Source organism: Zootoca vivipara, chromosome 7 (genome assembly GCF_963506605.1).
Source record: "Zootoca vivipara chromosome 7, rZooViv1.1, whole genome shotgun sequence".
NCBI classification, from domain to species: domain Eukaryota; kingdom Metazoa; phylum Chordata; class Lepidosauria; order Squamata; family Lacertidae; genus Zootoca; species Zootoca vivipara.
Genome location: NC_083282.1, coordinates 92,842,247 through 93,121,356, shown reverse-complemented (window position 1 = coordinate 93,121,356; position 279,110 = coordinate 92,842,247). Strand labels below are relative to the sequence as shown.

The 279,110-nt window shown below is 48.5% G+C and overlaps 7 protein-coding genes across 18 annotated transcripts in view; 1 reads left to right on the top strand and 6 right to left on the bottom strand.

The window, feature by feature from the left end:
- Positions 1 to 6: 6 nt before the first annotated feature.
- On the bottom strand, positions 7 to 27,814 carry MYLK2 (myosin light chain kinase 2). Of its 4 annotated transcripts, none has more exons than XM_035122881.2 (12): positions 27,700 to 27,814; positions 21,568 to 21,922; positions 18,751 to 19,115; positions 11,113 to 11,218; positions 9,109 to 9,202; positions 8,071 to 8,180; positions 7,524 to 7,665; positions 6,319 to 6,389; positions 5,963 to 6,091; positions 4,711 to 4,863; positions 2,213 to 2,345; positions 7 to 1,057 (listed from the first exon to the last, which is right to left on the bottom strand). In XM_035122881.2, the coding sequence occupies exons 2-12, from the start codon at positions 21,837 to 21,839 to the stop codon at positions 977 to 979; spliced, it is 1,656 nt and encodes a 551-aa protein (XP_034978772.1). In that variant the 5' UTR covers positions 21,840 to 21,922; positions 27,700 to 27,814; the 3' UTR covers positions 7 to 976. The 4 variants fall into 4 exon arrangements, with proteins under 4 accessions (XP_034978772.1, XP_034978769.1, XP_034978770.1 ...); XM_035122878.2 differs by having other exon boundaries at positions 27,584 to 27,712; XM_035122879.2 differs by lacking the exon at positions 27,700 to 27,814 and adding an exon at positions 27,408 to 27,575.
- Positions 27,815 to 40,264: 12,450 nt separating this feature from the next.
- On the bottom strand, positions 40,265 to 72,563 carry TPX2 (TPX2 microtubule nucleation factor). Of its 2 annotated transcripts, none has more exons than XM_035124036.2 (16): positions 72,484 to 72,563; positions 61,941 to 62,081; positions 59,459 to 59,596; positions 58,231 to 58,357; positions 56,931 to 57,053; positions 55,729 to 55,859; positions 52,981 to 53,138; positions 52,066 to 52,237; positions 50,948 to 51,086; positions 48,615 to 48,834; positions 47,017 to 47,118; positions 46,478 to 46,654; positions 44,524 to 44,670; positions 43,475 to 43,586; positions 41,916 to 42,082; positions 40,265 to 41,284 (listed from the first exon to the last, which is right to left on the bottom strand). In XM_035124036.2, exons 2-16 carry the CDS (start codon positions 62,035 to 62,037, stop codon positions 41,174 to 41,176), a joined length of 2,121 nt encoding a protein of 706 aa, XP_034979927.2. In that variant the 5' UTR covers positions 62,038 to 62,081; positions 72,484 to 72,563; the 3' UTR covers positions 40,265 to 41,173. The 2 variants fall into 2 exon arrangements, with proteins under 2 accessions (XP_034979927.2, XP_034979925.2); XM_035124034.2 differs by having other exon boundaries at positions 72,354 to 72,484.
- A 5,204-nt stretch (positions 72,564 to 77,767) lies between these two features.
- Positions 77,768 to 132,191, top strand: BCL2L1 (BCL2 like 1). 5 transcript variants are annotated; one of them, XM_035121350.2, is made up of 4 exons: positions 77,768 to 77,918; positions 79,042 to 79,166; positions 84,354 to 85,024; positions 131,649 to 132,191. In XM_035121350.2, the coding sequence occupies exons 3-4, from the start codon at positions 84,479 to 84,481 to the stop codon at positions 131,784 to 131,786; spliced, it is 684 nt and encodes a 227-aa protein (XP_034977241.1). In that variant the 5' UTR covers positions 77,768 to 77,918; positions 79,042 to 79,166; positions 84,354 to 84,478; the 3' UTR covers positions 131,787 to 132,191. The 5 variants fall into 5 exon arrangements, with proteins under 5 accessions (XP_034977241.1, XP_034977237.1, XP_034977242.1 ...); XM_035121346.2 differs by lacking the exon at positions 79,042 to 79,166; XM_035121351.2 differs by lacking the exon at positions 79,042 to 79,166 and having other exon boundaries at positions 77,768 to 77,985.
- Positions 132,192 to 136,015: 3,824 nt separating this feature from the next.
- LOC118088131 (cytochrome c oxidase subunit 4 isoform 1, mitochondrial) lies at positions 136,016 to 152,138 on the bottom strand. Its single transcript, XM_035121353.2, has 5 exons — positions 151,843 to 152,138; positions 146,695 to 146,791; positions 142,764 to 142,925; positions 141,367 to 141,498; positions 136,016 to 136,591 (listed from the first exon to the last, which is right to left on the bottom strand). The coding sequence occupies exons 2-5, from the start codon at positions 146,789 to 146,791 to the stop codon at positions 136,455 to 136,457; spliced, it is 528 nt and encodes a 175-aa protein (XP_034977244.1). The 5' UTR covers positions 151,843 to 152,138; the 3' UTR covers positions 136,016 to 136,454.
- A 5,870-nt stretch (positions 152,139 to 158,008) lies between these two features.
- LOC118088861 (bactericidal permeability-increasing protein) lies at positions 158,009 to 205,357 on the bottom strand. Its single transcript, XM_035123005.2, has 16 exons — positions 205,282 to 205,357; positions 181,684 to 181,831; positions 180,651 to 180,765; positions 179,109 to 179,237; positions 177,361 to 177,516; positions 176,638 to 176,701; positions 172,114 to 172,174; positions 171,906 to 171,997; positions 171,499 to 171,678; positions 169,822 to 169,881; positions 167,765 to 167,932; positions 167,028 to 167,116; positions 166,471 to 166,513; positions 165,244 to 165,304; positions 164,152 to 164,228; positions 158,009 to 160,913 (listed from the first exon to the last, which is right to left on the bottom strand). Exons 2-16 carry the CDS (start codon positions 181,820 to 181,822, stop codon positions 160,860 to 160,862), a joined length of 1,488 nt encoding a protein of 495 aa, XP_034978896.2. The 5' UTR covers positions 181,823 to 181,831; positions 205,282 to 205,357; the 3' UTR covers positions 158,009 to 160,859.
- A 32,151-nt stretch (positions 205,358 to 237,508) lies between these two features.
- ID1 (inhibitor of DNA binding 1) lies at positions 237,509 to 239,889 on the bottom strand. Its single transcript, XM_035122841.2, has 2 exons — positions 239,413 to 239,889; positions 237,509 to 238,080 (listed from the first exon to the last, which is right to left on the bottom strand). Exons 1-2 carry the CDS (start codon positions 239,818 to 239,820, stop codon positions 238,039 to 238,041), a joined length of 450 nt encoding a protein of 149 aa, XP_034978732.1. The 5' UTR covers positions 239,821 to 239,889; the 3' UTR covers positions 237,509 to 238,038.
- Positions 239,890 to 275,234: 35,345 nt separating this feature from the next.
- The window catches only part of HM13 (histocompatibility minor 13), a 22,275-nt gene continuing 18,399 nt past the window's right edge, over positions 275,235 to 279,110 (bottom strand). For 2 of the 4 annotated variants that reach the window (XM_060277385.1, XM_060277386.1), the window contains exons 12-13: positions 278,216 to 278,393; positions 275,235 to 275,803 (exon numbers count right to left, since the gene is read on the bottom strand). In XM_060277385.1, the coding sequence (XP_060133368.1) occupies positions 278,243 to 278,393 (151 nt within the window). In that variant the 3' untranslated portion in view covers positions 275,235 to 275,803; positions 278,216 to 278,242. The remainder of the gene's footprint in view (positions 275,804 to 278,215; positions 278,394 to 279,110) is intronic. The other 2 variants (XM_035123198.2, XM_035123199.2) reach the window with 1 other exon arrangement.

Below are 279,110 nucleotides of genomic sequence, written 5' to 3'. Positions count from 1 at the left end.
CGAGGCCTTCCCTAAGCAGGGTCATGGGGCACAACTTCTGTGCAAAAAGGCAGAGCGGAGACGTCCAGGGGGTGTCAAGGTAGCGGGCGGTTTGTGGGTGGTGGTGCAAGCAGATTGGAAGCAGAGAAGCAGAGGGAGAAGGGCGCAGGGTTGGCAGCCTGGCAAAATCCGGATAGCAAAGGTTTGGGAGCCGTCTTTCTCAGTCAGGGGGTGGGGGGATCCGACACCCCCTGTATGCACAAGCTTGGGGCTTTGGAAGGTGCTCTCCACAGCACTGTGGGGGTCAAGATTTTGGCTCGCTGGGGATGAAGCCCTGTGGGTTTCAGAACCAGTCCCGGCGGCTGGGGAGCGGACGGTCACAGCGGGGAAACTGCAGTTCAGCCAAGCCACAGCCATCCCAGAAACCAGTTCCCTTAAAGTTTGCACGGTGGAATCAGAGGCAAAAAAACAAGGCGTAGCAAAGTAAGGAGATGCAGTTGGCTGCGGTGGTTTCAGAAGGTCCCTTGGAAGCAGCAAGCGGTCAGACGTATGTCGGGTGAGGTCCTTAGCAGCAGTCCAAGAGCAGTGTGGCATCCACAAAGGTGGGTTTGTGTGGAGGTGGAGTCCAAGAAGGAGAGGCAGCACAATATCCACTAAACAGGAGGACGGTGCTCAAGTCAGACAATATGGAGAGGTGGGAAGACTCGCTTAGTGGGAACTGAGTGGGAATATGGGGATGCTATCGGAGAGAGCAAATATCCTACACATGGAAGGAACTTCCCTGCTAAAAAGTTCCAGGCCGGCGTCCACCGGCTTCTCGCCCCCAGCTCTCCAGGACGGAGCCGCCTCTGGGGCAGGCCCCAATCCTCTTGCCCAAGCAAGTCCCTGAGACGTGGGGCACCAGGAGCACAACGCAGTTCAAGCTTCCCGTCGGAGTTCCCCCTGCCCCCTTTTCGGCCACGTGTCGCTCGATTCTGCCCGCTTCCAGCCCCGCCACTCAGACGCCCATTGCGGTCAGGGATCCCGCGCTGGTGATCTTCTTGAACCGGTTCGCAGCACAGACGCCGATGAAGTTTTTCTGCGGGGTTGAAAAAGAAAACGCACACAAGAGTGGGGGGGGGAGGAGAACAGCATCAAGGCTAGAAAGCTCACACCACAGGGTCAAATTATAATAAATTAAAACTCCGCATCAAGGAAAGCTGCATTCTGCAATGCAAATAAATTATGCAAATCAAGGTTTGTGCTTCTAACTTCTGTTGCAGAATATCTTCTGTTACCTCCGAGGAAGGGAAAATGGTCTGTGGGAGCCCTGCCTAAGATTCTGGGTTTACTGTGGTGGACATGTAAAATAGTAAAAAGAATTCTGGGAAATGATATATAATGAATTGAATAAAAATGTTTAAGTTAACCTTGATTTTAAAAAAAAACAACCAGAAGCTTTTCTATTGGGAATAATAGGGGATGAAATACCAAAGTACTTAAAAAGAATGTGGAGATCAAAAACCAAGCTGATAAAAAAATTAGCAACGAGTGGGAGAAATTTATAGAGTACCGTAAAGAACACTGTAGATGTTTAAAAAGTTAGCAGGATTGTTATAACACTTCTAATATAATAAGACTAAAGTTAAAAAAGGATATAAAATGATTTTGAAAAAAATGTAATTTGATGCAACAGATAAAAGAACAGATAAAAATTGGAAACCCGGGGAGGGTGGGCAGAAGTCTGGGGATTCAAGTAATCTCAGATTTGCAAAAACGGAAAACGATTTAAATGTATAAGAATATTGTTTTTTAAAAAAGGAAAATAAAATATATTTTTTTTAAAAAAGATTTTGGGTTTACTGAGCACTGATCATGGTTTGTTTACAGGGAGGTTAGATGATGTTCATCAAATCAACTGCATTTTCCTTTCGTTTTCCTCGCTGCAAAAAGTCTTCTCTTTTTTTGGGGGGGGGAAGCAGGTTTGTTGTGCAAGGCCTCCCACTCAACTAGACTTGTGGGACCTGAATTCTGCTGGTATGTGATTGAACCCCACCCCGAAAAAAAGTGGGTGGCCCACCAGCAGCCTCCCAGTCTGAGCCCAAAGCTTGTAGGATGTCTCACACGATAGTGGGGAAATGGACAAAAGCCGCCGCCCCCCCCCTTCCGGATACGGCAAGCTCCCTTCCACGACTGGCTGCCCCTTTCCCTTGGGAGGAAGCTCAGGACAGAAATGTAATAAATAAGCAAATACCTTCCATCGCCTCTTCATCACGTATTTTCGGAGCAGGACCTGGGATTTCAGCCGCCGGTTCACCCGCTTGGCTTTTTCTCCCAAGTTGTTGAGCCAGGGGTGTTGCAGACACTGTGCAGCGCTCAGGCGGCCGCTGGGGAGGGGGGCAAGAGACAAAGGTTATCAGGGGGTCACTACCTGCGGCTGCTGTACCCCAGAGCCCCTAGCCCCCTCTATCCTGCAACATACAAAACCTTGCAATAAATAGAAAGCACATCAAACAGAGTTTGCATTCAACTTCTGCTGCCAGTTGGGGAGGAAGTTGTCAAATGCACAGTCGGCAGTCAATTGCTGCCACACACAGCCAGTTACTGCAGCATTTCCCCCGCCATGGGGTGTTTTTTTATCCTGCTGTGTTGTTATTGTTTCATGGGAATGGCCCCCTTCAAACACACGGTTTGGATATCCCATGTATCACCACTTTCTGGAGTGTGGTGGTAACAACTAGTCTGCAGGGTTGGGGTAAGGTTCATAAAGGACGGGACTCGAAGGGCAGATCCTTTAACTGGGTCTCTGTCCCAGAGAACCCTAAGCATCTCAACTGCCACTCAAACCCAGCCTCAAGATCTCAGGAGCAGCAAGAAGTGCAATATGCAGGGAGTTTTGAGGGAAAACTTACACACACACACACACACACACACACACACACACACACACACACTTGGCAAGACGTTGAGAAATCTACATTCTTCAAATTTATTTCGTTGTAAATGGCGGCTAACAGATTGAGGTTGAATCCTGACAAGACAGAAGTACTGTTTGTGGGGGACAGGAGGCGGGCAGGTGTGGAGGACTCCCTGGTCCTGAATGGGGTAACTGTGCCCCTGAAGGACCAGGTGCGCAGCCTGGGAGTCATTCTGGACTCACAGCTGTCCATGGAGGCACAGGTCAATTCTGTGTCCAGGGCAGCTGTCTATCAGCTCCATCTGGTACGCAGGCTGAGACCCTACCTGCCTGCGGATTGTCTCGCCAGAGTGGTGCATGCTCTGGTTATCTCCCACTTGGACTACTGCAATGCGCTTTACGTGGGGCTACCTTTGAAGGTGACCCGGAAACTACAACTAATCCAGAATGCGGCAGCTAGACTGGTGACTAGGAGCGGCCGCCGAGACCACATAACACTGGTCTTGAAAGATCTACATTGGCTTCCAGTACGTTTCCGAGCACAGTTCAAAGTGTTGGTGCTGACCTTTAAAGCCCTAAACGGCCTTGGTCCCGTATACCTGAAGGAGCGTCTCCACCCCCATCATTCTGCCCGGACACTGAGGTCCAGCTCCGAGGGCCTTCTGGCGGTTCCCTCATTGCGAGAAGCCAAGTTGCAGGGAACCAGGCAGAGGGCCTTCTCGGTGGTGGCGCCTGCCCTGTGGAACGCCCTCCCATCAGATGTCAAAAAGGAAAACAGCTACCAGATTTTTAGAAGACATCTGAAGGCAGCCCTGTTTAGGGAGGCTTTTAATGTTTAAGAAATTAGTGTATTTTAATGTTTCTGTTGGAAGCTGCCCAGAGTGGCTGGGGAAACCCGGCCAGATGGGCGGGGTATAAATAATAAATTATTATTATTATTATTTCCTTTTCTAATCAAGAATAGCTATCTTCACTACTAAGGGTGTGTTTCTTCCCCCTCTCAGAACACAAGAACTTGTGGACATCCAAGGAATCCAAATGTCAGGACAGATAAAAAGAAGTCCTTCTTCATGCAGTGAAGAGTTAAAACTGTGGAACTCCCTCCAACAGGAGACAGGGATGCCTTTAAAAGAGGATAAGGCAAATTCATGGAGGGGGAGAGGGTTGCTGATGGCTACAAGTCATTACTGTATGGCTTTTTTCTGCCTCCCCAGCTAGGGGCAGCAATGCTTCTGAATACCAGTTGATGGAAACCCCAATAGAGCAGAGGGCTTGTGTTCAAATCCTGGTTTCTGATTTCCCATAGGCATCTGGTTGGCCACTGTAAGAACAGGATGCTGGACTAGATGAGCCATTGGCCTGATCCAGCTCTTTTTAGGTCCTTATGGATGTCCACAACTTCTATTGTCACGTGAGGCAGGGGAAAAAGTCTCTCTACCCCCTTTCTCAGCACCCTGCTTCTGTTTAGAAACCTCTTATCGCCTCCCCTCTTTTCCAGAAACTTCCTCTGTCATCACAGCAGAAGCCAGATTCACTTCTTCACCTGGGATAGCTCAGTCTGTGGAGCACGAGACTCTCAGGGCCGTGGGTTCAAGTCCCACACTGGGCAAAAAGGGGGTTGGACTAGATGACCCCTGTGGTCCCTTCCAGCTCGATGATTCCATGATTCTAAATAGCCCGTGCCATTTTCTACTGGTCTCCCTCCAGCTAGAAAATGTTAAAAGTGAGAAGGGTGTGGTGCCTCTCCATTTGCTCTCTGGCTGACCTGGAGGTTAATCGGTTCCCACACAGAAAAGAGCAGAGCTTCCCCCCTTTTGCCCCAACTGGTCCCAGACCTTTTGTTCTTGATAATCAAGTTGGAGACAAAGTCCTTGGCTTCCTCGGAGATGCCCTCAAAAGCTTCCTCGTCAAAATACCAGTTGGCTGCCAAGACGTTGTTGAGGGTTTCTGTGTCGTTGTCGCCCAAGAAAGGGGAGAGTCCGCTCAGCCTGAGAGGGGAACAGCGTGGGGGGAGGAGGAGAGAGCATCAATAAAGGCTCATTAGTGAAGGAAAACCCTCCTGGGGCTCAGCAACTTGGCAAAAGCAAGCGACTCCGGGGCCGGGAGCCTGGCTGTTCAAGAACACGGCGTGGCTACGTCAGAGCACGAAAAATCGGCTTGCCCTTCCAACCTCTCTCCACCGCAATCGACGCTGTGGGTGTTCTGCTGCAGTTCTGTTTCTGCCAAATACATTCCTGCTGCCCCAGAGGTCAGGACCGCAACCAATGGATTCAAATTACAATAAAGGAGATTCCAACTAAACATCGGGAAGAACTTTCTGACAGCAAGAACTGTTCAGAAGTGGAACAGTCTCCCTTGGGAGGTGGTGGACTCTCCTTCCTTGGAGGTTTCTGAGCAGAGGCTGGAGGGCCGACTGTCAGGGATGCTTTGATTCCTGCATTGCAGGGGGTTGGACTAGATGATCCTCAGGGTCCCTCCCTTCTGCCTCTTTGTTTTATTATGTATTTTTGTTTTCTCATTTTGTGTTTTTATATTTGTGAGCTGCGCTCTGATCTCCAGGTGAATGACAGAATGCAAATTTAATAAATAAAATAAAATAAATGACAAATGTGGCAGCTAGACTGGTGACTGGGAGTGGCCGCCAAGACCATATAACACCGGTCCTGAAAGACCTACAGTGGCTCCTAGTCCAGAAGGAGTGTCTCCACCCCCCATCGTTCAGCCCGGACACTGAGGTCCAGCTCCAAGGGCCTTCTGCTGGTTCCCTCACTGCGAGAAGGGAGGTCACAGGGATCCAGGCAGAGGGCCTTCTCGGTGGTGGCACCCGCCCTGTGGAATGCCCTCCCATCAGATGTCAAGGAAATAAACAACTATTTGACTTTTAGAAGACCTCTGAAGGCAGCCCTCTTTAGGGAAGTTTTTAATGTTTGATGTTTTAAAAGTGTTTTTAATATTCTGTTGGGAGCTGCCCAGAGTGGCTGGGGAAACCCAGCGAGAAGGGTGGGGCATAAATAATATATTATTATTAATATTATTTATTATTATTAAAGTGCCTGATTCCAAAGGCACCCCTGCCCCTCAACTCACAGCATGTAGGTGATGACCCCCATGCTCCACATATCCGTGGTGTAGGAGACTTGTTCGTAGCTCACCACCTCCGGAGACAGGAACTCGGGGGTGCCAAAGTTCACTTTCAGCTTCTCTCTGGGGTTGTACCTGGGAAGGTGAGAGAGAGAGAGAGAAGAATCTAGCACCATCAATGCACACGAACACCTGACCCCTCCACCCCCCAGGAAGGTGGGCATCAGGCTCCTGCTCCCTTCGGAAGGGACTTTATCCTGTGCCCTCCCCTCGTCCGGTGCCCAGAAGAGGCACGCAGCAGCATCAGGAGTGTGGAAAGGGGAAAGGGGGCTGGCGCAGGCTGGCGATGGTCTGGGCATTACCTTCGGGCGAGCCCAAAATCAATTATCTTCACCATGTGGCCGGTCGAGGACACGCACAGGATGTTCTCAGGCTGCAGAGGGAGAGAAGAGATAACCCCCCACCCCAAAACACCACCTCCGGTGAGTGACTTTGTGGGGGAACCGGCAAATAATCCCTGTCAAGGTTGTTGCGACTACTCTTGAGTAACGACCCTCCACATGCTTGTCTTTCAGAAGTTTTTATTGGTGCACATTATTTACAGTGAAGTGAGCTGCTGGTTTCATGTCTCATCAGTCCGAATCAGAATCCGGCACTGCCCCCTTTCGTGATCTGGACCAACATAAGAGTCGCGGGACTGCAAATCTCCTCCCCCTTCTCCTCCTCCTTAATTCCGGCGTTGGGGGGAAAGGTCTGTGGCCCTTTGAGTCCCATCCTCTCTTTCCTCCTCCCTCCCTTCCTGCATGAGGAGCAGTGGCTCTTGGATGTTGCCAGAGCTCTGGCACTCCCTCTCCGTCTCCTGACCTTCCCCTTCCGACCCTTTGCTTTCATTACTGCTGGGAGATGGGCTGCTCCTGATGGGGGGGGGCTGTTCCCTATAAGCCCTCCCCCTTACAATCCCCTTGAAATCTGAAAAGGTTTGGAGAGGATGGCAGGAAGGTCTCTCCGCCCTCCGGAGAGCAGCTAGAGACCTTGTGTCTGGCTCAGCAGAGGAACTGGGCAGACCCACAGCTGTTTCATGCCCATCTCTCTTTTGGCAGTGCTTACCAAAGTTGGTGGTAGGAGCCCCTGGGCAGCAGTGGGACTACCTGTGGGGGGGGGCTGCTAAGGGGCAAGGAGGCAGCAGGGAATGAATAATAATAATAATAATAATAATAATAATAATAATAATAATAATTTTATTATTTATACCCCATCTGACTCTGAAAAGTTGGTATCACTGGATCAGATATATCCATTTTGCTGAATTCAACTAAATAGTCTTCATTGGAATTTGAATAAACGTGCCATTAATTGCCCCACTTTTGAATTTTATCTTCCTTAGTGGGTTGTGCAAACTTCTACTCTGAGTGATGCTTTTTATAAGGTTGCAACGGAGCTACTGCAGATGCCTTTATGGAACCAGTGTCCGGGAACCCCTGGTTTAGCCCCGAAGTTCTTGTGCCCCACCATAGCTTTGCCCCTCCTCCTCCTCATTCCCGAGGGAGGGGCAGAGATGCTCCCCTACCTTGAGGTCCAGGTGGAGAACACTCATGTGGTGCATGAAGAGGATCCCGTCACAGATCTGCCGCACGAAGACCATGCAATCCACCTCCGTCAGCTGGTAATCCTCGTCGATGATCCGCTCAAAGAGCTCGCCGCCCTCCACGCTGCAACGCAGGAAAGCAGCTGCCTTAGACCACCAGGTGAGCCCCAAACCCCTGTTTTGCATTTTTCACCCCAATCCCTCAGGGCACTGGCATGCAGCAGTTTATTGTGGGTGCTACGCATCCATGTGGGCTTTTCCCAGCGTTCATGTGACATCATCAAAAGGCCATCCCATATCCCCCCCCCCAACATTTAGGTCACATTTCAGCTGGTCGCCACACCAATGAAGCAAATGTCCTCATTTGAATGAATCAATGCCAGGTCTGCTAAACTGTGCCCAGAGCTTGCTTTTCTCCTCCTCCCTCCACATTCGTTTTTCCTCGTGTGTCATGTCTTCTCAAACTGTGGGCGCGAGTGCAGCGATTGCCTGCGGATCGAGAGCCTGCCCCCGCAACTCCATGACTCACAACTCCATGAAGAGCATGATGTCCTTTGGAGTCTCGATGGCATCGTATAGCTGGATCAGGTTCCTGTGGTTCAGCTGATTCATCACGTCGATTTCCAACTCGGCTGCCTCCTAGAGGGGCAAAAGCTGGTCAGCGCCGAATGGAGGCTGGCTATGGGAGCCTTTGCCAGGCTGGTACCCTCCAGACATTTTGAACCACAACTCCCATCAGCCCCCGCCAATGTCACAGTTTTGGAACACAGCTTCAACCAGCTGAGACTGAGTTGCAGTACAAAAATTAGGAAGGGCACCAGGCTGGCAAAGGATGGGCTTCAGGATAGACGCCTCTGCCACGCTGCCGCCTATGCAGAGCCCATGGGTGCTATCCAACCTACATGGCCTGTCAGTGCAAGGATTTCTTCTTGTACAACAGAGTTTCCCCTCTCTTCCCCCCAAACCTGTTCTAGGGGTTCCCCCAACCCTCCGGAGCAGGTTTGGGAAATGCCCAGGCCATGAGGAGGAATAGGGGAGGCTCTGTTGCACAAGCTCTGACAAAACACTTTAGCTGGGCATCATCACTTTAGTAAATTTGCACTGTTCTTACATTACAGTGGTACCTCTACTTACGAATTTAATGCGTTCCGAACGCACATTTGTAAGTCGAAAAAAATTGTCAGTCGAATCGCATAGGAATGCATTGGGAGAAAAAATCCGTAAGTAGAAGCAACCCTATCTAAAAATTCGTAAGTAGAAAAAATCCTATCTAAACCGCATCCAAGATGGCGGACAGAGCTCCATTCGTAAGTAGAAACATTCGTAAGTAGAGTTATTCGTAAGTAGAGGTACCACTGTATTTTGCAACTTTACCTCTCTCGTCCGTCGCTTTGAGCCTCATTTCGGTTGGACAAAATGATGAATGGGTTTAACAAACCTGAACTAAACTTTGCACAGCAGCCGTGCAGGAAAACCTGCCAGAAAGACTGGTGCAGAAAAGGTGTTGCCGCGCATTGCTACATGTTGCAGCACACTGAACACCAGTGGGGAAAGGGGGGGAACCTACCCTGTCTTTCGGCCCCTGCTTCTTAATAATTTTTACGGCCAGCTTGAGGCCCGTCTCCTTCAATGCACACGTACGGACTTCTCCAAACTTCCCCCTGTGGAGGGGAAGAGAAAGGCAGGCCGTGAGAATTATGAAATCTTTCCAACGTTCCTCCAAAGCACTAAAAAGCTCACTTTTTCCAGGAAGCCTCATCCCCCAAGTGCAACAAATGTTTAAGAACGGATGACGGCATTTGCCTACATTCATCCCTTCCTCCCCTCACCCCCACTTGCCTCGGTCTGTTTCACCACCACCACCACCACCAATTATCTTTCTGGATTGTAAACTCCTTGGGGCAAAGACCCTTTTGCCTTTTAAAACAGCATTCAGGCACTGTATGCAATGATGGCTTGGTAACAACAAACCTTTCATTACAGTTCTTTCACAGAATTAATAATAATAATAATAATAATAATAATAATAATAATAATAATTGTATTTTAATTTAAATCCCTCCCATCTTGCTGGGTCTCCCCAGCCACTCTGGGTGGCTTACAACATGTATAAAAACACAAAAAGCATCAAACAATGTAAAAATAAAATATCCTATACGAGCAACAAACCAACAAACCAGCCAATAAATCAATAGAAACCAACAACAACAACCATGATAACAATAATAAACAGCTTACAGTTATATCAAAATAACCACCAACCCCAACTAAACATTCAATCAACATCGGCCCGACAAAAACAAAACAGAGAAACCAAATTTAGAACCGTTTAAAACATTTCAGCCAGTTGCCCCAACCCAAGAGTGCAAGCATGAGAAAGTAATGGGGATTTCTAGATCTGAATGACAAATGACCTGACTTCTCGCTTTGATGATGTTGCGAATCATAGAATTGGTACCCTGAGGGTCATCCAGTCCAACCCCCTGCAATGCAGGAATATGCAGCTGCCCATTACGGGGATCAAACCTGCGACCTTGGCGTTATCAACACCATCCTCTAACCAACTGAGCTACATATCCATGAACTAAGCGTTCCTTTAAGGCAGGCACATCCAACTCCCAAGAGACTGCGATCTACTCACAGTATTAAAAGACTGGCTGTGATCTACCCATTGTCATTGCCAGGAGTTGTTGAGCAGGCTTCCTCAACCTTGGCCCTCCAGACGTTTTTAGGCCTACAACTCCCATGATCCCTAGCTAGCAGGACCAGTGGTCAGGGATGATGGGAATTGTAGTCTCAAAAACATCTGGAGGGCCAAGGTTGAGGAAGCCTGTTGCTGAGCTTTATTTGGGGGGAGGGTTGCCCAAAGTTGTTGAGCTCCCCCCCCCCCAGATCTAAATTGAACACTAAGGCATTCGCTAAGCTTGATACCGCGATCAACCTGTTGGACATGCCTGCTTTAAGGCAATACTTTATTGGTCTAAAGGTAACGGGACCCCTGACCACTAGGTCCAGTCGTGACCGACTCTGGGGTTGCACGCTCATCTCGCATTATTGGCCGAGGGAGCCGGCGTATAGCTTCCAGGTCGCGAACCAGAGCAGCACACGGAAACGCCGTTTACCTTCCCGCTGTAGTGGTACCTATTTATCTACTTGCACTTTGACGTGCTTTCGAACTACTAGGTTGGCAGGAGCTGGGACCAAGCAACGGGGGCTCACCCCGTCACAGGGATTCGAACCGCCGACCTTCTGATTAGCAAGCCCTAGGCTCAGTGGTTTAACCACAGCGCCTGGTCTGTTGCTTACTTATTGCTTAAGAGGGTTGGGTTTGCAGGTGGGTGACTGTGTTTTCTTCAATATTCTGCACTTCCTAAACTGTTGCAGTATTCTTTTTTTATTTACAAACACCAATCTTAACTGTGGCTGCTGTGTTTTCTGTTATGTGCATTATTTCGAAAATAATATTCATATCGCTGCAAACCGTCAGGAAATCGGAAATCAGTCACAATTCTGTCGCTGGAAGAGCTATGGTTTGGCACCCTTTCCCTTCCTACCCCCGGCCAGGCCTTACCCTCCCAGCATCTCCTTGGTGTTGATGCTGTAGGTGTCTTTGAACTCTGCCGTCCTCAGCTGGACGATGCGGTGGGTGAAGGGAGCAGGTGGAGGAGGAGTGTCATCTGGAAGAGACAGGCAGGGGTTAAAACAAAACAAAACAAAAACCACTGGGCTAATTCATTCGTCCACCTGGGGCTGCCACCCTGCGCCCAGCTCTCGTCCGTGGCTCCTAGAAGCTGTCGACATGCAAAGGTGGTCACACCCCAGGAAACAGCTTCAACTGGCCAGTGAAATAAGGCGAGGGTAGCCGATGGGTCTCTAACCCTCGGTAAGTGAAGACAGACTCGGCAGAGGGAGCGGACGAGATCAAGAGTGGGGACAATGGTCAAGAAGGCAGTTTCCGCATGTGCCATAGAGCAGGGACGTCCAACTGGTAAAGGTAAAGGGACCCCTGACCATTAGGTCCAGTCGTGACCAACTCTGGGGTTGCGGCGCTCATCTCATTTTACTGGCCGAGGGAGCCAGCGTACACTTTCCGGGTCATGTGGCCAGCATGACTAAGCCGCTTCTGGCGAACCAGAGCAGCACATGGAAACACCGTTTACCTTACCATCGGAGCGGTACTTATTTATCTACTTGCACTTTGATGTGCTTTCGAAATGCAGGAGCTGGGACCGAACAATGGGAGCTCACCCCGTCATGGGGATTCGAACCGCTGACCTTCTGATCAGCAAGCCCTAGGCTCTGTGGTTTAACCCACAGCGACACCCGCGACCCAATAGGTAGGTCATGATTTACTGGTAGATCGCGGGGGGTATGTGGTAGATCGCGGTAGATCGCGGGACACCCCCCCCCAAAAAAAATAAGAGCTCAACAACTTTGGTAGATCACTGCCAGTCATTTTATAGTGGGAGTAGATCTCAGTCTCTTGAAAGCTGGACATGTCTGCCGTAGAAGGAAGAGAGGGGCAGGTGGGGCTCATTCACCTGGGAAGGGAGCCCATCTAGGACAAGGAAAACTCTGGTTTTCTTTCTGTTCCTTCCGCTGCCTTGTGGCTATACCCATTCATGAGAAAGGCTTTGAAAGTACAAAAAAACCAGAAGCCTTTTAGTTAGGAATTGTAGTTGCAGAGCTATGAAGGAGCAGAAAAGGCTGTGTATGTACGCGGGTTGCCCAGAGTTGGAAAGACAACGAGGGTCCCTACCAGAGGCGAATGGCAGAATAAGCTGATGGACTATGCAGAGGTGGCAAGAATGACCAGGAAAATGAGAAGCCAGTAGGATCAAAACTTCAATAAAGAATGGGGGAAATTTATATTATACTTGAGAGACCACTGTAAACATTTGAACTCTTTAGCAGGTTTGAAATAACTCTTGTAATGTTACATAGACTTTGGACACAATGGAGAACTGAAAAGTTAGAGTGATTTACAATATGCGGTTTGAAAAAGTTAACTACAGAACCCATGGAGGGAAGTCTAAAGATTCAGAAGAATCTTGTTGTATTTTTTTCATTTGTGATTTTGAATGTGAATAAATTTGTAAAACCAAATGAAAATTATGATTATGATTATTATTTTTTTAAAAAAATGAAAGTAAGCCCCATGGAAAATCCATACCCGCTGCCTTGTGGGACATTTTCTGGAGAAGGAAAGTTTAAGGAAACCCTTCACAAATCCAGAGGCTGCCTGGCTGCTCCTTCCTGCAACTCCCGGAGCCAAACTGGTGCCAAACATCTTGCTCTGCTTTGCTTAGAGCCACATCGATGAGGCTGAGAGGGGGAGCAGGTCTTGTCCTCTGGGCAGCCCAGGACCTCCACACACCCTGGCCAGGCTTGCGACCCCGGGGGTTGGGGGGGGGGACTTCAGTGCTGCAAACACAGCCCAACCGCTGATGGAAATTGCCATGGCCAAGAGCCACGGCTGATGGCGACAATTCTGTATGCAGCAGCGCCTCCCCCAAGGCATGTGCAGAGGGCGACCCCTACTGGCGAAATGGCGATGGTGCCTCTGGGCAGCCGCATGAGGGACGGAGCCTTGCCTTGCCAAGTAGCATAAAGGGGTTTCATCTTTGCTCCAAGACGTATCCAGGCCGGGGCCAAAACAATCTTGGCCACGGGCAACCCAAGGTCTTCCTGCTGTTGTATCAGTCGAAACCGCTCCCCTCCTCAAGATGCTGCTTGGCTTGAGCTAGGCTGCAGGTTGTGGACACTCCTTCCTTGGAGGTCTTTAAACAAAGGTTGGATGATCATCTGCCCTAGGGGCTTTGTAGGGGGCTGGACTAGGATCCTGGACGGTTAGGTCCAGTCAAAGGTGACTCTGAGGTTGCGGCACTCATCTCGCTTTCAGGCAGGGCCGTCTTAAGCGCCCCTGGCGCCGTGGAGCAACGGATCCCTCCGGCGCCCCCCGCCCCGTTTCCCAGCGTGGCGGGCAGGAGCAGCGCACAGCGCGGCGGGCGGGCAGGCACAGTGTGGTTGTCGAACCGGCGGACCGGGCGGGCCGGCACCGTGGTGCCCTGCGCCACCGGGGGTCTACCTAGAGCCGGCCCTGGGTTTCAGGCTGAGGGAGCTGGTGTTCGTCCACAGACAGACTTCTGGGTCATGTGGCCAGCAGGACTAAACAGCTACAGTACTGGCGCTTGGAGGACCGTGAAGAGTGCCAGAGCGCACGGAAACACCCTTTATCTTCCCGTCACCTATTTATCTACTTGCACTGGCATGCTTTTGAACTGCTAGGCTGGCAGGAGCTGGGACAGAGCAACAGGAGCTCACTCCGTCGTGGGGATTCAAACCGCCGACCTTCCGATCAGCAAGCCCAAGAGACTCAGTGGTTTAGACCACAGCGCCACCTGCGTCCATTGCAGGGGGCTGAACCAGATGACCCCTGGGGATCCTCTAGTTCCAACTCTACAATTCTATGAATCTATGAATCCAGGTGCTCCTCAGGGAGAAAGCCTGAAGCTCAGTGGCAGGGGGAGGAGATTCCGGGTTCAATCCTCGCTGGCATTTCCCGGCAGGCCTGGGAGGGTCCCCTGTATGAAACCCTGCGGAGCCACAGGGAGTTAGTGTAGACAACATTGAGCTGCATGGACTACAAAGTCTGGCTCAGTAGAAGGCAGATTCGTATGTTCCTAAAAGTACTGGAAGCTGCCCTACAGACACGGCACCTAGTTTAGTATTTGCACACATTCAGATGCCAATGCATGGATGGTAACTATGCAGGAAAAAAGGAACACAAGATTCGGCTCATTAGGCAATGAGGGAAAAGAGATCTCTCTGGGGAAGGTCAGCTGGAATTGCGCAGAAACTGGGCAAATCATTCTCTCCATTTCCAGTGTTTAGGCTGGGAGTGAGAATAGAAGAGCCTGCTGGGTCCGCTAGTCCAGCATCTTGGTCTCACAGGGGCCAGACAGATGGACCAATGTATTAAGCAGAGGTCAGGTGGCCATCTGCCATGGATGCTTCAGCTGAGATTCCTGCATTAAAGGGGGTTGGACTAGATGACTCTTGGGGTCCCCTCCTTCCGTCTCTTTGTTTTATTATGCATTTTGTGCTCTCATTTTGTGTATCCCTTCCTACTCTCCAATTCTACGGTTTACTTAGAATCTGAAGTGGAGAGACAGTGTCGCATAGTGGTTAGAGTGTCAGACTAGGACCTGGCAAACCAGGGTTTGAATCCCTCGCTCGGCCGTGAAGCTCACTCCGTGACCTTGAGCCGGTCCCTGCCTCGCTCAACCTACCCTTCCTCGCAGGGGTGTTGTGAAGAATAAAAGATTCTAGAATTCTTTTCTGTATGCCACAACAGCAGCGAGAATATTATTTGCTAAGAACTGGAAGAGGCGAAGATATACCAACAGTGGATGAATGGCAGATGAAGATGATCGAATTTATGGAACTGGCTGAACTGACCGGGAGACTACATGACCAGAGGGAAGAGTCGGTGGAAGAAGATTGGAATAAATTTAAAGTTTATATAAGAAATAATTGCAATATTGGGAACGTCTAATATAAGATTTGGAAGTACATGGAGGTTGCAGAGGTGGTTTGGTAGAGTTATTATAGTATATTTAGATTTAGATGTAAGTGTTAAATAAGAATTGAAATGTTTCTTAAGGTAACATTAAAAGGACTGAATTACGTTTATTGAGGAAAAATAAGAGGATTGAAGTATGATATAGAAATTACTAAGGATGATATATAATGAAACGCAGTTAGGAGGGATATGAGGAAGTCAACAATGTTAGGATTTATGTACGATAAATATGGTTTCTTTTTGTATTTTTTTCGGTATTTTCAATTCTTTTATGTTTTATGTGCTTTTTGTATTTTATGTATTTTTCAATTTTATAAAATCAATAAATATATTTCAAAAAGAAAAAAAAGATTCTAGAATTCTATGATTCTAATGGGAAGCCAGCATGCGGCTCACCCGAGAACAAGAGCTGTCAACCTCCTGGGTTTTCCAGCACCTGGAATGCCAAACCATTGCCACCTCCAGCTGCGGAGTAAGACCACTGGCTAGTGGACATCGACGGCCCTCTCCTTCATGAATTTGTCTAACCTTCTTTTCAGGCCCTCTAGGTCACTAGCCATGGCTGCCTCCTGTGGCAGGGAGTTCCACAGTTTAACCCTGTGCTGCATGGTCCTTACGCAGCAAATATGGCACCCTTTCCCTCTGCATTAGTGAGATTTCACCAGAGACATGACCCACATTCTTCTAAGCCTATCTTTACAGTCACAAGGGCTAGAAACTTTAATTTCCTTAAAAGCTTAAGGTGCTGGGCATAGGAAGTTCTGTACCAGATACTGCACACATCCACAGCTGCATAGCACGGCGATGGTTACAACCACAAGAGGTGGTACATTATACTGAGTGAGTGCCGGATTTACATATAAGCTAAACAAGCTCTAGCTTAGGGCCCCACTTTTTGGCAGCCCCCAAAGAAATTAAAGGGGGGGGGAATTGGATGTGCATTTCCAAAATATAAGATGAAAAACAAATAAAATAAAACCTACATACAGCAACAGTGTTTTGTGTTGTGTAGGCTCCTATGATGTAAGTCAGGCATCCCCAAACTGCGGCCCTCCAGATGTTTTGACCTACAACTCCCATGATCCCTAGCTAACAGGACCAGTGGTCGGGGAAGATGGGAATTGTAGTCCAAAACATCTGGAGGGCCGAAGTGTGGGGATGCCTGATGTAAGTCATGGGCCCCCAATCATTTTATGTATGTTAGAGCTTAATAATTATTTCACTATTAATATACTTCTTCTTAATTGTATTTCAGTTCAGCAATTACTTTGATAAAATGCATATTTTGTTATGTGCAAATGGCTTTAGATACCTATTAGGTCCACAAATTACCATATAGCATATATTCAACACAAAAGACAGTGTGACAGTTTGTTGTGGACAAAGGACAGATGGACATATAAAGGGCCCCATTACCTTCAGTAGCTTAGGGCCTCATCCACCCTAATTCTGGCCCGGCCACTGGCCCACTCAGTTCAGTATTATCTCTACCAGGCATGGGAAGAAGGTAGATGGGGATTTACTGGTCAATATCTGCATCATACTAGATCTGTGTTCTCCAACCTTGGGTCCTCAGACACTGTGGGACTACAACTCCTATCATCCCCAGCCAAGTCGGCAAATGAGCGGGACTATGGGACTTGTAGTCCAACAACATCTCGGGACCCCAAAGTGCAGAATGCTGTACTAAACAACCGTCAATTTTCATTTCCCAGGTTGTTAAACAACAGCAACAGCACCCCTCACAGCTCCCTGCCCTTCCCTGCCGAAGCAAAGAAACTTTGGAGACAAATTAGGAATTAATTTTGTGCGAGGGTTCAGTTTTAGTGCTGCAAACTAATTCCTGGGCTGAAATTGCGCTCGGATGCACTCTGCTCCTTTATCCTTACCCATTCAAAGGCAATATTTTGCACTTACTGGTGCAGCTCAGAAGTTCTAGGCAAGAGCAAAACAGATCCTGCAAGCTTGAAGTCAGTCCATCTCAGATTTATCCTGCCTTGCAATGGCTCTCCAGGCTGTCCCAGGCCTTCCTGGAGACGCCAGGGAATGGGGCTTTCTGTGCATGCTCCATCACTAAATTATGACCCACCCCATAGACACTGGCCTCAGTCACAGCACATCCTGGTTCAGATCCTGAGGTCTCCGCGAGAAAAAAAAGGAGGAGAGGACAACACAGCACTGTCTGCCTGAACTCCCCTGTACTTTCACGGGGCCTTCAAACATATTTTTTTTCATAAGGACCAGAAACTTGAGATCCAGTTGTTTCATTTGACTTGAAGATTGAAGGCATTGCATTCTGCAGATTCCTTGGCACAAGGAAACTGCAGGTGCCTAGCAAATGCTCAGCCCAGGACAAAACCCACCTGGTGATCGCCTCCCCAAAAGACAGCACACACCCTGACACACAATAGCCCTCCCCCCCCCTCCATTGATGCCCTATCCCACCTCCCTCTGCCCCTTGCAGCTTAACCTCACCCACTTGCCACATTTTGCCTTGCATACACCCCACACTCCCTCCCTCCCGACCCCATGGCAAGGTCACCTGGCCACAGGACACACTGTCCCGTCTGTCACAGCGGGGAGAGCGATCACAACAACACCTGATGCTGCGATGCGCCCGGTCCCTCGCTCTGCCAGCCTGCTTATCTCATGGAAAGGAGCTTCTCTCTGCATGCCAGAGAGGGAGTCGAGGGCAAACTTTCCTCCTGCCCTGCAAACTCCAAGCTCTGGGGCTCAGCAAAACCACAGCCAAAGGCACCAGCTGCTCAGGAGATCCTATGAGGCCGTGGTGGTCGGCAACAGGGCACCCCTGAGCCAAATGAGGGCCACCTGTCGGGCAAACACTCAAGGAGCTGAGGCATCCCACCAGGTGATGTGAGTTTTAATTCCCTGTTTAGGGAAGCTTTTAATGTGTGATGGATTTCTGTATTTTAATGTTTGATGGATTTCTGTATTTTAGAATTTCTGTTTTGTTGGAAGCCGCCCAGAGTGGCTGGGGGAACCCGGCCAGATGGGCGGGGTATAAATAATAAATAATAATAATAATAATAATTATCCGTTTTAGTATTTTAACCTGTGCAAAGTGCTTTGTTTTCAAGCAACAGTTTGCTGTAGGGAACTACTGGGACGGTGGCGAAAATGCATCCCTTTGCACAACCAGGGCCGGCCCACCCATTTGGCAGGCTGAAGAAGCAGCCTTGGGGGGTGGAATCCCACAGGGTGGCACCCCTGCGGCACCCCGCCCGCCCCCAGAGCCATGGGGAGACTGTTTCTATGAGATCTCACTGGTTGTCACTGAACGACCCCAGGAAGTGAGACTTCGGCGGGGAGAGGCGGCACACCTTCCTGTTCCGCCTCAGGCGGCAAAACAGGATGGGCTGCTCCCGTACGCCACCTTAGGGAAAGGCGTTGCACGTTCTCCTCTGAAGAAACGAACAGCCTCTGCAGGACGATGCGCACAATGTGCTTTGATCTCTGCAGGAACGTAGTCGAAACGCTTTCACCGACAACCTGTTTCCTGCAGCTGACGTCTGTTATAGTGCCTAAAGGATGAACAACTTACATTTCCTTTTTTTAAAAAAAAAGCTGTTCTGGCCCCCATCTGTCTGGCCTTGATGGCCTTACCCAAAATCAGGAACGGGTCCTCTTTGCCAAAGTCCGGAGTGAGGTATGGGCTGGTTGGGGTATCTGGAACCTCTGCCGGGTTTGCTGCGGTCTCGCTTTTTCCCGATGGCGGCTGCTCTGCTGACACGCTGGGCTCACCAGCATCCTGAGTTGTGCCCCCTGGGGCTAAGGGAGTGGGTTTGGCCAAGGTCCTTTCTCCTTGATCAGCTGGGCCCGGTTGCTCTGCCGCCGGGGCCTGCGCCAAACCAGGGGCCTCCTTGGCTTCCCCAGAGGGTGGTGGGTCCGCTTTGTGGGTGGGAGCAGCCGGTTCTTGAGGAGTCGGCTCCTTGAGATCAGGCACAGCCTCTTCTGGAATATCTGCTAGGCTGAAATGTCAGAAGATAAGAACATAAAAGAACCAGCCTCCTGTTCTCACTTTGGCCAACCAAATGCCCACTATGGGAAGCCCACAAGCAGGATTCGAACACAAGACCCCTCTTCCCCTCCTGTGGTTTCCAGCAACTGGGATTCAGAAACATTGCTTGCCTCTGACTGTGGATGCAGAGCACAGCTTCGATAGCCTCTCCTCCTCCTCTTTATTATTATTGTTATTATTAATTTTTTAGTGTTACATATAATGTTAGGTTAGGAAGAAAAGGAGGAAAGATGGGGGGAATGGTGAGTGGGGTGGGGCAATACTTCTATTATTCTACTTTGTGTAGGTGTGGGGGTTTGTGTCAGCATCACTTGTGTGGGTTCTCTTCACTATTCACTTGTTGTATTCCTTCTTGTCTTTGGTTGGCTGTAGTGAAGTTTGTTTTTGTGTGTGCGTGGGGTGTGTGTTTTTGGATCAGGTTAGCCACATCGATTCGCACGCTGTTGACGAGTTCTTGTTGTTATCTTGTTGGGCTGTGTATGTGATAAAGGGGTAGCCATACTGGGATGAAGGCATCTTCTTCTATTTGTCCCTGTGTCAATTTCAGTTTGTTGCTTATTTTTCCCCATACTATATTAGATACCATATCAACAACCTCAGGTATGCAGATGACACAACCTTGATGGCAGAAAGTGAGGAGGAATTAAAGAACCTTTTAATGAGGGTGAAAGAGGAGAGCGCAAAATATGGTCTGAAGCTCAACATCAAAAAAACCAAGATCATGGCCACTGGTCCCATCACCTCCTGGCAAATAGAAGGGGAAGAAATGGAGGCAGTGAGAGATTTTACTTTCTTGGGCTCCTTGATCACTGCAGGTGGTGACAGCAGTCACGAAATTAAAAGATGCCTGCTTCTTGGGAGAAAAGCAATGACAAACCTAGACAGCATCTTAAAAAGCAGAGACATCACCTTGCCGACAAAGGTCCATATAGTTAAAGCTATGGTTTTCCCAGTAGTGATGTATGGAAGTGAGAGCTGGACCATAAAGAAGGCTGATCGCCGAAGAATTGATGCTTTTGAATTATGGTGCTGGAGGAGACTCTTGAGAGTCCCATGGACTGCAAGAAGATCAAACCTATCAATTCTGAAGGAAATCAGCCCTGAGTGCTCCCTGGAAGGACAGATCATGAAGCTGAGGCTCCAATACTTTGGCCACCTCATGAGAAGAGAAGACTCCCTGGAAAAGACCCTGATGTTGGGAAAGATTGAGGGCACTAGGAGAAGGGGACGACAGAGGACGAGATGGTTGGACAGTGTTCTGGAAGCTACTAACATGAGTTTGACCAAACTGCGGGAGGCAGTGGAAGACAGGAGTTCCTGGCGTGCTCTGGTCCATGGGGTCACGAAGAGTCGGACACGACTAAACGACTAAAAAACAACAAATTAGATACCATTGGTCCATACTTACTCCTGACAGGTCTTGCCAGTGGGACTGGCTATGATGCTTCTGGCTGCTGAGAGTAGTTGGGTTCCCTCTTCTCCTCCTTGAATTTGTCTAATCCTCTTTTAAACTCATCCATTCCTGCCTCCTGTGGCAGTGAGTTCCACCGTTTAACCCTGTGCTGTGTGAAGAAAGACTTCCTTTTTTCTGTCTTGATCGTTCCAACTTTCGGCGTCATTTGATGTCTACCCAGCTGAGATTTGCAGCACACACTCAGACCCTCCAAGTGTCCCTATTTTCCAGGGACAGTCCCGGATTTACAGAAGCCGTCCCAGTTTCTGATCTCAAGTGCTGAGATCATTTTCAGGAGTGTCGCTCCCCAAGTTGGTGAGACTCACTTGGCAACAGCAAGAAACCACATCTTTAGTCCCATCATCACAGCCCTGTGGAACTCTCTGCCACTAGAGAATTAGCATGTGTCTTCTGTGCCAACTTCTAAAGGCCTGCTGAAAACTTTTCTATTCTGCCAGGCAATTATGAATAACATCACTGCATTCCAAAAAAAAGAACCAGAGTGGTCATCTAGTCAAACCCCCTGTAATACAGGAATTCTTTGACCAACGTGAGGCTCAAACCCACAACCTTGAGATTAGCAGGCTCTACTGACTGAGCTACCCCAGGTATGGTTTTATTACATATTCAACATGGATAGAACATGGTTATCAGCCTCTGAGGACATGTGGCAACTTGTGGAATGATACCTTTGTCTTAAAAACTGAAATCATTTAAAAGTTAAATGAAATTAAAGAGACCTTTGGTGCTTTTATAGCTGCTGCTGGTGGGCATCGTTGAATATTGATTGTTGCTTCTTGCAAATAAGTGAAAACGATAAAATAAAACAATGTCTGCTTTAAACTTTTTTATGGTTTCATTGCTGCAAACCGCTTTGATAATTTTTTTACAAACCAATATTTTTATACATCAATGCATTAACTGAGGCTGTACGAGAGAGAAGCATTACCTGGGCAGGTGTGCTGGGCAGCTGAGGCTCTGCTGAAGTTCAAGGTGCTTCTGCTGGGCGCTTGGCCGGCTTTCGTGGCTTCCTTCCCCTCCTGCCACAGTGGCGTGGCTTGGCACTCCAGGCTGCGTATGGCTCTCTTCCACTGCCTTGGCGTGGCTTGGCTCTTCAGGCCCGGCTTCCGCTCCTTCTCTCGGCGCCTCCAGGCCCACGGCAGGCGCTTCTCCTCCCCCTTCTGTGCCGGGGGTGCTGCAAGACCCTCCGTCCTTCTCCATCCTCTGCTCTCCTCCCAGGGGAGCCTCCTCGGACACGGGGTGTTTGGCAACTGGGGTTCCCTCCTCAGCCTTCAGCTCAGCTTCTGGAGGAGACACAAAATAAGGGAGAGTAGTGCTTTCCCCCTCCGTTACAGCAAATAACAAAAATTAAAGTGACAAACAGTATTTTGGGGCATTGCAATAAATTGCCCTACATTGCAAGAGGAGGCAGCATTTATTCATTTATTTCCGAGAAAATAAAGAAAGAAAGAGGAAGGAAGGAAGGAAGGAAGGAAGGAAGGAAGGAAGGAAGGAAGGAAGGAAGGAAGGAAGGAAGGAAAAGAAAAAAGTGCTTTACAAAAGAAAGATAAAACAACAAACATTTCATTATGAAAAATTAACAACAAAAACTTCAGACATTAAAAAAGTTAAAATAATAAACTAAAGCAGGTGAAAGGTCACATTAACTTTCTATACACCTGGCTAGGATTGCTTAAGATTCATAGAATCAAAGAATCATAGAGTTGGAAGTGACCACAAGGGCCATCCAGTCCAACCCCCTGCCAAGCAGGAAACACCACCAAAGCATTCTTGACATATGCCTGTCAAGCCTCTGCTTGAAGACCTTCAAAGAAGGAGACTCCACCACACTCCTTGGTAGCAAATTCCACTGCCGAACAGCTCTTACTGTCAGGAGGTTCTTCCTAATATTTAGGTGGAATCTTCTTTCTTGTAGTTTGAATCCATTGTTCCGTGTCCACTTCTCTGGAGCAACAGAAAACAACCTTTCTCCCTCCTCTATATGACATCCTTTTATATATTTGAACAAGGCTATCATATCACCCCTTAACCTTCTCTTCTCCAGGCTAAACATACCCAGCTCCCTAAGCCGTTCCTCATAAGGCATTGTTTCCAGGCCTTTGACCATTTTGGTTGCCCTCCTCTGGACACGTTCCAGCTTGTCAGTATCCTTCTTGAACTGTGGTGCCCAGAACTGGACACAGTACTCCAGGTGAGGTCTGACCTGATACAATGGTACTATTACTTCCCTTGATCTAGATGCTATACTCCTATTGATGCAGCCCAGAATTGCATTGGCTTTTTTAGCTGCTGCATTACACTGCTGACTCATGTCAAGTTTGTGGTCTACCAAGACTCCTAGATCCTTTTCACATGTACTGCTCTCAAGCCAGCTGTCTCCCATCCTGTATTTGTGCCTTTCAATTTTTTTGCCCAAGTGTAGTACCTTACATTTCTCCCTGTTAAAATTCATCTTGTTTGCTTTGGCCCAGTTGTCTAATCTGTTAAGGTCATTTTGAAGTGTGACCCTGTCCTCTGGGGTATTAGCCACCCCTCCCAATTTGGTGTCATCTGCAAACTTGCTCAGGATGCCCTCAAGCCCATCATCAAAGTAATTGATAAGCAAAGAATGTTTTTAAGAACCACCAGAAAGAGTTCAGCGAAGGCAGCTCCCTGACGTCAATAGGCAGGGAGTTCCAATGTTTTTTCTCAGTACAAGGACCCTGTGTGCGGGTGTCAGTGGCGGGCAGTGCCAGAGGTCAAAGTGGGTGGGGCAATGGATGTAAATTTCACCTTTGTGCAGCTGACTGGTTTCTACATACAGTACATTCGCAAACACTCTCTCCTCCCTCTATTCTCAATCCAGACGAACAATAATCATCATCAGAGTTTGAGGGTACTTTCCAGCCAGGCAAAAAAACTCACAGCCAGTTCCAAGGGCCAGATAGAGAGGCATTTGGCCCCCAGGTTTGTGGCTCCCAGAAGAATTAACAGCAAACTCATTCCCTGAGTCCTGACCCTGATTTATAGTGCCTCCACACTGTCATTCCGCAGGAGAGAGTAAAAAGCACCTAGCAGAATTTCAGGTTTGCACATGAAACCCACCTCTTCAAACTATGGACTTTTTGCACTAGTGAAAGTGATAGGGACTACATTTCCCAGGATTCTTTGGACAAAGTCCTGGCTCTTCAAGCGGTACAAGAGAGTTTCAAGTGCATGGTGCAGATGTGAGCTAAGTCTCTGCAGTGATGAGCACCTTGTCTTTGGGAGAGGCAAATGCTCAAGGGGAGCATGGGGAGGCGTGTCCCTGCACCACTCAGAGCGCACATCAAGGATGAGCACTAGGGAGTTTGCGCAGGCAAAGGGGAAGCTCCTCTGGCTCAGCATCCCATCCCCCTCAGTGGCCGCCTGCCCAGGCTCAATCTCTCATAGCATTTCCTGCTAAAAGTTACAGGTAGGTAGCCGTGTTGGTCTGAGTCGAAGCAAAATAAAAAAAATCCTTCAGTAGCACTTAAAGACCAACTAAGTTTATATTTTGGTATGAGCTTTCGTGTGCATGCACACTTCTTCAGATATCTGAAGAAGTGTGCATGCACACGAAAGCTCATACCAAAATATAAACTTAGTTGGTCTTTAAGGTGCTACTGAAGGAATTTTTTTATCCTGCTAAAAGTGATAGCTAAGACTGAGATGCCTGGAGAGTTGCTGCCAGTCAGATCAGATAATGTTGGGTTGGATGAACTGTTGGACCGGTTGGGTGACCTGTCTTGGGCTAGCCATTGGTCCACCTTCCTCAGTACTGTCTACAGTGACTGGCAGCAGCAATCTAGGTTTTCTGGCAGGACTCTCTCCCAGCCCTTGCTGGAGATGCAAAGTGGGGGGACGTTTTTCCATCCATTCTTGGTGAGCTGCAGCCCCTGGGCTCCAGCATGACAGAGACAAGTTCGCCCCCAGCTATTCTGAATTTAAGATAGCATCTTTTCCCATTTCCCCCCTGCTGCAAGCAACAGCGTTCCCATCTGCTGCAGTCCACCCTCTGCCAAAAACTAAATTATTTGTTTTGCTGTCCGCGGTGGTAGAATTGCATTATATTGATGTCGTTTCATTATTACACCCCATTCATTCCAATGCAAAGGAAAACACAGTGGAAATGGGGGGAGGAAACACAATCACAGAATCTCAGAGTTGGAAGGGACACCAAGGGTCATCTAGCCCAACCCCCCTGCAATGCGAGAATCAGTGTCAAATCAATTCCATATTGAAGGCTGGAAGTGACAACAGTGAATACCAATTATGTTAAATGGATTGATTTCGATTCCGCACATGCATTGGCAATTCCCCCTCCCATTTCCATTGGAAATCTGACCTCCTGCTGAGGATATTAGACAGCGAAAACCCAAAGAAAGTCTCAACAGTATTTCTATATGTGACTACAGCGGCAAGGATTCTCTGTGCACAGAAATGGAAGGAGGAGAACACCCTCAAAAGGAGAATGGCTGTGAAAATCTTGGAATATGCAGAGATTGCAAAATTGGCAGCACTGATAAAAGTTACAGATTTAGAATCTTTTAAAGAAGACTATCTAGTTTATATAAAAAGTTGTTTTCCCATATGCGAAGGCCACAGTGGAGTCTGAAGTGTTAGAACATATTAAGAAACATGTTGGAGAGGATGAAATTAGATAAGACCGAACCTTAAAACGCAATTGTACGTAATTTGGGCTATAAACATTGCTGTTGGGTGGGTGAGAAGTCACTAGTTTTGCTGAATTAGAATATAATCGTTGAGCAACAAATGCAACTTTCTATATAGAAAAAAGAACAAAATATTATTATGGGGGGTGGGAAGTAATTTCTGACATCCCTGCTCTTAACCAACCCATCAATCAAAATAAGATCTACTGTGTTGCCTAGAGTAGATTCAATTCCCTAATTTGCACATTGGAATACAGTAGAGAGCATTTCCCTTTTCAGCCATTCCTTATCCTGACCGTGAGAAGGCAATGAAGGCAACCTGGAGGGACAAGGGCCTCCGGACCAAAGCAGACTCTTGCATGGCTGCAGCCTGGAAAGAGCCCAACCAGGACGCCCTCTGTGCCAAGGGTGGGAAGACTTGGCAGTGCTGCTAACCAGGACTGCCGTCTGCCCTGCGGAGGCAGCTGCAAATGGCCTGGGTCCCATCAAGAAAGTGGCTTAAGTCATAGCGATTCTTCCACCCATCAAGGACACACAGCAGAGAGACATGCATCCCACTCGAGTTCACTGGGAATAAAACAACGGCCTCGCTGCTCCTCCGTCTAGCAGCAGACCAAGCAGAATCGCTTCTCAAGTGTCCCTAATGGTCAGGGACAAGTGTTTGAATCAATTAATGATCAGATGATTGATCGGCGGCCTTTAATCAATCCTGCCTTTAATACTCATCCCCTGCTGGAACAAACATTAGTGGCATTTGCCCGCATTCATCATCCCTTGTGGCTGCATGCTGAGTCTCTCTCCCCCCCCCCCCCCGCTATCTGCCCGCACTGTGGAAATTATGACTGTAAGCTCCTGGGGGCAGGGGCTTTTTCCTTTTTGTTTAAGAAGGCTTGGTGTGGTGTTGCATACATTGATAATTAAATCTCAGCCATCAGCACGAGTGTTTGTGATGGCTTATGGTCATACAATAAAGCCTAACAATAATTACAACCAGTCAGTAATCAATTAAAAATAGTAAATTCACATTTCACCAGAACCACATTGAAATTATTGCGCATGACAAACATTTCGGTGTAATTGATTTGTGTAGTACAAAAAAACAGCAACTCAGCCTCAGGCCTGAAAAAAGCATGAGGTGACTTAAAGATTCACGGCTAAAGGCTATCACTTCATTATTGGAACAAAACAACCTCTTTAATATAAGTCTTCCCCAATTTCTTCTTACAGCAACATACCAGAAGCAAAATCACATCCAAAGATAAACAAGAATGCTCCCTTTCCATCCCTATCAGTTAAAAAATTCCCTCATCAATTAACATGTTGGCTGATTGATCCATAAATCAGATCAATTAGCACTTGCAGGCCGGTTTGGAATGTTCCTGATTTTAACATTTTTCCCTCTTTGGGCTGGCCCATAGCCATGCCCATTCCACAGAGCACCTGACTGTTATTTCAAACAGGCACACACACAATAAAAAGCCCAAAGGAATAGATGCTCCAATGCCGAAAGACAACAAACTCAGTTCAACTTTGCAGACAATTCCCAGCTTTGCACAAAATTTTACAGTTCTCCGCAAACTCTGGATTCATTTTGCACACAGTCCGACATGCTCTGTTTCAAGGTGTTTGGTTTCGGGGGGGCCATCCCAAGGCACCTCATTGAGAAGTGGGCAGCAACTCACATTAAAGCTCAAGGCTGCCCTGGAATCAAAAGCCTGAATTGTGCAGGGAAGAAGCTTGCAGCGTAAACTGCGCTCCAGAGAGCCGAAGGAAGTCAGCAAAAGTCTGGCCAAGAATTGCCTGCTCTTACCCTAGGGAGCAGATGGAAATAGCCGCCCGCAGAGAGCCATCGCCCCGGCACCTGCCAGAGACATTGGCCTCAAGAGCAGCCACCCCAGAGCTCAATTCTCAGAGCAGAAGCCACCAAGATGGCCGAGAGGACCTCTTTGGCCCAAGGCATCTCTCGACTGAGCATCCAAACTACGCCAAGGCTACCCTGCAGGATATGCCCAGGCAACCGCGGTGGGAAGAGCACCCCCAAACCGCCTCTCTCCATCTCCCAATAGGAGAGCCTGCATGAACAAAAGGTACCTACCCTGGCTGGAGTTTACCTGGACAGGTAGCCCTCCGCTTAAACCCACGGAAAGGCCAAGAGCAAAGCCGCAGGCTGGAAGACTCAAACTCTGCCTGGCCCAAGAAAGTCCCAGCGCAGAGTGGGGCCTCTCCTGATCTCTACCCCTGGGGAAAGGAGGCAAGCGGCCCGTTACCTACCGTCGCCGTCGCCGTGGGCCGCTAGCGCTGGATTAAAAGTGGGACAGAGCTGCCCGCCTTCTATACTCAGCGTAACCGAGCTGGATTAAGCGCGGGGAGAGAGGAGTATCTTTTACCCCAGAACTCTGGCAGTTATGAGCCTGTTGCACTCTGCTCTGCGGGGCCACCTGTTCCCTCTGGCTTCCGTTCAAAGGACACTCCATTCTGCTGCCTGTCTCTCTCTCTCTCTCTCTCTCTCTCTCCCCTGCTCAGAGGAGATGGGAATTCAAACAAACAGAAATCAGATGACCCGCCACCCTTGCTGAACTCCCTGCTCCTTGGGTAGCCTGCCAGAGGGGGTCTGACAGAGGAGAAAGCCCTCCCTTGCCCGCCCGCCCGCCCCCCAGCAACACCCAAGCTGGGAGAGAGGGCTTCCTTAGGCAAGGTCTCCTGGGTTTGCGTGTGTAGGGAGGGTGTCCCATAGTTGCCCAGGGCTGTTTAAGTGGCGATGGGGATTAGGCCAGACTCAACGGGCAGAATCTCCTATTGTTTAACCTTTGCTGGGTGCCAAGAGGCTGTTCAGACTAGCATAGAGTGCCAGCGCCCTTCCCTGCTCAGGGAGGTTGCCATCTATATTAAGACCAGGAAGGAAATGGGCAGTTTGACTGGGGAAACGGAGGATCAGCTCAGCAAGGGCAATTCCCACCCTATGCGTCACAGGGCATACATTGAAGGCGCCAGGAAGCCCCGAGGAGGCTGCCCTGTTGGAACTCTGAACGATTCACTGCTCCGGACTGCTGAGAATTCTCTGCTAGGTGGGGTTGCCCGAGCTCTGACCTGAGGCCTCCAGGTTTGCCTGGTCCCCTCCAGGTGGCAGGTGGAAGGGTTGAATCTCCAGGCATCGACCAGGCCAGAGGTGGCTGAGAGGTTGGAGGGAAAGAAACTTTTCTGAGCCCTTGGTCAGCAGCAGTTCTGCTGCAGACAGAAGAGAGTTTCTCAAAAAAAATTATCTAGAAGATTGTGCATCCATCTTGCAAGAGTTCAGCCCATTAGAAGCTGGCTGAAAGTTATAGCACAGACACTCTGGAGGGGGGGATCCTCTGCTCCCCTCCCAATTAACCTCTGTCTCCAGGGCCAGTGACATAGGTCACCTCTAGTCTCAGGTCTGGGCCTTGAAATGTCACGGATTGGGAGGCTTCTGACCAGCCCATTGTTCCAGTAGTCAAGGCATAGCAGTTGCCCTGATAATGGCAGGTACACATCACTTCTCTGTTAAGAGTCCCTCCATGGATTGGCCAATGTGGAAGCATGGTCAGAAAAGTGATTTTTTAATACCATTTCCTCAGACAATGGTAGGAAACCCACAAGCAGGATTCGAACACTCTTCCTTCCTGCCGTTTCCGGGAACTGGCATTCACAAGCACAAATGCCTCCAGCTGGGGAGCCCAGAGCATAGCCAGCATGGCTAGTGACCATTGTTAGCCCTGTCTTCCATGAATTTGTCCAATCCTCTTTTAAAGCCGTGCAAGTTGGTGGCCTCCTGTGGGAGGGAGTTCCATAGCTTAACTATGCCCCATCCTTTCATGTTTGTTTGTCCTGAACCTAGCACCCCACCCTAGGCAGCCTCTCTCTCTCCCTCCCTCCCTCTCCCTGCAGGAGAGTGGCAGTTCACGCCTGCATGGGAAGGAACTCCTCCTTGTTTGCAAAATGTCAGGCATGGCATCTTTTCGCTGCTCTTGGCACAAATGCGGAGGACCAAAATAATTCTGGAAATGACCCAGGGCCTGGGGCAGGGGAGGCTAAGAGGGTCTCTCTCAAGCAGGGTCTGGTTCATGAAGGAATGAATCGCCCTTCGTCACTGCGATGGAAAGCAGGAGGAAAGTGCCTTGCCCTTTCGGACAAGCAAACAGCCTCTTGAGCCCAGCAGCCCAGGCAAGGGGGCTGCTGATAAGTAGCGATTGCATGCAAAGCCTGCTGTCTTTTCCATCCTAAGTGGAGGAGACAGTGGTGTGGGCATTTGGAGAACAATGGATGCATCTAAGTAAAAAAACCAAGTGAGCTTGTGGGGTCCTGGATACGCCTGCAAATACTTGCCCATTCTCCTGAGCGCACGCATGCAGCTGGGCGAGGCAAGGGCGCAGAGATCCCGTCCTGTCAGGCTGCCAGCTCCGGCCTAATTAAAACAAGTCATCCATCCGCTTCCTTTGCTCTCGTGCCGGGAGTCAGATTCTCGCAGTCAACAAGCGTGCCAGGGATCAGAGGCTGGGAAGGGCTTTGAATGAGCAGCTTAGCCAGACCCAAATGTGCAAGCAATACAAGCACCTGCCAGGGGCAGGGGGGAAGCAAGGGGGGGTTTTTTGGCAGGGGGTGGGCGGGCATGGACAAAATCAGCACAGGATCCAAGAAACTGCAGCCCGGGATCTTTTGAATGGGGCAAAAGCTGGATGGGGCACCACTCCCAAAGAGAAGGGCTCAGGCAACATCCGGATGAGAAGTGGGGCTTTTAAACCGGGGGACAAGCGTACTGTTTCGTGCACACAGCTCCCCATTTACTCAAGTGGCAGGTAGTTCCAGAGTCAGCTGGTGCAGAGTTTGTTTTTCTATCCAGAGGAGAGCACTTGAGGCCCTGTGGCATTTTTTTGGTTGAGCTGCAGGATTTGCAGATGTAAATGGTGCAAATGGAAAAAAATATAGGAACCTGTGAAGATCCTATTGGATCAGGCCAATGACCCATCTATTATTATTTTTTAAATTAAAAATTAAAATGACTTTATTAATTTCTTCATTAAAAACATACATAAAGAATAAAAGAGAAAAGAAGAAAACATACATAAACACATACATAAATAATGTAAATAATATAAATAACATAATATAACTGAAGTTAAGAATGATGAAAATGTTAAATCATAATATTAAATAATAATATAGTAAAGAACAACTTAAAATAAGACAACAATTAAGACAAGATTAATGACATACCCCCTTATTTCCCACACACCCCTTCACCATTTGTGACTTCCAGCCTCTCCTGAATGCTGATCTATATTACCTTATTCAATTGCATACTTATACTATCAACCTTTCCATTTTATCTTTTTTGTGCCCTTCATACTTCTGCTAAAAGATTCGCTTTTTCTATCTTTTTCCTTAAATATAGTTTGAATGGTTCCCAATCTTTTCCAACTTTATCCTCAGTTAACCCTTTCATTCTTCCTACATGCCAATGACCCATCTAGTTCAGCATCCTATTCTCACAGTGGCCAAGCGTTGGGATGCTGGCAAGTAGGTTCTGAGCACAAGAGCCCTCTCTCCACCTGGGGATTCCAGCAACTGGTAGCCATTGGCAGCCGTCTCCTCTATAACTATGGTGGGCTTTTGGATAGACTACATTAATTCCCCAACCTGGTGTCATCCAGATGTTTTGACATACAATTCCTGTCAAGCTCAGCCATCAATAATAAAGCTTAGGGGATGTTGGGGGTCATAGCTCAAAACTTCTAAAGTACCAAGTTGAGGAAGTTACATTACAATATTCCAGGCTAAAAATCTTTTTTGAAATATAATGAATTGAAAATGCGTGTCTATACAGAGTCTACTTCTTTGCAGGACAGGATATGATTTCGGCATGAAGGCTGGAGAGTATGAGAATCCTATCCATAGGGTCTAGAGAGAGAAAATGTCTCCTGATCTCTGGGGCAAATGAGTTGCAAGTTCTGTTCCATATGCAGAAAACTACCATTTGAATTTCACCAGCCCTGTCGTGTCATCTTAGGGACCACGTGATGTAGGAAGAGTCTGGTTGCTGGATCAGGCCAAAGGCCCACATTGCCCAACATCTTGTTCTCAGAGTGGCTGACCAGAGCAGAGGCCCCCATGGGAAACCCACAAGGAGGACTTGAGTGCATCAGCAGACACAAGCTGGAAGCTGTGCAGAGAATGATCAAAGGGAGCCTTATGAGGAACGGTTGAAGGAGATGGGTATCTTCAGCCTGGAAAAGAGGAGACTGAGAGGAGATCTGAGAGCCATCTTCAAAAATCTCAATGACTGTCATGTGGAAGAGGGAACAAGCTTGTTTTCTGCTGCTTCGGGTTGGCTTTGAAAGAAGATCAGGCAAATTCATTCATGACAAGGCTATTCTTGGCTACTAGCCGCACCGGTGTCAGAAGTAGATTGCATTTAAACACCCGTTTGCTAGGAATCCCAAGTAAGGAATCCTAGAATTGTAGAGGTGGAAGGGACTCCCAAAAGTCATCTAGTCCAACCTCCTGCAGTGCAGGAATCTCAACTTAAAGCACTCAAGACAGATGACCATCCAAACACTTTTTAGAAATCTCCAAGGAAGCAGAGTCCACAACCTCCTTGGCGAGCAAAATATAACCACATAAAATAAAAACCTTACCTACACAGTGTGCTTCATTGAGAACCAGTGTGGTCAGACTAGGACTTGGGAGACCAGGGTTCGAATCCCTAACAAGCTATGAAACTCACTGGAGGACGGGGCGGGGCAGTCTCTCACTTTCACTTTATAGCCCACCTCACAGAGTTGTTTTGAAGATTAAATGAAGAGGGAGGGGGAGAACCATGTATGCCACTCCTTGGAGACGGGGGAGTTGGGATATAAATGCAATAAATAAATTAAATCCACAGCTGGGCAACATGCAATTGGGTGTTGGGTTCCACGCCCCCCCTCCCAGATTATCCACCAATCAGGATAATTCAGAATTAAATGGAGGGGCTGTGTGGACTGCCACTTGGAAGGGGCAGAGCCGTCTTTCCCATTGGGCATAGTGGCGTGTTGCACCAGGGCGCCGGCCTCTTAGGGGCGCCCCAGTGAGTGGAAGAGCTGTGCGGCTTTGCCGGCGGCCTCCCCTTTCCCCGCACGCACGCCAGCTGCGCCCCGCCAACCATATGGCGCACAGCTTCCCTCCCAAGCCTCTGCAGGAGGAGAGCGATCCCCGCAGAGGCTTGGGAAGAGGTTGACAACTCTGGGAAACTGGGGGGAAGGAGGGATCGTTGCACAACGGTGCCGGATATGCTTAAGACGGCCCTGGGAAGAGGACCGCATAGGATGCATTGCCTCCCCTTTAAACAGCTGTGAATCCACTGCCCCAGCTCCAGCTGCAGATGCAGGGAGCTCTTCCCTCCTTAGCCTGCTCTGCCTGCCTCTCTCTCCCCCCCTCCTCCAGCAAACTAAGAAAGGAGCAGTGATTCATACATTGTTGTCCGCAGCATAGCAGCGAGTTAGCACCCCGCGACTATGCCATTCACCTCATTAGCCTTCATCAGCCTCGGCCGTGGGCTGGCCAAACAATCAACGGCACAGGAGCGATTGTCTCATTAGCAATGACTTTTGCAAGGCCTCCGAGGCTGGGCCAATGGCTGGTTGCTGCCGAAGGGAGAAAATGAAAAACCCACAAAGGTTTTTTGCTCTGCACTAAAGAAGCACATCTATTTATTAATTGCTCTCATTCATTTGATCACCGCCTTCCACCCTAAGGCTGCGTTACGCAGCATTGAAACACAATGTTAAGAGCAATTCAAAGCAACTTACAAGCATGAGTACAAAGCGGGTTGCAAAAACGTACGCCTCAAGTCTCAAAATTCAGGGTAAAGAGGTGTGCCTTGAGCAGGCTCCGGAAACTTTACAAGGAAGGTGCCAAGCATTTCTGCCAGAGGGAGTTCCAGTGGTGTAGTGGGGGGGGAGGGGCAGTGACCCCGGGTGCATTTGGGTGTGTGTACAAAATTTTCCCATTAAATTGATGGCCCTGCCTTTAAGCCTGGAGCATCCAGGTGGACTTGGCTAGGACTGAACTGGGCTCACTGGTGGCCAGAGGCGAGGAAGACCTGATGGGATGTCCCCACCCCAAGCCGCACCAGGCAAGGCCAGACAGGAGGATGGGCTGGGGGCTCCTGTGTGGCAGAGCTCCCCGCCCAGGCCCAAATCCAGAGGACGGGAGGGACAAGGGTGGGGAGGGGAGAGGAGCTTCCACATGCAAAGCTGGAGGGGGGGGGCTCAGAGCAACTGTGCGCAGAGATAATAACACCGTGCCCCCTCCTGCCACGCCACTCTGTGCCCTTGAGGAGCTGACCAGCAAGACCTTCAGGGGGCTGGAGATGAACGTGCCCCAGGTGGCTGAAAGTAAGGGTCTGGGGGGGGGGGGCAGTAGTAGCAGGGGAGAGCTGCACTTCCCTGTCCCGTTCCAGGGGGTGACCTTCTTGGGAGCTCTCAGCCAAGTGGCCTTGGCAGGCACCCCAGCTCGGGAACAAGGTGAGACCTGGTAGCCACCTTTCCACCAACGTTGCTGGAGGGAGTTTCAAACTTCAAGGCGGGTTTCCTGGGCAAAGCTTGGGCCCTCCTCCATGCTTTCTGGAGCCCGGCCTAGGATGGTCCCTGGACGGAGGCATGTGGCAAACCCAGGAGCTGCCTACGGGGCTGGCAGGTGTCCGAAGCCCTGGGCACTGTCAACCCATGCTACGCCACTGGGGAGTTGCAAAGCTTAGGGGCTGCCAGAGGGAAGGCTCTCCCCATGACCAGACCAGACACGCACACTGAGCCTTTAAAGGTAGAGGAAAAACCAAGAGTGCCCCCTCTGCCGGCAACCTTCCCCAACCTGGTGCCCTCAAGATGTTTCAGACCACCACTCCCAGAAGCAGGCCCGGCTCTAGGGGTAGTCTCGGTGGTGTGGGGCGCCAGGGCGCTGGACCGGCAAGCGGGCATTGCGCGTCAAAGCTGCGCGGAAGCCGTGCTGCGCGCTGCGCCCTGCGCCCGCCCACCAGGTCAGGGGCGCCGGAGTGATCTCCGCGCCACGGCGCCCGACTTGCTTGAGACGGCCATGCCCAGAAGCCCTAGCCAGCACACCTGGAAAAGGCTGTTCTATGACAAAGGACGCCTCTTGCTCCTCTAGATGGGGAGTAGAGAGATCTCCAGCTGACAAAACCAAGGTAAAATTCACATTAGCTGTCCTGCCTATTTTGACTTCTCCCCCTATGGACCATTATCTGGCTTTCAGGAGTTGCCCGAAATGACCCTGGTGTGAAAAAGGACCCCTCACTCCAAAAGGCAGATCTCTAGCTGGGGGGATGGACGGACATTGCACATGTTTATGCAAGACAGACAGAACTACAATTCCCAACGCTTAAATGTGCTTGTGGGCAGGGGGGTGGCATTTTTTTGTTTTAACTACAATCCTACCTCGAAAGTTGAACGACTTGCGAGTCGAACGTTTTGGCTCCTGAACGCTGCAAACCCGGAAGTGGGTGTCCTGGTTTGGGAAAGTTCTTTAGAACCTGAACATCTGATACGGGTTCCGATTGGCTGCAGGAGCTTCCTGCAGCCAATCAGAATCCAGACCTTGGTTTCCGAATGTTTTAGAAGTCGAACAGACTTCCAGAATGGATTCCGTTCGACTTCCAAGGTACCACTATTTATTTGTGCTTTTATTCTCTATTTTTGACTTGTAAACCACCCCAAGATCTCCGGGTGAAGGAGGGTATATAAACCTAATAAATTAAATAGATAAAAGGGATTGGGAATTGTAGCACTGTGCAAGGAATAGGCATCTCCTAACAACTCTCAGCCTGCTTAACGAACTGCAGTTCCCAGAATTCTTTAAACCTGCTTAAAGTGGCACGACCCTGCTTTAAATGCATAGTGCAGATGAGGCCTCAATCTCTTAGGAACCACAAGGGCTTGCAAAGCCCACTTTCACTGTCTTGCCATTAATCCCTGTACGACAGAAATAGAATATAAAAATCTACTCTTTGGGGAAAGTGGGTCCGTTGGGCAAGACCTCGCCATCAGCTCGAACGACGCGACTTGAATTTGCTGGGGTGTGATTGAATATCAGCCGAAAACAGCAGCGGCCTGGAAGCACCCTGTGAGGCTTGCAGCACTCAAAAGATGTTTTGATATAGAAGACGGACCCAAAAGTCACACACACACACACACACACACACACACCCAGGCTGACTTTTGGAGCCTGGCTGGGGTCAGTGTGTGTGTGTGTGTGTTCTGTTCCAGGCTGGAGAAAACAAGCACACCCACCGGGTAGTTTTTGGCTCTGTGGACAGAGCCCAGAGGCTCCAGCCAGTGCACAGTGTCCTGGGAAGAGTTGGCCAGCGGTCAAGCATGCCTGTTCCCCTGGCTACAGTGCCGTCACAGCCTCAAGCAGGACACACTTTAACCTTTCTGCTCTTTCCATGGGTCTGAGAAAGTTGGTTGGGCAGTCAGGCCCGTCCCCTTCTCAGGGAAACTCTATCCCCAGGCTAATTCGAGCCACTCAGCAGGGCAGCTGGCTTTCAAGAGTTGGAACAAGATGCAGAACCCTTACCTGAATAGCCCAGCCCCAGCTCTGTAACTGGAGAGCCTGGACAATCCAGGGGAGAACAAATCTGTGATGTAGTCAACAGCTTCTCAAAGCCTTCCATCAGCACCGGGAACTTCCTGCTGGGGGGGTGGGGTGATTGGGAAACAGGAACACACTTTGGCAACTCTTAAAGAGAGTGGGGGGACAAGTCGATAACCCTTGGTTGGCCTGAGCAATAATGCTCATATTGCCCCTTTGAAGGGGTACCAAAGCAAACGCCAATTGCAGCCAACGCAAACACGGGTTATAGAATCATAGTTGGGAGGAACAACTGGGGTCGTCCCTGCAATGCAGGAGTTGCGCCTAAAGCATCCATGATCGGGCGTCATCCAACATCTGTGCAAAAATCTCCAGTGAAGGAGAGTCCATCACCCTCCAAAGGAGCCCACTCCACGGTCAAACAGCTCTTGGTGCAAGTTCTTCCTAGTTTTGTTGGAATCTCCTTTCTTGTTGTTTTAATCCATTGGTTTGGGTCTTACCCTCTGGAGCGGGAGAAAACAGGCTTGCTCCACCTTCCATGTAGGGTTGGCCAGACTCAATAGAGGACAGGACTTCTGTGCCTTTAATTGCCCTGCTCTCTTTTGACTCTGGAAACCTTAAAGAGAAACCAGCAGACCCTTTGTTTAATTTCCAAGCAAAGGGTCTGCAGGTTTCTCTTTAAGGTTTCCAGACTCAAAAGAGAGCAGGGGCAATTAAAGGCACAGAAGTCCTGTCCACTATTGAGTCTGGCAACCCTACTTCCATGTGATAGCCCTTCAGAAGACAGCTATCATATCACCTCTTGTCCTCCTCTTTTCCAGGCTGAACATACCCAGCTCCAACTGTTCCTCATAAGGCTTGGTTTCCAGAGCCTTTTTCATCTTGGTCACCCTCCTCTGCACACCTCCCAGCACGTCAATATTCCTCTTAAATCATGGTGCCCAGAAGTGGATACAGGACTTCTGGGGGGTCTCACAAGGGTAGAATAGAGCAGTACTATTGCTTTCCTTGATCTGGATACTGGATGCAGCCCAGAACAGCAGTAGGGTTTTTTGCTGTTCTGCATTGTCCTGCTGTCCCACTTCACAAATTACGCTTGCAGCTTTCACCACCACCTGGAATGCATTTGATGTATGGGCAGAATGTAGACTGTTACCTTAGACAAGAGTCAAACCATGCATCTATGTAGCTCTGCAACGTCTACACTGACTACCAACAGCTCTCCAGTATTTCAGGCAGGGAATCTTCCCCAGCCCTTCCTGGAAAGGCTGGAGCCATTTCCATGCAAACAGGGAGGTTATTGGGTTGTTTTTATTTTGATTATGCATTTTGTGGTTTTATATTTTTATTTGGTGAACTGCACCAAGACCTGCGGGTGTGTTGTGGTTTAGTCGTTTAGTCGTGTCCGACTCTTCGTGACCCCATGGACCATAGCACGCCAGGCACTCCTGTCTTCCACTGCCTCCCGCAGTTTGGTCAAACTCATGTTTGTAGCTTCAAGAACACTGTCCAACCATCTCGTCCTTTGTCGTCCCCTTCTCCTTGTGCCCTCCATCTTTCCCAACATCAGGGTCTTTTCCAAGGATTCTTCTCTTCTCATGAGGTGGCCAAAGTATTGGAGCCTCAGCTTCAGGATCTGTCCTTCCAGTGAGCACTCAGGGCTGATTTCCTTCAGAATGGATAGGTTTGATCTTCTTGCAGTCCATGGGACTCTCAAGAGTCTCCTCCAGCACCCTAATTCAAAAGCATCAATTCTTCGGCGATCAGCCTTCTTTATGGTCCAGCTCTCACTTCCATACATCACTACTGGGAAAACCATAGCTTTAACTATACGGACCTTTGTCGGCAAGGTGATGTCTCTGCTTTTTAAGATGCTGTCTAGGTTTGTCATTGCTTTTCTCCTAAGAAGCAGGCGTCTTTTAATTTCGTGACTGCTGTCACCATCCGCAGTGATCAAGGAGCCCAAGAAAGTAAAATCTCTCACTGCCTCCATTTCTTCCCCTTCTATTTGCCAGGAGGTGATGGGACCAGTGGCCATGATCTTGGTTTTTTTGATATTGAGCTTCAGACCATATTTTGCGCTCTCCTCTTTCACCCTTTACCTGCGGGTAAAGGGCGGTATATAAATTCAATTAATAATGCAAAACACCATGGTCCTTCCCCAAATATTAAGGGCAGGGGGCAACCACTTATAAGCAGACACAGGCTGGAGAAGGAACCCGCCTGCCTGCTTTTGCTAATGTGGAAGCAGAATGTATGCTTCTGCGGTCTGCAGGGATCTGGGCCTGTCACAGGAGGCATGAGCTTGCTTCTATCTTAAGGAAACATCTCTCTTATGAGTGTAACAGGATAAACATGAAGGTGGGAGGAAAAGTGAAGTATGGAATGGTTTTGGACCAGAAATGTTTGCATATCCCCCCCCCCGCAAACTACAATAGTTTCTTCTGGATTCTTATTAACCACATTGTGATAACTTTGTCACCTCTATAAAAGCTGTTAGGGTGTTTTGCTTACATACAGAGGGTATCAATCAGAAGTCTGGCTCATGAGTCTTCCGCAATGCAATTGCCTTGTCTTAACATTGGCTCCCAGTACATTTCCGAGCACAATTCAAAGTGTTGGTGCTGACCTTTAAAGCCCTAAACGGCCTCGGTCCAGTATACCTGAAGGAGCGTCTCCTCCCATCGTTTTGCCCGGACACTGAGGTCCAGCGCCGAGGGCCTTCTGGCGGTTCCCTCGCTACGAGAAGCCAAGTTACAGGGAACCAGGCAGAGGGCCTTCTCGGTAGTGGCACCCACCCTGTGGAATGCCCTCCCACCAGAGGTCAAAGAGAACAACAACTACCAGACCTTTAGAAGGCATCTCAAGCATAGCTGCCAAGTTTTCCCTTTTCTCACGAGGAAGCCTATTCAGCATAAGGGAATTTCCCTTAAAAAAAGGGATAACTTGGCAGCTATGATCTCAAGGCAGCCCTGTTTAGGGAAGCTTTTAATGTTTGATGGATTTCTGTATTTTAATATTTTGTTGGAAGCCACCCAGAGTGGCTGGGGGAACCCGGCCAGTTGGGCGGGGTATAAATAATAAATTATTATTATTAAGATTCTTGAACAGACTTTATTCCCACCACGTTATGAAAGCTGTTTTTCTTCCACTCTAATATCAGTGATGAAAATTACATAATTCTATTTCTTTTACTGATAGCTCCTGCCCACACGGAACAGTATTTACCCATGCAACGGTATTTAGACTATGGACAAAAAACATGCAACTGCTTGCTTGGGTGTAGTGTGGAAGGGCCCAAATTTGAGCAATAGGCTAAATGCTTTGCATGTAGGGCACTCCAGTTGCAAATTCCTTTTTTTTTAAAAAAAAGGGGGGGCTGCTGGTAGTAGTTGGAAAGATTCCTGCCTCTGCCTTTGAGAGCCGCCACAAGAAGTGGATTACAAGGGCTAACTTAGCTTCGCATGTTTGCGCATTCCAACTCTGGGAAAAGGATGCTAGATGTCCTCCACACCCTGGCAGCTCCCCACCAAACAGCCTTAGCTCAAAGTCAAAATGAAAACCTATTTGCCCTGATTCTGCCTGTAGTCTCTACTGTGCATGGTGGTCTTTATTGAAAGTCAGCTGGTATGCAATCATGGGGGCTTCTGCTAGGCAAGTCAACGGTGCCAGAAGCATTCGTAAGCGGCAGCACAGATCGAGCTTTAAATTTGAGGAACTGAAGTTCAGAGAGTTACTCCCAACTGCAACAAACCACAAGCGAAAGGCTACTTTTCACTACTAGCCCAGTGCTGGGATCCTCATGGGTGTTGCAAAGCCAGACCTATTGGCCCCACCTAGCCCATTGCTCCTGGCACGCACTGGCAGCAGATCTCCAGGTTTTCAGGCAGATTTTCCCAGCCTTACCTGGCACTGCTAGAGATTGAACTTGGGCCCTTCTGAATGTAAAGTTTCTTCCACTCTAATATCAGTGATGAAAATTACATAATTCTATTTCTTTTAATGATAGCCCCTGACCACATGGAACAGTATTTACCCATGCAACAGTATTTAGACTATGGACAAAAAACATGCAACTGCTTGCTTGGGTGACTGAAAGCCAAGTTGTTGGGATTTATCCATGAAACCATGGGTGAAAGCAGGGAGGGATAGCACTGATTCTTGTTACACCGTTAGCCCAAAGGAAGCAAGTAAGGACAGGCTGGGGAAGCCCTGACAGACCCTCACGTGGGGGCATCTCCACTACCAGACTCAAGTGATCCAAACCTGAGCTGTGGCCGAGTAGACAAAGAGGAGAACAGAGGCAACATTAACCGGCCTTGTCGGCAGCTGCAAGGAGGGTGCAAGCCCGGCGTCTGGGAAGGTGGTCAACAGCGTACATCCAATTTGGATCCTAAAATAGCACTTCTATCATGCTACTCAGAAGCCACTCAACAGCTTTCCTACAAGGATCTCGTTACTCACCTGATGGCTGCAGCACGGCTTACCATTGCAATGCATTGGAAGTCTCTCGGCACAGACCTGCTTGAGATCTGGACTGCACAACTCTGGGAATTAAAATTAATGGACATGTGCAAAGGAGCCAAATGACAAGAAAACCACCAATTTTCAACCAACCTGGCACAGTTTTATTACATATACAACATCAAAGCAACTTTGTTCTATGGACATGGGACACATGTCAACCTTGGTTTAAAAGCTAAAATCACTGGAAAGTTAAATGTAATTAAAAGAGAAATGTGGTGCTTCTGGCTGAATAACGATTGTTGCTTCCTGTATAGGTATGTGAAAATAATAGCACAAAATGGGGATTGGGGGGGCGGGGGAGAAAGAGCATGCATCCATCTCCACTTCAGCTCAAAGAAAAAGAAAGCCTGCCCCCCTCTCCCCTTGACTGCACTCAGGTCCACATGCTGTGGTACAGGTTTATCGAAAGCACGGTTCCCAACCAGAGCCAGCAATTAAGGCAGGAGGGTCCAGTCCAGGAAACAAGGCCACACAAGAACAAGGCAGTTCTGCACTTAGCAACTCAAGACCTAGAAGGTATGTGCAAAATGTTTTGAGGGTTGGGTTTCAGTTACGGAGAGAAATTGAAAAATGACACTGTTTTTTCTAGGCTTAACAGGAAAAGCACTCCCAGTAGTAACGTTTTATACTGCTTAAGTATATAATAGTTTATTGGTAAACAAGTCAATAAAATACAAACATCTCTATACTAAGAATGGAAAAAAGCACCCCTTGTCTTTTCTTTCTGGCTGCAGATCAGCGTTGAAACCTTTTGGAAAAGTTTGGAGAGTGGGGCACTGTCAGGGGCTGGTCGCTGGCCTTGATCTCCACCGGCTGGTACCTGTGGATGGGGTTGGCTTTGTGTACCTGGGAAGGAAAAGAAGGAGGAGGTTCTAAGCACCGTCAAAGGAGAAAGTGCTGTTGTCAAGGAACACAAGGACTGCACCCAACCACTGAGAGACTGCAAATGGCAATAGAGGCACACAAGAGAGAATTGAGCTCTAAGTTCAAGTTAAGCCAATTTCAGTGTGCCATTGATTGCACCCCCCGCCTCCCAGTATGTGTAGAAGCAAGAGTCAAGACATCTTGACCCGCCGAGATGCAGGAACGGTTGCAGGTAACTTGAAAATCAAAGGAACAGATGAAGCTACTTTATACCAAGGCAGCTCTCCAACATCTTTCCAGCTCAGAATTAACTGCTGCAAAGTGTAGTAGACATCTGGCTGGGCCTGTTTCCCCAGAAGTGGAAAGCCAAAGACCTTCCAATCAGGTGGCACAGACAGAGTCTGGAAAATCCCACACACAAGGTAAGAGATCTACCACTGAGCTACAGAGCCAGCTTAGTTGGTTTTAAGACCTTCTGCCAGTAAAAATATTATATGTTATTTTATTTACTGAGCTGCCTGCACTGCTAAGAAAAGATGGGACCCTTTGCTGAACCAGCCGCTTAGGCATCTATGATCCAGATTCATGTCCCTCAAGCCAGAGGCTCATTTACCAGCTCTCCTCTCAGCTCAGCCAACTCGGCTTTCCTCTGCTCTTCCTCATGACGTCTCGCTGTCTCCTGCAGCCGCGCTTTCTCAGCTTCAAGTTCTGCCATCCGCCTATCGAATTCCTGCCGCTCTCGGGCGCGCCGCTCTGTGGCCAGCTCAAAGCCTTTTGGAGCTATGGAACCAAAAAGGACACCTGAGTTTCTGAATGGAAGGGGAACAACTCTTTATGCAGGAAGGTGGTGCCTGTCACACAAAGCACCCCAATTGCGTGTTTGCTTTTCAAAATGGAAGAGCAGCCCTTCCGGATCAGACCAAATTTCCATCTAATGCTAGTCCTTCATCCTATGGGATCCAACTAGAATTTCAGCTGCAAAACTGAGCTTTGCAGAACTGCTTTGAGGCTGGTTGGATCCTTTCTCTTGAAGCTTCATTTGCTAGGATGAAAGGTACAAGGCATTATGTAGACACCTGGCTCCCTGCTCAGACAGGCCCGTGGGCCATCCAGCCCAGCATCCTGTTCCCACAGGGTCCAACTAGAGGCCTGTGGGAAGCCCACATGCAGGATTCAAGCACAAGAGCCTCTCCCCTCCGGCAATACCTCTTCCAGCATTCAGAAGTATTGCAACCAAGGCTTCAGGGTGTGGGATGTAACATAAGCAGTCAAGTACAACACTTCCTGTTTGCCTAGAGTGGGCACACACAGGGGGGTGTTGATCCAGCCAGTTGAACTTCCTGTTACACCTGGTCTGCAGCATCCTCCCCCTACATGTGACCAGGTAGGTGGGCGTGACCCTTGCAGACCCCACAAAAGGTCCAGTCATGCAGCCACCTTCCTCTTCTGATGCCTTTTCTTCTATTGGACTGCACTGCTGGCTCTCTGCCAGCAGAACATGGGCCATCCTTACAAGGATGTAAGCCACACTGTATCTGTAACTACAAGCTAAAGCCTGCCTTCAGGGATCCAATTATGAACTGAATGTGAATAAACTTATTACCTTTAAGGAAGCTTTTTGTGTCTTTATTCCTTTTAGGAGGGATAAAAGGGCTCTTACCAGGAATATACTCCAATCTGAAGAAAGCCAGATTGGATTGCTTAAGTAAAGAGATTCCTGCTGTATACTGGGGAATGTCGCTCTGCTGCTGACTCACAAGTGTGAGTTAGGAAGGATAGTATTAAATCACTATATCCTCTCCTAGTATCTACAACATTCCCACAAAGGGCACTGACAATATTCTGTCACCCAAGAGCAAGCTTGCCTCTTCCTTGGAGTAGCCATAAGCCGAGCCCTTTGTCCTCAAGGAACTGAGGAATGTAGAGAAGGCTGGAAGCGGCTGCCAAGATCATGGCTCCCTGCCTTCTGCTTACGCCTGATCTAACTTAGCACTCAATCAACAGCCATGTCTCCACACAGCTGTCGAACGTTACTGCCCTCACTTGTTCTTGTGGCAACTGGGATGGGACTTCCCCCTGCCCCCCAGGCACAGATGCAAGCTAACATCATGATGCAAGGCACCACTTTGGGGTTAAGTGGCTGGGCCCAAAGACTGCCCAAGGGAGCCTCACCTGAAAGGACTTTGCTCTCCCTCTTGGGCACAAAAGGTTCCTGGTGCACCACGGTGCTTGGCTGAGCCTTGAAAGAAGCAGCTTCCATCTGTTGTTTCATCTCTTCCTTGAGCTGTTCAGGAAGTGAGGGAAGTTGGGAGAAAAAGATTTAAGAGACCCCCCAGACATTCCTCACCAAGACAAACAAAGTCCACAAGGCAGACTGACAAGTCAGCAAAAATAAGGTAATGTGGTCTAGTATTGTCTGGGTTGGCTAGGATTTTAAGAATTTGATCCAGTTTCTTCCCTTCTGCCACACATTATCTAAGAGCAAGTTTACAGACACTATGCACTTGCACACAAGTACAAATACACACTGCTTGTCATACACACGTGGCACTTGAGCCATGCGACAACACGCAGCTTGAAAATAACAAAAAGCAGCGGTTATAAGGGACCAGACTCTATACACCCAAGTATTCTTTTAAAACAATGTACTTTAAGCAGCAAATTCCAGGGCTGAAAAGCATTCATTCAACAAGGAGGGCTTATTCCATATAGCTACTTCTCTCCCTATAGGCCAGATGTGGCTAATTTGGGCCTTCCAGATGTTGGACCACAACTACCTTTATTAGCCCTGACCACTGGCCAAGCGGGCTAGAGTTTGTGGGAGTTGCAGCCCAGTAACATATGGAGGGCTCCAGGTTAACTATCCCTGTTGTAGAAGAAAGTGGGGTGGAGAGCAGAGATACAGATCTTACATTCTTCCCTGTGTGGGTGAGCAATTTTGATGCATAACAGGAAAAGCACCCCTAGTAGGATGCTTCCCCCATCTGTTTCGCATGACCCCATCCACACAAGGCCACTTTGGCCAGACAAAACACTGCAGGAAGAGGCCACTAGGATGCTCCCAGTCTAAACACCAGAATCAGCCCCCGCAAGTGCAGGGTTGGGTTGGATGCTGCTTCTGATGGCAAGCCTCAGACTCTCTTCTTCCGACGATGGAAGGGAAATTGTAAAGATGGCCAGGGAGGGCCCCTGGCTCAGTCAGCTGCTCAGCCCCCTCTCACCTGCTGCTCCCACTGCTCGTGCTTCACAGCTCCTCTCATATCAACAGCCAGTTGGAAGGGCTCCAGCTTGGTGGGGCTCTTGGTCTTCTTTTCTGGAAGCTTGACGTGGTCAAAGTGGGGCAGGGGGAGTGCTTTGAACTTTGGCACCTTCCAACGAAACACAGAACAAGGCTCAGCATTGCTGGTGAGATGAAGACTTGGAACATAGTAAACACATCAAGTGAAAAAGCTCTTGGAGAAAGCTGGGAGAGGTCTTGGAGGTCACCCTCCCTCACCTAATCTTTCAGGTGCATCTTCTCTCTCCTTTTAGATGGAGGCCCTTCCAGCTGCTATAGACTACAATTCCCATCTGCCCCAGCCAGCATGCCCACGGTGGCTGGGAATGACAAGAATTGTAGTCCAAAACAGCTGGAGGGCACCAAATTGGGGAAGGCCCTCCTTCTCTTCTAGTTCCCACCTGGCATCTCAATAGGCCCTCCTTCTCTTCTAGTTCCCACCTGGCATCTGAGGTCAGGCAGATGGTGACTGGGGAGAGGCCCTCTTAAGTCGCTGTGACTAAACATCAGGAAGAACTTTCTGACAGTAAGTGCTGTTCAACAGTGGAATGGTCTACCCCAGGAGGTTGTGGAATCTCCTTCCTTGGAGGTTTTTAAGCAGAGGTTGGAAGACCGTCTGTCACTGCAGGGGGTTGGGCTAGATGATCCTCGGGGTCCCTCCCAACTCTATGATTCTATGATCCTCTGCTTGAAATCCTGGAAAACTGCTGCTGGTCAGCGCAGACAATACTGAGACAGATGACCCAGCCATCTGACTCCATGAGGGAGCTTCCTATACTTTGTCAGTACAGTGGTACCTCTACTTACGAATTTAATGTGTTCCGAACGCACATTCGTAAGTCAAAAAAAATTGTAAGTCGAATCCCATAGGAATGCATTGGGAGAAAAATTCGTAAGTCGAAGCAACCCTATCTAAAAATTCGTAAGTAGAAAAAATCCTATCTAAACCACATCCAAGATGGCGGACAGAGCTCCGTTCGTAAGTAGAGGTACCACTGTACATTATATGCTCACATGGAGCTTAGATCCCACAAGGGAATCCTCGTAGAATAGCAGCAAATAAGGACTGAGATTCTTTGTACAATGTAATGGTGTAAACAAATAGTGAAGCTTACATTTGTAATGTTTTGAAAGTTTTTAAGATAATATTTTAGTTTCCTGTTAATTGTGTTGCTTTGAATGTATACTTTATATTTGACTTCCTTCTGTGGTGTTTTATTTTGGGTTGCTTTATTTCATGTTTTAATGTAGGTAGTAATCAGCTTTGAGATTTTTTTGGGGGTAAAAATATACAGCAGTCTAGAAATAGAAAGAATAATAATACAGATTGGCATTCACTTTTCTCCAAGAGCCATCTACTTCCCTACAGCTATTTTAGGCAAGTGAGCCTCCCCAATGAAGCCTGGACAACTGATGGGAACCTCTGGCCTTCCCTTCTCTGCCAAAGACACTTTTAGAAGCTTGGTCTTAAATGTGATCCGTTAGAGCAAGGGTGAGGAACCCATGGCTCTGCAGATGTTGATGGACTACAACTCCTTGATCATTGCCCATGCTGGCAGGGGCTGGCGGGAACTGTTGCTTATTAATTTATATATCACTTAATTGCCAAAGTGGCCTCTAAGCAGTTTACACAATAAAACAATTCTGTCAAAACATTAAAATATGGGAGTGGGAGTCCAACATCTGGAAGATGGCAGGTTGCCCACCCGTGAGTTAGAGAGATAACCAGCAGATTCCTACATAGCCCAGGGAATGGCCAACATCTGCTTCCTTCTTTTGTGGCCCATTTAGATAGAGAATTGCGCAAGGATCCACTTTTGCTTTTGGATAGTAGTGTCAGCAGGAGGATGGCCTCTGCCCCAACAGGAAGAGGGTGTCCCTAAATGAAAAGCACCCACCTCTTCTTTTTGCAATTCTTCAATTTTCTTCTCTTTCTGAAGAAGCCTCTCTTTGTCCCGAGAGTCAAAGGAGAAAGGGCACATCTCCACCTGCCTAGGTTCTGCAGCTTTTGGCTTAAAGGGCACCCCAAAGTATGGCACTGGCTTGGCTTTGATCACAGGCACAACTTCCTCTTCCTGTAGAGAAAAACAGCACGGGAAATGGAGTAGGGAAGGGAACAAAGGCAGCCTCCACTCCCCCACCTGACCTTGTGTGAAGAGTTGCATCTTAAGGAGACTTGGAGAGGGCAGAATGGCTGTGGCAAATCCAGGAACCAGTTCAAAAAGGGACTCTAAAAAAAATCACCCAGCCGCTAGGATATTTACCATCCAGCTGTGTCAGCTGATGGCCCAGAGCTGCCTGGTTGCAGGGAAAACACTCACTTAGAAGGGCTGAGCGGCTCATTTGAACCCTAAGTCCCATGTCAGGCCCTGGCTGGCTACAGCAGTGAAGCAACACCAGGGCCTCCAACTACCCCGCACTACAGAAAAAGAATCACCTTCACTTTCTCCTCTTTAGCCAGGAAGCCAACTCTGTTCTTCAGAGCAAATGCTGGGGACTGTGGGACTGTGGGAGGGAGCAGCTTTTTCTCAGGAACACCCTGCAGGAACAAAACAGCAAGTTGCACTACCGGCGAGTCAGGAAACATGGAGTAGTGTTAAAACAAATTCCCCTCCTACATTTTGCATTCGGACAAATCAACCTGGTGGAAACACAGCAGTGCCATCTGATGATAAGCTCTGCCCTTAAATACACAGGGCTCTGTGTGCCCTGCACAAACCCCTCATCTTTGCTCACTCAGGTCTTAACCAAGAGAGAGTTCTGTTAATGTTAGAATCATTCTCAGTGGCCTCCCTGTCCCCTGGACTAATTTTATTCTGCTCGCCTTGGAAAGACGCCCCTTCTCCCTCTTGCATCCTGCCACTGCTAGCAGGTCAGAGCGCTAGGGAAACAAGGAGGGCTCCTTCCTGTATCCAGAGTGCTCTGAGCTGTTCAACCTTTCCAAGAGGTGAGCAAAAGTACTTTCCTCCCCATTGCAGTGCTGGATGGAAAGCTTCCAGCAAGAGGCAAGAAACCTTCACACACACCCTCCACGCTGCATGGATCGGGGAGACTGGATAGCTGCCTGCTCCTGCTTGTGTGAGTCCATTTGTGCACCAACTTTGCCCCCCCCCTTGCAGGCAACCCTAAGTTGGGGAGCCAATTGTGGATGCAGCCATTGGGTCCCAAAAGGTGCCTCTCCTCTATGACAGGAGCTGGTAAGCATCTGGTTAGGGATGAAGGGGAGAGTGTTTCTGATGGTCCAAATATTATTTGTTATTTATACCCCACCCATCTGGCTGGGTTTGCCCCACCACTCGGGGCGGCTTCCAATAAATACCAAAATACATTAAAATATCACAGATTAAAAACTTCCCTAAACAGGGCTGCCTTTAGTTGTTTTCTAAATGTAAGGTAGTTGTTTATCTCCTTGTGCCTCCGATGGAAGGGCGTTCCACAGGGCGGGCGCCACTACCAAGGCCCTCTGCCTGGTTCCCTGTAGCTTTGCTTCTCGCAATGAGGGAACCGCCAGAGGGCCCTCAGCGCTGGATCTGTGTCCGGGCTGAACGATGGGGGTGGAGACGCTCCTTCAGGTATACTGGACCGAGCCCATTTAGGGCTTTAAAGGTCAGCACCAACACTTTGAATTGTGCTCGGAAACGTACTGGGAGCCAATGTGGGTCTCTTAGGACCGGTGTTATGTGGTCTCGACGGCTACTCCCAGTCACCAGTCTAGCTGCCGCATTCTGGATTAATTGCAGTTTCCGGGTCACCTTCAAAGTTAGCCCCACATATGGATGTGGAGTAAAAGTAGGCAGTGAGCCCAACAGCCAAGCAAAGAAGTCAAAAGTCCATAGGTGAAAATGTATGAGCAACAAGCACTAGACTAGAACAAGAAGACTCTGAAGCCAGACAAAGGACTGATGCTCTTGGCATCAAAAAGGAAAACTGGAAGCCTGGCGGAATGCAGAGAATCAATAATAGATTCAGACCATCTTAGTACCAACTTCAGCCCATTTTCCTTTGAGGGTGAAAAACACAAGCTGCAAAGATTACCACCACATCCTCCAGGATTTTAGTGGGACACGGCCTCGAATGGAACTGGAAGTGTTCCTCCTCCTGGTGCTTCTTCTTGCTCTCCCGTTCTTGAATGCGCTTCTCTATTTCCAAATCAAAGCCAACTGGCTTGGTGGGCTCCTTCACTGGAGGCTTCTTGGGCAAGATTGGTGTTCCCTCCAGGATCCGGGGGTTGAGTTCTTGAGCTTTGAACCTGTACCTGCCAGACAATGAAGCAAATGGTGAGACTCTAATGTGGAGTCAAAATTACTCCATGCCACGGGCTGAAGTTGCCTGAGGTTAGCCCATTCCTGTGACACGACACTTCAAAGCCATGGCCGTGTGTCTGCAATTTGACATTTCTGACTGCAGAAGCTTTGAACTAACCCACAAGCCTCCTCCTGCTGTCTGATAGGCAGATGAGCAGGCAGGGTAGTGCTCATGCCTTCTCCCACTCAGAAGGGAGGCTGACCAGCTTTAACATACCCATTCATGTGGGTGTACAAAGCTGCTCTATCCTAAGTCAAACCACAAGCCCATTGAGTCCAATATAAGATGGGGGACACCTGGCTTGTCAGTAGTACATATGAAAATGATTGAGGGGTCTTAGCAGACCACCAGCTTAACATGTGGCAACACTGTGATGCAGCAGAAAAAAACAAACAAAAAACCTAATGCTATTCTAGGCTGCATCAGCAGAAGTACAGGGTCCAGGTCAAGGGAAGTCATAGTACTGCTCTATTCAGTCTTGGTCAGACACACCTGGAATACTATGTCCAGCTCTGGGCACTAGAATTTAAGATATTGATAAGTTGGAATGGGTGTAGAGGACGATGATCAAGATTATCAAGGGCGCTGGGTATGTTTAGCCTGGGAAAGAGGAGATTGAGAGGAAATAGGATAGCCATCTTCAAATATCTAAACGGCTATCCCATGGGAGATGGAGCAAGCTTGTTTTCTTCTGCTCTGGAGGGTAGGACTCTAATGGATTCCAATTAAAAAAAAGGAGATTCCAACTAAACATCACAAGAACTGTCTCACAGTAAAGCTGTTAAACAGTGCAACAGTCTCCCTCGGGAGGTGGTGGACTCTCCTTTGTTGGAAATTTTAAAGTTGAATACCCATCTGTCAGGGATGCTTTAGTTGAGATTCATGCATTGCAGAGGGTTTGACTAGATGACCTTTGGGGGACCCTTCAACTCCACGATTCTATGATTCTATGAGTCATGGGCTATGCTTACTTGCAACAGCTCTCCAGAGTCTCTCAAAGCTCTACTACAAGCCATACCTCGGTTTAAGTACACCTCGGTTTGAGTATTTTCAATTTAAGTACTCCGCGGACCTGTCTGGAATGGATTAATTCACTTTCCATTACTTTCAATGCGAAAGTTCGCTTCAGGTTAAGTACGCTTCAGGTTAAGTACGGACTTCTGGAACCAATTACACTCACACCTCGGGTTAAGTACGCTTCAGGTTGAGTACTCCGCAGACCCGTCTGGAACAGATTAATCCACTTTCCATTACTTTCAATGGGAAAGTTCGCTTCAGGTTAAGTACGCTTCAGGTTAAGTACAGACTTTCAGAACCAATTGTGTTTGTAAACCGAGGTACCACTGTACTGGGCATCCTTAGCTGGAGAGGCTATAAATTAAACCTGGTACCTACAGGCCAAGCATGTTCTCAAGCACTAAGGCAGGCATCCTCAAACTGCGGACCTCCAGATGTTTTGGCCTACAACTCCCATGATCCCTAGCTAACAGGACCAGTGGTCGGGGAAGATGGGAATTGTAGTCCAAAAAATCCGGAGGGCCAAAGTTTGGGGGTGCCTACACTAAGGTATGGTGCCTCATCTTCCAGAGGCATTCCTTCCTAGTTTTGTAGATGACAAAATCTCAGTTGGAAGATTTGCCATGGAATAGATACAGGCAAGTGCACAAACCAGCCTCTAATCAAGGAAGCCCGGGGGGGCGGGGCGGGTGTCCTTGCTGCAGTCTCACCCAACATGTCTCCCCAAGTATATTCATACCCTCAAGGGGCTCTGACTACTTTCCCTTACCCCCACTGGACTGCAGGACACACAAACCTGAACATATAAAAAAGTAAAAAAAAAAATTCCAGTAGCAACTTAAGAGATCAACTAAGTTTGTTCTTGGTATAAGCTTTTGTGTGCATGCACACTTCTTCAGATACACACATGTACATGAAATCCATGCAGAGAGAAGCACTCACACAATTCTGGCTCACTGGCTGGATTCTACACCAAGGACACCACCAGGAGTCGTGAACTATATTCAGTTCAGAGAGGCGTCATTTGGGCAAAGAGTTGCACTTACTGTTGAAGCTTCTCAACCTCCTCAGCCTCTAACTCAGCAGTGCTCTTGCATTTGACAGGTCTTTGGCGGGTCTTGGTTTCAAGGCGGGGAGTTTTGGGGTTGGTTACCTTGGCCTTAAGTGGCTTTGTTTGGCTTATGCCTGCAAGAACGGAGGGGAAATGACCATAAACAAAAGCACAACTTACAAAGTTTTCTTTTAAAAAACGTAAGAGGTGCATTTAGCCAACTCTCATAATTGCAAGTATGAAATCTTATTACCTTAGGAAAAAATAGGAAAGTATGGAAAATGAGGCTAATGTTAGTCCTGATATATCCAACCCTTCGTGCCATCCACAGTTCCCATTTTACATTTTCCCAAGTTTAAGCTGTGTCCTTGCCCAACCTCTTCAAATAAAAAGAGAGAAGACAACGACACAAACCTAAATTCTGATATTAACAGAACGCACTCTAGTGGAAGTAACTGAATTTTCTTAGGAAAATTAAGCAAAAGTCTCAATTCCAACTTCAACCTCCTACCTTTGACTGTCTAGTCCCCCTAATAATAATAATAAAGCCGGGCTCAGAGCGGTCAACACCAAATATAAAACAACTGATTAAAATACAACTCAACAACAAGACTACATCCATCAAAATTAAATTAAAAATTAAAAAGGCAGCCTCATATAAAAGGGAAAAAGAAATGGAAAATTGGGGGGGGGGGGAAATCAGGTTGGCTCCAGGCCAAATGCCAGGCGGAACAACTCTGTCTTACAGGCTCTGCGAAAAGAAATCAGGTCCTGCAGGGCCCTGGTCTGAGGAGACAGAGCATTCCACCAGGTCATGGCCAGTGTTGAGAAGGCCCTGGTTCTAGTAGAGGCTAATCTGATTTCCTTCGGGCCCGGGACCTCTAAGGTATTACTGTTTATGGACCTAGAACTGCACACTTGAAAAATAGCCAATCTATCTTTACTGTGGCTCCCTACTCCTCTCGACAGGAAAGAAGAGGCACCACTGTTTAGCAGTCTCCAAGACATGAATAATTGCACCTGATTAATGTCACCAAGTTCAGAGGGACTGTGCTCACAGAGTTCTCCCCACTGTCACAAAGGGGTTCCCGGCCAAGCCACTTGCAGCCTTACCTTCCTCGGTCTTCCTGCTCCTCAGGTGGTAACGTGGCGGTGTGCGTTGCTGGAAGTTTCTAACCTGCTGGGCCATTGATACAAATTCTGTGGAAACTTCATCAAACTTCCTTTTGTTGCTTTGGGACAGGTTGAAGGGTTTCGGGACTGTCATACCCTTTGACGCTTTGGCCTGTAAGGAGACAGGGCTGGTTTGTTAGCAGAATGTTCTCAAGGCAGGATGCACCTTGGGCATCAGCTCACCAGCTGCTGGCAAAGTTTACTTGGCCTGCAAGTCTATCTCATTCTAAAGCTCTTAGTGCAGTGCAAGAAAGAACGTTTGGGAGTTTACCTGTGAACTGAATAGATGAATAATTATTCACTTCACCAGTGGGTGAAATCTGCATATACGGTATACATTTTGAAGGCCCATTCCTTTTTAAAAGAAGCAATGCAGAAGTACAAGTTTACAGATGTATTGTTCTGAAAGAGGCTAAAGTTGAAGCCTCTTTAACATACCATAAGGAAAAGGCACTATAGAATGGTTAGAGAGGGTCTCATCTAAGCAGAGATTAACCCCACAAAGTAGGCTACATACATGAGAAAATGTTGTATGCTGTATTGTTTTTAACACTCGATTGGGAGCTGCCCAGAGTGGCTGGGGAAACTCAGCCAAATGGGACGAGTATAAATAATAAGTTGTTCTTGTTGTCGTCAGCTTTTGTCAAGGTAACACGAGGCAAGGCCCCAGCAAAAGACTCCAAAATAATCTGCCTCTATTCTTTTTAATTGCCACCTACTTCTTCTTGCACTATATAGAATTTATTTCTTGCAAATCTTTTCATCTGCAAATCTTTACACCCCAAGAGACACAACAGCAGGCAGTTGAAGGCTCTCTAGCCAGAAGTCTCATTGCTTGATTCTCGTTGCTCTCACCGGAGATGCTGGGTGCCTCCTCAGTGCAGCTTTGAAATCCACCTCCTTATACTCTGTGGCGGGGTGATTTTCACCATGCTGTTTAATCCTTTCATCTGTGCGGAAGTGGAAATCTACTGGCTTGGTGATATGGGTCACTATCTTCTTGGCAGTTTGTCCTGGTGGGGAGAAAGTGGGGGATAAGATTTAATAAGAAGCACCCCAATGTCCAGGACATGACAGCTTGAACAACTCAATATGATGTACTCACATTCCATCCAATCAAGATAAATGAAATATTGGGCATACTATGAAGGTTCGTTTTCTGCAGGGGATGGAGGGAATCCTCATATGGAGTCCTTGCTCCACTAGGCAGGACTATGCCAATTAAGTTGGTGCATTCATTTTCCATCCAAATCAAGATAAATGCCCACACTCGCATACATATAATCTGTTCTAGGTACCATCCATGCAATTCACATGAACCAGTGAGAGCACAGTGGGACATGGAAAGAATTTGTGAAAGCCCAGCTTGTAGAGAGTTACAGCCAAGCAGTGCGTCTACACCGTTTTCATTTAGGGAGTCGCCAAGACCTCTGCAGATTTTATGGCACAAAGGCTAACTAAAGTGATTATGAAGCTTAATCAGTCCGTAGATTTTATTGTTCATAGCCAATGGTCATCACAATGCAGTATGAGCACTTAATCACGTTCCATAAGGAGAGCCCTGTTGGATCAGAGCATGGGCCCACCTAGCCCAGCTTCCTGCTCTCAAAGTGAGTATAGCCAGGTGCTCCAATGGAAAGCTCAAAAGCAGGCCCTGAGTGAAACAAGTCTTCTCACTTGTGATTCCCAGCAGCTGGTATTCAGAGGCATCCTGCCTCTGGCAGTGGAGGTAGAAGATAGCCCTTCCAAGGTGGCTAGTCCCAAGAAATATTGGGACTTTTGAGAATTAATTCCCTTTTTGCTTTGTGTTTATAGCTAGATTGTTAGACTGAAAGGCAGGAGTGGACCATGCATTTTACAGTGGCTAGCATGGCTTAGGTGCATCTATAAATAAGCCATGACGACGATGAGAAAAGCCACCCAAGGGTGGGGGGAGTAGAGCAACTTGAGAGGCCTGTAAAGCGACTTCACTCAGTTCACAGAGAGGTTTCCCATAAGACTAGAATTTGGAAGTGTCCAATGAATCCAGCTGGAAGCAGGTTCAGGACAGATCACAAAGAAGCACCCAAACATAACTTTTGGTGGCCCCCCAAGCTACATCTTAAGAAGTGCTGCCAGTGGCTCACAGTGCCAGTTGCCTGCCTGGCAGACAGAGATTACCTATGTCCAGCAAGGCCTTTCAAGGCCAGGAGTAACACCTGCATTAGGAAGTGCATGACTACAGTCATGAGAAAGCTCCTAGGAATAATGTATTTCAGACCTTTGTTCTGGTATCCCAGTTGTGGGGTCCTTTCCCCAGGGGAAAGCCTTCTGTGGCAGGTGAGGAACACCCTTTTCACGCTAAGGGCCAAATACCCTTTCGGAGACCACGATAAGAGGACAAGTGGGCAGAGCAACAAACGTAAATTTCACAGGCGGCTAGTTTCTACACCACACCCTTTGTATCTTCCATTCACACAAACAGGAGTCATGAGCAGAGTTAAAAACATTCCAGCCCGGCAAAACAAACAAACAAAAAACAAACAAGCACCTGTGTGTGAAATGGGACCAGTGAGGGATCTGCGAATTCTAAGGACCACCTTCGGTCCCTGGCCTGAGGTTTGCCATCCCCTTTTTATGACACCAACAACCTTTTTATTTCCTAAGGCTATGATGTTGTGCTGTTTTTAACTTTAACTCCTCTAGTGTTTTTTTGCTGCTGGAAACTTCCTATTTTACCTGGTATAACAGTTCCAGACCGGGGTTCCGACTTGCACCCCACATTGAGGGGGCTGCTGTCATGTGACACTTCACGTCATACTGCCCGGTGTCTGAGTGGAGGGCAAAAACATATTGGGGAAGCTGAAACATCCTATACCCGGTGCTGCTGGTTCCAGATTTTATTTTATATTACAGTGGTTCCTCAGTTTACAAACAGTCCTGTTTACGAACTATTCAGTTTATGAACTCCAAAGAACCGGAAGTAGTGTTCTGGTTTGTGAACTTTGCCTTGGTCTACAAATGAAAGCCGAACGGTGGAAGGGCACCGGCGGCAGGAGGCCTCATTAGGGAAAGCACGCCTCGGTTTAAGAACAGATTTGGTTTAAGAACGGACTTCCGGAACGGATTAAGTTCGTAAACCAAGGTACCAGTGTATTGGTAAGCTGTCCTGAAAATACTTACATTGAAGGGAAAGACTGCAAGTAAGTAACTATCTTGTAATTTAATTGTAAATCATTAATTTTAAAATAAATCTTTGGTGAGTTGCAATACTAATTCAAACACTAAAGAAAAGCACACACTTTATTGGTGCAATAGATTGGCTGGGGTGGGAGGGGAGGAATATTTAAGTTACAGTGGTACCTCTGGTTGCGAACGGGATCTGTTCCGGAGCCCCGTTCGCAACATGAGCAGTACGCAACTCGTGTCAGCACTTCTGCGCATGTGCGGGTCGTGATTTGGAGCTTCTGTGCATGATGTCATTTGACGCTTCTGCGCATGCGCGAACCGCCGAACCCTGAAGTAACCTGTTCCGTTACTTCCAGGTTTGGCGCATTTGTAACTCATGTTGTATGCAACCCGCAGCATTCGTATCCAGAGGTATGACTGTACTTTCAAGCTCACCCGGTCCAGCAATGGCCACTTTGAGGGAGTCCTCGTTCTTCCTGCGCAGCTCAGCCACCTCTTGCTGCAGCTGCTGCATTTTCTCTACCTCCAGGTCCTCAGTGGACTTGCCCTTGGATGAACTCCGTTTCCTGAAAAATAAAAAGACACAGATTCCATTCAGAAAAGGGCGCAGTGTACAAGGCTGCAGCTGCCTGAAGGTCCTCAGCCTCAGGCCTAGTGCTTCTGACCCCTGCACAGCTAAGAAATTCCATTAAATCAGAGGTGGGGAATCTGTGACCCTCCAGAGGTTGTTGGGATTCCATTTCCCATCAGCTGCAGCTGGTCTGACTGATGGTCGGGAGTGAAGGGAGCCACAGCCCAGCAACACCTGGAGGGCCACTGATTCCCTCACACTGGCTTTTAAAATAACAGGAAGAGGCAAGATTCCAAGGGAATCACATTCTGTGCCCATCACAACACCCAATGCTTGGGCAAAATCACAACACAGATCAGAGCATTGTGGAATGCTATCCCAAAGGAGTTTCAACTGGCACCTTTATTATACACCTTTAGACGTCAGGCAAAAATGATATTCCCCTTCAACCAGGCTTTGAAGTGATTAACATCTTATACCTTTTAAATGTGTTTGTGGGAAGGAAGATTATTGGTTTGTGTGATTTTTTTTGTTCTTGTCTGTACTTCGTATTTTTATGTTGTGAACCACCCAGGTATCTATAGATGAAGGATGGTATACACATTTAATTAAAAAAAAATAAAGTCCAAACACGAAGCCAACATTTTTGTACAGCTTTCCTTGCATCAATGAGGCCTGCGCAGGGCAAGTTCCTGGTGGATTTCGCCTCAGTTCACACATCTCTTAAACACCCCAAGTTTGGGGTTGTATCCAATGAAGTCATCTGGTTAGCGCACCAGTTTCCACCTGTGCAACAGCCCTTCCTCTCCTGGTGCCTGCCAAATCTGTTCTGGAAGGTTGGGTGAACCCACAGAACAGATGGGGGGCACAGGGAGAGGTTGTCCCATTGTACTGGAGGAAGTTATTGTGGACAACCTTCTTGCATAAAACTTTGTTAGATAAAACTTTCTTGGCACTTGAAGAGGGCTTGAAATAAGATGGCACAGTGACCACTAGCCAATTCAAACACCATAGCAAGCCACTCCTTTGTGCCTCCCCTTGCTCAACCCACAAGACCTACACTTACTGTTTCTTTACAGGTGGTGGCAGCTGTTCATTGGTGGCCAAGGTGGCACATCTCTTGGCATGCATTTTGGCAGCGCACTTGCGCTGAGCACTCTTCTGCCGTTCCAAGAGCTGTTTTGACACCCTACAGGGGAGGAAAAGGGAAAAGCCGGCTGACTGTAAAGGAACGGGGTGGAGTGAGATGAAGAGACACAGACTCAAAGCTTACAAGTTTCAGCTACTGCAATAATATGGAGCCATTCCAAAACAAGAGGAAAAAAGAGGGGATTAGTAGGGCATTCAAATTAGGACTCTTGCATGTTTTACATGGGATGATGCCTGCCTCTTCGGGGTACAAAAGCATCATGTGCTCTTGCACCCAGCACATAGTCTGCTTGGGGTACGGAGGCTGCAGTTGGAGGCACCAGAAGCAGTTATCCAGGAAATAGCTCCAGGTACTCCAATTTCCCCATGTTTACAACATGCGACATTTTATCCATTTGGCTTTGGGCAAGTATTGTTTTATGCAGCATTTCGAACATGGTCTTGCTGATAACAGACTCATCTGCTAAGAAACTGAAAGCATCTTTTCACAAGGCGGCATCTAATCTGTCTTCCCTCCTCAACCACTGATCCAGATCCTCCTTCCCATGATGACTTCTGACAGTTATTGGGAGAAAATCTGCCTGGTGTCCCTCCTCAAACTTTTAGTACTAGATCCTGGAAAGATGCACACCCACAAAAAAACACATTTGCTCATTTATGTTGAGACCATTTGTCATGTTCTCAAGGACAACCTGATTTCAGAATTAGATTACAATATAATAGCCATGTTGGAGATTCTTGGCAGCCATGAGGACTAGAAGCTTATTATTTTATGATAAAAAAATTCCTTCAGTAGCACCTTAAAGACCAACTAAGTGCTACTGAAGGAATTTTTTTATTTTACTTCGACCCAGACCAACACGGCTACCTACCTGTAACCATTATTTTATGAATTAATTATACTGGCCTCTCTGAGAAGAAGCCCACTGAAGGGGCACTGTGGCAGGAAGGGTTGTGCATCAGCTTTATTCCCACATTCAGATCACTTTGCAGCTTCCCAGAACTGCAGACCCGGAAGTTAGCTTAAGAGCAACCAGAGGAGGAGGAGAGTCCTAGGCCAGCTGCAAAAGCTCAGCAGGCCATTTCTTGAGAAAACAGAGAAGCACTTGTGGGAGGATCAAGATGTTAGGCAACCATGGTCTATGTCAAAGCTTGCAAGCTGTCTCAATACCAAGTCCCAGGGGAAAGTTGACCCACTTGGAGATTAGAATTCTTACCTTCCTGGGGCCCTTGCAGGGGCAGCTACCGTCTCATTTGATGTCCTGTGCCACTGTGCCATGGATCCAACCACATTTGGTGGCATCCTGTTAGCCTGTCCCATCTCATTTTCATCGGGCTTCTCAGCTATGGCAAATAAGAAACACGAGCTATATATATTCCTCAAAATTTATATGCCCTTCTTCCTCTCCAAGGGCTCAAAGCCAGCTAATAGCTTATACAACATTCACAAAAAGACTCCAATAGCTATCCATAAAAACCATACAGTGCTCCCTCCGACACCCCCCAGGAAAAGCCTGCTACGGATAGGATACTACCAACAGATTTACAGAGGCTTGAGCTTGTTATCAGCAAGTGAGGTTGTGAGGGAAGGAGCTTTAAAAACTTCACAGCTTTGAACTATCAGCACAGAAGAAAAATAAACGAGCAGGAAATAGATATTTTGCTAGCTTCAGCAGTAAACAGCTTGTTTGTGTATTTGAGGTTGTAGTTCATCTTTCCACTCTATATTTGGGACCCTGCATTATCCTTCCACAGCTCCACACCCTGCTTGATGCATTCAGCATGGCTCAGAGGGATACGTAAACCTTAGCTTAGCCCCACTGAGACCTGCATTAGGACTTGTGCTTTTTAATTTACTTAGAAGTTATCCTGAGTCAGTGGCAAGTTAAGGAGGTAGCCTTGTTTGTAGCCAGCATAAAATTATTCGGAATGGTGAAAAGCTGAGTGGACTGTGATGAATTCTGCTGGTTGACTGACAGAACCCAAAGAGTGCTCACTAATGGTTCCTCAACATCCTGGAAAAAAGTGACACATTGGGTAGTGCAATCACAGGATTCTGTCCCGAGCCTGGCATTGTTCAACATCTTTATAAAGGACTTAATTGAGGGGATGCTCATCAAATTTGCAGATGACACCAAGCTGGGAGGGGTAGCTAATGCCGCAGAAAACAGAGTCTGGATTCAAGGCAGCCTTAAAAGATTGGAGAACAGGGCCAAACTAACAAAAGGAATTTCAATAGGAACAAGTGTAAGGTTCCAACACTTAGGTGGGAACAATCAGGTGCACATTTGTGTGGCAGGCATTCAGGTCTTGACACTGCCAGAGATAAAGAAAGCCAAGCCTCACATGATCAAGTTCACAGGCCATCACTGGACTAGGTCCATTTACCCTTCTACTACCATTCTAACTTTACAAGAACTTGCTGTCCTGAGCTGAACAACTTACTGGATTTCACCATTGGAGAGACAATGGCACGTGGAATGTTAGCCCTTGACGCTGAGGATTTCTGCAGGATGCCGGCTGAAAGTGGAGTTCTCAGAAGAATGGCTGGCGTATCTGAACTTGGAGTGCTCGGAAAAGCATCTGGAAGAACCAACAATCACCTGGTTAAATTCCATGTACCTCCCAGTGCTGCTCAGCAGGCTAATTGCCATCTCCACTGCCAGCTGTGGCCCTTATGCCCCTTCCTCTCCCAGTCTGAGGGCCAGGCAAACACAGAGAAGACCTCAGGTGCCCTGTTCCTTTCCCACCTTTGGGGAAAATGGAGCAAAACACAGAGCTTAGAGAAGAGATAAGAAGTGCCAGCTAGACTCAAAAGCAGTTGCGTTTGCTAGTCCAGCTTTTGACAAGAGGATAGATTAAGAATGTTGAGTCAAGGTGGGAGAAGATTAATGTTCAAAGTTATCAGATGTAGTGTGGTAGAAACTTGAGGCTACTGCTTCCCACCCCCTTTCCTAAAATTGGCTGAAAACATATTGCAGCACAACAAAGAACTTGGACCCTGCAGATCCCGTGTGCAGATCCCGTGTGTGCTGTTAGAACATACTGCAGGTTCACAGCATTTGGGAAGTGAGCGTTCAAGGAAGCAACTGCACATCTCTCAAGAGGTTTTTGGTACGTCACATCCTTCCACTACGGAGAGGAAGATGTGTGGAATCACAAACGCCACATTCAAGACAGAAGATCACACCTGGATCTCTCTGTTTTTGTAAACATAAAACAAGTGACGAGAACTCATTTACTCTCCAAAGGGTCCCTGCAGGGCTAATAATAGCTTCTGAGGCAGGACAAACTTAGGCTGGGGAGAAACAGTTAAACACCCACCCACCTTGGTACCACTCTGAAAGTATTTGTAGATTCCTGTTTGGAAAAGGCTCTTGCTCACATACAGATTAATAAAGATCAGATGATGATCTCCCAGATCACATGTGGTGCTGAGAATCTCTTAAGACACAGTTCTAGTATTCTCTTTACAGTCATACCTCGGGTTACAGCTGCTGCAGTTTGCGTCTTTTCGTGTTTCGTGCCACTCCGAACCCGGAAGTACTAGAAAGGGGTACTTCCGGGTTTCGGCGTGCGCGCATGCACAGAAGCACCGAATTGCGACCCACGCATGCCCAGACGCAGATTGCGAACGTGCCTCCCGCACGGATCATGTTCACAACCCGAGCGTCCACTGTACTTTATTCACATGAAACCTCTTTCATCCTTAATACAAACTGAACTGCATCCCAGCACTTCAATCGAAAACATGACGGCATGAGAGTGTGGAAAAGTTTCCAAGATGAACTCAAGCAACTCCCTGATTATGTCTGTATCTGTCCAGAAATCAGTGTGCCAATACTGCTAACCCTGTTTGGCTGACAGCACTGGCAATAATCTCTGTTCTCCAAAGCTTTGTATTTCACCACCTTAAAAGAATTCAGGAGGGCCAGGCAATCTGTTTTATTTTGATCTGCTTCCAACCAAGCAGAAGAACAAGTGTGATGCATTTAAGGGCTCTTGGAATATTAAGCCGTCCCAACTTGGGGTAGCCTTCAGCATATTCTATGTTGGCCTTTCCTCTCTCTTATGATGCTTCTCTCAGCTCATATAGCCCCTAGCTGGCCCCTCTTCTCTTTCAGACAACCCTATGCATCTTTAACCATTGCCAAGTCCAACAAGGGTCTCCTCAGCAGTTGTGGGTTTCTTTGCCCAACACCTGAACATGGAAGAAAGTTGTTGACAATATAGGCAGCCCCCTTCCATGCTCCTTTTGATACATACGGTGGCAGAGAGAGTAGAGGGTGGTTTTTCTAGTGCTGTTACATCACTTCCTGTACACTGAGTATAAGACGTCTGTAGCCCTCGCACCATCCTTGACCTCTGGGCCATGCAGTCTGTGAATGATGGGGATTGGAGTCCTACAGCATCCTATACTGGCTGTAAAGGTAAAGGGACCCCTGACCATTAGGTCCAGTCATGACCGACTCTGGGGCTGCGGTGCTCATCTCACGTTATTGGTCGAGGGAGCCAGCGTACAGCTTCCAGGTCATGTGGCCAGCATGACAAAGCCGCTTCTGGTGAACCAGAGCAGCACACGGAAACGCCGTTTACCTTCCCACTGTAGAAGTACCTATTTATCTACTTGCACTTTGACATGCTTTCGAACTGCTAGGTTGGCAGGAGCTGGGACCGAGCAACGGGAGCTCACCCTGTCACAGGGATTCGAACAGCCAACCTTCTGATCAGCAAGCCCTAGGCTCTGTGGTTTAACCCACAGCGCCACCTGCATCCTGGCTGTTACACCACAGTTTATGCTGCAAGTGTTTACCCAATAACAGACCCCTCCTCAAGCCTGTGAAATCCCCTAGCCAAAAAAGGGACAACCCCCTGCTCACCAGGACCGGTTTTTCATCCCAGCTTGGCAGAATATGCAGATACTCACCAAACCAGGCATCAACGGCAGTTGTATCATCCTCTTTAATGTTATTAAAGTCAATGTATTCATTGGGAGCATCAAAGGAATACCGTTTCTCAGACATTTTGCTGAAGCAAAGCCTTTTTCCAGCAATCTTGGAGCAAGCCCCTGAGAATCAAGAAATATACAGTACTGTTAGCATGGCAAGTAACTTACAAATGCTATCTTATTCAGCCTCTCAAAGCTATGGACGGTCAGTCTATTTCTGCTTTTATAGATTAGAAGCTACAGTCACAGGCCACCCATGTTGAAAACTAACCAATGACCCATGGTTGAACTGGGTCTAGGTACAATGACTATCAGCTAGAGGACACTACTGTACAACCAAAAGCAATGCAAGATAGAAGACCAAGAAAGAAGGTTAAGCCTCAAAGTACTTCAACATTGCACAACAAGGAATTCGTCACTTTAAAGAAACACAGGTGCTCACCCTGACCTTCAGCCAGCGTTCAAAATTCACCAGACACATTTTGCACCTGGCTATTGGCCACTTGAGACCAAGTGAAGATGCCCAGGTGCTAGGATGGCACCTGACATCTCCACCATCTGAAGGTGCATGCTTGGGGATCCTGCAGAATTCTATCCATTATATTTTATCTGCACAATGAGAACAAACTTCAGGAACCCAAATGTTGTATTGAAAAATATGACTTTCAAGCCATCTGGCCCCCAAATGACAACTATTGAGATTCCATTTTGGCGCCTGTAACCCTGGTTTAAGGAGCCATTTGTGCCAGTGTGGTGTAGTGGTTAAGAGAGATAGACTCGTAATCTGGTGAACCGGGTTCATGTCTACATGCAGCTGCTGGGTGACCTTGGGCTATTCGCACTTCTCTGAAGTCTCTCAGCCTCACTCACCTCACAAAGTGTTTGTTGTGGGGGAGGAAGGGAAAGGAGAATGTTAGCCGCTTTGAGACTCCTTTGGGTAGTGATAAAGCGGGATATCAAATCCAAACTCCTCCTCTTCTTCAGCAAGCCACATTCTTCAAAACCTGTTTCTACAGACTTAAAGAATCAGCCTGGTCTCACAATTGACCCAGCCATAATGTAACAAGGTGTTGCCATGCAGGGGGAGGTATGGTTGCTTCTGGCCTCACACCCAACTTTGCAACATTTTGAGGGCCTTCCCAAAGCTTTATTGCAATGTACTGTAGTAAGATCACCCAGAGAATGATACTGCAGGAAGAGACCCAGCTTGAGTTAGAAGGAGCAAAGGGGATTATAGGTGTCAGCGGAGACAGAATCAAGGAGCCAAGAAAAGGACAGGATTTTCTAGCCTAGGAACTTGAGATGTTTTTCAAACCACACCTGGTGCAAAGCAAGCCAAGAAAGGGGCCCTGAAACTCAAGTTACTCAGATTGCTCCATAGTTGTGGCCTTGCTGCACAGATAGGCTGGTTAATGGGTTAATGTTGTGCTTGTGCAGAGCACCCTTTCTACAACTGCAATGGCAACTTCCATGTTAGGGGGCAGGGCTTCCTAGAATCATAAACCTGGTGCATATTTTTATGCAGCAACCAGTTAGGATCCTAGGTTTGCGCACATGCATTAACATCTTCAGGACAGTAGTACCTCGGGTTACAGAGGCTTCAGGTTAAAGACGCGTCGGGTTACAGACTCCGCTAATCCAGAAATAGTACCTCGGGTTAAGAACTTTGCATCAGGATGAGAACAGGAATCATGCGGTGGCGGTGCGGCAGCAGGAGGCCCCATTAGCTAAAGTGGTACCTCAGGTTAAGAACAGTTTCAGGTTAAGAATGGACCTCCGGAATGAATTAAGTTCTTAACCCGAGGTACCACTGTACATCCATCCATGCCATGTTGCCCCATCTTATTAGCAACCTTCCACAAAAGCAACTGGCTTTTGCTAAGCCAAACAGCTTCAAGCTTATCCAAAGGAAGACTTTGCATGCATGGCCTCTTCAGTCAGCTGAGGCCTAGGGCAGGATTACTGCTGGTTTATGTGCTTTTAGAAAAGCTGGCTACACTCACACGCGGGAAGGGTGCCCAGATATAAATTACAGCACCATTAGCAGGTGCCACCCTAATTTATAACCCTTGGCCCTCCCTTGCCAAGGCATGGAAAGCTGCCACATTGAAATGTAGACAAGAGGTCTCCAAGCATGGACTGGCTGAGAGACAGGCAGAAAGGGTCCTGCGACAAGACTAAGGTGGTCTCCAAGATTAGGGGAAAGTTGGTACAAGAGATCAAAATGCCCCAGAGGAGGAAAGGATTGAGGGAAGAAAGTGACAGCCCCAAAGCAGAGTTAAGAGAGCTCCAAAGCCTGGCTGGAACTAGATCCCTTCTTAGCCCCCTTAATCAGGATCAAGTTTCTGTCAACACTAACAACTTAAAAAAAATATTGAAGTGCGTCATTGACGTTCTTTTCGCCCACACGACCCAACAAGTTGAGCTGCCAGGCAGGAGGAGCAGGAATCACATTTCAGAAATGGTTGGCTCCAAGGCTAGCCCACTGCTCCCTCAGCCCCTCATTCTGCAAGAGAGTGACAACGGCCATTTCATTAGCAGGAGCCGGGGAAGCAGCTGGAGCCAGAGAAACACATTCACAGGGGAGCTGTGGTGTGCTTGAGGCCCTTGTAGGGAATCCCCCTCTGGAAGGGTCCGGTTTCCAGGGCATTTCCAGAGCAGGAGGGAAAGGTAGGTTGACCATGCGAGGCAGCGTTAAGCAATGGTGTGGCCACTGGAGGAAGCCATAAGCTCAACCTCCTCAGATATCAGCTGTGGGATGCAATTTGGGTTGTACTACAGCCACCAATTTGGGTGGACAGGACTGCACTCTTGAGAAGTGAGCCTTTTATCTTTCAGCTTTGCACAGTGGCTAAGGCAAAGTGAATTATTATAATCTGCAGGACAAAAAAATTCCAATACACAATTTCCCCAAACGCTCACACTGCTGTTTTCAGCTCAAGTCATCCATCCAAACTGGAAGCAATAGTACATTCTCATCTCTATTAGATCTGCAGCCAGAAGATTGTCAAAGATTGCACTGAGTAGAAAGACCTCCACCCTCATTTAAGGAAACAAAGAAAAATACAGATCTTGCAGGGAACATGTGTGCCTTGTTTTCCTTAACAGCCCATAATGGAATATGCCCTTCCAAATAGATCTGCTAGCATTAGACACCAATACACAAACTCTTGTAATAAGAGGCCTCTGAGAACCAACCCTTCCTATCAGGCCCGGCTCTAGGGGTAGTCTCGGAGGTGCTGTGCCCGCCCACCAGGGCGGGGGCGCCGTAGCAATCTCCACGCCACGGTGCTCGACCGGCTTGAGACGGCCCTGCTTCCTATTTTAGAAGAAGCCTCACTGGAACACAGGAAGCTGTCTTATTCCATGTTACACCATTGGTCCACTGACAGGCAGCAACTCTCCAGCGTTTCAGGCTGAGGAATTTCCAAGCCCCTCCTAGGAACATCTTCAGGACTAGCTAAAGAGGACCCCGTGTTATTAATTGCTGTAGTCTACCTCCCTAAGTAGTAACACTCCTTTTAATGAGTTTTCTTTTAAACAATCGTTAAAACCTATATTTATTGCCTATTTTTAGATTATTACTGTTTTTCTTTTATTGTTTTATGTATTGCATATTTATGTGTGCTGGTCAAGAACCGTAATCAATCAATCAATCCAAGCCCCACCTAGGAATATCTGAGAATAATCAGGGGCCTTCTGCATGGAAAGCATGTGCACAGGTTAGAAAGCAAGTAGCCATTTAGATGCCTGAACAGCAACAGAACAGAGGAGCAGCTCTACTGGACTAAACGTTTCTAGAAATCACACAAGTAGGGCACTAAACCAACTGCTCCCACCCGTTTATCCTCTCCTAAGTACACAGGATTCAGATGCTTTTGCACATCTGCTGTTCATTGCATTAGGGCTTGTGAGGAAGAACATTCTGGGAGATGGTGCCTCCCACAGCCGATTTACCAGATAAACCTGCCTCTCTGCCACCTCACATCATTACGGCACTTGGTTGGTACCAGGGTACTCAATAGGCTTTACTAGTGAAGTTCAGCAAGGCTATGGATTGCAGGCTTTTTTTAGCACTTATCTCAGCTCTTTCATCACAGGGCAGGGTTGTGTCACTTTCTGCACCTCTGCAGAAAAGGTCAACCAGCAGCATGGAAGGCATAGCATGCCTCTTTCCAGCTAAGCACCACAACAGCCACACTTAGTCACATCCAACCTTGGGCATAATCTATCCTTCACTGATACTGCACAGCCTCTGCCTTTTCATCAGGAGAGTAAGAACAATCCCTGCTAGACAAGCAGAGGCTGTGAAGCAGGGGTCCCCAAACTAAGGCCCGGGGGCCGGATGTGGCCCAATCGCCTTCTAAATCCAGCCCGTGGAAGGTCCGGGAATCAGCATGTTTTTACATGAGTAGAATGTGCCCTTTTATTTAAAATGCATCTCTGGGTTATTTGTGGGGCATGGGAATTTGTTCATTTTTTCCCCAAAATATAGTCCGGCCCCCCACAAGGTCTGAGGGACAGTGGACCGGCCCCTTGCTGAAAAAGTTTGCTGACCCCTGCTGTGAAGCCACAGAAAAATATGGATTACACCCAAGGTTAGAAGCCATTACGTTCTGCCCACTCCTCCACTGCCACCACCCAATCATGGCAGATCTTTTTGCTTCCAAGCCAAGGCACTTCCAAGGAGTCTCCTTCTTTGGAGGTCTTTAAGCAGAGGCTTGACAGGCATGTCAAGAATGCTTTAATGGTGTTTCCTGCTTGGCAGGGGGTTGGACTGGATGGCCCTTCTGGTCTCTTCCAACTCTATGATTCTATAATTCTATGATTCTAACTATTGTGCAAGACCAGGCTGGAGGACATGAGCAACTCATGCTACAAACAGAACAAGCTGGCACAGGTGCTGCGCTGACCACTTGCCCCACTGACCATATCCCCAGCTAACTTGCAGGCCTCTTGTGCCCAAGGGCTCACATTCCTTCACTGCAGAAACACTTACAGATGTTCAAGGCTTCCATTACAATGAGGAAATCCCAGGACAAATCAAGGAATCAGGCAGAGCAGCTGAAGTATTTTAGGGTCTCGGCATCATTCAAGGATGACTGCCTCGTAAGTCCCACCCCAAACTTACTCATGTAAGTAAGGTTGCTCATGCCATAGGTACCTACCTGTTTCCTTACAGTGCAGTTGTCATGTTAGAAAGCTAATTCCCAGGTACCCAGGAGGGGTGGGCAACTTCTTTACTAGGAAGTACAGTATGCCATTTGTAAATGCATTTTTGTTTTTATGCTTTCAATTCCACACATGCAAGACACATAGAAATTCTGTTCAACACTTAGGGGAATGACAATTTGGGGGCAGGGAGAGGAGAAACAAAAGGTTTTTGGAGTTTAACTTCTATGCACTGCCCATTTAAACTGGACCTTATATGTCAAACACACAAAATGCATTAGGAATCTCAGCAAATGGAATAGTAATGTTTGTTATATTAATAGGGCACAGGTTCTGCAGCTTCTATTCAGGTCACTTCAAATCTGCCAATAAATGGAAACTGCAATGCTGAGCCCTCATTATCTTTTTCTCCCACCCCACCCCCCAACATCTGCCTTCAGCTAGCAACAAATAAGTTGAAAATAGAAGCAAATGACCCTATGAAAGGTGGTTGTATTATTTGGGATTAGGAACAGTATGAAAAATCAACATTCTAATGTAGAAGCAGGAAACGTGTCAAGAAGCAGCTCAAACTGAACAACCCAATTTTATTATTCTATGATGCAATTACCATCTTTTCTCAGAATGAGCCCCACATTTCTAATTTATCTATGTTGTAAAGAAAAAACCTTGTTATTCTCTTCCCCCACAAGTAACCTTCCCCAGCCCTTCAATGTCTGGCTAACTATCCTTCACCATTTCTGGTGGAATTTAGTGATGCAGACCTGCTGGTACCAGTGTCAGAGCTGTTCCAACTGTTTCTGGGTGCTCTGCAAGGTCACAACCTGACGCAGCCCCTGGTGCAGAGCTCTGGGGCCTAACAAACATGTGGGAGGCCCTGTACTTTAAGGCCAAGATGCAAACCAGCCAGGAAATCTTGGTGGATCTGCAATGATATCCCCATGCTAATTCTGCTTAGCCATCATGCTTGATGTTGCAACAGACTCATTTGTGGAACAGGGAGGGTCAAGTGAGAGAGATAAAAGCTGTGCCAGTATTTCCCAGACTTCTTATGCCCCTCCACCCCAGCTAGAGATCCGTGTCTCCCTTCCCAGCAACCCAAAAATAAATGCCCCTGACATCGTATGCCCTGTAATTCAGGCCCCACAAGCTCTAGGAGACATCAAGATGGGACAAGTTAAAAATAGGTGTTAAAGGGACAGCAGGGGATTTGGGGCTGATGTGTTAGACTTGGTGCAAAGGGGAGCCAGAAAGCCTCTTAAGACTCCCAAAATCTCCTGCTTAATGCCAGGCCAGCTTTTGCCTAGGTGTCCTAAGTTTAGATTTGTCATTGTGCCTGAGAAAGGAAGGCATGGGTGGGGGGGAGAATCGCTAGACCAATGAAATTCCCCCCTAACCAACAAACTGGAGCTGGAAATTGGACTGGTTATTTTGAGACCTAGCATTCCTTCCAGTTCTGTGCTCCGCTCTTATTTTCTTCCTATTATCTGAAATTGCCATAACCAAGTTTTTAATTGGATGCATATTATTCAGTGATCAAAAAGCTCTCCATTTTTAACTTGTTCTCCGCTCTAAGAGCGAACAGTTAGGGCAGGTTATAATACCGAACCTGTATCACCACAACACAAAACTAGGAGCATGTAACACAGAGCAAGTACACAAGCCTTACTCTGCAACTGAGCATAAAGCACACTGGAAAGAGCAAGAGTTGTAAGTATTCTAAACCTCCTGGCAATCGGCCTTGAATGTTCTGTTAATATGCATCATGCACCAGGGCATTGGTGGCATTCCAAAAATTTCTATCAACTCACTGCTTTGGCGCTGTTGCACAGGGAACCTAATGATTAATCATCCATTTATCTGCCTGGTGTTTCTCTCTTAAACAGAAAGCAACTAAACCATCACCGTCTCTGTGATATGATAGCCATGTTCAAATATATAAAAGGATGTCATATAGAAGAGGGTGAAAGGAATTTGCTGCCAAGGAGTGTGGTGGAGTCTCCTTCTTTGGAGGTCTTTAAGCGGAGGCTTGACAGCCATCTGTCAGGAATGCTTTGATGGTGTTTCCTGCTTGGCAGGGGGTTGGACTGGATGGCCCTTGGGGTCTCTTCCAACTCTATGATTCTGTCAGAACCATTGGAAATAAAGAACTTGCAGAATACCTCACCTCATCTAAAGCAAACGCCTTCTGAATGCAAGAACAGCTCTGCTAGCAGATGAAGGGGTCATCTAGTGTCAAAATCACCAGTATCCGTTTCAGTCAACAGTCAGCCAGATTCCTCTAAGAAGCCCAGAATGCCACTTGTCTCAATACTAGGCTTTGCAGCCATTACTTTTTCCATCCTGCTGGGTAAGTGGGTTAAAAGAAAGGAACCTGCTCCCATATAAACCTGTCTAGATGTTATGATGATGATAATAATATTAATAATAAATTTTTATTTATACCCCACCCTCCCCAGTCAAAAACCGAGCTCAGGGCGGCTCACACCAACAAAACCACAATAAAACATAAAAACAATTAATTAAAATACAGATTAAAATACAGTATTAAAATTTAAAATGCAGTCTCATTTCAAGTAGTCCATAAATCCAAACTGTGAGGGAGGAAAACACAGGGGTCAGGCTAAGTCCAACCCAAAGGCCAGGTGGAACAGCTCTGTCTTGCAGGCCCTGCGGAAAGATGACAAATCCCGCAGGGCCCTGGTCTCCTGGGAAAGAGCGTTCCACCAAGTTGGGGCCAATACTGAAAAGGCCCTGGCTCTAGTAGAGGCCAATCTAGCCACCTTATGGCTCGGGATCTCCAGAGTATTGTTGTTTGTGGACCTTAAGGTCCTCCGCAGGACATACCAGGAGAGGCAGTCCCGTAGGTACGAGGGTCCCAAGCCGCATAGGGCTTTAAAGGTCAAAACCAGCACCTTAAACCTGATCCTGTACTCCACCGGGAGCCAGTGCAGCTGCTAAAGCACTGGATGAATGTGATCCCGTGGCTGGGACCCCGTAAGGAGCCTCGCCGCAGCATTCTGCACCCGCTGGAGTTTCTGGGTCAGCTTTAAGGGCAGCCCCACGTAGAGCAAGTTACAATAATCAAGCCTGGAGGTGACCGTCGCATGGATCACTGTGGCCAGATCAGGGCGAGAGGTAAGGGACCAACTGCTTAATACGGCGGAGATGGAAAAATGCCACCTTTGCTGTGGATGCAACCTGCACCTCCATGGAAAGGGAGGCGTCGAAGGTTACACCCAAACTCTTGACAGAAGGCGCTGGCACTAATTGAGCCCCTGCAAGAGATGGGAGTTGGCCCCCCAACCCAACCCCATGTCATCCTGACCCAGCCAGAGGACCTCTGTCTTCAAAGGATTTAGGATTTAGCTTCAGTCGGCTCCCATGTAGCCATCCAGCCACAGCTTTTAAGCACCTGGTCAGTGTGTCCGGGGCTGAGGCAGGGCGGCCGTCCATCAACAGATAGATAATAATAATAATAATAGTAGTAATTTATTATTTATACCCCGCCCATCTGGCCGGGTTCCCCCAGCCACTCTGGGCGGCTTCCAAAATCAGCATATTGATGACAACCCAGCCCAAAACTCCGGACAATCTGGGCAAGGGGGCGCATAAAGATATAAAAAGCATCGGGGAAAGGATTGCGCCCTGCAGGACTCCACACACCAAGGAGTGCTGCGGTGACAACGCCCTCCCTCGGGCCACCCTCTGTCCCCGACCTGAGATAAAGGAACGCAGCCATTCTAACTGCAGTATTCAAAGTATGTCTGTGAAATTCTGGATGTATGGCAACCACCAGAAGGTTGGTGGGGGGCAGAAATTCTGGATGTATGGCAACCACCCATAAGGTTGGGGGGCGGGAGAGAGGATGGGGTGGTAAACAAGAGGCCAGAGTTGAGTGACGTTGAGCTACATGCTGGATGCAAAAGCTTAAGGCTGGAAAATCAGGAGAGAGACGGACAGACAGGCCTGATTTCCTTTTAGGGTGTTAATGTTGTGAGCCCCTCCATTGTAGGCTCGAGTTGTATATATGTGTAAATAAACTATGTACCATAAAGGCATCACCGTCTCTGCTGTACAGCCAGCAACCATTTCGCATGAAAGTTCTGTTCCCGGCCCCCCACATGCGTCAGCAGAGTGCACATAAGCATGCCCTGTTCTGCCCCCCTTCTGCCCTCTTCCAGGTCTAAAAGGACCTGCATGTGAGCGATTGCATGTCAATTGAATGCACCTAAAATGTTCACCTGTATCTCGTTCCAAAAAGAAACACAAACCTTGAGTTAGTGCCAGGAACCCCTGCAATCTCACACTGCTTGCAGATTGGGGGTGGGATACAACACTATGTCCCACCCATCCTTCATCATGTGGTCCCTGTGTTATTTACATACAACTCAGTACAAGTAACTTAAACAGGATGGATATTCTGATCTCATCTTTGTGTCTTGATCTGGTGTCATCATGTATATAGTGATGACACATACATAGGGGCCAACACAAAGAAGGCCCCCTCACACACTCCTGCTTATAGAGCTTCCTAAGGCAGCAAAGCTTCCAGCAGGGCTTCCCCTTCCAGAAAATAGAATCTGGGCGTCTGGGCGAAAAATGGTAAAACATCCGGGGAAATCTTTATGTATGGCAACCCACGCTGGCAGTGTCACTTTTGCCTATTTCCCTCAAAAATAGCTAAAAAACCGTGGGATTTTTTCCTTGCAATTTTGTCAGGAATGCTTTGATGGTGTTTCCTGCTTGGCAGGGGGTTGGACTGGATGGCCCTTGTGGTCTCTTCCAACTCTATGATTCTAATTATTACTACTGTACATTGTCTTTGGCGGTTGAGGGAGGGAGAAAGCCCTGAGCCACTCCCCAGGCTATAGGGCTCGTTTCCACCTCCAGACTGCCCACAATAGGAAGCTGCCCAAGGCGGAGTCGAACTCGCGAGCTCCAACGTATCTCCCCCGACTGGAAGCGGCTCTTCAGGGCTTCGGACACGGCGCCCTCTTCCACCCGGAAGCCCAGCGGGGGGAGACGGCGCGGAAGCGACCCGCCAAGGCCAGTTCCTTTCTAGGGCCGCCCGGCTGCTTCGAGAGCCTCGACCCGCCCTTGGGCCCTTAGGCAGGAGGAAGGGCGAAAACAAACGGACAGAGCCAGGAAACTAACGGAGGGGTTTCCCCTCAGGACCCTGAAATTCGGTCCCCGCACCTTCAGAACCCGCGGAGGTACCTGCGGTTTTTCCCTCAGGTGAGCGGACCTCTCCTGTTGCGGACCGCAGGGAAAGCAGTCGCTCTCCCGAATCTTTTTTCCCCCCTCCCGTCTCTTTCTTCTAGCCACTCCAGGTTCGCGCCGACCGTACCTCGTAACCGTCGGGGCCTCGTCTCCCAGTCGCGTCAGCTCCCTCCGCCGTTGCCGCCGTTTAAATATTTCAAACTTCGGCCTCGGTTCCGAAGTGGCCAATCGCCGCTCGCCTTTGGGTCCGCCTGGGCGCGCTGATTGGGGCGGAGGGCGGAACTGACGGGCGGGAGGGCGGGGAGAAGGGAAAACAACAAGTCCCGGATGGCGTTGGGAATCGGGTGCCCCGCCCCTCTCGCCGCCCTCGTCGGGGGTACGCTTGCCCAACTTCCTCCGCCGCCCAGGCCGCGCGGCCTCCTGGGAAACGTAGTCCAGGAAACAGTGCATGGATTAAAGGCAAGCCTAGGAAGGGGAGGAGCGCGCCGAATCAACTACGAGTCCCAGCAAGGGTAGCGCGCGGGGGGGGGGAATAAATAAAAAGAAAACGTGCGTTTTAAGTGGTCGGTTCTGAGGGTGAATGAGATGGAGGCGAATAGTCCTCAAGAATTTCAAAAAGGGATTGTCGAACTCGTAAGAGTTAGTCCAAGGCCAGAGTAGGAAACCAGTACAACATTTTACCTTTCCCCATTACTCGATCCCAAGCCTAAATACCCCAAAACTGAACCGCTGTTCTCCCGTGACTGTGTCAAAGAAAAAACCTTGCATTTATGAATGAACCTCAATCAGGATTTTATGACTGGAAAAAACCCGGTTTTCAACATGGTACTACTTCAAAGCCGCATCCCGTTCTCAGCTTCGTACTTCAAAGAAGCTGAGCTGAGCGGGTTTTGCAAGCCTCGATCGCAGGGAAAAGTCAGATAAAGTTGTGAATTCCAAACCGCTGACGTCACAATGGACTGACCTCAATTGCCTGGAAGCGAAATCTACAGGGTAGCGAGTGCAGAGCGCAGCCAGCCAGAGAAAAAAGGGCTCGCAAATATTTTTAAAAATTAATATAAAATTGAAACTTTCACCGATCCATAAAGTTTCAACGCTAGTTTCAACAAGCCATTGTTGTTGTTTAGTCATTTAGTCGTGTCCGACTCTTCGTGACCCCATGGACCAGAGCACGCCAGGCACTCCTGTCTTCCACTGCCTCCCGCAGTTTGGTCAAACTCATGTTCGTAGCTTCGAGAACACTGTCCAACCATCTCGTCCTCTGTCATCCCCTTCTCCTTGTGCCCTCCATCTTTCCCAACATCAGGGTCTTTTCCAGGGAGTCTTCTCTTATCATGAGGTGGCCAAAGTATTGGAGCCTCAGCTTCACGATCTGTCCTTCCAGTGAGCACTCGGGGCTGATTTCCTTCAGAATGGATAGGTTTGATCTTCTTGCAGTCCATGGGACTCTCAAGAAGAGTCTCCTCCAGCACCATAATTCAAAAGCATCAATTCTTCGGCGATCAGCCTTCTTTATGGTCCAGCTCTCACTTCCATACATCACTACTGGGAAAACCATAGCTTTAACTATACGGACCTTTGTAGGCAAGGTGATGTCTCTGCTTTTTAAGATGCTGTCTAGGTTTGTCATTGCTTTTCTCCCAAGAAGCAGGCGTCTTTTAATTTCGTGACTGCTGTCACCATCTGCAGTGATCAAGGAGCCCAAGAAGGTGAAATCTCTCACTGCCTCCATTTCTTCCCCTTCTATTTGCCAGGAGGTGACGGGACCAGTGGCCATGATCTTGGTTTTTTTGATGTTGAGCTTCAGACCATATTTTGCGCTCTCCTCTTTCACCCTCATTAAAAGGTTCTTTAATTCCTCCTCGCTTTCTGCCATCAAGGTTGTGTCATCTGCATATCTGAGGTTGTTGATATTTCTTCCGGCAATCTTAATTCTGGCTTGGGATTCATCTAGTCCAGCCTTTCGCATGATGAATTCTGCATATAAGTTAAATAAGCAGGGAGACAATATACAACCTTGTCGTACTCCTTTCCCAATTTTGAACCAATCAGTTGTTCCATATCCAGTTCTAACTGTAGCTTCTTGTCCCACATAGAGATTTCTCAGGAGACAGATGAGGTGATCAGGCACTCCCATTTCTTTAAGAACTTGCCATAGTTTGCTGTGGTCGACACAGTCAAAGGCTTTTGCATAGTCAATGAAGCAGAAGTAGACGTTTTTCTGGAACTCTCTAGCTTTCTCCATAATCCAGCGCATGTTTGCTATTTGGTCTCTGGTTCCTCTGCCCTTTCGAAATCCAGCTTGCACTTCTGGGAGTTCTCGGTCCACATACTGCTTTAGCCTGCCTTGTAGAATTTTAAGCATAACCTTGCTAGCGTGTGAAATGAGGGCAATTGTGCGGTAGTTGGAGCATTCTTTGGCACTGCCCTTCTTTGGAATTGGGATGTAGACTGATCTTCTCCAATCCTCTGGCCATTGCTGAGTTTTCCAAACTTGCTGGCATATTGAGTGTAGCACCTTAACAGCATCATCTTTTAAAATTTTAAATAGTTCAGCTGAAATATCATCAAAGATAATAATAATAGCCATTAAATACTCGTAAATAAAGTCAACCTTGAAGGGACAACTCTGAGATGAAATCCTTTAGGAATTACTTCTTGTACAGTATATTTCTTATGTATCCATTTAAATCTGCATTTTTAGAGGTCTCCTTTTGAATGAATTTTGTGTATCTGCATGTATCCATTTGAAACCCTATCTCTTCTCAATGTAACCAATTATAGTGAGCTCTGCATTTTTTCCAGCCTAGAAAGTATTCTGTGTATTGAGAATGTGTCTTTTAAAATGTATTCATCATTTTCTCACACTTACAATGTTACTTTGTATCTACGTATTTAGCTAAAATCGTAACCCTTATGTTTTCCTTGTCTTATAAGAATTACAGTATACAGTACCTCAATTCTTGTATTTTCAAATAACTCTCACATCAATTGTATGACCCTTGTTCCCTGTTTTCCCCGAACTATCATGCTCTCCCCCCCCCCCCAGGAACTATCATGACAAACTTAGTTGGTCTCTAAGGTGCTACTAGAATAAAAAAAAATCAGCTATACCAGACCAACACGGCTACCGGTACCTACCTGTAACTAGAATCATGCTGTCAAGAGCGAGAAACAGCTACCCCTGCTGAATCCCCAAAGAAACACAATCAGACACATGGTACGCAAGAACTGCTAACCATGGAACTTTATTTAATAAATAAACATAGAAGAAAACAGGATTTCACACTAACACTACCGTATAGCCAGTTTCCCAAGCAAGCTAGTTATACATATTGATAAGCCAGGAAGCTTCGAAGATCATTTCCTGTGGAGGAAGAGACCATAGCTGCCAAGTTGTCCCTTTTCTCACGAGGAAGCCTATTCAGCATAAGGGAATTTCCCTTAAAAAAAGGGAGAACTTGGCAGCTATGGGAAGAGACACCCCATAGATACCCCATAAGGGAAAGGGTGCAGTCTTTTTCTTATAACATTTCCAAACAGGTTTCCTTAGCCCAAGATAGGAACAGGACATGAGAACAAAGGAATAATGGCAGGTGAAATTGATGGAATATGCAGAAATGGTGAAACTGATGGGGAAGATCAGAAACCAAGAAGATCAAGTATTTGTTAGAGATTGGAGTAAATTTGTAGTTTACTTTAAAAAACCCACTGTAAACAGTTAAAATCATTGGTCGTGTTGTAATGACATTTGTAATGTGAAATTGATTATGATAATAGTTAGATAAAGTAAAAGATGCAGAAAATTTAAAATTTTAATTTAAGAACCCATGGGAGGGAGGGAAGGCAGTCTGAAGGTTCAGAGAACCTAATATTTTAATGGTTGAATTGGTTAGAGATACAGGTAAATTTGAAATTTTAATTTAAAAATATATTTTAAAAAAAGGAACAAAATAAAAAAATTCTTTCCAATAGCACCTTAGAGACCAACTAAGTTTGTCATTGGTATGAGTTTTCGTGTGCATGCACACTTCAGATACTTCTTCAGATACCAAAAAAGGAGCAGGACATGAGCCGGGGAGGAAGCGTTGTGCTTTTGTAACATTGAAAAGAGTGACTTGGTGCCAGATTGGATCCTGGCAAAAAACCAACAAAACAAAAAAAGCAAAGAGAGCTGCCAGGATCAGTATTTTCCTCTTTTCACAAACTAGTTCACTTGTCATCTTCGAAAACACCTAAAGATACCTGGTAGCAGAGTGCTTACTCAAATGGCCTTGAAATGTGGGGCTCTCAAAAATCTTTGAAATTGTGCAGAATCTCTCCCCCCCCCCCGAAGTTATACTCTCATCAGAATGTCTTGGAGCTATTCTATCGCTCCTCAAGCCTGGCATATTTGACGGACCCAGTCCTGGAACCACTCAGGTGAATAAAGGGGCCTTGGATCCAGAGAATACAAAGCTACCAGTGACCTGTTCTGAAGCAGGTCTTTCGAGGGCCTGTTGCTTGTGAAAACACAGAAGGTAGATTATTTACAGCAGATTTTCTCTCCATCAAGTAGAGGGCCTCTCCTGCCTCCAGGTCTGTATATTGGGATTGCACTCCAAATCAGTGGGCTTATGATTTGAGATAGATGGATGCAAACCTATCCAGTTACTTGGGAGTAAGTCCCAAGTAATTCAAAGAGTGTGACTGCTAAGTAAACTGAAGAGAGATTGGGCTGCATGTTAGTATATTCTCTTACAACTGCATCTTCACCATCAGTCCTTCTGTTGCTTTTTGCTGGTGAGAAAACTTTCTGCTTGTTTACTTGTATTCTGGCAGAGATGCCTTAATTGTTTTAAAATTACTGATTACAGCTAGGTGGTAGCTTTTTGTTGTTTTTGCTTTGTTTTGCTTTTTGCAAACACCTAAATAAGATGGTGGGAGTTTTGAGATTCCCAAGCGGGGAAATCACTGAAGATTCAGGTCCTGCTTGCCAAATTCCCGTTGGGACGGACATCTGGTTGCGCACTCAGAGACAGGAAGGCTTGGCTAGACAGGCCTTTGGCTCTTACGCTACTACGGTAGATCTTACTCGTTGTAAACCCTGCAGAAAATCACGGCAACGTCACTCTGCCAAGCGCGTCTCTCTATGCAGAGCGCAGACATTGCAATATCAGCACCACCGACCTCTTTTCCCACGCGATGCCGGTATTCGGCCAAGAGAGGGCGCCAACGCCTTTCCTTTGCCTTGCGCGCCGCTCTTCGCGCAGGCGCATTAATACCTTGTGAGTGCGCATCCCCCCTCCCCAGTCGCGTCACATTCCTTCGCATGCGCACTCCAGACCATTCCCCCCCTCCGCCGCGGCTTCGAGTCGCACATGCGCAAGGCCGGTTCGAATAGTAGTAGCGGTTGCTTGCGCATGCCCAGTTCTTTTCGCCCGGCCGGTCAAGGAGCGAGGCAGAACAGCCGAAAAAGCCGCCGCCTAGTTGGGTGGCAGGGAAGCTCCGCCGGCGCCGGAGCGACCGACCCCCCTCGGCGCCTTCCTCTCGGCGGTTCCTGCCGGCCGCTACTTCCCTGAGGTAACCGGTGACGGAGGCCGGTAAAGGGAACCGGAGCAGGGGGCGGGGCTCCTTGGCATTTTGTGAGGTAGGGGCGGCGAACGGGAGACGAGTGACAGAAGGCTCATCCTATGGGAAAGCAGTGCGTGCCGGGAACGTGCGTCTTCGCCTTCCCTTCTTTGTGATTGGCTCAGCCCTGGAACGGGGGCGGGGCTGTGGTTTGTCCTATTTGAATCGGAGAAATATGAATGGAGAGCGGGGGAGGGGCGCGGGGAAGGAAGTGGATGCGGTTACCGGTACGGACGAGGGCGAATGCGATGCTCTCTGCAAAAGGGGGAAGTGAGACCTTTTATGTGTTGTGACTTTTGCATCCCGCCTTTCCTCCAAGGGGCTGAGAAGCGACATATAGGATTCACCCCAACTACCTTACAACAACCCTGTGAGGTCGTTTAGGCTGAGAAACAATGGCTCCCCACTGAGCTTCATGACTGGGATTTCAGCATAGCTGCCAAGTTCTCCCTTTTTTAAAGGGAAATTCCCTTATTCTGAATAGGCTTCCTCGCGAGAAAAGGGAAAACTTGGCAGCTATGGATTTCAGTCCTGGTCTTTCAGGATTGTCGTCTGATGGTCTCACCCAAGATCGGTCAGCTTTTTTCTTTCTTTCTTTATGACAAGGTCTCTGTTCTTGTCAAGCATTTTTTCTCAGACTTTGGTCCCCCAGCTGCTGTTGGAGTACAAATCCCACCATTCCTAACTAGCAGGACCCAGGGATGATGGGAGTTTTAGTCCAACCACAGCTGGGGATCCAAGTTTGAGAAATGCTGCAGGAGTAATCTGACTTTGGCCAATAGCTGGTGGGACTGCTGCCCTTTTCGTTCTTGCTGAACAGGTTGGGACACATCATTCTAGCCACAGGTCTGACCTAAGCAAGAGGGTGTTGGAAATTATGCCCCAGGACCACAGGCCGCTTGCCTGTGCTCTAGCCAGTGCAAAATACTGACTCATGTGAACTCTGTAAATGTGAGGCAGCTGTAGGTTTCAACAGTGTGCAATGGTCAGGGAGCTGATCTTGGAGAGCTCTCCCAGAAAGCAGCAGTGGGAAATTATCTGGTTTCCTCTCCCTCTTGTTCTCTGGTCTGTTAAGGAATTACGCTGATCAGAATGGAATCAACCTATACAGACAGCTCTGCCTGAGGAACAGTGTGTAAAGGAAGGTGTGAGGAGCTGTGATCTGTGGAGAGCAGAGTGGGCTGCCAGAGAAAGGACCAGGTGACAATGTTTGCAATCTACAGAATGCCCTGCAATAATCATTTATTACAGGTTTTCACCTCGAACCCATAAAGTACTGGTCGCTGTTATACCCATTTTGTTGACCTATTGATATAGTGCCATTAGTGTGCATGGAACTATAGTGTGGTTTGCTGAAGTCTCCTTTGCCTAGTGGTGGCCAAACTTGGCCCTCCAGCTGTTTTGGTACTACAGTTCCCATCATCCCTGGCCACTGGTCCTGTTAGGTAGGGATGATGGGAGTTGTAGTCCCAAAACAGCTGGAGGTCCAAGTTTGGCCACCACTGGGCTAAGGGCATAGGTTCCCTGATCTACACGTGTACACCTATGAAGCTGCCTTATATTGAGCCTGGCTGTGGAACTGCACAGCCCTGTGATGTCTACTCCAGGTGCCAGTGGCTCTTCAACATCTTTCCCAGCCTTAGGATCTGGGGTCATTTTACAGGAGATGCCAGGGACTGGACATGTGACTTTTTGCTCTGCCCCTTCCCCAGCTTTCAAGTCTCCAACCAAAATTCCAGGGAGAAACTGTGCTTGAATTTGGGATTAGAGACATCATTGGCAGGGTTGCCCACCCTATAGCTGGGACAACAAAGAATTCCCAGCTCCAGACATGGGATCTGAGCACTTCTTGAGTGCTGTGCCCCTTGGCTCTTAATTCCACCATATCTAACAGGTGATGAAGATGGATTAAGTCACCCGTTGCCAACCTGGTGCCTTCCAGGTATTTTGGGCTGCAACTCCCACCAGCATGTTGGTCACCACGTTGGTGAAAGCTGTCTTTGGTAGTGGAACATGACTTTTCATATTGTTGAAAGACTCTGATATGCCAAATCAATACAGTCAAACTTAATCTGATCCGGGAGTCTGTTCGACTCCCGAAATGGTTCGAAAACCAAGGTGTGGCTTCCAATTGGCTGCAGGAGCTTCCTGCACTCAGTTGGAAGCTGCAGGAGCTGCGTTGGATGGTCGGCTCCCAAAAAACGTTCGCAAACCACTCACTTCCGGGTTTGTGATGTTTTGGAGCCAAAATGTCTGAGTACCAAGGCGTTCGAGAACCAAGGTACGACTGTAAAGTGTTTTCAAATTAAATTCATTTAGGCGTGGGATGGGCAGGAAAAAAAAACAGATGAAATGTGGCATCTCTTCTAAATAAAAAATTAAAAAGAGCAGTAAAAGAAGAGCATTGTGAATGTGGAGATTTGTGGGTTGGAGAGGGGACAGAAAGGATGGAGCTGCAGGAAAGCAAGGAGAAGAAAATGCACAGAATCAGAAAGTTGGCCCTAGTTTGATCCATGAGCCTACTCTTCCTTTTTTCAAGGAAATTTTAGTGAGGCACACATGTTTTACAATAGATGCACCAGAAGAGATGCTCGATGAACCCATGACAAAGGCATTAGAAAGAAATTATACATCATTCTTGAATGAATCCACTCTGCCTTCACCCTAGCAACATTCTTTGCTCTTAAAACCATAAGGGCCTGACTGCTGGATCAGGCTGAACACCGGTACTTCGCGCAACATTTTGTTCTCACAGAGGCCGACCAGATGCCCCTGGGAAGTCCACAAGCAAGACATGAGGGCAGTGGCTCTCTCTCCTGCTGTTATTCCCTAGCAGCTGCTATTCAGGGTCATGCCGTCTCTGATCCTGGAGGTAGCTTACTACGGTAGTAGCCATTGCAGAGTGGACAGTAACCAGATTGCTTGCAAAACTCAGTTAAAAGTACAGTATGAAGCTTCTAATTAGCACTTTTCTATCAATCTCGTGTGCAGATAAGCAGTATGAGCGCAAGTGTTGCCAAGGCCATACAATAACCCTGAATCTAGTTTTGAGATAACACACAATTGAAACTAGCAAAGAGGTGGGAAAAGAGAAGAAAAAGAGAAAGTGATATACGCATGACTCTTGATTTGAGTTTTGGGAAACACGTTCTGGCTTCTCGCACCCTTGCAGAAAAGAAGTCCTTCTGGCACACGGGGAACTCTTGATTGAGAACAAGGGGAACCCAAACCCCAGCAGTTAACTTTTGAGTCTGGTTTTCTTTTCCCCTTTCTCCAAGATGGGACAGTTCTCAGACAGGGAGTTCATCCTGCAAGTGAGTGTGTCCAGAGCCAAACCCTTTGCTCTGTTCATGTTTGGGGAGGAGAGAGAAAAGAAAGATTGTTGAATTCCAGTAGCCTGCGGGCTGAAGGTCCTCAGAAAATGATAGAGGATGGTCTTAAGAGAATTCTGTGAGGGTGGGTGTTCGAGTTAGCAGCTCTAACTTTGGATGATTTCATTGTGGAGGACAGGATGATTTGCTAAGGCTTGGAAGACAGGCACACAGGTGCCCCCACAACCTTGAGACTACTCTACAGTGCACCGACAGGATTGCATCACAGGTCCTGAGTGCCCTCTAGGAGTCTTTTATTTCAGCCTGCCTGTGGTAGCTTTCCCAGCAAAGGAGAGAGGGAGACTGACATGTTAAAAAGAGTACAGTACATCTGCTGGGAGGGAAATTAAAAAAAACACCACTTTGTCCAGGGAAAAGGCCACATAGGGCCTAGCAGCAGAAGTGGCTTGTACGCTGTAAGGATCTGGGAAGCAAGGGCTCAGGAGGCTGGGGAAGTTGACCAAGGGCTGATAGGAGTAGTTGTAGTCCAAAACATCTGGAGGGCACCAGGTTAGGAAATCTTCCTCTAGCCTGGTGAGAATGAAGGTTTCCCTTCCTCAGTCTGTTGTGTGAAAATGGCATTCAGTTACCTCCTTTGAAGAAGCCACTGTCGCACTTCCCCACATGCGGTACAACCCTACAGAAAACGCTTTCAGAGTTAAAAAGGTGAAGGTAAAGGGACCCCTGACCATTAGGTCCAGTCGCGGACGACTCTGGGTTTGCGGTGCTCATCTTGCTTTATTGGCCGAGGGAGCCGGCGTACAGCTTCCAGATCATGTGGCCAGCATGACTAAGCCGCTTCTGGCAAACCAGAGCAGCACATGGAAACGCTGTTTACCTTCCTGCTGTAGCGGTACCTATTTATCTACATGCACTGGCGTGCTTTCAAATGGCTAGGTTGGCAGGAGCTGGGACCGAGCAACGGGAGCTCACCCCATCGTGGGGATTGGAACTGCCGACCTTCTGATTGGCAAACAACTCTGGGGTTACCAGGAAGCAAATTCCTGCTGTATTCAGAAGGGCTCGCTTCTGACTAACCTTTATTCTTCTGTGGGAGAAGAACATAAAAGATTGGGGAGAGGGTGTTTTCAGACCCCATAACTTCCTTGTGATGGACGGAGAAGGAGTCTAGATGTGTGCTGGAAACAGGCTTGTGCCATACTGCTAGAGTGAGTGGTAGAAAAATTGGGATTTTAACTACAAATATCCTCTCCCCTTCGCGCGTGCAAAAAAAAATCCTGAATGAAGACTCAATTAACAGAATGGAGATTTCGTAATCTGCTGAGCTTTGATGTTTTCAGGCCTCCTATGATCTAGGAATGGGGGTGGCTGGCTTGAATGTTTGGCCAGCCCTTAGGAGGCGGGGCAATGGTGATGACAAGGCGGGTTGGCCAGTGCCTGGAACTTATCCCTGCTGCTGCTGCTGCTGCCTCCTCCGCCACATTCACTGCACAGCGGCTGGCTGGGTTCCTCCCTCCCCTAAGACTTCCCAGAACTGAGCTCGTCCTCCCTCTCCAGGGGGTGAGTACTGCACAAGCTCCTTTTGACACATCTCCCAGTAGGGGATAGCCTGCCTATTGTTGCCCAGCTGGCCTTCTGGGAAGTATAAGGGGATGCTGCTGTGACTGCCCTGCATCTCCTAGCTCCTGCAAAGGAGGAAATAGGGTTGGGGTGGGCGGGAGAGAGAGAGAGAGAGAGAGAGAATACCATTGACTGGTTGTTAATACAATTTTAACATTAAGTTGGATCGTTTGCCATGCCAGGCACAATTGCAGCCTGCTATCACCCCCTCTGCCTGGTTCTTTGCAGTCATTTGCCTTGTGCGTGCCTGAGCTTTCCAATTTGGGGGATATGTCTCATGCATGACTCATTCCCATAAGTGGGTCTGTTTGTGGTGGGAGTTTGTGCTCAGAATTCTGCTTTGGAGCTGCACTAATGGCTGAGGTCTGCTGTGCCTCTGCTCGTCAGCTGCAACCCTTTGCAGTTAACATTTAAGCTGGCACAGAGTACTTAAACTAGTATTTCAGGAAGGCAAAAGGAAACTCTTGCGTTTGACTTTGCTGCCGGAGCAGGCTGCAAGGAGGGGGTGCAAAACGAGCCACTTTTCCAGTGTAAAATGGAGAGGCCGTGTAATAAAAGTCCCCCCACCTTTCAGGGTCTTGAAATCGTAAGTCAAGTTGATCAACCTGAGCACTTGGCTTGAGCACACCTGAAAGCAGCTTCTAATCCTTCCCTGAAGTTCTTTTTTAATTTAAAAAACCCCCAAACTTCTCTCCCTGGTTTACTCTCTGCTTTTGTTTTAGGCTATTTAGAGACGTTACTGAGCAGGGGCAAAAGGTGGCGTCCCGATTGTTAATTCCTGGGTCCTTGTTGGGGAGCAAGCAAATACAGTCAAGAAGCTTCATCCAGTACTTGTCCCTTTAAAAAAAGCACCAGGAAGTGCTTAGATCCCGGGGATGGTGGGAGGTGGAGATGCAGGGGGAGGGATCTCTATGCTTCGCTGCTGCAGGAGAGCCGCAGCACTCAATCAAGGTGGCAGGGGGAGCCCTCTTGGGTTTTTAGAACCTTCTTTGCCTGCATCTTCCCAGCCTGGCAGACTGCAGGATCACTCCGGTCAGAGCTGGTTTTGCTTCCAAAGATTGATCTCAGGTGTGGCAGAGAGACCACCTGGGTACCGAGTGTCCTGGCCATGCTGCACAGAATTTTTGGGGAAAGGACCTCACAGGCAGCACCTGAGCCCGGTAAAGCATCTGTTGGGGGGTGAACCCTGTGCATGAGATTTGGGACCAGCTTTAGTGGAAAAGTGAAGTGGCCGGGGGAGAGGAGGAGTTGGCTGTCTATACAGATGCTCATATGACTAAGTCTGAGGATGAGCCACAGAGATGCTCATGAATATTTGACTTTCCCTGAGTACTAAGGGACTGCTTCTACGTGCATGCCAGGAAAACAGAGTAGAAGCCTGGTCCTTTTAACAGTTTCGTATCCTTTCTCTCCTTCTGCTCTTTCTCCCTTGAAGCTCTTTTGCTTGACATTCTTCTGGTTACCAGAAAGATGGAAAGGAGCAGCATCCTCGCTCGGTAAACGTGCTGGTCGGCTAGCATTTTGGACCATGGACTTACTGAGACACCTTCAGGTGTGAAGATGTCACGCAATAACAGGGCGCTCGTGGTAGACTTTGTTTCCTACAAGCTGTCAGAGAGGGGCCACAGCTGGGATGAGCTGGAGGAGGACAGCGAGAACAGGACTGAGTTGAGAGACGAGATGGACAGCGTCCCCAATGGGAGTCCGTCTTGGCATCCAAGTACCAGCCCGGTCGTAAATGGAGCTACTGGACACCCAAGCATCCTCAGTGATCTTGAAGACAGCCCAAGGTTGGACGTGAGGCAGACGCTAAGAGAGGCAGGCGATGAGTTTGAACTGAGGTACCGGAGAGCTTTCAGTGACCTCACATCCCAGCTCCACATCACCCCTGGCACAGCATACCAGAGCTTTGAGCAGGTGGTGAATGAACTTTTCCGGGACGGGGTGAACTGGGGGAGGATTGTGGCATTTTTCTCCTTCGGAGGGGCCCTGTGCGTGGAGAGCGTCGACAAGGAGATGCGAGTGCTGGTGGGACGGATTGTCAGCTGGATGACCACTTACCTGACGGACCATCTGGACCCGTGGATCCAAGAAAATGGTGGCTGGGTAAGCAGTTGGCAAAGGCTGCTGGTGGTGGTGGTGGTGGGAAGGGCTCCTTCGTAGTTTTAAGTATGAAACAGGCCAGTTTATATTTCTAGCAGCATCAGAGGCAGACCTTGAGGATGCTCATGGGCTGGAGCTAATCGAAGCTGTAGTCCAAAACAGGTGGAGGGCACAGTTGAGGAAAGGCGCCAAGTGCCTTCTCCGGCAACGTGCCAATGGAACATTGGATAATCAGAAGCTGGAAATGGCCAATAAGGGCTGAAATGTTGTAAATGCCATTTCACACTTCCTGATGGATATTAGGCTTCTTGTTCTTTCTCCCCTGCACTGCCAAGTATATAGACACACATGGTACCAAGGTCCTTTTTCCTCACCTGTGTAGTAGGATAGGTACTAGCCACTGTCTTTCCTTTTCTCATTCAGGCTGGCTTGGTTCAGGTCACCCACAGGCCTGCCTCTGAATCCCGTTGTTCGCTAGAGCATTTCATAGCCCCCTAAGCAAAGCCTCGAAGGTACTTTCCATTTCTTTCCTAGTTTATTATTCCCTTATTATATATCTATCTATACCCCACCTGTTCCCTGACAGGGACTGAAGGCTGCTTTCAGATAAAATGTACCACCCTGGGCCTTCTTCATCTTTAGGGGTCAAAGCTAATCTTTGGAATCTGTGGTGAGTGTTGAGGTTAAGGAAGAGGTTGTTGACATCTTGCCTACCCTGCTGTCTGGCATGATTGAGGTGCATTTCCAGGGCACAGGTACCCAGTGAAGGGGTGATGAGACAACTGCTGGTCATGACTAGACTCAAACCTGTATTTTTCCTCTTCCCTTAACCCCAACTGTGGATAAATAGACTGTTTGTGTTGCCACACACAATCACCTTCCCAGGGAGTGCAGTTTGGTGCATGGCCAATGTGCTTGCCCCGAGCATGAATGTGCTATGGAAAAGGTTAGGTCATGGGATTTGCCAGCAGCTGGGTGCGGCCTTGCATAAGGTCTGGCAGCTCCCTAGTGTTTTTCCTTTGCTTGACAGGAAGACCCTGTACGTACAGTGATTGTGACACCCAGAATGTGCATTTGGTAGAGAGACATGGGTTAACTGCTGCAAATCAGGGCTGGCGTAGGGAGCTCTCATACCACCCAGGAGCTTGTGCTTTGTTGGAACACTCGAAACAGATTCCCGACATGCATCATGGGTGTAAAATTAGTTTTACCTTTCCTTGTAAACAGGCCAGCCTTATTTCCTAGTTCCCCCCAAAAGTTTTACTAGCCAGGCTGCCTGCATGTACCTATGTGGAGCAGGGCAGTCTGAACAATGGGCCCAGCCATTAGTGACCAAGTTGGAACCTGGGCATATGGGCAAGTGGCTAACAGCAAGGCTTCTTTTAACTCCAGGGCGGTTGCATTATGTTAAAGTAGGGGTGGGTCACTGGAGGCTCAGTCAGACTCCCCATCTGGACCCCTTGCATACCCTCCCCCAGCCCTCTTTATTTGTGTCTCATCTGCTAAGGACACTTTAATGCCCTCTTCCCCTCGGAGAGTGATCAGCAGCAGACGCGTTGGCAGAATCCTCCAGTGACGTCTCTCAGCTGCTCACTCCCAGTAGCTGTGATGCAGAATAACGGGAGACCCTTGACCCAGTCTCCGCGGCTGCTCACACCAAGGGGACCATTGAGCCCTTTCCTTGCATCTGGCGGTGTTGTTGGCTCAGTTGAAAATACATCCTTGTTAAAAAATCAGCTGCTGGCTGTTTCACTCAAGGTCCCACCTGCTGAATTGTCTACATCCTTGGGTTTCAAAGCTCCTGGTGGGTTAATGCTCACTTCTTGGGAATTTACTTCTAATCACCACTCAAGGCTTTGTGAGACAGCTCTCAGCTACCCAGATGTAAATGCAGCAAGCAAGGGATAAAACCTAATGGGCGCATGGAGTGAAATCATCCAGTATTGGATCCAGGCTGGATAGGGTGAATGTTGAGAGAGCTAGAGAGAGCATGCGGAGGGGGGGGCATTACTCAGGAATGCTGGGAATGCAGTCCTCCTGGGGGCACAACCTGGGGTGTGTCTGCCCAAACTGACCTGACTGGTTCCTCTTTCTCTTAAGGCCATCCTGGTGGCCGGGCCCCATCTCTTGTTCTCTTCTCTCCTCTTCCCCTGGTTCCCTCCAGCTCCTGAGATTAGTCCTTGGTCCAATGGAGATTTCCATATCCCTGTCGCTCTGGTGACGATTGGGCTGTATCCTGGAGACCAAGGCGATAATGTAATCTGATTTTGTAAACGAACTCCCCGGAGGGATTTAGATTAAATCGCTGATGGAAAGTCACTGGCCCTGGCTTGCTGGGAGGCTGAGATCCCCCTTCCCCTCCCCCCAACTCGGCTAATACCGCCTGCTGGGAGTCTTCCCTTTTTTATGTCTAAGGACAAATGCATTGTTTGGGCAAATATTTGTTCAGCATTTGTAGGAGGGGCAGAATTGCTCTGGGTTGCACACCCACTGGTTCCTGCTGCTCAGATCTCAACATTGTTGTCTCCCTAGGTTCTCCTTCACTGTTCTGGTATTGTTACATAGTTCTGCTGGTGGAAATGAATGGTGCAAGGTGGGGAAGTAGATAATGGTTATGGACCATCATGTCCATGGGAATAACTTTTTCAGTACCTCATATTAGTTTTCTTTCTTTCTTTCTTTCTTTCTTTCTTTCTTTCTTTCTTTCTTTCTTTCTTTCTTTCTTTCTTTCTTTCTTTCTTTCATGTTTGTTCCATGCTTCCTCCAAGGAGCTTAAGTTGCGGTATGTGGTCCCCTCCCATTTTATCCTCACAATCACCCTGTGAGGTGGGTCAAGTTGAGAGAGAGAGTGAGTCATCCAGTGAGTTATCCAGTTTCTCAAACATATTAACTACTAAGAAGGTTAGACTCCCATCACATATCATTACTGAGATCCAGTGGATCAGATAATTGCACCTGGATCCAGAACAGACCGCTTGAGTCACCACCCCTAACACGAACCAACTGGAGATAGCTTTGATGGAAAAGTACTAAATGAAAAGTAAAATAACATGTGTGGTCTTGGGCATGTTGCTCTTGGCCTCTGTTCCTCATCTGTAAAAATGGAATAATATTCATTACCTACCTCGCAGAATTATTGCAAGTGAGACTGCAGTGACTAGAAGGCATTGGGCAAATTAAGAACCGGTGAATGTTGTGGACAGAGGATTGACTTGGAACAGGAGCACATATCTGGAAATGTAGCTGGTGTCTCTCTCTTTTTCTCCCTGACGACTTTGTTATGAAGTCCATGCATTATTCTTTGCACTCCCGGAAGGATGCAAATGCACCCATTTCCCAGCATTTTATTCCACTTGCTATTGCTCTCCAATGTGACCAGGAACCGAAACCTAGGATGGCCTATATTAATAGTAGTGGGCTTGGTTGCCAGGAGCTCAGTTCACCAGTGGTGGGGAGCAGGTTTGGTCCCCGACTTCATGTTGTCTAAGTATACCCCTTAATTTTATAAATGGCTGCTTACCCTGGGAAAAAGTCAAGTCAATAAGACTGTTGAAGGGAGAGCAACGCAGCCGTCCCCCCTGGCCCTGAGTGGGCTGGCCTGTGTGATGACTGGGAGCTTCCAGTAAGCAGACGTGTACACAGTCCTCCAGGCATCATTACAGGCATTTTTCTGGTAGCAATCAGTAGCAATAAGCTGTCCTGCTCTAGAGTGGCCAAGAAGCAGATGGCAGTTAGAAGATTTGAGTCTTAATTATTGAGGGATGCATTTGCAGGGGGTTGGACTAGATGGCCATTGGGGTGCCTTCCAGCTCTACAATTCTGTGATTCTGTCCCTGACAGTGATCTCACAGAAGGGTCAGTAGTGTCTCTGTGCAGATTGCACAAAGGTGCACTTTACTCACCTGCTCATTTCTTTGCAGTATACAAGCCCCCTTCCTACCCACAAGCCTCCTGTCCGAACGAGGGGCGTTTTGCTAACAGTAATAGAAGCGGCTGGATTGGCCCTGTGCTAACTTCCTGATTGTGCTTGCAGCCTGGAAAATCTCTGGGCTCGAGAGGTGAGCTCTGTCCCCACCCCTCACCCCACCCCGTCTTCACACTGGCCCTGAGCAGGCTGCCCTGTTGTAAGCCTTCAGCCAGTGTGCGCTTCTCTCCCTGCCCTTGCTGTAGCCTTGTTCGCATGGGATTAGCGCTCCCTTGGGGCCCGGGGAGCAGCCTTTGCCTGGCCCTTTCAAACAATGCTGTTGTGGAAAGGGCGTAGCTGGCAAGCAAGACCCACAGAGAGGCTTGCATGTTCTGGCAGGCCTGCCCCTGGCAGGGAGCAGGCTCCGTGTCTTCGTGCGCATTCCCCAGAGTCGCTCAGCATTTTATGTCTTGGAAAGTATCTTTGGAGAGGGCTTGAGGAGCAGCACACTTCAAAGCGGGTGGGACAATGCCTTTATTTGATCAGTTACTTTATTTGAAAGTTACTCTGGAAATTTTGTAGATAAACAAAGGCACATTGGGAGGGGTGTGTGTGTGTGTGTGTGTGTGTGTGTAAGGTAGCCAGCAAGGGGTCCCCGGTGCTTTCCTGGTCTTTTTCCTCCATTGTCTTTGCAGACGTCGCATGAAGCATTTTTGGCCTTCTTAGTAAGGTGAGGGAGGTGGGATCCCTTTGGTGCCCAAGGTTGGATTTTGGTATGTCACAGGAAATGGTCTGTTGTCATGGATGGGCTGTAGGAGGAATACATGGGCATTGGAGTTATAAAGCAGGCTATCTGGCAGGCTTAAAAAGCCTGAGAGGATGGATCAAGCCTAGATCTAGCAACTGGAAAGTGAAGGTGAGGGAACAGTGGTCAGTTCTGGTGTTAACAGTGTGCCCATGGCCACTACTAGTGTGGTGTAGGGGTTAGAACAACCTTTGGACGACAGCTCCCAACAGCCTCAGTCAGCAAGACCAATCAGTGGTCAGGAATTTTTAATTTTTTAATTAAATTTCCACACTGCCCTTCATCCGAAGACCACAGGTATTTATACTTTACAGTATAAAATCACAAAGATACATACTATAATAGCAAATAAAACCAGTAATGTGGAGGGCACCAGCTTGAGGAAAGGCTGGGTTTAGAGGATTGGACTAGGAATGGAGAGACAGCAAGGCAAATTGGCACCCATAGTCTTGATGGTGCATTTTTCATGCAGTGGGTTCCATACTGGAATGTACCAAGCCACCTCTTGGTCATTATGAAGATAAAATAGGAAGAGAACCATGTCTGCTGCCGTAAGTTGCTTGGAGGAAAGGCAGGATATAAATGTAAAATGCATAATTAAATCCGTGCACTTAAAACTCAGTTTCATAGAATTGGACAGTTGGAAGGGACCTTATTGTAAGCTCAGTCATCTAAGGCAACTGGTTGTGTGGGCAAAGTGTCTTTTTTTGGTGCATAGGTGATCTTTCTGTTTCCCTTTCATTGGTATGTGGGAAGGTATGCGCAAGGTGTGTCTGTGATTTCAGGCACTGTAGCAAGATGAACTCCCAACATTCACGCCTTCTAACCATATTCTGCACAACTCAGACTCTTCTGTCAGGAACGTTCAGTTTGTTTAAAGTTGTCACCCGAACCAAGTCATTTAATCCTGGCATGCCGATTTGGGGAGGATCTGCATGCCAGCTTGCCTTTATGTCTCTCTTGTCAGCCATGGAGGTCTGCCTGGCATGGATGTTTGGAGCATGAATGCAACTTGTTTGACAGGGCACACCTGTAGCATTAAGACTCACCAATTTACATTGCAATTTTGCAAGTCAAAGAGCTGACTCATTTGCCAATAAAATGCAGCCACTTCTATTCTGGCACATGGCAACTGCACACATCATGTGCAGCAATGGTCATGCTATGGGTTGAGAAATCACTACTTGGATGTTACTGGGAACGGATCAGCTTTAACCTATGCAGAGTTACTGGCACTCCTGCAAGGTGGTGCCTTGGTGCAGATTCCTGAAGGTGGGTTTTGCATCCTGTCCAGTAGGTTCCCCCTTCCACTTCCTCCTTGCAGGTCTTAGCTAGAAAAGATCCTGGGCATTCATTACCTGAGAGGCCAGCAGTTTGGTAGTCTTTGTGGCAACAAAAGAATCTTAGTTTTACTGTTACCAGTTTCTGACAGTAAGAGCTGTTCGGCATTGGAATTTGCTACCAAGGAGTGTGGTGGAGTCTCCTTCTTTGGAGGTCTTTAAGCAGAGGCTTGACAGGCATATGTCAAGAATGCTTTGATGGTGTTTCCTGCTTGGCAGGGGGTTGGACTGGATGGCCCTTGTGGTCTCTTCCAACTCTATGATTCTATGATTCTTCTTCGTCCACCTCATCAGCTCTTTGGGAAGGTTAGCTATTTTGTTTCCTCAAAGGCTTAGAAACTGGGACCAGGGGTGGGCACAATGACCGAGGGCTGACATTGCTGTTGATGTCAGGCCGACCCCTGGACAGTAACAGCATCATCTTACAGCTGACGTGTCTGATTTTGCAAGAGCCGATAGTCTCACTAGGAGGTGACTTGGAAGCAAACCTCATATCATTTGCAACCATTCTTAGGGACTGTTTGTCCAAGCTTCTATTAGCCATCTGCACAAGGTTGTTACTGCTATCTGCACTGTTCTTGCAAGTCTTCCCCCAGCCCCATGGACCTTCGGTGCTGAGTAGCAGCTTAGAACTCAGAATTGTCCCGATTGATTATGTGCCTGAACGACAGTGCAGTTTTCATGCAGTGGGTTCCAAATTTAGAACATACCAAGTCACCCCTTGCTAAAGCTCTTCTGTAGACTGAGACTGAACCCCAGAATTCTGTGCAATTCTTTTCTTTTGCCCCCCCCCCCCGGTCCCATATCAGCCTCTTTGGGGAGTTTTGAGTTTGGTTTCCCAGGAAAACCTATTTGCCGCTGACTGAGACAGCGGGAAGCCTTAGTCGCCAGCCACAGGTAATCGCAGGCAGAAAGATGGGATTGTTCAGTCTCTGCTCTCTTCCCGGGTTTGGCAGCCACCCAAGTTGATTTCGGAAGTGGGAGGGTTTTCTGTCGAGCTCTTCAGGAAATGCCAATGGAATGACTTCCCCCAACCATTTCCTTTCCCAAATAGCATTCCTGCCTCAGAAAATGTGAAGGATGGAAAAGAACATTTACAGACCTTAACTTTTCACCCCCTCACTTTGGTTCTTAGCCTTGGTTTGGGGGGCCCTGATTTTCCGGGGCTAGGTTGTTGAATTTTTGCACAAATTAATTTATTTTCTGTGTGGACAGAGAGGAGGGTTCAGTGAACGAGAATGCATTTAGTTCTGTGAGCCTTGCGAAGGCCTCTCTCTGTCTCTCTCCCTGTGTGTGTTGTCTGTCTGTGTGTGTGGGGGGGGGGAACCACTGCTATTATATTATTTATTAATTTATGACTTGTTTTCCACATATATGTCCCAAGGCAGTTTACAGACATATCCTTAAAAACAGCTAAAACGTTTTTTAAAAAACAGCACGAAAACAGCAGAGTATAGATTTAAAAGCAACACAAAATCAACACCTAAGGCAAAGGCCTTTCATCTAGCTCAGGGGTCCCCAAACTACGGCCCCCGGGCCGGATGCGGCCCAATCGGCCTTCCAATCCGGCCCGCGACGACCCCCGCCGCCCGCTGCCGCCGCCCGCTCTCGCGGCGCGCGGCGCAGCGGCGATCTAAAAAATCGGCAAAAAAACGCCGAAAATCCTTTGTGCGCATGCGTACGGGCCTCTCCCGACCCGGAAGAGGTCATTTCTGGTGCACTTCCGGGTCGGGGGAGGCCCATACGCATGCGCACAAGCGATTTTCGGCGATTTTTTTCCCGCCCGTGTGCGTGTGCGCATGCGCACGGGCGCGCACTCCCCCGCCCTCCGGCCCGCTGCGCGCGCACTCCCCTGCCGTCCGGCCCACCGCGCGGTCGGCGCGGCGGGCACCGGCCCGCCGCTCGGTAAGTCTGGGGACCCCTGATCTAGCTGGAAAAACTTGTTGAAACAGAATGTCTTCAGTAGTTTCCGGAAAATACAGATAATGGGTGCCTATCTTACCTTGACAGGAATACTGATCCATAGAACATGAGCAGCAGCCACCCTGAAAGGCTTGCTCCAAGTCACTGTAGAGTGGGCTTCTGACATTTTGGGGACTTTTAAGGAGGAAATACGCAGAAGACAGTGAGATACAGAGTATATAATGGGATAAGGTGCTCTCGAGTGTTCAGTGCAGAGTAGAATTGCTGCTGCCAAAGATCCCTGACAAAAGATGGATTTAGGACACCGTCTTCTGACTGCCCTCGGCACCCACAGACCCTCTTCATCCTGATGGTGCTGACCCTGAACCCAGAATCGGGGCCCCTGAATGGGGAGCTGCATTTTGTCTTGGCTGCTGAGACAGGGGGGCTGATGTGTGCAGGCGCCGGGGTTTCATTCAGAGAGCAGGAAGCTCTGTGTGCCTGGCACGCCAGAAAGTGACGTAACCCACCGTTATATAACAAGGATGCGAACATGCTCTGTGAGCCCCGGGGGCACACGGTGGGGGTGGGAGGCAGCCGATTCACTCTTTTCCCTGTCCTTTTTTTCTTCGCCACTCCATTGCCCTAAATTATTGAGAAAAATCTGGAAATCTGCTAGAGCAGAACCTTTTCTCTATGACACTAGGATCACTGCTCTGGAGTTTTTACATGGGCAAATTTGGTTAATAATCTTAACAAACATGCAGGGGAACCGTGAAATGTGAGTGTGCTGCTCCTGAGATTGCGGCAGCAGCTGGAAGCAGAAGGTCACCTAGCATCCATATGGCCTTGGGAGGGGAGAGCGACTGGAGCTCAGCCTCTCCGTGTGTGGCTTTGAGCTTTCCACAGCTGAAGAGAACCTGATGGGTATGGCTAAAGGGAGGATTCCAACATTTCTATAGCAGCCATTGGCCAAAATTGGTTAAGTGACTTCGGTTCCTGACAAACAGTTTGGGGAAGGCAATAGCTCAGTGGTGGAGTATCTGTTCTGCATGGAGGAGGTTGCAGGTTCAATCCACAGCATCTTGTGGCCAGATTCCTACATTGCAGGGGGTTGGGCTATATGACGCTCAGGGTCCCTTCCAACTCTGCAGTTCTGTTCTATGATTTTTCAACCCTAGAGAGCAGCTGCCAGCCAGTGAAGACACTCCTGAGTTTGATGGACCAGTGGCCTCACTCTTTTAAAGGCAGCTCCCAGTGTTTTGCTTTTCTTCCTGCATATGAAGCCTTCATATCCTGAGTCAAACCATTGACTGCTCTTGGCCAGTAGTGTCCAGTCTCACTTCCAGCTGCTCTTCAGGGGCTTTAGAATGGGTTTCTCCCAGCCCTGCTATCCCCAAGATCCGTTTTAACTGAAGGGACTGAGCTTGGGACCTTCTAAGTCAGGGGTCAGCAACCTTTTCCAGCCGTGGGCCAGTCCACCATCCCTCAGATCATGTGGTGGGCCAGACTATTTTTTTGGGGGGGGGGAGGAATGAATGAATTCCTATGCCCCACAAATAACCCAGAGATGCATTTTAAATAAAATCACACATTCTACTCATGTAAAAACACCAGGCAGACCCCACAAATAACCCAGATGCATTTTAAATAAAAGGACACATTCTACTCATGTAAAAACACGCTGATTCCCGGACTGTCTGCGGGCCGGATTGAGAAGGTGATTGTACCGGATGCGGCCCCCGGGCCTTAGGTTGCCTACCCCTGATCTAAGTCATGCAAAGTGTATGCTCTGTCACTGAACCATTGCCCCCGCCCCCTTCCCTACTTAACCTGGCTGATCTCTTCCTGCTCTACAGGGAGTAGAGCATTCCAAGCCACCAAGCGTGCAGAGCCAGCCACCTTAAACATTGGAAAGCAGGGTAGAAATGCCTCAAATAAATGAGTAAACCATTGCAGCACGGTTCCTAGCTAAGGTCGGTGCCCTTCCTTGCAGAATGGCTACCCTTAGTCCCTTACAATGAATCACCATTGGTCCCGAATAACAGCATTTATAGAGTGCGCTCAAAGCCCTTGTGTTCTTTGTTGCATACCATCCTCTCATAGAATATGAGGTTGGTGTGCAGCAATATAAATCCCATTTTTAAAAGGCCATTAAAACAGTACAGAATTATCGCAGTAATCCTTACAAGAACAATGCAGGGCTGCGGAGAGTTGTAGCCCAAGCTTTCCAGTGGGCACCAGGTTGTAGAAGGCTGGTGTAAGGTAAGCCAAGATGAGAGCACTGTCCCCATATTATAAATCGGGTGGGGCTGAAACTGAAACTGCAAAGGAGTGGCTTTCCTATAGCCCCTGTAGGAGTTTGTGGCTGATGCGAGACTTGAGCCAAAGACTCCTCAGATCATGTTCCTGACTGCTATTCCAGCTCCTTCCACCAGCTGTCAGAAAAGTCTGAGTCGCTCAGCAGTGTTTTTGACGTACATCTGAAGATGAGCTAGACCCGTGTTCACACAAGCAATCCTCATGTCTAAAAGATCCCTATCTCATCTGACTGGCAATAGTCATATGGGTCAGCTGAGAGATAGATGGAACATAAGCTCTACAGCCCCTTCTGTATTGGTTTCCTGCTGGGGTTGGCGTTTAATGCTGTAGGTTGTTTTCTGCTGCTCCAGAGAAGCGGACACGGAGCAATGGATTCAAACTACAAGAAAGAAGATTCCACCTAAACATTAGGAAGAACTTCCTGACAGTAAGAGCTGTTCGACAGTGGAATTTGCTGCCAAGGAGTGTGGTGGAGTCTCCTTCTTTGGAGGTCTTTAAGCAGAGGCTTGACAGGCATATGTCAAGAATGCTTTGATGGTGTTTCCTGCTCAGCAGGGGGTTGGACTGGATGGCCCTTGGGGTCTCTTCCAACTCTACGATTCTACGGTATGATTCTATTCTATGATTCTAGGTTGTCTTGGAAGCAAGTCTGGTCTCCTGGTGGACCTTTAGCCTTGTACCACTCACGATGTGCCTGGTAGTAATGTTGTTTGCTGTATAGTTACCAGATTTTTTTCAATGAATCCGGGGACACTTCCCCCCCCCCTTGAAGCTGAGTAGCAACAGGGAGTCAGTAGTGGGGATGGTGAGGCAAAAGACCCTGGGCCCAAACACACATGCATATTGTATAAATGTGTGCAGAGTTTTTTTAAAAAACTGGGCAACGCCCACCTGCCCGCAACTCCCAAGCCTCCCACAATCAGTCAAAACAAAGAGGGCAGGAGATCTGTACCACTGGACGTCCCCGGTTCCCCTTCGGCAGTGGCAGTGGCAATCAGCAGCCTGGAGCCGGCCTGGTAGCGCAGGCTGGCTGGCTGGCTTCAGGAGCTGCTAGCTGCCGTGGTGCCAGCTATTTTTTCCCTCCGGAATTCCCCATATGATGTGTTGCGCCCAAGACACATCGTATGGGGACTTCCGGAGAGGAAAAATGGCAGGCGCCACGGCAGCGAGCAGCTCCTGAAGCCAGCCAGAGCCAACTGCACTACCAGGCTGGCTCTGGGCTGCTGAGGCTGCCGCTACCACGTTTCCCGGGGACAGAATTTCTCCAGGGACTGATCTGCAAATCCGGGGACTGTCCCCGGAAACCAGGGACATCTGGTAACCCTAGTTTGGTGCAAACTCCCCCCCCCCGGCCGCCCCTTTCTCAGCCTGCGCTTTCTTGCACCTCTCCAGCAATAGCCGCCTTCTCCAAAAAAAAGAGGCAGTGAGTGGGGCTGTTCTTCGCTAGGCAGAACTGCCTTGGGGTTTTGCCCTCTTGGGTGCTTCTTGTTGTTGTGCTGTTTGGGTTTGGAGCAGGGGGCCAGCCGGTGGGATGTGTGTTTGCGTTAAAGTCACACTTTGTCACACAAGCAAAACAGCTTGGGGAGGGGGCGGGGAGAAGCGCAATGGCTGCGGGGCAGGGCTGTTAGCTGACAGATGGTTCCAGCTGGGGGTTATAGGGAGCAGGTGTGTGGTTCAGGAGGGAGCACCAAAGTGACTCCTCAACCCCACGAGGCTTGCGAGGTTGCTCGCCCGCGACACCGCAAAGCTGGCTTGACCCAGTTATTGTGCAGAAAGCGAAGTGCTTTGTGTGTGTGTGTTTTGTATTTTTAGGCGTTTGACTTATTTTTATCCCCTGCTTTTTATTTTAACTAGACTGAGCAGAAGAGCAGGCTAGGGAAGGGGAGGACAGCCTCCGGGTAGGAACACCCAGCGCCGCTCTTGCGCGCTGCCTGCTCATCCGTGCAGATACACGTGCTTGCTCCCGGGAGCCGGCTCACGTGGACTCCGCCAGCACCATCTCTTGGGATTCCCGTAATGGGGAGCCAGAGCCACTCTCCGGAGAAAGGGGTGTGTGTGGAAAAGCAGATGAGATGCAGAGGGGAGTTAACCAGGCTGCAGCCCAAGGATCCCTGGAGGTGTGTGAGGGGGTGTTCAGTGCAGTGTTTTTCCCTTCTGAGGCATGCAGGGAATTGCAGTGGTGGCTCAGATTCAGTGGCACTTTTCACCCTGTGGACTCAGTGTCAGCTGGCTCTGGCTTTAACCTTTGCAAGCCTGGGTCCCTTCTGCAGCAGGCACGGCCTATCATGGGCCGTAAGCAAGAGCCGGTTCCTTGCGTGTCTTTATTTCCATTGTGAATCTGGTCCACCGACAGGCTTCCTTGTCGATAGCAATTTAAACATACAGCACAGTTCTGAGTACGTAATCTTGCCTTGTCCCGAAAGACAGTTGCCACTCCAGTTCTTTTGGACTACAGTTCCCAGCTGCCATGGCCAGAACAGCTCTGTGATGCTAGGAGCTGTAGTCCAACAAAATCGGAAGGCTCCAGGTTGGGAAAGGCTGCCCTAAGAGTGTAATGCTGTGATTGTATGCTCACTTACCTAATAATACCTAATAATAATCCTGCTTGAGCACAGCAGGGCTTACTTCTGAGTAAGCATGAATAGGATTGCACTGTGTGCACATCTCTTATAAACCCAGAGCTGTTCATTTTATGGGCCTGGATTAAGCAGGTGTGGTAAGGCAATGAGGCATTTTATCTTGCAGTTTTTAATAGGTTTCCCAGCCCAAACCTTGGGATGCAGAGAGTTCAGCTAAGTCTCAGGCCTAGGCTTTAGCAAGCCTCTGTTGGAAGGGTGGGTGAAGCAGTCATTAAGACGTCCTCTCTAGACATGTGATCTCTCTTGGCTGACCTAGTAGATTGTGATGGAGAATATTAAGGAAGAGCCAAGATATCAGTGAGCCACGCATAAGAGAGACGTTAGGAGGGGAAGCCCCTCCTCTTCCCAACCAGTGTTCTGTGGACTGAGGATGACTTCATGGGCTGAATCACCCTGGAAGTGATGGCTTCATGTGGCATTAACAGGAACTGAGAGTGAGGGCTAAACTCTGATCACTCTCAGTGGTCCAGTTAAATCACATGGTTGCCCAGAAGTGCCTGGGACAAGTTCTTCCGCAATGAAAAAGAGCTCTTTCAGAGGGAGGTGCAAGGGTGGGATGATCTCACAAAGCCCCATTTACTTTGACCTTGTTTAGGGCAGCTTCTTGGCTTCCTTATCCTCTTTAGGGAAGGCCTGTAGGTGTTCTTTTTTCTCCAGCCTGAGGGCCACATTTCCTTTGCAACTTTCCGAGGACCAAATGCCGAAGGTGAGCACAGCAATGGATGTGGCTCTTAACCTCTGTACAGTAGGATACAATTCCTGTCACACCAAGCCAGAGGTTTCTCTCTATTCTGCCCACATACACAGATCTCTCTGCTCTCCATCCAGCGCGTGGCGCTGTGGTCTAAACCACCCAGCTGCTTGGGATGGACTATCAGAAGATCGGCAGTTCAAATCTGCACGATGGTGGTGAGCTCCTGTTGCTCTGTCCCAGCTTCTGCCAACTTAGCAGTTCGAAAGGACACCAGTGCAAGTTGATAAATAGGTATCACTGCAGCGGGGAAGGTAAATGGTGTTTCCATGTGCTCTCGCTTCCTTCATGGTGTTCCATTGTGCCAGAAGCAGTTTAATCTAAGGTTACCAGATTTTTTTCAATGAATCCGGGGACACTTTTCAACTTCCTACTAAATAGATGGACTTTGTCAGGGGAGTGATTTGTAAAGCTGGGGACTGTCCCCGGGAAACGGGAATGTCTGGTAACCTTAGTTTAATCATGCTGGCCACATGACCTTGGAAAGCTGTCTGTGGACAAAAGCAAGCTCCCTCGGCCTGAAGCGAGATGAGCGCCACAGCCCATAGTCCCCTTAACCGTCCAGGGGTCCTTCACCTTGCTCTCCATCCAAGCAAGGAAGAGGCAACAGTATAATTGAAGGGGTGTGGCCTAGGGAGAGTCCTGTGGACCAAAGAGAGGCCTGGTGGGCTGCATTTGGCCCCCAGGGCTAGGGTTATCCACCCCTGCCCTAGAGATGCAACAACCAGGAGACATAAGAGCTGGAGTCGGGGGGGGGGGGAGATCCCACACACCTCTCCCTCTCAAGATTCCCAAGGCCAAAAGCTCTTTCTGAGCCCAATGTGCTCAGCACTGGCCCTCCTCTCAGTTTCTCTACTTTAAGGACTGCATCTGCCCTAGGCATTCTGGGCTTGGCTTCCAGACCCACACAAGGCAGCATTTTGCACTGAATTATAGAGAAGGTCAGGTCAGGGGGTCCCTTTACCTTTTATAGAGAAGAGAGTGTTTGTCATCTGCTTGTGAACTTACCTCCAGCCTTGAAGCAGATGGTCTGGGCAGGAAAGGGAGCTCAGCACTGCTTGCATCGTGCTCAGATAGCCCAGCTCCTGGTCTGATCCCAGAACTTTATAAGACATTTTCCAGATCTTTGAGATCTTTGTCTTCCTGGTGAACTAAGGCTCCTAAATGTGGAAAAGTTGCACCCACGTCTTGTTCAGAACAAAGGAAGCTTCTCTTGTGCTTGGAAATTAAATGTAGGAGCTGCCTACCCTCATCAGTCTCTTCCTCCTCCTCCTCTGGGGAGGCAAAGCAGCCTGCGGAAAAAGGACTCCTGTACAAAGGCACCTCTAGAAGGTTCCCAGAGCCCAGGCGGTGCAAGCTGCCAGGGGTTGCTGCCGAAATGCAAGTATCGGATTTCTAGGAATGACACTGTACTTGACATTGAGGAAAATAAAATTCACTGCCCGAGCAGTCCAGCTTCTGTGGCAAGACATGATGAATTCTCCAACCCATCTAAACTATGGAGATTGACCAAATGGGTGAAATGTCCCCTATTGTGCATAAGGTTTTGTGGTTTGGTTATTCGTGGGTAGTGGCAGGGACATTGAAGCCTTGCCCCCCAACCCCTTGAGGAACATATTCAGCCACTGCACCCTCATGCATCTGCTTCTGAGATTTCATCTGACATTGACCCACCCCTGTGTACCTTGAACCCAGTACCTTCTGTTTGTTGTTGTTTAGTCGTTTAGTCGTGTCCGACTCTTCGTGACCCCATGGACCATAGCACGCCAGGCACTCCTGTCTTCCACTGCCTCCCGCAGTTTGGTCAAACTTATGTTTGTAGCTTCGAGAACACTGTCCAACCACCTTGTCCTCTGTCGTCCCCTTCTCCTAGTGCCCTCAATCTTTCCCAACATCAGGGTCTTTTCCAAGGATTCTTCTCTTCTCATGAGGTGGCCAAAGTATTGGAGCCTCAGCTTCACGATCTGTACCTTCTGTAGGCAGAGCAAAAGCTGCATCCCTGAACTTCAGCTGCCCTGCCCAAGTGAGCAAGGGGAACTTGGCAGAGTCAGGCTGAGGTGCAGTCATTTTGCTCATGCTCCTTTTCGGCTTCCGTGTGCCCACATGCTCACTTTCCCAAGGAGCTGCACTCACATGGTATCTTGCAGCGCCAAAGGAGAGGAAAATGGCTGCGGTGGGAGGATTCTGCTTGATTTCCCTGCCTCTACACCCTTCCCACAGCCAGATGGTGCGTCGCTGGGAAGCCCAACTTAACAAGTCCCGGTTCCAATATGGCAGCTGTGAGCATCCTGCTGACAAGTTGCAGTGGGCCCACATTGTGGAAATGGGCATGCTCACCATCTGTAAAATCTTAATATTGGTTGATTCCATGGCACTCAAGGGCTGTCACGTGGAAGATGGAGCAAGCCTGTTTTCTCCTGCTCTGGAGGGTAGGACTCGAAGCAATGGCTTCAGGTTACAAGAAAGGAGATTCCAACTAAGCATCAGGAAGAACTTAGAATCATAGAGTTGGAAGAGACCACGAGGGCCATCCAGTCCAACCCCCTGCCGAGCAGGAAACACCATCAAAGCATTCTTGACATATGCCCGTCAAGCCTCTGCTTAAAGACCTCCAAAGAAGGAGACTCCACCACACTCCTTGGGAGCAAATCCCACTGCCGAACAGCTCTTACTGTCAGGAAGTTCTTCCTAATGTTTAGGTGGAATCTTCTTTCTTGAAGTTTGAATCCATTGCTCCGTGTCCGCTTCTCTGGAGCAGCAGAAAACAATCTTTCTCCCTCCTCCATATGACATCCTTTCAAAAATTTGAACATGGCTATCATATCACCACTTAACCTTCTCTTCTCCAGGCTAAACATACCCAGCTCCCTAACTTTCTGGCTGAATGAGCTGTTGTTAGGGGGTTAGACTAGATGACTTTTGGGGGTCCCTCCCAACTCTACAAGTCTGTGATTCCTTGATTTAAAGATCTCTCTCTCTCTTATGTCCTTGCAACATAGGCCATCTAGCCTTTTCAAACCCAGGGCTTATCAGTAAGCCCATCCTGCAAGATAGAACCCACTTGTAGCTTCCTCCCCCCCCCCTGGAAAGGGTGGTAGATCAGTGGCAGACCGTTTGTTTCACATGCGGAAGGTCCCTGGTTCGCTCCTCAGCATCCCAAATAGGGACTAGGAATGTCACCCCTCTGGAACCTTGGAGAGCTGCTGCTGTAGACAGTCCTGAGCTGGGTGACCAATGGATGGAATCACTGTAAAGGTAGCCTATCTCCTTGTCTGCCTCTCCTCCTGTCACTTTTAAACACAAAAGAAAATGGTGTTCGTAGGGCCCTGGTTCTACTGGATAGCCTGTAATGACAGAATCCATGGCAGGTACCCATTCATGCTTTTCTTGGAAACTTCAAAGAAGTGACTTTCTTGGCAGTCCAAAAAGTCCTAAAGTTAGGGAGGTCTTCCTTTGCTGTAAACAAAACCTGTAATTTCTTGTCCTATCCTCAGCCCACAGGATGGGCTACTATCTCCCTGCCCCCTCTCCTACTTTGCTTTGGAAACTGCCAACTCTGCTCCTCCTCACCCATTGCGATCTCTGGGGAGCCCTGAACTTGGACTTTGAGATGTGGGTTCAAGTGCAACCTCCTGCCATGGGCCGATTTGTGGGTTTTGTCAAGCTGCCGCCTCTTGGCTTCGCTCCCCAGTGAGTCAGGTGGAAGGAGCAGCAAGTAACCTTGCTGGGCTCTTGGTGTTTTGAGTTGCTAAAACAGAAAGGCCGTTAAGCACTCTGCTCCCTTTTTTTTTTTAAATGAATCCAGACATGAGAAATAATAAGAGGCTTAAGGTGTCTCTGCCTACACAAGGGGAGGTTCTGTGCTTTGCATGTCACCCTGCCACATGCAGGTAGGCATTATGGAATCATGTGCCTTTCCCTTTTGTGCTTGTCTCTCGGGTGAGGGAGAGGGCAGGGCTCAGACACCATATGTCCATAAAAGGGGCCGGGGGGGGGGCAAGAAGGGGCAAAGCAAATGTTTTCCAAAGGGCATTAACTGGAATGATAAATGGTAACACCACCCCATCCCCAGCAGGTGCTAATCTCCAGCTCGACCTACATGTGCAGCCTTTGTGTCGAAGCCTCTCTCTCCCTCGCCGTCCCACCCCCCACGTATCTACCAGTGTGTCTGCATTGTCATAGCACCCAGAATGTCCTCTGCAAGTTGGGTGCAGTTTGTTGTGCAGCTCACTGAGAATCGATCTCCCCAAATTGCATTTTTCTTACTTAGCAGTATTGGCAGTTATACCTGGGCATATTGCTCTGTGGAAAGACAGCGGCTTGATTCCATGCTTTATTATTTATTATGCGCAAACAGCTGAAATCATGAACATTTACATCGGCAAAGTACCGGTAAGGGCATACCAAGGACAGTTCCATTTTTGAAAACTGTGCCACCCTTTCAACTTGCTTTCTGAATACTGTCAACTTCCTTTGGGAGACAGTTTTTATAAAAACAGGGCCACCACAGGAAAGGTCCTACTTGCAGTTGGAAGCTGGAGCAGGGCCTCTCCAGTCAGTTCTATATCACAGTGGCCTTCCTGGCAGGTACCAGTCAATTTTTTTTATTGAAATATCCAAGAAATGAGTTTATAACCTTAGAAATGTGACATTTTGGGGCACATGGGCACCTTTGGTGTATTGTGTGTAATGTCACCTTCTGGACATAGATGAAATAGGGAGCAAACTGGAAGCCGATGAATCCTAGAAATAGAGGGTTAGAAGGTACTCCCGGGGTCATCTAGTCCAACCCCCTGCAATGCAGGAATCTCAGCTAAAGCACCCATGACAGATGGCCATCCAACCTCTGCTTAAAAACCTCCAAGGAAGGAAAGTCCACTACCTCCTGAGGGGGAGACCCTTCCACTGTCAAACAGCTCTTACTCAGAAAGTTCTTCCTGATGTTTAGTTGGAATCTGCTTTCTTGTGACTTGAATCCGTTGGTTGGGGTCCTACCCTGTCATCACATGCAAAGTGTACCCCTTGCTGTAGATGCTTGCATGATCCTCACACCTAGAGTTCCGCACTCTGGTCCCTTGCCTTTGCCTGACACAAACTGAGCAACCTGAATCCGCTGTCTCAGGAAACCAGTTTGACAGGCAGCCTGCTCTGTGCTGGCAGCCCTCTTGTGTCTGGTGTGGGGAGGCTTGAGAGGAGGAGCTGGGGCTCATCCAAATTCCTTCTAGGTGCCTTAGAACAGGCATCCCCAACCAGCAGCCCTACATACAGCAACAGTGTTTTGTGTTGTGTAGGCTCCTATGATGTAAGTCAGGCATCCCCAAACTTCGGCCCTCCAGATGCTTTGGCCTACAACTCCCATGATCCCTAGCTAACAGGTCAGGGATGATGGGAATTGTAGTCCAAAACATCTGGAGGGCCAAAGGTTGGGGGGTGCCTGCCTTAGGACACCCACAGTGGTGTGGAGCCCTAACCCCAAATGGTAAACGCTGAACATTGCCGCCTAGAGCCAAGCTGCTTGCCAGCTTGCCCAGGGGGTGGTAGGAAAAGTGGGGAGGGGGGGTAGCTTTTAGTGTTTTAACCCTTTGTAGTTTTGCATTTCTTTCCGCTTAATTGCCACCACCCAGGGTTTGTTTGCTCTGTGGGTTGCTGAGCCCAGAATTCCCTCTTTTGTCATTGAAATGCACCAGCTGCTCTCATGTAGGTCAGTCATTTGCATAACAGTTTAAACGGAGTCCCAGAAGCATTCGCACCTGCAGGGCTGGCTCACTGGGGTGTCTCCCCTTTAATCCTGCTTCTGTTGTATATATGTGAAGGGGGGAGGGGAGGAAATCATTGCAAGGAGCTGAGGAGCCTGTTGAGGTGTGGTAGTCCTTGAATTTCCCCCCATTATGATATGGGGTGGGCAGCCAGGGTGGGAGAGAAAAAGAGGATTATGGGCCGGAAGGATGTAATGGTTGGTGTACATAGCACTCTTTTCCTGACTCTCCCTGCAGTACTTTGTTGCAGTGTTCCTTGCAGCAGCCTTATGAGGTTGGCCATCCCAACATTGCAGGTGTGACGCCTGGGGCCAAGAGATGGGGGCTCCCCCCAAAAATGTGCCTGACATAATACTGTATTAGAAATGGTGATATCCCAGCTTGTTCTCATAACTGCCGCACTAAAAGGCGTTTGCAGCTGTAGATAATTGGTAAGTCTTGGCTCTTGCTTGATCCTTGGCTTTGGGCGAGGGGTAGAGTGTGACCATTTGGAAGAGGCAAGGGAAACCCTCTCTCTCAAGACACTTTCACGAGAATATAGCTGTGGGCCCTGAGAATACCTTGTCTTTTGGCGTTCCAGGAAGCGCTCTGTTGTCTTTTCTTTCTTTCACCTAGCAGGCTTGTCCCAAAGCAGAGTTGGCTGCCCCCTGGGGCTGCCCTTGTTGCCAGGATTTTGCCTTGGCAGGGTTTCCGATTCCACGCCTAGCTGGTAAGCTCTTTGTTAACAAAGGCACATTTGGTTCACATTTGAAGGATAATGAGGGGGCAGGGAATGATTTCAGCTTCTGTGTGGTTATTCTAGGGCCTGCTGGCAGTATGGTGGGAGCTCTTTGAACTTTGGGGCAATTGTGGGTCGAGTCTCTTGCATGGAGTCCCACGCTGTGGTATATCAAACCTTTTGTGACAGATTCAACAAGGTGTGGGCCGCACCGCCAGGTGCAAAATCTTTGGAAGAATTTGGCCCCTGTCCAATTGCACACCTTTTCCTTTGAGCAGGAATGTGCTGAAACAAACAGCGTTGACTGGCAGATTGTTCATTTGCCAGAGCAGGTGAGGCTTTGGAAGGTCTTCTCATGGCTGGTTGGATGGGCACCAGAATGCCTCCAGTAGCTATGCTTGGAGACCAGGGGACACTGAGAAGGAGCCACCCTGAGAAAGGTGGGACCAAAAAACGTAGTGACAACGGAGGATAGTTGTTAGTGTTTATGAGAGACAGGAAGAGAGTTATAGACATTTCCCTAAGCCGTGGATGGTTCGGGGGGGGGGTCTTTTGATCGTCACATTTGCAGTGCAAGGTGGCTGCACACCAGCGCAGTAGTCTTTTTCTCTCTCTTGAGCACACTGTTGCAGAGCAGCAAAGAGGCTTCCTGCACTTGCAAGCGCTCGGTTGCTTTGGAGTTGCCTGTCATTTGCTGGGTCTTTGAGGAGAGGGGCTGCAGAAAGTCCTCAAGCTTCCTGTGTGTGCTGCTGCCTCACTTCTGCAAGCTGAGTGAGGCGGAAGCAGGGGTGTCGTCTGTGTTGACACGCTGAGGTGTGGTGCTCGGACCAGCCTGTTTTCCCTCCTCAGCAGAGAATGTTCTGTGTGAAAGGCCCTTTGGACTCTGTCCCATCCCCTCCTGCAGCTTGATCCTCGAACCGCCCCGATTCCTCTGAACTGCTGGCACTTCCTTCACTGCGGGAGGGGCTCTTCTTCCTGTGCTACACACCCACTCCACAAAGGCATCGCACCAGAGCAGGCACCTGCTCCATGCTACCTGACGACCGCCCACCATGCTGACCGAGCCACATGCACACATCCAACACACACCTTGCAATGCAACACATCGCTCCATGCTTTGTTCTGCACACTCAACTCACATGCCCAGAGAGAGAGAGGCAGGTACCTGCTTCTCCTTGCACCTGTCCTATTGGTGCCAGTCCCTGAATGAGGATTTTTCACTGCATTGTTGGCCTCAAAGTATATATTTCTTTTTTTAAAAAAGCAATTAGTCCTATCCCACAATAAGTATATGAAGGATTTCAGAAGAGCGCTGCTAGATCAGGCCCAGGATCCTGCCTCCCACATTTTATAAATCTGTGATTGCAAGTTAATTATTGTCCTTGCTGAAAGTGGTTGGGATTTGAACTCATGTCTTCTGTACCTGTTGCCAACTCTCCATCCTCTGGACCTCACAGCAGCACAGATGTGGTTTATACAACTTCATCCCATCTTTTAAACCCGGGCTCTTGGAGGAGAAAGTTGAGGATTGTGATGGCCTCTGGAGGAAGAGAGCAGCAGGAGGTGGAGGAGGAGGAAGGTGCTGCTTTCTGTGTTGTACCAGCTTTGCCCTCTCTTTCATCTGCTTAGCCGTTTTTATTTATTATGACACTTTCACCCCACCCTTTCTCCACAAAGCTTGGGCAGGGTCCCACTCTTACTAAGTGTCTCGACACTGTGCACTCCAATTGCAAGGCCGTCTTGAGATTGGCACGCCTCCATTCTGTGGAGCTCAGGTAGGCCGGCAACTGAAACACTCCTTGGAGCACTCTGCTGCGCCAGAATCCGTGGCTCTCTGCCACGGAGTGAAAAGCTCAGTCATGTGAGCCCACTTAGAATTGCAGCCTGTTGCAGGACATCCTGTCCCTTGGCAAGTGAGTGTGCAAATCGACATGTGGGTTAGTCACCCTCTGTGTGTAGCAAGGCAAGCTGTTGCTACCACAAGTCATTGACTGAGTAACTCAGGAATTCCAAACATTTCCTTTCAGATAAAGGGAAGGGTAGATGTAACTGGACTTGTCCAGACAAGTCTTGGGTCCTGAACTCTGGGCTGGAGAATCCAAAGGTCAAACATGGGTTCTGCTAGCTTCTATGGCTTCAGGCTGGCTCAGTTTGAGGACATATTGTTGCTAGCCCCACTCTGCATTTTTGGTTTTCAGATGTTTGTGTGGACTCGGGAGGGGGCAAATGGGCTTCACCCCCATCTCAGTGGGTCTTAAATGATCTGCAGTTGTGATGAACCTCAGAACTGCTTTCTAGATCACAGCAAGGTCTGAGCGTTGTGCTGATACCAGCCAGGTATCCTTTTCTCCTAGCATGCTCAGCTACAGCAGTATGTGGGGAGGCCCCTGTCTGGTCTTTAGAACTAAACAGTGTACTGTGAACACTTGTAGCATTGTCATAGAACCCTAGAATTGTAGTGTTGGAAGGAACCATGAGCGCCATCTAGTTCAGCTCCTTGCAATGCAGGAATCTTTTGCCCAACGTGGGGCTCGAACCTATGACCCTGAGATTAAGAGTCTCATGCTCTACTGAGTGAGCTATCCCAGACTTTATTTTATTATTCTTTCTAGCACATATTAGCAGTGGATGTGCTTTGGAATCCTAGAGCAGTAAAGGTACCCTTGGCTGTGCTAGCTTCCCTCCAACTAGTCTCTGCAAATAATTATGCACAGCACAACATTCACACCCCACAGAAAATGTGGCACAAGCAAAGAGCAGGACAGTTATGGAAAGGTGTTGAGCACTAGAACTTGTCCAGGTGAATTCATGGAGAGCACCTTTATTGGCACCCCAAATCTGCCACCTGAGGCAGCCTTCCCAGGTTGTCTTGTGACAGACCACCTCTGTTGGGAAGCGACATGGGTACTACCTGTGTTGAAAGTAGCATTAGCTGAAAGTGGGGCTACCAGTAATTGCTTTGCCTCGGCTCTACTATAAAAATGTACATGGACTGAAATGCTGTCCCCCCCCCCCTGCTGTGCATCCTTATGCTGCTCCTGCCTAATTTGGCATGTGGGTGCCTTTTAGTTTTGCACAAACTCCGCTTTATTGCGATTGTCCTCAGTGCATCATCGGCGTGCGTGCTGCTTTGCAGAATGACAATAGAGTGTTGCTTTTCCTGTCGAGGAGTACGACACGTAAGCCAGCCCTGTCCCCCATGCTCAGCCTCCCTGGCCTTGCCCAACCTTATGTGGACATAAGCCTTAAGGGAGGGAAGATCAGCAAGGATCCAGGAAAGAGGTGATGATGCAAGGGAAATGCATTGTAAGAATGGGCCTTCCCTTCCGCCAAACCCACAGAAAATAGAATTGGGACATTGTCTGGTGTGCACAAGGGGCAGTCGTTGCCTGCTGCCTGCATGTTGCCCAGTTTTGAAGCCGGGGGGGGGGCATGTCATTTGCGCAGCTCTGCCCTCCCCGGTCCCTTGAGCTGGCGGCTCTTGATAGCGCTCTTGGTGAAAGGCGTTTATCTCCCACTCAGCAACAGCTCTGTTTCTCAGAAAGAGAACTTTCTTGGAACTTGATTTCCGCGAGTACCATCTAGAATCAAAAACTTGTACAAAGCCAAACCAGCTGGCTTCTCCCCAGCGTTTTCTTGCGCCTTGAAGTGTTCTGCGTCTGATCCCCCCTCTTCTTCCCCTCACAAGCTGTTAAAAGTTTTCTGACATTTATCCAGTGCCAACTGTGTGCTAGGTGCTGGACAGACCTACGGAAGCAATGTGGTACTTGCCTAGAGTGAGGAAAGAGGGGCAGTGTGAAGATGAAGGAAGAAGGCTGCCTTCGCAAACCCTCGTCCATTATGCTTGCTACCTTTCAGCTTGGCTACATTTCTCCTTTTCAGTGGGTTTTGCTCTCCCCCACTTTGTTCAGGATGCCTCTGATAAGTTCATTAGACTCCCCAAACACTAGGACCACCTCCCCACTGATAGTTCAGTAGGAGTCCTTTTCAGCATCAGGTGCCTCGGGCTGTAGTAGAGGGAGTGATGGCCACCATCAGTTCTGTTGAGAAGGCAACTCCATCAGGATATGCCACCTGGCAGCAGCCATTCCATCAGGCTGCAGCAAAGGAAAACACAGCCCCTCTGTCTGCTTGGCTGAGATCAAGAACTTTGGGCTCCTCCTCCCCTGAAATTATTTTCCATTCCAACTGCTCATTTTGAGAACTTGGTAACTAAGAACCAGTGCCTGAGTTTGTTTCCCCTCCTCCTCCTCCCTCCTCCTCCCTTTTCCTTTTGTGTTATGTCTTTTAGCTTACAAGCCTTGGGGTGGGGACAGGTCTTACTGATATGGCTATGCTGCTCTGACAGACTTCTTTGGATAAAGAATGGGGCAAAAATCCCCCAAAGAAATAAACTTCTAAGACTTTGCACTTCTGTGCCTGAATGAACTGTGGTTTCAGATAACCTGTAAACAACTCATTGGTATGGCAATAATCTCTTCACATGGGAGCTTTCTTCCTGTTGAAGATTATTGCATGGCAAGGCAAACTGCCACATTTTCACATATAACATGATCACAAGAGTCCACTGTAAATGATTCTTAGGCTGAGAGCATGCACGTGAGCTACGGTAGTTGAAATTGGAATTTCCTTTTGCTCTTCCCAACTGTTATCCCCATCTTTAAGCATCATCACCTTTGGCTTCCTCTGGGAGCATACGAACATATAGGAAGCTGCCTTAAACAGAATCAGGTCGTTGGCAGAAAATGGGATCTTCTGCATGCAGAGCATGTGCTCTTCCACTGGGCTACAACACTTCTCTGATGGAAGCAATATTTTTTGTACTCATGAGTTGTTGTTTAGTCGTTTAGTCGTGTCCGACTCTTCGTGACCCCATGGACCATAGCACGCCAGGCACTCCTGTCTTGCACTGCCTCCCGTAGTTTGGTCAAACTCATGTTTGTAGCTTCGAGAACACTGTCCAACCATCTTGTCCTCTGTCGTCCCCTTCTCCTAGTGCCCTCAATCTTTCCCAACATCAGGGTCTTTTCCAAGGATTCTTCTCTTCTCATGAGGTGGCCAAAGTATTGGAGCCTCAGCTTCACGATCTGTCCTTCCAGGGAGCACTCAGGGCTGATTTCCTTAAGAATGGATAGGTTTGATCTTCTAGCAGTCCATGGGACTCTCAAGAGTCTCCTCCAGCACCATAATTCAAAAGCATCAATTCTTCGGCGATCAGCCTTCTTTATGGTCCAGCTCTCACTTCCATACATCACTACTGGGAAAACCATAGCTTTAACTATACGGACCTTTGTTGGCAAGGTGATGTCTCTGCTTTTTAAGATGCTGTCTAGGTTTGTCATTGCTTTTCTCCCAAGAAGCAGGCGTCTTTTAATTTCGTGACTGCTGTCACCATCTGCAGTGATCAAGGAGCCCAAGAAAGTAAAATCTCTCACTGCCTCCATTTCTTCCCCTTCTATTTGCCAGGAGGTGATGGGACCAGTGGCCATGATCTTGGTTTTTTTGATGTTGAGCTTCAGACCATATTTTGCGCTCTCCTCTTTCACCCTCATTAAAAGGTTCTTTAATTCCTCCTCACTTTCTGCCATCAAGGTTGTGTCATCTGCATATCTGAGGTTGTTGATATTTCTTCCGGAAATCTTAATTCCTGCTTGGGATTCATCTAGTCCAGCCTTTCGCATGATGAATTCTGCATATAAGTTAAATAAGCAGGGAGACAATATACAACCTTGTCGTACTCCTTTCCCAATTTTGAACCAATTTTGAACCAATTTTGAACTCATGAGACAAGGCGCTGAAGTAAGCTTGTCAGCATTGGGTTACTACTGACTATGTGGATACAGAAACCCCCTCTTCGATTCCTCAGGCAGGCCGTGGTTACCCAGTAATGGCAGCAAAGTTGGCAGATGCCTGAAAAAAGTTAGCAGCAGTAGAGTGACAGCTTCCTTGCAGAAGAATTAGCTCATAGAAAGAAGCACCGTTGGCCATGCCAGAGGGCTTTGTACTGCTGCTCTGATAGTCCTTGCTTTCCAGAGTCATCAGCCTTCAAGTGATTCCTTTTTTGTGTGTGTCCTTCCTCAGGAGCAAGCGGCCAAAGGGTATTTGGAGTGTGGCAGGTAGGATGGGTTCTGGAACAATGGGCTATTGTTTGAAGGAGCTGCTTCAAAAAAGAAGGGCTTTCCTGGGTCTCCTCCCTCCTCCCTCCCTCCCTCCCTTTCCTTCCTTTGTCCCACAGACTATTGACTATTGGTCCCACGGAGAACAAAGGACTGGAGCTTTCCTCTAGGAAGCAGAGATGTCAGTGTATGGGGAGCTGGTGTGGGGAGGGGCTTGTTGGGATGCAGGGTGCAGAAGGGTCTCTTCTGCCTTGCAAGCACAGTCAGGGAACAGAGAAGAAGCTGCCTCTACAAAAGCCATTTCTCGCAGTGAGGAGCTGGATGTGTCCTTGAAGAGTCACCCTCTTGGTCAGTAGCAACAGCAACGAAAAGGCAAAGAGGGCACCTGGGAGGCAAACTGCTTTGTTCTGGCGGGATCAGCTGATGCAGGGAAACGGCCTCTTTCATCACGTGCGTGAGGATCCATTCATTTCCCCACGGCTTAACCTGAACGCACAGGAAATTTTTATTTGTATCACAAGGCAGAGCTATTTTGTGGACTACGCCTGAGGCAGAAAGCAAACAAACAAAGCAAAATTTACAGCCTGTTACAGATATTTTGCTTTTCCCCAAAAACTCCTGGGATCTTTTTTTGTGCATGTGGGCGTACCTGCCAAAGGAACAGGCTAGGGGTATGATACGAAACACTGAAGCATAGCGTGAATGGCATGTCCGTCACAGTTGGGTGGTGATGCAGATTCTAGCAGTGCAGGACACTGCCATCGCAGGGCAGAGGGTGTTGGTGGAGACGCCAGTGAAATTCACCAGGCTAAGGCCCTGAAATAAGCTTCAGGATTGGTGATGCTTCTCTGAAAAGCAATGGCAAGCGCTGGAAACCCCTGAATTCTACTCTGGCTCAAATAAAGTTCCGAGCCAGAGAACACTTCCCAGCTTGACCCCCCTGCAGGGTCACAGTTTTGCTCCATAGCAGCAGTTTCCCAGGGGGCAACTCTTTAAAGAAAGGTGTCTTACCCACACAGAGGAGGGGAGATGCTTCTCCATTGCTTATATCAGATGCAGCTTCAAATCAATACTTTTTAGCCTCGGAACAATTCCACCAACGGTGGATAAAATCTGCTCTATCTGTTCCGTGTTTCAAGCATCTTGTCCTTTCTTCCTGTCATATATATTCTAGATATCTGAGATTGACATTAGATACCACACTACCCGAAGTTTAACTGCATCTCTCCTTGTTAATGATGCAGTATATTTAATGAAAAAAATTCCAGATATCCTTTGGGATATCCCAGGAATCTTTTCCCATTCTGCAGCCCTGGCCCATATATATTTGGGGATTTTTTTTGTCCCTTTTTGCCATGTTAATTTTTCAAAATTATTTAACTGCCTTAATCCTTCTTTTGAGTTCACATCCAGCGATTTTTCAAAAGTCTTTAATCCGAAAATACTAAAATAATATAAATTCCATATTGCCTAAACCTTCCTTCGTTTGATTTGTGGACTTTATCTGATTGTCGACAATCCAATCAGCAAATTTCCCCAAACCTCCTTTATGCCAGTTGGCAAATCATTCTATAGTCTCGTTTTTCTTAAACTGTGGTTGAAATAGTACAGCTGCAGTTGGTGATGTTGATGGACACCATTTCTTTTTAAATTCATCCCATATCCTGTGTTTTGTTCAAAAGGGTCTTGTGCATGGAAACCAGAGAAAGATAAGCTTTCGGTCCAGCCCAGCTGTACTCTTAAGATAGTTTCACCTGGTTCATGAATGGTTGTGACCAGTCTCATTTTGATAAAATGCTTGGGTCTCTGAACCAAAATATCAAAGGTTAATAAGTCTTCTGAAGCTGTTTATTTATTTCCATCAAGTAACTTTGTCTCTTCATCAAGCTTATTTTTATTAAAAATAATTATAATAATGGAGGATTATTGCTTTTATTTTTATCGTATGTATTTCTGTGTTTTTATATTGTTGACCACCCTGTGATCCTCTGTTGAAGGGTGGCATAGAAATTTAATCAGTCATAATAATAAAGTTACAGGTTTTGGCCGCATTTGACTGTCCTATCCTTATTCCATCCATGATGTCCAGGAAAGCCAGCAATAATCCTTGCTGTTGTGGGAAGCCATCAGAGCCTGCACAGGTATTTGGAGAGGTGGATGTGTAATGTTAAGACTCAGTTGACATGGGGCACATGTCTGTCCAATCATAGGTATTTCCCAAAAAATGTTTCCTTGGTTGATCATACGCAATAATCTTCTGACGTAAAGCATATGGTATAACACTTGAGTCAACTTCTTCCGGATTTCAGCGAAGTGCTTTCGTCTTTTATCGGAAAATAACCACTTTACTCTGAAACATGCAATTCCCTTCCTTCCCGATTGGCTGAAGCATTGTTTGGTCATCACTTGTGATGACATCAGTCATTTTGTTTCCAGTTGATATCATTTGTGACAATTGGGAAATGTCATAAGAAGTCTACTCTGAGAACCTATGAATGTAGACTGGTCATTTTTCATATATTCCTTTCAGGTGCCTTTAATACCGGTATGTATTTTGACAGAGTTACATCAGTCTTTTGGCATCCTTCCACTATTTCTTCAGAAATTAACTTGGTGAGTTCAGAGGAAGTTGCAGGGAATTTCACAATTCCTTGTAATTTTAGCCACAAGAGCACTTACATATGACCCTGGAGTAACGGTCCTTTGTGGTGTAATAAATGCATTGTGGGGTGTGTGCGCGTGTGTGTATGTGTGTTTGAATCTCAGCATATGTCAAATTTTAAGAAACCAACCCTAACAAACAGGTATTACGTTCTTTATCAGTCACTTCTGTCACATGTGTTTGCAACCCAAATGATTTGTGGATCTTATTTTCTCTCTGAAGATATGGCAGCGTTTAGTTTTTTCCCATAAAAGGCAGTGTCAGGTGGCCAAATGGCATTAACATTTGGATCCAGCACCCCAAAATCAGTAGTAGTAGTAATAATAATAATAATAAATTTTTATTTATACCCCACCCTCCCCAGTCAAAGCCGGGCTCAGGGCGGCTGACACAGTAAAATTACAATAAGACATAAAATAAAAAACAATTAATTAAAATACAGGTTAAGATGCAACTTAAGTTTACATTTTTTTAAATGCAGCCTTATTTTAAAATAGCCCAAATCAAAACCATAGGGAGGAAAACATAGGGGTCAGACTGAGTCCAACCCAAAGGCCAGGCAGAACAGCTCCGTCTTGCAGGCCCTGTGGAAAGATGTCAAATCCCGCAGGGCCCTGGTCTGCTGTGAGAGAGCGTTCCACCAAGTCAGGGCCAGTACTGAAAAGGCCCTGGCCCTAGTTGAGACTAATCTCTTCTTCTTCTTCTTCTTCTTCTTCTTCTTCTTCTTCTTCTTCTTCTTCTTCTTCTTCTTCTTCTTCTTCTTCTTCTTCTTCTCCTCCTCCTCCTCCTCCTCCTCCTCCTCCTCCTCCTCCTCCTCCTCCTCCTTCTCCTTCTCCTTCTCCTTCTCCTTCTCCTTCTCCTTCTCCTTCTCCTGCAATCACTCATAGCCGAGTAAGATTGTCTTCCATAAACACGGTTTTAACAATGGGTCCGTAAGTGACTGTGGAGGCCAATTCTGGATCCACACGTCCTTCCACAGTGGGGACATTGGTTTCCAGGTGGGAGTTGATCATGATGTGGATTTGCCAAGCATGCCTTCCTCTTAGCACATTTCTCCCTTGCGTCCTGAGATCGAGTTTCTTCAAAGCCCATGACACCTTTGGTAAAGGCTGTTCTCCAACTTGAGCGCTCGCAGGCCAGTGTTTCCCAGTTGTCTGTGTTTATACTACATTTTTTAAAGATTTGCCTTGAGACAGTGTTCAAACCTCTTTTGTTGACCACCAGCATTACGCTTTCCATTTTTAAGTTCGGAATGGAGTAGTTGCTTTATCTAACCACCTTATGGCTCGGGATCTCCAGAATGTTGTTATTTGTGGGCCATACCAGGAGAGGCGGTCCCGTAGGTACGAGGGTCCTAAGCCGCATAGGGCTTTAAAGGTCAAAACCAGCACCTTAAACCTGATCCTGTACTCCACCAGGAGCCAGTGCAGCTGGTAAAGCACTGGATGAATGTGGTCCCATGGCAGGGACCCCGTAAGGAGCCTCACCGCGGCATTCTGCACCCGCTGGAGTTTCTGGGTCAGTTTCAAGAGCAGCCCCGCGTAAAGCGAGTTACAATAATCAAGCCTGGAGGTGACCGTCACATGGATCACTGTGGCCAGATCAGGGCGAGAAAGGTAAGGGACCAACTGAGAGAGGATGGGTCACATTAATTGACCCCAAATGATTTCAGGATAGGTGTTATTCCTGACTTTATCATTAGAATTTTCCAGTTACTCTCCACGTTGCTTAATTAGAGACAGGGTGGATTGGTTTAAATCAGCAAGAAAAAAGAGGCAATTTAAATCATTTATTTAAAACAAGTTCTCCTTTGATACTTCTTTGTTCTTGAAATAATAGTGCAAATCTGACCCCTAAACCGTGTTAAGATAGTTATACTTGTTTTATTCTTATAGCCAGGCCTTCTTTATTTTACTGTAGAGGGAATATGTTTAAATTCTATTTTATCAGCAGAGGAGGCACATTCCATTGTCTCTCAGGACAAATGGATGCTAACAACAAGCAGCACCCATGACAGTTTGCAAAGTTGACAGCAGGATCCCATACATGTTTACTCAGAAGTAAATCCCATTGAGTTCAATGGGGCTTTCTCCCATGTTAAGCAGGTATAGGACTGTACTGCTTCTCGGCCCACCTTCTCTCTCACACCACACACTCAACCAGAAAGTTGCAAAAAAATAAATATAAATGAAGTGACCATGACTGATAACTCAAAAGTAGGGCTGCCAGGTGGACAAGAGCAGTTGGTTTTCATCAGGTGATGGATTGCCTACATCTGGTAGGTGAAGTTTAAATACTCATATTTGAGAAATGATCAGATTGGTTCTTCATTTGTTAGAAAAAGCCTCCTTAGTTTCCAGTCCCAATTCAAAGTGCTGCTTTTGACCTATTAAACCTTATGCAGCTCAGGACCCCCGATACCACAAGGACCGCCTCTACTCATATGAAGCAACTTGGGCCCCACGATCATCATCTGAGCTTCTTCGTTGTAGGGATGTGTGGAGGGTGGTGACCTTTCAGTGGTGGCTCCCTAAATACCGGTTGATGGGAATCACTAGTGGGGAGAGTGCTGTCGTGCTCAGGTCCTGCATGCAGGCTTATCTTTGGAGCATCTGGTTGGCCATTGTGAGAGCAGGAGGCTGTGCCGGGTGAGTCCCCTTTGGCCTGATCCAGCAGCTAGGCTCTCCTTAGCCATCTTCCCCAGCGTTTCTGTGCCCCTGCTGCGGAGAGGGAAACCGCGAGTGTGATGCAGTGACATCACACAGGTTTTGTGTATTTCTAGAATGATGAAAGTGGGAGAGCAAGAGCAAGATGGTGGGGCGCTTGTCATGAGGGCAGCCCCACAGTCTGATGCGCAGCACAAGACAGGCTGCCTTGCTTTCCATGCTCCGTTTCCCTCTTCAACACAGCGCGATTCTATCCGGAGGGCTCTCCGGCCCCAGCATCTGTCTTCTGCAGGGAAAGCATCTCCTTGCCTGCCTGAAACCTAAGCATTGCTGACATCCCGCTTTCTCCTCCCCCCAGCCTGTACTCTGCAGACGTGCAGCCCTGCATGTCTCGCTGCTTTGCAGACATCGTGCTGCGCTATTGGTCCCGGGCTGGAAATACAAGAGCCGTACCTGCACCCCTCAGCATCTTGGGTGTTAAGGGGCTGGGGAGGCTTCTGCTCTCACTGTAAACGGGTTCAGGGTTGAGTCCCCAGGTTGCAAGCATGCCTTGTGCGAAAAGGCATCTCTTAGCCTTTGCAGGCTGCGCTGACCAGAACTGATGGGAGTTGTAGTCCAGAACATCTGGATGGCACCAGGCTTTTTTTTGGGGGGGAGGCTGCTTTATATGGGTGGGAATGGTATCTCGACTCTGTGTACAAGTGTGTGAGTGTGGGCAGAGAAAGATCGGAAGAGAGGAGTCAGGATATCTGCTTCAAAAGTGCCGTCCCAGTTTGCTCAGTGGTCAGTTTGATCGTATGTAAGCTGCTCTGGGAGCCTTTTTGGCTGAAGAGTGGGATGCAAATGCTCAGATGTTACTGCAGCTTGCTTCTCACAGGAGCGCCTGCAAAACTGGCCAAGGTGGGAATACTCATAAAAGATCACCTGCTTGTCCCCTTTTATGATCTGAAAAATCACAGGATGCACAAACAGCTGTGCAGCACCTATACCAGCTCAGCTGTGTTGTAAGCACTCACTGGAGCTACAGAAGAAGATGGAGGTACAGATTGTGTCTCTTAAATCGGAACCCAGGAGTGTTATATGATTCCTGGTGAATTGGTCCTCACAACAGCCCTAACGGGTAGTAGTTTGCTGCTCTCTCCTTAGAGGTCTGAGGCTGAGAGATAATGATTTGCCCTAGACTACCTAAGTATCCGGGACACAGGTGGCGCTGTGGGTTGAACCACAAAGCCTAGGGCTTGCCAATCAGAAGGTCGGCGATTCAAATCTCTGCGACGGGGGGAGCTCCCGTTGCTCGGTCCCTGCTCCTGCCAACCTAGCAGTTCGAAAGCACGAAGTGCAAGTAAATAAATAGCTACCGCTCTGGCGGGACTGTAAACAGCATTTCCGTGCGCTGCTCTGGTTTGCCAGAAGCAGCTTAGTCATGCTGGCCACATGACCCGGACGCTGTACCACCGGCTCCCTCGGCCAGTAAAGCGAGATGAGCGCCACAACCCCAGAGTTGTCCGCGACTAGACCTAACGGTCAGGGGTCTCCTTACCTTTTACCTAAGTATCCACCTAAGATATCCTGTTAGTGCAAAGGTGTTGGAAGATTCAGGACAGAGGAATATTTCTTCAAGTAGGGCATAGTCAAACTATGGCACTCCCTCCCCTAGGAGACAGTGACGACCACCAACCTGGATGGCTTTAAAAGAGGATCAAATACATTTATGGAGTAAGGCAGGGGCGCAGGGCTATTGATAGCTACTAGCCAGAATGGCTATGATCTGCCTGCACTATTCAAGCCCTTGTTCTCATCCTGCAAAGCAGTTCTTAGCTTCCATTCCAGGCATAGGCAAACTCGGCCCTCCAGATGTTTTTGGCTGACAACTCCCATGGTCCCTAGCTAACAGGACCAGTGGTCAAGGATGATGGGAACTGTAGTCCCAAAACAGCTGGGGGGACGAGTTTGCCTATGCCTGTTCTATTCCTCTGCTGCTCACCAGCAAAACTGCAATGCCAGTGCTTTATTTTACTAAACTGATGTCAATGGGAGCCTTATGAAAACAGCAGGTTGAAATCATCCTGCACATGATAAAAGAGAAGCGCAGAGTCCTTTCATTTCCAGGGTCACTCTGGGCTTAGGGGGCTTTCGAGTGTCATGCAACGCTCTTTTCAGACCTCCTTGTACCAAATGGAGATCTGGCAACCTGAGGCAGATGGCGGAGCAGCACATGGGCACAGGCAGGGCTTGCTTGAGCCAGATTGCTGAAAGCGCAGACCCCCATGACTTGGCCTGGCAATGCTTGAGGAACTGGTGCTGTGACCGGTGATGAGGTGGAAGAGGGCCCACATTAGATCTGGGGGATTACAGCAAGCTGGACTGGAGGTGGGAAGTCCTGCAAAAGAGCCCTGTTGCATCAGGTATCTACCTACCCCAGTATCCTGCATTTCATAGTAGCTAACCAGGTGCCCCTAGCAGGCTCACAAACATTGCAAGCAGCCTATACCGTTAGGTCTCTGCTGTGGTTTGTGCCCAGCACCTGGTAACCTGTTTCTGAGTGTGGAGGCTCCATTTCGCTGCCACGGCTACCAGCTGTTGAAAGACCTGGCTTCCACAAACCTTCCCAGCTGAGAGCTAGTCCCCTCCAGATGTTTTGAAGCACAGCTCCTGTCCATCCCAGCAAGCACAGGTGTAGGTCGTTGGGACCAGTGGTCGTCCAAAACCTCTGGAGCACACCAGGTTGGAGAATTTAGGCCTAGCCTTTCCCCTCAAACCACCTCACCTAGTTAGTGGTCATCATGACCTCTTATGCATGAGTTAATTATTTCTTTGGACTATCCTGAACCTCCTGTCAGCCAGCTTCATTGGATAACTCCCAGTTCTAGTACCATTTGAGTTTCAAACTTTTCTTTTTTCTTTTTGCTGTTTTTATTGTGCATGACCTTGGCATGACAGTGTAGAAAGACATCTTCTTTCTGACTACCACACCTATCAGCCAGTCACCCATTCCCACCACCCTTCTGACCTTGAAGCTATATGCCGGCTCCCTCGGCCAATAATGCGAGATGAGCGCGCAACCCCAGAGTCGGTCACGACTGGACCTAATGGTCAGGGGTCCCTTTACCGGGACCCAGGTGGCGCTGTGGTTAAACCACTGAGCCTAGGGCTTGCTGATCAGAAGGTCGGCGGTTCGAATCCCTGTGACGCGGTGAGCTCCCATTGCTTGGTCCCAGCTCCTGCCAACCTAGCAGTTCGAAAGCACGTCAAAATGCAAGTAGATAAATAGGTGCCGCTACAGCGGGAAGGTAAACGGCGTTTCCATGTGCTGCTCTGGTTTGCCAGAAGCGGCTTTGTCATGCTGGCCACATGACCTGGAAGCTAAATGCCGGCTACCTCGGCCAATAATGCGAAATGAGCGCGCAACCCCAGAGTCGGTCACGACTGGACCTAATGGTCAGGGGTCCCTTTACCGGACCCAGGTGGCGCTGTGGTTAAACCACTGAGCCTAGGGCTTGCTGATCAGAAGGTCGGCGGTTCGAATCCCTGTGACGCGGTGAGCTCCCATTGCTTGGTCCCAGCTCCTGCCAACCTAGCAGTTCGAAAGCACGTCAAAATGCAAGTAGATAAATAGGTGCCGCTACAGCGGGAAGGTAAACGGCGTTTCCATGTGCTGCTCTGGTTTGCCAGAAGCGGCTTTGTCATGCTGGCCACATGACCTGGAAGCTAAATGCCGGCTACCTCGGCCAATAATGCGAAATGAGCGCGCAACCCCAGAGTCGGTCACGACTGGACCTAATGGTCAGGGGTCCCTTTACCTTTACCCTCTCACTATATACCAGTATAAAGGTCTGGTGACTTCTGTTTCAGTGTATCTGAAGAAGTGTGCATGCACACAAAAGCTCATACCAAAATAAAAACTTAGTTGGTCTCTAAGGTGCTACTGGAAGGATTTTTTTAAATTTTGTCTCGACTACGGCAGACCAACACAGTTACCTACCTGTAACTAAATTATTGCTGATGCTGATGATATACAGTATTTTAGATTGGGAGAAAAATTGTGCCTGCTTACTCTACACCAGGCCTAATTTTAAAAAATCTACCATGCCCACGCTCTTTAAAGCCATATTTTTTGAAAAACCCAAATGCTTTAAGTGTTTCCTTCTAGGGAAGGGGCTCCAGGCTGTTGTTCACATTGGTTGCCAGAGTGGGCTGTGACCAAATGATGGCGGAAGACCCTGCTGGGATGCTTCAGGGATGCTATGACAACAAGCGGGAGGGAGTTCTGCGCGTTCTGAAGCCGGAGTGGGGATTCTGGACACAAGCCATTGGGCGAGCTTGCTGTCGGTCGCCCCTGTGACCTCGAGGCTGGGAACACCTCCCAGCACCCTTAGCAACGGTTGCAGCTCTTGATGTCATCGGTGGCCTTGCTGTGCGTGGCACAGTTCTTTGGCAGTTCTGCAGGAAGCCCAGGGAACCCTGCTGAGGTTTTGGTCTTGCAAAGGGGGAGCGGGTTTCTGAAAGCGGGTGGAGAGAGGAGGGGGGGATGTGGAGTGCACATCCCTGCTTCTCCAGGTCTGTTAAATAATGCCTGCCTAGATCAGAAGCTGGAGAGGGACCCAGCCAGAAGTGCTTCTGCACCTAAACTGGAAGATTCAGGACAGATAAAAGAAAGGACTTCTTCATGCAGTGCAGAGTTAAACTGTGGAACTCGCTCCTGCAGGAGGCAGGGATGGCTGCCAACTTGGATGGCTTTAAAAGAGATTTAAACAAATTCATGGAAGAGAGGACTGTCAATCACTACTAGCCAGGATGGCTATGCTCTGCCTCCACAGTCGGAGGCAACAATGCTTCTGAATACCTGTTGCTGCAATCCATGGGTGCTCAAATCCTGGTTGCAGGTTTCCCATAATGGGCATGTGGTTGGCCTCCGTGAGAACAGGATGCTGAACTAGATGGGTCATTGGCCTGATCCAGTGAGGCTCTTTTCATGTTCTTATGTTCTTAACTTTAATTACTTTGAGGGCAGGTGAGAGGTCCGTGTGAGTGATGTTCCTGGGTGCTATCCGTCCGTCCGTCCGTCTGTCTGTCTGTGTCTGTCTGTCTATCTGATGAGTCACACTTTGTCTTTCAGATACTCACTTCAGGCAGCTTAGAGGAGGCATAAAAGCCATTTAAAACCAAAATGCAAATAGCATAGGATATAGTTGGAAAAGCTTAATAGCCCCAAATCACAGTTTCATTGAGCAGTTGTTGAATCAAGAACCTCTCACCAAGTGCCTGGCAAGAAGTTCTAAGCCAGGGCTTCCCAAACTAAGGCCCGGGGGCCGGATGCGGCCCAATCGCCTTCTAATCAGCATGTTTTTACATGAGTAGAATGTGTCCTTTTATTTAAAATGCATCTCTGGGTTATTTGTGGGGCATAGGAATTCGTTCATATTTTTTCCCCCCAAAAAGGGACAGTGGACCGGCCCCCTGCTGAAAAAGTTTGCTGACCCCTGCTCTAAGCCAGGGGTCAGTAGAGGGACTGCAGAGCAGGAGTCAGGCAGGTCTCTTTCTGTAGGCACGGAAATTCCTAGAATGGCTGTGCTCCTTTATCTCTGATTGGGGACAGAGGCTAGGGAGGGAGATGTCGTCGCGCCACTCCTTGGTGTGTGGAGTGCCTGCAGGGCGCAATCCTTCCCCCGATGCTTTTTAACATCTTTATGCTCCCCTTCGCCCAAATTGTCTGGAGCTTTGGGCTGGGATGACACTCAGCTCTACCTGCTGGTGGACGGCCACCCCTACTCTGCCCTGGACTCACTGACCAGATGCTTGGAAGCTGTGGCTGGATGGCTTCGTGGGAGCCGACTGAAATTAAATCTATAGGCTGGGTCAGGATGGCATGGGGTTGGGGGACCAACTGCCTTCTCTTGCAGGGGCTCAATTAGTGCCAGTGCCTTCTGTTAAGAGTTTGTGTGTAATCCTTGACGCCTCCCTTTCCATGGAGGCACGGGTTGCAGCAACAGCCAAGGTGACATTTTTCCATCTTCACCATATCAAGCAGTTGGTCCCTTACCTTTTCCTCCCCAACCTGGCCACAGTGATCCATGTGACGATCACCTCCAGGCTGGACTACTGTAACTCGCTCTACGCAGGGCTGCCCTTGAAACTGTCCCAGAATCTCCAGCGGGTGCAGAATGCTGCAGCGAGGCTCCTGCACTGGCTCTCGGTAGAGTATAGGGTCAGGTTTAAGGTGCTGGTTCTGACCTTTAAAGCCCTATGATGCCTACGACCCTCGTACTTACGGGACCACCTCTCCTGGTATGTCCCGCAGAGGACCCTAAGGTCCTTGAATAATAATAGCTCAAAGGTCCCGGGCCCTATGGAAGCCAGACCAGGGCCAGGGCTTTTTCAGTGACTGCTCCAACCCGGTGAAATGCTCTGTCAAGTGAGACTAGGGCCCTGCAGGACTTGATCTCCTTCCGCAGGGCCTGTAAGACAGAGCTATTCCGCCTGGCCTTCAATTTGAATTAGCCTGATCCTCTACTCCCTTTTCCCTTTCCTTTTCTATGAAGAAACCCTTTCTGGGACCCCACATTTAAATTCTTCCCTGGTCGCCTTACTGGCCCTAGTAGGACCAACTTGGCCAGTTAGCCCTGGTGATCATTTGATGTCTACTGACTGGGGGTCCCCGTCCCCCCCCCCAAAATGACCCCTGAATTTTTGAATTTTATTGATATTCATACTGCATTTATGTTGTATTTTATGCTGTTTTTAAGTCTCATTTTAATCAATGTTTTATATTTGCTGTTAGCCACCCTGAGTCCGGTTTTTAAACTGGGAAGGGCAGGGTATAAATAAAAATTTATTTATTTATTTAGAAGTGGGGCCATCTCAGGTAACAGCCATTGCTGCTAGCCTTAAGCAAGCTTGCCTCCTGAATGAGGAGGTGGGGCATAAAAGAGGGGGCTCCATAGCTGGCCTCAAGTGGTCAGGGCTTCAGAAGAGAAGAAGGCCCAGGGCTGCTGACCATCTCTCACTTGCAATATGAGGCTGGGGTGGTGGTGAAGCTCTCCAGTGGCAGGTCACGAATGAGACCTGACTAGAAGCAACATCTTTTGACACACCCACACCCCAGAGCCAGACATTTGAGTGTAGGCTCTGTGTTAGTTGACTGTGAGGATGTCACTATTGCACATACTCCACAAAGCATGGCTCCCTTAAGGTATTGCTTTCCCTGTTCCAAGGTTGGTTCCCAGAAAATGCATTGTAAGTCAGCTTGTTGTTCTGCCTGTTGTGGCTTTGCAAAACCACCCGGGTTTGCACCTTCTTCTGCGTTCCGTCCCTTGGCAGGAGAGCTGGCGAAAGCCAAGGAAACCGACCCCACTGCTCTCTGTAGTGCCATCCTGGGAAACTTTCCCAAGGCTGGGCAAAGCCCCAGAGACGGCACTGTGGCTCCTTTGTTCTCCCCGCCGGGTTCATGGAAGAACTGATAACAACGCTGGGCTGCCAAAGGGATAATGCTCTGTTGTCGTTTAACTGTTTGCTGAACTTGGAAGCAATATTCAAATGTCCAGCTGGCCAACAGCGGTGGGGACCGGGGATTGAGAGTGGAGAACTTAGCTGCTGAGCAGGATCTGGGGGTTATAAAAGATCAACTAAGAATGAGCCAGACCTATGACAGATCTTGTGGCAAGCAGGGATGGGACAAGCGGCAGGCCTGGCTATTTTGGGCTGCGTTAGCAGAAGTACCATATCCTCTGTGGGATGAAGTCATGGGCCTGTGCTTCTTGGGGCTGCACCAGCCCTTCGTATATGGGCACTGGACTCAAGAAATCATTTTGCCAAATTGGAGAGGGTTGCAGAACCTCAGCAGAAAGGCTTAAAGGCGCTTGGTAGCAGAGGCCAAGGGAAGGCTTCATCAAACGCTCAAGAGATGTACGAAATCAGCAGGCTGCATAATAGTGCACTTCTTTCTCTCATTCCTCTATGCTTTTTGTGAAAAGACGAGCCTGTAGGGCAGCCAGGGCTGTGGTGAATGTCTCAGTGGGGCCAGGGGTGTGCAGTACAGTTTCTGGTGTGCTATCCTGGCAGGTCTTTCAATGATTGGACCTCAAGGGGTGACTTGTCCAAGCGCTGGATTCATGTGGCATTTGTCCTCAGGGTATCCCCCCCCCCAAGCTTGGCAAGTGGGTCAAATGCCTTGCGGGTGTTTCTCTCGGCCAGAACAAAGTGCCGCTTTCTCTTCCCTGCGACCTCATACTGAGCACAGCTTGTCTGCTTTCGGCATGGCCAGGCCTCGTGGTGTGTCTCCTGCCTCCAGCTTGCGCCTTTTCCACCCACTGCCCCACTCGTGATGGGTCTTGTGTTCCATGTGCCTGTAGCCTTTCTGCCTTTTCTCGGTAGCTGCATCGTCCTCCCTGAAATCCAGGCTGTACTGTGCGTCCCCGCCCTGTGTCTATAAGCGCCTCAAAGTTTGTACCGAAGAAAACATCAATTTTGTGCCTCGTTCGTGGAATAAATCATTTGCATGCATTAATTCACGTATTGGACCCCTCAGGAAATTCAACAAACCTACTGGAACGGCAGCTGAATGGGACACAGCTGTGGGCAGCCTGAGGAAGTATCCTCCACCTTGAGGTGCCTGTAAAAAACAAGTCTAGAGTGAGAGACTAGGGTGATGTCTGCTATTTCCAGGAAATCTTCCCTTTGTGAGAGTTTTGTGGGTAAGCTGGGAGTTTGTTAGCACCTTGGGTAAGAACGTGGCGGCTTGGAAGGAGGGTGTGCCAGAAGGAAAATGAATTGATATTGATTTATACATACCAGGCTTCCTCAGCCTCGGCCCTCCAGATATTTTTGGCCTACAACTCCCATGATCCCTAGCTAGCAGGACCAGTGGTCAGGGATGATGGGAATTGTAGTCTGAAAACATCTGGAGGGCTGAGGTTGAGGAAGCCTGATATATACAGTGGTACCTTGGTTCTCGAACTTAATTCGTTCTGGAAGTCCATTCAGTTCCTGAAACGGTTCCAAAACTAAGGCGTGGCTTTCGATTGGCTGCAGGAGCTTCTGAAGAAGTGTGCATGCACACGAAAGCTCATACCAAAATATAAACTTAGTTGGTCTTTAAGGTGCTACTGAAGGAATTTTTTTATTTTTCAATCGGAAGCCGCGTTGGATGTTCTGCTTCCGAAAAAAGTTCAACAACTGGAGCAATCACTTCTGGGTTTGCAGTGTTCGGGAGCCGATTTGTTCAGGAGCCAAGCCATTCAAGTACCAGGGTATCACTGTATTAGTAACTTTATATTAATGTAGACATTTTTATATGTACCTGTGATTTTTTTGTAATATTTTTTGTTTGTTCTCTGTTGTTGCTTCAGTTTTCTGTATACCACTTAGAGATATTGAGCAATTGAGCTGATTAGACAACTTGGAATGTTCACAAATATTCCAAATGTTCAGGGAGAAAACATTCTTTGGATATTCAACCTTCATCCTTCCTACATAAAAACAATTTAAAATGACAGCAACACGTACATAAAACGAAGACAGCTTGATAGTGCGGAACAAAATGTTCCTCTCACCAATTTGCTGCCCCATTTGCAGACAATGAACTGGGGAGTGTTTAGGTACATTTGCAGGGGACATGCTGGCTTGTGTCGATTGGAGTTGTGGTCTGAAACATCTCAAGGGCACCAGGTTGGGGAAGGCTGGTACATAGTATGCTGTATGAAGTCACTCGCTAGGGTGCTTCGCAGGTCCCTCATACAGTGTGTGTGTGTGTGTGTGCGTGTGTGTGTGTGTGTGTGTGTGTACGTACACACACACACACACACACACACACTTTTCCTTTCAACTTCCTTCTTACCAATCCCCTCACTTTTGGGAAGCTTCTTCTTTTGAAGTCAGATGTGACCATGTTGGATTTTCTTGGCAATTATCCATTTGCATCGGTGGTGAGGAATCGCTGCCCTGTGGTCCAACCTTGGCCTGCCAGTGAGTCCAGTTTGGCTCATGAGGCCATTTTCTCCAAACCACGGCCACCCACCTGTCAGCTGACACCACTGGTTTTACCAGCTGAAGGGCAGGAGGACAGGGTTTAATTCTGCTTTTTCTGCACAGGAAACAGGATAGCACAGCCAAGGCAGCAGAATTAAATCACAGCTCATCAGATGACAGTGTTAGAAACTCAGATATACAAGCCAATTGCCAAAATGGCACCTTAAACCTAGTTTGCAGTCGCCACAATGGAATGTCTAGGTGCCGTTTCCCCCCCGCTAGTGGAATTTAAAGGGGGAAAAAATCTGAAAGTGGTTTACAACACCATTAAAACATCAAATAAAACAATCCAGAATAAAACAAAGTCAAGCTTCAAGGAAAATTGAAATTTAAACTTAGTTGGTCTTTAAGGTGCTACTGAAGGAATTTTTTTATTTTGCTTCGACTCAGACCAACACGGCTACCTACCTGTTCAAGGAAAATATTTCAGATCCTTCTCTAAGTGATATTTTGATTTCCCCATATTTATTTCCCTACTTATATATCTGTCCCATAGCAGAAGTACTCTAGGAAGCCAGGGTGGCGCAGTGGTTAGAGTGTCGGACTAGGACCTGGGAGGTCAGGGTTCAAATCCTCACAGCCATGAAGCTCACTGGGTGACCTTGGGCCAGTTACACCCTCCTAACCTACCTCACAGGGTCATTGTAAGGAATAACTGAGGGAAGCGAACCATGAGGAGCACTCCTAGTAGGTGGGGTATAAACGCAATAAATAAGCTCCTGCTTGCCTGCTTACAAAAGCTGGAAGGGCCGGCTAGATGGAGATGTCAGTTGCCAACTTGGCACGCAGAGATCTCCACATGGTTGCAGTTGGACCGGCTCCACTCGCAAAATGTGCCTGGCGCCTCGGGAATTTCGAAGACGGATCACATAATGTCACCTTAAGCACATCCTGGGCCCATCTTGTCAAGCACACATGCACCCACCTAGTTTTAATCAGCCAAGAGGGGCAAAGGTCAGGAGGGCACGTTGGCGGATGCATTGCTGTTACATCATCATCGTGCCACAGAAACTGAAACTGATGCCACGGCACTCACTCACGGCATCTCAGCCGATTCTGCAGTCCCTGCGGCATGAAGGTCACCACAAAAGCGGAAGACTTTGTCCTTCAAGAGTCTTGCAAACAATTCACAGCAGGCTCCAGAGAGCCCTATTGCTCTGCCCACAGATGATAACAGCCCCTTGATCCCTCCGCAAAGTTCCTCTGGACAATTGCTTCAGGTTTCAGTGGAGGAAGCAAAATACTGTGCAGGGGTAACTGTGCCCCTGAAGGACCAGGTGCACAGTCTGGGAGTCATTTTGGACTCACAGCTGTCCATGGAGGCACAGGTCAATTCTGTGTCCAGGGCAGCTGTTTATCAGCTCCATCTGGTACGCAGGCTGAGTCCCTACCTGCCCACGGACTGTCTCGCCAGAGTGGTGCATGCTCTAGTTTTCTCCCGCTTGGACTACTGCAATGCGCTCTACGTGGGGCTACCTTTGAAGGTGACCCGGAAACTACAACTAATCCAGAATGCGGCAGCTAGACTGGTGACTGGGAGCGGCCGCCGAGACCACATAACACCGGTCCTGAAAGACCTACATTGCCTCCCAGTACGTTTCCGAGCACAGTTCAAAGTGTTGGTGTTGACCTTTAAAGCCCTAAACGGCCTCGGTCCAGTATACCTGAAGGAGCTTGTCCACCCCCATCGTTCTGCCCGGACACTGAGGTCCAGCACCGAGGGCCTCCTGGCGGTTCCCTTGCTACGAGAAGCCAAGTTACAGGGAACCAGGCAGAGGGCCTTCTCGGTAGTGGCACCCACCCTGTGGAATGCCCTCCCATCAGAGGTCAAAGAGAACAACAATTACCAGACCTTTAGAAGGCATCTCAAGGCAGCCCTGTTTAGGGAAGCTTTTAATGTTTGATGGATTTCTGTATTTTAATGTTTTGTTGGAAGCTGCCCAGAGTGGCTGGGGGAACCCGGCCAGATGGGCGGGGTATAAATAATAATAATATTATTATTATTATTATTATTATCATTATCATTATCATTATCATTATTATTATTATACGCCCTTTTTGCTAACCCCACTACGTATTGCACAGTGATCAGACAGTCTTTGGTCAAGCTCAGCCTTTTTCCTCTCTCCCCACCCAGCACCCTGCTATCTCCTCTAGCACAACACATGGCTCATCATACTGGCTAACCTTGCAAGGATCACCGGGATGCAAAGTATTCTGAACACTTGAAACTTTCTGTATAAATGCAGAGTCATCAAATTCATATCCATTAGGGGAAACAGCAGAAATTCACCCTTCACCCCAAAAGACACTTACATACATCCTTCTGTTAGGTGGGGGGGCATGGCGCCGCTTGTGTTAGTGCACCCGCCCACTCCCACTCCCACCAGGGGGACAAAAACATGCCCCATGCTTCTCCTGGTCATATGTTAAGAGCCTGGATTTCCCGGGGCTTGGGGGTCCTGTGTTTTTGTGCAGTGGGTTGGGCTTGGTAGTTTTTGGTTCCCTTCAGGCTCCAAGTCTGCCTAGCAGACCCTTGAGAAACGCAGGGCAAACTCCCAGTCATTTCCTTCCCCAATGACGGGGCAGAAGGGGCCTGAAGAGATAGACTATGTCAGCACCAAAAGCATCTATTCTGAGCCGTTGCTAAGAAACTGCCTAATGTCACTTCCCTGTCTCTTCCCCACCCAGCACCCTTCTGCAGTGCCGATCCAAAAGAATCAGTGAGCGTTTTCTGCAGCAAACTGCTTCCCCTGGGATGGCTTTTGCAAAAGGGATTAGTGTGCAGGACTTTATTTTTTTTTTTTTTTTTAATTATATTTTATTGATTTTATACAAAACAAAAAACGAAAGATACAACATTACATATTTGCCACTGGCTTCCACCCACCCTCCCTGGGCCCTCTTCTCCCACCAGAGGGACCCCCGAAAGGCAGGCAGCCGGCAGTGTTTCCTTTTATGGCTGGGTTTCTCCCCCACCCCTCCCTCCCCCCCCAGAATCCCCCCCTGCCACCGAGAGACTCCAAGAGAGGGAACGAAGAGGAGGGCATCCGTCCAGCCAATTTCCAAACAGAAAAAAGACAAACAAAAGAAAGAAGAAGAAAAAGGAAAAATGAAAGAAAAATGACTTCCCCAACCTCCCCCCTATCCCGATTTCCATTTTCAATTCTTATTGTGCAGGACTTTAAGGGAAAGGATTGTGCCCACCCAAAAGACTGGGGGGGGGGCAAAATCCAAATCCTGCAGTCCCAAATATATTGTACAGATTGCATGTTCCCATATTTGCTTATTCTGTTGTATGATTTCTGCTTGGCTTTGGGAAGGGAAATGGGCTTGTTGTATCTCGCATTGCATCTGTTTCAGCCCTGAACCTTTAAGGATCTGGAAGCCTTGCTCAAACTCTCTCTAGCTTCTGGCATTTTCACCAAGCACTGCCCAAGTTTTCAAATGACTGCGGGCTTAAGGACTAGAAGCTTTAAAAAAAAGCAGAGGAAAGAAAACGGAGATGCTCCAGGATATTCAGTTGTGCAGTCAGAGGAAATTATGTGCTTATTAGGCCATGCAGTCATTGATGTGTGGAATGCAATTGGCCCTGGCTTGGTGGACCGTATTCCAAATGTCTGGAGAGGTCTCTCCTCTCTCCTGCCCTTGTCTGATGCTCCCATCACCGCACACAGTGTGACAAATGTGAGACATAAAAATAAAACTTACCGTATTTTTACGTGTATAAGACTAGGGGGTTTTTTCAACCAAAAAATTAGGTTTAAAATTGGGGCTCGTCTTATACACGGGTAGTGCTGAGGGTTGTTTCCCTAAAAATTGGGGGCGTCTTAGACATGGAAAAATGTGGTAAGTAGAGTGAATCCTGGTTTCAGATAATTTGCAATTACTGTATAGGACCAGGGGCTAGAAGTGCTGTTGATATTGTTACAGATACTGAGGAAGGATCCTTCAAGAGTCCTCTCGACATTCCTACACAATTTGCTTGTCTGTGTTAGAGGCCAGTTTGCAAATCAGGGAATGCAGGACCAAGATGCTGCACCGCTGCAGGCCAGCAATGCCTCTTACTTGGTCAGTGCAGGAGATTTCCAGGGCACCTTAGACGGGATCTCAGCTGTCTTCACTGCAGCCTCTTGTCTGCTTCTCTCAGGCTGCTCTTCGGTACTTGTTTGCTGCGAGTTTTGTGCAGTTCTAACGACACAGTTTATGCTGTCAGCTGCGCCCAAGTTAAAGCCACACTCCAGAAAATAAGACTCTTGACTGTGGCTTCCTTTAACCTTTTGATGAAGAAATGTGAAGTGGGTGGGTGGGAAGGTTTGTCTCATCTCTCTATGAATCTCAGGCTTAAGCAGGCAATTAAGAATACATCTTTCCACAGCAGTTTGCTGATTTCTGATTCCAACTTTCCGTATACTTTCATGTACGATTGTCGTTAACCTCTCTGATACTTATTTAAAATGAATAGTGGTTTATAAAACTTTGCGCATCACTTCTCCATTCCCTGAGGATGTGCTGTGACAGAGCCTTACCTGGGCTTCCTGTTCACCATGTCCCACTTGAGAGCACATGCTAAATTGCACCAGATCCTTCTGCCTCCTCCATTTGGGGCCCTGAGGTGGTGCTTCAGCTCAGTCCTGCTCAAGGCTCTCTTCCCTGCTGAGCTGCCAGAGCAGCCCTCCTCGCCTCCTGACCATGTAGGAAGAACCTTTTTTTCATGCATGTTGGAACACAGGGCACAGGAAGCTGCCTTGCGCTGAGTGAGACCATTGATCTCTCCAGATCTGTACTGCCTACACTGACTGGCAGCTGCTCTCCTGAGGTTCAGGCAGGGGTCTCTCTCTGCCCTACCTGGAGATGCTGCTGTTAATCGAACCTGGGGCATTCTGCAGGTGAAGCCCCTGAGCTACTGCCCTTCCCATTCTCATTCTGCCACCCATGATCTCAGCTATCTGTGAAACTTTTTGCCTTGCTTCACATCTCACCCTCGTTTTCTTTTTTCCCTCTCTCTCTCTCTCTTTACCAGGAGAGGTTTGTGGACCTCTACGGGAACGACGCCGCAGCCAAGAGCAGGAAAGGCCAGGAACGCTTCAACAAGTGGCTGTGGACGGGGGCCACCGTGGCCGGGGTCGTCCTCCTCGGCTCCCTCCTGAGCCGCAAATAGCCAGAGACAGACTCGCCGCCGCCGCCGCCCACCTCGGCCTGCGCTCCGTCACCAAGGGACACGCTGCGCCCTGTCCCTCAGCCTTGCGATCATTCCAGGGGGGGTGGAGACGGGTGGTGGGCCTCCGTGTAGCAAACCCCCCACTCTGACCCCAGGTGTCATCCTCTCCTTCCCCCCAACAACTCACAGACCTCTTTCTGGTGCCTCCTGCCCCACAGACACCTCTAACCCCAGGTTACTGTTCCAATGCGTAGGGACCAGGGTCCCTCCCCACCTCACCTTTGGGTGCTGTGCCTCCAATCCCCCACCCCTCCCCCAAGAGCAGGCTTCCCTTGCTCCTTTTAATCACTTTTACTCACATTCCCGGTATTTCGTTTGGTGGTTGATTTTATATTTATATATATATATATATATAAAAGCCCCCCCCCCCCCAAGGCAGGCCTGGCTCTTGTTTGGTTTACTTCCAGGAAGAGTGTGTGTGTGTCTGCGCGCGCGCGCTGCCACGTGGGTCGTTTTGGGTTAGTGAGCTCTAAGTGCTGCAAATGCCTTCCGAGGTCAGGAAGTCCGATGGAGAGAGACTCCTTTTGTGCTGACCTGCGTGGGGACCTCCTGCATGTAGGAGTGAGTTGAGGGTTCCCCTCCCATGACCAAAGAGGGGGTCCTGCAGGGAGCATAGGAGAAGGGGTTGCCCCTTCTGAGGGACCCCTTTGTTCTGTGGGGCAGTGCTTGGCTGGGCAAGAGGAAGGATGAGGCCAGGTGCATGGGAGCCCTGGAATGGGAACCGTCAAAGACAGGATCCACTATATAAACCGCTTATTCCCCTTATTCCCAGTGGATGGTCAAGAGGGGTCTCAATGTTGCCGCGGGTCACATATCCATCCCTTTCAAGCTTATTTCTAAGGGAGTCTCCCCAGCCCTGTGCTAATCCTCAGCACCCCCAGGATGCAGGCCAGTGTTTGCACACCTGAAGGAAATGGAGGCCAGTGATGTGCGGGGGGCGGACAATCCTCTTTCTTTGGAAGGAGCTTTCGGCAGTGAGGGCTGCAGTCCAGAGCGCTCCCTTTAGACTCCCATGCCCTCAGCTCATGACCCCCATCCCTGTCGTCTTGCTTGACCTTCTGGGGTGCAAGGGGCGGCTGATAGTCCCCAATGTGGCTGGGTGTGTGTGGCGGCCCTGGCCTCTTGGGCATGGTCCTGGGCCACGTCTCCATTTCCCCGGCCCCCTCTCTCGAAAGAGACGCCTCCCCTCCCTTCCTCTGCAATGAGAAGAAGCCCGTCCTCTCTGCCGGTTACAAGGAAAGAGCAGGCGCAAGATGGCGGGGAGAGAGAGAGAGAGACTGGCTGCCAGGAGTCCGTTAGCTGGAGCAGCCTCTGGAAGGTGTTTATGATCAGCTGCTAATTGCTAGGCTGGCTCTCCGGGGACTCTCCCTGGCGGCAGCCCAGAGAACTTCCAGTAAAAGCAAAAATCAACAGCGTGTGCCGGACCAGGCTGTGCAGAGAATGTTTTTGATGGGGAGAGGTGGTTTGTGTCTGTCTGTGTGTGTTTGTGTTTGCCTGCCTGCCTGCCTGCCTGCCTGGGCGTGCGTCTGCTTTCCCAAGGCTCTGCAGAGAGCGGCAGAAATTGCTTCTCCCACCCACTGCCTGCCACCCCAGATTTAGCTGGTGTGTGCGCGCCCGCCAGCACTTTCTCTTCTCCCTCCTGCAAGTGGGAGAGTTGTATGGGTGGGGGGGCAGTGGCCGGTCTAGCACAGCGGGCTTTCTTAGAGGGGGGGGGGAGTGGATGTTCTAGATGCAGGGCAGTCCCAGGCACAAGGCTGGGCCTTGCCTGATGGCGCCACCTCAGTGCTTTACGTTCATCTCCCACCCCTCTCCTAGCCGCGGCCATAGGGCCTTGGTCCACAGGGTCGAAGGGGGCGGGCGGGGCACGGGGTGGGGCTTGGGTGTTCAAAGCCAGCCATGTTCAGGTGCTGCTCCTGCAGGCCACTCAGAAATGGCCACAGGGAGAGGAAAGAAAGTGATGTTTCCTTTGGGGGGGGAGTCTGCATCTCTCTTGGTCTCTGCAGCAGCCAAGGGAATTGGGGAGGGGTGGGCTTGGTGGGGGGAAGCGCAATTGCGGAGGGCCAGGTTAGCCACCCCTTTCCATTGCCCTCCCAAAGCATCAGCAGCAGGATGGTAGGCCCACCCTTCCCATGCTCCCATTCCTGGTTCTGATGGGGGGGAGTGGGGTGGCAGCCCCTCGCAAAGTGCTCAGTCCCTCCCTCTGTGGGTTGCACCATTTTGAACCTCTCGGGTTGCTCTTAACGTCAAGTCCGCTTATGACATAACCTCACAATGCCCGCCTGTCCTATCCAAAATCCCTTGTGCGGCTTGCCTGCCCCCCTTCCCCGCCCCCCTGTACATGCTCGGCTGTATATATCGGAGAGTAGTTTTTATTCAGTTGTGAATACAATAATACTATTTTTGTTAACTGTATGTCTGTATTTATGTGTGTTGACTGTGCTCTTCCCCTCCTCCCAGTTAACCTCATTTTTCACAAACCGGCCAACGAGGACGGGACATGGCGGGGGCTGGGCAAGGGAGCACAGGGCCCCCCCCCACGTGGCAACGGGAGCCTCCCCCCCACCTCGCCCTCTCTGGCCCCTTTGAATTAAAGCGTGAATGTTGAACCTGGAGCTTTCCCGCCCACCCCTCTTGTGTTCAGGCCCCACCTGCACCCCCTATTAGGAGAAAGAGTTTGATTTGAAGATGAAAGTTCAGTTCCACCAATAAAACTCTGGTGTTTGAATTACCTGTCTCGGTTTGCTTTTTGGGATTCTCCTGGTGCCTCTTATATCATCTTTCTCCTGGCTGGGGCTGATGGGAGCTGTGGTCCAAAATGGCTGGAGAGGGCCTCTCGGCTTAGGAAGGCTGCGCTAGGTCATAAAGTCCCATTCTGCTGCCTTTGATGGCTTCACATGTATTTGCAGGCAGATGAACTGCAAAAGCCAAGAACCTTAGGATATTCTCTATATCAATGCTTCCCAAACTGAGGTCTCCAGCTGTTTTCAGACTACAATTCACATCATCTGAGACCACTGGTCTTGCTAGCTGGGGATGATGGCAGTTGTAGTCCAAAAACAGCTGGAGACCCAAATTTGGGGGACACTTTTGTAGATGATGGTTGAAGGGGGGAGGGGAGGGAGAGGCTTTAGCAAAGAATTCAGTGAACACAAACGGCCACCTTTGCCAACCTACTGCCCTCTCCAGATATTTGGGACTACAACTCCCATCAGCTACAGCCAGCATGGCTGTGGGATGCTGGAATTGATGTCAGTGCAACCATTCTGGCTGGGGCCGGTGGGAGTTGTATTCTGAAACATGGCAGGCACAGGGTTGTCAAGGGCTGGCTTGCAGGAGAAGTGATTACTGCAGCCTCCATGCTTGGAGGACATTGGAGTATCAGGCTGAGCGGGAGGCAGATGTCTGCATCTCAGCCTGCTGGAGAAAGGTGGCTGGGATTTCCGGCTCGCCACTCTCGGGCCACCGGGCACTGCAGGGCAGGCCAGTAGTCGAAAAGCATTGTCCTCTCTATCTGTGTGCTCTTTAAGACGGAGCGTGAGCAAGCTGTGTGAACCTGGCACGACTGTCTTGCCTTTCATGGTCAGGAGTAACCTGGATCAGGAAATAGGCCCATCCTGACCAGCAGTAATGCACAATCGCATGCTTAGGACTGTGCAGACTTTGGAACACTCTCCCACAAGAGGCAGCCATGGCCACTGCCACCAACCAACATGGGTGGCTTTAAAAGAGGATTAGACAAGGAGGAGAGGCCTATTGAAGGCTACTGGCCATGGTGGTTATTCTCAGTTGGAGATAGCAGTGCTTCAGGATGCCAGTTGCTGGAAACCACAGGAAGGGAAGGTGTTCTTGTGCTCAAATCCTGCTTTTGGGTTCCCCACACACCTCTGGTAGGCTACTGTGAGACCCAGTATGCTGGACTAGATGGGCTATTGGCCTGATCCAGCAGACTGTTGATACGTGATCCCTGGTGCTCCCAGCGACTTGAGCTCCTAAAAGGAGCGGAGATTCTTTTTGGATCCAAAGGTGCTGTAAGGACCGAGTCGGGAGAAGGCAGCTTTGCATGCATTGACCGAAGGAGTCGCACGGTGACAGTCCTGCCAGAACCCCAAGGGTCCCCCCCTTCCTCTTCCCTACAGCTACCCAAGAGAGATGCAAACCGCAGCCTGATGTGCAACATAGTGTTTTATTGCATGGAGGGAAAGAACAAGACTGCTTAAGAGGAGCTGCTGGAAAGGCCACGCAAAGAGGCTTGGGTCCAATCCAGTCTCGGCTGACCTGGTGACCTCGGCTGCGCTGGCAAGGGCTGCCGGGGTCTGTAGTCCAGAACAGCCAGAGGGCACCAGGTTGGCAGGGGCTGGGCCAGTCTCTCTGCAGTGGAACGGAGATGCCTGGTGCACATGCTCGACCTCCTCCTGCAGCTCCAGGAAGGCAAAGGCACATTGGGTGGATTTGGGAAGGCTCGGGCCAAGGGGAGGTGATCCAAAGGGGACTGGTAGGGGCATGGGCAGTGTGGGAGGCGTCACACCAGCTGCCACCTTCGGGGCGGCCAATTCTGCCTTGAACGTGCAGGATCCACGGCTGCCTCTCCCCGACGTCCGCCTCCGCGCTCTACTTCTTCCACTCGTTCTTGTCGTAGTCCCACTTGGAGGAGAAGCCGTCCACAGGGTTGATGCGCATGTCCAGCATGCGCTTGATTTGCTTGGCCTTCCACTCATCGCTCAAGGTGTGCGGCTTCGGGGGGTACACTGTCAAGGCAACGGGGGAAGGCCGAGTGAGGAGGGCAACAGAAAGGTAATGAGCAGGTCACAGGGAAGGTTCTCCCGCGCTGGTAAGGAGCCCATAGATGGCTCCCAAACCCTGTTGTTCCAGGGTGATCAAGGGGTAGAAAGTAGTTTGTTTGCTTTGGGGGGGGGAGGGGTGTGGTGGTGACTGGAAGCTGTGGCCTTCTATATATGGCTGGACTCCAACTCCCATCAGACCCAGCCAGCATGGCCCACAGTGAGGGATGATGGGATGTGTAGTCCAGGAACATCTGGAGGGTCTAGGTTCCCACCCCTGGTGTATGGTTGTTACTCCATATGTAACACCAAAAAAGTGGACGGGGGCCCAAACACACACCCTGCCTTGGGAGCGCAGAATAGAGCACAGCAAAGTTCCTAGTTGGGCTACAACCTTGACCACATCCCTGCTCAGATGTCAGTCCCAGAGAGTTCAAGGGATAGGGATGTGTAGGATGGAAGATTTAATTGATAAGTATCCTGTAAGTACCTATCAAACCTGCAGCTCGTGGGTGCCATCTTAGCCTGTTTAAAGACAAATCCTCTTACGACCCAGCCACACCTTAATAAAAAGCAAAGCAATTTCATCTGAAGTTTTTGAACAAGAGGTTGGATGGCCATCTGTCAGGGATTTTTGCAGGGCTAGATGGCTTGTGGAGTCCCTTCCAACTCTAAGGTATGAGCTTTCGTGTGCATGCACGAAAGAAGTGTGGTATCTGAAGAAGTGTGCATGCACACGAAAGCTCATACCTATGACAAACTTAGTTGGTCTCTAAGGTGCCACTGGAAGGATTTTTTTTATTTAAAATAAAAAAATTCCTTCAGTAGCACCTTAAAGACCAACTAAGTTTTTATTTTGGTATGAGCTTTCGTGTGCATGCACACTTCTTCAGATACACTTGAAACAGAAGAGTCAGACCCTTATGTATCATCTAGTCTGACCCCCCTGCAATGCAGGAATATGCAGCTGTCACATACAGGGATTGAACCTGCGACCTTGGCGCTATCAGCTCCAGCATTCAGCTCTATGGAATGTCCCCAAGTTCTAGCGTTATGAAAGAGGGAGGGGGAAAGCTTTCTCTCTCCCATTTATCCACACCAGGCACACCCATGACCCCTTTCACTTGCCTTTTCTCTGAACGAAAAAGCACCAAATGCTGTAGCCTTTCCTTATGGGAATGCTTCTGAATGCCAGTTGCCACAGGAGGGGAGAGATGCTCTTGTGCCTACAAGAATCTGGTTGGCCGCTCTGAGAACAGGATACTGGACTAGGTGGGCCACTGGCCTGGTCCAGCAGGGTCCTCTTTATGTTCCTACAGGGGAACTGCTCCACTCCTTGCCCTTCTCCAGCTCTGCAACATCTTTTTTTTCCTTTTTCCTTTTTTGCCTGCCCTATGAGAATCCATGGCAAGTGACTGGGCCCACCCTTAGCTTTCTAGGTGCACTTGGAAAAAAAATGCAATTCTGCATCCAAGCAAACTGAACTGTGCCTGGGATGAAGTTTTCTTCTGCAATCTCCAGCACAGCATGCAGAGTGAGAAAGTGGGTGTGCTCATTTCTCTGTGCCCCTCTGTGCCCTTTGCCACTGGGCTGTGCGCACAAACTGGGCCCCGGCGGCCCTGTGGGTTTTCTACGCACCAGGCAAGCCCCGTGAAGGGGAACAGCCCAGAGCTGTTGTTGCTGCAAAGGCAGGCAACAGAACTGGCCTTTCTCCTCCTTTCCGAGCCCGCCACCCCCCCCCCCGGCCATTCCACACCCCTCACTTGGCAGATGGGCTGTTATTGCAAATCCAGGAAAACAGCTCCATGGGCATCAGACCAGTGCGAGGAAAACAGCGGCCCCTTTGTTCCTCCCCACCCTGATTTCCAGGAGCGCAGGGCTGACATGGCTGGCTGTGGGTTGTTTACTCCCCAATGGTCCAGGAACATCAGCTGTGGGCAGAGAGGCCTGGCCTGGGGAATGGCTGGGGTGCGGAGCTACCGGTAGGAGAGGCGTAGGCTCCCTCTGCTGGAAAGCGTCTTCCAGCAGCAGGAATCATAGAATCCTAGAGTTGGAAGAGACCACAAGGGCCATCCAGTCCAACCCCCTGCCAAGCAGGAAACACCATCAAAGCATTCTTGACATATGGCTGTCAAGCCTCTGCTTAAAGACCTCCAAAGAAGGAGACTCCACCACACTCCGTGGCAGCAAGTTCCACTGCCGAACAGCTCTTACTGTCAGGAAGTTCTTCCTAATGTTTAGGTGGAATCTTCTTTCTTGTAGTTTGAATCCATTGCTCTGTGTCCGCTTCTCTGGAGCAGCAGAAAACAATCTTTCTCCCTCCTCCATATGACATCCTTTCATATATTTGAACATGGCTATCATATCACCCCTTAACCTTCTCTTCTCCAGGCTAAACATACCCAGCTCCCTAAGCCGTTACCCAGCTCCCTAAGCCGTTGGAACGCTGCAGAAACCTAAAAGTTAGGTAATTTCCCAGCTGTGGATGCAAGGCTTGAAGCAGGCACCTTCCAAGTTGTTTGATTTTATGCCTGACATGGGGGCAAAGCGATCTAAGTGCTCAGACCTGTCGGAGGCGGTAGTGAAGCTGAGCATTGGAAGAAGATTCAGGATAGGTAAAAGGATGTGCTGCTTAATGCAGCGCAGAGTTAATCTAGGGGACCCGCTCCCCCCAGGAGGCAGTGATGGCCGCCAACCTGGATGGCTTTAAAAGAGGCTGAGACAAGTTCATGGAGGAGAGTGCTATTGATGGCTACTAGCCAGGATGGCTGCTCTGCCTCTACAGCTGGAGGCAGCAATGCTTCTGATTACCAGTTGCTGGAAAACGCAGGAGGGGAGAGTCGTTCCTGTGCTTGGATCCTGCTTGCAGGTTTTCCGCAGTCGTCTGGTGGGCCACTGTGAGAAGAGGATGCTGGACTCGATGGGCCAATCGGCCTGATCCAGCAGACCCTCTTCTTACGTTCTTAAGAGATCACAACTCCCCACATCCTGGCTACATTTATGGTACATTCGCTTCTAGAAACCCCAGGAGAGCTCTGGTTGTCCCGTCTCGTAAAGGATTGTGCAGAGCTGGGAATGGTTCAGAAGAGGGCAGCCTGGATTATCCGTAGAAAGGAAGGCTTGAGGCTTTTTAATTCACGCATCCACCCACACTTTGACACACATATATTTAAGGCGGTGGAGGCTGAATGTTCAGTAGAGCAGAATGTAGCCGTGGAGTCTTGCCTTGGCCAGATGCACTGCTCCACTTCAAGCTGCAGAGGTTGGAACCCTGTTTTTGAACGCTCTTGTTATCAATGTAAAATAATAGTAATCTGCCTGCACTTGGAAATCCAGCACATCAAGACATGTTCCTCTGATCCGCTGGTTTTCTACTGGTTTTCTTTCCCTGGTGTGCTACATTTCTGCTTGGTTCAACACCCATGAGTATTCAGATGTATTATCCGCTCTGAAGCAGCCCAGTCTAATTGACCCACCTAATTCTGACCTCATTCTGCTTCATGTATAGATTTGGCCTAAGTGGGGAAATGGCATTTACCGAATCACGAGCAGCGAGAACCAGGAGCGAAGGTTGCTTGCCTCAAGACCTCTTTTCCCAAGCTATTATGTCTTAGCACTGAGGCAGCCTGGAGAAATCATCCATCAAGAATGGTAAAAAGAAGAAAGGGAGGGAAGGAAGGAAGGAAGGATTCAAGCAGCCAAATTGGCTGGATTTCCACCGATGTCTCACCTACCGAGACAGATAAATCCAGCCTGGTTCAGACACAAAGGAAGAAAGAGGTCCTGTACAAGGAATCTTTGCCTGGGAGGGGAATCTGGGTAGGTGCTGCTCCGAGTGAGATGTCTACCTTGGGCATCAATTTGGGGAGGGGCCGCGTAGCTCAGTGGTAAAGATGATGCATCGCATGCCAAAGGTCCCTGGTTCAATCCCTAGCACATAGCTGCCAAGTTATCCCTTTTTTAAAGGGATTTTCCCTTATGCTGAATAGGCTTCCTCGCGAGAAAAGGGAAAACTTGGCAGCTATGCCCTAGCATCTCCCATGGGGAAAGCCCTCTGGGGTGGAGAATTGCTGCCAGGCAGAGTAGAATCACAGAATCAAAGATGGTGGAGTTGGAAGGGACCCCCAAGTGTCATCTAGTCCAACCCCCTGCAATGCTGGAATCGCAGCTAAAGAATTATTGGCAGGCACCCATCCAAACTCTTATTTAGAGTCCAGCACCTTCCGAGTTAGGCTATTTTTACACAGGAACACAGCCAGCTAGCTTATACAGAGTCCGCCATTGTTCCACCTAGCTCAGTGCTGACAACACTGGCTGGCAGCAGCTCTGCAGCATTTCAGACAGGGGCGTTCCCAGCCCTACCCAGAGATGTTGGGGATTGAACCGGGGACCTTTGTCATGCAAGGCAGATGCTCAAACTATGGCCCTTCCCTGTGAGAGAGGCTTCCAGCCCTCTTGGGTAGATGAGCCCATGATTTGGCTCAGCATATGGTGGCTTTGGAAACAAAACCACCCCTGAATTCAAAGTACTTTCCCCAGCACAGGTGAGGCTCTGTGCTTTCAGCAGGAGCAAAATTCCACAGGTGAAGCCACCATCTGGCCCAGCAATGCGGCTGTTGGAGGAGGCAGCACCGGTTGTATTTCTGCCCGCCTTGGAAGACTCACAGATGCCCAGGAGAGGGTGGGAGCTCTATAAACACCACTGGGGTTCTCAGACGCCGCCCCCCCTCCCACTTCCGTACCATGGACTCGTTGCCACCAGACAATCAATCCCGTGAAGCCGATGAAAAAGAAAATTCCTCCAAGGATTGTCTTCCACTCCTTAGAGGGCCTGGTCATCTCTGCATAGCTCTGGTGAAACTTGAGCCGGTACACTGCAAGGCAAGCGCAGCAGGGTCAGGATCCACGGCACCCACCTCCCCTGCTCAGGCTCTCTGTGCCTTCACTTGCCTGCCCCTCCAAATGATTGGCAGGGGGTGCCCTGGCTGTTGTCTGTCTCCCATGCAGGTGTGCTGGGCAGCCAAAGAAGGCAGCTCCAGGCAAGAGCGGAGCAGAAAATTCAGAAGTGCAAGGTCCCCTTTGTGAACACCACAGCCATGCCCCCTACTAAGATTATCCAACCATCCTATCATTATACAATAATAAGAATTAAGAGATGCATGGCAACAATCAAATCAGATCTCTAAGTGATGCCTTCCAGCTAGATCCGCTGTTTTCTGCAAATGATTTGGAGTGCTCTGATATTTTATTTTGGAGCACCTTAAGGTGTGTTTTCCCTGACGTTACATTTATACATAGCGGAACTTGCCCTCCATTCTCTTGAAAACGAAGTGCTTTGTCTTTTCATTGTTCCTAAATGCTTAGCTTTGGAGCAGAGAGAAGAACAGCTCTCTGTCCTTCCTGCAAACCTTCTCCAGAGTGACCCCAGGAGCCCATCCTCAGACTCACCTCCTTTCCCTCTGATTGGCTCTGAGGGTGAGAAAGCCTATTCTCACTGGCTTAAAAGCTCTCCTTCCATACTGATGAAAATTCTTCAGCACTTTGGAGCACATGCTCTCCAAATTTTTGTTTGCAATCTTTGCTCGCTCGCACATTTTTGTGAGCAATTGCTCCAGATATGATGCATTTTGTATGTTAACTTTCATTTATACGCTCACTTTCCCCCTAATGGATGCATTTTTATACACGTGGCATAGCTGAAGAACTATAGTGGGCACCCATCTGTCTTGAGAGACAATGGAGTGTGCCTCCGAGGGTGAAGTCGAACCGCTGCATAAGCAGCACTGAAGTAACCTCCCTGGGGTCTGGAGGTCCTGGGCTGCCCAGACTACAAGACCACCCCCTCTTGGCCTTGCTGAGGTGGTCCAAAGGAAAGCAGAGCAATACCTTTGGAGAATTGCATTGCAAAATTCAGCTAAGTGTGAATTTCTGAGGGTGGCCATATCTCCCTTTATTGCAGAAACTGTGATTCAGCTTTAAACGTGAACTGAGTTAAATTTCTCCCACATCCCAAAAGGCTGGCCACTTAGGGTGCAGCCTCTATCTTGTCGGTCTAGTGTGGCTTGACCCTACAGAGGCTGCCCACAAAACATCGCCCACCCACCCACCCTCCTGGATGGGCCCGTCTGTTGCTACGTACGAGCCACTTTCTCCTCGTTGCTCAGCTGCTTCCAGGATCCTTTCTCTTTCTCCTTGAGAGCATTCTGCGAAGTGTCCAGCTCCTTGCAGAAGGGGATGTCGGGAAGCGGGAAACTGCGCTTGTCATAATACATAGGCACCGAGAGATCTTCTTGGGCTGCGACTAGGGAGAAAGAGGAACAGCAGAGAGGAGCCTCAGCATGGCTTGGACACATCCCCACACCAGCCATGAGGGTGGCCACTTATGCATTCCCCCCTCCAAGCTAAAAAGTTGTAATTTTTGCATTAAAATGGCATACAACCGCTTGCACGAGCAGCATCCTGTACGTGCATGTGCGGCATCCCATATGGACTGCACATGTGCGGCATCCTGTACGGAGTGCGCATGCGCGGCAGCCCATATGATCGCTGTGTGAGAGGCAGTCTGTATGAATGGCGCGAGAGAGCGGCAAAGGAGCCCATACGGACTGCGTGCGCCCTCGGCCGCTCTACAGCTGGGGGGAGGCAGGGGCCATCTTGTCACCCCCCCAGAGTGGCACCTGGGGCGGACCGCCCCCTCCGCCCCCCACTTTGTATGCCCCTGCTCTTGACACCCCTTCAAATTAGAGGCTTGTAAAACAGGCTACATGGTCTAGCTAGGGTTTTATACAACTTTGAGCCATGTGTGTGTGTGTGTGGAGAGAGAGAGAGAGAGAGAGAGAGATGTGTTTTGCCCTTTTCCCTTGTGCCAAAGCATCCCTCCAGATGTTTTGCACCATCATCTCCAAGGAGCACATCCGATGGACAAGGTAACCATTTTCTCTGATAAAATGAAACACAGGGAGGCTTGTATAAACCCAAGCAAGCCGAATATTACTGTGGAAATAAACGGCAGTAAAAACAGCATCATAGACGTCATCAAAACACAATCCTTCTGGCGACAGCGGGCTCAAAACAGGATTGCTTTTTAAGTCTTGCATTCTTTTGAGCCTGGAGTTAAACTGCTCAGAGAGGATTCTGCATTCCCTATAGGAGAATTCTGCCCATATCACAGGCCATCTGATGGGGAAGCTTAGCCTGTTTGTGGTGGAGATCATTCTATAGGGGAATAGCTCTGTGCTCAACTGCTCCTCATAAGGCTTGGTTGCCAAAACCTTTATCCTCTTAGTCGTCCTCCTCTGCCCACCTTCCAGTTTGTCAACCTCCTCCTTAGATTGTGATGCCCAGAATTGGACACAGTATTCCAAGTGTGGTCTGACCAAGGCAGAATAGAGTAGGCCTATGACTTCCCTTGATCTGGACACTAGACTTCTGTAGATGCAGCCTAGAATATCGTTCATTTTATTTGCTGTTGCATCACGCTGTAGACTCATGTTAAGCTTTTGGTCTACTAAGATCTCTAGATCCTTTTCACCTGTCCCGCTAAACCAGACGTCCCCCAGCCTATATTTGTGCATCTGATTATTCCTGCAGAACCTTGCAATTCAAACTGCTGATAAGTCATTGTCGGGTGACTAGTATTCTAGTGTATTTTTAACTCAACAAACATACCACCTCGGCTTTGAAATCAGCATTTAAATCAGCTGAGTAAATAAATATAACGAGAACCAGAAGCTACATGTTCAGCCTTCCGCAATATGTAATGATTGGGGATGGGGCTCAGCAGAGATCCTTTTTATGGAAACCGGGGTGTCAAAAGCAGGTCCCTAATTTTGTTTGCAAAATGCTGGTGAGTTATATGGGGGGGGGGTTCGCTGCTGCTGCATTTTCAGTGTTTTATCTGTTGTCTTTGCAATTCTTCCAAATATATTATTACTAGTGTAGTTTGCTTCCTTAATTATACTGTGTCAATGCAATGTTACTGTTTTCGCCATTACGGCGATTAGCTCTCAAGTGCAAGTTGTAAGGAGGGAAGATCTCTTGTGGCTGGCTCCCTCTTTTCCGCCTCCTTTTTGGGTTCAACAAGCTGCAAAGGTTTTGTAACTGGGTCACATTGGACTGCTTAATGCAGTCTTCATAGAATTGTAGAGTTGGAAGAGACCCCCAAGGATCATCTAGTCCAACCCCATGCAGGAATCTCAGCTGAAGCATCAATGGAAGACGATCATCCAATTTCTGCTTAGAAGCCTCCAACGAAAAGGCCCATTCTCATGTTGCCACCCTCTGGACCTCTCATGGAGGAGGCACACGAAGAAGGGCCTCAGGTGATGATCTCCGGGTCTGGGTAGGTTCAAAACTTAGAAGAATAGAATCGTAATAATAATAATAATAATAATAATAATAATAATAATAATAATTTATTATTTATACCCCGCCCATCTGGCCGGGTTCCCCCAGCCACTCTGGGCGGCTTCCAAAAAAACAGAAATTCTAAAATACAGAAATCCATCAAACATTAAAAGCTTCCCTAAACAGGGCTGCCTTGAGATGCCTTCTAAAGGTCTGGTAATTGTTCTCTTTGACCTCTAGTGGGAGGGCATTCCACAGGGTGGGTGCCACTACCGAGAAGGCCCTCTGCCTGGTTCCCTGTAACTTGGCTTCTCGTAATGAGGGAACCGCCAGAAGGCCCTCGGAGCTGGACCTCAGTGTCCGGGCAGAACGATGGGGGTGGAGACGCTCCTTCAGTTATACTGGACCGAGGCCGTTTAGGGCTTTAAAGGTCAACACCAACACTTTGAATTGTGCTCGGAAACGTAAGATTTGGACAGGTCCCTGCGGATCCAGCCCCCTCATCCAGCCCCCTGCAATGCAGGAATATGCAGCTGTCTCCTTTGGGGATCGAAAGGGACGTCGTTTTGTGGTTTGGCTCAGGTGCCAAAATGTCCCAGGTCGGCCCTGGGTAGGATCTGCATTCTATACAGCAGGCACGTCCAACAGGTAGATTGTGATCTACCAGTAGATCACGGGATGTCTGTGGTAGATCACTGCTAGATCACTGGCACCCCTAAAAAAAGCTCACCCAAAATTTTCCTCCTCCCTAAAAAAAGCTGAACTATGACCTGAAGCCCTAAACAAAAATGGGCCTCCCTCCTAAAAGAAGCTCAACAAGTTTGACCTAAACCCCCCAAAACAGGGCTTCCCTTCCTTAAAAAAAACTCAACAGCTTTGACCTGAACCCCCCAAAAGGGGGTAGATCACTCCCAGTTTTTAACTCTGTGAGTAGATCAGAGTCTCTTGGGAGTTGGCCACCCCTGCTATACAGGCTTGGAAAGGTAAAGGAAAAGGTAAAGGACCCCTGTCTACTTGCACTGGCATGCTTTAAAACTGCTTGTGGTTGGCAGAAGGTGGGACAGAGTGACGGGCGCTCACTCCATCGCAGGGATTCAAACCACCAACCTTCTGATTGGCAAGCCCAAGAGGCTCAGTGGTTTAGACCACAGCGCCACCCAAGTCCCTACTAACACCCAGGGCTGGGCAACACACTTCCCTGCATCTGAAAAAAAGGTAAAAGGTAAAGGACCCCTGGACGGTTAGACACATCTTCCCCATACATCTATAGCAACACGACACCACTTTCAACAGTCCTGGCTTCCCCCAGGGAATCGTGGGAACTGAAGTTTGTTCTGGGAGCTGAGAGCCGTTAGGATGCCCCTATTGCTCTAAGACGGGTCAGCAACCTTTTCCAGCCGTGGGCCAGTCCACCGTCTCTCAGACCATGTGGTGGGCCGGACTATATTTTTTTGTGGGGGGGAAATGAACGAATTCCTATGCCCCACAAATAACCCAGAGATGCATTTTAAATAAAAGGACACATTCTACTCATGTAAAAACACGCTGATTCCTGAATTGTCCGCAGGCCGGATTGAGAAGGTGATTGGGCCGCATCCGGCCCACGGGCCTTAGGTTGCCTACCCCTGCTCTAGCCATGCTACACCCTCCCCCTCCGGTTAGAAGGGGACCACTTGCCTCGAAGGACAACAGGAGCAAGAGATGCCGGCAGGAGCTTCACTTACCATGCCCACCGTGCCCATGGGCTGCTCGGACACCAGCAGCAGCCAGGACCCTTCTTCCGGTCAGGATGCCCACCCGCAAGGACGGCAGCGACAGCATCTGCAGGGCCAAGGGATTTGTTACAGTAAAAAACAGTGCAAGTGTAAGAAACCGAAGAAAGGGGGGAGGGGAGTTGAAATATGATGTGGAAGGATTCAAATTTATGTTGCAATATGAAAAGTATAAATAGAATCATAGAAGCATAGACTCATAGAATCATAGAGTTGGAAGAGACCACAAGGGCCATCCAGTCCAACCCCCTGCCAAGCAGGAAACACCATCAAAGCATTCTTGACATATGCCTGTCAAGCCTCTGCTTAAAGACCTCCAAAGAAGGAGACTCCACCACACTCCTTGGTAGCAAATTCCACTGCCGAACAGCTCTTACTGTCAGGAAGTTCTTCCTAATGTTTAGGTGGAATCTTCTTTCTTGAAGTTTGAATCCATTGCTCCGTGTCCACTTCTCTGGAGCAGCAGAAAACAACCTTTCTCCCTCCTCTATATGACATCCTTTTATATATTTGAACATGGCTATCATATCACCCCCTTTTTTTAAAAAAAGGGAATTTATTACTTATTGATTTATCATATTTTTATCCCACCCTTTTCTTGCTCAAGGTGGTGTACATAAGTCAGTGACCAGAGCAATAATCATAGAATCAAACGATTTTAGGTTTGGAAGGGAACACCAAGGATCATCTAGTCCAACCCCCAGCAATGCATCCAGCTGAGATTCCTAGATGGACTAGGTGACCCTTGAGTTCCTTCCAACTCTATGATTCTATAATTCTATGATTTTTTTTACATTCTTATCCCACCTTTTCCTCCAAGGAGCTGAAGATGGTGCATGTGCTGCTCCCTTTCCCATTTTATCCTCACGACAACCCTGTGAGGTAGTTTAAACTGAGAGAGAGAGAGAGACACACACACACACACGGCCATGCACATTAAATCTATGTTCAGAAGAAATATCTGGAAAGGACTGGTAACCATGTCGTCTGGATATGGTTCACAATCTAAAACTGTTCAAAGCAAGGACATGAGAGCAAAGCTGAACCTCCATGTTCAGGGGTTCTCTACCGCTGGTGACCAGATGCTGGGAATAAATAGCAAGAGAGAAGAAGCCTTTTGCTCCGCTTGTGAGCTTTCTGGCCGCGGCTGGGCTCGGAATGCGGGGCAAGGTGGACTTTCCGGGAATTGCACTTTTTACGCTCCAAAGTCCAGCTCTTTGTGACACAGGACCCGGGGGCCCAGGGACGTGTGTGGGAAATCCGCCAAGCGGAGCACTCGTGTGGGGTGCGCATCGTGCCCTGGACAGAGGGACACCCTTCCGACACTCTCCAAGATCTGCCACGTGGCAGAAGAAGCTGCTTTCTTAGTGGCCGAGTAGAAAGAGGGTTGTTGTGAACATAAGAAAGGACCTAAGAAAGAGGGTTTGCTGGGTTAGCCCAATAGCCCATCTTGGCTAGCATCTTGTTCTCACAGGGGCTAGCCAAGTGCCTGTTATGGGAAGCCTGCAAGCAAGACCCAAGCACAAGAGCATTTCTCCCCTGTTGCCGTTTCTTTTTTCTTTTTGTATATATTTCATTTATTAAATTTCCTGTTTCACAATTTAAAGTACTCATTTTTACATCCTTAATATATCAATGACTTCCCTTCCTCTCTTTCCACGGTTCATTTTACATATCATAAGTCCCTGCATATTTTACAGAAACTATACCATTCAGTATTCCATTATTACCGGTACATCCATCAAAACTGATTTATACTGTTGAATTTATCTTAATGCTGTCAGCATTTTCAGCTATACACAGTTAAAGGTAAAGGTAAAGGGGCCCCTGACCATCAGGTCCAGTCCTGTCCGACTCTGGGGTTGCGGCACGCATCTCGCTCTATAAGCCGAGGGAACCGGCGTTTGTCTGCAGACAGCTTCCAGGTCATGTGGCCAGCATGACAAAGCTGCTTCTGGCAAAACAGAGCAGCGCACGGAAACGCCGTTTACCTTCCCGCCAGAGCGGTACCTATTCATCTACCATGTTTCTCATATTATAAGACACGTCTTATATTTATGTTTTCCTCAAAAAAAAACCACTATGGCTTATTTTCAAGGAATGTCTTATTTTTTTCCTCCTCCTGCTGCTGCGGCCGGCATTGCTGCTGCGCCTATCACTATGTCTTATTTTCGGGGTATGGCTTATATTCCTTGAATGCTTAAAAATCCTGCTATGGCTTATTTCATGGGTATGTCTTAAAATATGAGAAACTGGGTACTTGCACTTTGATGTGCTTTCGAACTGCTAGGTGGGCAGGAGCTGGGACCGAGCAATGGGAGCTCACCCCGTCACAGGGATTCGAACCGCCGACCTTCTGATCAGCAAGCCCTAGACTATGTGGTTTAACCCACAGCGCCAACTGGTTACACAGTTATTTCCCATCTATTCAATAAATGTTTTCAAACCTTCTCTAAACGTATGTTCTTCTCGTTCTCTTATTCTATATGTTAAATCTGCAAGCTGCGCATATTCTGTCAGTTGCCATTTTTCTTCACTTGGGACCTCACTCGTTTTCCACTTTGGGGCTAACAAACCATGGGCTGCAGTAGTAGTGATGCTGCTGCTGCTAATATTTGTAATAATATTTATAATTTATTATTTATACCCCACCCATATGAGTGGCATACATAAATAACCTTTTTTGACGCCTGGGAATTTCTGTCTGAATTATCCCCAACAGAAAGGACTCTAGGTGTTGTTGTTGTTTTTGGAAAATACTTTTAAACTTCTTTTCCAATTCATTATGGATCATTTCCCAATACTCTCTTACCCTTTTACAAGTCCACCCCATATGAAAGAGCATTCCCTCAACCTCTTTGCATCTCCAGCACTTATATGCATGTTTCCAGCAACTGGTATTCATAAGTATTGCTTCCTCCAACTGTGGAACAGAGCTGGTAGCTGGTAGCCTGGTTATGGCTGGTACCCTTCGATAGCCCTCTCCTCCTCCATGACGGGCCTCATTCGATCAGGGGAGCTTAACCTATCCAGGGCTATGTGCACACCAAGCCTTCAAATCACATTTAAAGCACATTGCCACTCCATCATCACAATAAATTGTTATCAATATTTATTACATTTCTTCATCGCTTTTTTTGCCACGGCAGCTCCAAGCAACTTACAATTTTTCATGCGTACATTAAAACCAGCCTTAAAAAAATCTAAAAGGCAAAATCTTTTTTTGTTTTTATGAACAACATTCAGGGCCGTCTTTAGCACATGTGCCGCCAGGGTGCAAAGATCCACCCAGCGCCCCCAAATTTAGTTATTTCCACGTGCATGGCACCGTTGAGAATGACAAGCGCCGCCGTTGTGAATGACAAGCACCGGCGCGGCGCATATTTGGTAAATGAGCGCACAAAGTTGAAAGTCCTTTAGTGAAACAGTAGGTATACATTTCAGTAATACCTAGGTATATACCGTGTTTCCCCCAAAATAAGACACTGTCTTATATTTACCGGTATTTTCCTCAAGAAGACACACTATGGCTTATGTTCAGGGGGTGTCTTATTCCAGTGGGAAGGGCTCCGGGCGCAGCACAGCATGGCTGAGGGCAGCAAGCTTTTGCCGGGAGGCACTGCATGCATGTCTTGTTTTCGGGGAAACACGGTATGTATTTTGTTTTTCTAGCTTGATCAAAATTATTTATTATTTCATAACAGGTAGATAGTTAAGAGCTTAGGCGGCTTCAGTGGTGGGAGCCTGCCCCCAGAATTCAGCGCCCAGGTGCCCTGCACCCCGGGTGTAGACGGCCCTGACAACATTAAAACATCCCAAGCCAATGCAAAGACAAAAAAGGGTTCCTTTTGCCTGGTGCCTAAAGATATGTAATGACAGTGGCAGGTGAGCCTTTCTGGAGAGAACTTTACACAAGCGGGGAGCCACCACTGAAAAGGCTCCGTTCTCGTGTCACCCAACTTGTGGACCTCCTAAGAATCCTTGGAACTATAGTTCACCCCTTACAGAGCTCCAGTTCCCAGCCTCTTTAACAAACTACAGTTCCCAGGATCCTTGGGGGGAAGTCACATGCTTTAAATGCATGGTGTGTGTGCAGCCCTGGATAGGTCAAGCATCCCTAATCCTGCAAGTCACACCACAGCCCTCTTTCCACCCAGCTTCTGTCGACGCCTGGAGGGTGTCAGATGCCTGAGATACAAGCCCTGCCCTGGGTGGGTGGAAGGGAGAGAAGGTGGCAGAATAAATGGTCCACCCGATGGCAGCTTCCTCGGTGCCAGAGGCCTAGAGATCTGGCTACCCTAAACACCTGAAACCGCCTTTCTTCAGCCAAACCTGCTGTACCTCGGCCAGCAGGAGTGAAAGTGGCCTGCCCCCCCCTCCAGCGTCCCAGCAGCCCCTGGACCTGGCCGGCAGCCACCAGAGAAGGTGGCCGCTGTCGAGGACCTGTCCTGTCTGACCTCTAGGCGCGGAGAAAGGCACCCGAGGCAGAGAGAGGGTTCAGGGTGGCCCTGGACCTGGGGAACAGATACCCCCAAATCTCTTGCTGGGCACTGTGGAGGAGGCTTTCCTCTGCCCTGGAGGATTCCAGACAGTTTTTAAAGCAGAGATAGGATCCATCTGTTTGACATTTTGGGGATCCAAGCGGAAGCTTGTGGGGGGCACAGGAAGGGGAGTTGCCCTGGCATTGCCGGGGGAGGAGAATGGAAGCCAAGCTTTGGCTTATGATGCCAAACTCTTACAAAGTTACTTTGTTCCCGAAGAAATTCTGGACTCCTCCATTCAAGGCCTGGAGGAGAGCAAAGAAAGTTTCCAAGGCGAAAGGAAACAAGAGACACAGCAGGAAAAAAATGCGTCATGGGAGCGCAGTGCCCAAACCTGGGTCCACTGGGCAGAAATTTGGGGCAGAGGAGGCATCAAGGGGGCAAATCTGCCTCCCCAGAGCCAGGTGGCAACCGGACTTTCCCGTTATGTGCCGGGGCCCTGAGCCCGAGCAGGAGGGCAGTTCTCCCTGCCTGGCGGTTCAGAGATGCCAGCACCTACCTAGCCAGGCCGTTGTGCCCCTGGCAGAGCTTGGAGGAGGGTGAGAGGGAGGGTACTCACCGTGGGACAAGCAAGGAGCTGGAGCGGACGACGTGGGAAATGGAGGCAACAGGCTTTCTCCGAGTGCAACTGCCGGGAGGCTGGCAAGCAGCCAAGGCACAAAACAGCTGCCAAAGACTCTTATTATAGAACAGACCCCGGCGCAGGCAGGCAGATGGAGGGATGTACCAGGCCACTGCCTGGCTGGCTGGCTGGCTGGCCCCTTCCCTTCTGCAGCCCCCTGGCTCCAGGAGAGGAGGAGGACAACAGGGGGGGGCTCTTCATCTGCAGACACCCCCCCTCCCTGCCCCCAGTATAGAGCATTTGCAAGGGCGGCCGGTTAGGAGGAGCAAGGAGAGCAGAAAGCAGGACTTGGACAGAGGCCAGAGGCCAGCCAGACACCCCCACCCCTTCCTGTACACAAACGCTGCTACACACTCCAAGCTAAAAGTCCTTGCAGCATTTGGAGAAGGGGGGGAGGGAGAGCTGGAGAGGTGGTTGTTTTTTTTTTTGCAGGCTCCATTTCCAAGAGCTGCACTCCCCCTGCTGCTGCCTTGGGACGAGGCATCATCACCGTGTGTGTTTTTAACTGCATCAAATCAATAATTGTTTCAAGGGCTTTATTTGTTTGAGACTATCAGGCGAGGCAGGCTGCTGGATCGTGCCTGCTTTCATTTGGCATGATGCTTTGTGTTTTTGTGTCGTAAGCCGCCCTGGGATCCTCGGATGAAGGGCAGTATAAAAATTCAATGAAATAAACAGATAAATGAACAATTCGTTGGGTGACCCCACTGAATTTTTAGTATTGTAGGAGAGGGAGTATCAACAAGAACAACAACCCAGCAGTGAAGTGATGGAGCCAGATGAGGAAATCCCAAAGGTGTGGGGGGCCACCACCAATAAAACCTTGTTCCCAGTACCTGGTAGGTTCAATTCTGGGCAAGTCCAGGTAGGGCTGGAAAAGAAGAACTCTTTTCATCAGGCTAGTCAGCCTTTCTCAACCTTGCGTCCCCAGACATTGTTGGACTACAAATCCCATTATCCCTGACTACTGGTCCTGCTAGCTTGGGGTGATGGGAGTTGGTAGTCTAGCAGCATCTGGTGACCAAAGATTGAAAACGGCTGGACTGGAATGTGAACAAAAAAAAGGGGGGATTCAGGAAATGGGAAGGAGGAAATGGCAAGTGTTCAAGTCATGCATTTAGCCCATTGGGACTGGTAGGATGGAAAGCAAGGAGGTCAACAGCAGGTGGCGCCAGAGGCAATGAAAGGCAGGTCCAACTAATTCTGGTCCTTCTCCCTGCTGAGTCTTACAAGGGCAACACGGAGGCTGGTGGTTGTAAGTGAGAAGGCAGGCTGGCGATGGCTGGGAAAGGACAGATTTGAGCCTGGTGAGTCACTGCCCCATTTGCCAAAAGAGAGCAAATGTAGTTTACCCCTCACAATTCCTAGCAGCCCTTAACAAACTTCAGTGCCCATAATTCTTTGAATTCTGCAGCCTATGTGCTTTAAAGGAACTTCCAGACGGGTTGTTTATTGAGCAATCATCTGGATTTGTTTTTCAAGGGGATTACACAGGATTGGCGATTTAATATGCCTCCGCTTGGATTTTTCTTCAGGGAGATGACGTAGCGGTGGTCTAATGACCAGCCGCTTTGATTTGTTTGTGGGGAGGCTAGACAAAACCAGCGTTATCGCACATTTTCCAGTTAATTTCCCTGTCACCTGTTGCAAAAACGATCCTGACCTGTTCTGCTCACCCCAAGAGAAGAAAGTTAAGAACATAAGGAGAACCTGCTGGAAAAATTTAGTCCAGAATCCTATTTTCACAGTGGCCAACCAGATGCCTATTATGGGAAACCCACAATCAGGATTTGAACACAAGAGCCCTCTCCCCTCCTGCAATTTCCAGTAACTGGGATTAGATAGATAGATAATCTTTATTGTCATTGCCCCCCTGCGGGAACAACGAGATTCAGAAGCATCGCTGCCTCTGATGTCTCAAGAGACTTCTCCACGAATTTGTCCAATTCTTTTTTAAAGCCATGTAGGTTTATAGGTTGATAGTCACCACAGCCTCCTGTGGAAGTGAGTTCCATAGTTTAGCTACGCACTGCATGAAGAAGGACTTCCTTTTCTCTGTCCTGAGTCTGCCAATACTCAACTTCATTGGATGTCTGCGAGTTCTGCTGCATACCCTCCAACATTTCTCCAATGGAAATAGGGAGGTCCAAAAAGGGCTTGCTGATCAGAAGGTCGGCGGTTCGAATCCCTGCAACGGGGTGAGCTTCCGTTGCTTGGTCCCAGCTCCTGCCCACCTAGCAGTTCGAAAGCACATCAAAAAAGTGCAAGTAGATAAATAGGGACCGCTCTGGCGGGAAGGTAAACGGCGTTTCCGTGCGCTGCTCTGGTTCAGCTTTGTCATGCTGGCCACATGACCCGGAAGCTGTCTGCGGACAAACGCCGGCTCCCTCGGCCTATAGAGCGAGATGAGCGCCGCAACCCCAGAGTCGGACACGACTGGACCTGATGGTCAGGGGCCCCTTTACCTTTACCTTTAAGGAAAAGCAGGAGATTCCGGGATCAAATCAGAAACAGGGATGGCTTCTGTAAATCTGAGACTGTCCCTGGAAAAGAGGGGAAAGGGACACTTTTTTCCTGTCCATTTTCTCCACGTGTCAATGAGAAATAACCCAGCAGGATCTGGAATCATGGATGGGAGGAGAAGAGAGTGATGCTCCCCCTTTAGCCAGTAAGATGTTCAGAGCACTTTCATTTTTTAAAAAAATAATTTTTATTAATTTTACCAACAAAACTAAACAAACTACACAAACATACAATATAACATACGATATAACACTGTCCCTTCGTCTTCCCTCCACCCACTGGTTCACCTCTGCCACCAGTGAAACCCGTGTGCTTTGAGAATCAAAGGGGTCCATTGTAAGTTGGGTTTGGCCTCCCCCCTCCCTCCTCCCCCCTCTTCCCCCCCCCCTGCCACTGAGAGGACAGGAATGGAGGAGCTCTGAGGATTGGTTTCCCCCAACTCATTCATAAGTATACTTAAACAAATACAAACATAACAACAGTAGGGGAGAATTTTAACTCCCCAATTCTTATTGCCTTGACCTTATACTTGTTACTTCCTCGGTGGTCTTCCTCTTGGTTTCCCTTAAACAAAATCTAAAGTTTATGGCGGGTTTCTATTTCAGTTTAGAATCCTTTTCTTATAATATTAACTCGACCCTCCTCCTTTTCCATGCTGCCCTCCCACAGGCCCCCTCCTGCCACAAGAGGAACCTGTGGGGCACAGCATTTCCAAGGTTCCATTATGTCCCCTCCTCACCCCTCTGAGCACTCCCTGCCACTGAATATCTCAGAGTAAGGAAAGGAGAATAGGCAGCTTTCTGCCTAGACCTAACTTAACTTACAAAAATTTACATTAACTTAAATTCTTTCCTAAGCCATTCTTGGAATTCCCTCCAGAAAGCACAACTTTTTCCATTCATTTTTACACTCCATCTCCTCTCCCTAAGTCTTTTCCCCCCAATTGGATCAGCATTTCCGTTAACAGGCCAAAATTTCAAAAACCGTCTTTCAGAAACTAAAATAAAATCTTTTAACTAAGATATTCACCCCACACCCATTCTTTCCCATATCCGTCTCCAGACCCTTGTCCCCCCCTGCCCCTGTCTTTCCCATTCCTCCCTAACATCACCCCACATTTCAACCCCTCCAGGATCTTCAAATCCATTAATCCTCAAATTCCTTTGCTTCTCATTTTCTTGTTCTACTTGATTTTCTTCCTTTTGAAGTCCATACTTTGCTTCATCCCCAACATATTTTTTATAGTCCAAGTCCTCTTTAAGGTTTTCAACTAATTGTTTCTCCTGGCATCCAGATTCCATCTCCACAGTATCCAAAATCAAATTTTCTTCTAAATCCTGGACTTGGACTTCATCCTCGGCTGCTGGTAAATTGGGATGTTGCCGTTCCTTGTAGATATCCTCCCATAATTGTAGATAGTTTAGCACAGCCTCCTGGAAGGCTCGAGAGTACTTTGTTTTCATACTTCTCCTGACCGCAAACAAGCAGGAAGTGGAGAACAAAGAGGTACTGGAAAATTCCTTCCTCAGACGGTCGACTCCATTTTGGCAGTTCTTTTCCTTTGTCTTTTAACTCAATCACAACTCCATTCTTAGTTCCAATTTTAAATAGTTCTACCACATTTTCAGACAATTTTTGCTAATTGCAACAGTACAATAAGTCCACCCGGTCTTTTGACAGCTTGACAGCTTTTAACAGCTGTCAAAGCACTCTCCCCCTTAATAATGCTGTACCTCAAGGGGTGCCGGACTCGGGAGTTGAGAGGGTTCAAAAAAGTCTTTCTTTCTCTCGGGTCCACAGTCCCAGATGCCTTTTGTCATTCAGCTTAAGATTATTTAAAGCGCCTCCCAGTTTTCCATTAGGAAGAGACCGACTTCCGTTTCTTTGAAGCCTCTCCTATTTTTCCAATTAACGAATTTAAAGTCCGTGATCACAATTCCACTTACTTTTTGGAAGTTAAAATTTGTCGGAAGAATCTGCCGCTTGCCGGGTCAGGACTCGGAGCTTCACTTCTCGGAGGTAAGATATAGCCCAAAATGGCTCCCGCGGTTCCACCCCGCCGGCTCTCGATCGCTCTATTGAGCTCTCGGGCAGCGGGGGATCCGCAAAAAAATGGAGCAACCGCTGGGCGCGTGAGTCACCGGGACTCTCTACCCGGTGTTTTTACGGGGAATCCGCTCGCTCTGCGGACTCCCCCCCCCTCCGCGAAGCCAGGGACATCGGCGCGCGAGGTCCCTGCGTCCTTCTCTCCGCCGCGACAGACCGGAAGTCTGTTCAGAGCACTTTCAAGTCTTGTTTCATTGGATGAATTTCTTGAATATACAGTATGGAAAAGGTGCTTGGATCGGTTTGGGAGACTACCTGTGCTCTGGACCCTTGTCCCTCATGGCTGATAAAATCCAGCAGGGAGGAGACAGCTGTCTGGGCCAGGGAGGTAGTCAAGGCCTCTTTATGAGTTTTTTTTGCCTGTTTGGCAGAGTGATAAGGCCGCTTCTTAAGAAACCACCCCTAAATTCTGAAAACCTAACCAACTACCAGTCAGTTAGCAACATCCCTTTGGGGGGCAGAAAGTTATTGAGCAGTGATTTCTATCATTCACTAGCTTCTTAGAATTATGGGCACTTTTGCACCCCAAACTCTGCTACCCCAAATCTGTAACAATATGGTGCATCCTAGGCAGGGATGTGGTAAGGCTCTATCGGAGGGACAAGATGGGGCAGCATGGCTTCTCCCCTGGCTCTGCTGAGAGACCAACTCCGCCAAGTCTCTCTTTCCATCACCTGCAGTGGCAAAAGGGAAAGACAGCAGGGTCACTCCATCTGCTTAGCTCAGAGACCAAGACATTTTCATCCCTCCTGTTTTCCATCCCAGCTGATGTTTTACAAGAACTCTGTCACTAGGAACTAGTGCCTGAGTTTGCATTTTTCCTCCTTCCTCCCAGGCCCTTTTCCTTTCGTGCCATGTCTCAGCCTGTGAGAAAGGACAATCTTTGGTGGTTCCCGCCCCCTTTACCAGGCATAGGCAAACTCGGCCCTCCAGATGTTTTGACACTGCAACTCCTATCTTCCCTAGCTAACAGGACCAGTGGTCACGGATGATGGGAATTGTAGTCTCAAAACATCTGGAGGGCCGAGTTTGCCTATGCCTGTTCTTTACCAATTGTATGTAAACCTGTTTGATGCTTTTGAATTATGAATTTGAATTTAAAGCTTTTGAATTGATGCTTTTGAATTATGGTGCTGGAGGAGACTCTTGAGAGTCCCATGGACTGCAAGAAGATCAAACCTATCCATTCTGAAGGAAATCAGCCCTGAGTGCTCACTGGAAGGACAGATCGTGAAGCTGAGGCTCCAATACTTTGGCCACCTCATGAGAAGAGAAGACTCCCTGGAAAAGGCCCTGATGTTGGGAAAGATGTAGGGCACAAGGAGAAGGGGACGACAGAGGATGAGATGGTTGGACAGTGTTCTCGAAGCTACGAACATGATTTTTTTTTTTTTATAAATATTTTTATTAACGGTTTTCTCTACGAACATGAATTTGACCAAACTGCGGGAGGCAGTGCAAGACAGGAGTGCCTGGCGTGCTATGGTCCATGGGGTCGCGAAGAGTCGGACACGACTAAATGACTAAACAACAACAACAACATGTAAACCTGTATATGGGAACCATTTGAGAGTGGGATAAAATGTTTTAAATAAGCACATGGATAGCATTCAGCGCTGGGTGGGGAGGTAGAATGCTGTAGCAAGTAGACTCTATCGGTCACCTCAAAATTAGTTGCAGAGAGAAGAAACACCAAAGTGCATGTATTGCGCATGCGCCACCTGCAGTAAAGCACATCTCTCCCATTTCAGTTTCTACAGCCACAGCAGGCGCTGTGACCCTCCAGCAGTTTGACATTGCCCCAAAAAGAAGCACTCTCCCATTGCCTCCCAAGACAGACAGATGCCAGCAACTAGTTCTAATGTTGTTTTATTTCTGGTGGCTTGAGGAAGGGGTCAGAGAAATCTTATTTATTTCTTCATTGGCATTTCGAAACCACTTGTTATTAAAAATATCTAAGCCAGATACAAAAGCAACATGCAAAAACAAAAAAAACCAGCATCATAAAAGCAGGTACACAACATGGAAACCAGTAAAAGCAGTCTTATAAAAACAAACTTTAAAAAGGAACTCGGTATTAACAGGGCAATGATCTTATAGGTCGGGGAAAGCCTGGGCAAAAGCTGTAGGCTTGAAACAGCTGGTGGATGGTTGTGCTTCATGCACGGCAAAGGTTAAGGGCATTCACGGCACAGGAGAAGTGGTGGGAAATGCCAATTTTTCAGGCTACCCCACACTGTGATATTCTGTAGGGCATGGTGCCACGAGTAGAATTTCCCCAGTGGTTTCCAAAAGCCGTTGTGGGATTACTGGAGGCGGGTGCTAAGAGGCAAGGGGGCACCAGGGGGGCAGGTGGAGGTGAGCGGCTGCCATTTCCTAGCAACAGATGAGCCAAGAGGAACCTCTCCTTCCTTGGTAAGATCAATTTCTGTACCAAATCCAGTCCTACTGTTAGGCAGCAGCTCCTGAAGGATGACAATTGTGGGATAGCCAGTCTCAGACATCCAACATGAAGGGGTTAATACCATAGAGTAAGCTGTCCGGCCAGGGTTAGCTAAGTCCGCTTTCCCTCACCTTGGGAGTAACTAGGAAATCAAGTCTTTGTTCGCCCCCAGTCTGCATGTGAACTTTGGAGTGTGAGGAGCTCTGAGCTGCTCCTTGCAGCCACATGGCTTTAACAAGCCTCTCTTGAGTTCCTATAATACCAGTAATCTAGGAACTTTTACCACTTTCCAACTAAACTAAGTTTTACTGCCTGTGCAAAATGAAGCCCATGAACCTAACCTTTGAAAAGTCTGTAAGTCAACCAATGTTTAACTTACCAAACATGTGCTCTTTTACCTATGCTAGGGGAAGAAGGAAACTTTTAAACTGTTAAAAGGGAATTTTTTTGGAACTCACTTGAAACGTCTAACATCCTTGGTTTTGTGGTTTTAAACTCTGCTCAGATTCTTGTCCCAAATGTGTGTGTGTGTGTGTGTGTGTGTGTGTGTGTGTGTGTGTACAGTGGTACCTTGGTTTACGAACTTAATCCGTTCTGGAAGTCCGTTCTGAAACCAAAGCGTTCTTAAACCGAGGCATGCTTTCCCATAGCAGTGGGGGACTCAATTTGCAAATGGAGCACATTCAACAGGAAGCAAAACATGTTCTTATTCCAAGGCAAAGTTCACAAACCAAAGCGCCTACTTCCGCGTTTGCAGCGCTCTTAATCCAAGTTGTTCATAAACTAAGCTGTTCTTAAACCAAGGTACCGGTACCAGTGGATAGATAGATAAATAGATAGATAGATAGATGATAGATAGATAGATAGATAGATAGATAGATAGATAGAGGGCCCTCCTAAACCCTGGAAATTAAGAAAGTGTAGGATTTTGATTATTTGGAGTATTGAAGGGAAGATTACAGGCCAGTGGAAAAAGACAGGCTTCCTTTCCAACCCAGGGACTCACCTGGGATAGAGGCATTAACTGGACAAAGGGTGTTGATGGCCCATCTAGGAAATCTTGGGCCTGGAGAGACAGAAGGTTGCCTTGATAACTGGGTGTGAAGTGTCAGGAAAAGAGAGTCTTTAGAGCAAGGTGTGCTGGGAAGAAGAGGGGAGAGAGAAAAGGGAGAAATCCATCTTGGGCAGGCTGGCTGAAGGCTGGCTGGGAAAGATGCTTTTGACTCAAGTGTTGCAATGCAGTGGGGGGGGGGGACAAGCCCCTCTTGAAATGTCCATGCTGTAAGATCTGGACTCCCTCCGGGCAGACTGAATGTGTCAATATGTGAATAAACCATATTTCTTAAAGCTATGGCAGTCTCCATTGCGTCTTCAATTTTCCAAAGGAGCACAGACCCAGGGCGAATGCCTGGAACGCCCTGGAATCTTGCTATCGCTCTGCAGAAGGTGGGGTTGGTACCCAGCTTCTGTAACACTATTTTTCCTTTGCACCAAGCGGTGGGTGGCAGCTGTGCATGAAGCGGGCTCTGTTCTGCATTTCCTTAAGCTAGCCTGCTCTCCTCAGGTGGGGCAGAAGGCAGCATCTCAGTCTCTGAATTGAAGGAAGGTGCAACTTTCGGTCCTGTTGGCTTTTAGGCGTGGAGCTGGAGGGCGATGACATCTTGTCCTTGGGCTTCAGGCAGCAAAATGTTTTGGGCTGGCTCTGAACTGTCCCATCTCTGCCCAAACCTGACTTCCCCAGGAAAGGCCCAAGGTCCCCCCATTGTCCTTGATCACTGCCTCAAATGACTCCCGAGCATGCAAGGTGAGTATCTTGGGAAAAACCCAGAGGCAGGAGCAGGGGGCAGCTGCCTTCCCTCTTCCTTCTGGATGCCCCTCGCGGCTATGCAGCAGCCTGGGGCTGGTGGACCAGGTCAGTGGCGATGAACATGTGTCCCTGCAGAGGGCGGAAAAACCAACAATGTTAAGATTCTGGATGTTTAAGTATGCTTTTATATTTGTTGGAAGCTGCCCAGAGTGGCTGGGGCAACCCTGTCAAATGGGGAGGGTACAAATAATAAAATTATTATTAATATTATTATTAATTATTATTATTATTAAGGTTTTTTTTACATTTAATTCCTGAACAATTTCTTCTTAACACCTTGCAAAAAGAAGTTGTTCTTTCTTTTCCCTTTTGCATCATTTTTAAAGGCACTTTATGCAATGAAATTCCATAGAAAGCTAAAGCCCCCCCCCCCAATGTGCTTCCGGACAGCCAGTTTTGTGGGTGGGATCCAGTCCCAATACCAGCAGATTCAGACTCCGCAATTATAATGCATTGGGAGGTCTTGCACTGCAAACCAATTTCCTCCATCCCAAAAAGGACTTTTAGACATAAGGAAAGTGATGGAGGGGAATGCATAAGGAAACAGGGGTATCTCTTGCTTGGTGAAACACCATACAGTATAACCTCCCCACAAACAAATCGCCCATTACAAATCAGTAGCTAGTCAATGTTGTCTAACCTCCTTGTAGACAAACAAAACAGAAGAAGAAGAGGAGTTTGGATTTGATATCCCGTTTTATCACTACCCGAAGGAGTCTCAAAGCAGCTAACATTCTCCTTTCCCTTCCTCCACCACAACAAACACTCTGTGAGGTGGGTGGGGCTGAGAGACTTCAGAGAAGTGTGACTAGCCCAAGGTCACCCAGCAGCTGCATGTGGAGGAGCGGAGATGCGAACCCGGTTCCCCAGATTAAGAGTCTACCGCTCTTAACCACTACACCACACTGGCTCCCAAGAAACCTGTTTACAGTATTAAGCATTCTAGCTGATTTGTCTTAGGAGAGGCCAGATGACATTGGGTCAAAGCCACAGTGTCCAGTGTGTTTCTCGTCATTTTCTTTATCACAAAAAGGCTGATCTGAAGGAATCAGGTTTGTCACACAAGACCTCCCAATCAGCAATGACTGTCACACCTGATTTTGCAGCTATGCCGTTGAAAAAGCAGAAATTGCAACCATCTTGAAGCTATGACTCCAAGTCTTTCTGCGCACTTCCATAAGTAAAGCATTATATATATACGCCACCTTTGGGCCTTTATATTCCACTTTTTTCCGCAAGGAGATCAAGGTGCCATTCAGGGTCCGTCCGTCCGTCCCCCATTTAACCCTCGTTGCAGTTCCCTCGTTGCGAGAAGCCAAGTTGCAGGGAACTAGGCAGAGGGCCTTCTCGGTGGTGGCACCTGCCCTGTAGAACGCCCTCCCAACAGATGTCAAAGAGGAAAACAACTACCAGACTTTTAGAAGACATCTGAAGGCAGCCCTGTTCAGGGAGGCTTTTAATGTTTAATAGATTATTGTGTTTTATTTTTCTGTTGGAAGCCGCCCAGAGTGGCTGGGGAAACCCAGCCAGATGGGCGGGGTATAAATAATAAATTATTATTATTATTATTATTATTATTATTATTATTATTATTAACGCCCCAACAACCCTGTGAGGTAGGTTAGGCTGAGAGGCAGGGACTGGCCCAAGGTCATCCTATGAAGTGAGAGCTTGATAGCCGAGTGGAGATTTGAACCCTGGTCTCTCAGGTCTTAGTCCAACACTCTAACCACTACACCACACTGCCTCAGTTTATTCCAAAGAGCGCAATACTCCAGCAAGGGCTGTATCCTTACCCATTGTTTGTGAGGGCTGTGTGGATTCACCTCTTCAGGGAAGAAAGACATTTGCAAAATTCTCTGTCCCAGCCTTCCTCAACCAGTGCAGCCATCCAGATGTTTGGGCTGAAACTCCCATCAGCCCCAGTTAGCACAGCTGGTGCTAGTGGGAGTTGTAGTTGGAGAAAGCTGCTCTATTCTTTTATCACTTTCGCTGCCGACTCTTCCTAAAAGGCCCTCAGGCGTCCTCAAAGTGCATCTCAAGTAATAATAATAATTGAGTGGCACCCAATAGAATATTAAAAACACGATAAATACATCAAATATTTAAAAACTTCCCTAAACAGGGCTGCCTTCAGATGTTTTCTAAAAGTCAGGTACAGTGGTACCTCTACTTACGAATTTAATGCGTTCCGAACACACATTTGTAAGTCGAAAAAATTTGTAAGTCGAACCCCATAGGAATGCATTGGGAGAAAAAATTCGTAAGTCGAAGCAACCCTATCTAAAAATTCGTAAGTAGAAAAAAATCCTATCTAAACCGCATCCAAGATGGCGGACGGAGCTCCATTTGTAAGTAGAAAAATTTGTAAGTAGAGTTATTTGTAAGTAGAGGTACCACTGTATAGAGGTTGTTTATTTTCTTGACATCTGATGGGAGGGCGTCCCACAGGGCGGGCGCCACCACCGAGAAGGCCCTCTGCCTGGTCATCCCTTGCTTTCTCCTCACAGAAGGCATCACCCTGTGTTGGCATCTGACCTTGGCCCGTGACTGAGCCTTGTCCTGTCCAAACTCTCTTGGGTTCCATTTTGGACCCCGGGTGCCATCTTAGCTCCTGAATGGTGCCATTAAAAACCCTGCTTCCTCCTTGACCTTAATCACCCAGAAACATGACCTGGTCTCAGCATGACCAAAGGGAACCATCAAAGCTCTCTCAACTCCTGGAGCAGAATAACGGCGGCGCCTTTTGACATTTTTTTTGCCCGGTGACATTCACAGCCTTCTTAGACTTTGCCCGAACGCGACGGACCTGCTTCAAATTAATCAGATCAAGCCGTGAGCTGAAAAGACCAAACCTTTGTTCTCTGCACCCCATTGTGAGCGACAATATCAAGATCCATTGTGCCAAACAGCCTTTAAGCTGTGCCTTCTTGGCTCTGGGGAAAATCAGAGACCCTCTTTGGACTGAACACTCCCCTGGTCAGAACACCCTGTTTTGCCCAGATGATAAAGCCAGTCTTGAGCTAAGATCGCTGCTTGGCACCCTGCCTCACCTACCTGGGAAGAGGGTCCTGATCCAAACTCATGCTGGTTCCAGGTTCTCCTGTTCCTGGGTAGACAGCGTCCAACCTGCAGAGAGTTCTATTCCTCGCCAGCTTCCATTCTCACCAGCTGCTCCTACTGAACAGCGCTTGCTTGCCTGGCATTAAGCCAAGCAGTAACCAGGCCATGCCATCGACTGCTCCTGTCTTCTGGGTTGACAAAGTCTGGGCCACAAGCAAAGTGAAGCCGCTCCCTAGGAACTCACCTTGTTCATCATGACGGTGGGGTTCAGTAAACTGGAGCCGTACATGTTTGGAAGAGCAATCGCTTCCTTCAGCCGTTCTACAGAAATGCAAATGATTTGTTTAACTGAAAGTTTAACTTACAGGTAGGTAGCCATGTTGGTCTGACGTAGTTGAAACAAAATAAAAAAAAAATCCTTCCAGTAGCACCTTAGAGACCAACTAAGGTGCTACTGGAAGGAATTTTTTTAATGAAAGTTTAACGTCGCCTTTCAGGACACAGCTTTCCCAAGATGCCCAACACCAGGTTAATAGCAGGAGGCAGTGGTGGCCACCAACCTAAAGGTAAAGGACCCCTGGCAGTTAAGTCCAGTCGCAAACAACTCTGGGGTTGTGGCACTCATCTCGCTTTATTGGCCGAGGGAGCCGGCGTACAGCTTCCGGGTCATGTTGCCAGCATGACCAAGCCGCCTCTGGTGAACCAGAGCAGCGCACGGAAATGCTGTTTACCTTCCCGCTGGAGCGGAACCTATTTATCTACTTGCACTTTGATGTGCTTTCGAACTGCTAAGTTGGCAGGAGCTGGGACCGAGCAATGGGAGCTCACCCCATCGCGGGGATTCGAACCACCGACCTTCTGATCGGCAAGCCCTAGGTCTGTGGTTTAACCCACAGCACCACCCGCATCCCTAGCCACTAACCTAGATGGCTTTAAAAGGGGATTGGACAAATTCATGGAACAGAAGAGGGCTATCGATGGCTTGGAACCTTCCCTGGAGGTTTTTAAGCAGAGGTTGGACGGCCACCTGCCAGGGATTATATAGCTGTGAATCTAAAAATAGGACCCCATGAATCTAAAAGGTTCACGGGATCCTATTTTAAAGCCCATAGAAGCGGCCTTATTCCGAGTTAGGAGCCACTGGCCCATCGAGCTCTGTACTGTTGACATGGGCCGGCAGCATTTCTCCATGACGTCAGGCAGGAGATTCCAGGGGCTGAAAATGAGATATTTTGCATGTAAAGCAGATGCTCTATCCCAAATAAGGGGGGAGGAGGCAGAGGAAGGGGGACCCCCCCCTAGCAGAAGCAGAAGAGGAAAACTGTTCTGAACTCACTGTTGAGCCTTGACATCCCCAAGTTGCTGGCCGCCTTCAGCAGCGTCTCCAAAACGGTCACCTGCGTAGCACAAAGACAGTGGGCTTGAAAAATGGAGGAGTCAAAAATAGGGGGGGGCACTGTAAAAATGGAGGGTCACCATGCAGGAAGCGGGGAGCTTCTCAGCCTAAGGGCCACATTCACTTTGTCTGGGGGCCACATGGCAGTGTTGGGCATGGCCAGAGGCCAAGCAGGCTGAGAAACTAATGCAAAAATCATTTATTCTTTTATTTCATAAAATGCATGCACCTGGAATAACAATGTACACGAAGGACTACACATGTGAAATGGAATATTTATTTATAAGCTGTAACTGAGGTGCTGTTTGTAAGGTTAAAAAAAAGTAGCCATCTGGAAGAATGGTTTGACGGCAAGTGAAGGATGTCACCTGGACTCCAATAAGAAACGAGGGAATGATGGTGATCATATGTTTGGACTGTAATGAATTGTATTAAATTAAATTAAATTGGTTTGATTTGCAATAATGTGGAAAAATAATTTAAAAATAATTGGGGAGGGGAATCATTTTCCTCAGACACCTGCCCCCTTCCTGTCTGTCTGTCTGTCTGTCTGTCTGTCTGTCTGTCTGTCTGTCTGTCTGTCTGTCTGTCTGTCTGTCTGTCTGTCTGTCTGTCTGTCTGTCTATCTATCTATCTATCTATCTATCTATCTATCTATCTATCTATCTATCTATCTATCTATCTATCTAACCTATCTATCTATCTATCTATCATCTATCTATCTATCTATCTATCTATCTATCTATCTATCTATCTATCTATCTATCATCTATCTATCTATCTATCTATCTCTTTTGATAACCCAGACGTATAGTTTTAAGCAGTGTTTTTTTTCTTTTAAAAATGTTTAGGGGACTCTCATTTTCCTACTCATATTGAAATACTGCCCCTCAATGAGGCCAAACTTAAATTCACAAAAGGTTTAGGGGTATGCGTACCCCTGAGTACCACCTCCACCCTCATAATCCCACCCCACTCCCCGAAAAAAGCACTGGTTTTAAGGAGGGAAGTGTGGGCACAACTAGGTGCATCTCACAACCCCCGTTTCCAGATTCCAAGCCCCACCCATTCCTTCATCCCCCTGAGTTCCTCCTCCTCCTCCTCCTCCTCCTCCTCCTCCTCCTCCTCCTCCTCCTCCTCCTCCTCCTCCTCCTCCTCTATACTCACCCTGATCTCGCCAACCTTGGACCATTCCTTAGACAGGCGCAACCTGCTGGATACACAAAAGGATGAGAAAGCGCCGAGTCTGGGTTCTTTTATGCTCTCGGGAACAGTGGCTTCTTCATTCCATTTCTTATATCCCACCTTCTCCCTCCAGTTAAGCTGAAGGGGGTAAATGCATTGTTCTCATTTAATCCTTGCAACAACCCTGCGAGGTAGGTTATTAGGCTGACAGGCAGTGACTGGCCCCTCAGCTCACCCAATGAGCTTCATGGCCGAGTTGGGATTTAAACCCTGGTCTCCCAGCTCCTTCCATCTTCACTCAGCAATGCCAGGGACCCAACTTGGAGCTTTCTGCATGCCATGCAGGTGGTGATGGGCAGGGGAAATTAATAATAATAATAATAATAATAATAATAATAATAATAATAATAATAATAATTGCACGGAGGCCCGCATTAAAGGTGAGAGAACAGCACACAGGAATCCTGTGCTAATCCTGGGGATTGGGGTTGCAGAATAAGAGGAAGACTCTGGAGCCAGAGAAGAGAAGCGACACTCACTTTTTCAGGGCCACAAAAGCCCCAGCATAGCCAAGGGTCTTCCCAGACTTCCCTGGCTGAAGAAGGGGTTGCACGGTGAGGTTGGCGTCCTGTAAGCCAAAGTGAGAGAATAACGAGACAAAGATGAGCAAAGTCTCGGTTGGGTGATGCATCTAAAGCCGTTCATGCTTCCTGTGCGCATTGGGGAATGGTAGCGCAGGAGGCTGGGAGCCCAACAGCAGGGTGCGCTAAACCAACGCTGGAGGAAGCCAGAGTCAACGGCAGCGACCCATCCACAATGACCCGGGGAGGGAAGAAGCTGACAGGCAAGAAGGCCACTCTCTGGGCTAGCTTTAAGTAAGAAAGCAGGAGCAGTGGGCATCCCCAAACTGCGGCCCTCCAGATGTTTTGGTCTACAACTCCCATGATCCCTAGCTAACAGGACCAGTGGTTGGGGAAGATGGGAATTGTAGTCCAAAACATCTGGAGGGCAGAAGTTTGGGGATGCCTGCCTTACAGCTCCCAGAAGCACACTTATAAAATCGTAGAGTTGGAAGGGATCCCAAGGGTCATCTAGTCCAACCCCGTGCGATGCAGGCACTGTTTTGCTGTGCTAGGAGCAGCAGCAGACCTGTTGATGCACACTTCCCGACACTCTCGTCCTTTAAGACAGTTCATATTGAAGCCTCTCCCCACCACCTCAGAGAAGGGGAGGGATCGCCGTTCCTCCACCCCCCCCACCCGTTAACGATGCTTACAATATTCAGCAGGAACACGGAGGCCAGGCTGGCATTCGGGAGGATGACAAAGGCCTCTGCAGATCCAAAGAGTGTGACCTCCACCCCAGTGGGCTGGAAGCGTAGCTCAGGTTCCTTTTGGGCAGCCAGGTGGAACTCCATGGGCATATTTGGAAAGCGCTCGTTCAGCTGCGGAGGGGAGAAAAGAGAGGCGATGCGATGGAACGGATGTTTCATTACGATTGGGGGGGCACGGGGAGAGATCAATATTTCTGGGTCTGGGGGTGCTTCCACATGAGAATTACTACGGGGTGGGTGTGTCTTGCTAAATGCAAGCTGGTTCTTTTAATGAGATTCAGAAGCAATACAAACACAAGCGAGTGAGAAGATGAAATATTTTATTCTAAACAGCAAGCATTATATACGTTACCAAGCAAGCAGTTTGATCTGCCACTGGGAAGCCCCCAAGATTTGGCGAAGTGACACACACACACCCCTCCGGTAACCTCAGGTGGCACGGCCCTGCGGCCATCAGTCCATGCATGAGGTTCTCAGAACTCTGCCCCCAAACCATCCGATTTATAGATACCGGTAGCTAACTTGTTAGCCTATGTGCCTTGCCCAACTAGCTAGTGCAGATTAGCTAGCCCCCTCTTCCAATACCGCACGTTCCTCCAAACAATGTCTAACATCAAAGAAGGTCAGAAGGTCCCCTGCATCATCACTTCCTTCCAACAAATTAAAGGCTGTTCTCAACCATCAAAGAGCAGAAAAAGAGATAGGGAGGGGAAGTAAACAGAGGCAGGAAGAAATGACCATGTCAGATCACCAAACTCCTCGAAATACAAATATCTTCCGGAAAAGTTTTCCCCAACAGCAGGGGGGGGAACAGACTTGGCTGGTTCACTCTGTGCACTGTGGGTCGGATCGCGTCTGCGCAGACACGATTTCCGGCACCTGCATCTGCGCAGACGCGATTTCCACCACAGCGGAAGCGAGTCCCCGCTCTGCGGTGTGCCAGTTCAGCGCAGCACACGGGGACTTGCCAAGTGGGTGGCTCGGTCCAGGGGCAGGGTGATGGGCCATTTAAACGATGCCCGTGGGCTGCTTGTGGCCCATGGGCCGCAGGTTGCTGACCCCCGCCCTACAAGGTGCACCTAGCACATGCAAATTTTCTGCAGCATCAACTTTGGCTGTGATTCCTGTGCTGCAGAGGGTTGGACTAAGAGACCCTTGGGATCCCCTCCAACTCTGCAATTCTATGATTCTATTACATAGAATTACATTTACTTCCTTGGGCTCCTTGATCACTGCAGATGGTGACAGCAGTCACGAAATTAAAAGACGCCTGCTTCTTGGGAGAAAAGCAATGACAAACCTAGACAGCATCTTAAAAAGCAGAGACATCACCTTGCCGACAAAGGTCCGTATAGTTAAAGCTATGGTTTTCCCAGTAGTGATGTATGGAAGTGAGAGCTGGACCATAAAGAAGGCTGATCGCTGAAGAATTGATGCTTTTGAATTGTGGTGCTGGAGGAGACTCTTGAGAGTCCCATGGACTGCTAGAAGATCAAACCTATCCATTCTGAAGGAAATCAGCCCCGAGTGCTCAGTGGAAGCACAGATCCTGAAGCTGAGGCTCCAATACTTTGGCCACCTCATGAGAAGAGAAGACTCCCTGGAAAAGACCCTGATGTTGGGAAAGATTGAGGGCACTAGGAGAAGGGGACGACAGAGGACGAGATGGTTGGACAGTGTTGTTGAAGCTACGAACATGAGTCTGACCAAACTGCGGGAGGCAGTGGAAGACAGGAGTGCCTGGCATGCTCTGGTCCATGGGGTCACGAAGAGTCGGACACGACTAAACGACTAAACAACAACAAATTACACAACAAACAAGACCTTTTTGTGACCCATCGCTCCAAAAGAAAGAATGCACCACAAGAGAAAAGATTTCACAAGAGGTTTTCAGTTTTGCATTTGGCTCTTGTGGCTGGGGGGGGGGGGGCAATCACATTTCCCTCTGTTCCTCCCCACCCTCGGCAATAATTTCCCCACCTTCACAAGACTAAACTCACCTCTGGTACAAATATCCCCACATTCTTGGTGTTCAGACGCAAAGGCAACGTTTTGGGGACCTGAAACGACAACACGTGTGAATGTTTGATTGGGGCAGCCCCAGTTTCCAGGCTGACTCATTGGATTTGTTCTCCGTAATCTTTGGAGATAAGGGACCATCCACACCTCTTCTTGCCCTGGGCCTAGAAAGGTTTTACACTTGTCTTGTGTTTTCTAGGTCCAAGTATGAGCGGTCTTGCCTTTGCCCCACAGTTCTCACTTAGATGAGGTGCTCTTTAGTGCTAAATTGGAACAAACAGCCATCCACGGAAAATCCAATTGCCATTTCTCCCGGAGAAGAGGCAGGGCAACCGGAGGTGCAATGGCAGAGCTACATTTTGGGGGACCTTTGGAACCAGCAACAAGGTCCGGGCAACCACTGCTACCATCTTCAGTGGGGTTGTTCCATGACAGATCACCACATTTAAAAAAACAAATTTAACCATACCACCTCTTATTTTGATTAAAATTTGATTAAAATTATCTCACATGTCATAGTCACTTGTGTGAATAAAAATTTTCTATGCCTTATTAGTTTCGAGTTATGGTAGGGGGAGTTAGAAGCTTCATTCGTTCCATAGTAGAGCCACACCTTCAGAGGTTTGGATCATCCCTAAGAGGACTTCAGGCAAGGATCCTGACATGTCCTGGTTTTCAGGTGTAAGCATGGCGTCAGGAGGGGAATTTAGCTGGATTGGCAAAATGTCAGCAAAAACCCAGGTGTATGGCAATGCGACGAAAAAAAGCACCGGAAACAGCTCCTAAAGCTTAAAATCACCATTTTGGGGGAATTTGAGCTTGTTCCCCCAAAAAGCTGGTTTCCTAAAAGAAGTGCACAAATTTTTGTGGGAGTCAATAATTTTACTTTTTGAAAGATGGCAACCCTATGGCAAGCCGAGACCCATCAGACCCTGAGAAGTTGCCTCTTTCCAAGTCAGGACATCACTCCATCTAGCTCAGCATTAATAATTATAATCAGAATTTAATTTACGGAGCGCTAAAAATGAAGCATCTCAAAGAGCTTTCACAATGCAAAAAACCCCCATATATTAAACAATGCGAGAGAGTATACTTTTACCTTTTACCCTGCATCTCTCTCTCTCTCTCTGCGTGTGTGTGTGTGTGTCTGATTGTCTACAATAATAGCAGCTCTCCAAGCAGGGCTGTAGGAAGGGAGTAGGGGGGGGGGCTGTCCACCCCAGGTGTCATTCCTGAGGGGGGGTGACAAAATCCTCCTGGGCAGATCGCCATGTTGCCCCCTGGGCACCAATTAACGCACCAATCACCCCCTGGGTGCCTATCATCGTGCCAGTCACCCCCCATGGGCACTGATTGCTGAAGTCGATTGCCTCCCTAGGATGCTTGCCGCTCGCTGCGGGCAGCACCTCCCTGGGATGCTCGCCCTGCCCCTGCTCGCTCCGCCCCCCCCCCCAGGCAGCTAGCCCTGCCCCGGGTGCACAGCATGTGCGCCTCTCCGGGTGCCGGAGCAGCTAGCTCCGCCTCTGTCTCCAATGATTTGTGTTGGGGTCTTTTCAGCCTCATAGCCTGTCAACTGGTGATGCCAGGATTGAAACCTGGGACCATGTACCTGCGCATGATGGCCTTGATGGGCCGTGTGCACACCCACACATCCTTACCATAGCATCTGTGTAGTTCACCCTGAGCGCCCCTGCCGTGTAGTACACAAAGGCAGCTGAGTTGGCGACGAGTTCAGAGATGCCCAGGAGGACCATGGAGTCTGACTGGTTGGGTAAGAGGAAGGGGGCAGGCTGGAAGGGGCCGCCGTGGAGGGTCTTTCCCACCGTGAAGAACTGACCCTAGGAGAGAAGAGGAGGGAAGATGGTCAACTTGTGGAGGGCGCTCCACAGCGAGATTGCCGCAGCTATTCAATCTCATAGTGCTACAAAGCTCTACCTACTTTGGGATCAGGCTTCACCAGAAGGCTGAGATGGAGAGGTTTGAAAAAAGGCTTCACAGATCCACAGACAACCCGAAATTATCGGCCAGTTCCTTACTCCCTCCATCTCCCCAAGGTTATCATTACCTTCAGGTCCACATTGCATCGATCCACATCAATCACGGGCCTTTCCACCAAGGAATAGTCTATCCCTGCAATGGGGTCCAACTGGACTGAGACTGGAAAAGGAGACGGAGAAAGCCAATGTTTAGCAAGGTGCAGACCAGTGTGCCAAAAATTATTCCCAGAGGGGTGATGAGCTGGTACGGTAGCTCCAGGCAAACAAGATGCTTACCATTCATGGTTTTCAGGATTTCCGCAATCTTGCCGATTCCTTTCTTGACCTCCGAACACAGCTGGAAGGGGAAAAAGCCCAGAACATTCAGTGAATGTCACCTAGAGTTCTTTTCTCATCACAAATGGAGAGGGAAAATTGGCACCAGCTGAAGGTGGGTCAGCATTGCGCACTTAGGAAGGTAGGAAGTGAGTCCGACCATTGCTGTATCCAGCTGAGTACTGTCTACACTAACTGTAGAATTTCAAACAGGTGGGGATCTCCCCCATGCCTACCCGGGGATACACCGGGGATTGAACCTGTAGTAGGCTAACCTTCTGCATGAAGAGCAGATGCTCTACCGTGGACTATCTTGCCAGAGTGGTGAATGCTCTGGTTATCTCCTGCCTGGACTACTGCAATGCACTCTATGTGGGGCTACCTTTAGAGGTGGCCGGAAACTGCAATTAATCCAGAATGCGGCAACTAGGCTGGTGACTGGGAGTGGCCACCGAGACCATATAACACCGGTCCTGAAAGAGCTACATTGGCTCCCAGTATGTTTCTGAGCACAATTCAAAGTGTTGGTCCTGACCTTTAAAGCCCTAAACAGCCTCAGCCCTGTATACCTGAAGGAGCGTCTCCACCCCCATTGTCCAGCCCGGACACTGAGGTCCACCGCTGAGGGCCTTCTGGCGGTTCCCTCCGTGTGAGAAGTGAGGTTACAGGGAACCAGGCAGAGGGCCTTCTCGGTAGTGGTGCCTGCCCTGTGGAACACCCTCCCAGCAGATGTCAAGGCAATAAGCAACTATTATACTTATAAAAGACAAGTGAAGGCGGCCCTGTTTGTTGTTGTTGTTGTTGTTTAGTCGTTTAGTCGTGTCCGACTCTTCGTGACCCCATGGACCATAGCACGCCAGGCACTCCTGTCTTCCACTGCCTCCCGCAGTTTGGTCAAACTCATGTTCGTAGCTTCGAGAACACTGTCCAACCATCTCGTCCTCTGTCGTCCCCTTCTCCTAGTGCCCTCAATCTTTCCCAACATCAGGGTCTTTTCCAAGGATTCTTCTCTTCTCATGAGGTGGCCAAAGTATTGGAGCCTCAGCTTCACGATCTGTCCTTCCAGTGAGCACTCAGGGCTGATTTCCTTCAGAATGGATAGGTTTGATCTTCTAGCAGTCCATGGGACTCTCAAGAGTCTCCTCCAGCACCATAATTCAAAAGCATCAATTCTTTGGCAATCAGCCTTCTTTATGGTCCAGCTCTCACTTCCATACATCACTACTGGGAAAACCATAGCTTTAACTATACGGACCTTTGTCGGCAAGGTGATGTCTCTGCTTTTTAAGATGCTGTCTAGGTTTGTCATTGCTTTTCTCCCAAGAAGCAGGCGTCTTTTAATTTCGTGACTGCTGTCACCATCTGCAGTGATCAAGGAGCCCAAGAAAGTAAAATCTCTCAGTGCCTCCATTTCTTCCCCTTCTATTTGCCAGGAGGTGATGGGACCAGTGGCCATGATCTTGGTTTTTTTGATGTTGAGCTTCAGACCATATTTTGCGCTCTCCTCTTTCACCCTCATTAAAAGGTTCTTTAATTCCTCCTCGCTTTCTGCCATCAAGGTTGTGTCATCTGCATATCTGAGGTTGTTGATATTTCTTCCGGCAATCTTAATTCCGGCTTGGGATTCATCTAGTCCAGCCTTTCGCATGATGAATTCTGCATATAAGTTAAATAAGCAGGGAGACAATATACAACCTTGTCGTACTCCTTTCCCAATTTTGAACCAATCAGTTGTTCCATATCCAGTTCTAACTGTAGCTTCTTGTCCCACATAGAGATTTCTCAGGAGACAGATGAGGTGATCAGGCACTCCCATTTCTTTAAGAACTTGCCATAGTTTGCTGTGCTCGACATAGTCAAAGGCTTTTGCATAGTCAATGAAGCAGAAGTAGACGTTTTTCTGGAACTCTCTAGCTTTCTCCATAATCCAGCGCATGTTTGCTATTTGGTCTCTGGTTCCTCTGCCCTTTCGAAATCCAGCTTGCACTTCTGGGAGTTCTCGATCCACATACTGCCTAAGCCTGCCTTGTCGAATTTTAAGCATAACCTTGCTAGCGTGTGAAATGAGCGCAATTGTGCGGTAGTTGGAGCATTCTTTGGCACTGCCCTTCTTTGGAATTGGGATGTAGACTGATCTTCTCCAATCCTCTGGCCATTGCTGAGTTTTCCAAACTTGCTGGCATATTGGATGTAGCACCTTAACAGCATCATCTTTTAAAATTTTAAATAGTTCAGCTGGAATATCATCACTTCCACTGGCCTTGTTATTAGCAGTGCTTTCTAAGGCCCATTTGACTTCACTCTCCAAGATGTCTGGCTCAAGGTCAGCAACCACACTACCTGGGGTGTACGAGACCTCCATATCTTTCTGGTATAATTCCTCTGTGTATTCTTGCCACCTCTTCTTGATGTCTTCTGCTTCTGTTAGGTCCTTACCACTTTTGTCCTTGATTATGGTAATCTTTGTACGAAATGTTCCTTTCATATCTCCAATTTTCTTGAACAGATCTCTGGTTTTCCCCATTCTATTGTTTTCCTCTATTTCTTTGCATTGCTCATTTAAGAAGACCCTCTTGTCTCTCCTTGCTGTTTTTTGGAAATCTGCATTCAGTTTCCTGTATCTTTCCCTATCTCCCTTGCATTTTGCTTGCCTCCTCTCCTCCGCTATTTGTAAGGCCTCGTTGGATAGCCATTTTGCTTTCTTGCATTTCCTTTTCCTTGGGATGGTTTTCGTTGCTGCCTCCTGTATAATGTTACGAGCCTCCATCCATAGTTCTTCAGGCACTCTGTCCACCAAATCTAAATCCTTAAACCTGTTCCTCACTTCCACTGTGTATTCATAAGGGATTTGATTTAGATTGTATCTTACTGGCCCAGTGGTTTTTCCTACTTTCTTCAGTTTAAGCTGGAATTTTGCTATAAGAAGCTGATGATCTGAGTTACAGTCAGCTCCAGGTCTTGTTTTTGCTGACTGTATAGAGCTTCTCCATCTTTGGCTGCAGAGAATATAATCAATCTGATTTCGATGCTGCCCATTTGGTGATATCCATGTGTAGAGTCGTCTCTTGTGTTGTTGGAAGAGAGTGTTTGTGATGACCAGCTTGTTCTCTTGACAGAACTCTATTAGCCTTTGCCCTGCTTCATTTTGAACTCCAAGGCCAAACTTGCCAGTTGTTCCTTTTATCTCTTGATTCCCTACTTTAGCATTCCAATCCCCTGTAATGAGAAGAACATCCTTCTTTGGTGTCATTTCTAGAAGTTGTTGTAGGTCTTCATAGAATTGGTCAATTTCACTTTCTTCAGCACCGGTAGTTGGTGCATAAACTTGGATTACTGTGATGTTAAAAGGTCTGCCTTGGATTCGTATCGAGATCATTCTGTCATTTTTGAGATTGCATCCCATTACAGCTTTTGCCACTCTTTTGTTGACTATGAGGGCCACTCCATTTCTTCTACCGGATTCTTGCCCACAGTAGTAGATATGATAGTCACCCGAACTGAATTCGCCCATTCCCTTCCATTTTAGTTCACTGATGCCCAGGATGTCGATATTTATTCTTGTCATCTCATTTTTGACCACATCCAGCTTACCTCCACTCATGGTTCTTACATTCCAGGTTCCTATGCAATATTTTTCTTTACAGCATCGGACTTTCCTTTCGCTTCCAGGCATATCCGCAACTGAGCGTCCTTTCGGCTTTGGCCCAGCCGCTTCATCAGCTCTGAATCTACTTGTACTTGTCCTCCGCTCTTCCTCAGTAGCATGTTGGACGCCTTCCGACCTGAGGGGCTCATCTTCCAGCGTCATAACTTTTATATGCCTGTTGTCTTTGTCCATGGAGTTTTCTTGGCAGGGATACTGGAGTGGCTTGCCAGTTCCTTCTCCAGGTGGATCACGTTTAGTCAAAACTCTCCACTATGACCTGTCCATCTTGGGTGGCCCTGCATGGCATAGCTCATAGCTTCTCTGAGTTATTCAAGCCCCTTCACCACGACAAGGCATTGATCCATGAAGGGGCGGCCCTGTTTAGGGAAGTTTTAAATTTTTGATGCTGTATTGTGTTTTTAATATTTGATTGGGAGCCGCCCAGAGTGGCTGGGGAAACCTAGACAGATGGGTGGGGTATAATAAATTTATTATTATTATTATTATTATTATTATTATTATTATTATTATTAATTCCGCTCTGGGACTAGGTAATTGCTCCACCACAAACGTATGCATTTAATGCTGGGGGCAAAGGCTTCTGTGGCTCTCCCAGATGTTGAGAGACTGCAACTCCCATCAGCCCCTGCAGCCAGCATGGCCAATGCTCAGGGATGATGGGTGTTGTAGTCTGCACTGGGCCACAGTTTCCCTGTCCCTGATTTAAAGTACCAGGACTTCACATGCATGGCAGGGCAGGGCCAGGCAGGGCAATGGAGACGGGCAGCAGTAATAAGTTCCAGCTTTTGTTCTTCACCTTAGAAGTTCAAAAATCTTACTTGTTGATTGACTTCTGATTTCAGCATGTCCTTAAGAGCAGACGCTGCAATGTTGTACAGCCAGCTGTGGGAGAAAGAAGGAGCAAATGTCCATGGGATTAGGGGCACACGCTCCATCCCATATGATGGCTAATCTAACATTGTTGTTCTTCCAACCTAGAGGAGGGGTTTTGCAGTGGCCTCAAGCAAGAGAGATGCCCCTTCTCTGTGGGACATCGCCCAAGCTTTGGGTAGGGAAGAGAGATTAGATTTTGGTTTATGATCCTCATGCTTTACTGTCTGAGTTACTCCAACAGTGACAATGTGCTACTTTAAACCACATGAGGGCACTGTTTGTTTAGCAATATAGCTAGCAATTGTTTGTAGCCTCTCTTTTTAAGCTAACTCCACCTCTAAAAGCTGATCCATTTTCTCTCTTTTCATCTCTATCCTGTAAATAGTTCCTACTAAGATAAATCTGCTCCTGCATGAATAAAGCCTTTGAACTCCAGAAACTGTAAGTGACCATTTCAGTGTAACTTTCCCAAGTTACAAGCTCTTTTTTTTTAAAAAAAAATGGTCCATTGGCTCTCTAAAGTTTCAAGCAGATGTCTTAGTTTCCCACCCCTACCTGGAGATGCTGGGGACTGAACCTGGGACCTTCTACATGCAAAGCAGGTGCTCTCTCACTGAGCTATAGTCCTTTGCCTCTCAGTGTCTAGGAAAAGAAGGAATTAGAGGTACCTGGTTCCCCCGTAGAATGTCAACCTGAAGTCCCCCATGGCAGAACGGCAGCTTTCATACCACACCCGAAGCCGTCCTTCATCGCCCCTGTCCACTCCCATGACCATAGAGATGGTGAGCCGGTCGATGCTGATGTCAATAGTGCCACTGTCATCTCTGTAGGGGAAAGATGCAGTCATTGCATCAGAACGAGGCAAGGAGAGCAGTGATGGTGTACAGCCAGGACAGCCTCTTGAAGATGGGATGGAGAAACTGAAAGGGTGTCTGAGCTGGCTCTGTTCCGCAGGTAGATGGAGCACAATGCCCAGCCAGAAAGCCCGCGAGAGCCATGGCTTCTTCCATCAGAGGGAAGTGATGTGTGTCTGATGTGAAGGAAAAGATGGTCACCTCTTCCATATCCAGGTAGAGACGTTGACTGGATCAGCAACTGAATCTTTATTCAGCCAGGACAGTTGCAAACACACAAAAGCACACAGCTTTCCCCCTAAAGAATCCTGGGAAATGTAGTTTGCACCTCACAGAGTTACAGTTCCCAGAACTAAGAAATACTGTAATACTAAGGATGAGAGTTACAAATTGCAATCTAAATAAGAATATTAAAAAATGACGATCACTGGGGGAGGGAAGTCACATAATGTTCGGTTTTTTGTGTTCGTATTTATGTATTGTCAGTATTTGAGTTGGTGTAATTGTGTGGTTTTCTCGGTGCTGATGTATGGAAGTGAGAGCTGGACCATTAAGAAGGCTGATTGGCGAAGAATTGATGCTTTTGAACTATGGTGCTGGAGGAGACTCTTGAGAGTCCCATGGACTGCAAGAAGATCAAACCTATTCCTACTGAAGGAAATCAGCCCTGAGTGCTCACTGGAAGGACAGATCGTGAAGCTGAGGCTCCAATACTTTGGCCACCTCATGAGAAGAGAAGAATCCTTGGAAAAGACCCTGATGTTGGGAAAGATTGAGGGCACTAGGAGAAGCGGACGACAGAGGACGAGATGGTTGGACCGTGTTCTCGAAGCTACGAACATGAGTTTGACCAAACTGAGGGAGGCTGTGCAAGACAGGAGTGCCTGGCGTGCTCTGGTCCATGGGGTCACGAAGAGTCGGACACGACTAAATGACTAAACAACAACAGTAAATCTATAAGAAGCCTGATGTGGAGAAGACAATTGGGGTTGCACAATTCACATAGGTCTGGCTCCAGGCCAAGACAGGAAGCGCACTGAGAAGGGAAGGGTGTCTAACAGAGAAAGACCTGCCTGGGTTCCCTGTCTTCAGACACAAGCCTGCAGCATAATGCACCGTGCCATGTGCTCGCCAACACTTTGCACATTAGCCAAGCAGAGAAAAGCAGGGCTGCCAACTCCCCTTCTCCCCCACACCAGCCCGAAGGAGTTCCCCCAAAAAATCCTGCCAGTGGAAGACAAGAGTGCCTGGCATGCTCTGGTCCATGGGGTCACGAAGAGTTGGACATGACTAAACGACTAAACAACAACAACAACAACAATTGTGTGGTTGTATGTGCATTGTAAATAATAAAATACTTTATTATTTTTTTTAAAAAAACACCAGTTCCCAGAATCCTTAAACTACAGTTCCCAGGATTGTTTGCAGGGAGGGGCCATGTGTTTTGAGCATACAGTTGTGATGAAGCCCCAACAGCGACAGCAGGCAGCCAAAGCTCTCCCTCCTCCCATCTCCACTGCTTGGAAGTCGAAAGCAGCTCCATGACAGCAGGCAGTTCTTACCCTAAAAAGGATGCCAACTTCCAGTTACCGCTCATCAAGACTTTGGCATCTTGGACGGAGAGGTTGACACCCGTCCCAGGAGCAAACTCGGCGCCTGCCTGGTTCACCTGGAATTCGGTGACCTGGATCCTAAAAAGTGGAACAGAGAGACACTTGAAGGAGGGTTCCCCTCCTGCTGAACACTTCCTTGGGGTGGTATGGGCAGGGGCAGAGGAGGGGGCAGTGGGGGCGGTCTGCCCCGTGTGTCATCACTGAAGGGGGTGACATTCGGTGTGCTGCCTGCCCGTGACTCCCCAGCCTACCCTGAGCCCTCAGGGGAAGGGATGGAGCTATGCTGCCTTGCCGGTGGCCTTCCCCCCTTCCCCCTTCATTTTGACAGCTTGGGGGAGGCTTGGGAGTCATGGGCGGGCAGTGCGCCATTGCCCCCCACTCCTGGGCAGCTTCCTGGGGGGGGGAGCCTCCCCTGAACTGTCAACAGAAGAGGGAAGGGAGGAAGGCTGCTGGCAAAACGATGCAGCTCCACACACCCCAAAAGCAGCCAGCCATGGGCGTCTCGCTCTGCCCCCATGGGCGTCTCGCCCCCTGGAACACTCAGCCCGCCCCCTGGGAAGCTCACCCCGGCCCCATGGCCTCGCCTCCAGGTGCACAGCTAGCTCTGCTTCTGGGTATGGGCAAAGGAACACAGACAGCTGCTCTATACCAAAGCCAGACTTGGTATTCTGCCTGAAGATCACAGGGTAGTTCACAACATAAAAATACAAAATGAAAACACATAATAGTCTACAGCAGGCATCCCCAAACTGCGGCCCTCCAGATGTTTTGGCCTACAACTCCCATGAGCCCTAGCTAACAGGACCTGTGGTCAGGGATGATGGGAATTGTAGTCCAAAACATCTGGAGGGCCAAAGTTTGGGGATGCCTGGTCTACAGGATAGCTCAGATGGTTACAGCATGGTGCTGATAATGCCAAGGCTGCAGGTTTGATTCCCCATATGGGACAGCTGCATATTCCTGCATTGCAGGGGGTTGGACTAGATGATCCTCAGGTTCCCACCCAGCTCTACAATTCTATGATTCTATGATAATAAAGCAAAAGCAGCTCTCCAGGGTTTCAGGCAGGGGTCTCACTCAGTCCTCCTTGGTAATGCTGCCTAAATAATAATAATAATAATAATACTGTAATAATTATAATAAATTATTTATATGCCGCCCATCTGACTGGGTTGCCCCAGGCGCTCTGAGGTTTAACCCAGGAGCTTCTGCATGCAAAGCATATCTTTTACCCCAGAGGGACAGCCTTTCCCCATGGGGGCAAGGCACTGGGATCAGAGGGGGTGTCTAGATGTCTTTTGGGTTCCCCTCCAGCCACCCCAACTCAGGATTTATTGTTTTATCTTCTAGTGAGCTGCCTGTGGCCAACCAAATCCAGCTCTGATAGGGAAGACAATGAAGAGGAGTTGGGGGTGAAGGCTGCATTTAGGGGCACTCTGGTGGTCCGGAGCCAAGAGGAGGGGATGTGGGGAGCCACACTCTCTCGCTTACCCAGATACAGAATACTGCACTTTCCCAGCAAGCGGGACAGTGTAAGAACCATTTATGTTGTGGAACGTTTCCTTCTTCAGCTCTAACTTCAATATCTCGATTCCAAGTTCCTTTGCTGTAAAGAGGGGGAAAGGGGCAGAATCAGTGAGGTCTGCCTTCTTCCTCTCTCCCAATTAACCTCCGTCTCCAGTGCTCAGTGTTGGGAAGGAGGGCAGAGGAAGACTCTCCAGGACCCACCCTTCATGACATCACTAGGGGTCACCCTTGGATCTCAGGTTTGGGCCCTGAGATCTTAGGTTCTGGGGTGCTCCTGGGCCAACAACCCTGGGGTGGGGGTAGGTGAAGAATACCTTTGAGAAATAACTGCCCAAAATACATTTCATACATACAGATAAGCAAGCACCCCCCTTGCCCCACAGGAAAATCCAATGGTTCCCAAACTTTTTCTGGCCACTCCCCTCATCTTCAATGCCCCCCTACCCCAGTGCTTTTTTCTGGGGGGACGCATACCCCTAAACATTTTGTGAATCTTTGTACTTTTGTCTATTTCCTGTATTTATTTTCCCCAATTTGAACTATAAAATGGTGATTTTCTTGAGTCAAAATGAGAGTACCCCTAAACATTTATTTAGGGGGGAAAACTGCCCTACCCTATAAAAAACTTTTTTTCCAGAATAGCAATTTGCATGGCCCACTAAGGAAGATAATAGCGCAATAAACTTCAAAGCAGTAACAATTAATTGCACATTTATTCAATTAAAACTATTTAGTTTAATTAATTCGACAGAATGGATGAACTTGATTCCAGTGATAGCAGCTTTTAAAAGTCTGGCCGTCGTTTGCACCTCTGGCGGCCCCACCCCACCGCCTTGCCTCTGAGGGTCTCCCTAGGTAATCCTGCCCCCCACCTCCTCCTCTGGGAACCACTGCCTTAATGAAAACACTACATTTTTAAAAGTACTTTCTGCACCAACAAGTTCTCAATTTGAGCATTTCTGGGGCCAATTATGGAGGTTGCTGTGAAGTCACGCACCATAATTCAACCCCTTCTGGGTCACTTGGACCTTCAAGCCTCCATCCGCTCCCATGGCCGTCTGCACGCAAGAGGCCAAAAGAGCCAGAGAAATTGGCCAGAGCATTCTCTGTGGGCCCAAGGTGTGTGCGAAGGTCATCTGCGTTACCTGGAGGAGAAAGGAAAGAAAGGGCACTTAAAACTATGCTGTATGAGACATGCACCCGGTAGACCCAAAAATGTAGACCAAAAAATGTAGACCAAAAAATGAAAAGGATCTAGGAGTCTTGGTAGACCACAGACTTGACATGAGTCCGCAGTGTGATGCAGCAGCTAAAAAAGCCAATGCAGTTCTGGGCTGCATCAATAGGAGTATAACATCTAGAAGGATGTTGACAAGCTGGAAGGTGTGCAGAGGAGGGCGGCCAAGGTGATCAAGGGTCTGGAAAACAAGCCTTATGAGGAATGGTTGAGGGAGTTGGGAATGTTTAGCCTGGAAAAGAGGAGACTAAAAGGAAATAGGAGAGCCATCTTCAAATATCTTATGGGCTATCACCAGGAAGAAAGAGCATGCTTGTTCTCTCTTTTTCTGGAGGGTAGGACTCAAACCAATGGCTTCAAGTTGCAAGAAGGGAGATTCCGACTAAACATTTGGAAAAAACTTTCTGACAGCAAGAGCTCTTTGACAGTGGAACAGACACCCACGAGAGGTGGTGGATTCTCCTTCCTTGGAGATTTTAAAACAGAGGTTGGATGGCCAAGTGTTATGGATGCTTTAGCTGAGATTCCTGCATTGAAGGGGGTTGGACTGGATGACCCTTGGGGGTCCCTTCCAACTCTAAGATTCTATGATTAATTGGGATATGGATGAAAGTACAAGCTGCAGAGCCCTGCCAGAGAAGGATTCCCAGGGCTGGCTGATGCAAACCAGCTTGGCTGGCCTGGTGAAGAGTAAATCTGTTAACATGATAAAGGGGGTTGATGGGCCATCAGAGAGGAATCTTTTGGCCTGGGGAGACAGATGTTGCCAAGGTCATGGGGTGTGTGTTTGAAGCTACAGGAAAGAGTTTCTTTAGCAAGGTGTTCTGGGAAGAAGGAGGGGAGAGAAAAAGGAGAGATCCATTTTGGGCAGGCTGGCTGAAGGCAGGCTGGGAAACAGGCTTTTGATTCAAGTGTTGCACTGCAGTGTGGGGAGTAGTGACTAGTGGGGTGCCACAGGGTTCTGTCTTGGGCCCAGTCTTATTCAACATCTTTATCAATGACTTGGATGATGGGCTTGAGGGCATCCTGAGCAAGTTTGCAGACGACACCAAATTGGGAGCAGTGGCTAATACCCCAGAGGACAGGATCACACTTCAAAATGACCTTAACAGATTAGACAACTGGGCCAAAGCAAACAAGATGAATTTTAACAAGGAGAAATGTAAGCTACTACACTTGGGCAAAAAAAATGAAAGGCACAAATACAGGATGGGTGACACCTGGCTTGAGAGCAGTACATGTGAAAAGGATCTAGGAGTCTTGGTAGACCACAAACTTGACATGAGTCAGCAGTGTGATGCAGCAGCTAAAAAAGCCAATGCAATTCTGGGCTGCATCAATAGGAGTATAGCATCTAGATCTAGGGAAGTAATAGTACCACTGTATTCTGCTCTGGTCAGACCTCACCTGGAGTACTGTGTCCAGTTCTGGGCACCACAGTTCAAGAAGGATACTGACATATTGGAACGTGTCCAGAGGAGGGCAACCAAAATGGTGAAAGGCCTGGAAACGATGCCTTATGAGGAACGGCTTAGGGAGCTGGGTATGTTTAGCCTGGAGAAGAGAAGGTTAAGGGGTGATATGATAGCCATGTTCAAAATATATTAAATAATGCCATATAGAGGAGGGAGAAAAGTTCAAATATATGAAAGGATCTCATATGGAGGAGGGAGAAAGATTGTTTTCTGCTGCTCCAGAGAAGCGGACACGGAGCAATGGATTCAAACTACAAGAAAGAAGATTCCACCTAAACATTAGGAAGAACTTCCTGACAGTAGGAGCTGTTTGGCAGTGGAATTTGCTACCAAGGAGTGTGGTCCAGTCTCCTTCTTTGGAGGTCTTTAAGCAGAGGCTTGACAGGCATATGTCAAGAATGCTTTGATGGTGTTTCCTGCTTGGCAGGGGGTTGGACTGGATGGCCCTTGTGGTCTCTTCCAACTCTATGATTCTATGATTCAGTGTATCTAGGAGTTAGTGATCTAACACTGAGCCCTTCCTGCCTTTGTTCCTTCCCCCTCCCTCGCTCTTGTTAAGTTCTTTGATGGTGTGAGAACAGTCTTTGATGTCTTAATCAGTTGGGAGGAGGTGAAGACCCCCCCAACTGCGTTAATCACCTGTGGAGGATACCGTAGTTCCTTCTTTGATGTTGGAAATTGTTGTGGGAAAGTGAGGCGTTGGGAGAGGGTGGCTATCTATAAAACCAGATGGTTTGGACACAGTTTTTCAGAAGCTCCTACAAGGACTGTGCAAACTGAGGCTACCTGGGGGAGTCACTTCGCCGCTTCTTGAGGGCTTCCAAGTGGCAGATAGAAGTGCAGGCTTGGTATGTATATATTGCTTGCTGTTTAGAAATAAAATCTTCTTCTTCCCACTCACTTGTGTTTTGCATTGCTTCTGAGTCTCCTTTTAAAAGAACCACCTTGCATTTGGCAAGACAGATGCAAAGGAGCACAGCTCCACGAGAACTATCTCAAAGTACTGAATATTTTTGACGACACCAATGCAGATGCCGCAAAATACCCGTCCACACTTGTAAGAACTTGATCGTTTAGTGTGGCGGACCTGGAACTCCCTGCCTCTTGATCTGAAGCAGGCATCCTCACTGTATTATGTTCAGAGTCTTTCTCTGTGTCTGGGCCGGCTTTCCTAAACAAGTACCATATACACTCGAGTATAACCCTACCTTTTCAGCACCAAAAATGTGCTGAAAAAGCCACCCTCGGCTTATATTCAAGCCGAATATAAGGCAGGAGTGGGGAAAGGCACAGGACCGGGGGTTCGGAGAAGCGCTGCACTGCGACTCTCCGAACCCCCGTCCTATCTGGAGAAGAGAAGGTTAAGGGGTGATATGATAACCATGTTCAAATATATAAAAGGATGTCATATAAAGGAGGGAGAAAGGTTGTTTTCTGCTGCTCCAGAGAAGCGGACACGGAGCAACGGATTCAAACTACAAGAAAGAAAATTCCACCTAAACATTAGGAAGAACTTCCTGACAGTAAGAGCTGTTCGGCAGTGGAATTTGCTGCCAAGGAGTGTGGTGGAGTCTCCTTCTTTGGAGGCCTTTAAGCAGAGGCTTGACAGCCATCTGTCCGGAATGCTTTGATGGTGTTTCCTGCTTGGCAGGGGGTTGGACTGGATGGCCCTTGTGGTCTCTTCCAACTCTATGATTCTATGATTCTATGATTCTATGATTCTATGCCTGCTCTGTGCGAGACGGCGGGGAGCAAGAAGTGGCAAGGAAGGGATCCTTCCTCGCCACTTCTCCCCCCACCGGCCGCCGACAGCTGGGAAAGGCATAGGGTGGTATTTACAGGGCCATCCTAAGCATATCTAGCGCCCTGGTGCCGTGGTGCAAAGATCCCTCCAGCGCCCCCCCGCCCCGTTTTCCCCCCAGCGCAGCTGTCTGGCGGGCGCCGCAACGCAGCACCCCCCTGGCACCCTGAGCCACCCAGCCTTGCCGTAGGGCCGGCCCTGGGTGTTTATTTTTATTTTTGAAATTTACCAGTAGCTGCTGCATTTCCCACGCTCGGTTTATACTCGAGTCAATAAGTTTTCCCAGGGTTTTTTTTAGGTAAAATCAGGTGCCTCGGCTTATATTCGGGTCGGCTTATACTCGAGTTTATACGGTATGTTTTTCACAGGCACCAAAAGAGTACAGTGAAGGCATTGGATTGACGTCAACAGGCAGGGAGTTCCAAAGTGCAGCTGCCAGAATATCAAGTTCTTACAAATGCAGAATCGGGCCAATTCCGCATATTGAAGCAGTTGAGAGTTATGGGAAGGTGATCTCACAGGTATATTGGTCCCAAATTGTTAAGGCTTTATATACTAATGGCAACGCTTTGAATGTGGCTCAATAGCAAATCAGCAACCAGCACAGGTGCAATATGCGTTATATGAAACACGAGTATTATCGTGTTTCAGATTTGGGGGGGGACTCCCCCTAAACCCTAGAAATTAATAAATGGTAGGTTTTTGTATCAACAGAAGTATAGTGTCCAGATCAAGGGAAGTAATAGTACCACTCTATTCTGCCTTAGTCAGACCACACCTGGAATCCTGTGTCCAGTTCTGGGCGCCACAATTTAAGAAGGATGTTGACAAGCTGGAAGGTGTGCAGAGGAGGGCGGCCAAGGTGATCAAGGGTCTGGAAAACAAGCCTTATGAGGAATGGTTGAGGGAGTTGGGAATGTTTAGCCTGGAAAAGAGGAGACTAAAAGGAAATAGGAGAGCCGTCTTCAAATATCTTATGGGCTGTCACCAGGAAGAAAGAGCATGCTTGTTTTCTCTTTTTCTGAAGGGTAGGACTCAAACCAATGGCTTCAAGTTGCAAGAAGGGAGATTCCGACTAAACATTTGGAAAAAACTTTCTGACAGCAAGAGCTCTTTGACAGTGGAACAGACACCCACGAGAGGTGGTGGATTCTCCTTCCTTGGAGATTTTAAAACAGAGGTTGGATGGCCATCTGTCACGGATGCTTTAGCTGAGATTCCTGCATTGAAGGGGGTTGGACTGGATGACCCTTGGGGTCCCTTCCAACTCTAAGATTCTATGATTAATTGGGATATGGATGAAAGTACAAGCTGAAGAGCCCTGCCAGAGAAGGATTCCCAGGGCTGGCTGATGCAAACCAGCTTGGCTGGCCTGGTGAAGAGTAAATCTGTTAACATGATCATAGAATAGAATCATAGAATTGTAGAGTTGGAAGAGACCACAAGGGCCATCCAGTCCAACCCCCTGCCAAGCAGGAAACACCATCAAAGCATTCTTGACATATGCCTGGGGAATGGCTGGGGTGCGGAGCTACCGGTAGGAGAGGCGTAGGCTCCCTCTGCTGGAAAGCGTCTTCCAGCAGCAGGAATCATAGAAGCATAGAGTTGGAAGAGACCACAAGGGCCATCCAGTCCAACCCCCTGCCAAGCAGGAAACACCATCAAAGCATTCTTGACATATGCCTGTCAAGCCTCTGCTTAAAGACCCCCAAAGAAGGAGACTCCACCACACTCCTTGGTAGCAAATTCCACTGCCGAACCGCTCTTACTGTCAGGTAGTTCTTCCTAATGTTTAGGTGGAATCTTCTTTCTTGTTGTTTGAATCTATTGCTCCGTGTCCGCTTCTCTGGAGCAGCAGAAAACAACATTTCTCCCTCCTCTATATGACATCCTTTTATATATTTGAACATGGCTATCATATCACCCCTTAACCTTCTCTTCTCCAGGCTAAACATACCCAGCTCCCTAAGCCGTTCCTCATACGGCATCGTTTCCAGGCCTTCGCCCATTTTGGTTGCCCTCTTCTGGACACGTTCCAGCTTGTCAGTATCCTTCTTGAACTGTGGTGCCCAGAACTGGACACAGTACTCCAGGTGAGGTCTGACCAGAGCAGAATACAGTGGTACTATTACTTCCCTAGATCTAGATGCTATACTCCTATTGATGCAGCCCAGAATTGCATTGGCTTTTTTAGCTGCTGCATCACACTGCTGACTCATGTCAAGTTTGTGGTCTACCAAGACTCCTAGATCCTTTTCACATGTACTGCTCCCAAGCCAGGTGTCTCCCATCCTGTATTTGTGCCTTTCATTTTTTTTGCCCAAGTGTAGTACTTTACATTTCTCCTTGTTAAAATTCATCTTGTTTGATAAAGGGGGTTGATGGGCCATCAGAGAGGAATCTTTTGGCCTGGGGAGACAGATGTTGCCAAGGTCATGGGGTGTGTGTTTGAAGCTACAGGAAAGAGTTTCTTTAGCAAGGTGTTCTGGGAAGAAGGAGGGGAGAGAAAAAGGAGAGATCCATATTGGGCAGGCTGGCTGAAGGCAGGCTGGAAAACAGGTTTTTGATTCAAGTGTTGCACTGCAATGTGGGGCAAGCCCCTCTTGAAATGACCATGCTGTAAGATCTGACCTCCCTCCACGCAGTCTCCGCCATGTCTCGATTCTCCAAAGGAACCATAGCTGTCAAGTTTTCCCTTTTCTCGTGAGGAAGCCTATTCAGCATAAGGGAATTTCCCTTAAAAAGGGGAGAACCTGACAGCTATGCAAAGGAACGCAGACCCCATGTGAGTGCCAGGAACCCCCTGGGATCTTGCTACCATTTGGCAGAGAAAGGGGGAGGCACCCAACTTTTGTAACAATAGAAAGTGCTGCCTCCAAGTGAGGGAAAGCCTCATGGCAAATAGCCATCGATAGCCCTCTCCTCCAATCTTCCTAAAGCCATCTAGGTGGGTGGCCATTTTTGCCTCTTGGGGGAGCAAGTTCCATAGTTTAACGATGAGCTGTGCAAAGCTTGTTTTGCCCTTTATAAAAACCCAGCTGATATAGAAATCAGACAGCAGCTTCCCACACACATCTGAATGCGTAATCTAGTGATAAACCAGTAGCACCAGAAGCTGCAACCACAGAGGTATTGTAGAATCGGCACATTTACCTCCCCTGGAGTTGTTTAAAAACCCATGTGTTTTATTTTTTCCAAAGAGGAGTGAGAAAATCACTCCTTTAGAAGGCATGCAAAACACTTGCTCCCAGATGCATGGTGTGGTATTTATTTTAAAGGCAAACTCTACCACTTCAACCTCTCAAACCCCAAACCAGTTTCCCTTCTAAGTTACAACACCACAATATATATATATATATATATATATATATATATATATATATATATATATATATATATATTGGTTCTGTCTTTCAGAGCATTTACACTGCAAGGTGACATAAAGAGAGAATTGTTTGATTTGTTTTCAGAGCTACAGTTCCTTCCTGGAAATGCGATATCAGAACCTCTGATCATGTGCAAAGTGCCTCCCCAAAGTCTCTGTGAATCTGTGCCAACATGCTTATTTATTTTAATCAGAAAAATTATATACCCCTTGCTCAAACACACACACACACACACACACACACAGAGAGAGAGAGAGAGAGAGAGAGAGAGAGAGAGAGAGAGAGAGAATCCTCCAAGCGGTGTGCAATTTCAATTATATAAATATATAATCTGGCTAAAATACACAGACCAACAAAAAGCAAGGATGCAGAAAACCTTCACTGAAAACAGAGATAGCACATGCCTATTGTCCTCACAGAGACTTATTTTGCAGAGTGGTTTAACGGCCAATCTCTCTTCCCAGGGAACTCTGGGAACAGTCTCTCTGTGAAGGGAACTGAGGAGGCCCGACAATTCCCCGCACCCTTAGCAAACTACAGCTCCCAGAATTCTCTGGGGGAAGCCACGGCGCCTTAAAGTGGCATCATGGGTGGTTTAAAAGTTTGGTGCGAATGTGGCCTCAGCCAAGGAAAGGAGAAGGAGGAGAAGGGTTTGCACAGCAACGAGGGGGTCATGTCACCCCAAGATGACAGCAGCCTGGTCAGGCTCAAAATCAGAAGACAGGAGAGGACAGGGTGGGCAAGGGGAGAGAGAATTCTGCCGGCTGGTGGACTTGTAGCCAGAGGAGGAGGGATGAGTACCTGTCCGTGTTTCTGCAAAGCAGCTGCCTGATGTGTTGGAGTTCAGGGTGCCTTAGATGGAAGGAGCTCCAGCGCTTGATGCAGAAGGCAATGGTCCATCCACTCACTGCGGCTTCCTATTGCTACCCTGTTATGCCGCTGCAAAAATAACCAGCTACTTATATAGCCCCTTGGCCATTGTGCTTTGCAGGAGAGGGCACCCTGCAGATACCGTCTTATCAGGAGGTCTGCAGACACCGACCAGACAAGGCGCCACCTCTATCAACTGTCGAAGACTGCCCTTTTCCAGCAAGCCTTTTAAGGGACCACCTCTATCCCAGTGTCATCAGATTGAAGGTTGTTTTCTTGCACGTGGCGCTTCACCCGGAAGCTGCCGTTACGATGCAGAATGCTGCAGCACAATTGCTGACAGGGGTGAGACCCTGCCAGGTGGTACAGGTCTGCCCCAGCTGCTGATTTGTTACTAGGCAGAGTTCAAGGTGCCACTATTAGTATGAAAAGAAAGCACTTAGTAGGGAACAGTTTATCTGAAGGGCAGAGGAAAGCGACCAAGGAGAAATGAGACCTACACAGGTCCAGAGAGGGGTCCCTAAGGCGGTTGGATGGCACCTTGTGTGCCACCTTCTGGCAACTCCTGCAGCCAAGCTTGTGCCAGACATATTGCTTTACTTTACTTTGGACCACATCAGTGAGGCCAAGAGGTGGGGTCTTGCCATCCACGCAGCCCAGCAGGATCTCCAGACATAATGCTTGGCAGTGGGTTGGACTGGATGACCCTTGTGGTCTCTTCCAACTCTATGATTCTATGATTCTATGCCCAGGCTTGCACACTGGAGGGTGATAATTTTATTGTTTTATCTTTTTTGGTAATGTTTCCAGGCACAATTCAAAGTGTTGGTGCCAACCTTTAAAACCCTAAACAGCCTCGGCCCAGTATACCTGAAGGAACGTCTCCAACCCCATCGTTCAGCCCAGACACTGAGGTCCAATGCCGAAGGCCTTCTGGCGGTTACTTCCCTGAGAGAAGTGAAGCTACAGGGAAGCAGGCACAGGGCCTTCTCAGTAGTGGCACCCACCCTGTGGAACACGCTCCCATCAGATGTCAAGGAAATAAACAACTATCTGACTTTTAGAAAACATCTGAAGGCAGCCCTGTTTAGGGACGTTTTTCATGTTTGATCTTTTACTATGTTTTTAATATCCTGTTGGAAGCCATATTTATTTATTTGCTTGCTTGTTTACTTTTTGAGGTTTGTTTGTTTGCTTGCTTGCTTGCTTACTTTCTTTACAATAAAGCAGTACAGTCATACATTGGTTGCCAAACGCCTTGGAACTCATACATTTCGGCTCCTGAACGATCGAAAACCAGAAGCAAGTGTTCCGGTTTTCGAACGATTTTCAGAAGCCAAACGTCCGGCACGGCTTCCTTGGCTTCCGATGGGCTGCAGAAGCTTCCTGCAGCCCATCGGAAGCTGTGCTTTGGTTTCCAAATGTTTTGGAAGTTGAACGGATTTCTGAAACGGATTCCATTTGACTTCCAAGGTACGACTGTATATAAATTTTATGAAATAAGCAAATAACAGCTAAGATGGTTTAAAGCAACACAGTAAATAATAGCAGGCAAATTTAAAAGCAATACTGAGCAGACACCCAGGGGCAGAGACCTATTCCTCCTGGCAGAATTGTTTCCGGAAAGTGCAGATAGCTGGTGCCTGTCGTGCCCTAAAACGCCTTGTTATCATGCCTCTTAAAGGAAGGAGGCAATAATTCAGCTGAGGCAATATGTCTGGGTAACATCTAGAGCGGAGCCTCGGGCCACTGAAAGATCTTGACTGGTTTTTAGGGGGGCGGGGTGTAGAGAAAAGGAAGAAGTTATCGTTACAAATGATAAGGGAGGATGGGAAAGATTTGCAGCTAAATCAAAGGATTTAGCAAGAGCTGCTGCAACTCAGTTTGCTTGAGCTGCCCCCGCCTGAGTTACTGCAATGGAATCTCTCGCCTTGCTTCTCGAGGCCAAAAGAGAGCTTCTTTCCTAGGTGCAGTCTACCACCCTGATAGCAAAAGCATGATTTAGGGGTACATTGTAACACTGCTCTCACTGCTCTCTAACACTGAGTCTCAGCAAAATAAAAAAATTCCTTCAGTAGCACCTTAAAGACCAACTAAGTTTATATTTTGGTATGAGCTTTCGTGTGCATGCACACTTCTTCAGAGTCTCACCTGAGTCTCAGGTGAGGATCCATTTATAACACTAGCAGAGAAAAATAATAATAATAATAATAATAATAATAATAATAATAATAATAATAATAATTTATTTATACCCCAGCCACTCTGGGCGGCTTCCAACAAAATATTAAAAAACAATCCTGTAGCGATCCCAAAAGAATGGAGTAAACACTGAAATAGCAGAAAAATTAAGAACCGTCCATAAAAATGCTTGCTAAACTCACACAAAAAGCCACCCCCACCCCAATAAAAGTTACCACTGAACCATGCCCCCCCTCCAAGGCTTCCTATCTGAGTGTGTGTGGCTCTGCATATGGATTGTGCAACCACCGAGCTCATATGGAAACAGCTTTTTCTTTTCTATAATTTTATAACGACCCGTCTCATTGCGCATGCAAAAAATTAAAACTGGATGCCCTCTGCAGGCCAAGCAGACACACCTGACCAACGTAGCCAGCTAATTCTACCCTGTTTCTCATATTTTAAGACATACCCATAAAATAAGCCATAGCAGGATTTTTAAGCATTCGAGGAATATAAGCCATACCCCGAAAATAAGACATAGTGATAGGTGCAGCAGCAATGCCAGCCGTGGCAGGAGGAGGAGGAAAAAAATAAGACATCCCTTGAAAATAAGCCATAGTGTGTTTTTTTGAGGAAAAAATAAATATAAGACATGTCTTATAATATGAGAAACACGGTAACCAATTCCATGAAATTACAGAGGCGATGGACCACCTGAGAAGATGAAGATTGATTTGGAGCAGCAGGAACAGCTGGTTTCAGTGTTGTGTGCTCCTTTTAAACAGACCAGTGTTCTCCAACCTGGTGCTCTCCAGATGTGCAGGACTACAATTCTCACCAGCTTCCAGCCACCGCAGGTGCTGCAGTGAAAAACATCTGGAGGGCATCAAATTGGAGAAGGATGAGGTCCATCTAGTTCAGGGGTCCCCAAACTAAGGTCCGGGGGCCGGATGCGGCCCAATCGCCTTCTAAATCCAGCCCGCGGACGGTCCAGGAATCAGCATGTTTTTACATTAGTAGAATGTGTCCTTTTATTTAAAATGCATCTCTGGGTTATTTGTAATAATAATAATAATACATTTTTATTTATACCCCGCCCTCCCCAGTCAAAACCGGACTCAGGGCAGCTCACACCAATAAAATTACAATAAAACATAAAAAGCAATTGATTAAAATACAGTATTAAAATTTAAGTTTAAAATGCAGCCTGATTTTAAGTAGTCCATAAAATCAGGGGCCTGCCTGGTGTTTTTACGGTACATGAGTAGAATGTGTCCTTTTATTTAAAATGCATCTCTGGGTTATTTGTGGGGCATAGGAATTCGTTCATTTTTCTTTCTTCGAAATATAGTCTGGCCCCCCACAAGCTCTGAAGGACAGTGGACCAGCCCCCTGCTGAAAAAGTTTGCTGACCCCTGATCTAGTTTATTGCTCTGATGTTGGACCCCAAGCAGGCAACAGACTGCAGATTAGCCACTTTTCTGGCAGTGGACCCCATCTGAACTTCTGCTTCCTCCCTACCTAAGGATGACTGAACCACCCAAGTGACCCCAGGGAAGAAACTGCAATTCTGTTGTCACTAAGAACAGCATTACTGTACTGTATTTCTAACTGGTCATTTGGCCTGCTGCTGTTTGCTTCTCAGCTACAGAAACCAGAGAGGGACCTTTAGCTTTAGCTGAGATTCCTGCATTGCAAGGGGGTTGGACTGGATTATCCTTGAGGGTCCCTTCCAACTTTATAGTTCAATGTAACTTCATATTTCCAAAGGAAAGCTAAAAGGGGAAATCAGGCAAGAGCTTGGAACACAGCTTGAGGAAGATTGGCTCTAGCAAGCCACTTTCTTTGTAGCAACGGTCCTGAAACTAAGACAGGCAATTTCCTACCTAGTGCAATAAAGTAACTGTGCTTGATTGTCAACCCCCCAAAGATTTGAGATCTGGCCTTTGTATGATTCTAGAGTTGCAACCTGCCATTTACTGCCGCCTTACAAGAGACCATGGAGTTCCTCTCTGACTGCTCTGGACGTAAGAACATACCGTAAGAGCTTGCTGGATCAGGTCTTTGGCCTATCTAGTCCAGCATCTTGTTCCAAAAGTAGCTGACCAGATGCCCGTAGAAATCTGGATTCAAGCACAAGAGCCCTCTCTCCTCCTGTGGTTTCCAACAACTGGCATCCAAAAGCGTTGCTCCCTCCAGCCGTGGAGACAATAGCAGAGCCCTCCTGGCTAGCAGCCACCAATAGTCATGAATTCATCTGACTAATCCTCTTTTAAAACCATCTAGGTTGGTGGCAATCATGGCCTCCTGTGGGAGGGAGTTCCACAGTTCAACTAAGGTCTCCTTGAAAAAAGACTTTCATTTATCTGCCCTGAATCTTCCAACATTCAGCTTCTTCACTGGGTACCCAAAAATTCCAGTGCAGAGGTTTTCAACCTTTTTGAGTCCACGGCTCCCTTGACATTCTTTCTGCGGCACCCCTGTGGGGCTCAGGAGCCCAGTTATGTCACCCCTTGCCTGCAGAGCCGGCAGTCTCTCACCCTTTCTCAAACACCCTCCCTTGTGGAAGGTTCCCCCAGCCTCCTCTCTTCTCCTCTCCCCTCTCCTTGGGAATCCTCCCCCTGGTCTCTGAGCTGAGAGGTGCCTCCTCACACTGCCCCACAAGGGCCTGGGTCTTGTCTAGCCATTCCCAACAGCAAGGGCTGGTGGGCTGGCTGGCTGGGCTCCCTCACCCACTTGCTTGCATACCTCGATGCCATCTCAGCCCCTGGCACCCAGCAGCTCCTGGCCAGCCCCAGAGGCACCATTCGCCTGCGGAGCTTGTAGCCAGGGCTGCTGCAACAAACAGCCATGCAAGCCTTTGGGAGGCAGAGATGCGAGAGGGCATCAGAGGAGGGAGGGAAGGAAAGAGGGACAGAGGCCAGTGTTGCCCGTGGCATCCCTAAACATCCTTCAAAGCACCCCAGGGTGTCACGGCACGCTGGTTGAAAACCACTGTTCTAGTGTTGTGAAAGAGGGACAATAACTTTTCTCTGCCTACTTTCTGCCTGCCATGCATCTTTTTAGAGACTCTTATCGTGTCTCCTCTTCCTTGCCTTTTCTGTAAAAGGTCCCAAACTCTGCAACCATTCTTCATAGGGGAGTCGTTCCCTTGACCAAACCTGCAGAAGTCCTGCCACCTCAAATAGTCGTAGAATCATAGAATCATAGAGTTGGAAGAGACCACAAGGGCCATCCAGTCCAACCCCCTGCCAAGCAGGAAACACCATCAAAGCATTCTTGACATATGGCTGTCAAGCCTCTGCTTAAAGACCTCCAAAGAAGGAGACTCCACCACACTCCTTGGCAGCAAATTCCACTGCCGAACAGCTCTTACTGTCAGGAAGTTCTTCCTAATGTTTAGGTGGAATCTTCTTTCTTGAAGTTTGAATCCATTGCTCCGTGTCCGCTTCTCTGGACACGGAGTCCTGCCACCTCAAATAGTCAAGTGGGCTACCCAGCCAGCAGGGCAACCAGCCTTCCTGAACCCCTAGAATGCAAATCTTGAACGAGTGTTACTTACAAGCGTCTTGAGCTCCAAAGGGACAGCTGGACTGGACACTATCCGATGGTTTTATCAACCCCCCTGGAGCCTTTATAATTATTCCCCGCCATTCCTAGACTTCCCTATATTGCAAGTGACTGACAGTAATTCGTCTATCCGGGCCCCACGGAATGCCCCCACAGTTCCCCATCTCCAGTCACTCCACCAGAGAGAAAGAAAGGAAGTGATGATCGTTTATCCGGGCAATGTACTCGGAGGTGTTCTCTCTCTCTCGTGAGAAAATCCAACCACATTATTTATCATCGAGGGAACTCCGGCGGGATGACAAAAGCCCGAATGTCTTTTGTATTGACACAGATGAAGGTTGCCCAATATATTCGACGTTTGTGGCAACATGAACGTCATGTCAGGTTCAGCACAAGGAAGTGTTACGAGATGAACCTTCGGGCAAAATAATATTAATTCTAACTTCAAATATGCAATGACGTGGTCTGAACTCCTGATGAGCAACCGGGGGGGGGGAGTATACTGTATTTTTCCGTGTATAAGACGCCCCCATGTATAAGACGGCCCCTGTTTTCTTGAACCCAAAATTAAGAAAATGAAACCCTGAACTAGAAGTGAAAATCTGGATTGGCAGCGGCAAGTTGTTGATCTTTTTTGGGGCAACCGCCCTCAAAGTTTCCAGCATGAGCTGTACGCAGCTGTATTCCAGCATGAGCTGGTGCAGAAGCAAAGGCAGCGACGGGGGGGAGGGACCCCACGCTCTCCCTCGGTGGCAGCTCCTGCTGCTCCTGCGAGGAAGCAGGCTCCCAAGCAGGATGCCAAGGAATAGCCGGGGTGAGGCAGCGGCCGCTCTGCACTGGGCCATGCCATCAAGCAAACTGAGCTGAGGAAGGTGGTGAGCGGGCTGCGGGCAGGGTGGGAGTTTGAGAGGGGAAGAGGGGGGAAAGGAAAGAAGGGCAAGGAGAGGTAGCTGAGGCAGCTCTCAGCGGTGGCAGCTGCTCTCGATCCGGTGGTCGAGCCAGCGGGGGCTTCAGGAGGCGAGCCAGTTGCCAGCATGCAGCCCGGAGCAGGGGGTGGGGGGGGAGAAAGGGGGGGTGGCAGCCAGAAGGACCGCCTCAGCTCACCCAAGCCAAAATCCCAGACATATGCTTAAATATTTTTGAAATTCCCCCATATGCCCATGTTCCGTGTACAAGACGACCCCCAATTTTCTACTAATTTTTTTAAAGCAAAAAAAGTGTGTCTTATACACGGGAAATTATGGTATATTTTACCAGCTTTGTCTGGTTCACCAGCTACGGCCATTCCTGGACAGCCTGACCACTGTGGTCCATGCACTGGTAACCTCAGGGCTGGGTTACTGCAATGCGCTCTGCGTGGGGCTGCCCTTGGATCTGATTTGGGAGCTCCAGTTGGTGCAGATGTGGCAACCAGACTGCTGATGAGAGCTTCAGACCAAGAACATGTGACACCATTGTTCAAACAGCCGCCCTGGCTGCCCAGTCGCTGCCAAGCCAGTTGTAAGGTCCGTGCATTCATTTGCAAACCCCTGAACAACTTAGGTCCAGGATAGCTCAGGGATCATTTCAACCCTAATATTCCAGCTCAGTCACTGATTTTATCTGCAGGATAATTGTTTCATTCTCTAAGTTGGTGAGGCTCTCTAAACTAAGCCTTTGGTGTCATTGGCCCAGCCCTGTGGAACTCTCTGATACTGGAGATTCACCAGGTGCCTTCTTTCCAACCCTTTAAACAACTGCCGAAAAATTCTCTATTCCGCCAGACCTGTGCTGGCAATTAAGAATACACCCTTCCACAATGGTTAATGGATGTCCATTTTTAACTTTTAAAATTGTTTTTATTGTGCGTTTTTTATGTTTTTGTTGCTATAATCAGCTTTTTTTAATGACACAGTGGTGGTATACAATTTTTTAAAATAAGCAACAATGTAGATAACTTTGGAGATGGGATTAGTATAGCTCAGTGAGGATGCTGACCCAGCCTGCAAAACTTGCAGCCTGCAAAACTTACAACTGCAAAACATCCTGCAAAACTTACAACTGCCAGTGTTGTACAGTAATTGCATTTCACAAATCTAGGAAATGACCAGGTCCTGGTACAATACTCTAACCACTACATTGCACTACCTCTAATCAGATGGTTATAATGCAGCAGCTAGACTGGTGTCTGGGAGCGGCTGCTGAGACCACATAACACCGGTCTTGAAAGATCTACATTGGCTCCCAGTACGTTTCCAAGCACAATTCAAAGTGTTGGTGCTGACCTTTAAAGCCCTAAACGGCCTTGGTCCAGTATACCCGAAGGAGCGCCTCCACCCCCATCACTCTGCCCGGACACTGAGGTCCAGTACCGAGGGCCTTCTGGCGGTTCCCTCGCTACGAGAAGCCAAGTTGCAGGGAACCAGGCAGAGGGCCTTCTCGGTAGTGGCGCCCACCCTGTGGAATGCCCTCCCACCAGAGGTCAAAGAGAAAAAACAACTACCAGGCTTTTAGGAAACATCTGAAGGCAGCCCTGTTTAGGGAAGCTTTTAATATCTGAAGGACTATTGTATTTTAATATTTTGTTGGAAGCCGCCAAGAGTGGCTGGGGAAACCCACCCAGATGGGTGGGGTATAAATAAATTATTATTATTATTATTATTACGGTATTATTATTAAGCTGGAAGTGTTTTGGATTTAACCTATAAAGTATTATATGGCTCAGTGCCTCGTACAATCCCTGTCCTGACCAGCTATGACCCTACTCAGATCCTAAGATAGCAAGCCAGAGGCCATTTTTCTGAGTGGCTCCTCCAAAAGAAGTTGGAGTGTGTCAGCTTGGGAGAGGGGCCTTTTAGTGGTGGCCCCTGACATGGGATGTTTTCTCCGGTGAGGCCTTCCTGGCAGCACCACTTTCAGCTCCAGGTTAAATCCATCCCTCTTCTCCCAGTGTTTGATGAAATACAATGAGCTGCGTGCAACCGCATGTACATTGGGGTTGCCTTTTTTGAGTGGCTTCCAATATTAACATAGCTTTCTTCTGAGAGGTTTGCTTTTCATTGCACTGCGATTATTATTTGTTGTTTTAAACACTTTGCAAAGCAATATTTGCATTTTTTTAAAGAAAAAAATTGTTGCACATCAGGCGGAAACTCACTGGTGTTAAGCGAAGAACAAAGGCAAGGGAGTTGATGGTCAAAGGCCTGGAAACGATGCCTTATGAGGAACGACTTAGGGAGCTGGGTATATTTAGCCTGGAGAAGAAAAGGTTAAGGGGTGATATGATAGCCATGTTCAAATATATGAAAGGATGTCATATGGAGGAGGGAGAAAGATTGTTTTCTGCTGCTCCAGAGAAGCGGACACGGAGCAATGGATTCAAACTTCAAGAAAGAAGATTCCACCTAAACATTAGGAAGAACTTCCTGACAGTAAGAGCTGTTCGGCAGTGGAATTTGCTGCCAAGGAGTGTGGTGGAGTCTCCTTCTTTGGAGGCCTTTAAGCAGAGGCTTGACAGGCATATGTCAAGAATGCTTTGATGGTGTTTCCTGCTTGGCAGGGGGTTGGACTGGATGGCCCTTGTGGTCTCTTCCAACTCTATGATTCTATGATGCAGAGGTCTGCAAGCCTCAGCACTGCTCAGCAGAATTAATGCAGATTTGCCGAGCTTTGACTTACAGAGTTTCATGCTTTCTACAGTGGCATTTAAGATTAGAAACTTGCTTTTTTAAAAGAAAAAAGAAAGGCGGGAAATAGAATGAAAACTGAGGTTCTCCGGATGCCTGGAGAATTACTGGAGATTGCATCAAATATGCATAGCCCTGTTGTGTAATCAGCAAGTGAAACTGCACACCACCAGGTTTAATTGTTTGTGTGTGAGAGAGTCCCATTTCTGCCTAGGCAAGACTTCTGTCTCAATCTAAGAGACTCGGCTCCTGAATACCAGAATCACAAAACACTTCCTGACTGTCCCTATCTGCAGGTGGGATTCAATCACACGCCCGCAAACCCAGATTGTGCAACTGTAGCTGATTGGGAGGTCTTGCACAACAAGACCACTTCCCCTAAAAAGATAGGACTTTTTGCTATGAGGAAAGTGAAAACGAAATGCCCTGGGAAATGTAGGATTGCACTTGCTTAAATAAATCAGGAGTGAATACTCGTGAAGCAGCTGGCATTGTCTAACCTCCCTGCAAACGATCCAGAGTAAACGCTCAAGAGACCTGTTGTCTGAAAGGTCCTGTGCAACTTGGAATCCTGCAGTGGTTCCCGCATTGCAGAGGGTTGGGCTAGATGACCCTCGGGGTCCCTTCCCAAGCTACAATTCTGAGCGCTGCTCAAAATATCACTGCTGCAAACAACTCTGGTCTCGCTGCTCCGCCAAGAGAGGCTTGTTCAGGGCAGCAGTGGTTTGGGCCCCAGGCTGGTGAACGGCAGGAAGGGGTATCGTTATCTGGGCACCCTAATATATTGCGCTGGTTCTGAGCACCCTCTTTCTCTGTGGAGAAGGAGCCTCCCTTCCCCAGAGCATAGCACCACTGATCTGACCTTGCCCTTGTTTGACCCTCCCATCCCCAAGGCCTGCAAAGTCCTAGAATCATAGAATCGTAGAGTTGGAAGAGACCACAAGGGCCATCCAGTCCAACCCCCTGCCAAGCAGGAAACACAATCAAAGCATTCTTGACATATGCCTGTCAAGCCTCCGCTTAAAGACCTCCAAAGTAGGAGACTCCACCACACTCCTTGGCAGCAAATTCCACTGCCGAACAGCTCTTACTGTCAGGAAGTTCTTCCTAATGCTTAGGTGGAATCTTCTTTCTTGAAGTTTGAATCCATTGCTCCGTGTCCGCTTCTCTGGAGCAGCAGAAAACAACCTTTCTCCCTCCTCCATATGACATCCTTTCATATATTTGAACATGGCTATCATATCACCCCTTAACCTTCTCTTCTCCAGGCTAAACATACCCAGCTCCCTAAGCCGTTCCTCATAAGGCATCGTTTCCAGGCCTTTGACCATTTTGGTTGCCCTCTTCTGGACACGTTCCAGCTTGTCAGTATCCTTCTTGAACTGTGGTGCCCAGAACTGGACACAGTACTCCAGGTGAGGTCTGACCAGAGCGGAATACAGTGGTACTATTACTTCCCTTGATCTAGACGCTATACTCCTATTGATGCAGCCCAGAATTGCATTGGCTTTTTTAGCTGCTGCATCACCCTGTTGACTCATGTCAAGTTTGTCCTGTGTGTCCGGTCTGCAGGGGAAGCCAGCCAAACATTTCAGGAGAGAAATGCCTCCATCAGCAAGCAGGAGTGTGGTCTCAGACTCAAGCTGCGCACCTTCTGCCCTGGAGCCAGTTGTGCTGCTGGGGAAGCACCCCTCCCTCTCTCCCAGGGAAGGCTGTCACCACATTGGGGGCCCTTTGGGGAGATTCCTCGCTTCCTCCTTCAGACACTTAGCTTCTGTTTTTAAAAAGCACGACTCCGGCTTCTGATCCAGTGCTAAAGTGGTACCTTGGTTCTCAAACTTAATCCGTTCCAGAAGTCCGTTCCAAACCCAAAGTGTTCCAAAACCAAGGCACACTTAGAAAGTAATGCAAAATGGATTAACCTGTTCCAGACTTTTAAAAACAACCCCTAAAACAGCAATTTAGCATGAATATTACTATCTAACGAGACCATTGATCCATAAAATGAAAGGAACAAACAATATACTGCAGTCACACAATCAATCATTCAGTAGCTGAACTGGGTTCCACAGTCACAAAAACGAAAAAAGAGCCACAAAACACAAAATAAAAAACAGACAGACCTCAGCGTAACACTCAAATCAGAAGTGTGGCACTCAAATCGGAAGCGTAACACTCGAAACGGAGCATGTTCGGCTTCCGAAAAAAGTTCGCAAACCGGAACACTTGGTTCTGGGTTTGCAGTGTTTGGGTTCCAAGTTGTATGAGTACCAAGGCGTTGGAGAACCAAGATACCACTGTGCTCATATTCAGAGGAGGGCCTCTGAGATCCAAGGACTGAAGATTGTCCTGCTTGCTTTGAGAGTGACTCATGTTGGACGCAACTCTCAGGCTCACCTTATATTCACATAGTGGGAATTTATTTATTATTTATTTGTGGCATTTATATTCTGCCTTTCCTCCAAGGAGCTAAAGGGGGCACACATGGTTCTCCCTTTCCTCATTTTGTCCTCACAACAACCCTATGAAGTAGGTTGATCCCTGTGATTGCAAGGCATTCCTGCATTGCAAGGCATTGGACTAGAGGACCCTTTAGGACCCCTTCCAATTCCATGGTTCTATGAATGGGGATTTGAACCCTGGTCTCCCAGGTCCCAGTCTGACACTCTAACCACTCTGCCACATTGTCTGTCTTGTGGGTAATTGCTCACTGAGTCGGACCCATCAGAGTATGGTGGAACCCAGGTAGGCAAGACATTTCTGGCACCTCAAGGTCACCAATGGCGATGGCAATGTCCTGACCCAAGAAGTTGGTCTTCGTCAGGATGGTGGTAAGACTGAACTCCCTGCAGGCTTGGGCAAAATGGTTGGTGAGTCTCTGCAGAGCTTCCTCGGAGTGCGCTGTCAAGGCTGCATCATCTGCAAACAACATCTCTCGGATAAGGACCCCCAACACTTTTGTCTTGGTGCAGAGATGTGCCAGGATGAACACACACACACACACACACACACACACACACACACACACACACACACACACGTTATTCCCTGAATGAAAGTACACACCCTCTTCAGTTGAGCAGAAGGCATGTGAGAGCAAACAGGCAGAAGAAAATGCCAAAGAGAGCTGGGGCAAGAACACGGCCCTGTTTCACACTGCTCTTTATCGGGAAGGCATCCGAGGATGAGCTGTTCACGTGGAAGGACACACTCATCTTGGGAAGCTAAGGAGGCCGTCCTATCTTGTTGAGTCAAAGATCTTCGTCAGGCCGATGAAGGCGATGTACAAGGGGCGTCTCTGCTCTCGGCATTTCTCCCGCAGCTGGCACAGGGAGAAAATCATGCAGACTGTTGACTCTGAGCTCTAAAGCTGCATTGTGACTGTCTGCAAGTGACTGCAATCTGCTGAGAACTACCCAGGCCAAAGCTTTCCCCACAGCACTCAGCAGAGAGATTCCATGGAGGTCACCTTTGTTCTTGCAGAGCGGGTCACAATGTTGGAGCCGTGCATGTCTTGTGGGATGGATCCTTGTTCCCAACACTGCAAGAGGAGGCTGTGGAGGTGTTGTCCTGAGGGAGGAATTTAAGACAGCTTTCAGAACTTCTGCTGGGATTCCGTCCTGTCCTGGGACTTTACCACAAGCCTGAGAGTTGATGGCATTCTTCAGCTCATCAAAGAGGGGAGCACATCCAACATCCAAGGCAGGCGAGGTCTGGACACTGTGGATTGCTGTGTCAGAAGCTGTGTTTTCCTGTGAGTGCAGTTCGTGATAGTGCTCTGTGCATCGCTTCATCTGCTTGCTGCGCTCTGCGATGATCTCTCCCGACAAGGTTTTCAGCGGTGCAGTTTTCCCGACTACTGGTCCAAAGGCTTTCTTTGTGCCTTCATACATTTTGCAAGAGTTGCCAGTGTCCCCAGCGAGTTGGATGCTCTGATGCAGTTCTAGCCAGTAGTCATTGGCACAACGTCTGGCAATCTGTTGGCCATCGCCTTTCTCAGCACAGCAAGCATCTTTGGGCAGGGTGCAAGCTTGAAGTTCAGGAGAGCCTCACACTTTGCAGCGACAACAAGTTACGTGCCCTTTAGGTCGACCCCAAACAAAGTTGGAGGTCTGTTTCTCTCCTCTGCCAAAGGAAGACCCAGCTGTGTTGTAGATTGCCTCTTTGATGTGGTTCCACCTTGCTTCGACAAGATCTCTGGAGCAGTTCAGTAGAGCTTGTTCGGCGGAATCAGAGAAGCATCCACAAGATCTGTTGTGGTGTTGATGCTGTGACACCCTCCGTCTTATGCTCAGGTTGTAAATATGTGCAAATAAAACCATATATCCTAAAGTCTCAGTTGGCCTTCATTCCAAGGAAAGTGAACCCTGGCTGAAGCCTCTCCGCTCAGATATTGGTGTGGCATGTAAAACACACACAGACAGACAAAGCAGAATTGTATGCATTGCTTCACCCCACTATGCAAAGCCTAAATCTCCCTGGTCACAGAATGACTAGCTATGGCCCTGGCCCATCCTCCAAAGCATTCTGCACATTCTCAGAAGTACTCTCCTCATAACTCCTACTTGACTTTGAGGTTAGTTAAGGCTGAGCTCCTGGTCTTAATTTTTTTGCGGAGCAGGGGGTGTAGGGCCGCAAACAAATTTAGCACAAATTTGAAATTTGGCAACATTTCGGATTTGGCATTCGAATTCCGTTGAAGGAGATAATATCAGGTACCAACGTGGGAGTTCAGGGGGGGGGAGTTTTGCAAGAAAATTGTGAGAAATTGGTAGTCTCCACCCCAGCTCTGGGCTGCACTCGGGTCTTGGGCTCCAATGAACCCCAGCTTTTGCTGCTGTGGCAGCAAACGTACCTGACTTGATGTCTGATACATTCATGCAAGTGACAATGACCAATCGGAAAATACCTCCTGGTTAGAAAAGGACGTGGCGAAATCTTGGTCTGTGTCAGAGTTCGTTGTTGGAAACTGAGCTGATCAAAGGAAAAAAGGCACCCAAACTCCCTCAGATGGAACAGAGAGAGGCTGGCAAAGTTTGCAGCAACCTAGTCAGCTGAAAAGAAGCGTTTCCCCTCCCGACCGACTCTGCTCTGACATTGCAATTTGCTCCTTACAGATTTGCAGAGAGTGGCGGACTCTCCTTCTTTGGAAGTTTTTAAGCAGAGGTTGGATGGCTGTCTGTCAGGGGTTTTTCAACTGTGGTTCCTGCGTTGCAGGGGGTTGGACTAGATGACCCTCAGGGGGCCTAGACTAGCTTTGTTGGTGGACCTCCTGAGTCTCTGGCGTAAAGACAAAAACACAGGGATCTGCCTTATACTGAATCAGATGACTGGCCCATCTTGCTACAATATTGTCTACATGGACTTGCAGCAGCCCTCCAGAATTTCAAGCAGGGTTCTCTCCCTGGAGATGACATTGGGGCATCCCAGCTAGATAGGCAGGGGGGTATAACAACAACAACAACAACAACAACAACAACAACAACAACAACAACAACAACAACAACAGGTTGTTGTAGTTACAGCTGGGTAGCCGTGTTGGTCTGACGTAGTCAAAACAAAATAAAAAAATTCCTTCCAGCAGCACCTTAAAGACCAACTAAGATCTGAAAAAGTGTGCATGCACACGAAAACTCATACCAAAATAAAAAACTTAGTTGGTCTTTAAGGTGTTGCTGGAAGGAATTTTTTTATTTTGTTTTAACAAGTTGTTGTGACCTTCTGCTTCCAAAGTCACCCATTGCTCTACCACTGAGTTATTGCCCTTCCTCCAAGGTACAGGTTTCGTCTTTGTAGCTAAAACAGAACAAGAAGATAGATCCTAGAATCTGGTATGTCCATCAGGTCTCCCCACCCTAAACTTATAGACTTGGGTAGGGGTACCAAATTAAATAGTCTAAAATGTATTCAGTATAGAGCCAAACTGTCCCATTCAAGCACACAATACACATCCTAAACGGATGCCCTGAGAACATCTTGGGTTTTCTCTCCTCTTTGGACATAGGTAAAGCTTTGTGCCACCCAGGAATCTATCTATTCCTCTTTTATAGCCACCTAGCATGGACGGAAGCTGCAGTCCCACCCAACCTTCCTGGGTGTAAGCTCCGTGAAGAAGAGTGGGACCTACTTCTGAGTAAACACCCAAGAGGCTATTGCACTGTGGACTCACTTCTTTCAGCGGGCTCAAAGCACACAAAAGGCAGAATCGTAATTCTCTCTCTCGCCTTGCGCTTGAAATACTCAGCACAGCCAGTGATTAATGTTCCTTCCCAACCTCAACAGCTATTAAGTAATTGTCGGAGGCTGGCCTGCCAGCTGCCCTCAACAGGCCGGAGCCGAAATATCCTCGCTGAAACACAATGAAAAGAGCTTCAGATTCTGATAAGTCCCACTGTTCACGAACTCACCTGGAGCCGCGTGTTCAGATGTGCGATTCCAGTCTTCCCCCAAAACCTTTGGATGAATGGAAGGAGTTGTCAGCACGTTCAGGAACCTGCCTGTGGTTACCCAAGGGCATCTTACTAGGAAGGATTCCAACCAGTAGCTCCCAGCAAGGCGGGATCCTGGCAAGGACACACCTCTCCAAAGGGTTGCAAAGCTTTTCCCCAATCTGGTTGGACCAGTAAGTCTCCATTGGTGCTGACTCCTCTTCCCAACAGACATTCCCTCCCCAACTGAGTCACCGACACCCCAAAGTTGGCTTAAGAGGGAGGCGATGCTAGAACCACATCTAGGCATTTTGCATCCAGAGAAACTCTCCAGGCTCCTAGCCGCCACCACCCCAAAGGATCTTCACCTGTCAGGAGCCGGACTCTGACAAACCACACATGGCCTCAGGGAGAGATTTCCAGCCCAGGTTGATGGTGGCTGGTAAAGAGCGTCTCATGGAGCAGAGTGGTTTAGGGGTTGAAATTAGGGAACGGGATTAATTCCACAACATCTAGGCCTGCTTAGACACGTTTTCCTAGGCCTTGGGTAATAAAGAACCCCATTTCAACATCTGTTTTCTTTATGTATTCAAGGGACGAAGTGGAAGTCAAACCTACAGCAAATAAGTGTCAAAAATGCTGGCGACACCTGTCATTTAAGCTGCAGAGGAGCGGTTGGATTGCGGGTGATAGTTATGATGGCTTTGTTCTGCAACTCAACAAATTTCAGAATTTTTACTTTTTGAAATATGGCAGCCCTAGATGGGCCATTGGCCTGCTCTTCTGCTGTTCTCTCCAGAGAAACTGGAGCTATCCAGACAGCATAAACCCCAAAGGTGAATCCCACCAGACGCTTCCCTATGGGATTCATCCTGCAGAGTTCAAAATTGCCTCTTCTCTGAATTATGGGGAAAGATGTGGAAAATAAATATGAATTTTATGACATGTTATGCAATAAAGGAAAATAGGATGAAAATGGCCCGCAGATGGTATTTAATACCCATCAGATTGGCGAAAATGTCTAAAAAAGAAAAAGGTGTATGTTGGAAGTGTAAAGAAATTGAGGGATATTTTATTCGCATGTGGTGGTCTGGTAAAATAATTAAGGAGTACTGGGAAACGATATATAATGAATGAAAAAGTATACTTTAAAAACTTTCCCCAAAACACCTGAGATTTTCCTCTTGGGGATAGTAACAACAGAGGCCCCCCCCAAAACGAAAGAGTTTATTATAGGCCACCTCTGCAGCTAGAACCTTATTGGCACAAAGGTGGAGAGCAAGTCTAGGACCCACTAAGGAAGAGGGGCAGTGTGAAATGTTCGAATATGCTGAACTGACTGGTCTGACCGAACAAGATAAGAGAATATGAATCATAGAATCATAGAGTTGGAAGAGACCACGAGGGCCATCCAGTCCAACCCCCTGCCAAGCAGGGAACACCATCAAAGCATTCCTGACAGATGGCTGTCAAGCCTCTGCTTAAAGACCTCCAAAGAAGGAGACTCCACCACACTCCTTGGCAGCAAATTCAACTGCCGAACAGCTCTTACTGTCAGGAAGTTCTTCCTAATGTTTAGGTGGAATTTTCTTTCTTGTAGTTTGAATCCGTTGCTCCGTGTCCGCTTCTCTGGAGCAGCAGAAAACAACCTTTCTCCCTCCTTTATATGACATCCTTTTATATATTTGAACATGGTTATCATATCACCCCTTAACCTTCTCTTCTCCAGGCTAAACATACCCAGCTCCCTAAGCCGTTCCTCATAAGGCATCATTTCCAGGCCTTTGACCATTTTGGTTGCCCTCTTCTGGACACGTTCCAGCTTATCAGTATCCTTCTTGAACTGTGGTGCCCAGAACTGGACACAATACTCCAGGTGAGGTCTGACCAGAGCAGAATACAGTGGTACTATTACTTCCCTTGATCTAGATGCTATACTCCTATTGATGCAGCCCAGAATTGCATTGGCTTTTTAGCTGCTGCATCACACTGCTGACTCATGTAAAGTTTGTGGTCAACCAAAACTCCTAGATCCTTTTCACATGTACTGCTCTCAAGCCAGCTGTCACCCATCCTGTATTTGTGCCTTTCGGTTTTTTTGCCCAAGTGTAGTACTTTACATTTCTCCTTGTTAAAATTCATCTTGTTTGCTTATGAAGATAAGGCATATAAGGAGGAATGGACAATATTTATTGATTATTTCAAGGACCAGCATAGACAAATACACAGCTTAGCAGGTCTCGTGTAAATCCAGCAGAGATGAAATAGATAATAGTATTTAATAAGATAACAAATTGGATGATTAAAAAGATGTGGATCATGCAGAGTAGTAGAAAAGCAAAAGGAACCAGGAAAAAATGTGGAAGGGAAGTCATATGGTATATATACATGTTGTATTTGGTACAAAGTTGTAAGGGGGACAGCGAAGGGGAGAGGATTAAATATGCTCTCTGTTCCTGTTTTTGAAAATGCAATTTTTTTAAAACAACAACAATAATAATAAACACAACTTCATCTTCCCTAGACATTCTGGAAACCTTATCGAGGGTGGCTTCCTCATCCTGACTTGTTTGCAGCGAGATTAGATGACGTTGGCTAAGGAGCATTTGTTCTGAACTGCTTGCAGGGAGGTAAGGGGACATTGCATCAAAGGAACTCCTATCCGTGAGTTTCCTCATTGCAAAATGCAGGATCCTTTGGGGAAGTGTCCTTGTTGTGCAAGACCTCTTAATCCACTGTTATTTCTCCACCTGAATTTGCCAGTATATGATTGAATGCCACCCATCAACAGCAACAGTCAGGGCAGCTTTATTAGGTTGTGTGTGTGTGGGGGGGGTCATAGAGTCGTAAAACTGTTGAGTTGAAAGGGACTCCAAGGGATCATCTAGTCCAACCCCATGCAATGCAGCTACAGAATCCCTAAAAAGTTTGGAATGGATGAACAATTAACAGGAAGATGTGTAGGCACCCTGCAAGCAAACGAGGATGGATGTTCCTTGTCAAATAACTCAGGCATAGGCAAACTCAGCCCTCCAGGTGTTTTGGGACTACAACTCCCATCATCCATAGCTAACAGGACCAGTGGTCAGGGATGATGGGAGTTGTGGTCCCAAAACATCTGGAGGGCCGTTTGCCTATGCCTGACATAACCTCTCTGCAAGCAAATCTGACTACAATTCTTGGTGCAGAAACTATTGACCTGATGTGTAGAGATATTTCCTATTCTAATTAATCCAAGAGGGTTCTGGAAGCTTCTCTGTGTGAAAGAAGCAAACAGAAGGTTCGTGATGTTTGGGTTATTCCTTCAGAGAAGCTGAGTACAGCTGGCGTAAACTGGTTCTCTTATCTCTTTCTGTCAAGGTCATGCTGACTATAATAAGGCGGCCAGGAGCCTGGGTTTCACTCCTCTTTTTCCTACTGGTGTGAATTTCTGTATATAGTGTTAAGGTTTTAGTCTTCTTATAAGTTATTGTAAGTTTAAGTTACGTCTGCTGCAATTGGATTTCTTATGGATAGTGCCAATCCTGAATGTATTTGATTTGTGACCATTATGCTCATTTATCTTCAGTAGCAGTAAAGCTCTGCTGAATGAAATATTAATTTGTTTGTTGTTTAGTCGTTTAGTCGTGTCCGACTCTTCGTGATCCCATGGACCAGAGCACGCCAGGCACTCCTGTCTTGCACTGCCTCCCGCAGTTTGGTCAAACTCATGTTCGTAGCTTCAAGAACACTGTCCAACCATCTCGTCCTCTTTCGTCCCCTTCTCCTTGTGCCCTCCATCTTTCCCAACATCAGGGTCTTTTCCAGAGAGTATTCTCTTCTCATGAGGTGGCCAAAGTATTGGAGCCTCAGCTTCAGGATCTGCCCTTCCAGTGAGCACTCAGGGCTGATTTCCTTCAGTAGGAATAGGTTTGATCTTCTTGCAGTCCATGTGACTCTCAAGAGTCTCCTCCAGCACCATAGTTCAAAAGCATCAATTCTTCGCCAATCAGCCTTCTTTATGGCCAAGGTTTGATCTTCTTGCAGTCCATGGGACTATTGCCTCTGGTCTATTTTTGGGGAATCCTGCAATGTGTTTAAGTTTTTACTCTGCTAAACATACATTAGAATCTGCTCTGGATCAACGTTGAATAGAATTTCAGTGACATGCTCAATGAAGTCCAGGCATACTACAAGCACTGTGTAAGTTTTGTGCAAGCAAATCAGGTTGCATGCTCAATGTACAGGTCATCTGTTTACCTGCAGAGTTTGCCTGCCTTTGCTGATGTCATGTTTTAGAAACTGCTCTCTTGTTTTATTGATGGTTGCTATAATTCTTTGCATGTTGCGCCCTGCTTGGCTATCAGTGAAGGGTGGGTTATAAATCTTTGAAATTAATGAATCAACCTTCCTTATGGGCTTGATGTGAGTATAAAAGGAGAGGGAGAGAACCTTTCACTTTGGCTGTTTTGAGGTCCTTAGAAAAACTCCAGATATAAGCCGAATAAATACATAAATTAAAGCATATATTGGCAGACCTAAGTGATGGGAACTGGCTTTGTAAAAAAAAAGGCTGTGAAATTCTTAGAAAGCTGAATCCGGCATAAAATACCACATCCTGTTTGTTCTTTCCCCTCTGCATACAAAAGCCTAAATTAGTCTGGGACAAAGTGTCCAAGTTAAGAAAACTGCTTCCTTCCCATGCAACCAGTCACAATCCCTGTAGAGTAGACCAAGAACTTTGTAACACCCTGATCTCAAGTGGAACATCCTGCACACAGAAAGAAAGAAGTCCCTCTCGAGGTCTGCCCACAATTGTGGAAAGGATAGATGGCACGTCAGACAAGTCAATCGACCAAATCTTTATCATGGTCATAATAAAGGGTGACGAACATGAGCCAGACAAGGCCCTCCTTCATTTCTACCATTTTCTTTCTTTTCTTTTTTAGATTTAAAAATAGCTTTATTAATTTCTTCATTAGAAACATACACAAAAGGAAAAGGGGGGAAAATCACAAACATAAACAGCATAAACAACATAACTTAACTCAAAATCTCAAAACATATGGAGAAAAGTAAACACAAAATATAACGTAGCAAATAATAAATAATAAATCATATCAAATCCAAATCATATATGCTTAAAGACAACATAACTTAAATCCATACGTGTAAAAATATTAAATAATAATAATCAAAATTAATGATATAACAGAAATAACTTAAAATAAAACAACACTAAAACAGTATTAGAAAATTTACCCCCTTCTTCCCCACACACCCCTTCACCACTTGTGACTTCCAGCCTCTCCTATATACTAATTTATATTACCTTAATAGGTTGCATACTATCAATCTTTCTCTTCTGTCTTTTTTGGTTTTTTATTTATTTTTTATTTATTCATTCATTTATTTTTATTTTGGGTTTTTTTTTGTGCCCTTCATAACTCTGCTATAAGATTCGCTTTTTCTATCTTTTTCTTTAAATATGATACTTTGATCTTTTTACAATGCCACCATACATGTATAAAGGTACCAACTTCTTCTTTACACCTCCAGTAGATGTAGATGTTATTGCTTCCTTTGTACATTCTGGCCAGTCTTGCCGGTGTTAGATACCATCTAAATTGCATCTTATAAACGTTTTCTTTTAGGTCATTTCTACCATTTTCAATTGCCTTTTTCAAATTGCATTTGTAGGCCATTTCATTACTCCGTCGCACGAGTTGCATTTCTGATTCATTCCAATAAATCTGTGTGCATCAATCTCTAAATCTTTATTGATTCATGCCGTAAGCAAATAAAAGGAAAGTCATTTCCTCTACACTTAGGAATACGTAACTGAAGTGTACTTGCATCAAAAGAAACTTGACAGAGCCTCTCTGCCTGGTGGACCAATATTTGATTGTGGGACCGCCTCTCCCGGTATGACCCACAGAGGACATTACGGTCCACAAATAATAACATATTGGAGATCCCGAGTCACAAGGTGGCTAGGCTGGCCTCGACCAGGACCAGGGCCTTCTCAGTACTGGCCCCGACCTGGTGGAACGCTCTGTCTCAGGAGACTAGGACCCTGCGGGATTTGTCATCTTTTCGTAGGGCCTGCAAGACAGAGCTGTTTCGTTTGGCCTTCGGACTGACGCAGTCTGACCCCACGGTTACCCTCCCCTAAGGTTTTATTTATAAGGTTTCATTTATAATGGTTTTATCTTATTCGTATATTTTTAATTTTAACATTGAATTTTAACATTGTATTATTCTGTTGTTTTAACTGAATTGTTTCTTTTATATTTGTGTTGATATTATTTGTTGTTAGCCGCCCTGAGCCTGGTCTTGACTGGGAAGGGCGGGGTATAAATAAAAATTATTATTATTATTATTATTATTATTATTATTATTATTACACTATTTCCACCTGGGGGTTTTTCCCCTGGTACAGTGGTGGAGCAGGATGGATGTCTCTGCAAGCTGAGGACCCACCTGCCAGGTGGAGCTAGCAGTGATGTTATAGGAATTCTAAGGTCTTATATATAAAAATTAAATGTTCATCAATGTACAAGGTAAACACATACATAAGTATATAAACCACGTGTCTGAAATAGTACAGGAGAGCAATCCTGAAGCCATTTTGACTCTCCCAGTGACCTCAGATATTTCTCTGCAAGGAATGGGGAAAACCTTCCCATTGCCTCTTTGCTTACAAATCCTGTCTTAAGGTCATATTTGTGTATGAATAGGGTGAGCCTGTGACCTGGATTCAGGGACTAAGTATTTAGCATCTCAAAAGGAATAGCCAGGCTGCCCAGGTAAAGCAACCAGTGACCATTATCAGGTATCCTGACAAGCAGGATTTCTGTTGTAGATCGCCTCCTTCAGTGATGTATGTATGATGTTTTCGGGGGTGGTCTTGACCAACAGGTTGGGCAATTTCAAAAGTCTATTTAAGGGCTTCCACACCTTTGTTCTGGGTCCTTCCTGCCTCCTGTGTGTGGTGAGTGGGGACCCTGTTGCAACAGTTAATAAAGATCAGGCTTAATAGCTGCTTTGCTTCTCAATATTCTCCGGTTGGCCTCTGTTATTTTCTCCTTCCGATAGGGAACCTACTTAAGGACTCTATACACACTCTTGGATACCCCATAAGCCGTACTGGATTCATGTATAAGCTAAACAAGCTATAGCTTCGGGCAGTGATGGGCAAACTTTTGAGCTTGCTGTGTCAAAATTCGCCAAGCATAACTCGGGTGGTGTGTCACTTTGAGGAAAAAACCATAATTTCGTGATATTTACAGTATAAATAACAAAAATGTATAATTGTTTCTCCTTAAAAAGGGGGGGAGGGAAATAATTATTAAAGTTTTTTCAAAAAAATTTTTTAATTTAATAAGGGGCAGGGCTGTCTTAAGCACCCCGGCGCAGTGGAGCGACGGATCCCTCCGGCGCCCCCCCCCCGTTTCCCAACGCGGTGGGCAGGCGGGCGCAGCGCGGCTGCCACAGGCGCTGCTGTGCGGTGCCGCGGTGGGCAGGCACAGCGCGGTTGCTGAACCGGCGGACCGGCCGGCCAGCGGGCGGGCGCAGCTCGCGGCACCCTCCTGGCGGGCCGGCGCCGTGGTGCCCTGCGCCACCGGGGGTCTACCTAGAGCCGGCCCTGATAAGGGGAAAAAATAAGGCAAAACCCAGAGGTCTTCCCCAGTGGGACTCTGGGCTCAGGCCTTCCTCCAGTGGGTCTGCCACTGGGGAGGTGGGCTCGGGTTGGGCCTGTGCCTCCTCGTGGCCCTCTTCAGCCCACCTCTCCCTTCACTCGGCTATGCTTGCGCGGCAGCGGGGCAACAGGGAAGGGGTTCCAGCTTACTTGGGTGTCTCTTCTCTCTTCCCGGGATGGTGGCGAGGTGGCGGCGGGGGCAGCAGCGAGGTCGGGTTCGGGGTTCTTCTCCCTCCTCCAAGGGCCCCCTCCTCTCCCTTGCAGCGGGGGTGACAGGGACAGAAACGGAGCGAGCAGACCCCTGTTCTCCTTTGCCTTGTTTTTCCTTCTTTTCTCCCTCATTTTCATGGGGGCGGCAGCGGGCCCGGAGCTTCTTTTTTCCTCCTCCGGGCTCCGGAGTGCCTCGAGGCCGGCCGTCAGGTTCGCGGGGTGGGGTCTGGCAGCTCCCCGGTTGCTGCACTGGTGGCCCCCAGTGTCTGGGCAGTGGTGGCAGCGGTTTCAGTGGCTCTGGAGCCAGTCCGGCAGCTCCTGCAGCACTGGTCACTTTCAGGAGTTCCGCGGCGCCGTGCCAACCGCCGTCTTGCCTCGCCGGAAGTCCACAAGGCCCCCAGAGATGCGTCGCCTGCAGCATTCCACCACTGGCCGGAAGTGAGGTCTCGGCATGCGGCTGCGTGTCACCGAAAATGGCTATGCGTGTCATTGCTGACACACGCGTCATAGGTTCGCCATCACTGGCTTAGGGCCCCACTCTCTTGGGGGGGCCCAAAAAAAATTAAAGGGAAAAAACTGGATACTTCTTCTTAAATGTTGTTGATGTTGTTGAGTCGTTTAGTCGTGTCCGACTCTTCGTGACCCCATGGACCCGAGCACGCCAGGCACTCCTGTCTTGCACTGCCTCCCGCAGTTTGGTCAAACTCATGTTCGTAGCTTCGAGAACACTGTCCAACCATCTCGTCCTCTGTCGTCCCCTTCTCCTAGTGCCCTCAATCTTTCCCAACATCAGGGTCTTTTCCAGGGAGTCTTCTCTTCTCATGAGGTGGCCAAAGTATTGGAGCCTCAGCTTCACGATCTGTCCTTCCAGTGAGCACTCAGGGCTGATTTCCTTCAGAATGGATTCTTAATTGTATTCCAGTTCAACAATTACTTTGATAAAATACAGATTTTGTTATGTGCAAATGGCTTTAGTTACCTATTAGGTCCATAAATTACCATATATTCAGCACACACAAAACAGCAACAATTTGTTGTTGACAAAGGACAGCTGGACATATAAAGGGCCCCATTACCTTCAGAAGCTTAGGGCTTCATCAAACCTAAATCCCATAAGGGAAAGGGTACAGTTTTTTTCTTATTGTTTGTTGTTTAGTCGTTTAGTCGTGTCCGACTCTTCGTGACCCCATGGACCATAGCATGCCAGGCACTCCTGTCTTGCACTGCCTCCCGCAGTTTGGTCAAACTCATGTTCGTAGCTTCGAGAACACTGTCCAACCATCTCGTCCTCTGTCGTCCCCTTCTCCTAGTGCCCTCAATCTTTCCCAACATCAGGGTCTTTTCCAAGGATTCTTCTCTTCTCATGAGGTGGCCAAAGTATTGGAGCCTCAGCTTCACGATCTGTCCTTCCAGGGAGCACTCAGGGCTGATTTCCTTAAGAATGGATAGGTTTGATCTTCTAGCAGTCCATGGGACTCTCAAGAGTCTCCTCCAGCACCATAATTCAAAAGCATCAATTCTTCGACGATCAGCCTTCTTTATGGTCCAGCTCTCACTTCCATACATCACTACTGGGAAAACCATAGCTTTAACTATACGGACCTTTGTCGGCAAAGTGATGTCTCTGCTTTTTAAGATGCTGTCTAGGTTTGTCATTGCTTTTCTCCCAAGAAGCAGGCGTCTTTTAATTTCGTGACTGCTGTCACCATCTGCAGTGATCAAGGAGCCCAAGAAAGTAAAATCTTTTTTCTTATAACAGTGAGCAACTCCTTTCTCCCAGGCTAGTGCTTGTGCTGGCTGGGGCGGATGGGAGTCCGAAACGCCTGGACTCTGGAGGGTACCAGGTTGGCAGAAACCGACTGGTGCCGCTGATGAATCAGCCACAAGGACGTTCTCTTCTCTTTCACAACCTTGCTGTTTGCAAGATGAATTGTGGCATGGCTCATGTTTGCACCCAGAGAAGGGATTTCCTGCTTGGTTGCCCAACTTGCTATTGACCTCATTGGATTCGCAGGGAACATCATCAGATCGGCAGCTGCCTCGGGTGACAAGGGGAGGAGGAGGAGGAGGAGAGCAGGCGGCAGCGAAACCTCTGCCAAGGCTCAGGTGCAGAAGGAAGCCTTCCATGCCACCACTAGGTGGCAGTCTAGGATTATGCTTTGGAGACTGCACCTTACATTTAAAGCAGGATCAGTCCAACTTCATCCATCCTGGCTCCCCCCCCCCCCCCCAGAATCCTGGGAAGTGTAGTTTCTTAAGGGTGCTGAGAGTTGTTAGGAGACAGTTGCTAACAGATTAAAAACATTGGCAGGATTGTTGCAATAACCTGCAGTTTCATAAGAGTATATATTTAAAGTCAGTGGTTTTTTTTCTGGGGGGGGACACGGGGGGGGGGGGACATATACCCTGAAACGTTTTGTGAATCTAAGTTTGGCCTCATTGAGGGGCAGAATTTCAATATGAGTAAGAAAATGAGAGTACCCCTAAATATTTTTTTAAGGAAAAAAAACACTGTTTAAAGTAGATAATTAAATGAGTAAATTAAATGAATTTGGATATGCCGAAGATATTTAAAAAAAATAAATTTAAGGAATCACTGAAAGAGAGGGAAGGAAGTCAAACTCTGAAATGGTAAAATGATTGTAAAATTAATGAAAATGTATATACTTGAAAAGTATAAATAATTTTTTTAAAAAAATATTAATTTATTAACTACCTTCTTCACAAGTGTCTCAAGGAAACATACAATAAAAATAGCGAGAGCAAGAGAGAGCGAGAGAGAGAGAGAGAGAGAGAGTTGTTAGGAGATTCCCTATTCCCCAATTAGCTGCCTACAGTATTACCATAGCTGCCAAGTTATCCCTTTTTTAAAGGGATTTTCCCTTATGCTGAATAGGCTTCCTCGCGAGAAAAGGGAAAACTTGGCAGCTATGGTATTACTATTTTATTTTGATGCAAGTCACTGTGAGTGCTTGCAGTTTAAGGCAATAGATTTATAATATTAACATTAATTGTGATATTATAAAATCATAGAATTGTAGAGCTGGGATGAACCCCAAGGATCATCTAGTCCAACCCCCTGCAACGCAGAAATCACAACTAAAGGGTCCCTGACAGAGGGCCATCTAGCCTCTGCTTTAAAACCTCCAGCTAAGGAGAGTCCACCACCTCCCAAGGAGGTCAGTCCCACTGTTGAATGTCTCTTGTCATCTCAGTTCAACTCATTGAATTGAGAAGTTGCTGAATTGCAACTCATTACCAAGCTTAAAACCATAGAGAGACCTGGTCTGAATAAGGACATTGGATTCTTATCTCATTATACATGATAAAGCTTTATTTAGCCATCTCACCCCTTGCTTTTTCCTGCAAGACCAATTGCAGTCGTTAACAGTCGTTAACAGTCAGTCAACAGGTTTACCACTCCTATCAGCCAATCACCCATTCCCACCACCCTTCTGAGTGTAGCCCCTCCCCACCCTCTGACTATATATAAGGGTCTGGTGACTTCTGTTTCTGTGTATCTGAAGACGTGTGCATGCACACAAAAGCTCATACCTATGACAAACTTAGTTGGTCTCTAAGGTGCTACTGGAAGGAATTTTTTTATTTTTTTGTTTCGACTACGTCAGACCAACACGGCTACCTACCTATTCAAATTTCTGCTGTAGACCGCCTTTTCTGTGATGTAGGTATGATGTATCTGGGGGTGGTGGTCTTGGGCTACACCCCTTCTGTGATCTATGTATGAGGTTTCTGGAGGTGGTCATGTACTCCAGGGTGGGCAATTTGAAATGTCTATATAGGGACGGGCACACCTTTGTTCTGGGTCCTCCTCCTTTCTCCTGCCTGTGAGGGGAGCACCCTGTTGCAACAGCTCAATAAAGATCAGGCTTACTAGCTGCTTTGCTTCTCAATATTCTCTGGTTGGCCTCTGTTATTTTCTCCTACCGATGGAGAACCTACAAAGGACTCTATAAGGGCTCTTGTATACCCAATAAGGGAATAAGGGCAGATTTTGTTTACAACACCTCATAATCCTCTGTAGCATGGCAAATGATCCTTAACATTAATTAATCAATTGCTTTTTACATATGTCTCCATCATATTCACAAACACAGCATAAAAGCAGGTAAAAATAGGACAAGAAACAAACAGATGAGAGGTTGGGAAACAATACAAAAGGAATACCTAAGACAGAGAAGTTTTTGCCCAGGTTGAAAAGCTTTCCGAAACAAAAATGTAGGGAATTATAGGGACAGAACTACAGTACCTAAATTGTATAGAAATTTATTTATGTATGCTACTACAGCAGCAGAAATGCTTCTTGCCCAAAAGTGGAAAGAAGCAGAAGTCCCAGCAAAGGAGGAATGGATACAAAAACTTATAGAATATGCAGAAATGGCGAAATTTACTGGAAGAATAAGAAAACAAGATAACTTTTTTATAAAAGAATGGAAATGGTTTATTGAATATTTACAGATAAATTGCAAACAGATAAAAATATTGGCAGTATTATTGTAATAACCTGCAGTTTTGTAAGAGTATATATTTAAAGTAGATAATTTGTTGTTGTTTAGTCCTGTCTGGACTCTTCATGACCCCATGGACCAGAGCACGCCAGGCACTCCTGTCTTGCACTGCCTCCCGCAGTTTGGTCAGACTGATGTTCGTAGCTTCGAGAACACTGTCCAACCATCTCGTCCTCTGACGTCCCCTTCTCCTAGTGCCCTCCATCTTTCCCAACATCAGGGTCTTTTCCAGGGAGTCTTCTCTTCTCATGAGGTGGCCAAAGTATTGGAGCCTCAGCTTCACGATCTGTCCTTCCAGTGAGCACTCAGGGCTGATTTCCTTCAGAATGGATAGGTTTGATCTTCTTGCAGTCCATGGGACTCTCAAGAGTCTCCTCCAGCACCATAATTCAAAGTAGATAATTAAATGAGCAAATTAACTGAATTTGGATTTGCAGAAGTTTTTTTTATTAAAAAAAAACAATTTAAGGAACCGCAGAAAGAGGAGGAAGGAAGTCAAACTTTGAAAAGTTAAATTGATTGTAAAACTAATGAAATGTATAGACTTGAAAAGTATAAAATAAAAACTTTTAAAAAATAAAAAAATAAAGCCCTGTTTAGCTTTTAAAAAATAAATAAAATGCATTCAGTTGCTTCTGGAAAGTGGTTGCCAGACATATCTCAACAAGGATGCAGGGACAGCCACACTAAAAGCCCTGCTCTGTGTTAAGGTGGAGTGGACTTCTGATATTTGTCCTACCTGGGCAGGTGGCGGGTCATAGGCCAACCCAAGCAGGTGGGTGGCACCTGTTCCAGGTAAGCCTCGCGTGTGATGTCACAAACCCCGCCCACCTGAGGGGAAGGGTGAGGGCGGAAATTGGAGGGACTTTAAGGAGATCCTATCCTACTGGCTGTACAGGGGATCGGGGCCTCTCAAATGGGGTGCTCCTTGGTTTGTTAGTGCCTCTGAACACATGCCATGTGTGTGTGTCCCTCTTTTGCGAAGAAACCTTTGGTTGCCTCCAGACAGGCTTTTTCTTCTTGCAGAGGGGAAAATTCAAGTGTGCTCTGGAAACTGCGGCTTGCACAATTAGATTTGCTGGCTCTGTGACCGTATAATAACATTTGTTGCTGCAATTAAAGTGGAGAGACGCTCTCTGGTGCCTCGACACAATAAATCCACTTAAAAGCAGCAACAGCTCTGCCCTTTGTGTGGTTCAGACAATGCGCCATGGAGCATGGAATGAATGAATGAATGATTTTAGGGAGCAGGTGTGCAAACACCCCACAAGCAGAGCAGGATGAATGCAGGATAATGCTCGTTTTCGTATGGCCGCCGCCCCAGAAATAAAAAATTGGAGCAAATGCTGGTTAAAGGCTAGGCACAGTCTGAGAAGGAATGCTTAATCGAGGGTCACCCAGGCTGGAGAGAGTCTCTCCCAGCCTGAAGAGATGAGCTTTGGGGCCTCTGCCTTCAGCACAGAGGCCAGCCTGAGACAGATGGAGCAGTTTGCACCCGGGGAAGGGGGGGAGACGCTCTGAAAGACGATGACACCAGAGACGCGTTTGATGTCTCCAGTTTCTCAGTTACAGCCTGATGAAAAGGAAAAGTCTGGGAAAGGGAGGGATGGGCACAAACACACACACATCGCCTTTTGATGTGCAGCCCAGTAATTGCCACCCCGGCCGGCCTCTCTTTAAAACTTTTCGGCCAGGTGCGGAGACCTCCTCTCTCTCTCCATCTCTGATATGGGCAGCGCCCACAGGGATGAAAGCTTCCTTTGCCCGGCAAGGCCAGTTTCTGCAGAATCTAGGCAGGTGGGAGGCAGAAAGGTTTTTCTTTTGGGGTTAAGGGCGGGAGGAGAGATTGAGGAAGATGAAAGCTTCCCTCCGCCCAGACCTGAACTGGCCTTGACCTTGGATGAAGCCATGCGAAGTCGGGAAGATGCTGCTGGATGGGAAATTGGGGCAAGGAGTGGCATTTGTTTGTTTGTTTGTACTGTCGGGTTCATCTCCTGTACTGAAAAAATATATATTATCTGGGCAGCATCAGTGAAAGAATACAGCAGCATTAACACTAGATAATAGAAGCATCTAAACTAAGACAAAAGCAGTGTTAGAGATTAGGGCCCCTCTAGATGGCCTGTCTGTGGTGCAACCACATTTGGACTCCTGTGTGGACGGTTCTGGTCGCCTCATCTCAAAAGGGATATTATAGAGTTGGAAAAGGTGCAGAGAAAGGTAACCAAAATTATCAAGGGGGTGGAGCGAGTCCCCTATGAAGAAAGGATACAGTGCTGGGGACTTTTTAGTTCAGAGTAAAAATGAGTAATAAGGACTCAGCTACACTGGTAAAGAAAAAAACGCTTTATATGTGTTATAACAGTGTGGCACCAGATGGCGCTGTGGAGTCCCGTCTTTCGCCAATGGGATTTCCCTTTATGAAGTTTACAATGCGTTAACTGAAACGCTTCTTTGCTATGTCAAGATCCAGCCTAAGAGGTGACATGATAAAAGTTTGTAAATTTAAAAGAAGATTAGGCAAATTAATGGAGGAGAAGGCCTCGGCTGGAGGCAGGAATGCTTCTGAATAGCCCTTGCTGGAAACCGCAGGAGGGGAGGGGGCTCTTGAGCTCAGGTCTTGTTTGTGGGTTTCTTACAGGCACCTGGTTGGCCACTGTGAGAACAGGATGCTGGACTAGATGGGCCATTGGCCTGATCCAGTCGCCTCTTTTTATGTTCTTCTTTTGCATATCTTGGAACTTTCAGTTTGTACAGTTGCAGCACAGCAAATCCATTTTGAGAAAAGAGAAGTGTTTTTGTGAATTGGAAAGGGGGGGGAATGCATTTTTAAAATTGGGAGAAATGGAAACACGCTGCAATCAGATCATGTTGAATGCTCCTTTTCGTATAAGGGCCCCACAAACAACTCGCCATGAATGCTCAATAAAGGCATGATGCGGCGTAACCGCTGTGGAAGCTTTGTACAAGTAAATCAGGACGAATGCTGAATCAATAAACACTGTCCGTATTTTGCCAAGGGATTAAAGAGCATACCTGAACTTTAGGTTTACACAACTGAAGTGAGCTAAAGCACTGTTCTTCCTTGGCACAACAAATCCACCTTAAAATAATAATAAAAAGACTCTCTGCAGTTGAGCAAGGCATTGAAAGATGCATGAGAGAGATGGGTAAACACCACACAAGCAAATCAGAATGAATGCTCTATAATGACTCCACCTAAACTTTGCATAAGCAAATCAGGACAAATGTTCAATAAACAGGTGTTATTGCTCCTGTGGAGGGGCATTCCATAGGTTAACTGTGCTGCAAGAAGAAGTCTATCTGTCCTGAATTTTCCAACGTTCTGTTTTGTAAGATGGCCACAAGTTCTCTCATAAGAGTAGGAAAAACTCTCCACTTCCTCCATGCCATTCTAGCTCGGCAGCTGGGACTGAATTCCAGGCAGCCTTTGAAGAAAGCGAGTCAGTCCCCCCCAAGCAGCTGTTTGGCATGGAGGGGGCGGAAGGCAGGGGGCCCACTCTGCTGTCAAAGAGATGACTGGTGCGATTCCAGCTGGCTTCAAAGGCCTCCACGGGCACGGATCCTGAGTGCGAGGGCGTCACACCTGCGCATAGGTATTGCACTCACATCCTGATAGAGACAAGTGTGTGGAAATAAGTTGCAGGGGAGAAATGATCTCCGGTTGAATCAACACAAGTATCTTCCAGCATTAACTCTGGGCTTGCGGTTGGCTAGGCCACTGCAAGAGTAGTCATGTTCGCTCCCTGATGTAGATTAGCCTCACCAACAGGCTGCCCTACAGATGTTTTGGGGTCCTAATCCCGCCCCATTATTTGGGCTGAACCAGCCTTTGGGAAGCCATACCTGGAAAATCCCCCAGAGGGCGCAACTGATCCAGATTAAGCTTCCCCACCAAAAAATAAAAATAAAAATCCTGTATGAGGATATAGGGAACTGGTTGAGAAAAATCTGGGAGACAATACGCATGACAAAATTAACATATAAAAGGAAAGCTTTAACTAATACGCAACAAGCCAAATTCATTAAAAGACGGCCTTTATACATCCAGTTTCGGAATGAACAGATAATATTTCTCCCTATTCCTCTTTCTCCTTTGTATAGCAAGAGGATTCCTGTGGAGAGAGGGGAGGTCTCTTTGGCACCTGAAAGGTTCATTTGTTGCCAAAGTGGAAAGAATCACCTTTTATGCTCAGATTTGACTTAAGAATTAAAATTAAACAAAGACTACAAATATTGGCTTCTGGGCAGCCATCAAGTGTTAAAAATATTTAAACGATGGCAGCAAGGAAGAGTTTGTCTAAAACATATATTTGGGGCTTCACTGGTGGAACCTCAGGTGTTTGAAACAAGAGTCAAGGTGGTGTGTTGTGGTTCGAATGTGGGACTAGGGCATGAGAGGCCAAAGTTTTAAATCTGCAAGGAATTCCCACACAACACGGTTGATTCTGCCAACCTTCGTGTCTCATTTGCAGACATCTTTGGATGTCTTAGAATCATGAAATCATAGAGTTGGAAGAGACCACAAGGGCCATCCAGTCCAACCCCCTGCCAAGCAGGAAACACCACCAAAGCATTCCTGACATATGCCTGTCAAGCCTCTGCTTAAAGACCTCCAAAGAAGGAGACTCCACCACACTCCTTGGTAGCAAATTCCACTGCCGAACAGCTCTTACTGTCAGGAAGTTCTTAATTGGCCGGTGCCAGAAACCAACTCCCCGTAGATCACATCCTTGAGGATCCTGCCATCTTCCATTCTGTGGACATGACCGAGCCAGTGTAGATGTCGCTAGGGATGTAGGTGGTGCTGTGGTCTAAACCACAGAGGCTCTTGGGCTTGCCGATCAGAAGGTCGGCAGTTCGAATCCCCGCGATGGAGTGAGCTCCTGTTGCTCGGTCCCAGCTCCTGCCAACCTAGCAGTTCAAAAGCACGTCAAAGTGCCGCTCTGGCGGGAAGGTAAATAGTAAACGGCGTTTCTGTGCGCTCTGGTTTCTGTCACAGTGTTCCGTTGCTCCAGAAGCGATTTAGTCCTGCTGGCCATGTGACCCGGAAAGATTTCTGTGGACTAACGCCGGCTCCCTCGGCCTGGAAGCAAGATGAGCACCGCAACCACAGAGTCGCCTTTGACTGGACTTAACTGTCCAGGGGTCCTTTACCTTTTACCTAGACGACACTGAGACAGGAGATTATGCTGAGATAATCTTCTTGAGGGACCCCAACAGCAATCTGACGGGATCCACAATTTTCCTGGATAGACAGAGCCTGACAACAGCAATAACTAGGGTCTTAAAAGGTAAAGGTAAAGGGACCCCTGACCATTAGGTCCAGTCGTGACCGACTCTGGGGTTGCGCGCTCATCTCGTGTTATTGGCCGAGGGAGCTGGCGTACAGCTTCCAGGTCATGTGGCCAGCATGACAAAGCCACTTCTGGCGAACCAGAGCAGCACATGGAAACGCCGTTTACCTTCCCGCTGTAGCGGTTCCTATTTATCTACTTGCATTTTTGACGTGCTTTCAAACTGCTAGGTTGGCAGGAGCTGGGACCAAGCAATGGGAGCTCACCCCATCACAGGGATTCGAACCGCCGACCTTCTGATCAGCAAGCCCTAGGCTCAGTGGTTTAACCCACAGCGCCACCTGGGTCCCTAACTAGGGTCTTGGGGACCTACAAACCAGTGATTATTCCATCTCAGAACCCTCCAGAAGCTTTGGACTACATCCCTTGCCACTGCTCATGCTGTTTGTCAGGGCGAAGAAGAGTTGGGAGGGAGGAGTCCAACAACATCTAGAGATCCACTCGTTCCCCATGCCTGGTCCAGGTTTAGACACCCTCCCCTTCCCCAGAGATAAATGCACTGGGCCACCTTTGGTGTAGATGCTGGTGTGTGTTTATCAGACAGCACAGGACTGCTGTTGGTGTTAATTAGGTTTGTTGTTGCTTTTAACCTCCAGGGCGGGAGCAGAGTCCCTAACTAATTATCACCTGTTCGCTTTCATTAGCAGCAATTAAAGCGCTTCCAGGCCTCCCAAGGGGCTTGGCGTTAACCCTCCTCCATCCTACTGCTCCAATCAACAAGCGCATGCAATGCAAGCCTTGGGACACCAGAGGGCAGCAGAATCCCACCGCGACCCTGTTCCAGTAGAATTGTAGCATTGGAAGTGCTATGGTCCATGGGGTCACGAAGAGTCGGACACGACTAAACGACTAAACAACAACAGCATTGGAAGGGACCCGGGGGTCATCCAGTCCAACCCCCTGCAATGCAGGAATCCTAGATTTCCGTTGATTTGAAGGGACATGGAGATACCCAACTTTTGTTTTCTTGGCCTTTAACAGTTGTGTGTGACGGTCAGGAGTTCAACAGGAGTTATTTTTCTTTATCCAGAGTTGAATAGAGCTTCACCGGTTGAATTACTGCCTGCCGCACAGCTCCTATGGGTCCAGATTCCAGCTTGTGAGGGTTGTCAAGAAAGACTTGTAACCAGTTGATTGAATCCTCCTCTATGCAACGAACAAATGCAGGATACAACGAAGGCTGATGTGGTCTTGGGAGAGAGATGAAACCCGAATGTTTCAGAAATGTATCTTAATGTGTGTGTGGGGGGGGACTTAGTTTAGCATATGCTGATCTTAATTCAATTAATTCTTTGTGTTTCAATGGAAAGGACTGAACTGTGCAAAACTGCTTATGCATAAATATGGCATACGACGAATTTGACTGTAAAATTTAAAATATGTTTACTAAATCATCATAATAATCGACATAGTAATTACTTAATTTATTATTCCCATTCCAGATGTTCAAATATATACTGTAAAAGGATGTCATATAGAGGAGGGTGAAAGGTTGTTTTCTGCTGCTCCAGAGAAGCGAACACGGAGCAATGGATTCAAGCTACAAGAAAGAAGATTCCACCTAAACATTAGGAAGAACTTCCTGACAGTAAGAGCTGTTTGGCAGTGGAATTTGCTGCCAAGGAGTGTGGTGGAGTCTCCTTCTTTGGAGGTCTTTAAGCGGAGGCTTGACAGCCATCTGTCAGGAATGCTTTGATGGTGTTTCCTGCTTGGCAGGGGGCTGGACTGGATGGCCCTTGTGGTCTCTTCCAACTCTATGATTCTATGGTCATCATGATAAGAACCATTCTTTAATTTTAAGAACCGGAGTCTGAGTTCGCTCTTCTGTCCCCATCCGATTTTCCTTTTGTGTCGTGTCTTATGGATTGTGCGTGTGAGTGGGCAAGGAGAGCCTCTTTTTAATTTTGGAACCCATTTTGGATTAAGGGTTGGGCACAAAGGCTCTAATAAGGAGGTAAATAACATGATGCAAATAATAGTCGGGAGCAGCCTTTCTCAGCACTCTTGAGCTGTGTAGCCAGGTGGATGGGGTATAAATAATAAAATTGTTGTTGTTGTTGTTGTTGTTGTTGTTGTTGTTGTTGTTGTTGTTGTTGTTGTTATTAGCCCACTTGACAAGCGAAGGATCCCATTTGCTGAGCTGAGCCCTGGCATTGCACAAGAGGAGAGGCCAGAGGGGAAGTCTGTGTAGCAGCACCCATCCTGACATCACCCACCCACATCCACAAACAGCTGCAGGCTCAGCCTCACCCCCTGCCCTCCCCAGTGTCTGCCAGTATCTATGGCAGCCCTAGCGTGGGGCAGTGGTTAGAGTGCCGGACTAGGGCCTGGGAGACCAGGGTTTGAATCCCCACTTGGCCGTGGAACTGCCACTGCCTCTCAGCCTAGTCAACCTTACAGGATTGTTGTGGGGGTTTAAGGAAGAGGAGAAGAACCGTCTCTTTTGCTCCTTGGAGGGAGGGAGGAGAATCCACCACCTTCTGAGGGAGTTCATTCCACAGCTCCTACTGTCAGAAAGTTCTTCCTAATGGTGTGTGTGTGTGTGTGTGTGTGTGTGTGTGTGTGTGTGTTAGTAGTTTAACTTTGTGTATGTTTTAATGCATTTCCATTTCCACCACTCCCGATTTTATGGTTTTGTCATTTTGTAAACCGCATCGAGGTTGTGAAATACAGTACATAGATAAATAAATGCTGTAAAACAAACATTATTGATTTCAGGGCTGTGGGTTTGAGCTCCACCTTGGGTGAAAGAGTCCCGCATTGCGCGGGGTTGGGCTAGATGATCCTCAGGGAGCCCTTCCAACGCTACAGTTCTATGATTTACCACTCTGTGATAGAGTCATTTAAGCTTCCGCTTCAAACACCGAAATGCTTGGGGCCGTGGGCAAAAACGTTTTCTCAGCTGGATCCCCGAACAGGGCGGCTCAGTTCCTCTTGCAGCCTCAAGTCTTGCCCTCCTTTCTCCCTACGTCAAGACTCTCGGAGCCTGATTTCTGGAGAATGGGGATGTTTGGGGATTCCCCCCCCCCCAGCTGTTGCAGAAGCTGCCTCATGAGATCTCAGCATCTCCTGGAAAAGTTGCACAAGCCTCACTGATGTCAGTGCCCGAATAACGTCAGAGAGCGGGGGTGGCAGCATTCGAACCCAGAGCCAGCATGTTTGCCACTGACTGTCTCACCATCCCTGTTTGGGAGGGTCAGATTTTGAGGCAAATGGCAAAAAGGTTCTCTTCAGACAACTGGTTTCATTTGAGCAGCTTCACCAAAACCACCAAAAATTGTAAGGATCGGGTGGCAGTTTCATGGAGTAGAAGAGGGGTGAGCAAATTTGGGGCCACTGGGGACTGTACCCCAAGTTTGCACATCCTTCCCAGACCACACCCCTCGTCTTCAGATATGCCTCTCACATTCCTGGAGTGTTTTTGCCTCTCGCTTGTCCTGATGGTGTAAGAGTAAAGGCACCCAGAAGAGAATGTGGCTCTCAGGCAGAAGGATTCCCATCCCTGAAGCAGAACCTATGTTGATATTTCTGCTGCAAGACATGGCAGACTCAGCAACCCAGGCGAAGTTCAGGTCCTGATCCTTTCACAGAATAGAATAATATAATTGTAGAATTCGAAGGGACAAACAAGGCTCATCCAGTTCAACCCCTGCAATGCAGGAATCTTTTGCCAAACGTGGGACTGGAACCTGCGTTCTCTCTCTCTCTCTCTCTCTCTCTCTCTCTCTCTCTCTCTCTCTCTCCCTTCCAGCAGCTCAATGACCCGGTGAGGTAGGCCTTTCAGACCTATGCAAAATCATCGCAGTATAAGCTATTCATGTACACTGTTTACAACAGCCCTGCAAGGTGGGACGGTGTTATTATTAGGGGCGGATCTACTATGAAACTAATTAAACTTAAGCTCCAGGGCTCCTAATCATGAATGGACCTGACAAGTGACTTTTAGTCCACATTGCTTAAAATTTTGGGGTTCGCTAGACCTAACATGAGTTGCCCGACTCAAATCATTCTACGATGCATCAGGCATCCGTAGAGCATTTCCCAATTATTATTTTTTTTAAAAAAAAAACCAACCCCAAATAACTTGAAAACTGTCAGGCATAGGAAAGAAAACTAGAAGACACCGGAAACGGTCATTCACACCAGGGACTTTGACGTGTGAGATAATCCAGTACAGAAATTTTATTCAAACGTAGTAGATGTAGTAGTTAATTTTGTATATATTTTAAAAAGTGATCTGAAACGGAACAACCTCAACGAAGAAGATACCAGTGATTAGTCAGACCTTGCTGCTGGTTGCAAAGGGGCCCCCATATCAGTTCAAGGTTCAGGAGCCCCCAAATGTAGGTCTGCCACACTGGTTATTACCCCCATATTACAGACAGGAGACTGAGGCAGAGAGAGAGAGAGAGAAGTTTCAGACTGGCCTCTCCCTGATTCTTAGTGCAGAGAGTTTGCCCCTGTGCCAGGGAGCAGATCCTGCTCACCTCCCTCTGCCTCCCATCTCCGAGATATTATTTTTGAAGGCCCTTCTCCCTGTCTCCAGCTCCCTGCAAGTTGCACCGTGGGCCCTGGAAGGAAGGCGGAGGCAGCCGGCTGAGTCACCCCGAACAGGATGCGCCGGAGCTGGGCTTGGCTGCGTGCCCTGATGCCCTCTGCTCCGAGTGTTTACTGCCCTGTGAGGCTTGCCTGCAGCTGGCCTGTTGCACAAGCCCCATTGATGCAATGCGCTGCTGCTCAGGAGCACAACCCTCCCTGCGGGGAAAGGAGCCTCCTCCTTCTCCTCCTCCGTCTGCAGGGTGATGGGGAAGAGGGCAAAGTGTGTGAGCAAGGAGGGCCACCCGCCTGGGCCCCCTTCGCCTCGACACCCTCCGATCCCCTTCCCCCCCAACTGAGGTGGGTGCAGCCCACGGAGAGCTAAACTCGGCTGAACCCCGGGCTCAAACGGGCAACCTCTTGCAATTCTCGCAAAGCAGCACCCTTGCCTCCCGGCAAGCCAGCTGGGCGGTTGGGCAAGAGGGCAAAGCAGGAGGCCTTGCGGGAAGCCAGCTGCAGCAGACCTGGCCCAGGGCTGCTTCGCAGAATTGCCACCAGGCTGGTTTGAAACCACTCTCCCCTGCCCTTCTCTTCCACCAACACATACTCTCCCATTTTGCTTTTCAACGCCTTAGTTCTTGGGCACTGTTCCTTTCTTTTCACCAGCTCTGAAATAGATGTGTGTTTTCTTGTTTTTTCTCCTTTTTTAAAAACTTTAGCTAGAGAAATTCTCAAAAAGTACATGCAAGAGTTGAATCTGGTTGACCCTCGGCGCTTAAGGCACCCTGCTGAAAGGGAATTTACGTTTTATAATCAAGTACATAAAAATGGTTCTAGGTTGGATTTTTTCTTAATATCAGCGTCCTTGTACCATCAAATTCAAGACTGTGATATTGATGTACTGGTATGTTGTGTATCTGATCGCAGTGCAATTAGCTTCTATTGGAAGTATTATATTATATTATATTATATTATTATATTTTATTATATTATATTAATTTGGAAGTATTATTTATCATTTTCAATTTCACAACAAACATATGATTTTTAAATTGAAATCCCCCATAAAACATACAAATTAGGTCAACTTCCCTTTCCCCCTTCTGTGGTTGATTAAATTCCCCCCCCCTTTACTATTGTGCATCCAAATTATTCCTTATTTATTTTCTTTTCAGATTTTCCCTTCCAATGATACCTTAACAGCTCAATTTATTCTAATCCTGCTAACGTGTTTTAAATTGTTTACAAAATTTCCCCCCCATTCTCTATTAAAAGTATTTTCTTCCTGATTTCTTATTCTTATTCTTAATTTAACCATTTCCACGTACTCCTTCAATTTCTTCCACCAGTCTTCTTCTGTCGCTACTGCAGCTTCTGTCCATTTCTGAGCATAAAAGAGATGTGCGTTTTCAGTGCGCATGGGTGGAAATAATCAGCATCATTATATTTATTAAATTTGTATACCACCCTATTCCTGTAGATTTCAGGGCAGTTCGCAACATGGACATAGCCAGGATTTATTTTTCAGGGGAGGGCAGGACACCCACTGGCCATCGTCCTCTGTCTGGCTTCCCCAATTTTTTCTCCCTCCCTGCTAACACTAGAACTCGTGCTCATCCAACGAAGCTGAATGCTGTAAAGTTCAGGACAGTTTTGGGGGGGGGGAAGCCCTTCTTCATTCTCATGGTCGAATCCTGCTTGCTGGTTTCCCACAAGCATCTGTCTGGCCACTGTGGGAACAGGATGATGGCCTAGATGGGCCTGATCCTGCAGCCAGGCTCTTCCCTCCTCCATATGACATCCTTTCATAGCCATGTTCAAATATATGAAAGGATGTCATATGGAGGAGGGAGAAAGGTTGTTTTCTGCTGCTCCAGAGAAGCGGACACGGAGCAATGGATTCAAGCTACAAGAAAGAAGATTCCACCTAAACATTAGGAAGAACTTCCTGACAGTAAGAGCTGTTCGGCAGTGGAATTTGCTGCCAAGGAGTGTGGTGGAGTCTCCTTCTTTGGAGGTCTTTAAGCAGAGGCTTGACAGCCATCTGTCAGGAATGCTTTGATGGTGTTTCCTGCTTGGCAGGGGGTTGGACTGGATGGCCCTTGTGGTCTCTTCCAACTCTATGATTCTATGATGTTCTTCGGGTCAAATGCACGGACCCCTGGATGCACGCACAGCAGTCCAAATCAGCCTGGCTCAGAAGAGTTCAATCTAATTATTTTCCAGGCAGAAGTTAAAAGGAAGTGTGCAGGAATGTGTGTGTGTGTGGTGTGTGTGCATGCGCGCGCATTGTATCTTCCCCCCTCCCTTTCCCTGCTCCCCCCCCACACACACACTCATACACACTTTCCCTCTTGTGCAAGGCAAACTGTTCTCAGGGCCCGGCTGCAGCTGTGGGCAGGGAGGGAGTTTTCATGAGCCACACAAGGCAGCTGTCTCTATGCGCCGCTGTGTGTGCTGTGCGTCAGCGAGTGTGTGCCGGGGGAGGCGTGTTTGTATAACTGTTTGGTGCCAAAGGGAGGTGAGGCAGCCTGGGAAGGGCTCGGCGCCTCAGACAGAGCGGCGCCTTCGTACACCTGGGGAAGTTCAGGTTAAATAACGTGCACATACCACAGCGTACAGCTGATTGAAACATTAACAAACAGGCAGGCCGAGCCAGGCTCCAGATGGGCTGGGTGGAAGCCAGCAGAAAAAGAGAGAGAGAGAAAGAAAGAGAGAGGGAGGGAGGGAGACAGCGCATAGCAGCTATGCTACAGAGCACATACCATCAGCCTCCCCCCCCCTCGTAGCCTTTATCCCACCGCCTGGGCCAGCAGGGGTGCCATTTCAAGGGGGCTGGGGAGAAGGTGCTCAGTGCGGTTTGGATATATTCACGATTGTTGTTGTTTAGTCGTGTCCGACTCTTCGTGACCCCATGGCCCAGAGCACGCCAGGCACTCCTGTCTTCTACTGCCTCCCGCAGTTTGGTCAAACTCATGTTCGTAGCTTCGAGAACACTGTCCAACCATCTCGACCTCTGTCATCCCCTTCTCCTAGTGCCCTCCATCTTTCCCAACATCAGGGTCTTTTCCAGGGAGTCTTCTCTTCTCATGAGGTGGCCAAAGTCTTGGAGCCTCAGCTTCAGGATCTGTCCTTCCAGTGAGCACTCGGGGCTGATTTCCTTAAGAATGGATAGGTTTGATCTTCTTGCAGTCCATGGGGCTCTCAAGAGTCTCCTCCAGCACCCTAATTCAAAAGCATCAATTCTTCGGCGATCAGCCTTCTTTATGGTCCAGCTCTCACTTCCATACATCACTACTGGGAAAACCATAGCTTTAACTATACGGACCTTTGTAGGCAAGGTGATGTCTCTGCTTTTTAAGATGCTGTCTAGGTTTGTCATTGCTTTTCTCCCAAGAAGCAGGAGTCTTTTAATTTCGTGGGTGCTGTCACCATCTGCAGTGATCAAGGAGCCCAAGAAAGTAAAATCTCTCACTGCCTCCAGTTCTTCCCCTTCACGATTACATTGCATTAAAAAATAGGGATGCATTTTAAAGTTCATTTGTCTTGCACCTTCCCAGAACTACAGAGACCTCCAGACTTGGCAGTTTTGGATGGTCTGCTTGCCTTTTGCACGGGTGTATTCTGGAACTGGCCATTGGTGCATCACAGATTAGTGGTCCACATCCTGCACCAACCACAACTTTAGTTCAGAGAAGAGGCGGCAGTTCATAAAGTTAGGCTTGGCTTAGGACGTGTGGATAGAGAAATGTTTTCCCCCCCTCTCTCGTGACACCCTAATTCGTGGACGTCCAACGATGCTGAATGTTGGAAAAGTCAGGGCAAAGGAAGTCCTTCACCCAGCGCAAACTTTGGAACTCCCTCCCACAGGAGGCAGCAAGGGGCCACCAACTTGGATGGCATTAAAAGAGGATTAGACAAATTCATGAATACTAGACCAGATGGTTATTTTCAGTTGGAGACAGCAATGCTTCTGGATCCCAGTTGCTGGAAATCACAGGAGGGGAGTGTGTTGCTCTTGTGCTCGGATCCTGCTTGTGAGTTTCCTAGAATGGGCATCTGCTTGGCTACTGTGAGAACAGGATGCTGTACTAGATGGGCCAGTGGCCTGATTCAGCAGGCTCTTACTATGTTTGTCTCTTTTACCTCATTTCACTGTATTAGTTTTCAGTGCCAGATTTACGTATAAGCTAAACAAGCTACAACTCAGGGCCCTGATCTCTTGGAACCCCCCCAAAAAATTAAAGGTAAAAAAATTCTGAAATATAACATAAAAAACAAATAAAATAAAAACTACATACAGTTAGAGCTTAATAATTATTTCACTATTAATATACTTCTTCTTAATTGTATTTCACTATTAATTTAAAAAGGTAAAGGTAAAGGGACCCCTGACCATTAGGTCCAGTCGTGACCGACTCTGGGGTTGCGCGCTCATCTCGCATTATTGGCCGAGGGAGCCGGCGTATAGCTTCCAGGTCATGTGGCCAGCATGACAAAGCCGCTTCTGGCAAACCAGAGCAGCGCATGGAAACGCCGTTTACCTTCCCGCTGGAGCGGTACCTATTTATCTACTTGCACTTCGAAGTGCTTTCGAACTGCTACCGTAGGTGGGCAGGAGCTGGGACCGAGCAACGGGAGCTCACCCCGTCACAGGGATTTGAACCACCGACCTTCCAATTGGCAAGCCCTTCATTGTATTTCAGTTCAACAATTACTTTGATAAAATACATATTTTGTTATGTGCAAATGGCTTTAGATACCTATTAGGTCCACAAATTACTATACAGCATACATATTCAACACAAAAGAGTGTGACAATTTGTTTTTGACAAAGGCCATCTAGACATATAAAGGGCACCATTACCTTCAGTAGCTTAGGGCCTCATCAAACCTAAATCCGGCCCTGTTAGTTGTTCTGCAATGTTTTGTGCCAATGTTACCACATTATGACCGTCTTGTGCTGGAACGCAACAAAAACAGGACAGAAACCAACAACCCCCATTTGTGATATGAAAAGTTACCGGATTTCAGCAGGAAGCTGCGGGTCAGTATAAGCCATGCATATTATATGAAGAGATATTGTTGTTGTTGTTTAGTCGTTTAGTCGTGTCCGAATCTTCATGACCCCATGGACCATAGCACGCCAGGCACTCCTGTCTTGCACTGCCTCCCGCAGTTTGGTCAAACTCATGTTCGTAGCTTCGAGAACACTGTCCAACCATCTCGTCCTCTGTCGTCCCCTTCTCCTAGTGCCCTCCATCTTTCTCAACATCGGGGTCTTCTCTTCTCATGAGGTGGCCAAAGTATTGGAGCCTCAGCTTCAGGATCTGTCCTTCCAGTGAGCACTCGGGGCTGATTTCCTTCAGAATGGATAGGTTTTATCTTCTTGCAGTCCATGGGACTCTCAAGAGTCTCCTCCAGCACCATAATTCAAAAGCATCCATTCTTCGGCGATCAGCGAAGAGAGATATACAAGAGAGGAATTCTTTCAATGTCATTCAATCAAGCATATATCACGGTCATACCAAAATTGGACAAGGATCATAAACTACCTGCTAATTACTGCCCAATATCACTAATATGAAGATTTCAACAACAATTTTGGCAGAGAGCAACGAGCGAGGTCGCCAAAAACAATGAGAGACCAGGCAGGATTCATTAAGGCTAGACAAACTTCAGATGATGTCATGTTTGGGATTGGTGATGCCCGCCAAGCTAGATGACTTTAAAGGAGGCTTTGATGAATTCATGGAGGAAAGGGCTGTCAATGGCTACTAGCCATCCTGGCTACGTTTCCCGCAGCCAAGATCAGAGGCAGCAATGCTTCTCAATATCAGTTGCTGGAAACCGCGGGAGGGGAGAGGGATCTCGTCCTCAGGTCCTGCTTGAAGGTTTCTCCCTGGGGAATCTGGTTGGCCCCTGTGAGAACAGGGTGCTGGACTTGAGGGGCCACCCCCGGCCGGATGCATCAGCTGAGTTCTCCTTATGTTCTTAGGACTTAGGTTCTGGGTGTGGTGAGGGATAGCAACATCACCCTTCCTTTTCAAAAGTTATTGATGACTTAGCTCTGTTCCCAAACAGGATTGCCAGTGCAGCTTAGTCACAGATCTGCCACGGGCCAAACAGCTGCGGATACAGCCTGGCAGATGCGAGGGCAGGAAGCCAAGAGGAGGTTCTGCTTGCAATCTCCTTGGGAAGTTGGATCCATAAGGGCCAACAGCCGCTTGCCCAGCCCACAGCTTCCCTCTCGCTGCGAGGGACCCTGGGTGGCAGCTTCCAGCACAGAATCCTCTACAGGTCTTGTGTGAGTGCCTGGAGGCGGTTGGAGGATGGATGGTGGCTAACAGATTGAGGTTGAATCCTGACAAGACAGAAGTACTGTTCGTGGGGGACAGGAGGCGGGCAAGTGTGGAGGACTCCCTGGTTCTGAATGGGGTAACTGTGCCCCTGAAGGACCAGGTGTGCAGCCTGGGAGTCATTTTGGACTCACAGCTGTCCATGGAGGCGCAGGTCAATTCTGTGTCCAGGGCAGCTGTCTATCAGCTCCATCTGGTACGCAGGCTGAGACCCTACCTGCCTGCAGATTGTCTCGCCAGAGTGGTGCATGCTCTAGTTATCTCTCGCTTGGACTACTGCAATGCGCTCTATGTGGAGCTACCTTTGAAGGTGACCCAGAAACTACAATTAATCCAGAATGCGGCAGCTAGAGTGGTGACTGGGAGCGGCCGCCGAGACCACATAACACCAGTCTTGAAAAATCTACATTGGCTCCCAGTACGTTTCCGAGCACAATTCAAAGTGTTGGTGCTGATCTTTAAAGCCCTAAATGGCCTCGGTCCAGTATACCTAAAGGAGCGTCTCCACCCCCATCGTTCTGCCCGGACACTGAGGTCCAGCTCCGAGGGCCTTCTGGCGGTTCCCTCGTTGCAAGAAGCCAAGTTGCAGGGAACCAGGCAGAGGGCCTTCTTGGTGGTGGCGCCTGCCCTGTGGAACGCCCTCCCATCAGATGTCAAAAAGGGAAACAGCTACCAGATTTTTAGAAGACATCTGAAGGCAGCCCTGTTTAGGGAGGCTTTTAATGTTTAAGAAATTAGTGTATTTTAATGTTTCTGTTGGAAGCCGCCCAGAGTGGCTGGGGAAACCCAGCCAGATGGGCGGGGTATAAATAATAAATTATTATTATTATTATTATTATTATTATTATTATTATTATTATTATTATTATTCCAGACTACAATCCCCATGAAGCTTTGGGAGAACCCTCAGGGGTTTGGGAAGGTTTTAATGTTTGATGTCTCACTCCCATCATGCCACACGTCTTGGCCACACTGGCTGGGCTGAGAGGAGCCCGACATCATCTCAAAGGCTGCAGGATGCCCATCTTGTGACACATACATTTGGCCAGTCCTCTGAGCTGGGTCTGGGACAGATTTTGGCAATTTTTGAGCGGGAATCAAATGCCAAAAAGCAGCCCTAGCTTACACACAGGTAAGATCAGGTGGTAGGCTCCATCTTCCTGGGACTACTGCGCAAGGAGGAATCACATGGAATGCCTGCAGAGATATCTCACTGCATATAATAAACTAGCACCAATTATGGAGAAGTTGGCAACTTTCACTGTTCTGCTTTTTTAACATGCAGGGATCTTTTGGAAAAGCATTGGCTCACCTGGAGCAGACTGGTTTTGGGAGGACTTTTGTGTACCCCCTCTTTTAAGTCCAAGAAGGCAGGATTCGCCCAGCCAATTGGGGCTGAATCAGCCTCAAGAGTGTGCAAAAAATGGCCAAACTCGACAGGGATTTCTGTAAAGAGGGAAATGTCAAGAGCAGAAAGCTATCTTGGCTTAGCAGCGCTGCTCCCAGCTATTACTCAAATGTGCACTCTGCACGCGGTCAAGGGCACCCCTACCACATTCCGGCACCCAGCCTCAAGCTCAATTTGTGTGTGACGCAGCTTTTCATTCTACCAGCTGTGCTCCGCGCAATTGCTTCAGGCACTAGGGAGTCACTCGCTAGCTATGTTAGGCCGGCCTCATTCTCTCTTCTGTCACACAAAAAACTGGCAAAGCTGCGCTTCATCCCCGCCCACAGCAGTGGCATTACTCACCCGCCCAGGCAAAACACTCTCCCATCCTGTTTCCGTAAAAGCCATGCAAAAGCTGCATGGCTTTCACTGTACAGGGCTATTCCTTTGGTCTCAGTTCTCTAGTTTGTGAAATGGGAATAAAAAGGAAGTCACCAAACTTGGTGGGAAGAGAGAGGGGGGGGGAGATATTTAAATATTCCTCAGTCTAGCACAGACTTCCCCAAAATTGTGCTGACTGCAACTGATCAGGGGTTCTAGTTACAGGTAGGTAGCCGTGTTGGTCTGAGTCGAAACAAAATAAAAAAATTCCTTCAGTAGCACCTTAAAGACCAACTAAGTTTTTATTTTGGTATGAGCTTTCGTGTGCATGCATCTGAAGAAGTGTGCATGCACACGAAAGCTCATACCAAAATAAAAACTTAGTTGGTCTTTAAGGTGCTACTGAAGGAATTTTTTTATTTTGATCACGGGTTGTAGCCCAAAAGAAGTGGAAGGCACCAGGTTGGGGAAAGCTGGACTTAGTAGTCCAATCCCCCGTACAATGTTGCAGGAGTCGTGCGAAAGCTTGCAGGCTTTCGCATCCTTGCTCATTTCTGACACTCTTTGCTTTTTTTTTTTTGCAGGGAAAGTATCCTGCAAAACTGATAACGCATTTCCAGAGAAGGGCTGGAAGGAGACCAATAGATCCCCGATCGCCCACACACAGTCAGAAGAGGAAGAAATCATCAGATATTCAGGCCCCCACAAGTTCAGGCTGTGCAAGTAGGAACTTACTCCTTCAACAATCATCTCCCATCTCCACAGTTAAAGAGTATTCAGCCCCCAGTCGTAAAGAGAAGCTGTTGCCATCAGGCTTCCAGTGGTTCAGGCAGATTGGAGCTGTACTCCAAAACAGGGTCATAGAATCATAAAACTGTGGGAGCTGGAAGGGAACCCCCAAAGGTCATCTAGCCCAACCCCCTGCAATGCTGAGTTGGCCCTTGTAGTGCCCACCATACTCATCCTTGGGATAACTCAAGTCGTGGTGCATGAGATTTTTATTCTCAAGGTTGTGGGTCCAAACCCCAAGTTGGGCAACAAAATTCCTGCATTCATGGGGTTGGACTACATGACCCTCAGAACCCCTTCCAGTTCTATGATTCTACTTTTGGGACTCCCATCAGCCCCGGCAAGCAAGCCCAATGACCAGACTATGGGAAGTGTACTGGAGGGTATGATGTTGTAGATCAGGGGTGCCCAAACTTTTTTCAAAGAGGGCCAGATTTGATGAAGTGAACATGCGTGAGGGATGACCAAAGTTGTTAAGCTTTTTTTACAATTTTACCCCAGGACATATGCTGCCACAGGGGCCGGATTAGGCCCCCAAAATGGACTTTTGACATGCCTGGACTAGATGATCCTCAGGGTGCCTACCAACTCCACAATTTTATGATTCTATGTTAACTACAGCATCTGGAGGGGACCCGCTTGGGAAAGGTAGCTGCATAAGCTATGGGCTAAAAGTTTCTACTGTAGTAACTTTCCCAGGAAATCTGAAAGTAGACCTCCCTCCCCCTGTGAGCCTGATAATAATGTTGGCCTACCATGCAGGGCTGTTAAGAATAACCAAGAATGTGTGAGAAGGATTCAGAATTTGAGGGGGGAAGTTGGGTCCTGGTTTTTCTTTTCCCCAGTGAGGGTGGAGATCTGTTTGGTCTTCCAAACACCCCTTTCCTGGAGAACAACTTATCTAATTTATATCCAAAGATCCCCTTCCACCCGATAAAAGCCACATGACCCCAAAGGACAATTTGTCGCAATATGCATTTGTTTTAATAACAAAAACCTCAAACTATTGTAGAACAATATTCTCAGGGGGGAAACATTATCATTATTATCATTGTAATATACAATACAAGAATGATTCTCAGAAATCTGAGAAGTATTTTGGAGAGAGTTACAACACGCTGCTTTCTCTTTTTTTAAACAAAGAACAAGCACTGCCCGTCTTAAGCATTAAACCCCTTTCTCTAAGAGGGTTCTGCTTTTGAGTTCATTTTGAGTTCACTGGTTCTGGTTCCTCTTTCTCGCGAAGAGACACCCACATGGCACCCTTTCGACATGGGAAAAGTGGGGCGGAGGCTGTTGATTCGAACTCTCCTTCACTTCCAGTAAAAATGTCCTTTGCAGTCTCTCTGCTGGTGGAACTTAGTCCGTTGGGAGAGGAGAGAGCGGCTGCCACACATCTCCATCCTGGAATTCCTTCCCCTGCCATTGGAGGAGCAACAGGAAAGCCATTTCTTCCCGAGGACGTTCCGCAGGCCTGGACTGGCCCTCAGCGGCACAGGATCCGGTCGTCGGGATTCACACAAGCAGCCTGGAAAGAAACACAAGATAGACAGCGGATCAGCACGGCGATAAAAGCCAATAGCCGTGTAATTCGTAAATCCACAGGAGGCTGTTTGAGACCCTCAACAGCAAAGTCCCCATTTTCCTCCCTAGGGATGAAGCCAGCACTCTGCTGAAGACTGCTGTGGAATCCAGAAGCTTGTGAAAAGTAAGGGTGACTGTGTTCAGTGCTCCCAGATTCCATCAAGCCTAACTCAGAACAGCGCATACACACCAACAAACAACACCAGTGGCAGGAGCAAAGTCCACTGGACTGCAAGCGAGAGCCATTGCCATTCCAGCTTCCCTAGGGAGCAACTGTCATCTTCCTGTAGCTAAGGGGAGATCCTCCCCCCCCATGGGACATGGGACTGTTGGACTCCATCTCCCATCAGCCCTTGCAGCCAGCGGGGCCAAAGGCCAGGGGTGATGGGAAATATCCATGGAGCTGCAAAAAAGTGTTTCCATGCAAAGGGAGGGAATCCATCCAGCCTGGAACACAGTGCTTTAATGTGATAGCCAAGGGCTGAATACTGTATTGACAGCAGCAAGGAGAAACTTCAAAAAAGGCTGGGGGGGGGTTAATGGGAAATCATGACCCATCTCCCCCAAGAGGGGACAGAAAAGGGAGGGATCAGAAGAATTTTGAGGGTGGGTGGGGGAAGAAGAGGTCACAAGGGGCATCAGGGAAGAGGAATACAGGGTCAGGAAACAGAAACAGGCAGGATATGCGATGGGGAAGATTAACACACACAAACACACCCTGGCAAAGAAGGGGCAATATCTAAAATAGGTAAAAATGGGGTGGGGGGCAACTAGGAAGACTAGGGAGCCAGGGCAGAGGGCATCACCTCCAGGTTGAAAAACGAAAGCGCACACACAGGGGTGGGGACAGAATCCCGTCCCCAAGAATGGACGTCCAGAAAGTAAAAACACCAAGGAAGCAGCGGCACCCAAGGGTGCCAGGTCGTAAGGGTCCACAGTGTGGAAGGGTAACCTCAGGACAGGGTGGCAGGATGTGGGGTGGAGGGAAAACACCCCCAGAAGGAGAAGCAGCAGCCCAAAAAGGGCATGGCAGTGGCACCCAAGCGACTCCGCCACGGAGACCAGGGAAGGTGGCGTCCGTATGGAAAACCAAGTCAAATAATCGGGGTGGGGGTGCAAGGCTGGAAACGCCCCCCTAGCTCCGTGGGCAGGCAAGGGACACCTTGAAACCCTCCATCTATCCTGTCGCTGCCCCCCGTGGTAACCCCCCCACCCCCGAAGCGCCCAGCAGCCCAGGGAGAGACGGCGGCGCGGTCGGTCAGCAGCCGGGGCTCACCTCGGGCACGGCTCCGGCCGGCTCGTCCGTGGCCCTCTGCTGGGTCGGCCCGGCGCCCAGCGGGTGCTGCAGCTCGAGCTGGAGGTCCCAGATATAATCGATGACGTGCTGGAGGATTTCCACTTTGGAGACCCGTCGGTGGCGGGGCAGGGTGGGCACCAGCCCCGCCAGGCGCGAGTAGCAGCCCTTCATGTCCATGAGCAGCGAGGCGGCGGCGGCGGCCTGCTCCGGGCACAGGGGCAACCCCCGAGGGGGCGGCGGGCTGCCGGCCCGGGACAAGGAGACGCTCTGCTCCGACAGGCACCGCGACACCGGCTCGCCCGCGCCCCCGGCGCCCAGGCGCACGCCCTTCAGGGCGCAGCTCGGGCCGGGCGACACGGAGGGCGCTGCGGCGGTGGCCACCTTCATGGCTGCGCGAAGGATCGAGGCGGAGAAAAGCGAATAAATTGGAAATCCAGCCACGAAACGAGACGGATGGAGCGCTACAAGTCCCGCGCCCTCGAGCAGGGCGAGCTATTTATAGGGGCCGAGGTGTGGGCGGGGCCGAGCGCCGTGCGAGGTAGCCAATCACAGGGGCGGAGGGAGGGAAGGGGGCGTGGCTCCCACAGCAACTCTTCTGCTGCTTCCATGGGACGGAATTGAAACGCGAGTTTGGGGTGTATTTTTCTCCCTTTTTTTTCAAAGCCAAACATCATGGGAAGCAAGGAGTTCCCGCCCCCTCTTCTTCTTCTTCTTCTTTTTTTAAAGAGAGATTGGGGAGAGCTGCAGGTGGAGGGAGCCCGGGGGCATTTTATCCGGAAAAAGGGGAGGATGAAAGGAATGTGACAAGCACTTGAAAAATAAATAGTTTTTAACGACAGATTTGACACTTTCGCCTCCCCGCTGCCTCCTCCTTCCCCGCCCTCCTCCTCCATACACGGAAACAAATGTGCTATTAAGTCGTCCCCCCCGCATCACCGCTACCCGTTGAACACACACTTAATATCATGTACATATATATTTATATATTTCCAAACTTTCTCCCAGAAGGCGCACCTTCGCCATCCTTAATGCAGATGTTAATATGTTTCTCAAGAGAGGAAAGATCGTTCTGCCCCCACCCAAGTCGCCGACTGCTACAAGCACCATCTATCATTATTTAAAATGAAAGGCTCCGTTAATGCAAAGAGAGATGGGAGAGCGGGTCTTAGAAAACAAGACTTGCAATGGATTGGGGGGGGCTTTTAAAGTTTCGATCTCCTCCAGTTTCGATGACTGTAAAAGTCCGGGATTGATTGATTGATTAATAATCAACGCGCGGTGAAATGAAAACCGGGATCCGTCTAGATAGGAGATGAACGCGGTCACGTTTGAGACGAGTTCGATTTCTGAAGAGTTTCCGGGATGAATGTTTAATCCCAGTCTGGTCACGTGTTAGCGTGTTCACACGCTCCACAGCTGCACATCTACTGGAGGTGGTGGGGGAACCAACTTAAAATGTGTGTGTGTGTGTGTGTGTGTTGGTTGTGGTGTGCATAGTTGCCAAGTTCTCCCTTTTTTTAAGGGAAATTCCCTTATGCTGAATAGGCTTCCTCGCGAGAAAAGGGAAAACTTGGTAGCTATGCAGTGGTGTAAATCATTGCTAAATACCAGTGAATTCACTGAGTGAGGCTGGGAAACCATCATTTTCCAATAAACCCTTCCAGCAAGGACCCTGTCGAGATTCTATCCTGCCCCTGGGGCTCTGCGTTTGCTGAACGAATCCGACCCAACTTTTGCAGCCAACCCTTTTCGGAGTCGCAGGCTGAGATCCTACAGTACACAGAGCTGCTGTCTGAGTGAGGATCGGCCTTGCCTCCTTCCCCAGACACTTCGCAGGCAGCTTGGAATCGGACTTTGCAAGCGCCCAACTTGCGTTTCCAAAACACAAGCAAAAAAACCACCACAACTCGTGTGTGTGTGTGTGTGTGTGTGTGTGTGTGTGTGTGTGTGATGAATACTCGCAAACCCAGCGTTGCAAAGTCTCCCAGGCCAGCCGCCAGCATCGGGGGCTCTCACTTTCACTTTCGCCCCATTCATCTCCAGCTCCTTCTCTCTCCTTCTCCCTCTCCTCCAGTCGGCCTGGACCGTTGCCATTTATAGCCGTTCCCAAGGCAGCCTCGGTAGCGCTCCGTGTCCCCCCCCCCGCCCCCTGCCGCCCCCTCGGGCTGTTTCTGTGTCTTAACAAGCCGCTCAGACCGCGCGACGCCAAGGCCTGTGATGTCACCCATTCATAAAACCCTGAGCGCTGTCAGCCTGGCGCCTCGCGGCCGGTGCCCATGGAGACCGCAAAGGCGGAGGGGGGAGGAAAGGAGGAGGGAGGGAGCCTCCCCCGCGCCTCCGCCCCCCCCCCCCGCGCCATTCACCTGCAAGCCAAGGGCCCTGAGAAACCCGGCGCGGAGCTTTTATCACCTCGGAGCCGTCGTGTCCCGCCCCCCCACCCAACAATGGGGGTCTCTTGCAGGTGCCAGGGAGTTGGGGGGGGGCGTAATCCCCCTCCCGCTGTTATGCACACACACAAACACCTCGTCCCCAGGCTCGATCTGAAGCTGGGATTCCACAACCAGGAGCCAGCTGTTCGGGCCCCATAGAGCGGCGTCGAGGAGGGGGGGGCGCATTTGCTCGCCCCCTTTCCTGGTCTGCGCTTGGCGTTTGGTGCAGCGCCCCCCGCAGGCCGGTTGCCAGCCAGCGGGAGAACTGCGCCGGGATGCCAAGCGCTTTTTCAGAGTTCCCGAAAGAGGCTTCTTCTGAGCTCTCCACGCCGAGGAAGCCGGTGGCTGTTTCTCCAGGGAGGGGGCCCGCTGGGGGGGGGAATCTCATCACTGCCCCCCACCCCCACCCAACATTAGATGAGGTTGCATCCAAGCAAGTGTCATCCTGTTTTCCCCCATCCCTTTGCTTACTGTCAAATAATAATAATAATTCTGGTCTTTTAGGAAATGGGTTTGTTGTGGGAGAGCTCTCTGGCCCCATCCACATTGCTTGTGTTGTAAATTTTCCGGGGGTGTGTGTGTGAGACAGAGGTTCGATTTATGTAGTTTTCCCCTCCCTGATAATCGCCTTACTTATATAATAATATTCTTATAACACTTGTTTAAAGCACTCTTATGCAAAATTGACTGTTGTGGTCCCCCTCCTCCTGAAGAATCCTGGGAACTGTAGTTTGCTAAGGACACCGGCCTCACAGAGCTAGGATTCCCAGCACCGCCCATGAGGTGGGGTGAAGCAGCCGCGATGGCAGTGGCACCCATTTCTGGTAAGATCTTGCTGAAATCTCGTGAGATCTCACTGAAATCTTGCAGCATGCAGATCTTGCCAGAAACCAATTTGTGGGCACCACTGCATGTCTGCATCACTCTAACCACAGTTGGTTAGAGCATGGCGCTGATAATGCCAACGTTGCAGGTTCTAATCCCATATGGGACTGCTGCATATTCCTGCATTGCAGGGGGTTGGACTAGATGACCATCGGGGTCCCAACTCTACAATTCTATGATTCTATGACTGTTAAAGTTTCACTGGAGTCCTTTAAGCATAAGCTGTAGATGCAACCTCAGTCAGCTATAATGGTGCAACCTGAATATGCTCACCTGAAGATCCCACCCCCCACCCCATCCTGCCTGGCAGCTTCAGCCCACCCACCCCTCTTGATCTCCCAAGTTTTTAAATCTCCCAGCACTTTAAACAAGTGGCCCAAATGTTTGAGCAATGGTGTGGGGGAGGGAGAGAGGGAGCCCCCCTCCCGTGTGTTCAGAAACCTTTTCAGCCAGAAACCTTTCTTCAGCCAAAAAATCCAATCAAGCAGTTTGTTTAAGAGGAGTTTAGAAAGCAGGGTAAAAGCAGCGAGGATGCCCAATCTAAAGGAAAACAAAACACGCTAAGTAAAACTAAAATAGCACCCCTTGTTCTTAAGGTCTCCTCTCGTGCTGGAAGCCTCTGGAGTTCGCTGGGGGGGACGGACACAAAGGAATGCAGGGACCCTGGTATTGCTGGGGGGCAACTAATGGCAGGCCAGGAACAGGGAAGTATCAACTGGTGTTAAAGTTAGTGGAAGAGGCAAGATTCAATCAAATACCAGTACATGGCAAATTTGTGCAACTGAAGCTGATTGGGAGCTTTTGCACAACAAATCCACTCCCCCCCCCCAAAGAAAATAACCAGTCCTTTTTTGTGTGTGATAAGTAAAGTGATGATGGACAAATGCCCTGGGATGACATTTGCTTGGCTGCAATGTCACCTCTCTGTAAACAATTCAAGATGCACGCTTAGTAAATAAATAAGGACACCGTCTAGCCTCCTTGCAAACTTTGTGCAAACAAATCTGGGAGGATGCTGAAGTAACAGCTCATCTGCAAGTGAGCCATGTGGTTCCCTGCTAGACAGCAATCTTTGTTGGTTTGTGAGCATCTACTGTTTCTTTCTGCAGCAGTTCCTTTTACAGAAATGTTTTCCTGCATCTTTTACTTTTTTACATTAGCAGCAGCAGCAGCATTCCAGCTATCTCTTAGTGAAATTCCCATTACAGGAATAAACACCATTTGATTCTGTTTTTCAGAGTCTTTATTATTTACAAAACTTTACACTGGTCATTAATAAAGGGCCCCCTAACCCTAACCCTAACCCACAATATTTTTCTCTTTTTAGCTATCCAGCCAGAGACCTATGCTGACTCATTCAGGTACTCATTTACACTGACCCAGACTTAGGTGACTGCATGACCTGATAAGGACACCTGTTGCTGGGGAATTTTTCCATTGCCTAGCAACTTGTTCAAGACCATTTCCAAGTTTCTTCTAGAATATTCCAACAGTCTTCCCTCAGATTGTGTGCATTGGGGAGGAGGCAGAGCATAGTAATGGCTAAATAGCTATGGATAGCCCTCACCTTCATGAATTTGTCTAATCCTCTTTTAAAGCCATTCAGGTTGGGGGGGCATCACTCCCTTCCTGTGGCAGTGAGTTCCACAGGTTAACTTTGTGCTTAGTTCTTTTGTCTGTCCTGAGTCTTCCAACGTTCAGCTTCATTGGATGTCCACGAGTTCCAGTGTTAAGAGAGAGGGAGGAAAACTTTTCTCTATCCATTTTCTCCATCCCATGCAATTCCCCGCCCCCCTTCTCAAATGTCGCCTCTTACTCCCCTTCAAAGATCAGAATACAGCCTTCTCCTATTAGGCAGGCTTGGCATACCCTTTCTTGAGGAAGCACAGAGGAAAGTCCATATATTGCTGCTCGTATTCCCAGTGTCATTCTCCTAACACCCCTGCGAGGTCAGTCAGGCTGAGAGGTAGCAACCGGCCCAAGATTACCCAGCTATGTTCACAGCAGCAGGATGATTTGAACCCAGGTCTCCCCATTCGTACACTGGCACCCTAACCATGACGCCACTGGTTCAGGCGAATGCTTGCTGCAGCGGAAAATGGCAGGGTCTTATATGCCCTTTCGGCACCAGGTGGAAGTTGCCACGTGGCTTGGCTCGCTTGCCTGAGTCATCTGGGCAGAGGGCTTTTGGATGCGCAGTCAGGTCCGTGTGGCCTAGGGCAGGACCCTTCAAAATCTTGAAGCCCACTTCCGAAACATGCAGGGGTTGGTGTAGATGATCTCTGGGGGCCCCTTCCATGTCTCCAATTCTATGATTCTGCGATGATGAGAATCTAGGGCGGAATCCCCTACCACCCACCCTCAATACTGCCTCTGTTTTTTTGCCCCTGCCAACTTGCCCACTGAATGGTACGCCAGTGTGGCTCGGCTGCCCTGCTCTCCTCCTCCTCTTCCCAGCTTCCCCACTCTCTCGGCTGTGTGGCCTGGAAGCCAGATGAAACAGGGCCCAGCTGTGCACGGCTATTGTTGGCGTCAGCAGGAAGCATTGATAGGCGAACAAAGGCGGGAGAGGTTAGCAAAGGGGGAGCTCAGACAGAGTGGCTCCAGAGCGCCTTTCTCCCACAATCCCGCACTGATCTCCCATTGTTCTTGGCCTGCCCTCGGCTCTCGGAGGAGTGACCTGCTCTGTGCCCGCTGCCAAGACAACAGGATGTGAGGGCTCAAAGGTGCTGCTGTTCTCCTGCAGAGGTAGCCCAGGGAAGGGCGCAGAGGGGGACACCTCCGGAGGTGCTCTCCCCCCCACACCGTCTGCATGCGAGACTCACATGCCCTCACACCGCAGTCAGTGCCAAAGAGAGCCATGGATGGGCAGTGCCAGCTCAATGAGGCAGGCTGGGGTGGGCAAGGGACGATGGCCTCCTTCTTCTCTAAGAAACAGCTGGAGTCAGTGACCCAGGTGCTCAGCTTCATGTTGCGCTGCAGGCACAGGAGCAGCGAGACGTAGGCAGCATGGTGCAAGGGTTAGAGCAGGGGTAGGCAACCTAAGGTCCGTGGGCCAGATGTGGCCCAATTGCCTTCTCAATCAGGCCTGTGGACGGTCTGGGAATGTTTTTACATGAGTAGAATGTGTCCTTTTATTTAAAATGCATCTCTGGGTTATTTGTGGGGCATAGGAATAAGTTCATTTCCCCCCCCCCAAAAAAAAATATATAGTCAAAGTTATTAGTTAAAGTTATTTATCAATTGCTTCTTTTGAAACTCTTTTTTTGCATTGCTACAAACAGCCAGGACTCGCTCCTGAGCAAGTGGAACCATAATGGCGAAGGTGCACCTGACCATGAGCAAAGTGCTTTTCTCCTCTCCCCTGATTACATAGCTAACAGCCATTCCTCACACACACAAGGGTAGGAAAAAGTGTTGCCAGATCAGAGTATGTTCCTTCCCAGGTGTCAGGAGTCATCAACTGCCTGACATGATGTAGGACAACCGTCTCTGGTTAGTCAGTGGAGCAAGTACTCTGCACATGCTCAGAAACACTCCCTTGATTAGGGCTTTCTGTGAGGGGCTGGGACCTGCCCTGCCTTGCCCTGAGGTGACTCCAGTCTAGTGTGGTCTGAGGCTGCCTTGCCCTGTCCGGCTGTCCTCGCACGGCGGAGGAGTCTCAACCGATGAGGCGTGTGCATGTGCAATGTGCAATGTGAGGAGGCGGGGAGCAGAGTGCGGGTCACTTCCACGTCCCACCGCAGGCATCCATTTGTCATCCCACAGGAATCCGCCTTCCAGATTCCGAGCACAGCATCCCTCAATGGTCTGAGGAGCCACTGCGGGGATGCAAAGGCTCTTTTAGCTGATCTGGGTGGAGAAAGAGGAGCAGGAGAAAGACACTTCTCCGCTGAAGCGAAGGACAGGCCTGTGGACCCAGCGCCACCAATCCCATGCCACTCTGGAGTCTGCATCTCCCTTCTGCACGGGTAATGGGACACTATTCTCCATCGTGCCTGAAGAGTGGCAGTGGCGTAGCGTGGGAGGCTGTGGCCCCGGGTGCAATTTTGGTAGGGGGCGCAACCAGGTACACCCATGCCAGGCTCCCTCATTGAGGCAAGAGCTGCAGGAAGGCAAACTGCGCCCTGGCCAGCGTGCTGCCTGCCTCCTCCTTATGGCTGGCACAAGGACATGCATGCACATGCCACCCCCTGGGCTGGCCAAGAATGAGAGGGGGGGAGGGCACCCCCCCATGGAGGGAGGGAGGAAGGGGAAGGCAGGAAAGCACTGCATTGCCCAGAGCGCCCTGCTGCAAGGGCACGAGAGCAGGGCTCCTGGCTTTGCTTTCCTCTCCCTTATCTTTCCTCTAGCCCCCATCTCCCAGGTTGGGGCTAGTTTGCAAGGAGAGACTCCCGGGCCCCAGCAACCCATGCTACGTCCCCGGCTGGTGCCCTTTGGATCTGGTGGGTTGGAATGTTAGCGTATGTGGGGGAAAGGCCCAAGGAAGGGTTAATTTAGGTGGGCTTGCCCTGCACCTGCAGCTGGTTAAGGGTGACTCAGCAGACTCGTCAGAGAGTGACTCAGCACAAAATAAAGTAGAAACACCCTGGGTTTTTAAGAAAGAAGTGGGGTAGGATTTGTGGAATATATGAAGAATTACTGTAAATGCCTTAAAGTGCAACCAGGACTAGAATAATCAGAGCAGAGAAGGTTGATATGCAGTCGAACGACCCACAGAAGGTGGGGAAGAGAAGTCGGGGATAATGAGATGATTTTAATAAATGTGTATTTGTTGTAAAATTGAAAACTATAAATAAAATGTGGAAAAAAATAAAGTACCTGTAAAGCAGAAATACCCTTGTGTTTGAAGCAAGTTTCTTTGGACTCTGCCCTTTGGCCAGAACCTAATCTGTGTTGGAACGCTGCAAGGAGGACATGTTTCTGGAAAAACCTTTTATTACTTTTGCTGTAATCTGTCTGTTGGGCCTTAACAATAGACTGAGGCAAGGCTGCTTTATGCTACAACTGCATGAAACTGCTAAGCTTCCCATCTTTGGCAGAAATCCAAGAAGCAGGCCTTTTCGAAAGCCACACCGGTTGATATGGCCGCTCATTCCCTGCTCTTTCCCCATCGCAGATGTCAAGGGACTGGAGTTCCTTGGTGCTTAGAGAGAGAGAGAGAAATACTCTTAACATGCTCAGAGGCACAGAGAAAAAACTCTGAACATGCTCAGATGCTTTATGGTGGTGTTCCCCATCGGAACACCGCAGCCTGGACACCTTGAGCATTGGCCTTCTCAGGATGCCGTGCAAGGGGACTGCTGTTTGGGCTCACCGCAGGGGGTTGGACAGGATGACGCTCAGGGCCCCTTCTGTGATCTCGGCGGCGTTCCAGGGTCAGCTCCGGGCCTCTTCCTGTGGCCGTCACCTCTGCAGCGCCTTCAGTGCTATGACCTCTGACCCCGGGGGACCTGAGCTTTGACATTGGGCTAATCGGCACAGAGAGCCCAGCCACAGATATAAGCGAAGGCAGCCGGGGCTGGCCAGGGGGACAGCGGGGTGGGCAGCCTGAGGCCCCCTCGAATTGTTTTCCCGGGCTGCTCCGGCAGCTGAGAGAATGGCATTCCAGCACACAAAGGCCCCCGCCCTGGACTCTCAATAGAGGCTCACATACCACCGGTGGCGGGGAGGGGGGCAGGCGGGGAGGGGGTCCGCTAGCAGCAGATGGGGGCTAATTAACGGCTTTGATAGCCCGTGTGGGAACAGGGCATCCGCATGGTGCTCCTATGGGGGCGGGCGGGGCGATGCTGAATGGAGGGTCCAACCTGCGCCCACCCTGGGAAAAGTTTTGTCTGCCAGAAAGCGGGCAAGCAGCAATCAAGGCCCAAGCGTAGGCATCGAGGAGAGACAAGTTGTCAAACGCCTCTGGGTGCCCAGGCACCCAACCATGGTTCAGAATACAGCAGCAGTTCCCAAACCCCGGGCTGGAGGGGGGGCAGGGAGGAGGGACCCTAGGGTGCGGCAAGGCATGTATTTTATGGAGCAAGGAATGGTCCCAAATGTCCACCTGTGGAAGAGGCTGACCATCGCTTCTCTGCATGAACACGGCTCATTCTAGTCAGCCTCTGCGGGGTACATAAAATCATAGGATTGTAGAGTTGGCAGGGGCCCCCAAGGGCCATGGAGGGACCCCAAGGCTCAGCTAGTTCTCTGAGGCTGCCTGTCGTGTCTCTGCATGTTCATGGCTCCCTCCAGCCTGCCTCTTCTGGGATTCTCTCGCAACTTGGCATCAAGCGTGATCAGATAATTCAATCATTCTTGGGGCAACGATGCAGCAGATGAGTGGCTGACCTGTCTTTGGAGGAGGCGGTCTGTTGTATCCCTGCCATGAGTTGCTGTTCTGGAATTGCCTCATTCTAGTGAAGAAAGCTGAACAAACTGTGTGGACCGAGGGAATGAACTCCTCTGAGAATGGGCACCACACCTTCTAAGAGTGCCGCAAACAGTGAGGGGCAGCAGAAATGGAGCCCAAACTGGGGGGGCTAGGAAAGAAGAAGTACCCTCTCCATGGCCAGGGGAACCCCAAGATCTCCAAAACTTAAATAAATAAATGACCTAATGGGTCAGTCCCTTCCAAGACAAGCCAAATGATGACTGAGCATGCTCAGTGGGCATGGAATGAAAAATGTCAATGGGGGGAGGCTGGAAGGAGAGCTTATAGCAGGGGTGGCCACCTCCCAAGAGACTCTGATCTACTCACAGAGTTAAAAACTGGGAGTGATCTACCCCCCTTTGGGGGGTTCAGGTCAAAGCTGTTGAGTGTTTTTTTAGGAAGGGAAGCCCTGTTTTTTGGGGTTTAGGTCAAACTTGTTGAGCTTCTTTTAGGAGGGAGGGAGGCCCATTTTTGTTTAGGGCTTCAGGTCATAGTTCAGCTTTTTTTAGAGAGGAGGAAAATTTTGGGTGAGCTTTTTATAGGGGTGCCAGTGATCTAGCAGTGATCTACCACAGACATCCAGTGATCTACTGGTAGATCACAATCTACCTGTTGGACGTGCCTGCCTTATAGTATTCAGGAGAAAATTATGGCTGGTCAACTGGAACCTTGCACACATTATTCTTTTTTTTGAGAGGTGCATACACTGAAATTATTTGTTGCTGATTCCTCGATTTTTAATCATTGCACACTCTGAAACGAAAGTTTTCGACAAGCCCCCCGATGCGAGAATGGAGCCTGCCTCCCCATTTCTAATCCAGAGCGAATCAAACAGCATTTAGAAAACTGATTTAGAGAGAACACAAGGTTCAGGCCTAGATGCAAGGCCAGCCCTGACAGAATGAAAGAACAACATTCTGCCCCCCTCCATCTCTCCCTCTCTCCCCCCAATCACAAGATGACAAGGACAAAAGTCTCTCTCACTACCTGCAAACAAACTGTGAAAAAGACTCAGTGAATTGAAATTGGAGATGAAAGACGAACTTTTCCCGTTTGTTTGTTTTGTAGCACCGGAAAATATTTTATCAAAACCAATGATTAAAAAAAAGAATAAACGAACGAGGACAAGACAGGCGCTCCTGAACTTGTGCAGAGCGCCGTTCCGTTCTTATCCAGCACTTTTTGGGGGTAGAGGGATTAGGGTGCCCAGCTCAGAGATGGAATGACCTCTGCAAAGAAGACTCTCTGCCACGCCTTTGGGCTGAGTGGCAAAGCGTTGGCCTTTTATGCTGAAGGTCATGGGTTCAATTCCTGCCATCCCCCCAATACAGGTGGGGAATGAAAAGCCAATGCAATTCTGGGCTGCATCAATAGGAGTATAGCATCTAGATCAAGGGAAGTAATAGTACCACTGTATTCTGCTCTGGTCAGACCTCACCTGGAGTACTGTGTCCAGTTCTGGGCACCACAGTTCAAGAAGGATACTGATAAGCTGGTACGTGTCCAGAAGAGGGCAACCAAAATGGTCAAAGGCCTGGAAACGATGCCTTATGAGGAACGGCTTAGGGAGCTGGGTATGTTTAGCCTGGAGAAGAGAAGGTTAAGGGGTGATATGATAACCATGTTCAAATATATAAAAGGATGTCATATAGAGGAGGGAGAAAGGTTGTTTTCTGCTGCTCCAGAGAAGCGGACACGGAGCAACGGATTCAAACTACAAGAAAGAAAATTCCACCTAAACATTAGGAAGAACTTCCTGACAGTAAGAGCTGTTCGGCAGTGGAATTTGCTGCCAAGGAGTGTGGTGGAGTCTCCTTCTTTGGAGGTCTTTAAGCAGAGGCTTGACAGCCATCTGTCGGGAGTGCTTTGATGGTGTTTCCTGCTCGGCAGGGGGTTGGACTGGATGGCCCTTGTGGTCTCTTCCAACTCTATGATTCTATGATTCTATGAAGCCCTGGAGAGCCAGCGTGGACAATGCTGCCAGTCAGTGTACACAATGTTGAGTTAGATGGACTTAATGATCTGAGTCCGATCCTCCTTATTTCTTCCTTGCAATTGGCAGGGCTTTTTCCCGGGCTCCTACCTAGACGCAGGCGGCTCCTTCAAAGCATGCAATTAGCTCATTCGAAGCAGCTGCAGCTGCCCGGGCTCCAATCCTGCTCCCTTCTCCCCCCCTGGGAGGCGGCCGTCTGCTGGAGAGGCTAGATTTTGGCCAGGGCACAAGGTGTACTGCTGGCTGCTCACCCAGCGCCTGCCCCCTCCTCCCGTCTCGGAGACCACGATTCCCATCGCAGCCGGGCTAATCACGCCAAGGGCATCTCTCCCCGTGCCAGGGGGCCCTCTCATCTCCACCCGCCTGGCTGGCCGGCCGGCTGATAGGCATCGCTCAGGCAGAGCAGGTGCGCGAGCCGGGAGCTGGCGAGCTCAGGTGTTCGACTGTGGGAAAACTCCTGTGCTTGTCACCGAGCCAGAGACCGGCCAAGAGGAGGGGAAGCATCACCTGGGAGCCGGACTCAAGGTGCTTCTCAGGCATCGGGTCGTAAAAAGAGCTTGGCTGGTGGGTGGGAAGCCCCACACAGGACCTGAGAGCAACAGCATCTCTCTCTCTTCCTGCGGCTTCCAGCAACTGGAACAGACCGGGGGGGGGCGCTGGGGGCTGTTAGGATATCCCAACCCAAAGTTCAGCTCAGCCATTAAACTCTTAGGTTTTCCTCCCTCTTTCATGGGGCTAGAACTTGTGGACATTTAAGGGAGCTGAATGTTGGAAGGGAGCCAATGTGGCCCAATGGTCAGAGTGTTGAACCTGGGAGAGAGGAGGGTTCGAATCCCCACGCAGCCATGAAGCTCACTGGGGGTGACCTTGGGCCAGTCATGATCTCTCAGCTGAACCTACCTCGCAGGGTTGCTGTGAGGCTGAAATGAAACGGGGAGGAGAACCGCATGCAAGGCCTTGAGATCCTTGGAAGATAAAGGTGGTATATAAATGTAATAAAATAAAATAAAGAATAAAAGGAAGTGAAGTGCATGGTTAAACTATGGAACTCCCTGCCACAGGAGGCAATGTCCTTGAGTTTTTTTTAATTCTCTCAGCAGCATGGGAATTACACCACCGGCCTACCTGGCAGGGCTGTTGCAAGGAGTCCCGAGAGAGAGAGAGGGGCATTTGGGAGTGTTGCACTGAACAGTGCGCAGGCAGAATGGCAGGCCGGAGCTGGGCAGATTTGGGATGTCATGGAGTGGGGAGACAGGAGAACCAGGAGGAAGGGGAGCAGCTTCCCAGGGGCCCCTCCCGCCTCATTATGCCCCATGGTGGGAAAACCAAACAGGTGGTTTAAAGGCCATTGATAGTGCTGTGTTGTGGCTGCCGTGTGAAAGCTCCCAGAGCGGCCGCCTTTGCTGGTTGCCGCATCGTGGGCAGCGCCAGCCTGCATCCCTGCGCATGAGAGCGGCTTCATTACCATGTGAATTCTGGGAAAGCGCAGAGGGCTCCTCTACCCGCCTCTTCGGCCATATGGCGCTCGCCCTGAGCTAAGCCGGGAATGGCTGGGGGCTCCCGCCCCCTCTGGGCCAGGCAGAGGTTGCTCAGCAGCGGTGGATATCAAAGGTCCCGAGTTGTATAGGCACTTCACAACAAGGTTTCTGAAGAGACCACACAAGGAACAGGCAGGCAGCAGCTTTTTGGGAAGACTGACTGAGCCCTCGCCAGCTCCCAGTCGCCTCTGCTCTGGCTCCGTATGGTCACAGATGGAATTGTTTTTAAGGACACCCCATTTTAAGTGCCATCTCCTCCCAGCTTGCTTTGGAAGCAGAGCTCTAAAGTCTTGCTTTCGTTCCGACTGTCATATAAATGTAGGTGCCCTTGCATCATTCAGGAGCAGCAATAAAACTTCCGTGGCGAGGAAAAAAGAGTGGCCAGATGGAAGCAAGGCACTTTGCCCGATAGCTCAGCTCCTTTGCAAGTTGTTGTTTTCGTTTCTTAAATTTGTTTGTGGCTTTGTAAGGAAACCCAAAGCGACTCGCAACCCAGCGGACGGAAAGGAACGGTGCAGAATGCGAGCTGCTCCTTTGAAAGACAAGCGGAGGCGGACTGTGCTGAGCATGAGCTGCCATGCTTGGGCACAGGCCTCCAGAGCATAATTCAACTCGTTTCCTAGCAGGAGAAATGGGATTAGCATGTTGAAGCATTGCAGAAACATAACGGAACCCACATGGTACCCGAGATCCTTCGTGGTACTTCAGTGGGGTTTCCCATCTGCCCTTTCTAGAAGGGGAATGGAGGCTAAGGGGGAGAGTGTGTGTGTTTTGTGCAAAGATAATAGAATCATGGAATTGTATAGTTGGGAGGAACACCAAGGGTCATCTAGTCCAACCCCCTGCAATGCTCGGGATCTCAGCGAAATCATCCATGACAGATGGCCCCATCCAACCTCTGTTTAGAAACCTTCAAGGAAGGAGAGTCCACCGCTTGCGAAGGAGACTGTTCCACTGTCAAACAGCTCTTGCTGTCAGAAATTTCTCCCTGACATTTAGTCAGGATTTCCTTTCTTGTGAATTGATGCCATTGGTTCGAGTCCTACCCTCCAGAGCAGGAGAAATCATGCACCTAAAGAGAGTCCATTGCCTGGAATGGGTCAGCTTTTAACCCTGGTCCTTCAGATCAAAGCCTGAGACCCATTGCAAGGATATCTCTTGCCATCTGTGATTCAGCAACTGCCATAGGTTGTGTGTCCCCCACCTATACTCCTCCTCCTTTCCCCCTGAGTAATTTACATCCGATTCAAGGCTTGCAATAGCTCCCATGCTACCCACTTTGTTGTGATTTCCTCTGCTCCTTGTAAATTGCCCCAGTAGTAAATGACTACCCATTTGAATTGTTTTTTTAAAAAAATTTATTTCCTGCCATTCATGCCGCAGATGAAGGGATGGCACAATCTCATCCTCACTTATGCAGTGGGAAGAGGGAGCGAGAGGGAGACAGAGGCAGGGAAGAGCTGCTGGATTTAGCAAGCACCGGAAGAGGAGACGCCATGAGCCCCCCCCCCCCGAACTCTCTGCAATGTCTCCTTCAGCACCAATTCTCCCCTAGATCCTCTTGGAAGAGCAGCACTTTGGAATAGTGCACAGCAGGTGCCAAAAAAAGGGAGGTGTGGAATTCCAGGTCATTCACCAGTTCCAGAATGGATCCAGTCCTTCTTCACGCAGTGCATCATTAATCGGCGGAACTCCCTGCCACAGGAGGCAGCGATGGCCACCAACGTGGATGGATTTGTAAACGGATTGGACAAATTCAGGGAGGAGGAGAGGGCTATCGATGGGTACTGGAGGCAGCCATGCTTCTGAATGCCAGTTGCTGGAAAACACAGGAGCGGGGAGGTCTCTGGTGCTGGGATCCTGCTTTCTCATTTCCCACAGGCATCTGGTTGGCCACTGTGAGAAAAGGATGTCGGACTAGATGGGCCACTGGCCTGATCCAGATGCTCTGTGCTAGATGGACCAATGGTTTAAAGTAAAGCCCTCCAACATTTCTCCGATGAAAATAGGGACGTCCCATTCCATAATGATAATTTTACTTTTTATACCCAACACATCTCACTGGGTTGGCCCAGCCCCTCTGGGCAGCTTCCAACATATATAAAAGCATAATGAAAAATTAAACGTTTTTAAAAGCTTCCCTATACAGGATTGCCTTCAGACATGGATAACTCCATACCCTCCAACATTTCTCCAGTGAAAATAGGGGCATCCTAAGGAAAAGTGGGACATTCCAGGATCAAATCAGAAACCAGGATGGCTTCTTTAAATCAGGGACGTCCCTGGAAAATAGGGACACTTGGAGGGTCTGCTTAAAGTAACTTCCTACAGTGTAAACTGACTCCCAAGAGCAGATTTCCTTTCACTGCCAGGAGGCCTTGTGCTCAGGTTGAGGATTGATCTTGCAGGCTCTCCAGCAGGTAGAGATCTTGGTTCTGGAGATACAACACACCACAGCACGACTTGGCAGGTCTCTTGGGCATCTACTGCCTGAAAGGGGCATCAGCTCCTGAAAAGGACCAGCTGCTCACGGGCAGCTTCAAGCCAGGAGCAGAGCAGCTTTGCAGCTGCACCACAAACAGCTTCCACGCTGCATGAAAGGCAGACCGCTCATCCATTGCCCTCCAATTTCCACGATGGCTTTACTGTCAAATCTCAAGGGTTCGGCGATTTGACGAAACCTCTCCAGACTCATGGTTGCACAGAAACAAGGGCACCATGTGCAGGGCTGGATTGAGGTTTGATGAGGCCCTAAGCAACTGAAGGTAATGGGGCCATTTATATGTGTCCAGCTGTCCTTTGTCAACAACAAATTGTTGCTGTTTTTTGTGTGTTGAATATATGCTATATGGTAATTTATGGACCTAATAGGTCCATACAGAAAAGGGGACCCAGGTGGCGCTGTGGGCTAAACCACGGAGCCTAGGGCTTGCTGATCAGAAGGTCGGCGGTTCGAATCCCTGCGACGGGGTGAGCTCCCGTTGCTTGGTCCCAGCTCCTGCCAACCTAGCAGTTCGAAAGCACGTCAAAGTGCAAATAGATAAATAGGTACCGCTACAGCGGGAAGGTAAACGGCGTTTCCATGTGCTGCTCTGGTTCTCCAGAAGCAGCTTTGTCATGCTGGCCACATGACCTGGAAGCTATACGCCGGCTCCCTCGGCCAATAATGCGAGATGAGCGCGCAACCCCAGAGTCGGTCACGACTGGACCTAATGGTCAGGGGTCTCTTTACCTTTTATGTCCATACAGAACACAAAACACTGTTGCTGTATGTAGGTTTTATTTTATTTGTTTTTTATTTTTTATTTTGGAAATGTACATCCAGGGGGTTTTTCCTTTAAATTTTTTGGGGGCCTCCAAGAGAGTGAAGCCCTAAGCTATAGCTTGCTTAGCTTATACGGTAATGTGGCACTGACTGTGTGTACCAATCCCACAGTTCCTCCAGCACTTTCCGACTTCCAGGCACAAGCCACTCAAAAGTCGGAGGCCACTGTAGGATTTCAACTCTGTCCCATCCAACTGCTTCCAATGGCTGCTTTGGGCAGGATTGTTCTCCTTCCGTGCCAGGATGTGTTCAGGGAATGCACTGGTGAAGCAAACGTAGGCAACCAACAGGGTTGAATCTCTGCCCAACATGTGGTGAGCGGAGGGTCCCATCCTGCAGGAAACAGCCCTCCCAGCTTGGAGCCTACCCAGAGCTGGCAACAGGTGGGCCGCATTCTTACCCGCTGGAGCGAAATCCAGAGTGCAGCCTGCTAATATTCATTGCAAGGTGTCAGGGTGAGTCAGAGGTGAGGCACAGGAAATCTTTGGTTTCTTTGCAAAGGAAAGGTGACCTTGCAGCCCAGAGAGAAAAGCAGCTACAGGATGTGCAAATGGCCTTTTTGTTACCAAGGATACCTGAACAGGTGAGAATGAATAAACCCCAAGCACAGCAGATGAGCTGCGTCAGTCCAAGCCTATCAGGCAAGCAGAAATAGCTTGGGGGTTAGCCACCTATTTTAACCATGACTAGTGTGTGTGTGTGTGTGTGTGTGTGTGTGTGTGTCCTGCAGTTTTGCATCCAGAAAGAGCAGCAGTTGATTTCTGGAGATATGACAGCCTGGAATGTATGCAGAGGAGGGCAACCAAGTTGTAACTCTGGGACTTTATGGTGAATGGCAGGTCATAAATAAACACAGAATAAAAAGCCAGGTGGTCACCTACATTGCCTTGAGACACCTCTGTTGGTCTTGGGGGGGGGAATGGCAAGCTAAAAAGAAATAACGAGATTTTAAAAGACAGGGAGAAAGGACCCTCTGCCCAGCTAGGCTGGCCTATAACCCAGTAAGCAACCTACCTTGGCTTGGCACAGTTCCCAGTGGGCACAGTGGCCTTCCCCATTCAGACCTGGCTCAGTCCTGCCCATATCGAATACTGCTAAATACAGTACCAAGCAGTGTGGTGTAGTGGTTAGAAGAATGCTGGGGCAGAATGGAGGTGGACCAGGTTGTAATCTTCCCCCAGTCCCAGAGCTCAGTGGGTGACAGTCAGTGGCCAGTCACCGGACAGGGTGACAGTCAGTGGCCATTCACCCCCAAACCTACCGGTACCACCCATGTGGAGAGCCACATACACCTGCCCTTGTTGAAGGGCAGGTGGCATAGAAATAAAATCTGACCTCCACATATATTGATTTGTTGGCACCTGTCAGTCTTAAGATACAAAGGAGTGAGCGGTCAAACTGCGGCGTTAGCACTTCCCCAGGATGCAAGCCTGGGCAGTGCATATGGAGGTCCTGGGCTCCCCAGAGGACAAGGGCCCCCCCCTTGGTCTCGCTGAAGGGGTACAAAGGAAAGGAAAGCAATACTTTTGGCACCAGCTTGGCTGCAGGAATTGCCAGGAGGAGGCATGCAAGGTGCCATCCAACTGCCTTAGGGACTCCACTCCAGATTTAGGTAGGGTTTGCTCCTGAGCCTTTTCTTCTCCCGAAATTGTCCCACAAGGCTGAAGCGGGTCCAGATTTTTTCTCAGGGTTCACTCCCAAAGCCTTTCTCGCAGTAAGCATAGCCGCAAGGCAGTGGAGCTTCAGGATCAGAGTTTTCCTGCTCCCTTCCCAGTTGGACGAGCCCCATCTACCCTCCCCTGAAGTTGTTCCGGGGTGTGTCACATTCTGGCAGCTTCCAGGAGTCACAGGTGAGAGCTGAGGGCAGGGTGGGGACCCCAAGTGGACAAACTACCCCAGAAAGAAAAATAAAAAAAAATCCTTCAGTAGCACCTTAAAGACCATTTTAAGTTTTTGTTTTGGTATGAGCTGAAGTGTGCATGCACACGAAAGCTCATACCAAAATAAAAACTTTGTTGGTCTTTAAGGCTACTGAAGGATTTTTTTTATTTTGCTTCGACTCAGACCAACACGGCTACCTACCTGTACCCCAGAAAGAGTATATTAGAGGGTGTGATGTATTACTGGGGACCTCCCTTCCCAATGGACTGAATGAGAAAGAGCTCTGTGACATTCTGAAGCTGGCATGCTCTTGGCACCAACTGATGTTGGGTGAGAAAAGAGTTCTGCGGCATTCCGAAACTTGCATGCGATCACACCATCCGATGCACTTTGGCTTTAAAGGGGGGGGAGGGAAAGGGTCTCGGTTCTGTTTTGCATCTGTCATTGTCTGGAGCCAAGGGGGCTACAGCTGCTGCAGCCCTAGAGCTGAATTGTCCGGCCAGAGTTCCCTAGTGTTCCTTCCCATTCCCATCACCCCCCTTCCTTGCCCACCCCTTGTTCTTTTCAAGGAACTCTCTGAGAAGGTCTTTGAGGGGGGGGGCGTGGAGAGGAGGATGGGTTGCTGGCCAGCTTTGCTCCAGATGGTCTCCCATTCTGCGAGGATCTTGCAGGTCCTTCAAATGCAGATGGCGCCTTTTTTGAGCAGGTCCCTCTCTTTAGCATGACAAAGCCACTGCCTTCTGGGACCAGAAGTGGCCAGAGGAGCCTCTGTTCCAAGGAGGAAGGAGGATTAGGTGCTGGCTGAGAAAGGCGGGGAAGTTGTGGGGGGATAAGGAAGGGAGGTGGTTGGTGCCTGTGTGAAAACCAGTTCTGTCAAATTTGAACCAGAGACACCCAAGATGAGAATTGCGAAAACGTTTTTTCCTCCCTTTCCTTTTGGTACCAAGGCTCTCTTACTGCAGCCCTGGGCAAACTCTTACTGGGGAAACCCAGCCAGATGGGTGGGGTATAAATAATAAATTATTATTATTATTATTATTATTATTATTATTATTACTGCAGCCCTGGGCAAATTCACCTGGGAGTAAGGTTACTTCCAGGGGACCTGTCTATTGAGCACTCATCCTGATTTAGGTAGGTAGCCGTGTTGTTCTGACGCAGTAGATATATATATAGGGACCCAGGTGGCGCTGTGGTTAAACCACTGAGCCTAGGGCTTGCTGATCAGAAGGTCGGTGGTTCGAATCCCCGTGACGGGGTGAGCTCCCGTTGCTTGGTCCCAGCTCCTGCCAACCTAGCAGTTCGAAAGCACGTCAAAGTGCAAGTAGATAAATAGGAACCGCTACAGCAGGAAGGTAAACAGCGTTTCCGTGTGCTGCTCTGGTTTGCCAGCAGCGGCTTTGTCATGCTGGCCACATGACCTGGAAGCTATACGCTGGCTCCCTCGGCCAATAACGCGAGATGAGCGCGCAGCCCCAGAGTCGGTCACAACTGGACCTAATGGTCAGGGGTCCCTTTACCTTTACCTTTATATATATATATATATATATATAAATTAAAAATTGTCCAGTAGCACCAGTAGTTTGTTCTTGGTATGCGCTTTCGTGTGCATGCACACTTCTTCAGATACATGAAAGCTCATACCAATAACAATTGTAGTTGGTCTCTAAGATGCTACTGGACATTTTTTTTAATTTTTTATATATATTCACCCTGATTTGTTTGCAGGGAGAGATATGGGCAGGTCCCACACCAAGCTTCTGAAGAACAAGCCAAGTCATGTCATGTAATGGACGCGCTTTTAAAAGGATGGGGTGCATCTCCCCACAGGCTGTTTAATGAGCATTCAGCCCGATTTGTTTGCAGAGAGGTTAGATTAAGTTGCATAGAGTTATAGAATTGTTGAGTTGGAAGGGACACCGAGGGTCATCTAGCCCAACCCCCCTGCAATGCAGGAATCTCAGCTAAAGCATCCATGACAGGTGGCCATCCAACCTCTGCTTATAAACCTCCAAGGAAGGAGAGCCCACCACCTCCGGAGGGAGACCATTCTTCCTGATGTTTAGTTGGAATCTCCTTTCTTGTAACTTGAAGCCATGGGTTCGAGTCCTACCCTCCAGAGCAGCAGAAAACAAGCTTGCTCCATCTTCCATGTGGCAGCCCTTGAGTCAGTCCCCATCACAGGAGCCAACTCCTAGGGGCCAAGGTCCCTTCACCCCCCCATAAAATATTTGAGCCCCCCTCCAAAGTTGAAAGGCATTGCCATTCAAATAGGATTTGGGCACTACATCATGTGATCGATTAATGCAGGGTGGGGTTTACCTGCCCCCCCCCAATATTTTATACAAGTTGGCACCCCTGGCCCCTATCTTTGGTGGGAAGGCCTTCAGGTTTCATTAGTTTGGTCCCAGATACATCAAGAAAAACTCAACAATTAAATGGTCATTTGGATAACATGCTCCCAAACCAAATTTCGCTGCACAGCACAGCACAGCACAACACAATCTCTTTTGCCCAATGTTGCGCTTGAACCCACGACCATGGGTGTAGCCAAGGGGGGCATGGAGGGGCAGCCGCCCCCCAATCAATAAATCGCCTGCTAGCCTGCTCCCTAAACTATCACTGGTTTGCTCATTTCTATATGCAGTATGGGGTGCCTACATTCTACATGGACTTTTCAACAATTTCTTTTATAAAATACATATTTTGTTATGTGCAAATGACTCTAGATACCTATTAGGTCCAAAATTTACAATATAGCACAGGGGTCAGCAACCTTTTTCAGCCGTGGGCCGGTCCACTGTCCCTCAGACCATGTGGTGGCCGGACTATATTTTTTTGGGGGGGCGGGAGGAGAATGAATTCCTATGCCCCACAAATAACCCAGAGATGCATTTTAAATAAAAGGACACATTCTACTCATGTAAGAACACACTGATCACTGGACTGTCCGTGGGCTGGATTGAGAAGGCGATTGGGCCACATCTGGCCCCCGGGCCTTAGGTTGCCTACCCCTAATATAGCATATATTCAACACAAAAAAACAGAGACAATTTGTGGTTGACAAAGGACAGCTGGACATATAAAGGGCCCCATTACCTTCAGTAGTTTAGGGCCTCATCAGACCTAAATCCCAGCCCTGTCCCCACCCCACCGTACCCCTCACTGCACAGTTCAGGTCCCTGTGGGGAGATGCAGGAATCTGGATCAGACCTTCAGCCTGAAACAGCACCCGGGGGTGCTTCCTCTTTCGAAACGGGGGTATTGTTGCAGACTTCATCCCCCCTCCCAAAGACACAAACCTTCATTGTCTCCCGGGACAGACGGATGCCAAAGACCCACTACCCACTTCACTAGGAGGGGTATTGCCAGACCCCCAACCCTGATCGGCTGACCGTCTTCCACATCCCAGGGGGATTCGATTAAATGACCCTCTGAGTCCCTTCCCATCTGATGATTCTACGATCCTATGCACCAATCCTCCGCAATTGCTCACAGAAACTCCAGGAATGACAGCTTCACAGAACCCCCTCTCCCCCGCTTTTTCACACACACCCCCATCCGCATTGGCCTAGACCAGCTGGAGCCGAGCGGCCTTTCCTGGGATTTAGTCCAATTTCCTGCCCCTCCTCAAACAAGCCTTCATGCCTGTTTCCGACTCCTGCACCAGGCCCTGGGCGTCATGCATCCCCTCCAGGCCAGAGAGAGGAGCATGGCTGGTGCCCAGCGCAGGGTCCGCCCGCCCCACAGCCGCCCTCTTTCACCCCAAGTCCAAGCCGCTCCGTTCAGCCAGGGGAGGTGCAGGAGCAAGGAGGTCCGTAGGGAATTTGTTGCAGTTAGGTATTTTTTTTTTCATATTGTAAGCTGCCTTGAGCATGGCTTGCACTGTGGAAAGGTGTCGTACAAATAAAATTCTGCCTGCCTGCCTGCCTGCCTGCGGGAAACCCACAACAGAGCAATCACAGAATCATAGACTTACAGAACGGGGGACCCCAGGCCTCATCCAGCTGCAATGGGCTCTCTGAATGCCCCTTCACTTTGGCCAGGCTCATTCCCCTCACCTTGAAGTTGGGGGTTCAAAGTAGGAGGGGAGCACAGCCCGGACTTCCAGGTGTTGGGTAGCCATCTGTCTTGAATGAATCACAGAATCATAGAATCGTAGAGTTGGAAGAGACCACAAGGGCCATCCAGTCCAACCCCCTGCCAAGCAGGAAACACCATCAAAGCATTCTTGACATATGCCTGTCAAGCCTCTGCTTAAAGACCTCCAAAGAAGGAGACTCCACCACACTCCTTGGCAGCAAATTCCACTGCCGAACAGCTCTTACTGTCAGGAAGTTCTTCCTAATGTTTAGGTGGAATCTTCTTTCTTGTAGTTTGAATCCATTGCTCCGTGTCCGCTTCTCTGGAGCAGCAGAAAACAACCTTTCTCCCTCCTCTATATGACATCCTTTTATATATTTGAACATGGCTATCATATCACCCCTTAACCTTCTCATATCACCCCTTAACCAGCTCCCTAAGCCGTTCCTCATAAGGCATCGTTTCCAGGCCTTTGACCATTTTGGTTGCCCTCTTCTGGACACGTTCCAGCTTGTCAGTATCCTTCTTGAACTGTGGTGCCCAGAACTGGACACAGTACTCCAGGTGAGGTCTGACCAGAGCAGAATACAGTGGTACTATTACTTCCCTTGATCTAGATGCTATACTCCTATTGATGCAGCCCAGAATTGCATTGGCTTTTTTAGCTGCTGCTAAAAATGCTTTAGCTGAGATTCCTGCATTGCAGGGGGTTGGGCTAGATGACCCATGGGGCCTTCCCAATGCCGCACTTCCATGTGTGTCTTCGGTTGCGATGCTCTTGGGATAAATCTGTGTGTTTTTTTTAAAGGAGCTGCTTGGCACAGCTCTGGGGTGGGGTGGGGTGGGGGGTGACGGGGAGCCAGAGTCCCGTGCCGGACTTTTACTGGAAGTGATGAAAAACGGGACAAGCTGCATCTTTGCCGTCCAGCTGCCCCTGCTCTGGAAACATTCCTGGGGCTCCTGCAAGACAAACGTAGATTTCCTGCCAGAACAGGCGGCGTTTCCTCTTGCAGGGAGGACCAGCCCAAGTTTTCCCCATCTGGAGGGACCCCACCGAGAGAAGGAAGGTGGTCCGAACAGCTGGCCAGACAGAGTGGAGCCAGGCTTGCAGGGGAGTTGCAGAAGTTCCGTGGTGGGGGGGTGGGGAGCAGCGACCCAGCCTGGGAAGGCCTGTTATTCTAACAACCCAGGTGCTGGCCTGCTCTGGAGCACAGCCAGAGGCAAAGGAACGGGGGATTTTTTTGGGGTGGGGTGGGGAGGGCGCGGGCGGAGGGAGAGAGTTGCTGTCCTCTTTTGGAGGTTTATGGCTCCTGTTCAGGTGGCCCTTTTGTAAGAGATCCACTTTTAATTAGGGGGGCCGCTTCCGTTACCCTCCTTACCGCAGACACAGCCAGTTTTCAAATTTCACACTCTGGAGCTCCTTGGAAGCAGCTGACCCGGCGGGAATCCCTTGAAATAAAAAGATCAGCCCTGAAATATTCCCACTCTGCACAGACGCAGAGGATGGAGAGAGGTCCTCCTGCCCAACCAAGTTCCCATACCCTCCAAAATAGGGATGTCAATAATAATAATAATAATAATAATAATAATAATAATACACCGGCCACCTGACTGGGTTGCCCCAGCCACTCTGAGTGGCTTCCAACTTATATAAAAACATAATCAAACATTAAACGCTTTTTTAAAAAAAACAAAAACAAAACACCCCTATACAGGGCTGCCTTCAGATATCTTCCAAAATACTGTATAGTTTTTTTAAAAAAATATTTTTTATTAATTTTACAGAAAAGAAAACACAGCACTTTAACACAACAAATACAAACAAAAATAACAAAAGAAAACATTATAAAAACAACAAAACAAAACAGCAACACAAAAATCCAAAGACTATAATCCTTTCCCCTTAACATTATTAGAGGGGACTTCCTCGAGTTCCCTCTATCTGCGGTTCATTTCTCATTCATCTTTAGCAATTTCCAATTCATTATTTAAAACTCTTTACAATTTCAATTCTCTCATACATCAATTTACTTAACATAATACTTAAACCCGCAGTTTCTATAAACTTCTAAATTTAATCTTAATATACAATTTTACCATACTTTTTACCATACAATATTTTAAAGTTTACCTAAAATATTGTATAGTTACTTATCTCCTTGGTTCGTCACATACCCTCCAACATTTCTCAGGAGAAAATAGGGACGTCCTACAGAAAAGTGGGACGTTCCGGGATCAAATCAGAATCCAGGACAGCTTCCGTAAATCTGGGATTGTCCCTCCCTGGAAAACAGGGACACTTGGAGGGTCAGGGCTCCCCGCTCTCAGGTTTTGGACTACAACACCCAGGTATTATCCCCCAGGTATAGCAATGTAAGATAAACTGTGGAACTCTCTGCCACAGGAGGCGGTGATGGCTATCAACCTGGATGGCTTTAAAAGAGGGCTGGAGAAATTAAGGGAGGAAGAGAGGAGGGCTGTCGATTGCTCCTCGCCATTCAGGTCAGAATCCTCTTTTCACAGTGGCCAACCAGATGCCCATTCTGGGAAACCCACAAGCAGGATTCGAACACAAGAGCCCGTCTTCCTCCTGCCCTTTCCAGAAAATGGTAACAGAAAGCACCACTGCCTCCGACTGGAGGAAGAGCACAGCCATCCTGGCAACTAGCCTTCGATAGCCCTCTCCTCCTCCATGAATTCCTTCAATCTTCCTTTAAAGCCATGTTTTATCTTTTTACTGCGTTTTACTGTGGTTTCATCATTGGTTGGAAGCCGTCCGGTGAGGCTGGGGCAACCCAGTCAGGTGGGTGGCATCTAAATAAATTATTATTACTGTATTATTATTATTATTATTAGTAGTAGTAGTAGTAGTAGTAGTAAGGTTGGTGGGGGTGAGTTCTATAGTTGAACTATGCATCAGATGTCCACATGTTCTAGTGGTGAGAGAGAAGGAGAAATACTTTTCTCTGTCCGCTGCCCCAATGCCATGCATAACTAATAATAATAATTATTATTATTATTATTATTATTATTATTATTATTATTATTATTATTTATACCCTGCCCATCTGGCTGTGTTTTCCCAGTGACTCTGGGCGTCTTACAGAATACAGTGGTACCTTGGTTCTCAAACTTAATCTGTTCTGGGGGTCTGTTCAAAACCCAAAACCGTTCGAAAACCAAGGCGCTGTTTCCGATTGGCTGCAGGAGCTTCCTGCACTCAAGCGGAAGCTGCGTTGGACGTTTGGCTACTGAAAAACATTTGCAAACCGGAACACTTACTTTTGGGTTTGCGGCATTCGGGAGCCAAGCTGTTCGGGAACCAAGCCGTTCGAACACCAAGGTACCATTGTATATAAAACATAAATTTACAAGCTTCTACCCTGTTTCCTGAAAAAATAAGACATACCCATAAAATAAGCCGTATCAGGATTTCTAAGCATTTGCTCAATATAAGCCATACCCCAAAAATAAGACAGTTCTGGGGGGCGCCAAGGAAGAGGCGAGGTTGGACGCATAATAAAAATAAGACATCCCCTGAAAATAAGCAATAGTGTGTCTTCTTGAGGAAAAATAAATATAAGACAGTGTCTTATTTTCGCGAAAACATGGTACCAGGTCCCTTCTCCCTCGCCTTTCCTCTAAAGTAAGAAGCCCCAAACTCTGCAACCTTTCCTCAAAGTCACCTAGAATCATAGAACTGTCGAGTGGGGACCCCAAGGGTCATCTAGTCCAACCCCTCGCAATGCAGGGACCTTTTTGCCCAATGTGGGGCTCAAACCCACAACCCCTGAGATTAGGATTTTTCTGCTCTACTGACAGCTATCCTAGAAGTCACTCTGTCTGCTTGATCTTTCTGTGAGCCCTTTCCTGAGCCCTTTCCAACTCCGCAATCTCCCTTTTGAGGAGAGGCGCCCAGTACCGCCCCCGGGATTCCACAGATTTGTGTAACGCCATTGCGACGTTGGCAGCCTGGGTTTCGGTTCCTTTCCCAGGCATCCCTAGCATGGAGTTTGCCTCCTTCCTGGCCTCCGCAGGGCCCTCAAGGCCCGAGGCAGAGCTGGCCTGGGGGCCACGTGTGGCCGGTGGTCCCAAGGCCCCGTCCCCGTCCCCCTGATCCGCAGGGGCTCCCTCGACTTTTGGCTCTTGTGTCGCTCTTGCCTGGGTCGAGCGGGGACTGGCAAAGGCACATCTGGAGTCTAGACTTGGTGGCTCGGTGGGCCGGGTTTGGCTGCTCGGCGCTGCCCGTTCCCCGCTGCACACTGTTTGCTTAGCTGGAGGTCTTTAATTGGAATTAAAGTGGCCTCTCTTGTTTTTGCGGACACGAGCGCTGGAAAAAGTAGCTGCGAGTCATCGAAAACATCTGCAGGAGACAGCGGAGGGTCATTAGATGGCAGGGCGCGAGGCGCCAGCCTTGCTGCTTGCAGCCGCCGTGGGGGGATAATGGCTCAATACGGCTTTTGTGGATGGGCAGCCGAGCCAGCAAACACGGCCTGTTGATTCTGGCACCGGCCATCGCTGCTGGGATAGTCCAGAGCGAGCGCCCGGCACTGCCCTGCCAGAGGGAGGGAAGCAGCAACAGCGATGCAGAGAGAGATGCGGAGATGCAGCTGGGGGCCTGGCTCCCCTCTCTCCCCACAAATGTGGGGGGCAGACCCTTGCAATGCTTGGATCCTTGGGGGGATGGCCAGGGGGAGCCCTCATGGCAGCCGCAGATCCCAAGGGCAGTGAAATCACACCAAGCCCTTCGGAAAACAGTAGCCAAGAAAGGCACCCGCAACGGGAAGTCAAAGCAAAGTCAAGCACAGGGATAGCCAGGATTTATTTTGGGGGTGGCAGGCTATATGTTGGGGGCGGGGCAGAATGTTTTGTTAAGTATTTTTATTTATTTACTTGATTTAGGGGGAGGGCAGCTGCCCCCCGGCTATGCCCATAATGGCAAGGACTCTAGATTCTCCTCCCTGCACCCGGCACTTCACCAAGTGTCTTAGAATCATAATACTGTTAATAGATTTGTAGAGTTGGAAGGGACCCTGAGGATCATCTAGTCCAACCCCCCGAAATGCAGGAATATTCAGCTGTCCCATAGGGAGACTGAACCCACAACCTTGGCGTTATCAGCAGCACACTCCAACCAATTGAGCTATCCAGGATCCAGTTACGTTTGTGATTGTGGCTGGGTTTATGCAGTGAAAATCATCTTTGGGGCCAGGTCTGCTGCGTTGGAGAACGTCACGCTTGCCATGCGTGTACTGATACCCGCCACCCCAATCTCTGAGTGGGGAGGGACTCCAGGAACTTAGCCAAGTTCGGTTTCCTTGGAATGCAGTCTTTAAGACATATTGCTTTGTTTGGACAGCCGGTGGCGCTGTGGGTTAAACCACAGAGCCTAGGGCTTGCCGATCAGAAGCTCGGCGGTTCGAATCCCCGCGATGGGGTGAGCTGTCATTATTTGGCCCCAGCTCCTGCCCACCTAGCAGTTTGAAAGCACGTCAAAGTGCAAGTAGATAAATAGGTACCACTCCGGCGGGAAGATAAACGGCTTTTCCGTGTGCTGCTCTGGTTACGCAGGCTCCCTCGGCCAATAACGCAAGATGAGCGCCGCAACTCCAGAGTCATCCGCGACTGGACCTAATGGTCAGGGGTCCCTTTACAAGCTGGGCACAGGATGGAGGGGCTCACACCACGGACACCCCAACAAATCTTGCTCCGCTGTTAGTCCCAGCTATGGCTCCAGCGCAGAGCAAGCAGGTCTCTGTGGATCCAGCTTTCAGCTCAGTGGACACCCCAAAACTCTGGCTATTGTTCTCCTACCTAGCAGCCAGGGCCGTCTTAAGCGCCCCTGGCGCCGTGGTGCACCGGATCACTCCGGCGCCCTCCCACCCCATTTCCCAGTGCGGTGGGCGGGTGGGTGCAGTGCGCAGCACAGCTGCCACAGGCGCTGCTGCACGGCGGGCAGGCAGGCACATCGCGGTTGCCGTGGGCGCAGCTGCGCGGCGGACTGGCGGACCGGCCGGCCAGCGGGCAGGCGCAGCTTGCAGCGCCCTCCTGCCAGGCCGGCGCCGTGGTGCCCTGCGCCACCCAGCCTGGCCGTAGGGCCGGCCCTGCTAGCAGCGAGTTGAGGGGGCTGGAGGAAAAACAGGGTTCTGAAATATGCAGAGTGTGTCCCCAAGGACAGGAGGCCTCCCCAGATTTAGGAGGAAGCCCTCAAATTCGTGGGGGAAATTGGGATGCGGGAATATTAGGGTCGCTCTGCACTTTCCTGCTTTTTAATACAGTATTAAGGTAAAGGGACCCCTGACCATTAGGTCCAGTCGTGACCGACTCTGGGGTTGCGGCGCTCACCTCGCATTATTGGCCAAGGGAGCCGGCGTATAGCTTCCAGGTCATGTGGCCAGCATGACAAAGCCGCTTCTGGCAAACCAGAGCAGCACATGGAAACGCCGTTTACCTTCCCGCTGTAGCGGTTCCTATTTATCTACTTGCATTTTGACGTGCTTTCGAACTGCTAGGTTGGCAGGAGCTGGGACCAAGCAACGGGAGCTCACCCTGTTGCAGGGATTCGAACCGCCAACCTTCTGATCAGCAAGCCCTAGGCTCAGTGGTTTAACCACAGCGCCACCTGGGTCCCTAATACAGTATTAGGACTTAATTAATAGCACCCTTTGCATCATCGGTTGCATTGGTCTGTATACTACTGCAATTTTGCTGTTGCTGTATTGTTTTACCATTTTCACCTGTACTCCACCTAGAGACAGATTGTAATAGGAAGTAAACAAATACTTTTATAAATAGAAGAATAAATGAATTAATAGCAGTCATGGATAGCCCAACTTGTGGAGGATAAGTGTTTTTTTTTAATGGATGTTTGTTATAGAAACCGAATAACAGTATTTGCTGCATAAGAGGAGAGAACATGAAGGCTAACTGCTCTTAAGTCACTTTGAGAGTCATCCAAAGTGGTGTCTCCCACTAGATCTTGTGGGAGTGAGTTCCACAGTTTAACAATGTGCTATGCACAGAAATACTTCATTTTGTCTGCTCTGAAGCTTCCAATGTTCAACTTCTCCAGATGTCCCTAGGTTCTAGGATTTTGAGAGGGAGAACAACACCCCTCCATTCACTTCCGCAGCACCTTTTATAATTTTATATGCTTCTTACATACCCCCCAACTGATTTTCGCTTTGACCTAAGCTAGAAGCCCCAAATGCTGTAACCTTCCCTCCTGGAAAAGTTTGAGATGACCTCCCAGTTACACCAGAAATAAACAGATTTTTTTTACCCTTTGGGGTGATTGCAGGAAGTTAGAGGGTGGGTCCGATTCCCCTAATGCAGAGTAAATTTTGCAACAAGAGCCCTTTCCAACTTCCTGACCATTTGACCGTCATTGCGAGGATCAGCCGGAAGCAGCATCCCGCGAACCTATTTTTAGAGGCACTTCCAGGGATGTCAACTCCGAAAGGGTTCTGTGCTCGGTTAACTACTCCCTGGCTTTTTTGCACAGTTGTTTTCAGCGTTTGGTGGCAGAGGGCAGGCAGGTCCGCTTGGCCGCAGGGCACAGCTGGGGGTCAGCGGGGCGGACACGTTAAAATCTTGGCCCTGCTTGGCCAGAGACCGTCAAAAGATCGCCCGGCTTGGAGGGCAGCTGCACCCCCCCTTGTGAAAACGGCAGGGGACGGTCCCTTGGAAACAGCCCAGCAACAGAAGGCGCCATTGATCTGAACAGGCCGCAGTCTTGTCCAGGGGGCAGAGCAGTTCAATAGGGGGCCAGAAGCGGCCCACCTGCATCAGGATAAACAGAAGGGTCAGTGTGGAGAGAATGAGGGGAAGGAGATGCAGGAATCCTGCTGAGCCACAATGGGTGGGTGGGGGGCGGAGAGAGGCTGCAGATGTTTTGGCTTTGGAAAGCAGGTCCCCCCCCTCCCAGCTGCAGATCTGAAGCTGCCTGGGCTGCACTGTGATGGGCAGGGGGTGGGGGAACCATTAACTACGAACCCCCAAATTTTGTTTGATGCACCAATTGCTCAGCTGGCGGGGCGCTACAGAACAAGGTTTTTTTTCCGCTGCTGAACAGCAGCAAAATTTTGGCGCAGGTTTGGAGGGGATCACAAATTTTGGGGTTCATAGTTCATTATCCTTCCCACACGACCCCATTTCCAAAGCACCCCCTCCAACTCTCCACATTCAACAGCCACACACTGCTTTTGCTATGTGCGCAGGATCGGAGCCCGCTCCCTTGCAAAGGCTTTGCAAAGCTACATCCCAATTAAAAACCAATCACAAACACCCCCCCCAAAAAATGGGGGCAGCAAATATCATCATCATTAAGGCAACCCAATTTCACAGGGCACACCCCGGCTTTCGAATTCTACACAATTGCTTAGCATAGGGGTTCCCAGACTTTTTCAGGCCTCCTGCTCCCTCAGGTCCACAAACTCATCCCCAGTGCCCCCCACCCTATAAAAAGCATTCTTCAGAATACCAGGTTGCATGACCTACTAAGGAAGATAAGAGCACAATAAAATTCAAAACGGCAACAATTAGCTGCACGTTTATTCCGAATCCAGCTAAAGCTATTTAGTTGAATTGTTGTTGTTGTTTAGTCGTTTAGTCGTGTCCGACTCTTCGTGACCCCATGCACCAGAGCACGCCAGGCACTCCTGTCTTGCACTGCCTCCCGCAGTTTGGTCAAACTCATGTTTGTAGCTTCAAGAACACTGTCCAGCCATCTCGTCCTCTGTCGTCCCCTTAGAGACCAACTAAGTTTGTCATAGGTGAGCTTTCGTCTGCATGCACACTTCTTCAGATACACTGAAACAGAAGTCACCAGGCCCTTATGTATAGTCAGAGGGTGGGGAGGGGTATTACTTAGAAGGGTGGTGGGAATGGGTGATTGGCTGATAGGAGTGGTAAACCTGTTGACGTAGCTTTGAGAACACTGTCCAACCATCTCGTCCTCCTCTGTCGTCCCCTTCTCCTAGTGCCCTTAGTTGAATTAATTGGGAAAATTGGTGAACTTGATCCAGTGAGAACAGTGTTTCAAAGTCTGGCAAGTCTGGATATTTTGCTAGGTGATTTATTTTTTAAAAGGCATTTAAAGGTATTCTCCACTGAAAGCAGGAGGTGACAGTACACTGAGCCAGACTATTGATCCACAGCTTGCAAGAGCTGTGCAACTTGACTTATAGATACTAAGTTTAATTCTCAGGTCTGCAGTGAATTTACTAGATAGCCTTAGGTTGATCACTCGCTCTAAACTTTTGCATCCTACATGGGAATAATAATCATACTGATCTGCCTTGCAGGCTGTTGTAATGGTTACAGGAAAAGAGCGCCTATGAAGTTCTCCGACTGCTCAAATTATAATACAAATTATTTATGTATTGCATTTATATCCAAACTGTTTCTCCAAGGTGGTGCATTGTTCCTCCCCTCCTCATTCAGACTCCACAACAACCCTGTGAGGTAGGTTTGGCTGAGAGACAGTGACTGGCCCAAGGTCATCCAGGGAGAGCTTTATGACCTAGCCTCTCCCAGGTGCTAGCCTGATGCTCTAACCACCACTGGCTATTATTTATCATCATCATCTTCATCATCATCATCTGCAATTTGCCAGATGGATGGGTCACCGTTTTGCTCAGCTTGCGATTTTGCAGGCCCATGTCCTCCAAGGAGGAATGCTTCTGGCAATACCTGCTTGGAACCAAACTTCCACCTGTGTTCCCATGCAGTCCTATGCAGTCCAGGGCAGAGAGGGAGAGTTTGTTCTTCAGTTTGGCATTTGCCACCACAGTTTGCCCTGCAGCATCTCCTGGCTCCTGTCAATATCTCAGGGCCAAAAGCACAGCGTGAGCAAGAGGCACACGAGGGGACAAGCTGTACCCATTTTTCCCACCTGGGACATTTGATGAACCTGTATATGAGAACAGAGCAGGATCTGAAAGGTAAAGAACTTGTTTCTCATCCCTTAAGAGCAGCCCGGGGCTATATTGCCAAACCCTGGAAGACCTTTCATCTTAACCATCTGGATGGCTGGTATTCAAGGGTTTGGCAAGTTGCCCATCTTGAAAAGATACCTCCTGAATGAAAAGTATCTGAAGGGCAGAGCTCGAAGGACCTTTCTCTCCTCCCCCCCAATATGCCATTAATTTTTATTTCTTATACAAATATTGAGGCTCATGGTTACTTGATGCCACCCACCTATGCAAAGGTCTATCTCATTTAACACTATATAGGTAAAGGTACCCCAGATCGTTAGGTCCAGTCGCAAACAACTCTGGGGTTGCGGCGCTCATCTCGCGTTATTGGCCGAAGGAGCTGACGTACAGCTTCGGGGTCATGTGGCCAGCATGACTAAGCCGCTTCTGGCGAACCAGAGCAGCTCACGGAAACGCCGTTTACCTTCCCGCTGTAGCAGTACCTATTTATCTACTTGCACTTTGACGTGCTTTCGAACTGCTAGGTGGGCAGCAGCAGGGACCGAGCAACGGGAGCTCACCCCATCGCGGGGATTCGAACAGCTGACCTTCTGATCGGCAAGCCCTAGGCTCTGTGGTTTAGACCACAGTGCCACCCGCGTCCCCCTATTTAACACTATATAGTACCTTTATTCTCAACAATGAAGAAGCTCACAAGTGGTGAATATCTCTATTTTTATACATCTTTATTGTTTTGTAAAGGGAATATTTGGATGAGTTAATACTTTATTATCCCTTTGGAGCTATGCTGTGTGCATTCGTCCCTTCTGGTCCCTTCTGGTTGTGATGCTTTGTGGTTTATATTTTTGATTCTTTGCCTATGGAAGGAATGTCCAGGGGTTGAAAGTCCCATGGGAGTACCTTGTTGTTTTATTTTAATTTTATATATTGTTATATTTTCTGTGAACTGCCCTGAAACTTCCGGGTATAGGGCGGTATATAAATTCATTCATTCATTCATTCATTCAATCAATCAATCAATCAATCAATCAATCAAATAACCTTGCATAGATGCGAGAGACTCAAACCCCTGTTTTGGAACTGGGTACCATGCAGCCAGTGGCTGATGCATCCACAGCACCCAGCCCTGATTTTTATTTAATTGCAACTTAAGTTCCTTCAAACTGACAGCTGATTGATCTTTGCTCAGGATCACTTACTGACCAGTCAGTCAATGCAGCAACTGGCTGAATAATTCTCAACTCTGTGAAGTTAAGCAACTCCACCTGCTGGTAACACAGGGAAGAACAGCTATGTGCAAAACAGGCACATTTAAGTAACGTGGGGATATAACTGAAGTTCAGATATATGTATTGGGCTAGATCATGGGTAGGCAAACTAAGGCCTGGGGGCCGGATGCGGCCCAATTGCCTTCTAAATCCGCCCTGCGGACGGTCCGGGAATCAGCATGTTTTTACATGAGTAGAATGTGTCCTTTTATTTAAAATGCACCTCTGGGTTATTTGTGGGGCATAGGAATTTGTTCATTTTTATCATTCCAAATATAGTCCGGCCCACCACATGGTCTGAAGGACGGTGGACTGACCCACAGCTGAAAAAGGTCACTGACCCCTGGGCTAGATGACCCTTTGGGTCCCTCCCAACTCTACAATTATGAGATTTTGCACACAGTGTTTTCAGGCAACCCCCCCCCCCCTTTTACTGGGTTTCCTTATCTTAGGTGGGAAGTCTGAAGTGTTTGGGAACAAATGGATCCCCCCCCCCCAAAAAAAAGCAAAGGGGAGAGAACATGGTAAGAAATTACGGAGAAGTTTCCCTAGAGTGAATGAAAATGATGAGCAGTAGATTCAGGGCAGATATTATTGGTGTAGTCAAAAAATAGACTTGAAATGCTCCTTGCATAGTTTTGCCCCTAGCAACAAGTTTTTGTCTCAGCAACAGGGTTACCTTAGGAACAGACTTCTTTATTAGACATGCTTTGAAGGAGAGGCTGCTACTCTGCCCAGATGGCTGAAGAGCAGAGAGGAGGAATGAGAGTTTTGCTTGATTTTTCCTTAGGCCAGCAATTGTAGAAATTGTAAAGTCAATTTACAAGCAGAACTGGAATGGGCGAGGTGTTTATTCCCAAATAGGAATTCACCAGCACATGAACTGAACTGAGAAAGAAGATTCTGGAAGACTTTCTGGGTGACTCTGCTGAATGGAAAAGGAACCCCAAGGATTGGCATAGTGCTCTGACTATTTAGCCCCACAGTCTGTGGAACTTGCTGCCACAAGGTATCTGGTGAGGGTTACTGGCTAAATTCTAAGTTTATTTGAAGATTCATACCCAGCACTCAGATGGAAAGACCAGGAACTACTATTTCTGTGGCCAGAGACAGTGAATTTTCAACATTTGCTTTCCCCAAACTGGGCGAGGAGGAATCAGCCCTCCCTTGCAGGTTATATGCCCAGCATGGATGGAGAACAGCCTTCCCCATCCTGGTGCCCCCCCCTGAAGTTTGGGACTAGATGGGCACCCTTTGGCCTGATCAGATGCAAGGCTCTTCTGCCCCCGCTAGGCTAGGAGGTCCTCCCCATCTGAATCCACACGTCTAGCCTTGTGCCATGAGCCTGGCAGGGCACACAGCAGTGGAACCCCCTGGCCAACATACTCCCAATCCATTTTGTTCCACAGCCCAGTGGCAGACCACATGCCCCAATGTTCAAGCCCTGGTCATCTCCTGTTGAAAAAGGGAACTTTTTTAAAAAATTCTCAAGACCAGGAGAGACTCTTTGTGGCCAAGTAATTCCAAAAAGGCACCCTTTTCTTCTCTCCTTCTGCCAAATCCGAGATCGGTTTGAGAGGCTGGCCCGCCCTGCTTTTTGCGAGTCACTGATGGCCGGGAGAAGCCCCAGCAGCTCCTTCAGGCAACCTCTGCTTGCACAAGAACATAAAAGTCTGCTGGACCAGATACCTCTGGGGAACCAGGAAGCAGGATTCAACACAAGGGCACCTCTCCCCCCTCCTGCATTTTCCAGCATCTGGCATTCAGAAGCAGGGCTGCCTCCGACTGTGGAGCGCAGAGCACAGCCATCCCGGCTAGTAGCCATCAATAGCCTCCTCCTCCTCCTCTAAGAATTTGCCCAATCCTCATTGGAAGCTATCTAGTTTTGTGGCCGGGGCTGCCTCCTGTGGGAGAGAGTTTGATAGTTTAACAGTGCCCCATTGTGGAGTTCCCTCACATCAGATCCTGCAGATCCCGCTCAGATCATTCATGAGTCAACACCGAGTCCAGTGACCTCGTGAAAAAGACACTGCAGAGTCCATCCTGGTCCTTCAATAATTTTTTTTGTTTTGTTTCCTTTTAATATGAGAAGAAGCAAATCCACAATACAAAATTTAAAAATCAGCTCAGTCTCCCTTTCTCTCCCCTCCCACCCCACCCTCCCAGTTTTCTTCTTCCCACCAAGACAATGAACAGAGGTCAGGGGAGTGGGCGTCCAAAGGCAGTTGGTGGAAGGGGTGAAGCTGCCTTCTTGCCCCCACCTGCCCTGTCCTCTTCCTCCCCTGGGGAACAGGAGGAGCTGTAGGCAGGCAAGGAGGCAGGCAGGCAGGCAGGGAGGGAGGGAGGGAGGTCAATATACGGCCCCCTCCTCCTGCTTTCCACCCACTCCCTGCCTTGCCAGTCTTCAGACAGATGCACACGTACAAACACACATGGCTGTTACACGATCCAGTTGCCTTTTAAAAAACGAAATTCACTTGCGATGGGGAGACGGGGAGGGCGGGCGGCCAGCAGACGGAGCCCAGCCCGGCTGAGTGTCCCAAGGTCATTTCTCCTTCTTCTCTTCTTTGGCATCCCCCGGGGGCACCTCCTTGGGGGCAGAGTTCTCCTCGTAGCTGGGAAGAGACGAGAAAGAGGGAGGGAGAGGGTGAAGTCGGGCTCACCACAGGGCGGGCAGTTGCCTTCTCGGCAAGAGGCACAAGATTTAGCTGGGAGCTCGGCTCTGCCCTGGGAGACAAAAACTGCACGCAGAGTTGGGGCAAGGGGCAGAAGTTCCCAAGCACAAAAGTCAAAAACGCCCCTTCATTTTCTGAAACCAAAACTATTAGCCAAGTTTCTAGCCCTTAAGGCTCGGAGGAGAGGTATAGAAGCTATGTGTGCAGGTTCTGCAGAGAAGTGCAGCTGGGTGCTAGGAGAGGAACTACACTGGGTCTACCTACTTAACTATAATTCCTGCATTGCAAGTGGGCTGCGCTAGATGACCTTCAGGGGTCCCTTCCAATTCTAAAACTCCATTATTCAATACCTTTGTCCCCTCCCCATGCCTTGCAAGAAAAGGCAAAAGGAGCCTAAGAAGCTTGAACTGTCCCAGAATTCAGACCTTTTTTCTGGGGGGGTGGGGGGAGGTGTTGGATTAGAGTTCCCCAGTGACATCATATTTTTCATGCAGAGAAGGGACACCCCTGCCCTCCTATTCCTCCCCCCCCCCTTTGAGAGGTCGCAACTCTGCACCCTTCCCTGCAGTTGAAACATGGCCTCTAAGCCAAGGCAAGATTTCGCAAGTCAGGCCCATGAACAAAACTGTAAGAAACAAACCAAACCCCTGTGTTGCAAACACTGAAGTGAAACCAAGAACAGAGCAACACGCGGCCAAATACGAACGAACAGAATCTATTTACTACATATGTAATGCTGCACTGCCCCGGCAAGGTTTCGCAAGTCAGGCCCATGAACAAAGCAGATACTCAAACAATGGCAGCCGGGGATGGATGGGGCACCTGAAGCAGAGAACGAATTCTTCCGGCCTTCCCTGGCTCTGTTTTATGGGGTGGAAGACAGGAAACAGGGGACAAGAGTGGGGAGGGAAAGAAGCATAACCAAGGAATCCCCTCAATGCATCAACAGCGTCTGGGTGGATGTGTTCATTCTGCTGCACCAAGTGGGACAAGGGCAAGTCACGGTGGGTGCAGCCCTGTGCCAGCTCCATAGCAGGCTGTGCCAACGGCTGAGGGCGCCATTTTCCCGTGCAAGCCACGCCGGAGCCAACGAGGCTGGGCAAGGGTGCAAGGCTGCAGAAACTCCCTGCTGGGTTGTGTCCGGGGCAGCTTACTGTGGAAGGCACGCAAGCTGCCGCAGCAGCAACCTCTAGGAAGAACTGCCGGAGCAAAAAGTCAGTTGCAGGAAGACCCGAGACGAGATGCATGGAAGTGGCTTTGCTTCCACCATCTTCCGTCTCGAGGATTGCAGGGGGTTGGACTAGATGACCCCTGGGGATACCCCATAAGCTCTAGGATTCTATGACTGGAAGCCTAAGCACAACCTTTTCCCAGGCCACTGGAGGGAGGGAGGGCACCCCCCTACAGGTTTACAAGTGTCCAGTCCCCCATCTACCAAATTTGGCTCGTGGGAGCTAAAGGAGAGAAGAATCTGGCCCACTGGCTAAGCCATAGAAACCACTAGTCCTTCACGCTCCTGAATGCCAACTCTGACCAGCAGCAGCAGCTCTCCAGGGTTCCAGGCAGCCCTCCTGCAAGATGCCCCTGGGATCGAACCTACAAAACTCTGCATGAAAAGCAGGTGCTCTGCCCTGGAGCTAGGCCCTTCCCTCTGAGGCGTCTCCTACTCCAGCTCCCCACTCCCGATCTGACCCTGACCCTCGGCTAGCTGTATTTCCATGCCACCTCCTGGCAGAAACAGCCTCAGCAACTCCCCATTTCACTGCTGGGTCCTCATGCCGTTTTTATGGGCGAAAATCTGGGGCTCGGGGCCGTAGCCAATGCTAGTCCTACTCAGAGCAGATCCACTGACATAATAACTCCAGTCCATTTTAATGTTTCTGCTTTCCATATATATAACTTTTAAAAAACCCCAAATAATATTGACTAGCAACAGCTCTGCCGCATTCCCAGAAGGATTTTCTGCAGCCCTGTCTGCAAGGCATTAACCCGTGATGCTTCTTCCCCAGCCGTGGACCAGCCAGCTGTTTTGGACTACAATTCCCATCAGCCCCTGCCAGCTCAGCCATGCCCCCATAAGCCCTAGCACCGTATGCCTGTGCTGACTGGGAGCTGTAGTCCAGCCCCCCTGGAGAGCACCAGGCTGGAGACAAAAGACCTAGGTGCAACCAGCACATTATGGGGTGCACTTCTTGGTGCGTGGGAGGGGGGAAGGGCCTATGGATCCCTTCTGGGCATGCATTTGCAGAAGCTGCCAACTCAAAGGACCAAGACCCTCCCTTCCTCCTCTGCCCCCCCGCCACCCCCCCCCTCCGGACAATGCTGGGGTCTAAATCTTGGATCTCCCCCTACCTGGCTACACAGGCAGGCCTGAGAGAGCTACATGGCGCTGGGGTTTTGCTGCCGGCGTCTGTGGGAGCAGGACAGTGTCTGCTGCATGGAGTCAGCGAGGCTGGATGGAGACCCGGAGACGCTAGGGAAATGGGTGAGCCTTGGGGTATGGGGCAAGATTTCGGCAGAGGATTCGTAGCTGCAGGAAGAGAGACACAGACAAGGCAGAGGCGGGAGAGGAGGAGAGAGAGAGAAAGGGAAAGGCTTAGGAAGGCGGCAGGGAGAGCGGCTGCAAAGAGCGAGATGGCACAGAGACGCAGCTTCCCCCCTCCTCACCTGGCTCTACTGCCAGGGCCAGCATGGCCAGGCAAGAGATGGAGAACCACCCAACAGAACACCCCCAGCCCTAGCCCCCCACCGTTGTTGCTATCCATCTGTCCTGACAGACAATGGAGTGCACCTCTGGGGGTGAAGTCAAACCACTGTGTTGGCAAATCCCCAGGGTGCAAGCCAGTGTGGATGGAAGTCCTGGGCTGCCCAGACGACAAGGCCCCCCTCTCAGCCTCGCTAATATGACCCAAAGGAAAGCAGAAGGAGACATTTGGCCCCAGCTTGGCTGCAGGAGTTGCCAGAAGGCAGCAGACAAGGCGCCATCCAGCCATCTTAGGGACTCCAATCCAGATTTGTGTTGGGTTTGCTTCTAGATGTCCCACAATGCAGCAGAGGTTGAGGACCAGAGTTTTCCTTCTCCTAGATGGGCTACCTTGCCAGGTGGATGAGCACCGTCTGCCTCTACTGCTGCAACCCCTCTGTCCCAAATACAGGGAGGAACGGAAGGGAGGAGGAGGAGATGCCAGCAACCTGCTTGGCTCAAGAGCTCCCTGTCAAGGAAGCAAACCAGGTGGTGGGAGAGATG

Excerpts from the sequence above, each read along its gene's own strand:
- BCL2L1 (XM_035121346.2), top strand. The coding sequence starts at position 84,479 with ATGTCACGCAATAACAGGGCGCTCGTGGTAGACTTTGTTTCCTACAAG. Across the intron at positions 85,025-131,648 it reads TCCAAGAAAATGGTGGCTGG|GAGAGGTTTGTGGACCTCTA; the intron begins GTAAGCAGTTGG and ends TCTCTTTACCAG.
- TPX2 (XM_035124036.2), bottom strand. The coding sequence starts at position 62,037 with ATGTCTGAGAAACGGTATTCCTTTGATGCTCCCAATGAATACATTGAC. Across the intron at positions 48,835-50,947 it reads GAGGTTGAGAAGCTTCAACA|GTACAGGTTCAAAGCTCAAG; the intron begins GTAAGTGCAACT and ends ATTGTCTGGCAG. Across the intron at positions 47,119-48,614 it reads AAATCCTGGAGGATGTGGTG|GGTGTTCCTGAGAAAAAGCT; the intron begins GTAATCTTTGCA and ends TTGTTCCTGCAG.
- MYLK2 (XM_035122881.2), bottom strand. The coding sequence starts at position 21,839 with ATGGAGAAGGACGGAGGGTCTTGCAGCACCCCCGGCACAGAAGGGGGA. Across the intron at positions 6,390-7,523 it reads TTCTCCACCTGGACCTCAAG|CCTGAGAACATCCTGTGCGT; the intron begins GTAGGGGAGCAT and ends CTCCCTCTGCAG. Across the intron at positions 1,058-2,212 it reads TGATGAAGAGGCGATGGAAG|AAAAACTTCATCGGCGTCTG; the intron begins GTATTTGCTTAT and ends TCAACCCCGCAG.
- LOC118088131 (XM_035121353.2), bottom strand. The coding sequence starts at position 146,791 with ATGCTGTCGCTGCCGTCCTTGCGGGTGGGCATCCTGACCGGAAGAAGG. Across the intron at positions 141,499-142,763 it reads CAACGAGGAGAAAGTGGCTC|TGTACCGGCTCAAGTTTCAC; the intron begins GTACGTAGCAAC and ends CTTGCCTTGCAG. Across the intron at positions 136,592-141,366 it reads CTGGTGGCAACGAGTCCATG|TGTACCCCCCGAAGCCGCAC; the intron begins GTACGGAAGTGG and ends TTGCCTTGACAG.
- ID1 (XM_035122841.2), bottom strand. The coding sequence starts at position 239,820 with ATGAAGGTGGCCACCGCCGCAGCGCCCTCCGTGTCGCCCGGCCCGAGC. Across the intron at positions 238,081-239,412 it reads CGGCCGGAGCCGTGCCCGAG|GCTGCTTGTGTGAATCCCGA; the intron begins GTGAGCCCCGGC and ends GTTTCTTTCCAG.
- LOC118088861 (XM_035123005.2), bottom strand. The coding sequence starts at position 181,822 with ATGACCTTCGCACACACCTTGGGCCCACAGAGAATGCTCTGGCCAATT. Across the intron at positions 167,117-167,764 it reads CCGTGTTCCTGCTGAATATT|GACGCCAACCTCACCGTGCA; the intron begins GTAAGCATCGTT and ends TTTGGCTTACAG. Across the intron at positions 160,914-164,151 it reads CCACCGTCATGATGAACAAG|GGACACATGTTCATCGCCAC; the intron begins GTGAGTTCCTAG and ends CGCCCTCTGCAG.